General features: G+C 43.0%; 2 protein-coding genes across 5 annotated transcripts; both read right to left on the bottom strand.

Moving 5' to 3' along the window:
• Positions 1-62256: 62256 nt before the first annotated feature.
• Positions 62257-224568, bottom strand: PDLIM7 (PDZ and LIM domain 7). Of its 3 annotated transcripts, none has more exons than XM_077472527.1 (11): positions 224419-224568; positions 224126-224230; positions 168536-168687; positions 168393-168423; positions 159384-159586; positions 88503-88540; positions 74606-74849; positions 74276-74456; positions 71702-71822; positions 67432-67547; positions 62257-65487 (listed from the first exon to the last, which is right to left on the bottom strand). In XM_077472527.1, exons 2-11 carry the CDS (start codon positions 224219-224221, stop codon positions 65401-65403), a joined length of 1269 nt encoding a protein of 422 aa, XP_077328653.1. In that variant the 5' UTR covers positions 224222-224230; positions 224419-224568; the 3' UTR covers positions 62257-65400. The 3 variants fall into 3 exon arrangements, with proteins under 3 accessions (XP_077328653.1, XP_077328652.1, XP_077328654.1); XM_077472526.1 differs by having other exon boundaries at positions 224366-224516; XM_077472528.1 differs by having other exon boundaries at positions 224370-224472.
• On the bottom strand, positions 126468-133739 carry LOC143962994 (PDZ and LIM domain protein 7-like). Of its 2 annotated transcripts, none has more exons than XM_077472529.1 (6): positions 133601-133739; positions 132634-132650; positions 132330-132419; positions 132023-132177; positions 130146-130182; positions 126468-127358 (listed from the first exon to the last, which is right to left on the bottom strand). In XM_077472529.1, the coding sequence occupies exons 4-6, from the start codon at positions 132162-132164 to the stop codon at positions 127262-127264; spliced, it is 276 nt and encodes a 91-aa protein (XP_077328655.1). In that variant the 5' UTR covers positions 132165-132177; positions 132330-132419; positions 132634-132650; positions 133601-133739; the 3' UTR covers positions 126468-127261. The 2 variants fall into 2 exon arrangements, with proteins under 2 accessions (XP_077328655.1, XP_077328656.1); XM_077472530.1 differs by having other exon boundaries at positions 132630-132650; positions 133601-133738.
• Positions 224569-288358: the final 63790 nt, after the last annotated feature.

Below are 288358 nucleotides of genomic sequence, written 5' to 3'. Positions count from 1 at the left end.
CTAGCGACACTGATGCAGCGTTCAGAAAAATTATCGCTTAGTGACACTGGCAAAAGGGGGTGAAAGGGTTAACTAGCGGAAATCAGGGGGTTAAAACCATTATTGGGTAGTATATCGGGGTACCTAGCGCTATAAAAACCTGGCGGTGAACCTAAAAAAATAACTAGCTACCTAGCGACTGTAGCGACACTAATGCAGCGATCAGAAAAACGATCGCTTAGTGACACTGGCAAAAGGGGGTGAAAGGGTTAACTAGCGGCAATCAGGGGGTTAAAAACATTATTGGGTAGTATATCGGGGTACCTAGCGATATAAAAACCTGGCGGTGAACCTAAAAAAATAACTAGCTACCTAGCGACACATGCAGCGATCAGAAAAATGATCGCTTAGTGACACTGGCAAAAGGGGGTGAAAGGGTTAACTAGCGGCAATCAGGGGGTTAAAAACATTATTGGGTAGTATATCGGGGTACCTAGCGCTATAAAAACCTGGCGGTGAACCTAAAAAAATAACTAGCTACCTAGCGACTGTAGCGACACTGATGCAGCGATCAGAAAAACGATCGCTTAGTGACACTGGCAAAAGGGGGTGAAAGGGTTAACTAGCGGCAATCAGGGGGTTAAAAACATTATTGGGTAGTATATCGGGGTACCTAGCGATATAAAAACCTGGCGGTGAACCTAAAAAAATAACTAGCTACCTAGCGACACATGCAGCGATCAGAAAAATGATCGCTTAGTGACACTGGCAAAAGGGGGTGGAAGGGTTAACTCTAGGGGCAATCAGGGGGTTAAATCTTTATTGGGGGGTGATAGGGGGCTACCCTGGACCTAACACTAACTGTCCTGACAGTTTTTACTGTCACAACTGACACTGAATGCATTGATCAGTAAAGAAATGATCAATGCAATCAGTGACACTGTGACTGGGGGGGGAGGGGGGGCGGGGGGGGGATCGGGGGGCGATCGGGGGGGGGATCGGGGGGGTTTGTGTGCCTGTGTGTACCTACATGTCAGTGTAGTGTTCGTGCAGACTTACTTTTACTCTTCTCCTCGTAGTCCGGTCAAAAAGACCGCCCCGAGGAGAATGACATCACTTCCTCCTTCCTGTGTAAACAATACACAGGGGAGGAAGCTTCTCATTGGCCAGGAGCGATCCAGAGGGGGTGGCCGAAAACGAACGGCCATCCCCTCATCACGGATCGCTGCTGGACCGAATCGGACCGCCGTAACCAGCGGGAGGGGGTCCGATGGGACCCCCCACCCGCTGGAAGGCAATCACGTAGATGTACGTGATTATGCCTGCCTGTGCCATTGTGCTGACGTACAATGGCAATACGGCGGTCCTCAAGTGGTTAAACTGACTGTCCCTCACTGCCACACACAGCTTCCTGCCTGTCCCTATTTAAACTGACAAAACACAGGCTCCTGCAACAAGAACTTGAATAGCACTCAAAACTATATCCTGTACTACTTAACCATACCAGTCCTGAAAAGGACTTTTGTGGACCTAATAGTAATAGCTAATGATTAAACTGACTGTCCCTGCTGCACACAGCGTCCTGTCCCTCTCTCTACACTGACAAAAGACAGGCTGCTGCAACAATGACTTGAATAGCAGTGCCTTAAACCTATATTCTGAACTGTAGCTTTATGCAAAGTTGCTACTAGACAAAGTTACAGATATTATTTTGGTTGAATATTTAATTTTTAATAGTCCGACATTCTTCACAGCAAATATATAGCTAAGTGTTTGTCTAATGAAAGGTTCAAAATATGAATTTGTTTTGTGTGTTTATGTACAAATCTAACAATGAAAAATGTGTACATTTGAATCCAGCCACCTTATTGCCTCTATTGGAGGAGGCTGGAGACAAAGAAAAAACACATGTGTTAAATTGATGACGTGGGAATCAGCTGCTGTGAGCCCAGTGCAGGACACACTCCCAGAAGACTCGAGTATTTACTTTTTTGTAGTGTTATTCCCGGTTTTATACCGAGGATGAAGTTTATCACCCAGAAGGATTCCCTGTATTCAGAGTCATTGGATCCTTTTTCCCCAGCTCAAGAAGCAGAGCTCCATGTTTTAGAAAAGCCTGTGAGCTATAAAAAGAGTATATATTTATATAGATAGTCGAGATATAGAGAGCTTTTGGTTCCATTTGAAGGGCCAGAAGTTTGTTTTTACTTCGGCGGGTAAACCAATCAAGCATGCCAAGTTAATTTGATTGGCTGTTTTCAGCCTTCCAGGTTCTTGCTGAGGTAGCCATACTAACAGTAAAACTCACACATGGAAGCAGACCAGGCGACTCTAAGGATGCTGCATTTACAGCCCCGGACACTTGCTGGGTCTGTGCAACTCACAGATTCCACCCTAGTTCTGGCCCAGTATAGCTGGGATTAATAATTCAACTTTAAGGACCCCAGAACGAGAAGCACAAGTGGTCCACAGAGGGCAACTTCTTACGAAACAAGACTTTGGAAAAGGTGATCATTTATGTTTGCCAGACACTCTTTTCCCTTCAGCTTGACACATGGACCGTGTCATCAGTCACAAGCAGTTATGGCTGCCTTAGTAAATGAGCGTGGGATAGAGCCAGGGTTCTCCACAGTTGTTTTTATAACATACCACTTCTTGTTTTACCTGTTACCAAAGGTGTTACCAAAAGCTGAACATCCCTTCCAGAGATAACAAAAAGATATATCCAGATGCCCAAGTCAGGATCTTACGAGTATGTATTTTGTTTGTATGGACATGTTTTATGGATGTCCAGTGGCAAATGCTACTGCAAAGGCCACAGTAAAAAAGTGTTATCAGAAGTAGTTTGTAAGTACAGAGTGCAGAATCTACAGAGAGTAACAGAGGAAATAATTTTTATAGGAGAGTCCTTACTAGAAGTTTTGTGGTTTTATTTTTACATCCCCTACTGTCTACAATGTAGCGGACAAAGTAGAGTAAGAAACTAGAAAACTTTTGCTTGAATGTTTTATTATATTTTATCAAGCCCCTAAGTGGATGTTGGACTCTCTCCCTTTGGGATTTGGGTTTGGAGTGTGTTACTCACTTGCTTATATTTTGTCTCAGCAGCTGAAGTCCTCCATTCGGATCTCACAGAGAATGGTGCTGATTTTTTAAGGTTTTTGACAAACTTATTTATGTGTTTTCTCCCCAATTCCAGATCCTAAAAGTTTGGAAGGATCTAAAACTAAAGCCAGGTGACTTGTGGATTGTTAAGAGACATTTATATATAAGGAAATGTTTGGAGACTCAATACAGCATCTATTTCATGTGCGGTTTTGCAAAACTTGAAAGAAAAGTCACCTGGATCCACACCAGACACTGCAAAAATGTCTAAATGAAAGAAATCTCTGTGTTTGATTTGTTTCCCTCTTGCGATAACAGTCTAGGGTACTTTTTGATTAAATTACTTTAATTGTAAGGGATAGATATATATATTTGAAAAGTAGTTTAGCCATGTTGAAGTCATATTTGTCTTTTGTACCTCTTCCATTTTATGTAGAATTGTCTGTGTTTACATGTGCTGATAAGTCAGCATACCAACAATTAAGCTAGAAGGCCATTCTGGCCACAGGAGTGTACAGCCAGTACTCTGTAAATATGTCTTATCAATCATTTGTTTTTCACAGTGAAAAGTCATTTTGTAATTTGAAAAAAGCTGCTCAGCTATTATTTTCTCCACAATGGAGTTTTTGCCTCTTTGGCCAGGACTACCTCCACCTAAGCGTGTGGAGGTTCCAGGTTAAAGGCGATAGCAGGTATGGTTAGTGATCAAAATATTGATCAAAAGAGAGGAGACTGTAATGGAAATTTGTAGGTTCTGTATATAATTGTATTCTATTTTATATGTATTGCACGATGCCCTCAGTGTGCACACGGCACTAACAATGTTTTCAGTACATGTTTTGCATTCTTTCAAGTCCTGATTAGAATTAGCCTGCCTATGTAACGCCCCTTGTTACCATAAAGGTACAATTGTAATATTAATGTGATACCTACGTAATCATGTGTATAAAAACCTTCACATGCGTCATAATAAAGGAGAACGGTTATTTGGAAAGATGCTGAGCGTATCTTTTGTGTCTGTTCCCTACTGCAGTAGTTATTAATTTGGAACCACTAATCAATATGAGGATAGGAGTTGCCTATCATCAAAATATCCATTTCAACACCTAACACCTATACCATACCAGTCCTTAAAAGAACTTTTGTGGACCTAATAGCTAGCGATTTGGGTCACTGCAGTCTCTCCTTGCTCCACACAGCAACCTCTCCCTATAGTGACAGTAGAAAGAATGTAAAATGTCCACCGATCGGGCGGACCGCAAACAGCCGAAATTTGCCGCGAAACGGCCGCCGGGCGAACCGTTCGGCCATCCCTATTGATGGGGACAGACCTGTATTGGAAATTATAAATCTTTCTTCCCATGATCTTAATGTTTCTGATAACCAATTACTATCTAAGGGTCTCAGTTCTTGCCCTCGGGTCAGTATTGACCACTTTGATGCCATCAAAAATGTGAATCTTTGTGTACGTAATATATTTCTGAAAGTTATGTCTTCTAAACCCAAAGTCTGTGAAGATACAGTGTCGCTTGCATCAATTACAGTAAAAAGAATTTTGGAATGTTATAAATGCTTGATGAGCTATTGGCTGAAAGTCTATATACAGTAGATTGGTTTTGAAATCCAAGGTTTGCCTATTTGAAGAAGAGGTCGAATAAATTTCCTTCTACACAAAATTATCCCAACTTGACCATCTTTCTTAACCACTTAAGTATCGGATGGTTTTCCCCCTTAATGACCAAGCCATTTTTTGTGATACGGCATTGCTTTAACTGACAATTGCACGGTCGTGCGAAGATGTACCCAAACAAAATTGATGAAGCGTATATAGATTGGTTTGCGCAAAGTTATAGCGTCTACAAAATAGGGGATATATTTATGGCATTTTTTTTTTTTTTACTAGTAATGGCAGAGATTAGTGATTTTTAGCGGGACTGCAACACTGTGGCAGACATATTGGACACCTGTACTGTTATTCTAGTAATGACACTGGTAGGGAAGGGGTTAACACTACGGGCGATCAAGGGGTTAAATGTGTTCCCTCGGTGTGCTTACTAACTGTATGGGGGACTGTGTGACTGGGGAAATACAAAGATCCATCTTCCTGCATAGCAAAAAGACAGGATCTGTGTGATCTCCCCTGTCAGAACAGAGATTTGCCTTGTTTGCACAGGCAAGATCCCCATTCTGTCACTGTAGGGAATGATCACAGGTGGACATTGAGTTCGTCCCACCCGCTGATTGGCTCCCCTGCTGGCCAGTGGGTGTGGGAAGCAGCCACATTGCCGCAGTACAACTGCGGCAGCTGGTCCTTAAGCAGTTAAACAAGTTACTTCAGAAATAGAAAAAAATCTAAATCCAAGAACATGGTAAATCCAATCTAACTTCCAGTTAACAGAGAGTTCTCAAACATTTGATGAATAATAAGAACTTGGTTATTAAGTCCTCTGACAAGGGGGGCAACATCGTAGTTATGGACACTGATAAATATCAAAAAATGTGTTTGAAGGTTTTATCCAACAAGAGATGGTATAGGCTGGTTGGGGCTGATAGGATTCCCAAAATTAATGTGGACTTTTTTCAATTAGTAGATTTGGCATATCAAGGAGGTATTATTTCCCAACAAATATGGGAATTTATTCAAACACCTTTCCTTCAAGAGGCCTATTTTTACACCCTAAGATGCATAAAAACCTTTTGGACCCACCCCCGGTCGTCCTATCATCTCGGGAAATGGCTGCATCATCGAAAACGCTATTCGTTACGTCAACTAAATTTTACGCCACAATGTCCCAGCTTTCCCCTCATAATTATGACATACTTTACATTTGTTACAACTTTTAGACCACATTCAGATTTCTGCCTCATCATGGTTGGTCACCATAGATGTTGCGGCACTGTATTGCAACATCCCACATCAACTAGGTATTGAGGTTGTTAAATAATTTTTAGCTCAACAAGATTGGAGAGAGGAACGATTTATTTATTTTGTGGCGAATCTACTTTATTTAATCTCATCCAACAATGTTTTTTGTTTTGCCGGCTCCCACTACCTCCAGGTGCAAGGTGTGGCTATGGGTCTATGCCGTGCGCCTTCTTATGCCAACTTGTACCTAGGTTGTGGGCGCGGCACATCTTTTCCAGCAATGAACTCTCAATGGCACAGGTACATCGATAACATTTTCATCATATGGGATGGAGAGGAAACACTCTTGCTTAAATTTCTGACCAAATTGATATACGATGATTGTAATTTTCATTTTTCTAGCGCACTATATCGGAAGCCTACTGCTGGCATCAGTCTACATGCTACTAGTGCACATCCTGCTCTGCATGTACGTTCCATTCCGCATGGACAATATCTTCGGTTAAAACGCAATTGTAGCAGTGTTAAAACCTTTGAGAGAGAGGCCGGTACAGCAAAAAATGTTTAGCCAAAGCCTATAACCGTACAAAAAGCCAATCCAGAGACTCACAACTGCTTCATAAAAAGACTGTTAAGTCCAACAATACAATAAGATTTATCACCCACTTCAATTCTCAACATGATCAGCTGCAAGCCATCTTACAGAGACATTGGTATCTTTTGACCCAGGATTCGGCCACTTCTAAATTCGTCCCTTCTCAACCGATTATTGTTTATAGATGAGCTTCCTCATTGAAAGATAAACTAGTGCATAGTAATTTTTCAGGACCAAGAATTAAAGCGGAGTTCCACCCAATTAAAAGTCAGCAGCTACAAAAAGTGTAACTGCTGACTTAATGTAGCTGCTGATTTAAAAATTGGACACTCACCTGTCCCGCAGTCCAGCAATGCAGGTGAACAAAGCCCAGCTCCTCTCCCCCTCCTCTCTGCGGCACTGGCATTGTAACTGTGGGCGCCTGGCTGTGGCTTCACAGTCGGGCACGCACTGTGCACGTGCATGCCAAGCTGCACGCTGTGAATGGCCGGGAAATCTTCTGGGACCTGTGACGTGTCCCAGAAGATTGCAAGGAGGGAGGGGGAAGAGGTGAACTTCCTTCCGGTGCCGCGGAGCCCTGGGAGGAAGTGGGAGCTGGATGCCTCTAAAAAGAGGGTATCCACCCCCCCAAAAAAATCACATGCTAAATGTGGCATGTCAGGGGGTCACATCACTTAAAGCAGAAGTTCCATCCTTGGGTGGGAAAGGCACTTTTAAATGTGGAAGGTTCTACTATTGTAAATATATCAATACAGGAAAAAATTATATTTTTTCATCATACTTGCCTGTAAAATCCTTTTCTTTGAGTACATCATGGGACACAGAGTCAGGCTAATATTCATTAACTGCTGGGTTATACGGTCTCATCAGGTGATCCCCTATATAACCCCTCCCATACAGGAAGTACTTTATTTTTGTAGCAAGCACTAAATCTTCAAAAAAGAGGGGAGAGATCTCTGTGTGGAACCCATGATGTATTCAAAGGAAAGGATTTTACAGGTAAGTATGATGAAAAAATCCTATTTTCTTTTTTCATACATCATGGGACACAGAGTCAGTCTAATATTCATTACCTGCTGGGACGTCCCAGAGCAATAGCCTTGAGGGGAGGCAGACACTCTAACAAACAATAGCCGTCAGAACTTATATGGCAACAATAGCCATCAGAACTCGGACGCAGTACACTGTGTCCGAAAGCTGAGTCCTCGGCTGCTCAAACATCCAATTGATAAATTTTGTGAACGTCTGCACTGAAGACCGGGTAACAGCCTTACAAATCTGAACCACAGATACCTGATGGCAAAAAGCCCAGGCGGTTCCTACACCCCTGGTAGAACCAGCTCTCGCCATAAAGGGAGGAGCCTTATATTTCAGACCGTAGACCTGATGGACCCAATTGGCAATGGAAGCTTTGGAAGCTGCCTGCCCCTTCTTGGGTCCTTTTGGTAAAACAAAAAAAAGAGTCTGATCCTCGGATCAAATAACACCTTGAGTGCCCAGACATTGTCCAAAGAATGCAGTCGCCTCTGTTCCGTCGAACAAAGGCTGAGAGGAAAAAAAAGAAGGCAAAATAATGTCCTGATTTAAATAAAAAGGCCAGCACCACTTTTGGCAAAAAGGATGGAACAGGTCGAAACACAACTCGGTCATGGTGAAGGATCAAGTACGGTTCCCTGCATGAAAGGGCCGCCAGCTCCAACACCCTTCTAGCCGAAGTGATAGCTATCAGGAAGGCTAGCTTGCTGGACAGCAAGTCTAATGGAATTTCCTTAATAGGTTTCGAATGGTTGTTTCTGTAACAGAGATAGCACCAAGTTCAAGTCCCAAGGACACACAGGTGACCTGATGGGGGGAAGCAAGTGAGTTGTCCCCTTACATAAAGGTTCAGATCGATGAATGGGAGGCTAAAGGCCTTTGGAATAATACTGATAGGGTCAAAACTTTACCTCTGTACTCAAAGCCAATTTGAAGAAGAAAAGAGAGAATGTAGAAAAGATATATTTCCGAGGATGCCATTTTCTGGCTTCACACCAAGCAATATAAGTCTTCCAGACCTTATGACCTTAGTGACAGCTTTTCTAGCATTCACTAGAGTAGACACCACATCGCCCCATAGCACTGTTAAATGCAGTTTTGAAGATCTTGACTAAATTGTTGGCCAACAGACTGGCTAAGGTTATCCAGACCATAGTTAACATTGACCAGACAGGGGTCATCCCAGGGATATTGACTGACACAAACCTAAGGAGGCTGTTCACCCACCTGCAACTCCCATCAACAAAAACGGACTCCAGAATTGTAGTACCATTCCTATTTACCCTGGTAATGTAACATTAACTTTATATGCTGACAACATGCTCCTGTTTCTAAACGACCCAGATACCTCATTGAAAGTGGTCCTGAAGATCATAGATGAGTTTGCCAAATTGCTGAAAGTGAACTGGAGTAAGTCGTCAATCTTACCGTTGGACATCAAAGCTAAGGAAAGGGCTGATCCAGACATGCCGTTGCAATGGGTTGCATCCCTCAAGTATCTTGAGGTGAAAATTACTGCTAATGGCCAGGACTACCATTCTCTAAATTTACTCCCACTACTGATCTTTCAAATTACCACTCTCCTTGATAGGTAGAATCAGTTTGATAAAAATTAAGATCATCCCAGTAATATTATACTTCCTACATGCGCCGGTATGGATAACAAAAACCTATTTCCAACAGATTGAAAGGATTGTTTGCTCTTTCCTCTGGGCACCTAAACCCCCAAGGATAGGGATTAGAGTATTACAGGAACAAGGGTTCCAGGGAGGGCTGTCATTGCAGGATTGACACAAATACTATTTGGCAGGCCAAATGGTGTTTGCCCGCAGATGGCTATTGTCAGACAATGGGGATGCAGCCACAGTACTGGAGGCAACTCAACTAGGATCTTATGAAAGTCGGTGCCTGGCGCTATTTAGGGGTAACAAATCTGACTTGCCGATGACGATGAAGGTCACAATTGGGGCACGGGGTCTAGCGGTGAAACTGGCATCTCCCATCTATCAAGAGATCTCTCCATCCACACCAATTTGGATGAACCACACATTGCCTGATTTCTATAACATACCGAACCCCGGGATATGGGTGGTCAAGGGCATTAAGACGCTTAAAGATATCACTTTATATGGAGACCTCCTGACTTTCTCCCAACTGCATTCCAGACATGAACTGCCCAATGCACACCAGGTGCAATTCAAAGAGTTGAGGGTAGACTTTTTGCCATCAACTCTTGAATCCTTACTATTGGCAGAGGATTTGAAAAAAGTTTTCTCGGTGACTTATAAAGAATTCTTCAAGACTTCTCCGAAAGCAGGCATAAACTGCAGGCTTAATGGGAGACAGAAGTTCCAGGAATTCAGGTGAGGACTGGGATGACTTATGGACACAGCTGTTTAAGCACCTGGAGTCAGCCAGGGACAGACTGATACAATTCAAATTTCTTCACTGGAGTTATTATACGCCGGCCAGGCTTGCAAAGATATAAGGCAATGACTTGGTGGAATGCTGGAGATGCTTGGCGTCTCCTGCGGATGCTAAACACATTTTCTGGACATGTTCACACATTCAAGGTTTCTGGCAGGAGATTACATCATGTGTATCTGACCTACTGACAGTACCCATACCAATGACTGTGAGGGTGTGTTCATTGGGTTTGGTGGAGGCAGGCCCGGACTGGCCATAGGGCAGACTGGGCATTTGCCCGGTGGGCCGGGGCCATCCTTGGCCTGTTGATCATACTGCACAGCGGGAGGCAAGCGGCATCCGCGGCCTGAACATGGGCAACACAGGCCGCGGCCAACGCTCACCTGCCTCATCTCTGGCGGCTGCATGGGCTGAGCTGTGTGTCTCTCTCACACACAGCTCAGCCTCAGAGCCGCGCTGACAGTTCCGCTCTCTTCCTTCAGCCATGGGCTTCCGCACGGTGGGGAGAGCTGTAGGCTGTTGTCAGGATATTCCCCCTTCGCTCCCCCTCCCCTTCTCATGTCGGCAGGAGGGGAAGAGAAGGCTTTCCTGTCTGTCCGTTTTTCTCTCCCCATTGGCTACAAAAGAGAGCCAATCAGAAGCAACTAAAGGGGCATCATGGGAAATTTAGTCCCAGAGATAGGTAGCTCAATTGTTATCAGCAGGGAGCTGACTACAGTCCCCAGAAAGCACTCTGCTGGGGGGAAAAAGAAAACCAGGAAATAAGCTGAGGCGTGCTTATAGCAGCTACTAAAGGAGACATGGAAAACGAAAGAGAGGACTGTGCTGGGGAACTAATAGCCCCAGTACCATCAGAGAGAGTGTCACATTGTACTGCACCACCAGAGAGAGAGCCATGCTGTACCTGCACCACCAGAGAGAGAGTCACGCTGTACCCGCACCACCAGAGAGTCACACTGTACCGTACCACCAGAGAGAGAGCCACGCTGTACCCGCACCACCAGAGAGCCACATGGTACCCGCACCACCAGAGAGAGAGCCACGCTATACCCACACCACCAGAGAGAGAGCCACGCTGTACCTGCAACACCAGAGAGTCACACTGTACTGCACCACCAGAGAGAGAGTCACGCTGTATCCGCACCACCAGAGAGCCACACTGTACCATACCACCAGAGAGAAAGCCACGCTGTATCCGCACCACCAGAGAGCCACACTGTACCCACACCTCCAGAGAGAGAGCCATGCTGTACCTGCACCACCAGAGAGAGAGCCACGCTGTACCCGCACCACCAGAGAGAGAGCCACACTGTACCCGCACCAACAGAGAGAGAGCCACCCTGTACCCGCACCACCAGAGAGAGAGCCACGCTGTAACCGCACCACCAGAGAGAGAGCCACGCTGTACCCGCACCACCAGAGTGAGAGCCATGCTGTGCCCGCACCACCAGAGAGTCACACTGTACTGCACCACCAGAGAGAGAGCCACGCTGTACCCGCACCACCAGAGAGAGAGCCACGCTGTACCCGCACCACCAGAGAGCCACACGGTACCCGCACCACCAGAGAGCCACGCTATACCCACACCACCAGAGAGAGAGCCACGCTGTACCTGCAACACCAGAGAGTCACACTGTACTGCACCACCAGAGAGAGAGTCACGCTGTACCTGCACCACCAGAGAGAGAGAGCCACGCTGTACCCGCACCACCAGAGAGAGAGCCACGCTGTACCCGCACCACCAGAGTGAGAGCCATGCTGTGCCCGCACCACCAGAGAGTCACACTGTACTGCACCACCAGAGAGAGAGCCACGCTGTACCCGCACCACCAGTGAGAGAGCCACGCTGTACCCGCACCACCAGAGAGCCACACGGTACCCGCACCACCAGAGAGAGAGCCACGCTGTACCTGCACCACCAGAGAGAGAGCCACGCTGTACCCGCACCACCAGAGTGAGAGCCATGCTGTGCCCGCACCACCAGAGAGTCACACTGTACTGCACCACCAGAGAGAGAGCCACGCTGTACCCGCACCACCAGAGAGAGAGCCACGCTATACCCACACCACCAGAGAGAGAGAGCCACGCTTTACCGCACCACCAGAAAGAGAGCAGGTCAGTGTCACTGGGCCGTTTGGGCACAATAGGACTTGGACACTGTAATATAAATGGGACTGCACTGTAATCATTGCAGTGGCCCTTTATAGTGCAGTTCCCTTTATATCACAGTGTACTTGCACATTACAGTGTGGAGGACCGACACCAGCCACCCCTGCGAATGTCTAACGACCCCCCCCCCCCCCTCCGGTCCCTGGAAAAGTTGGCTGCTCAGTCTAAAATGCCCGGGCCTATTTTTTGTCCCAGTCCGGGCCTGGGTGGAGGAGGTGGTCCCAAACGAGGGCCCTGAGAACACTACTTACTATTTTATTGTTCTATGGGAAAAAAGTCATATTACTTAAATGGAAAAATGGAAATACTCCTGATATAAATTTTTGGAAGCGGTTGGTAAACTTCATGCTGCCCTACTATAAAACTACTTATAGGGCCAGGGGATGTATCAAAATTTTTTACAAAGTCTGGCAAGTATGGTATGAGTCTGATAATACGGTGAGATAAAGGATGAACTTCTAGGGGTTTATCCCATCTGGATGAGGTGCAGGGTAGTAGGACTTGAGAGCAAATTAAAACTTAACATTACTGCATAATAAACACAGGCTATGACATGATGGTTGAAATCTTTCACACTGTTAAATTACTCGTTGATGATATTAGTATGGATTGTTAGGCCCTGTGAGGCCACCGGTTTCCAGGGGAATGCCACGTTGGCATGACCCCGTGGTTTGTATATTCTACTCAAAAAATTTTTAATAAAAATAATTTATAAAAAAATATATATATATATATATATATATATATATATATATATATATATATATATATATATATATATATATATATATATATATATATATATCTCAAGACTTGACCCAGATCCAGAGTTCAGACAATCAGTCTCTAAATGTAACAATGACAAGACAAAGTTAGAAATTATTAACTTATCTATTGTCTGATGAGGAGACACAAGTATTAAAGCTTGGCTTAACCTTTTGTCCTGATTCACAAATGGATTCATTTCATTTAATAAAGGACCTACATCTCTTCACTCAAAGACTGATGTATAAGGTACTATATGACAAACCCAATGTAGACTCACCATTTCAGTATGATTCCATAAATATTTAAGAAAATATGGATGAGTGTCAGGCCTTGGAGGATCTGATGGATCTCTGGGAGGAGGGACACGCTGATGACGATGATGCTTCCTTTAGTGTCCCTTATGACCCTAAATATTGTGTGCTGGGGCTAGTGGAACAATTATCCGTCCTCAGAGCTAGGAAGATACTTATATCTTTACTACTGTACTATGCACGCAAGGCCATCACAATGAGCTGGAAACAATCATCTCCCCCCTCTGTCAGGTTCTGGAAAAACCTGGTGAACGCCAGTTTGCCCCTTTATAGAGTCACGTACTCGGGCTTGAATTTGAAAAGGTGTGGACCTGCTACGGCAACTGATGCAGTAATTCCCTCCTAGATTAGCATTACGATTATAGCATGATGGTAGATTGACCTAAGTAATCTTATGTCATATTATCTTTCCATTATAAGAGTGAGCACAGATTCTCCGGCATTAAACCTCTCCCCACATAGGGGTATAGTTAAGTAAGGTTGTATTTGTTGATGGTCTGTCCTGTTGCGGTACGTTGCTGCTTCAGAGACGGATTGGTTATATTATTTGATATGCCTGGTGTGGCCCTTGGCTGCATCAGAGGATCTGCCTCTGCGTGGGTAATGTTCGGCCCCTGTGTGGGCAATGTTAAATGGCAATGAAAAACTCAATAAAAACGATTTTGCAAAAAAAAAAAAAGAATATGCATGCACCATACATACTAGGGGGGATCCATAGTGGAGAAAGATCTGGGGGTTTTACTAGATCATAAGCTCAATAATAGCATGCAATGCCAAGTTTCAGTTTCCAATGTGAGCAAAGTCATTTCTTGTATTAAGAAAGGTATGGACTCCAAAGAGAGAGATATCATTTTGCCCCTGTTCAAATCATTAGTAAGACCTCATCTGGAATATGCAGTTCAGTTTTGGGCACCAGTTCTCAAAAAGGATATTGCGGAACTGGAGAAAGTGCAGAGAAGAGCAACCAAACTGATAAAAGGCATGGAGGAGCTCAGCTATGAGGAAAGATTAGAGGAACTGAATTTATTCACTCTTGATAAGAGGAGATTAAGGGGGGATATGATCAACATGTACAAATATATAAGGGGTCTATATAGTGAACTTGGTGTTGAGTTATTCACTTTACAGTCAACAAAGAGGAAAAGGGGGCACTCTTTACGTCTAGAGGAAAAGAGATCTCCAAATACGGAAAGGTTTATTCACAGTAAGAGCTGTGAAAATGTGGAATAGACTCCCTGCAGAGGTGGTTCTGGCCAGCTCAGTAGATTGCTTTAAGAAAGGCCTGGATTATTTCCTAAATTTACATAATATAACTGGGTACTAACATTTATAGGTAAAGTTGATCCGGGGAAAATCCGATTGCCTCTCGGGGGATCAGGAAGGGATTTTTTCCCCTGCTTTAGCAAATTTATCATGCTCTGCTGGGGTTTTTCGCTTTCCTCTGGATCAACTGTGGGTATAGAATTGGGTATATGTGATTGATATTTTTTTTTTGTGGTTGAACTGGACGGACTTGTGTTGTTTTTCAACCTGACTAACTATGTAATCCCCCTTCTCCTTTCCCATTTCACATATATATTTTGTGTGTTGTTTGTTTTCTCCCTTCCCTTTCCCTTAGGTGTTATTAAGGGAGTTTCAATACCATCTGTCCATCCTGCTGTGGTTGTCACATTTGGTAACCATCAGGAATTCATCATTATGTCCCCATTCATCATTGTGTCACCCAGGAATTCACCTGGTGAATTCCTGGGTGTCCTCAGATGTGAGGCCTGGCTTCACATCCCCTTCTGATTCCGCTCCTGGGGATGGATGGGATTGGCATCACCTGTTATCTCCATGGTTTCCATTGTTCTCGCACACCATGCCACAATATTTCTGGGTCTGTGAAGCACCTGCGACACGGGTTACGTGATTCACACGTATGCGATGTTGCCACCATTCGACGCATGCTTGATACGGTCTGGATCTCCCAGGTGAATGCAGCATACACCAGTGTGTTTTTACCATTGGCCATGTCTGTTGGGTGGTGGTTTGTTGCCACCCTCCCCCTTATTTGACTTGAGCCTAATGGCGGTTTCCCGCCATGGTGATGCTGGAAGGGTGGGGTATATCTAATGCTCAGGCTATATATAGTCTAGAGCTTACCCCTTAGTAGTTCTCTGTCTGTGGATGGCATCGGGTCGGTGGATGCATCATTTGCAACATGTTTATGTGTTGGCTCTGGAGGCCAAGGATTCACTTTTATTCACGATATGGGGGTTGGATGCATCATCCTATTAGTGATTTATGGGTGATAGTTTCATGTTTTTTCTCACGTGTTTTTGTTTTGATTTGTTGTGATGCCCGGGATTTTTTCCCATCATTTGTCACTTCACATTTATTATTGCTTCACCGTTGTTTTTATCCCTTCTTTTAACCTTTAGTGTTATCACTATTATTGGTATATTGGACATGACCTATTTTTGGTTATCATAACAATCACAATTTGGCTATCAGCTGGCTCGGTTATTTTTATTATTATTCTTTATTTTACTGATTCATTTTTACTTTAATAGTAGTATTGGTTATCACACACACATTTGACATTGTGCATGTTTAGTATTTGACACCGTATATATTGCACCCATACATAGATGGGTTTGTTCATACAAACATCTTTTACATTAATTTTAAATCATTTACATCACCTTGCACTTGTTCATTGTTGCACACTTACTGTATATTCATGTGTCACTAATGTTTCCTTATCTGTTTTTTCACCTGTTTTCTCTCTTGTGTGCTGTGCTGTTTTGTGCCATAAAAATTTACATTTGTGCTGCTTTTATTTTAACGATATTAGCTACTGTTTTTTCCAGACTATGACATCACCTAGCCCCCCTACAACAGCTAAATGACACAAAACCAGACTGGTTCGTTAGAGCTGCGTCTGTGCTGGTTTGTGCCGTTTACATTTCTGTTCTATCTTTTATCGTTTTTGCGTTATTAATGATTTTGTAAAGGTCACCAACGGTCACTCAGCTTCCCTTCAACACCAAAAAGACACGAAATCGGGCTTGTTGGTTAGTGCTACATTTGTTCTGGTTTGTGCTGTTTACATTTCATAGTCTATCTTTTATCATTTTTGCGTTATTAATGATTTATTAAAGGTCACCAAAAGTGGTTTGTGCTGCTAACATGCTAATATGTAATACTGACATATAATCACACACATGGGTTGGACTTGATGGACTTGTGTCTTTTTTCAACCTCACCTACTATGTAACTATGTAACATTTATTTGTGCTGTTATGGTTTTTAAGTTATAAGTTTTTTTTTAACAAACCCCTCCCACTTTGCCCCCCTACAATCAGCACAAATAAAAACTCAAGTGTGTTTCTCTAGTGCTACGTTTGTGCTATTTTGTGCCGCAAAAATTCACATTTGTGCTGCTTTTTTTTTAAAAGAAATTAGCAATTTTTTACAGACTATGACATCACCCAGCCCCCCTACAACAGCCAAAGGACATAAAACTTTTTTTTTTTTTCACATAGAAATGGTTAGCCTGTAATTCTCACATGTGGAGTGGGTTTGATCCAGGGGAGTTGCTAGGTGGGAAAAACACCAGGGGCTTCAGCCCCGAAGTCCAAGCCCGGCATCGGGGAGGGGCTCGGCCCGGGGGAGGGGAAGGCTCACTTGATGGTTGCTGCCTGGCTCACCAGTGCCCATTATTACTGACCACTAAACTGACCTACCTATACACATAAACTGACCTACCCCACCATTACACTGTTCTACCTGCCCCTGACACCTACACTAACCTGCCTGACACATACACTAACCTACCTGACTTTTCCACATCAGATTTAAGGTGACCTGTTGACACTCCTGCAGGCTGCAGCTCAGCCTTACCTGTAGTGTACAGCGCTCCTATCCCATTCATGACCACTCAGAGATAGCAGGCTGCGCACACCAGGCAGCCAAAGCCAGGATCAGAGAGCCACCCGCAGCCCGCCCATGTACACAGAGTGAGTGCCAATCGGGGATCTCATAGTGCTCGGCATGGCCGCAGTGTCGTTCCCGCTTCCTGGACCTGGCGGCGCCTATTATGGACATCAAACGTCCCGCGGTCCCAGCATTGGGCCAGTGCGGATCCATCATAGGTGCTGCTGGGTCCAGGAGGCGGGACTTGTTATGTCACGGCGCATTTAGAGACGGATTGATCCCTGCTGGCTGCGCTGAGTGAGACAGCCAGTCACAGTCTGACTCTGAGTTTTTGTATACAGATGCTCGCTTGGGGCTAGTAATACAATTATGAATGCCCAAGACGTGGGGCTTTTTGGGCCCCACTCCCGACGCCACTGATTTGATCAAATATAATGCACGATATCTCCAAAACAGCACAAATGTTATTTTTGCCACACAAATCATCAAGAACAAATGGTATATTTGGTTTTAGATTTAATCACATGGGGTGAAAAGTGGGCGGGTGGGGTTTGATTAAATATAATGTCTAATATCTTCAAAGCAAAACTGGCACAGTTATTTTTTCACAAGTTAGCACAAATGCAGCACAAATGAATGGTGTGTTTGTTATAGTATCTAATAACATGCAATGACAAGTGGGTGGGCTTTGATCAAATAAAAACAAACTTTTACAATCAAAAAATCAAAACAGCACACATATTTTAACAGCACAAACTGGCATAAACACAGCACTAACCAACCAAACCAGTTTCTTGTGTAGGGGGGCTGAGTAACCTTTGGTAAATAGTAAATAACTGAAAAATAAAAAGCATTAGAACTGAGATTTAAACCGCACAAACCAGCACAAAGGAGGCACCAACCAGCTCGGTTTTATGTCTTTTGTCTCTTGTGGGGGGGCTGGGTGACCTTTGGTGACCTTTAATAAATCATTAATAACGCAAAAACAATAAAAGATAGAACGGAAATTTAAACAGCACTAACTAACCTGCTTGGCTTCGTACCATTTGGCTGTTGTACGGGGGCTAGGTGATGTCATAGTCTGGAAAAAACAATTGCTAATTTCTTAAAAATAAAAGCAGCACAAATGGAAATTTTTACGGCACAAAACAGCACAAACGTAGCAACACACTTGAGTTTTCATTTGTGCTAATTGTAGGGGGGTCTTCGCTGAACTGTTTTTTCCTTTCCTCTCCTTTCCTTTCCTTTCCCTTCCCTTTCCCCTCATTTCCCTCCCCTCTCTCCCCCCTCCTTTTTTTTCCTTTTTGTTATATTTATGTATGTTTTTTTATCTCCAGATATTTCTGCACTTCTCCTGAGGAAGCGAGTTTCCTATTTCGCGAAACACATCAGCACAGATTCTTTAAGGTACGTCCAGGGACATCCTTGACTTTCCGGGCCACAGACATCATTCAGATATCGGCGTTTTCAGCTGGCGATTCCCTGCACCATAAGAATGATCATAGCGGCTGTTCCACCGCTTGATCGTTCTTACGGGAGGCAGACCAGATCATCCCCGGAGTCTCTATGATCGTTCGGAGGCCGGGTGCGATGTTATGACGTCATGCCCGGCCTCTGCATTCAAAATAACGGCGCCTATTTGGCTAGGAAGCCAGGGTCGGTTTTTATTTTTTTTATTTTAGGCTTCCCAGCCTAGAGGTGAGATATGGGGTCTTATTGACCCTATATCTCACTGTAAATAGGTCCGATCGTGCCATATTTCTATAACAAGGGATGTTTACATTCCTTGTAATAGGAATAAAAGTAATCAATTTTATTTTTTATTTTTTTTAAGTGTCAAACAAAAAAAAAAGTAAAATTAACAATAAAATCCCTGTGAGCCCGTACGCAGAAGCGAACGCATACGCAAGTCTCGCCCACATATGAAAACGGTGTGCAAACCACACATGTGAGGTATCGCCGCGAACGTTAGAGTGAGAGCAATAATTCTAGTACCTCCACTGTAACGCAAAACATGTAACCAGTAAAATTTTTTAAAGCATCGCCTATGGGGATTTTTAAATACCAAAGTGTGGCGCCATTCCACGAGCGCATGCAATTTTGAAGCGTGACATGTTTACTCAGCGTATCCTCATCTATCACATTATGCAAAAAAAAAAATTTTTTTAAGCATGAAACTGTTTTTTTTCTGAAAAAAAACGCGTTTGAAAAATTGCTGCGCAAATACCGTGCGAGATAAAAAGTTGCAACAACCGCCATTGTATTCTCTAGGGTCTTTGCTAAAAAACATATATAATGTTTGGGGGTTCTATGTAATTTTCTAGCAAAAAAATTATGAATTTTACATGTAGGAGAGAAATGTCAGAATTGGCCTGGATGCGAAGTGGTTAAGCTGACGGTGGATACTAGTATAGACCATCCTTATTCGATGTAAGGTTTCCAATTTTTATGTTCTAATGCTATGTACTTGAAAATGCACTTCTATTGTTGGTATGTATATGTATGACAACTTGTCATAAATGTATGTAAAAGACTTATGTAAACAATAATTTTTCTTATTTTTTTTTTTTTTTTTTTTTTTTTTTTTAGGGGTTTCTCATTTAAGTCCCATGGACTATTAATAATCGTTGTGTCTGTCGCTATTACAATGCATGTGTTCAGGACAATCATGATGCTCTATGACAGGGGTCTCCAAACTATGGCTCATGGGTCACATCTGGCCCACTACAAGACTGCCCACATCAACTGTTCATGAAAATATCCCGACCTAGTAAGGTCCCCATCAACTAAACCAGGCATTTAAAAATATAGGTACCTACCCAATATAGTTAGCAGTCTCCAAACAATATATTTGTAGGGGGGGATGGCTGCTTGATCTCTCTCCTCCGCTACTCCGAGGTTATTAAACTCCATTAGCGGGACACACATTCGCCCATCATGGGGAAAACGGACAAAGAACACACCGCCACTCGTTCGCGCTCCCCACGGCGCCACGAAGCACCGCTGACCGGCAGCATTCCGGAGATTTTTCGGTCCCGCTCTCGGGAGCCCGCTCCGACATCTCAGGCCTCCAGAGAGGTAAGCTGCAGCCCCACGAGGCACACAGGCGCTCGTACAAGAGACACACCGCCCTCTCCTAGAAGCAGCCTGAGCTTAGAGGACCTCAGAGCAGTGGCTGCTGATATCAAAAACACACTGTCTGCAGCAATCTCTGAGCTCAGATTAGACCTGCAGGCTGTGGCTGGTCGCCTTGAGGAAGTGGAGGATATGACTGATCGCCATGAAGTGGCCATCACTGCTGCACAGTGCTCCCTGAACTCTCAATATGTCCAAATGCAAAATATGCAAAGGCACATCGAAGATTTGGACAACAGGGGCCGCCGTCACAACATTAGAATCAGAGGCCTTCCTGAAGCGATCGATTCTGAACACCTGCCCCAAGCAGTGCTAAGCATTTTCAATGACCTCCTGGGTCATCCCCTTGATTTCCCTATAGATATGGAACGGCTTCATAGGGCTCTGCGTCCCAGAGGCAGAGACACGGACCCTCCAAGAGATGTCATCGGCTGTCTTACTAACTTCAGATTGAAGGAGGACATCATGCAACAAGCCAGGCTCAGAAGACATGTTTTGTTTCAAGGGGCAGAAATCAACTTGTATCAAGACCTATCTCAAATCACCCTGCAGAAGAGAAGAGCTTTGCGCCCGATACTAGACGCCCTGAGGGAAAGAAACGTCCCCTATAGGTGGAAGTTCCCCTTTTGCCTACAGGCGGGCTCTGGAGGACAATTTGCGTACATAGGACACCCTGGAGACGCTACCACATTTTGCGAAAATTTGGGTATTCCGCCAATCATTATCCCAGATTGGCACTACGAAACACGCTCTGACACTCCGCAACGTGAAGAAATAATGGAGATACAGCACCGCGACAATCCTTCAGTGTCCAGACGTCGAAGGCTCTCCAACCGCATTTCGCCCGCACCAGCGCACCGACGCTCTCCGAGAGAAGGTAATGTCCCGGCCTCCCCGGTGCACAGAAAGGCTAGGAAAGACTGAACTTAGTTTCCTCTTGCATTCAGCTGAGTTTACCCCGTTCTTAAGGTATGTCAAGCTCCATTTTGTCACACGTGCTATAACAGTATCTCCTCAAACTAGAGAAATCCTACACCCTCTACGTTTACACATTCAGAGATGACTTCTCTATTATTGGACACGAAACGCCCTTCTCCCAAAGCGTCTACCGCTAAACGGGCCAGGGGAGTGTCAAATCTCTCCTTATCTTATCCATTGCATTAGAATACTCCAATATTGTGACTTGGACCAGATTGAAACAGCTTGAACAGTCGCAGCTCACAATCTGTTTTCCCCGCAGATTTGGAACTCTTACACTCGTTATTACAGGCCAGGACGGCGCTGTCTATTAAAAGGGGGTTAAGACTATTTAGTTGGAGAACAAAATCTAACTGTTGTATCCCCCCCCCCCCTCAAAAGAGTTCCTGAAACACCAGGTTTTATTTGCTAATACTGTTAGCCGGTTACCTCTACAAATGTCATGTTCCATTTCAGAGATGTCCTGAAGAACATATGTCCCTAGAGGTTTATCCTGTCACCCAGACACTTAGCAAGTTACATTCTATACCCATCCATCTCCCATATACGAGATGGTAATATCTACAGATGATTTCCCGCTTGTGTAGCCACTATATGATGCTGGTAGCTGGGGTGACAGGGTTTACCGTTCAAGATGTTTAGCTATTTTATTTAATACTCCTGAATGTGGACTTTGAACTTCTTTGAATCTCTTGGTTCTTTTAGTTGGGTTCCTTCTTCTTTATAAGTGGTGTCTGTTCAATATAAAAGTTATACGTATTCGCTTATATTTCAAGACGGTACTATATTTTATTGAGCTACATTCAGCTGTAATATTCCTATGTTCATGATCTTAATTTTGCATCGGTTTAGGGGTATCCTCTTAGAGTCCATCAAAATTTAGACCTAGTCGTTACTCTCTCTCCTGAATGTTAGCCTTCCACCAATTATATAAATCAAGCGCACCTTATACACGTTGAACACCTGTGACTTACAAAGTGCCTTAATATTCCCCATGTATGTATTCCCCTTTAATGAATATGTTTGTCCCCTTAAATTTTTCATTGCCTGTGATAACCCTCTGAGTAGCTACGGATTACTATTTTTACATCTATCTCCTATATATCCTAATCCCATCTTCACTGGTCCTACCGCTCCCTACAACAGTACAGTCCTCAAAGCTGTGCTGACCCCCCCCCGACAGGAGACAACTCCTTCAAGGCTGGATAGCGGGACTATCCTTGCAGTCGGTATTATTCACATCCCCCCTCCACATTCCCCTTTAATATCTATACCGCAAATTATCTGCCCTTTTTATACCTACCCTCCCCCGCCCTCCCCCATCCCCTCTCATCTTCCTCTCTCTAAACCAGCTAGACGAAACACATATAAATTACTTGTCACATTACAAGCATTTTGTAACACGTGCCAGAATGCCTATGTCAAAAACAACCTCCATCAAGAACAAGCTGAAAATAATATCTCTCAATGCAAAAGGGTTGAACATCCCAGAAAAAAGATCACAACTCCTGACACATATGAAAAAACTTAAAGCGGATGTCATCCTTCTCCAGGAGACACATTTCAAATCTGAACAAGTACCCAAATTTTCAAATAAAGAGTTCCCGATATCCTACCATGCAACGAATCCAGTCACGAAAACCAAGGGAGTCTCTATTCTGATTTCAAAACGCACACCCTTAGCCATTACTGACTCAGTAATTGACGTAAATGGCCGCTACGTCTTTATCAAAGGTACCATTTGGAATAATCCTATTACGATAGCTAATATATACAGCCCAAACTCAAAGCAGGTTAGCTTTTTTCGTGAGATTGCTATGTCCCTAGCTTTTTTCCAGTCAGGCATCCTCCTGCTTGGCGGCGACTTTAACGTAGCTCTTAACCCGTTGGAGGATACCTCATCTGGAACGTCCTCAATCCCGTTTAGAGCCCTTAAACAAATTAAAACCCAGCTTCAGGATCTCCTCCTCCATGATTCCTGGCGTACACTTCACCCCAGAGTAAGAGATTTCACCTTCTATTCTATACCACACAACCGACATTCTAGAATTGATTACCTCTTTTTAACACAAAGGGACCTTCCACTGCTATCAGAGGCTACAATTGAACCAGCTTTCCTATCTGATCACAACCCAATCACTGTTACTCTGGAATTTCCAGAGTACACACAGAGATCTAAAATTTGGAGACTAGACACATCTCTTATAACAAATGAGCTATACCTGGACACGGTCATGAAGACCATTCAGGATTTCTTTGTAACAAACGATACTCCGGATACGTCGCATTTGATGCAGTGGGAGGCCCACAAATGTGTGGTCAGGGGAGAGCTAATAAAACTTGCGTCTCATCGCAAACGTGTACAACAGGATAACACGAATGCACTGCTAGACCGCATTCGCAAATTAGAACGCATACACAAACTTACCCTAGCCCAATATTCCCTACAAGAACTAGAGCAAGCCCGTAATCTTCTCAGAGAAGAATTAGGGAAAAAAACCAGGAAAACTTTTATCCTATCCCAAAAACTATTTTATGAGCAAAGCAATAAAAGTGGTAAGCTTCTGGCTAAGGCTATACAAACAAAAAAAGCAAACAACACAGTCCATAAACTCAGATCGTCTGCGACAACATCTGTTACTAGTAGTGAGGAAATAGCGAGCCATTTTGCTCGATATTACGAGGACCTCTATAACCTCCCCCCTCAACCCCACCCACACAAAGACAGCAGGAGCCGGGGAGATATAATTGCTGATTTCCTACAACACAATTGCCCTACTCCCATTTCCCCTGAGCAAGCTAAATTAATAGATGGCCCAATAACAGAAAGTGAGTATCTCATGGCCCTTAAAAATATGAAAACAGGCAAAAGCCCCGGCCCAGATGGGTTCTGTCTGACATACTACAAATCCTTTACAAACCTTCTAACATCGCCGTTCCTGAAAGCTTTTAATCTATTAGCAAAACCTAACACAATCTCTAACTCCCTATTAGACGCACACATTTGTGTTGTCCCTAAGCCGGGTAAAGACAAAGAATTGGCCTCTAGTTATCGCCCAATTTCCCTACTAAATACCGATTTGAAACTTTTCGCAAAAATTATAGCCAATAGGATTCTCCCCTTAATTCCTATGCTCATATCAACAGACCAAGTGGGATTTATCCCTGGGAGAGAAGCCAGGGATAATACCCTTAAAGCTATCAATATTCATCACTGGCTCTCGTCCACTAAAACCCCGGGATTCTTCCTATCTTTAGACGCGGAGAAGGCCTTTGACAGGCTAGCCTGGGACTACCTTGAAGCGGTTTTAAGAACTTTCGGCTTTGGGGATCGCATTATAAGCCTTATTCTATCCCTATACATTAACCCAAAGGCTAGAGTCCGAGTAAATGGCACCCTGTCGGAGGCCTTCAACATTAAAAACGGTACGCGTCAAGGCTGTCCCCTATCCCCCATCCTATTTATTCTTACACTTGAACCCTTCTTACGCAGATTGAGAGACAATCCCGATATACATGGAATATCTATAGCACAGAAAAGTTACAAAGTGGCCGCTTTCGCAGACGATATCCTCCTTTTTTTGTCCAACCCACTGATTACGATCCCCAACCTCTTAAAAGACTTTGCTATTTTCCAATACATAGCCCACCTTAAAATTAACTTCGCTAAATCGCATGCCCTAAATATCTCACTACCAGACCCACAAGTAGCCCTCAGTAAGTAAAACTTCCCATTTATCTGGAAATCAGACGCTTTGACTTACCTGGGGATCCAACTACCCGCTAATTTATCTGATATCTATCAAAAAAACTATCTCCCACTACTAAAAACCTTCAAAGAGGATCTCACAAAATGGAACAAGGCCCATTTCTCATGGTTCGGTAGAGCGGCAATTGTAAAAATGAACATCTTACCACACATTCTATACCTCTTACAAACAATCCCCATCCTACTCCCTAAGCCCTTTCTAAATAACATCTCCAAAATTTGTAGAGAATTCATTTGGAACCTCAAACGGCCCAGAATCAGTTATACGCAGCTGATTAAACCAAAAACCAAAGGGGGAATTGGTTTACCAGACATTCAACACTACTACTGGGCTTGTCAGTTACAACGTATTATAGACTGGCACACGAATCAAAAATCTAAGGACTGGATTGCTTTAGAAAATGCATTCTCTGACCACCCCATAGCCGGGTTCCCCTGGATCAAGTACGAACTTCTACCAGAAAACATTAAGAGTCACCCAACAATAAACGCCACACTGAAATGCTTTCAACAAACCAATCGCCTATTTCACCTCTCCAAATACCCAGGCCCACTCTCGCCAGTTCTCTCTAATCCACACTTCCCACCTGGTATGGATCGCCACCCGTTTACACATTCACAACCAACTATAGGTATAAGATTGCATCATATAGTCAGGAACGGTCAACTTTTACCCCGGGAACAGCTAGTTGAGACGTGGCAAGCACACAAACTTACCCCCCTTTCCTATTGGCAACTCAAACACTTTACTGATAGTGTCAACAATCAATCAGGTCTCTCTGACGAGTTGACTGAGTTCGAAAATATGTGTCTAAGTAGTGAATCACAACGCCATATTATATCCAAAATACAGAATATGTTCTGGTGGAACGTCCAATCCAACGAAGGCAGGGCCTGTGATAACTGGGCAAGAGATCTGAGTCTAGAGTTAACAAAAGACTCTTGGGACATAATATACCGAAACACTCATAGAGGATCTATAAACGTCTCCACCCAAGAGACAAACTTTAAAATAATTTCACGATGGTACCGCACCCCTTACCTTTTAAGCAGATTCAACACATCCCAGTCAGATAGATGTTGGAGATGCCAAGGGGAACGGGGGACACTCCTCCATATCTGGTGGTCATGCCCATACATACAATCATTCTGGCTTTAAGTCCACAAACTGATCTCAAAAATTCCCACATACGAACTCGAATTCTCTCCTGCCCAATTCCTTCTCCATCTCCATATCTCTGGTAACTTACCCTACTTTAAATCATTGGCCATGATGCTTGTTAATGCTGCAAAATTGTGTATACCCCCTCTTTGGGGCTCCCCAAGAATTCCTTCCATAAGGGATTGGTTTATGAGAGTTAACAAGATTGCAGAAATGGAAGAACTCATAGCAATCTCTCACAACTCACCTCAAAAATTCACTACCCTATGGGCTTGCTGGTTACACTTTAAATATACTGATGAATACAAACAAAGATTTCACAATTGAGATACCTATTGGCCATTTACTAGGCCCTCCCAAGGCACAATCTAGTATTGGTAATGCGACCACTTACCCAACTCAAAAGACTGTCCGATCGACATAATAACTTTGACCTCTATACCTTCTATAGGTTACGATGCTGAAACACATCCTCAAATGGGATATTCCTTTCACTCTATTTATAATATGCACCTGCTATGGCACCTGGCAGTTACCCACTCCCCCTCCAATTTTTCCCCTTTCTTAATTCCCCCCACCCCTCCCCCCCCCTCTTTTAAAAATCTTGGTGGTGTGCTGGACACACACACCAGTTATAGCCTCAGACAACAACCTATGCAAAACATATTAGATACGGTCATCAAAGCTTATCATAAATTATTATCCCATACCGGTTTCCTTAGGTAACTGCTTCAACAATGGTAACAACTCACATATATTTTTTCATCAGTTACTCGTGGGCTGTCCAACTGACCCGCTGCCCTATTAGATATCCAGTTACTTCACAACGAGACCCACTTACCCTCCTCTTGCTTTATAATAGTTATCAGGATGTTTAGTAACAAGGGTTTGATTGTTATCCTTCCCAAGGTTGTTCAAAATGTTGTACTTGCTATTATGACTAGTCATATGTACCATATACACCCTTTTTCCATGGTATATATAACGTTTTGTTATGTACTGTTCCTTTTTCTCCAATAAAAAACATATAAAAAAAAAATATATATATATATATATTTGTAAAATATACGATAAAATATACAATGTGGTCCTTGTAATGAAAAATTTGAGAACCCTACTCTATTGTCTAATAGATACTGATATATCCACAATGGCAACCTATATATTTCTCTTGCTACGGGTTTCCTTTATTATTTCAGGTCATGTGTAATTGCGCATTGGAAAACTCAAGCCAGCAAAATAGAGCTCAGAAGGAACATTGTTGGTAGCTTCAGAAAGCTTTTGCCTACTGATTTTGATCCATCTTTTTCATATCACTTATTTATCAAGCGATAATGGCTCTATTATAAAAGCACAATGTTAAGTTGCTTTAAAGAATGAGTAGTGACAGATACATAATTAAATACAAAGAAGATGTTAATGAACTTTAAAACATTTATGCAATTGAAAATATTGATTTATGTTTGCAAAAACCAGAGGAAAAGCGGATTTGACAGCAGATCCACCCCCTAGTCAAAGAACTGTTCGAAGATACATCATGCATAAACTAAATCTATTGTACACTGCTGCCTAAAAATGCTAGTACATTTTTTTTTACTGATGCAAATGCAGACCATTGGTTTCAATGTGCCTGCACACACAGGCGAGTCAACATGCCCTGCATATAGATTAGGGAAAGTATTTTCCATACTTTCCCTAATCTATATAAGTATCTAAGTATTAAGTAAGTATTTCCATACGCCCGTATGTATACATGTACAATACACCCCTTATTAAAAAACTTCCTTCTGGGAGGTATCATTTATTTTGTGCATGTATACAGGTACGTACGAATTGGCGCAAAATATATGCCTGAAGTTTTGGCCAGAAAGACTGAAGTTCAAACATCAGTAATGTGTGCAAGTACCCTAAAGCATACATTATGAAGGATTTTGGTTGAGTTTTGCAGTTTTATAAACCGACTTTTAAGATCATTTTTTAAATAATATCTTTACTTTGCACATAATAATTTCTTGCAAATTGCATCTATTATGCTCAGTTAGCAAAAAGCTACACAAGTTCTACTCAGGGCTGAATTTAGGCATCATGCTGTCCTAGGAACACTTGAATGATAATGCCCGTTTGTACAAGGTCACCCTATGTGATGTGATTATCTAATTGAAACTTCTCAAAACTACAGTCAGAATGTGATACTGGAGGAAGCATGAAATCTGAACATATTCTGAACTACTTTCTTCAACTGTAAAAACCCCTAAACAAGAGAAAAAAGATACAGCTTAATTTTTTTTTAAGTACAGAGGGTCTTCTGACTCTTCTCCAACTCCTCTGCACGCTCTTTCATCTACAGTTCTCTTTATTCACAAATCTCGTAAGGTGGACAAAAGAGGGAAAGAAAATAAGGAAAAGTTATGACCTAGGCACTGGCCCTTGAGTGCCATTTTAGTACATCTAGCCATAGATTTTTAGTGTTAAACTGGGGCGACTTAACTGGTTTCCTTCTTTTCCCAGTGTGGGAGAGTAGTATGTGGGCAACATAAACATTTTCATTGGTTTTATATGAAGAATACTGCTTTATATTAAGAATCAGTCAGCTATTCCCAAACTCCAAGCTTTAAGCCAATCAACTCTTACACCCGGGTGTATGATTAACCAATTATACCAAGCAGGTGCTAACGATCATCAATTTCATATGTAGATTGAAATACAATCATTAACTTAAACAGAAATAGCTGTGTAGGTGACTTCAAACTGAGTCAAGAATGGCCAAACTCTGCTACTAAGCTGAGATTGTAGAAGACAGTTGCATGTCGCAGATCATACACTATGGCAAGACTGAGAACAGCAACAAAACACAAGGTAGTTATACTTGATTAGCAAGTTCAGTCCCAGGCAAAGATTTTAAAGCAGACTGGGGTATCAAAATGTGCTGTTCAAGCTCTATTGAAGAAATACAAAGAAACAGGCAATGTTGAGGACCATAGACGCAGTGGTTGGCCAAGGAAACTTAATGCAGCAGATGAAAGATGCTTACTTCTCTTCGACATTGAAAGATGTGCCATCATCACAGAACTGGCGAAAATCAGAGAGGCACAGTTAAACCCATCACACACCACTCCTTCCGGTCAGACCCCAAATCACTTTTAGACGCTCTCGTACAATCAAAAATATTATTGCTCCCAATAAACTTACAAAATCCAATAGAAAGGATAATAATATATTCCCTGATATTAGGATGTACTTTGATAATAGATGTGGGATTTTTAAATGTCGTAAAAGAGGTTGTTATACTTGTCAGTCCATCCCTAACGGCCAATCCACCATCACTACACCCAAAGGAAAAACCTTTGAGATTAAACAATTCATCACGTGTTCTACTGAATACGTAATATATGTTTTACGTTGTCCCTGTGGCCTCCTTTATGTAGGCCGCACTATGCGGGCCCTACGAGTCAGGGTGGGCGAACATCGCCGCCTGATTAAAGAGGGTTGCATTCAACACAGCGTGCCACGCCATTTTCGCCATTGTCATGATAAAAACTTTAAAGAAATGGAGGTCCTTGCAATTGAGGCTATCCCCAAGGGTACCCTAACGGCCAACGAAAGATTCTCCCACCTTTGTCGCAGGGAGACCTTCTGGATATATCTTATGGGGTCTCTCTCGCCTGATGGCCTCAATGAAGACATTGACATCCTCAGCATAACTTCTTGATATAGGTTACTCAGATATAATCGCTACTCATCGTTCATGACCGCCACCCTACATTTTTTATAGAAAATATCTTTTCATTTTTTTTTTTTTTTTTTTATATTTTTTATATATTTTTTCAGTTTTATTTTTATTTTAATTTTTTTTTTTATTTTCATTTCTATTTTATTTTTATTTTTATTTTAATTTTTTATTTTTTTCATTTCTTTATTGTATCAATTTTTTATATATATATATATATATATATATATATATATGTGTGTGTGTGTGTATATATGTATATATATATATATTTTTTTTTTTTTTTTGTTTTTTTTTTTTATTTTTTTTTTTTTTTTTTTTTTTATTTTTTTTATAATACTATTTTTATCAACGAAGAGTAGTTAATATATTTATTCCACCTATCCTATAGGAAAGGACTTAATAACATATCTAAAATAAACCCCTTGGGTTTTTTTAACTTATAGTGTCCTTTTATACATAGCACTCTTCTCCCTTCTGTATATCCTTTAATAATATACCTTTTTGATAACATTCTCATTCAAATATTTTTTTACTATAAATCACATAGTAGTTAGTTTTTTTTATAGTTGGTTGGGTTGAGTGTAGACATCAGTCCATCAGGTTCAACCTGAGTGTCTGCAGTTGGCCCTGTCCTTGTGCATTGGTCCCTGCCCTTAGGGAGCCCACAATCCAGGGTCCCCATTTGTATACCATTGCCAATTTTTTTTTTTTTTTTTTTTTTTTTGCCAGAAGCTAATTGGCCTGCCTGCATGTCTTTGGATTGTGGGTGGAGACCAGAGTGCCCGGAGGAGACCTGCACAGGCACAGGGAGAACATGCAAGCTCCAGGCGGGTGGTGTCGTGGTTGGGATTCGAACCGGCATCCTACTTGCTGCTAGGTGAGAGTGCTAACCACTACACCACTGTGTCTACCATGTGTTTCAATCCACATTTCCTATTAGATGTATTCATTATAGTTATATTCACGGGGATCTGTCTAATGATCTGTTTTCTAACAGTTCTTTCACTGACACAGACCCCTGTCTAATAAGGTTTTAACTGCAGGAGGCTTATTGACACATTAGGGGTTAACCTGAGAGACTCTGACAGTTCCCGCCCCTACACACTACCCGATGCCTTTATCTTTCTGGTTGCTGTATGCCGCTCCAGCTTTGACAAAGCGCAGGAGCGCGAAACATGTAAGCAGGAGAGTCGGCATAGCAACCTTCCCCTTCACAGCCTTCCACGTGACAAGCCTCTCATGTGATCCACAGCCGCTCGGACAAGCGGCGCTGCAAGCAGTGCAGCATTCTCTAAGCTGCCTATGTGTACAGCTGATATCATCTGGTGACTAAGCTTGATCCTTACCACCCAGCGTGCAGCACTACACCTCTGCCTCCAAGCCGAACGCTTCAGATGGAGCTGAAATAAACACCTCCCCCTCGGTCATCAGACTGGATTCATCAGCTCTGCAGCCCATTGAACACCTATGAAGTGAGTGTCCCTAGGAACGTTGTTCCATTCGTTTACACTGACTTTTCATACAACGCTCTGGGTTCTTTCAGATGATTGATTGCATTCATTAGGCATTCGATAGCTGTACACATTGGTCTTTGGTTTTCACCTTTCCAAAGTTTTAATTGAGAGATCTGAGGAGCTTTTCATTATCAAACATCTGTCCGTTTTATGATTGGTGTTTTTTATGTGTTTTAGATCCTGCAGGGATCAGATGTCTGTGTTCATTGTTTACATTTAATAAATGACATTTTAAAGTCTTTTTCACATCAATCTACTAGTCCCTTTGATGCGCTGTTTTTGATCGTTTTTTCTGCTGCATCCATTTTTTGCCAAGTCCATAATGGGTTAACAGCCGCACATTGAGACCATCTACAGGACATTTATTTAAATAAACGAACATCCCAAGATAGCCAAGCGCTCTTAAAGAGTCCAGTCATTTGTGCGCCAACTTTATATTGTTTTGTTTTACGTTGTATGTTTTAAACCCATCTACTGTCTGGAGAAGTCTGGACAGAAGTGCTCTTCATGGATGAATTGTATCCAAAATCCATACCTTCAACATGGAAACAAGGCTAAGCGACTCAACTATGCCCAAAAAAAAAGGAAGTGGGGTGCAAAAATAAGTGTCTGCAGAAGACAGTGAAGCATGGTGGAGGTTCCTTTCGAGTTTGGGGCTGCATTTCTTCAAAAGGAGTTGGGGATTTGGTCGGGATCAATGGTGTCTACAATACAGAGAAATACGGGTAGATACTTATCCATTTTGTTATACTATCAGGGAGGCATGTGATTGGCCCAAAATGTGTTCTGCAACAGGACAACAACCAACAGCCAATGTCATTAAGAACTATCTTCAGTGTAAAGAAGAACAAGGAGACCTGGAAGTGATGGTTTGGCCCCCACAGAGCCCTGATCTCAACATCATAGAGTATGTCTGGGATTACATAAAGAGTCAGAAGGATTTGAGGCAGCATACATCCGTAGAAGATCTGTGGTTAGTTCTGCAAGTTGTTTGGAACAACCTACCTGCCGAGTTGCTTCAAAAACTGTGTGCACGTGTACCCAGAAAAATGTATGCTGTTTTGAAGGCAAAGGGTGGTCACAACAATTACTGATTTGATTTGAATTTCGCTTCTGTTCATATACTCTCCATTTTGTTAATTGATAAAAATAAACTATTAACACTTCTATTTCTGAAGGTATTCCTAATTTACAGCATTTTTCACAGCTGCCTTAAACATTTTTACAGTAGTGTAGCTGTTTTCTGGCTCTGCAAGACTTTACATTTTATGTAGAACACATGCAAGGGACCCAGAAAAAGAATTCTTATGGGCTGTTATGCATCCACTGTATGCTGGCAAAATGTGCTCCTACCCACAGGTTTGGGCAGAGGAGGGTATATAAGGCACTGGATGTCTCATTTAGATTTCTCACCTATACATGGTAAGGAGCTCCAGAGTTGAGGACTGATGAGGAGAAAACAAACTTGCTGTTTTCTCAAATTCTTAGCAAGTACCATTCTGAGTCTTGAAGTCTGGATTCTTTTTAGAGCTTAGGGTAAGAATAAGTCTCCACTGCTGGGTCCACCTTATTTGGCAGCCAGACCTTGTGACTGGTATCATCTGTGCACAGGTCTTTATGTATGTGAGCTGAGTGATGCTCAAGGATCTCTTTTCTTCTGTGAGAACCTGCTGCTGGGTGAATGCTGACATAACACTAAAAAGGTATATGTGCTGCCTCTGTCTGTTTTGAGAAACTCATAAGGAGGCACCCTGTTAGTCACGGACTAACCCAAGTTTTCATTAATTCCTCAGGTGATTGTTTATTTTATGCTTGGATCTTTTTTGTATACAGTCCGGCATTAACCAGTTCAGCTCTTTGGACATACTATGTATGTCCAAAGAGTAGACCTTTAATCACAAGCAGATGGCTGCAGTAGCAGCCATCAGCTTGTGCCGGTTTTGTTTACCTGGCTCGAAAGTAAAAGGGATACGGCAGCTCCAAAGCTGCTGATCACTTTCAGAAAGCCAGGAGCACGGTGCTTCCCTCCATCCTAACGGTGGCTCTCCTCCTCCCATGGTTTCCGTGCTCTCCCACTCTTAACGGAATCCAAGAACACAACCGCCGGCTAAGGAAGAGAGATCGCTGTGAAACCAAGGCAAATCCATGCCTCAGTCTCACATGCAAACAATGAAGCAGGAAGTGATGTCACTTCCATTTTCAGATCCACCATTTCTATGCCAGTACAGCCAGGGGACACATCTAACCAAGCCAATCTGTGCTTGGTTAGATGTGTGAAGGGCAGGGGAGACATTGGGGTCTAGGAATAATGTGGTTGAGACTTAATAATTGCACTGCTCAATTTTTATTTAACAATTAACAGTTCGAATCTCAGCGGGTTCCTGTTAAAACAGGATTCAAACTTTGTATGGCAGGCCTTATATATTCAGTTGTATTTATGGTGAAATTTATTTTGCGATTCCTTTTTTTTTTCACTTGTTGGTTTGTTTCTTATATTATAATTTGGCACTGCAACCTATATAAATAAATCATTCGGGCAGTTTATGTATAGTAACCTGCATTGTTGGCTACCAGTGCTATTCACTCTTGCACTGACTTTTACTCTGAATACTGTTGTCCTCTATTTGGTGGATGAAATACATGGACATGTGAATAGAATCAGTGAACTTTATTATATTACATCATATGATATTTCTTCTTAAAGGGACAGTCTCATATATTTACTATTTATGGTAAAAACATTATATATATATATATATATATATATATATATATATATATATATATATATATATATATATATATATATATAATTATTATACAGGATTTATATAGCGCCGACAACATTAGGGTAGACATTACAATACAATTCAAGACAGGGGGAATCAGAGGGCCTACTCGTTAGAGCTTACAATCTAGGAATATATATATATATATTCACTTGTTGGTTTGTTTTATATTGTAATTTGGTACTGCACCCCATATAAGTATTGTCATTGGATAGAGATGAAAAAGTCAATGTATTGTCCAGTAAGCAGGCTGAAAGCAAAGAGGTGACATATGAAGATGAATTGCAGAACCAGAAAATCATTGTGTCAGCTGCCTGCCTGTGCAGTGTGGAAAATATACTGTATGTGAATCACAACATAGATGGTTGCAGATGTTAAGGAGTGCCCTAGGCTATAATAATGACTGAATAAGGTACAGAAGGCACTTAAGTACAATTTGGAGATGGCAGATGGGCCTCTACAGTTCTAAATAGTGCAGTAAAGGTGTAAAGCACAGTATAGTATTGCAGATTGTATACCAGCATCCTCCTTTTTTGCAGTTTGATATTAAGGTTGATATTGTTTGGCTTCAAACATGAGTATTAGCATTTTCTTGATTATAAGCAGAGTCCATAAACAACATCCTGTAATGTGAAAATGCTCCTGCCTTTACAAGCTGGCCAATTGATATATGGTTCGAAAAGTATTTCATCCTCCTCCATACACTGAGTTTCATCCAGCACTTGCAAGTTCAGCATTTTGGGATTTATTATGACTATGGGCTTCATGCAATTTCATATGCAACTCAGACACGGAGCGCTGTTGGATGCCTTCAGGGAACACCCATTATTGCGATAGCCATTATCTGTAAAACACTAAAGATTCAAAGGACATTTGCTCTCCTGCCTGTCTTGCATGTTTATGTCCCCAAAGGCACGCAAAACAGGAGTAGCCAAACAAGATCTGTTTGAAAGGCTATTATTTAAAACAAGATTGTAAATCTATTCAAAAAAGACAAATAAGTTATCCCTACTGAGGGGCAGGAGCAACATCAATTCACATATGAATCTACAACGCTTCAAAAGGATGTGTGCTCCTTCAAGGAGATGGTTTGCTTTGACAAAAGCTGAGAAAGGGGCCCAGTTAGTGAAATTTGATTTTAAATGCTTACTTCTATGTGCCAGTCTTCCATTTACACCAGAAATTCCTGAGATTCCATTTTCTGAGTCATCTATTCAGTAAGTTGCCCTTTCAGCCCTGTAACCTTGCTAGGAACCTTGGCAGTAATGTTAGCAAATTAGGAAGACATAATATAACTAGCTAAGAGATGATAGCTTTTGGTGCCGTCTTAAATATCAGAAAACAATGTTCATGTTAATGATTTCATTGAAAATAACATACATAAACTGTTAAAAGTATAAGCTGATAAAAGTGGTGGCATTAAAAACATGGCTTTGTCTTCATGTTAACTGTAGGTGCGGTCTCAGTCAGTGAAGGTCTGAAGAAAACCTTGAAACCCAGGGAGGGGGGTGCCATATGCAAGGAATCCTAACAGTGTTCCCAGAGACATTTAAGCTGGGTTCACACTATTGCAAATTGGATGCGGATTTCCCTGGATCCAATTCGCATATCAGGAGATTGTGACTGGCTCTCAATGAAGCCAGTTCATACATCTCTGGAGTGGCTCTGGAGCCAATTGCACAGAAGTCCTGTGTGTCTTCTGGCCCGTTTCAGGTTTCAAATTCAGCCAAAAATTTGGACTGAGATCAGACTTCAAACGGTGAACAGAGACGCATCGGATCCCTGCTGTGAGCTGCTCCGTACAGCAGTATCAACCCAGCCTTAAAGCGTATCCAATCTCAAAAACAAACATTTTATATATTGCAGCTTATGTATTCTTAGATACAGTAGCTGAATTTGTTTTATGTGTTTCTGTTAATCTTCACTTAGTGAACAGGTCAGTAAAACACTCCCTGTCTTAGGGAGGTTCCTTTATCTAAGGAGCAACATAGACACCCTTGGCAGCAGCATTGTCTAAAGAGGGTAGTGTTAAGCTGGCCACAGATGGGTCAAAACTCAACTGTTTCAGAGGGAACCAGCCGAGATTCGAACCATGTATGGGCAGGCTGAACGTACCCAAATTGATTGATTGATCAGCTTGGTTACAACCAGCCTGCTGGATTTTACATGGGATTATTGCTAGCAGCTGTTATAGCAGTTTTCTCCCAGCTTCCCCTGCCAGGAGAACACAATTGTTCTATGGGAGAGATTCCCCCATCAGCACTGACTGTTGATGGGAGAATTGAGTGGTTTTCTTTCCTACAACCCATGATCACAGGAAATAAAATCGCACCATCTATGACCAGCTGGACTTAACATAATCAACATGTTACAGAATCATATTTATCCTTTTGGGATAAAGGTTTTTTCACATGAATGAAAGCTTATTGTAAGCACCCATCAACGTTAAATGGTTTGTTTCAACTCCCTAACTTCCACTATTGCTGTACACAGTGCCTTGAAAAAGTATTCATTCCCCTTGAAACTTTCCAAATTTCCAAAATTTCTCATGTTACAACCAAAAACGTAAATGTATTTATGTGATAGACGAACACAAAGTTGCACATAATTGTGAAGTGGAAGGAAAATTATAAATGGTTTTCAAAATTTTTTTAGACATAAATATCTGAAAAGCGTGGCATGCATTTGTATTCAGCCCCCTTTACTCTGATACCCCTAACTAAAGTCTAGGGAAACCAAGTCCCTTTTAGAAGTTACCTGTGTGTAATTAAATTTCAGTATAAATAAAGCTGTTCTGTGAAGCACTCAAAGGTTTATTAGAGAACCTTAGTGAACAAACAGCACCATGAAGGCCAAGGAACATAACAGACAGGTCAGGAATAAAGCTGTGGAGAAGTTTAAGGCAGGGTTAGGTTATAAAAAAAAAATCCCAAGCTTTGAACATCTCACAGAGCACAAATGGATAAAGTATGGCACAACTGCAAACCTACCAAGACATGGCCGTCCACCTAAAGTGACAGCCCAGACAAGGAGAGCATTAATCAGAGAAGGAGCCAAGAGGCCCATGGTAACTCTGGAGGAGCTGCAGAGATCTACAGCTCAGGTGAGAGAATCTGTCCACAGGACAACTATTAGTGGTGCACTCCACAAATCTGGCCTTTATGGAAATGTGGTAAGAAGAAAGTCATTGTTGAAAGCCATAAGGAGTTTCTGTTTACAGTTTGCAAGAAGCCATCTGGAGACACAGCAAACATGTGGAAGAAGGTGCTCTGGCCAGATGAGAAAAAAAATTTACTTTTTGGCCTAAAAGCAAAATGCACACTGCACATCACCCTGAACACACCATCCTTACCGTGAAAAATGTTGGTGGCAGCATCATGTTGTGGGGATGCTTTTCTTTAGCAGAGACTGGGAAGCTGGTCAGAGTTGATAGGAATATGGATGAAGCCAAATACAGGGCAATCTTAGGAGAAAACCTGTTAGAGTCTGCAAAAAACTTGAAACTGGGGCAGAGGTTCACCTTCCAGGAGGACAACGACCCTAAACATAGGTCAAAGTCCAGACCACAATCCAATTGAGAATCTGTGGCAAGACTTGAAAATGATCACTCTCTAGATGTGCAAAGCTGGTAGAGTCATGCCTCAAAAGACTTGCAGCTGTAATTGCAGCAAAAGGTGGTTCTACAAAGTATTGACTCAGGGGGGCTGAATACAAATGCACACCACACTTTTTACATATTTATTTGTAAAAAATAAATAAAAACCATTTAGCATTTTCCTTCCACTTCTAAATTATGTGTCACTATGTGTTGGTCTACCACATAGCATTCCAATAAAATACATTTACCTTTTTGGCTGTAACATGACAAAATGTGGAAAATTTCAAGGGGTATGAATATTTTTTCAAGGCACTGTAGCTTGCTCTGTTAAAGGAATTTGAAAATTATCAGTAGGATCAACAGGTAAAAGACTAAATTACAGGATTCAGAAAAGCAGACTGCTTTGGTAATGCTAGTGACAGTCTGCATCTAATTTTTAGTACCACTTTTAGCACATTAGCATTGGTGCCCAGGGACACTTTATAGAACTATACACATCCCAGATGACGCACACTGTATTATGGCATATTCTGATTTATTTACATATTTGTATTAGTACTGACAAATCTGTATGTTTGCAGCATCTTGATGGATGTAGAGTTCCCCCACAGTTTTGGCGACTGACGTCCACCCCTGAAATGTTCCCACCTTGGCCTGGGCTTACATGACCTTTTTAAAATATGGAAATGGAAATCTCTTATGCTGCGTACACACGATCGGAATTCCGGCCAGAAAAAGACAGATGGGAGCTTTTCATCGGAAAATGCGACCGTGTGTATGCTCCATCGGAATTTAGCTGCCTGAATTTCCGCTAGCCAAAAATTGATAGAAAGTTTTTCCGTGTGAAAAATTGAGAACATGCTATCGGAAATTCCGATCTTGTGTATGCAATTCCGACACGCCAAAAATAACGCATGCTCAGATTCAACTACGAGACAGAAGCTATTGGCTACTGGCTATTGAACTTCCTTTTTCTAGTCCCGTCATACATGTTGTACGTCACTGCGTTATAAATGATCGGAATTTGGTGTGACCGTGTGTAGGCAAGACAGCTTGAGCCGAATTCCGTCGAAATTCTGTCGGGAAAACCATCAGAGCTTTTTCCGACGAGAATTCCGATCGTGTGTACGTGGCATAACACTTCTATGGCAGTCACTATAATACAGGTAAGAGCAAATCTACCAGACTTTCTATTCTGCTGTATGGATACTTAAATCACAAGCTAGCTGCTCTGTACCAACCTGATAGCTAAACAATCTAAACATTGCACTTGGTCCTTTGTGATGTGATCATTCTTCAATAAAAGCTTCAGAAGAGACTTGATGATCTTTAGTGTGTTGGCAAATATGTGCATTGATCTCTGATATCTATACTAGACACACATTCTATAACAGTGTCGTACCTTGTTTCTGGCATTCTGCCAAATAACCTTATAAAATACTATAACATATTGGTCAGTGCTAATCAATCTTACATTTTCCAATCTGTGGTTTCTAAAAAAAATAATTTCCTGCTCACTTGATTGGTTTACTGCTTTTCCCAGTAGTTTATCTATTTTTACAAACCGGGCTGATCATGTAATTATAGCAAGCTGACTCTCCCACATAGGCCTGAGGAATAGATGTGTTATTTTCAATAGAATAGCAGCAGGTAAACTCTAATGAGGTGTTCTAAAGATCATGTAATATCTACTGTATAACTGACTAGGAAGGGGTTGTTTTCACCTCATTGAAAGGTGAGCTGCACATTAACCCTAAAAGGTCACCATATGATTTATTTATTACAGGTATTTATATAGTGCCATCATTTTACGCAGAACTATATATATATATATATATATATATATATATACATCTATATACACACATATATATATATATATATATATATACACACACACACACACACACACACACACACACACACACACACACACACACACAGTATCTCACCCCTAACATTGTAAATATTTTATTATATCTTTTCATGTGACAACACTGAAGAAGTGACACTTAACTACAATGTAAAGTAGTGAGTGTACAGCTTGTATAACAGTGTCAATTTGTTGTCCCCTCAAAATAACTCAACACACAGCCATTAATGTCTAAACCACTGGCAACAAAAGGGAGTACACCCCTAAGTGAAAATATGCAGATTGGGCCCAAAGTGTCAATATTTAGTGTAGCCACCATTGTTTTCCAGCACTGCCCTAACCTTCTTGGACATGGAGTTCACCAGAGCTTCACAGTTCCTCTTCCACTCCTCCATGATGACATGACAGAGCTGGTGGATATTAGAGACCTTGCGCTCCTCCACCTTCCATTTGAGGATGTCCCACAAATGCTCAATAGGGTTTAGGTCTGGAGACATGCTTGGCCAAACCATCGCCTTTACCCTTACAGCTTCTTTATCAAGGCAGTGGTCTTCTTGGAGGTGTGTTTGGGGTCCTTATAATGTTGGAATATTGCCCTGTAGCCCAGTCTACGAAGGGAGGGGATCATGCTCTGCTTCAATATGTCACAGTACATGTTGGCATTCATGGTTCCTTTAATGAACTGTAGCTCCCCAGTGCCGACAGCACTCATGCAGCCCTAGACCATGACACTCCCACCACCATGCTTGACTGTAGGCAAGACACACTTGTCTTTGTACTCCTCACCTGTTTGCAGCCACACAAGTTTGACACCATCTGAACCTAATAAGTTTATCTTGGTCTCATCATACCAGAAGACATGGTTCCAGTAAATCGTCCTTAGTCTGCTTGTCTTCAGCAAACTGTGAACTTTCTCGTGCATCATCTTATGAAGACGGCCATGCAGACCAATTTGATGCAGTGTGCTGCGTATGGTCTGAGCACTGAGAAACTGACCCCCCACCCCTTCCATCTCTGTAGCAATGCTGGCAGCACTCACACGTCTATTTCACAAAGACAACCTCTGGATATGACACTGAGCACGTGCACTCAACTTCTTTGGTCCACCATGGTGAGGTCTGTTCTGATTGGAACCTGTCCTGTTAAACTGCTGTATGGTCTTGGCCACCCTGCTGCAGCTCAGTTTCAGGGTCTTGGCAATCTTCTTATAGCCTAGGCCATCTTTATGTAGAGCAACGATTCTTTTTTCATATCCTCAGAGAGTTCTTTGCCATGAGGCGCCATGTTGAATTTCCAATGACCAGTATGAGAGAGTGAGAGTGATAACACCAAATTTAACACACCTGAGACCTTGTAACACTAACGAGTCACATGACACCGGGGAGGGAAAATGGCTAATTGGACCCAATTTGGACATTTTCACTTAGGGGTGAACTCACTTTTGTTGCCAGAGGTTTAGACATTAATGGCTGTGTGTTGAGTTATTTTGAGGGGACAGCAAATTTACATATACATACACACACATATTTTCCAATTCCATTTTTAATACATATAACTTAATTTTTGAACGTATTTGTTTTGGTTTCTTTGTATGTATGGATTGCAGGGGTCGTTTCTGACATGTGGTGAAAATTTTATGTCAATAGCACATTTAATTTTAAGCCACATGAAAAAGGGTGGTATGGTCAGAAGAGACTAAAATGTTATTATTTGGCCTCAACACCAAACAAAATGTCTGGCGGAAATCCAGTACAGCTCACCATCCAAATAACACCATTCCTACAGTAAAGCATGGAGGTGGTAATATCCTGTTATCAGGATGTTTCACTGCAGCAGGGACTGGAGTACTTGTCAGGATAGAAGAAAAATCTTGAGGAAAATCTGCTGCCCTCTGCCAGAAAGTTGTCAATGGGAAGAAGGTTTGCCTTCCAACATGACAATAACACAAAGCACACAACAAAAATGACCACAGAGTGGTTGAAGAAGGAAAGGGTGAATGTCCTTGCATGGCCTGGTCAGATCCCGGACTTAAACCCTGTTGAAAATCTGTGGAATGACTTGAAGACTGCAGTCCACAAGCGGTCACTATCAAATTTAATTGAACTTGAGCAGTTCTGCAAAAAAGAGTGTGTGCAAATTTTGCAAAGTCTAGATATGCAAAGTTAGTAGAGACATACTGTATCCTAACAGACTAAAGGCTGCAATTAAAGCCAAAGGTGGTTCAACAAAATACTGACACAAGGGGGTGATTCTTTTTTGGCGATTCTGCTGTAGCGCCGGCTCCTGAAGAGCACGCGCTATGTGTTTTTTCTATTTAAAATCCTAAAACCACAGTTGGGTTTTAGGGTCAATTATAACAAATTATGGTTTCAGTACCAGTCTAGCTGGATTGCACTGTGTTCTGCCTGGCCACAAATTGCACTGCCATCACTGACAAGTGTGAAAATGCAGTTTAGCTAGGCGCATTGAGTGCCATTCTTTCTCAGAACCAGTCCAGTGGGAGTGTGGTGTGGGTTTGCAAAAAACGTTTTAGTCTTCTTGCTCGTTAGTGTTAAATCTTGTAAATTTAGGAGAGAGTCTCACTATTTGTGAGTGAGATTTTGCCTTCTAAAGATATAGAAACAAAGTGTGTTCTGTTGTTTTTGTGTGTGTTTATTTTTTGGAATCATCAAGAGCACCTATCAAGCTGCCGGAGAGTGGGTGGTACAGTTAGTTAGAAATTGGGTTGTACAACATGTAACCTGCCTGTGTAAAATTGTTAAACATTTTAGATTGCTCAATATTTTTTTTTTGTTTTTCCTTTCTCTTCCCTTTTCCACCCCTAAAGTTCAGATAACATTTTTCTAGGATTAGAAGTTGTTTTCCTTTCATTCCCAGATGATAAGTACATTGTCTAAATGGGAGGGGGGAGTATGTAGCGCCGGCTCCTGAAGAGCACGCGCTATGTGTTTTTTCTATTTAAAATTCCTAAAACCACAGTTGGGTTTTAGGGTCAATTATACCAAATTATGGTTTCACTACCAGTCTAGCTGGATTGCACTGTGCATTGCATTGTGTTCTGCTTGGCCACAGGTGGCACTGTCATCACTGGCAAGTGTGAGAACGCAGTTTAGCTAGGCGAATTGAGCGCCATTCTTTCTCGGAACCAGCCCAGTGGGAATGTCATCTTGCTGTGCATTCTGGGAGAGGGTACTTAAGCTACTGACATCACATGCTTCTGGGTTCTGGTGCAGAAGATCTTTCTGTCTGTTTGGTCCTGGTCCTCCTGACCAGCCCCCATGGCCTGGGGTGCGGATCCATCCAATTCCGAGTCTCAGGGCTGGCTAGCCCGAGGCAAAGTAACTGGAAGGAGGATTCAAAGGTGGTCCAGTGCCGTCTCATCTGTGGAGCGGCCCAGCAACTGGAGAAGGGAGAAGGCCACGCTGAAGGCTGGCTTCTCAGAAAGCGCCTGGAGGCTCAGTTGAAAGACACCAAGCGAATCTACACTCATACGGTATCGCTGGACCGGCTGCGAGATACTGGTACTGTTTGATGACTCTCTAAATTTGTCTACATCCTTCAGTTACATCAAGTCTGTGGCAGAGACTTTGTTCAAGTGTCCTATACTCAAGTCTGTGGCAGAGGCTTCACTTTATTCAAACACTTTAACGGCCGCTAGGCCTAGTGAGAGGAGGTCTATCCGGTAGCTGTGAGAATCCAGTTGTGAGTGCCAATTCTCTGGATTTCTATAGTGAGAGACTTCCTATCTTGTACAGTTGCAAGAGTACTGAATTTCCCACCTAACCGTTTACCTCTCATTAAGAGACTGTTCTGTCTACTTGTTGTCCAATAAATAACTAAAAGTGGATCCAGTATCAGTCTCTGCAGTTCTTTGGGCCATCTACCTCGGAAAACCCCTAGACGCACACGAGGTCAAGAAGGTAACGGTAAGCCCAACAAAACCAGCTGCTCCTTCAGGGATCAGTGCTACACTGCTTTGGAATTTTTTTATGTTTTTTTTCTGACATGTTGGTGTTATATCTTTCACTTGGATGTTGTACTAGTAAATACAGTTGGTTAAAACAAAAACTGCGTCTGTCGTCATTTCAGGCTGTAAAGCAACAAAATGTGATTATTTTAAACAGGAGTGAATCTTTTCTATACCTACTGTATATAAGTATATATATATACACACACACCAGCCGCTTTATTAGGTACACCTGTTCAATTGCTTAGTAACACAAACTGCTAATCAGCCAATCACATGGCAGCAACTCAATGCATTGAGGCATCTAGACATAGTGAAGAGGACTTGCTGAAGTTCAAACTGAGCATCAGAATGGGGAAGAAAGGGGATTTAAGTGACTTTGAACGGGGCTTGGTTGTTGGTGCCAGATGGGCTGGTCTACTAGGGTTTAGAGAATGGTCCGAAAAAGAGAAAATATCCATTGAACGGTAGTTGTGTGGACAAAAATGCCTTGTTGATGTCAGAGGAGAACAGGCAGACTGGTTTAAGATGATATAAAGGCAACAGTAACTCAAATAACTACTTGTTACAACTAGGGATGAGCTCGATGTTTGAATCGAACATAAGTTCGACTCAAACATCGGGTGTTCGCCCGTTCAACAAACAGTGATTATTATGGGGTGTTCGCAGGAAATTAGAGTGCCGTGGAATGCCCCATAATTCACTGCAATAGCGCAGTGCATTGCTGTATGATGATTGGTCAAAGCATGCACCTAATCTGCATGCTTTGGCCAATCAGAGCGCTCTCTGAGAAAGCTACAATAAGCCTAAAGCAGGGTGCCTTTGGCCAATCATGGCTCAGGGGGACTAAGTTAATGCCCCACACTATATAAGGCCGTGTATAGGGTGTGAACGGAGATAGATTAACCACTTGAGGACCGCCGTATTGCCAATGTACGTCAGCACAATGGCACAGGCAGGCACAATCACGTACATCTACGTGATTGCCTTCCAGCGGGTGGGGGGTCCGATCGGACCCCCTCCCGCTGGTTACGGCGGTCCGATTCGGTCCAGGAGCGCTCCGTGACGAGGGGATGGCCGTTGGTTTTCGGCCACCCCCTCTGGATCGCTCCTGGCCAATGAGAAGCTTCCTCCCCTGTGTATTGTTTACACAGGAAGGAGGAAGTGATGTCATTCTCCTCGGGGCGGTCTTTTTGACCGGACTACGAGGAGAAGAGTAAAAGTAAGTGTGCACCAACACTACACTGACATGTAGGTACACACAGGCACACAAACCCCCCCCCGATCCCCCCCCCGATCGCCCCCCGATCCCCCCCCCGCCCCCCCTCCCCCCCCAGTCACAGTGTCACTGATTGCATTGATCATTTCTTTACTGATCAATGCATTCAGTGTCAGTTGTGACAGTAAAAACTGTCAGGACAGTTAGTGTTAGGTCCAGGGTAGCCCCCTATCACCCCCCAATAAAGATTTAACCCCCTGATTGCCCCTAGAGTTAACCCTTTCACCCCCTTTTGCCAGTGTCACTAAGCGATCATTTTTCTGATCGCTGCATGTGTCGCTAGGTAGCTAGTTATTTTTTTAGGTTCACCGCCAGGTTTTTATATCGCTAGGTACCCCGATATACTACCCAATAATGGGTTTAACCCCCTGATTGCCGCTAGTTAACCCTTTCACCCCCTTTTGCCAGTGTCACTAAGCGATCGTTTTTCTGATCGCTGCATTAGTGTCGCTACAGTCGCTAGGTAGCTAGTTATTTTATTTAGGTTCACTGCCAGGTTTTTATAGCGCTAGGTACCCCGATATACTACCCAATAATGGTTTTAACCCCCTGATTTCCGCTAGTTAACCCTTTCACCCCCTTTTGCCAGTGTCACTAAGCGATAATTTTTCTGAACGCTGCATCAGTGTCGCTAGTGTCGCTAGGTAGCTAGTTATTTTTTTAGGTTCACCGCCAGGTTTTTATAGCGCTAGGTACCCCGATATACTACCCAATAATGGTTTTAACCCCCTGATTGCTGCTAGTTAACCCTTTCACCCCCTTTCACCAGCGATCACAGTATAAGTGTCACTGGTGACGCTGGTTAGCCAGTTAGTTATTTAGGTTCCCCGTCAGGTTTTTATATAGCGCCAGGGACCCCCATATACTACCTAATAAAAATTTGAACCCCCTGATTGCTCCTAGTTAACCCTTTCACCACTGATCACCGTATAAGTGTTACGGGTGACTCTGGTTAGTTTGTTTTTTATAGCATCAGGGCACCCACCATTTATTACCCAATAAAGGTTTAACCCCCTGATCACCCGGCGGGTGATATCAATTAGGTTTTAGGGTCAGGGTCTGCGTCGCCCCAGGCAGCGCTAGGTTAGTGCCAGTACCGCTAACACCCACACGCAAAGCATACACCTCCCGTAGTGGTATAGAATCTGAACAGATCAATATCTGATCTGATCAGATCTATACTAGCGTCCCCAGCAGTTTAGGGTTCCAAAAAAACGCATTGTTAGCGGGATCAGCCCAAATACCTGCTGGCACCTGCGTTTTGCCCCTCTGCCCAGCCCACCCAAGTGCAGTATCGATCGATCACTGTCACTTACAAAACACTAAACACATAACTGCAGCGATCGCAGAGTCAGGCCTGATCCCTGCCATCGCTAACAGGTTTTTTGGTAGCATTTTATATTCAAATCCGGAAGGCAGTGCTTGGTTTTCGGGGTCCCGTACGTGGCTAGGCTCCCAAAAAGGCCCCCACATGTGGTATCCCCGTACTCGGGAGAAGCAGCAGAATTTATTTTGGGGTGTAATTTGACTTCTGCCCATAGCATGTGTGAGCAATATATCATTTAGTGACAACTCTGTGCAAAAAAAAAAAAGTTTGTAATATTCCCGCAACTTTTGGCAAAATATAAAATATTCCATGGACTCAACATGCCTCTCAGTAAATAGCTTGGGGTGTCTACTTTCCAAAATGGGGTCATTTTGGGGGGTTTTGTGCTATTTTGGCATTTTATGGCCTTCGAAACTGTGATAGGTAGTGAGGAGTTAAATCAAAAATTTGCACCCTTAGAAATCCTGAAGGTGGTGATTGGTTTTCGGGGTGCCGTGCGCGACTAGACTCCCAAAAAGTCCCACACATGTGGTATCCCCGTACTCAGGAGAAGCAGCAGAATGTATTTTGGGGTGTCATTTCACATATGCCCATAGCATGTGTGAGCAATATATCATTTAGTGACAACTTGGTGCAAAAAAAAAAAAGTTTGTAATATTCCCGCAACTTGTGGCAAAATATAAAATATTCCATGGACTCAACATGCCTCTCAGTAAATAGCTTGGGGTGTCTACTTTCCAAAATGGGGTCATTTTGGGGGGTTTTGTGCTATTTTGGCATTTTATGGCCTTCGAAACTGTGATAGGTAGTGAGGAGTTAAATCAAAAATTTGCACCCTTAGAAATCTTGAAGGTGGTGATTGGTTTTCGGGGTGCCGTGCGCGACTAGACTCCCAAAAAGTCCCACACATGTGGTATCCCCATACTCGGGAGAAGTAGCGGAATATATTTTGGGGTGCAATTCCACATATAACCATGGCATGTGTGAGCAATATATCATTTAGTGACAACTTTTTGTAAAAAAATTTTTTTTTTTTTTTTTTTGTCATTATTCAATCCCTTAGGACAAAAAAAATAAATATTCAATGGGCTCAACATACCCATCAGCAATTTCCTTGGGGTGTCTACTTTCCAAAATGGGGTCATTTGGGGGGGGGATTTGTACTGCCCTGCCATTTTAGCACCTCAAGAAATGAGATCGGCAGTCATAAATTAAAAGCTGTGTAAATTCCAGAAAATGTACTCTAGTTTGTAGACGCTATAACTTTTGCGCAAACCAAAAAATATATGCTTATTGACATTTTTTTTACTAAAGACATGTGGCTGAATAAATTTTGCCCTCAATGTATGACTAAAATTTAGTTTATTCGATTTTTCTTATAACAAAAAGAAGAAAATATCTTTTTTTTTCAAAATTTTCGCTCTTTTTCCATTTATATCGCAAAAAAAAAAATCGCAGAGGCAATCAAATACCATCAAAAGAAAGCTCTATTTGTGGGAAGAAAAGGACGCAAATTTCGTTTGGGTGCAATATTGCATGACCGCGCAATTACCAGTTAAAGCAGCGCAGTGCGAAATTGCAAAAAGACCTCTGGTCCTTAAGGTATTTATTGGTCCGGAACTGAAGTGGTTAAAGTGACACTAAAGGTTCACGTTTAAAAAAAAAAATAACAAACATGTCATACTTACTTCCACTGTGCAGATCGTTTTAGGATGCATTAAGGTGAAAAAACACGAACCGTTACAACCCCTTTAAAGAGGAAGTAAACCCTGATGGGTTTACTTCCTCTTTGATTCCCTGCAAAGGTAAAGCATAATGGACTACTATGCATCGCATAGTAGTCCATTATGTGTCACTTACCTGACACAGGAGCCAGCGAAGTCACCGCTGTCCCCTGTAGTCCGGAGCATCCATCTTTTCTGTGGGTCTCGCTGCTCCGCCGCTGTCATTCGGCGAAGCCGCGATGACGCCACTCCCGCGCATGCGCACGGGGAGCCGCCACTTGCGGCATATCGCCGTTGACAGCGGCGCTCTCAGTGCGCCTGCCCGCCACTGTCTACGACGCATGTGCCGTAGACAGCGGTGCCTGTCTTTCGGCAAATATCTCCTAAACCGTGTAGGTTTAGAGATATTTCTTGGACCTACAGGTAAGCCTTAATCTAAGCTTACCTGTAGGTCAAAGTGCTTTGTAAGAGTTTACAACCACTTTAAGCTAGATTAGGCAGGTAGGTTAGCTAGTGGCAGTGTATGTGATATATACAGTATATACACACACATATATACTGTATGTATATATATATATATATATATATAGACTAGATATTCAGTGTAGACTCTATATTCACTCAGTGCAGGCAGTGTATTTGATAATATATATATACACACACACACACATATATACATCTAGTGTGTGTATATGTATATATATATATATATATATATATACACATACACATACACACACATACATACATACATACACACACATACAGTGTCTCACAAAAGTGAGTACACCCCTCACATTTTTGTAAATATTTTATTTTATCTTTTCATGTGACAACACTGAAGAAATGACACGTTGTTACAATGTTAATAAGTGAGTGTACAGTTTGTTAGTGGGCCCTAAAGACAGGGTTTATGACCACTGGCCTAGACCATCTTTATGTAGAGCAACAATTCTTTTTTTCAGAGACTCAGAGAGTTCTTCACCATGAGGTGCCATGTTGAACTTCCAGTGACCAGTATGAAAGAGTGAGAGTGATAACACCAAATTGAACACACCTGCTCCCCATTCACACCTGATTCCTTGTAACACTAACGAGTTACTTGACACAGGGGAGGGAAAATGGCTGATTGGACCCAATTTGGACATTTTCACTTAGGGGTGTACTCACTTTTGTTACCAGCGGTTTAGACATTAATGGCTGTGTATTGAGTTATTTTGAGGGGACAGCAAGCTGTACACTCACTACTTTACATTGTAGCAAAGTGTCATTTCTTCAGTGTTGTCACATAAAAAGATATAATCAAATATTTACAAAAATGTGAGGGGTGTACTCACTTTTGTGAGATACTGTACATCAGTGTTTCTCAACTCCAGTCCTCAAGGCGCCCCAACAGGTCATGTTTTCAGGATTTACCTCAGATGAAACAGCTGTGCTAATTACTAAGGCAGTGAAACTGATCAAATCACCCGTGTAAAATAATGGAGAGCCTGAAAACATGACCTGTTGGGGTACCTTCAGGACTGGAGTTGAGAAGCACTGCTGTATATACATATGTATATATATATATATTTATATATATATACTCTTCATTGAGTGTAGCTTATATATTCAGTGTAGACTCTATATTCAGTCAATGCAAGCAGTGTAGTTTATATAACAGTTTATTGAAATGGTTAAGGGGAACCCTGGCAGGCCGCAAGGGGGGGGGGGGGCAATAGAGCCGCTTGCCCTCATCATGGGGAGAGTAGCTTGGGGATTCACCCCAAAGCACCTTGTCCCCATGTTGATAGGGACAAGGGCCTCATCCCCACAACCCTTGTCCAGTGGTTGTGGAGGGCTGCGGGTGGGGGGCTTATCAGAATCTGGAAGCCCCCATTAATGTGATGGCAGAGAGGGGCAGGGTCACCCATTTATGTCACCGGGTGGCCCCACCCTTGGCTATATAACAGCTGTCAAAGTGAAAAGATGGTGGGACGCTTTTCTTCTGAGGACCCTCGGTGACGGGATTGACAAAGGATTCATATGGCGGGACACTTTTTTTTTTTTTTAATAAAGGAGTTGTCAAAAACTGTCTGCTGTCATTTTTACGGTTTTGACACTTTTCTAGTGAATGAATAGGGGTAAAATGTACCTCATACCCATTCACATAGGGGCAGGGCCGGGATCTGGGGGCCCCCATGTTAAATTGGGCTTCTGAATTCCAATAAGCCCCCCGCCTGAAGACTCCCATAACCACCAGGCAAGGGTTGTGGGGACGAGTCCCTTTTCCCCATCAACATGGTGACAAGGTGCTTTGGGGGGAACCCAAAGCACCCCTCCCATGTTGAGGACATGTGGCCTGGTACAGTTCAGGAAGGGGGGTGCTCTTTCGTCCCCCCTCTTTTCCTCTGCAGCGTGCCAGGTTGCATGCTCGGATAAGGGCCTGTTATGGATTCTGGGGGGACCCCCCATGCCACTTTTTTTCAATTTTGGCTCTGGGTTCTCCTTATATCCATACCAGACCCGAAGGGCCTGGTAATAGACCGAGGGGGGGGACCCACGCCCTTTTTTTCAATGATTTTCTATGTATATTGGATTCGGAAATACATTACAGCCACAAGCAATTTCAAATGAAATTTTTTCATTTAGAAATGTCATTTTGCTGTGGTACTGTTATGAACATAGGAAAGATGCGCTACTTTATAGGTAGACTCAGGGGACACCCCAGGCACGATATTTAAAGGAATATTTCATTTTTATTGTTTTACTTTAAGCATTCTTAAAATCACTGCTCCCGAAAAAACTTTCTTTTGCATTGATACATGTCCCCTGGGGCAGGTCCTCAAACTTTTTATGGCAATAACTTGCATATAAACCTTTAAAATGAACACTTGATTTTTCATGGTCGTGTCCCATAGATGAACAGTGTTCGCACAAATTTTTCGTCTGTTTGTATGTTCTGGTGCGAACGAAATCGAGGGGTGTTCGGCTCATCCTTAGTTACAACCAAGTTATGCAGAATACTATCTCTGAATGCACAACACATTGAACCTTGAAGCAGATGGGCTACAGAAGACGAACACCATACCAGGTGCCACTCATGTCGGCTAAGAACAGGAAACTGAGGCTACAATTTGCACAGGCTCACCAAAATTGGACAACAGAAGATTGGAGAAATGTTGCCTGGCCTGATGAGTCTCCATTTTAGCTGTGACATTCAGATGGTAGGGTCAGAATTTGGCAAAAGACATCATGAAGCATGGATCCTGCCTTGTATCATTGGTTCAGGCTGGTGGTGGTAGAATGGTGTTTGAAATTTTCTTGGCTCGCTTTGGGCCCCTTAGTACCAATTGAGCATCGTTTAAACATCACGGCCTGTCTAAGTATTGTTGCTGACCATACCCATTCTTTTTATGACTACAGTGTACCCATCTTCTGATGGCTACTTTCAGCAGGATAATGCACCATATCACAAAGCTGAAATCATCTCAAACTGGTTTCTTGGACATGACAATGAGTTCTGTACTCCAATGGCCTCCACAGTCACCAGATCTCAATCCAATAGAGCACCTTTGAGATGTGGTGGAACGGGAGATTTGCATCATGGATGTGCAGCCGACAAACCTGCAACAACTGTGTGATGCTATCATGTCAATATGGACCAAAATCTCTGAGGAATGTTTCCAACAACTTGTTGAATCTACGCCACAAAGAAGGCAGTTCTGAAGGCAAAACAAATCATTTTTTTTAATATATTTTTGGATATGTATTTTTTATTTTTTATTGTGTCTTTGTTTATAGCGCAAAAAATAAAAACTGCAGAGGTGATCAAATACCACCAAAAGAAAGCTCTATTTATGGGAAAAAAAAGGACATCAATTTCGTTTGGGTACAGCGCTGCTGTATCACAAAAAATGGCCTGGTCAAAGGGGTTGTAAACCCTCGTGTTTTTTCACCTTAATGCATCCTAAGGTGAAAAAAATTCTGACACTGACGGTCCCCCATTTTACTCACCTGAGCCCTTCGATCCCTCGGCGGAGACATGCTCTTCCTCTCTACCTGGGGTATAGATTAATAGGAGCGAGCCATTGGCTCCCGCTGCTGTCAATGAAACCCAATGATGCAGGTGCCGGGGGCGGGGCCGAGTCCGGCATTCTGTGTCTATGGACGTAAATGCTGGACTCGGAAGCGCACCCACAAGGTAACCCCCTGGGAGAGCGCTTTCAATGTGAGGAGGAGCTGCAAGCGCTGCCGGGGGACCCCAGAAGATGATGATTGGGGCCACACTGTGCAAAACTAACTGCACAGTGGAGGCAAGAATGAAATGTTTGTTATTTAAAAAAAACAAAGGTTTAGTATCACTTTAAAATATCCATTACATTTGTATCCAGTCAGGCAAGCATTTGCACTACATAGATGTTAGTGGTTTAAAAAGGAGATTGTAATGCACCTCTGCTTTCTGCTATCAGAGCGGACTTGAAGAACTGGGACAGAGCTGCCTTTTCGTGGATGGGCCGAGTCAGTGTCCTCAAAACGAACGTGCTACCTTGTATACCGTTTTTCCTGCAGATGGTACCTATCACCTTGCCTCGGACTTTCTTCTCAACCCTCAACAGCTTATTTATACAATACATATGGGTTGGGAAATGCACCTGGCTGGCTCTCCACACGATACAATGCCCTAAAGCAAGAGGAGGCATGGGGGTCCAGATAGTTTGCAGATATTATGAGGCTATAGATCTACAGCGCATTCTAGACTGGTATCACAATGTTTCTCTTAACCACTTCAATACTGGGCACTTAAACACCTTCCTACCCAGACCAATTTTCAGCTTTCAGCGCTGTCGCACTTTGAATGACAATTGCGCTACACTGTACCCAAATTACATTTTTATCATTTTTTTTCCCACAAATAGAGCTTTCTTTTGGTGGTATTTGATCACCTCTACGGTTTTTATTTTTTGCTAAACAAATAAAAAATTACCGAAAATTTTGAAAAAAAATGTTTTTTTTTGTTTCAGTTTCAAAACTTTGTAAATAAGTAAGTTTTCTCCTTCACTAATGGGGCTACACTGATGGGCACTGATAAGGCAGCACTGATGGGCAACCGATGAGATGGCACCAATGAAGTGGCACTGATGAGGTGGCATTGATGGACACTATGTGGCACTTATAGGCGGCACTGATAGGGTGCACTGATGGGTGAAACGGATGGGCACTGATAGGTAGCACAAATTGGCACTGATAGGCGGTACGGATGGGCATGGATAGGCGGTACGGATGGGCATGGATAGGCGGCATTGTATTGTTTTATACTGTACTAATGGATGCCAATCAGTGCCAAAAAATAATGCATGCCAATCAGTGATGCCCATTGTGGGCACTGATTGGCATCCACTGTGGGCACTGACTGGATTCCTTGGTGGTCTAGGGTGGCATACCTTGTGCTGGGCATCCCTGGTGGCGTCCCTGGTGGTCCAGTGTGGGCATCCTCGGGGGCTGCGCTAATAATCGATCAGCACAGACCCCCCTGTCCGATCGGCTCTCCTCTACTCGCGTCTGACAGACGCGAGTGAGGAAAAGCCGATCACCGAGTCTTCCTATTTACACTGTGATCAGCCGTGATTGGACACGGCTTATCACGTGGTAAAGAGTCTCCGTCGGAGACTCTTTACTGAGATCGTAGTTGCAGGGTGTCAGACTGACACCCAGCAACAACAATCGCCGCGATGCGTGCCCCCGGGGGCACGCAGCGGCTCAAAATCCTGATCACGTCATATGACGTCCGGTCAGGATTTTGAAACCACTATGCCGCCGTGTTTTTATTATAGGGCAGGCGGCAAGTGGTTAAATTATGGGTCCCACTTGATAAATATCTGGCTGGCCGGAACCTGTCACATGCCCCCTGGGTCCCCTGGGGATACAGAGGCCTTTCAGCACTGGTCTCTCCCATGGCTTCCCATGCTCTGACTATCTGGAATGCTTTGAATAAGAAAGGAAAGCTCACACTGCCGACTTCTCCTTTGGCACCCCTATGTGGCTTCCCCTGGGGGGGGGGAACGCCCCTCTTTCTTCCGAACGTGGGCAGCTGACGGAGATGTGGCAGGTTTGTCCCGGATCCAGGCATGCTACCGCTGACCACACTAAGGGAACAATTTGGCCCCTTCCCACTGGATGAGTTGCGCTATAGCAAGCTTTGGCATTTCATAAGTAGCCTACCCCAGGGGGAACGGTCCCCTACCCTGGCATCACCCTTTGAATGCCTATGTATGTCAACTTCTAGTGTCCCCCATACAATATCAGTACTATATGAATTGCTGCAATCCTTACATATTGGGGGGGAAGCCAGGGTTTATTGGGGAGTGGGAGAGGGACCTGCAACACGTCTTTACCGAACCCCAATTGGACCATCTTTATCGGCTCACAAACTCAAGCACAGTAGATACCAAAATGCAAGAGAATAGCTATAAAATTTTGACTAGGTGGTATAGAGTTCCCTATAAACTAGCCAAGATCTACCCATCTCTATCGGCCACATGTTGGAGGGAATGTGGTCTCAGAGGCTCGTTCCTCCACATCTGGTGGGAGAGGCCCAAATTAAGGCCATACTGGCTGAACATTCACGCACAGATCAAGATCATCTTAGACCCCATTGGTATACTGCCCCATCTGCTCAACGCAGCCCAAAGGCTAATCCCAATATATTGGAAAAGGCCTCAGATACCCACACGTACTGAATGGGTAAATCTGGATAACAACATCATGACTGCTGAGGAGTGGATGGCGAAGTGCAAAGACAGATATGAGAAGTTTTACTCAATCTGGGCTACATGGATACACTATGTATATGATGCTTTATAGTGATACCACCCCTAACGCGCTCCCATGTATGTATATGTCCCTGAGTAATATGTGAAACTGATTAACCAGAGAAGGGCCTTTTATGCAATGCCCTTTCTACCATATATACACTGGATTTTGTCTTTTTGTATGTTGTTTGTTGAAATATTGTTAAAATAAAGATTACATTAAAAAAAAAAGATTGTACAATAATATTGAACATGTGTGTGGCGAGCTTAACTGAACCCTCTCAAATGCAAATCTGTCTTAAATAAAATAGGAGCTCAACTGCTTCCAAGAAAACGTCATCTGAAACAGAATTCAATATCCACCGAGACTAAAATATGTACATAGCAAATCCTAAATCTCCATGTATTTTATCTCTCTCTATAACCCCTTGTGCCGTGTTAAGGACTGTGATTGTCCAGCAGCAAGCGACTGCTTTTTGATGTAACACTCTCCTGAGAAGAGGGAGTTTACCTTCTTGTTTTGAGGCCATAACTCACTAAATAACTAAGCCAGATCAGCATGACAGCCAGCAACCAGTATCTTTAGAAGGGGGACACCATTGAAAGTGCATGTAAATTTCTAATCACAGCCTTTAAGCATTCTCAATTAAAAAGAAAACTGCATTCAAAAATTCAAACAATACAGTAGATAGTGGTGACAAATTCCACAATAATTTACAGAGCACATCGATTATTTGTATGCCCTTGCATGCTGCGGGTGTTTACGGAGGCCAGGTTGGATGGTAGAATGCCACCCTCTGAGAGAAGCTCTGGTGGTTTTGATTCCTAAAGGTGGAAAAGATCCTCAGGAGTGCGACTCCACAGTCTGATCTTGCTAATGAATGTGGACACAAAAATTCTGGTCGGGAGACTAAAACAGTTATTCTGAAGTTAGTTAATGTGGATCAGATGGGATTTATTCAGGGAAGATGTGCTCAGATGAATATCAGGAGACTTTTTCTGAACCTACAAACTGCTCATGACAACTCCGGGACAAGAGTGGTGGCCTCTTTAGATACCAAGAAGGCTTTTGACTCGGTAGAGTGGAATTACCTGTTCCATTTTCTGGAAACCTTTGGGTTTGGGCCTGTTTTTATCTCATGGGTGAGATTATTGTATACAGAGTCGCTAGTTAGATTGCAAGTTCTTTCCCATTTCCCATGGGACTAGACAGGGATGCCTATTGCCTCCCCTTCTGTTCACCCTGGCCATAGAACCCCTTTACGGCCAGATTGAGAACTAATGCTAGCTTATCTGGTTTTCGGATGTGGCAGCTGGAGGAACGTGTCTTTCTCTACGCCGATGACATGCTCCGGTATCTTCAGGATCCGGGCCCCTCACTCTCGGCGGCTTTCAGGCTGGTCCAGGAGTTTGGAGACTATTCTGGTTTCTGAATCAACTGGCCTAAATCATCCCCATTTCCCATTGTTGATGCAGTGGCTTTCCCCCTCAGATTGCCCCATTCCTCTGTCCATTTCTTTAAATACTTGGGGGTGGTAGTAAAGCTCCCTATTTCTAAGTACCTGGATCCTAATTTGATGCCGAGTATAGGGTCTTTTCGGGAGAGGGTACAGAAATGGCAGAAGCTGTCTCTTACAGTGATGGGATGAATAAATCTGTTTAAGATGATTTATCTTTCTCAATTTCTGTATCTTCTCTCGAATTCTCCTGTTTTCATGTCACTTAAAATCTTTAAGAGCATAGACTCCATTGTCGTGGGATTTTTGTGGGGGTCCTGTGCCCCCAGTCTCTGGCTGTACTTAAGTTACCCATCGCGATGGGGGGACTGGCCCCTCCCGATTTGATATCCTATTTTTTTGCGTCTCAACTGACTTTTCTACACTGGCGATTTTTCCCCCAGATTCCTAATGCCACTACTTTACTGGAAGCGACAGGAAAGGGGTCTAGGGTAGGAAGGTGTGTTCAGTTCTGGCACTCCCTGGTGGGGTATTTCATCAATGTGCCCAAAGGATGGGAGATGAGCCCTTACGGCTGCACCACAAAGGATTAAACTCCTTTGTGGTGCAATTAATGCAAGAGTTCTCTAAATTGGATGATGGATATGCATGGGCTGGGTAAGCATTTGCATCATACATATCAGGACGGTAGGTTGTCCTCCTTTGTGCAACTGAGGGAGCAGTTTGGCATACCTAGGACTTGGCATTTTAGATATGTTCAGCTGCATCATGCAGCACTGGCACAGTTTGGGGGGGGGGTTAGGGTCCAAAATACGGCTCTGGAAAAGGTCTTGCTTGATACTGATACAGCTCAAATGCTTTTCCACATACTATAGAGAATTGGAGCCTGGAGACCCTGGATTGACTGCCAGGACCAGGTCTCGCTAGGTGGCCGTTGTACTGGAGTTGTAAGAGGAGCTGTGGCAGGAGGTTATGGATATATATCTGGTCTCTGTTATATCCTCCACGGATAGAATGATCAAGCTTAGATACCTTCACCAGATGTACTACACACCAACCACACTGTTTTGAATGCGCAAAAGAGATTCTGCGGAGTATCACAAGTGTAAGGGGTTGGAGGGAACCTTTATTCAGATGGTATGGGAATGTCCTAGGATACGTCCCTTGTGGTCCAGGGTGACTGAATTCATCTCTGATAACTTTGCTCTCCCTAACATATGCTCTCTCTTACATTGCCTTCTGGGTGTCTTTGACCAAGAGGAGGTAGATGTATACGCTAAAGTTGTTCCTCAGGATTCTATATTCTATGGAGTGCAAAAATGTATAGCCCGGAGATGGATTTACGACGAAGAATCGACGATAGGGATGTGGGTAAAGATAGTGAATGAGGATGTGTTTCTAGATTGGATGAGATATGAGGGCGGGGGGGCTCCCAAGAAGTTCAGGAAGGTATGGTTCAGGTGGGTTGACTCACAGAATACATTGGAGAGCGAGGATCAGAGCAGTGCAGCAATGGAGAGTGAGAGGAGTATGAGTGCACTATAATGACATTATGGAGATTGATGGGGATCTAGTGTGCTTGCACTTTATCTCACTATCTACGGTTTTGAGTTTCAAAGGTAGACCGCCTGAGCTGGGGGGGGGGGGTGGATCCTTCTGGGATGGGAACATTTCACCTCTCTCTCCCGAAGGCATTGTTGGGGTTTGAATTGTTCATTTTTGTTAGTGGTTTTGGGTTCATTAAAAAAAAAAAGCGTAAAATATTATACGGGTGTAGAGCCGACTCCTGAAGAGCACGCGCTATGTGTTTTGAAATTTAATGTTACACCTAAACTGCAGTTTATTTTGGGTATAATTGTTCTCAAATTTTGACCTCAGCATCAGTCTGACTGGACTGTGGGGTGTTCGGCCTGGCCATAGGGGGCACTGTCTCTTCTGGCAGGCATGGAAACAGTCTGGTTGGGTGCTTTAAGGTTACTTTCTTTAGGAGCCCGCCCAGTGGGAGTGTCACTCTTGCTGTGCTTTCTGGGAGAGGGTACTTAACATGCGGATGTCACGTGGTTCCGGTCCAGAAGTATGTTCCGACACTATGGTCCTGGTCCCCCTGACCAGTCCCCAGGAAGGGTATGGCCTGAGGTGCGGTTCCACCCAACTTTATGCCTCGGGGCTGCCTAACCCGAGGCAGGGAAACTAAGGAAAGGATTCGGAGGTGGTCCGGCCCCGTCTCCAGTTGTGGAGAGGCCCAGCAACTTTGTAGCTATCCAGGAGTGGACTCTTCAGAAGAAGGCCACGCACGGGTTGGCTTCTTAGCAAGAGCCTGGTGGGGCTGAAGTACCAGTTTCATGGGTTTCGCCAAACTGGCTGAAAGATACTGGTACCACACGAGTGTTCTACAAGTCCTAGTTTCCTACATGTTCTACAACAAAGTCTGTGGCAGAGACTTATTTCTGATTTAAGCACCTTGTTGGCTGCTAGGCCTTGTGAGAGAGGGACTATCCAACTAGAGTGAACATCCAGCTGTGAATGGCTATTCTCTGGATTCAGTCAAAGTAAGCAAGTTCTTTATTATTGACTTTGACACTAATGCCCCGTACACACGAGAGGACTTATGTCCGACAGACTTCCGCCGGAGTTCCGCCGGAGTTCCGCCGGAGTTCTGACAGACTTTTCGGCCGAACGGACTTGGCCACACACGATCACACTAAACTCCGACTGATTCGAACGTGATGACGTACGACCCGACTCGAATAAGGAAGTTCATAGCCAGTAGCCAATAGCTGCCCTAGCGTCGGTTTTAGTCCGTCGGAGTAGCATACACACGAGCGGAGTTTTCGAAGGGGACCGGGTCCGGCGGAGTTCCTTCGGGAAAATTTGAAGCATGCTTCATTTCTAAAGTCCGTCAGACTTTGGCGAATCAAAAGTCCGTTGCAGCCCACACACGATCGGATAGTCTGACGGACTCGGTCCTTCGGACTTTGGATGTTGAAAAGTCCGCTCGTGTGTACGGGGCATAAGAGTACCTGAACTTTCTTCCTAACACTCTGATCCTATACTAAGAGACTGTTCGTTAACTACGATTTTGCAAATAAAAATCCCTTTATGCGGATCTGTCGTCAGTCTCTAAAGTTTCTGGGCCATCTACCACAGGAAACCCCTAGAGGCAAATTGAGGTGAAGAAGGTAACGGTAAGCCCAATCAAACCAGCAGCACCTTCGGGTGTTAGTGCTACATGGGGTATGATTGAGATTCAGAAAAAAAATGATTTGTATGCTCCCCTGCACAACGTATTTAAACAGGGCAATGTTATAGGTTAGGATGCATCTGTGCACATTTATCCAGGTCCTAAACTAGTTTCATTACGGGGGAAGGATAGGTGCAGCTCACAAGTAAACTTGCTCTCTATTCAGTCAATGCTAACATACAATTTGTGCAACTGGTGGTCAACTTTAATAAGATTTGCATCATACAAAAGACATTTCATTGCGGTTGCGTAGCTTCCAAATGTATCTGCTTATGTAAGATATTAAGAGAAGTATAGCGAGAGAAGTATAGCCAAAGCTCGTTGTGCTGTATTTCTCATGTGAATCACAGGAGTGCAATTCGTTCTGCACTTCTGTGACCTATTTTCAGCAGACAGCAGGCTTAAACCCTCTGTCGGCTGACATCACAGAGCCAGTCCAGGCTTGGGCAAAGTCGTGACAATGAAGCCAGGATCTGCCCACATGCCTGGACCAGCACCCGGCTCAGCCTCTCAGCGAGTCGCTGAGAGCCTCAGCTGGCCACTCTCACCCCCTCCACAGCACAGCGCTCCAGTGAGTGAAGGGGGCAGAGCAGAGAGGGGTGACTGACAGTCCCCAGCTCTCTACACAGGGAGCCCTGAGAACCAAGCGGTGTTTGATCGTTCAGTTCTCAGACTTAGAGAATCTGAACGATGCTGCATCCACCTAAGCAAGTATGATTCTGCAAAAGAAAACACACTTCTCTTTTAACTCCCCCCTTTTTAAGCTAAAGACAGAATGGCCAGGTCCTCTTTCTAGGTTGGTAATGTGAGTGCTGGGAAGTTGTTTCTTGTCCAGTCTGGGTAGAAATCAATTGACCTAGCAGTACATTCCTGGGTAATGGGTGAAAACTCTATGCACATAGAGCCTCTAGTGAAAACACAACAAGGGCCACCCAAGCCTGGCCATACATATTAGGATTTCTCTTGTTTAGCCCCATGGGCCTTCCCTGACAGCTTTTGTATTCTGACAGCCAGCTGACAGAACACCCCAACAGTGACTGCATGTCAGCCCTTCCTTCTCTGAGCTGGCCGCTCAGCTGTCGGCTAATTGCCAGCTCCTATATCTCCACAGTGACTCACCTGTTGATGATATCCTGCTCGTCAGTCCTGCCTACTTAAGATATCCAGCCCAGATGATCTCTGCCTTCGCCTTGGTCACATCTCTAGAGACACTCTCCTGTGTTCCTGTTTAAGACTTGCTTAGCTGACATTGCTTCTGGTTCCAGATCCTGCTTGCTGTTCTACTACGCTCATCTCTGGCTCCCTGAGATTTTGGCTTGTCTGACCATCTGTTCCGGCTCCAGAACTCTGGCTATGTTTTGACTATGTTTACTTTGTTTCAATTTTTTTATTATGATTATTAAAAAAGTGAGATTCAACTGTACTTCTGTCTCAGTCTGATTCAGGTTTCTGGTTTCTGACACTGCATCTGTTTGATTGCAGTCACTGTTTGGCTGACAATTCACTGTCTTTAGCACATTAAATTGAAGTTTGTTGGACTGAGTGATCCTGACAGGGCCACCCATGGCTTGAATTCAAGCCCTGTATGGCCAGCATAAGCTGTAAGACAATAATAATATCCCCTTATCCATCATATTCTGCCAAGAAGCCCAGCAATCCAGTTTCTACTAGTAACAAGTCTGTTAGCTGCTTTTATTGGTAGACCTAGAGAAAATAATTACATAAAGTGTCAAAGGGTAAAAAATGTTATGTGTTGCCAATCCTGTCATCCTTTTTTCTTTGTCGCAAAGATTTGTAGCATGTACATTGCCAAATCTCTTCTGCTATAAAAAATGAGCATTGCAAATTATTAAATCCAGGCCACATTATTATTGGATCTAGTATACTAGCAGACATCCAAGAAAAGAACAAAACTAATGAAATGTCAAGAGATAAACTATATCTGCAAATGTGCTTTGTTTTACAGTATGGCTTTGGAGCAGAAAGTGAAGCCTTTTGCGACTTTGCAAGTTTCAGTTGACATTTAGCCATTACACTTGCTGTTGTTGGATCTGATATTTAATTGTTCTCCATTCTTTTTCCTAGATTAGCAGATGCTCCTGCTGTGAAGGGCTTGCAAAATTAACTGATTTAAGGTTCTAGTCATACATGTTAAATCCTGTGTACAGTTTGTAATTATAACTGTACATAATAGCAGTCATATTTGCTCATTCCACATGCAGGTTCTGCTTCGTGCTTTGCAGTGCTTCACTGCTTCTTCTCACAATGCCAGTCTATGCTCTCACCAATGCTTTGAAAACAATACCCTACCTATGTGGCCGATACCTTACCTCCAAAATTTGTAAGCAACTATGAGTAATTTAGTAGCTATTCTACCCCTTCGTTAGTGGAAATTCTACAATTCTCTAGGTTTAATGCAATAACAAATGTAGGGAAACACAAGCATTTCAAAATGTGAAAGTCACATTAAAAATTAAATAAACAGTCATAAAAATATACTTAGATACTAACAATATGATATATTGACCCGTTAAACGAAATAACCTTCTTACCAAACAGGCAAACATATTATGGAGCAAAATATATATATGTAGCTCTAAGATGAATTGCTATGACTGCGAATATTTAACCAATAGCATCTTCAGCAGTACAGAATAGCCAGATTCATAACAGAAGCCCCACATGTCTTCTTTCATTAAATCGGCCTGCTGCAAAATAACCAAGCACAATAAAGCTACAAACACCCTTATCTGTTGAACATCAATGAAGAAGCATTTATTAATGTGTATAACATTACAGCAAAGTGAAAACAGTGAGATCTGAGTAGAAACTACGTATGTCACAGTACATCAGTCATATCAATTTGGCATTATCACTAAAGTGGCATGAATATCATCAACTTAGCTCAGACAGATATAGTTAGTTTGGCTAATTTAATAAAGCTATGAACTGTGTGAAAAGTGCAATAGACTATGTCAACCAATCAGCAATTATGTTTCACTGATATGGCCACAAATAACTGAAATTTGATTGGATGTTGTATGTTACTGCACTTTACAAATAGCTGCACGTGTGCAAATAGATACAGCTGGCAAAAAGAACAATAAACTAGCATTAAGTAGAGTTTGAGACATCTTAAAATGGTAAGCTTGTTTAAAGTCAGTCTATCAATAATTAACATTAAAGTTCAACACAGCCAAAAACTTTTTTAAGCCTAGTACACATGGGTCAAATGACAGGCGACATCGGCCAGTTCAATAAAATCTGGCCGAAATTCAGCCCATGTTTATGCCTGCTGGTGTGACAGAAGTCAGCTTTATTGCCGGCTTCTGTAAGCCTGTAAGCATGCTGGAAAACAGCAACTGACTGGCTTTCCATCGGTGCTCTCAGCCAATAGCTGAGAGCAATGACCAGAGCATCAGAACACAATAGAACAGCAGGTGAGATCTCTGTACTAACATCGGATTGGAGCTGTCATTTTTTTATTCTGCTGGGTTGAATGAAAAAAACAAATAAATAGTGGTGTGTACTAGACTTTGGTTTTAACTAGAGTGTAATAGGGTTAGAACTGCTGTCAAACCTTAGAATGATACCTCTATTTGAAAAATGTCTGCTCACTTCCTAATGTTAGGGTGACTTGTCAAAACAGAAAAAGAAATCTCTTTTCCAGACAGTATTAAAATCTAATATAAAAATCTCCTCAATAGGGACATATACAGCAGTTTACCCTACAGAAAAGATAACCCCTCTATATACCATCCAAAACTAAAGAGCTTTGTGGCTAGAATTGGATTTTAGGATAGTAAACCCTGCTCCCTATAGACAACCATGCTTACTAAATAAGACAAAGCGCAATGTGCACTACTATCCAACACTCGAGTATATTTAATTGTTGCCATAGCTTAATGAAACCTGATTGACTGCAATTGGTGACAACACTTTCCATTGCTTTCTTAACTGCCTTGTTAAAGGAGGTTGATCTACACATACCATCTTTGGTCACCAACAAGTGATTAATGAAATCAATGCTGACTTTTGACAGCAGATGTACATGCCACCTTACAACCATAGAAAACAATTATGATGTCTGTGTTCTATCGAAGCTTAAGCATACCTTGGCTTGTGTACACTGTTTTTTGTGTGAGCTGCTTTACTTTCTTTATAAGCCAGAAGAAGCTCAGCAACCTCTATTCCACTGACCAAACCAAAAAAGATACAGTGTCATGTCTACTAGGTGTGCACCACATTTCTTTTTAAGAAATTCTTCAGTTCCTTTAAAAAAATCCAATTAAATAATCAACTGAATCCACACCCTCCTATTCCAATTACAATTTGAAGGCTCCAGTGTATAATTTAATCCAACACTAGAATGTATTTCCTATCTGCAATAATATTACTTTAAATCCAATTAAATTAAATTAGATGGAATGGGGGGAGTAGTGAGTTTAGGATTCTTTATTGGATTGCCATGGAATAAAGAAGGAGGTTGCACTTGCAAAGGTATTTTACAATGGTGTTGTTCCTGTTGTGTTGCTAACTTTAAGACTAATACGGGAGCCAGGAGGCCTAATTCTTTTATAGCTCAGGGACAGATCATCATATGACCTGTACCTACAGGTATAGGAGATACATTGCTATATCCCTGATTTTTTGTGACTTCTATTCCACATGGGATGTTACATCATATTATGGCCTGAGTTGCAGTTCCAATGTCATGCCTTAAGGATTTCCCAGGGATTTTAAGCTAATGGATCAGTGCATACAAAACAGCTCACACACTATCATATCTATACTATATTGAACAATATGAAGACTGAATTAGTTATTCTATACTCCAATTGGACGCTAACATGTTGTACATTTAATATCAATATTCACTACGCTATATTCATAAATCTGCTTGGCAAATGAAAAATGTAACAGGGATCCGCTATGTATAATGTAGCTGCATTATATATCTATATACACAAGTAAAATTAAAATAGAACAGTCAGGTTTATTAAATAGGACAAAATACTTTAACTGTAAAGCACAGAATGCCACGATAATCAGAATGAACCTCAAATTCATCTGATTAAGGCGAACTGTAATCTGGATCCTATGGGTTACTGCACTTGATAACACAGTTATTGCATTTCCCACTGTTCATAAATAAGCCAATGTGTGTGCAAAATCTGTAAACTGTGCCCTATGTAAACTTCCCCTCTCTAGTATCCCCCCTTCTGTATCAATTTTCTACCCTTTTAAATTGTAAACTAGCTATAGTTCTCCATTTTCTCTATGTAAACAAGCAAGCTCTCAACCATGTGCCTCCTGCATTCTTTCCTCTGTCACCCACCTCATCTGAGGTACTTTACGGAGTGTAAATTTCTATTGTCGTTAAAAATGTACACACTGAGGTCTCTTACTTTGGAATACTGAATGTCAAAAGTAAAAGTTTTGCAGCCTGCAAATGTTGACGCCTATGTAGCTTTGAAGTGTCGGTGCTGATAGTAACCTTTTGTGTTATGTTTTTTTAAATGGTTAACATAATTATTAAGCAAGGACTTTTTCAGCTCTCTGGAGGTTTGCTATATATTTATTGTAACATTCTTTCCTCTGCCGCTTACCAAATATAAGTAATCAAAAGAAATTGCAGAGACTATCACTTAATAATGATTAGCACCTTCGGTTATGATAGACGAAGCCTTCGATTTAAAGCTGAAATGTGACTGTAATCCAGCCCGTTGTTCATTCACTGCAGGTTCCTAACATAAATGAATGTGTATTTGGGTGTCCAACCCATCAAGACTCTTATGGATCCCATACATCATGCAGGTAGCTATACTGTGTATGATGTGTGCGTGTCTGTGAGAGTGTAAGTGTGCCAATGTGCAGTTAAGCCAGCTATTCAGACATTGGAGAAGGCATGAGTCTTGCAGAGAGGCTTGTCCTTCTTTGAGTAAAACGTCTTGCCTTCCAAATTAGCTTGACAGATCTAAAAAGGGGACAAACAAAAGTCAGTCATGATAACCTGCAAGTGTTGGATGCAAATATGCTGAATTTATTACATACCTGTCACTGAAATACATTAAACCTTGTGAGGGAAGACTAATGGCTTTTGCTTACTGAACAAAAGCTGAAGGACGTTCACAGTGGAAAAAGTCCATGTTGAGGAAATTCCACATCACAACACAGTTTGGTATAGCTCTCAGCTGATTGACAAGGACCTACACTGCATTGAGAAGTGCAGTCTGTGGGATTGTTTTAAAGTTGGCAATTGTTATACTGCAGCCCCCCCCCCCCCCCCCGGGTTCTAGAATACCCCCCCCCCCCCCCGGTCCAGAAGCATGATAATTTGAAATGCAACAGTCAACCACCATTAGGGAATAATACCACCCAAGAGCCAACCCAATGCTTGCATCAGGGCTGAGGGCTTTTGAGGAGAGTACCGAGATAGGTTGCTGTGAGGAAGCTATCTACAGCACCCTGCTGGCTTCTTCCACCATCCACAATCTATCTGCGTTGTGTGAAGAAGCACAGAGCCTAAAATAAGGCAAGCAATGAAAATAGAAATGTCCAGTTTAAAAATGTTATTATCTCATTGATGAATAGGGAATGAAGGGAAGGCAAAAAATAAACACATTAAACTTTAACTTTAAGTACTTCAACTTCTAAAGTAGAATTTTATTTTGAATAGAACAAAATGGGATTCTGAGCATTAAACTTAAGGCACAAAATGTATAAATGTGTAAATCATTTTGATGTGTGCCCAACTACGTGATGTGGACTGGCAACATGTGCCACAGAAGCAGTCCAAAGACTGGTGATTCAGAGCTACTCCTCTACTAAACATATTGTATTTTGGACTCTTTTCAATACTTTATTGCTAAATATGAAGGAGGATATTCTAAATGCAGGAGGTTTTTTACCCTAATGCATTCTATGCATTAAAGTGGGAGTCCGCCGGGACTCCGCGTTTTTTTTTTTTTTTAAAGTCAGCAGCTACAAATACTGCAGCTGCTGACTTTTAAAATAGTGACACTTACCTGTCCAGCGCGCCCGCGATGTCGGCACCCGAAGCCGATCCCTAGATCGACACTCGGGTGCTGCCGCCGCCATCTTGGGTATGGGAATCAGGAAATGGAGCCTTTCGGCTTCATTTCCCGGTTCCCTACTGCGCATGCGCGAGGCGCGCGGCGCAATCAGGACGGTCCCCGCTGCCTCTGGGATCTGTGTGTTTCCCAGCAGGCAGCGGGGCACTTGCGCAAAGGGGCGGGCACTTGCGGAAAGGGGCGTAATCTACGCCCCTTTCCGCAGACAGCTATCCCGGAAGTGGGTGCAGTTACCTGGATTATCCAGGTAACTGCACCCCCCTCCCCCCTGAAAGGTGCCAATCGTGGCGCCGGAGGGAGGGGGATTCCGATGAGCGGAGGTCCATTTTAGGGTGGACCTCCGCTTTAAGGTAAAAATCCTTCTGGGTGCAGCCTCCCTCATACTTACTCGAGCCCCATCTCTATCCATCGATGTGCATGAGAGCAACAGCTCTTCTGGGTCTTTCTCTCCTCATTGGCTCACACAGCAGCAAGAGCCATTGGCTGTCAATCACAGCAAGTGAGCCAATGAGGAAAGAGCGGGGCGGGGCCAAGCCTTGCTCTGTGTGTGAATGGACTACAGGGGCATTCGGCAGAAGGGAGGAGCCAGGACTGCTGGTAGGGACCAAAATGAAGAGGGTTGGGGTTGCTCTGTTCAAAACCATTCCACAGAACAGGTAAGTAAAACACGTTTGTTATTTTCAAAAAAATAAAAAAATGACTTCCACTTCAGGGCCATCATCTTCCTTTGTTTGTATTTTTGTATTCCATCTTAAGAATACATTTTTCTACAATACTAAGTTCAGCATACATAAGTTCTTACAGAGGAGAAACAAAGCAGTGCTTACCGCACACACAAAACAGGTGTCATGCCAGCTGAATCCAAGAGCTTCCAAGAAACGGTCACCAGCATCAATCTTAAAGTCACATCCCCGGCACTTAGTACCAAACATCTTTTCATAATCTGTACAATAACACACCTGTTAGTCCTACTGAAACACTTTAAAGATAGACCCAAGTACAAATATTAACATTAAAATCAATAAATAAAATAACTCCGTGCAACCTCCAACATGTTATACACAAATGCCAGGAGCCTAGCTAACAAAATGGATGAACTGGAGCTGCTATTACACAAGGAGGAATTGGTAGGAGTATCAGAAACTTGGCTTGACAGCTCACACGACTGGCTGGCATATATCCCGGGGTTATTTCTTGTATCGGAAGGACAAGGAAGGTAGAAGAAAGGGATGAGTGTGTCTATATATCAAAAATGAGGTAATGGTGGTAGAGAGGAGTGACATTGTGAATAGGACAAGGGGGGGGGGGCGAGGTGGAATCCGTGTGGGTAGAACCTCAAAGAGAAGAAGTGGGAAATTAATAGTGAGGGTATGGTACAGTTCCCCCCCCCCCTAACCTGAAGGAGGAAAGGAGGAGGAGGAGCTTGACCTCTTATCACAGGGAGGCAGGAAAATTTAATCAGAATGGGGGACTTTAATTATTCCGATATTGAATGGGCAGAGGGGACAGCGCACTCATTAAAGGCCCGTCATTTCATGTATGTCTAACAAGACAACTTCATGTCTTAATTGGTGGATTCCCTGACTAGATAGAATGCATTGCTAGATCTATTAATTACGAACAATCCAAGTCTGATCTCAGATGTGGCAATACAGAACAACTTGGGATCTAGCAATCACAGGATGATCACATTTAGTGTAAATCATAGGAAAAGGAGGCACGAGAGTAGCACAAAAACACGAAATTTCAAACAAGCACACTTTTCTGAACTGTGCTCAATACTACAACACATCAATTAGGACCAAATCCTAGATTTAACACGGAAGAAAAATGGGAATGCTTTAAGAACATATTAAACAAAGGTATAACACAGTACATTGCAATGGGAAATAAATATAAAAAGAGTGAAGGTTAAACCTGGATGGCTAAACCGTAATGTAAAAAGTCTTGGCCTTTATGAAATATAAAGTGGAGGGGTCATTGTCAGCATTACAACACTACAATGAATGCAATAAGAAGCGTAAGAACAAAATCAGGGTGGTTAAAAAAAAAAAAAAGACAAGAGACATAGCGGAGAGTAAAAAAAAATCCAAAGGAATTTTTTAGATATATTCACAGTAAAAAAGCAATATCAGAGTACATTGCTCAAGGAATCAAGGATGGATAAAGATATGGGGGTCCTAGTAGAAGACAGACAGAGTAATAGCATGCAATGTCAAGCTGCAGCTACCAAAGCCGGCAGAATTTTAGCATGCAAAAGAAAAGGGGATATACTCCAGAGATAAAATTATAATGCTGCCACTTTTTAAAACTATGGTTAGGCCACATCTGGAGTATTCCGTCCAGTTATGGCCACCAGTCCTCAGAAGGGATGTGCTGGAGCTGCAGAGAGTCCAAAGAAGGGCAACGGAATTAATAAGGGGATTGGAGGACCTCAATTATGACGAACGACTACAAGCACTAAATTTATTTTTGCTGGAGAAGAGATGCTTGAGAGGGGACATGATGGCAATTTACAAATATCTCAATGGTGATCCCAACATAGGAAAAAACTATTCAGTCTAAGGGAGTGTAAGAGGACACAGGGCCACACAATGAGATTGGAAGAGAAGCGGTTTAACCTTAAAGGAGTTGTAAAGGCATTCTATGCATTAAGATAACAAAACATTGTTATGTAGCAGCCTCTACAGCAACCCCTAATTACTTACTGAGCTCCTTCTCTCACCAGAGATGTCTGCAAGTTTCTAAGCCGTCCGGGACTCTCCTCTTGATTGGCTGAGACACAGCAGCAGTCCCATTGGCTCCTGCGGCTGTCAATTAAAGTCAGTCAGCCAATTAGGGGAGTAAGGGGGCCACGCTGGGGCTCTGTGTCTGAATGGATACACAGAGCTCTGACTCCGCTTAGGTACCCCCATAAAAAGGGGTGGCTGAGGGGGCACCCGATAGGAGGGAGGGGGCAGGAGCAGCAAAGTGGGACCCAAGAAGAGGAGGATCTGAGCTGCTCTGTACAAAACCAACTACACAGAGGAGGTAAGTATAACATGTTTGTTATTTTAAAAAAAATTTTTTTAAACAAGACTTTACAATCACTTTAAGCTGTGCAGGGGGTTTTTCACTGTCAGGACGAAAAGGATTTGGAGATCTTTTCCACAATTGGTGGTGTCAGCAGCAAGTATTGATATTTTTAAAAGACTCTTGGATGTACATCTTAAAGAATATGACATACAGGAATATGGGAACTGATTATCAACACTGATACACTGGTTGAACCTGATTATTATTATTGATTTATATAGCGCCAACAGTTTACGCAGCGCTTTACAATGTATAGGGGAGACAACACAATTACAGTACAATACAAAAGGTACAGGAGGACCCTGCTCATAGAGCTTACATTCTAAAGGGAGGGGGTGGTGGTACAAAAGGTAATAGCTGCAGAGAATGATTTGATGGGGGTGGCTCGGGGACAGTTAGGTGGGTGTGGGATAGGCTTCCCTGAATAAATGAGTTTTCAGGGAACTCCTAAAGATGGACAGGGTAGGGGCTGAGCGGACAGACTGGGGCAGGGAGTTCCAGAGGATGGGATAGGCTCTGGAGAAGTCTTGAAGGCGAGCATGAGAGGAGGTAACAAGGGAGCTAGAAAGCAGGTGGTCATCGGAGGAGCGGAGGGGACGATTTGGGTGATATCTGCAGATGAGGTTGGTGATGTAGATGGGGGCCAGGTTGTGGATTGCTTTGTATGTTATGGTTAGCATTTTGAATTTTACACGGTGGGGTAGGGGAAGCCAGTGAAGGGATTGGCAGAGAGGGGCAGCAGTCAGAGAACGATTAATGAGGTGTATTAGTCTAGCAGCAGCATTCATAATAGGTCTGAAGGGGGGGATAGCCTGCTTAAGGGTAGGCTATGATGGACTATGATCTTTATTTAAACTTACCTACTATGTAACTATGTAACTATATGTAACCACTTCTAATAAGAAAATGAGTGCAACAAAAATTTCCAAATTCTCTAAATGTTGCGGCAAAGCTCTAAAATGCATTCCCACATTAAACCCAAAAATCAATAACTTATCAGGTGCTGCCCTGCATTCATATAATCTTAATCATCAGTATCAAAAGAACACAAATTAATATAATAAATCAAACATGATTACAATATTTCACCAAAATGCAAATATAAAAACACAAATGAATATATGCAATATATGGGTACACAATATAAGTTCATAAGTCCACTGTGCAGGTGAGAGGGTTGAGGGTTCCACCACTGTAATGCTGTAAATGTAATGCACAGTTTCTGAAAGCAAGAGCAAAGGAAAAGTCACAGGAAGGGTGAAACGTGTTAGGCGGAGCTTATGGATGTCATCACACCACCAGGAAGGAACTGCCTGTATACAAGCGTCTGGTTAAGGGGACATATACCTGCATATATAGCAATATGTTTTTAAGGTGGTACACTACTGAGAATTAGTGCCCTTACATTGTGAGTGTTTTTTTGTTGTTGATGTTTTAATAAATGTTTAATGGTATTTCAATTTCAGTAAAACAATATGTACAGTTTCTATTTCATTTGAGCGATATTGATGGAGAGATTCCCGGGTGATTTGATAACATTAGCAATCCTAAAGAAAGAACTTGGAAGAAGTATCTGAAAACTGTGTCAAGCTATAGAGACCCCTTAAGGGGGAATGCGCATGGTGAAATGTATTAGGTCTGGGCATTAATGTAAGCGTGGAGAGTGATTGGTGTTGGGATTCACTGAAAAGTGGTCACATAAGTGAATATGGAACATCTTATATATTGCTAATCAAGGCACTGGTCTGGACTTCAGAAACCGTGTATTACATTTACAGTATTAAAGTGGTGGTGAAACATTGGACTTTTAAACTTATAATTTGCACCCATATATTGCATATGTTCAATTGTGTTTTCATATTTGCATTTTGATGAAACATTGCAATGATTTATGATATTCATCTATTTGTTCTTGTAAAAACAGATGATTAAGATTATATGAATGGAGCACAGCACTCGATAAGTTAAAAATATTACCAATATTATCCCCATGCGTCCCTATGACAAACTCATACAGCTCACCTTTTTCACAGTATGGCTGTCCTTCCTCCATGTAAAAAGCTCGGTTGCGAATAGGGGCCTTACAGAAGGCACATGTGAAGCACTGAACATGCCAAGTCATTTTCAAAGCATGCATGATCTCCTGAAAAATATAGTAAAAGGTTAACAACCAGTACCACACAAAGAAACATATAAGCAAGATGTATGCACCATACATTCTGTTACTACTGTATGTCACTTGTCATTCACATAAAATATTTAACAAAATATCATTTTGAAAAGCTAAGACTGGAACCTTGAAAATGCCACACAACAATATACAATATGTTATACTGTATCATTTTAAATAATATAATATAGCAATACATATTGTTGTTGAAAGAATATAATGGCAGCTCTTGACAGCTGTGAAAAATAACTACACTAAAGAACTATAGTTATGGTATGTATACATATACCTGTATACTGAGTTATCATGCCACTTGAAAGGTACTTAGGCTGATGGGAGGGAGAGAACTCAGGATGGGTTTTGATGATGGAGTGATATTCACTAGCAGTTAATAGAGCAGGTAGGACCCAGTGCAGCGGCCCTGAGCCTTCAGAACTGTGTCTATGAAAAGTGTTGCCACCCTCCCTATGTTATACAGTCAATATAGAACAGCTGAGGTGCATAGATGTCACAAATATAGGCTTTGATCACAAAGGTAATACACCAGAAAAAATTATACTCATTTAAAGAAAATGACAGTCATATTCTATTGTGTCCAAACGAGCGTACATATTTGCCCTTCGTCAGATGCCTGACGAAGGGGTCCTGCGCGGCTCCGAAACATTGCACTTCCTTTTGTGGTGCGATTCTTTCCATTAAACCTTTTGGATGAAAAATTGTCAATCCATGGTGTGGTGGCGAATATGTACGCTCGTTTGATTTTTCCAGGACCCAACTGGTAATCGCTGCAGCACCCACAACTTTATGAGCCACAAAGACCAGAAATGTGTGCGATAGGAATATCGATTTGACGATCGTGTCCAAAGACATTTGAATATTACAGTGACATGGTCTAAAATACAGGTTCTTATCCTTGTGTTAACGTTTTGTGAAATAAACCCATTGTGTTCTTCTTCACACAATTTTTGGCATAGAAACAAAAAAAGGATTTATCGATCAACCTATTTGTATGTACAGGTTTGGCACATTCGTTTTTGAAACATGGAACACTTCCCCTGGCAACTCTTGGTGCAGGGGTAAAAAGCCTTAACCTTAAAATGGACCTTGCAAGGTCTGCATACAATGTCCAAGCTCCCCCCCCCCCCCCCTAAAATTATCCCATGGTTAGGAACACCAAATATCTTGAAAAAAAAAGTTACCTTTATACTTACCTTATTCTCATCTTCCACAACGCTGAATGTCATCATCCTCCCAGGTAGCGTTTTGGGAAATGCAGAGCAGGCGATATCCCTGAGAAGATACTCTAGTACATTGCAAGAGCATCCGTGACATCATCCTCGTCTAGGTGTCACAAGCCGAAGATGGGGGAAAAGTAAGTGTAAATTTTGGGAATATATTAGGTGGTTTTTAAAGGGGGAGGGGACCATGACCGTACAAGCAGACCATTTTACTGCAAGGCCCAGTTTAACCCAAGCCTAAAACTTAAAGTAGAACTATGGGAAAAACATATATTTTTTTCATTTTGGATATAGTAAGGGAGAGTTATAACCCCTGACGGTTTTTTATGCCATCTGTGTCCCATTGGAGAAATTTACATTAACTACCTATCCCATTGCCAAAACAGAAAGTGAGATGAAATCCCTGCAAATTAGGGGAATCCCCTGTGGCCTCTGGGTAGCCAGAACTAGTGTCCCCATAGGAATATTTCTCCTCTATTAATTCTCTGGGGACATCCCAAAATTGAAGCTTTTTCTTCACTTTCAATGATAATGGTAACCAGGACAATAGAGAGGGTTTCTCTAACGGAGACACAGACAACAATACAAACTTGACACGGGTTTCTAATCCCTCTGCACTCTATCCCAAGCTAAAAAGAAAAAAAAAAAAAAAAAGATTTTGCATTTGGTTATATTTTAACGTACCACTAAACCCATAAATCCTGATAGCCATAACAAGACAAAGTAACCATTTAACTGAGAAAATTAAAGTGATATTTGGGAATATAATAGCTCCAAAATAGAGATTTTGGTTTTGGGACAAACATTCTGACACAATGAAATGCAATGACTGTAAATTGTTTCAAGCAAGAAATAAAGTTCTTGTTTTACCTTAAAACAAAACATATCAGATTAATGCTAAGTGATTTAAACACCAGGACCATCAAATAAAACAGCTTGTACCTGGCATCCTATGAAACCAGAAATTACCGTGCTACTCTGAATAAATGAGGTACGTCTTGATGCACAGTACACAGAGGACAAGAAAAATAATTAAAATGAAAAACAGAGTCTCAACTCATAACTTAGACAGTGGAACAATGACACAACTGGGATACTACAAGCCAGCTTATACACAAGGCATATTAAACATCTCTACAAAATGATTAATAATTCTCTGCTTAATAATGAAAAACAAAGCTCTCTCACTCCTGTAATCTTCTTTTTGCACTTGGCGCAATTAGGAGCAAACCGGACATCATAGCATCTTGGACAGAATATGGATCCCTTTTCTTCAAAGAATCCTCCTTCCTCTACTACTTTGTGGCACTGTGAGCAGGTAAACTCCTCAGGATGATAGTAACGGCCCAGTGCTAGTAGGTATCTCCCTCTGTGCAGACAAAATACAATAGTTATACCTTTATGTAGAATGTTAAGCCATTGCTTCTTCTGGCTATACTGTATAATAAAGATCTCCTTTGCACAACAATTTTCTTACAGTTAGTGTGCAATCTTTTATATGCCGGAGAAGGTACTCACCGAATGACCTTGTTACACTGGGAGCAAATAGGAGTCTTTTCCCCAGATGGAGCAGGCTGTGCAGCCTGCAGGATGGAACTGCGGTTCTGAGCTGGCGTGAGGGTCGCTGGCTGACTGTGTTTAGTCATTACAGTGGTAGTTTTGTCTGGAGCATAGCGCTCAGCAAAGGAGGGATCAGTGGTCCAAGGGGGCCGGACTGCCGGGCCAGTAGAAAGTGGAGGAGGGGCTGGAAAATCAGTGGCATCTATAAGACAAAAAGGACAATTCAAATCAACAAAACTATATCACATTGCTTTGTAAACCCTTATGGTTTATGTTTTTGCCTTAACAATACAACCTTACACTGTTATAGAGGACGCTGCAAACTAATTTCAAGCTATTGTTAATGCTCTTTCAGTATTGCACAACTCTATGAATGCTAATTGTGTGAAAAACCCTTTTTTGGGGGGGAGAAAATTCTGAGTAAATCTACTAAAACACCAGCATCAAAGGGGACTATCGACCAATCAGAATTCACTCTACTGAAGTCAATTCTGACAAGCTGATAATTGACTTCAGCAGAGTGAATTCTGATTGGTTAATCTTAGTAACAGCACTGAACAATTTGTACTCCTCATTAGATATGGGCTAATGAGGAGTACAAATAGTTCAGTGCAGTTACTAAGATGAACCAATCAGAATTCAGTCTGCTGAAGTAAATTATTACAAGCTGATCCTCAAAATACTTAATACTTATTAGTATTAAAAAAAAAAAAAAATATGACAAGCTGAATTCTGATTGGTTGCTATACTGTAGGTTACTGCTGTAGAGCAGTGGTCTTACTTGTGAGCATCAGAACTGGACCACAGGACAACGAAAGAAGGTATCTTTGAGGTGTTGACTTGGTTTCCAGTTTCTCCAGATCTCAATCCAATTGAGCATCTGTGGGACTTGCTAGAAAAAACAAATCTGATCCATGGAGGCCCCACCTCTCAAATTACAGGACTTAAAAGGATCTGCTACTGATGGATGGTGCCAGATACCACAGCATATCTTCAGAGATATAGTGGAGTCCATGCCTTGATGGGTCAAAGCTGTTTTGGCAAAAGGGGAACTACTCAATATTAGGTGGGTGGTCATAATGTTAGGGATTGGTGTATAGTCTGTGTTAGGTGTAATTAATACTTTCTTCAGTTAAAGTAGCATATCTACTATGAGGTAATGCCATTTTATGACATCACCTAAAAGGAACCTGAGTGAACAAAACCCTTTCTATAATACAGTATATATACCAGACAAAAAGGGAGCAAATATGACATGTTCATTGTTAAAATTCTTACTGGTCATGTGATCTCATGACAGCAAACAATAGGACATACTAGCCAGGGTTCAGAGGGTGAAAGTGCTTTTGGGCTAATTAGGTCATAAGGTCCAAGCATACTTCTTCCTTTACCTACAAGCTGTGTGACCACATTACATTTTATACAAAATAAAAAAAAACAGCAATTATCTTCAATGCCTCCTTTTTTCCATGTTACTTGCCATTCTAGTTTAATTAAAAAAATATACCACCTTTCATATGAACAGCTAAACAGAACTGTTAAAAGTTATTTGTGATATGTCAGGGAAGCTGTAAAGCTTCTGCAACATAAAACCTTGTGCCAAATATACACTTGGATAAAGGAATAGTGTATGAATTAACAAGCAATCTTACAAGAGTCCTTAGTGCTGTTGCACAGATTTTTGAGCATGAAATGTTTTTAACCAAATGGGCCAAAAGCTAATTGCCAATATCTAAATGTACAAAACCTTAAGATCATAGCAAAAAATGGGCAGATGTTGGTCCTTCAGCTGTTGGGAAATGAGGAGAAGTGACTATAAGCGATAAATATCATGTGTGGGAGCATTTGCAGGCGACAGAACACAATGAATGTGTTTAGAGGAAGGAGACATCATAATTAATGTGCATTTTACAGAAACTGTAGCCAGTGAAATGATCAGTCATTAGACTTGATTAAAGGCCAAAGTTTAAAACTCTAAGTATCTAGAATGAAACTGTTCCAGCTACAGGGAACATGATGAGCTGATATAACCATATGTATGTGAACAAATCAAACAAAATGACAATTACTGGCTTTCTAAAGGGTGACTTGAAGTATATACAGTGCCTTGCAAAAGTATTCAACCCCCTTGGCATTTTTTGTGTTTTGTTGCCTGACAACCTGGAATTAACATGGATTGTTTGAAGATTTGCATCATGTAATTTACAAAATATGCTCACAACTTTGAAGATTTTTTTTTTTTTGTGTGTGAAGCAAATAGGACAAAATAACAGAAAAAGTCAATGTGCATAACTATTCACCCCCCTAAAGTCAATACTTTGTAGAGCCACCTATCACAGCTACTAGTGGCTTTGGATAAGTCTCTGAGCTTGCCACATCTTACCACTGGGATTTTTGCCCATTCCTCCTTGCAAAACTGCTCCAGCTCCTTCAAGTTGGACGGTTGGCGCTTGTGAACAGCAATCTTTAAAGCGGAGTTCCACCCATTTTTTTTACTTTGTCTGTATAAGCTAATGACATGCAGCACTTTTCACAATGGGCATTTTTTTTTTTCCTTGGAAATACCTTATTTTATTCTTTCTCCATTACTTCCTCCTTTCGTTCGCCTAGTAGATTCGCAAGGGTTCCTGGGATCGCAGAGTCCCAGGAGTCCTTGCAAAATGCCTACTGTCGAAATCTCGCAATATTTGGAAGTAGAAAATGACGTGAACGGGAGTTAACCCAGCTGAGTGCATGCTGGGATTTGTAGGCAATGGGGAGGGAAAAGAAATCCTGTAGGAAGCTGGGCAGCGAACCTAATTAGAGAGCCGCGCTCTCTTTTCTGCTGATATGAGAATGAGAGGAGGAGGAGGGCAGCAAACATTCTAACAGACCGCCCTCCTCCGTTACACTGCCGCTGCTGTTCAGCAAAGCACTGCTGTCACCACTTCACAGCAATGCCACGGTACACAGTACACCCAGCGGCAGCTTGTAAACTTCCTCTCCTCTCCTGTCGTTTGATTGACAGGTTGCTATAGCAATGGGGTGGGAATTTGTGCCGACGCTGCCGTTGCTATAGCAACCTATCAGGAAAAAGGAAGGCCTCACTAAGGCAATAATGTGTGGGATTTAGAGGTGCATGCTGGGTAGTCAGCTGAACAGAAATCCAGGAAGTTAACAGGCTTCAGATGCCCACAGCTAAAATGGAACCCTTCCGGCTTCCGAGATCAGTGAGTAATTTAACGATTTTTAAAGAAAGTAAAAGTGCAGAAAATATGACATGTTAGAAATGCTCATCTACATGACAATTCCAAAGCTCTCCATAAAAAAAAAAAAAAAAAAAAAATGTTTGGGGGCTGGAACTCCGCTTTAAGTCTGACCACAGATTTTATATTGGATTGAGGTCTGGGCTTTGACTAGGTCATTCCAACACATTTACATGTTTCCCCTTAAACCACTCAAGTGTTGCTTTAGCAATGTGTTTGGGGTCATTGTCCTGCTGGAAGGTGGACCTCTATCCTAGCCTCAAATCACACAGAGTGGTACAGGTTTTGCTTAAGAATATCCCTGTATTTAGCACCATCCATCTTTCTCTCAACTCTGACCAGTTTCCCAGTCCCAACTGCTGAAAAACATCCCTACAGCATGATGCTGCCACCACCATGTTTCACTGGATGGTGTTCTTTGGGTGATGTGATGTGTTGGGTTTGCGACAGAAATAGCGTTTACTTTGATGGCCAAAACTTTCAATTTTAGTCGCATCAGACCAGAGCACCTTCCTCCATACATTTTGGGAGTCTCCTACATGCCTTTTCGCAAACTCAAAACGTGCCATTTTGAGTAATGTCTTTCTTCTGGCCACTCTGCCATAAAGCCCAACTCTATGGAGCGTACGGCTTATTGTTGTCCTATGTACAGATACACCAGTCTCTGCTGTGGAACTCTGCAGCTCCTCCAGGGTTATCTTAGGTCTCTGTGCTGCCTCTCCGATTAATGCCCTTCTTGCTTGGTCCATGAGTTTTGGTATGCGGCCATCTCTTGCCAGGTTTTCTGTTGTGCCATGTTCTTTCTATTTGGTTATGATAGATTTTATGGTGCTGCTAGGGATCAAAGATTTGGATTTTTTTTTTTATAACCTAACCCTGACTTGTACTTCTCAACAACATTGTCCCTTACTTGATGTATAGAATACCTCTGCGCCAACCAAACAAACAAAGAAATGGGAAACTGCTGCAAACACTAGGAAAGAGCTTTACCTACTCCGTGAATTATGTAAATTATAGATTTTAGTGTTGCGCAGTGTAAGAGAAGATGGGGTGGAAGGGGAGGGATAAGGGAGGGGGGGGGGAGAAAAAAGGGGGGATGGAGGGGAAATAGACAAGGGGGCGAGGGAGCTTCAGGTGAAAAGATAATAGAAAAAAGCTAGAGATATGGATAGTGACTAAATGTGAAAAGTGCCTTTAAACTTTTAGAGTGCGTAATGAGCTTGGTATAAAAGTAATAATAACAATCATAGGTAAAATACCTAAGCATACGAATAATAAATGCATACACTCTAATAATAATCAAAAAAACTGTGCAAAACTGCAGTATAGCATGCCAAGTGAATGTATAAATAAAGTGACAATCCAAAGTCTATGTCCAAATAACAGAAATCTATATGCAATCACTTAGGTGAGAATAAGCACAATACAATATAGCATGCTAGGTGAATGTGAAAAATTAAAACAAATCTCAATAGATCCAGTAAAAATTAAAAAAAAAATTGTATATGAAAAATGAGCTGGTATTCCATGCAGTGCATTACATTGTGCAAATGATGCTAGCAGCAATAATAAATGTGACCATTGCAGGTGAAATAAATGAAAAAGGGATAAAGTGCTAGTAGTATATATGAAATATACAAAAAATAATATAAGCGTGCAATGTTCTGACAAAATAAGAGTTCTTTGTTTCAAGCTCCAGTGATACGTGCAAACATATAAGTGCAGTGGCTTTTTCTTTCTTTCATCCAATGAGTGAAAGGATGTGCCCTTACCTCACGGCTGTGAGGTTACAGCCTTATTAGAATAATGATGTATATATCGCTCCAGTTCTATGGCCTTAGGGTGGGTATACCTCACAAAATACAGAGATGGTAATCCATAGTGTAGTATTTAGATGAAACCAGTTTTATTAAATTAAAATGTCAGGGTACTCACATTAAGGAGTAAACATATACAGCGGTGTATAGAGCAACAAGCGGTGCGTTCCAGCGTCCTTCCTGGTGTCTCTCTCACTTCCTTCCTGTAATATGGTGCCCCCCTGTTGGTTTGTTGATTTTGTGGATATCTTCTCTCATCTCTCTGTTCGTATGGAGGCCTCTGTTCATATGTAGATTTTTGTTTATGGTTATTCTTCCTGAAATTTTTCCAAAATGGCTTTTTCCAGCCATTCCGTGGGGTCTTCTTTCGTTGCGGTAAGGTGTATATTGCTGGTAATTTCCATATCTCTCATCATATCTTTGGTGTTCTATAATGTCACCTCTATAATTTCCATAGTTATCTTGTGGCAAATATTGTATGTCATTCCTATTTGGAAGATTTATTTGAGGGGGCTGTACTCTCACTGTTTTCTCTGGTGTTGAATATGCGGATATTGGATCTGATTGGTTGAGCTGGCTCTGCCATTTAAAGGTATGATCCGTTTTAAAGTCATTCACGTCCCTGTTGTATTTTTTACTTTTTTTCTGTTGAACTTCTTTATCCCTTTTGGTGAGGTCCTTGTTCAATTGTGATGTAAGGGAGAGGAATTCAGCTTTATCCTTCCAAGGCTCCAACTCCTTTTTAATCTGAGATATCAGCTCCTCTATTATTCACAATTTTTTCTTCTTTCTTTCCAGTAGGAAAGCGAGTAATTCCAGACCTTTTTCATTGAAGAATTTGAACCATTCATTGATAGATTCCTGATCAGTGAGTCCATCATTGGGTGTTATATCTCATCTTAGTCTCCTTGGGACAATGCTATCTTTCATATACTGCTCAAAAGTGACTATATCCCACCATAGGTTAGAGCTGATATCTCAGATTAAAAAGGAGTTGGAGCCTTGGAAGGATAAAGCTGAATTCCTCTCCCTTACATCACAATTGAACAAGGACCTCACCAAAAGGGATAAAGAAGTTCAACAGAAAAAAAGTAAAAAATACAACAGGGACATGAATGACTTTAAAACGGATCATACCTTTAAATGGCAGAGCCAGCTCAATCAATCAGATCCAATATCCGCATATTCAACACCAGAGAAAACAGTGAGAGTTCAGCCCCCTCAAATAAATCTTCCAAATAGGAATGACATACAATATTTGCCACAAGATAACTATGGAAATTATAGAGGGGACATTATAGAACACCAAAGATATGATGAGAGATATGGAAATTACCAGCAATATACACCTTACCGCAACGAAAGAAGACCCCACGGAATGGCTGGAAAAAGCCATTTTGGAAAAATTTCAGGAAGAATAACCATAAACAAAAATCTACATATGAACAGAGGCCTCCATACGAACAGAGAGATGAGAGAAGATATCCACAAAAGCAACAAACCAACAGGGGGGCACCATATTACAGGAAGGAAGTGAGAGAGACACCAGGAAGGACGCTGGAACGCACCGCTTGTTGCTTTATACACCGCTGTATATGTTTACTCCTTAATGTGAGTACCCTGACATTTTAATTTAATAAAACTGGTTTCATCTAAATACTACACTATGGATTACCATCTCTGTATTTTGTGAGGTATACCCACCCTAAGGCCATAGAACTGGAGCGATATATACATCATTATTCTAATAAGGCTGTAACCTCACAGCCGTGAGGTAAGGGCACATCCTTTCACTCATTGGATGAAAGAAAGAAAAAGCCACTGCACTTATATGTTTGCACGTATCACTGGAGCTTGAAACAAAGAACTCTTATTTTGTCAGAACATTGCACGCTTATATTATTTTTTGTATATTTCATATATACTACTAGCACTTTATCCCTTTTTCATTTATTTCACCTGCAATGGTCACATTTATTATTGCTGCTAGCATCATTTGCACAATGTAATGCACTGCATGGAATAACAGCTCATGTTTCATATACAAATTTTTTTTTATATTTACTGGATCTATTGAGATTTGTTTTTATTTTTCACACTCACCTGGCATGCTATATTGTATTGTGCTTATTCTCACCTAAGTGATTGCATATAGATTTCTGTTATTTGGACATAGACTTTGGATTGTCACTTTATTTATACATTCACTTGGCATGCTATACTGCAGTTTTGCACAGTTTTTTTGATTATTATTAGAGTGTATGCATTTATTGTTCGTATGCTTAGGTATTTTACCTATGATTGTTATTATTACTTTTATACCAAGCTCATTACGCACTCTAAAAGTTTAAAGGCACTTTTCACATTTAGTCACTATCCATATCTCTAGCTTTTTTCTATTATCTTTTCACCTGAAGCTCCCTCGCCCCCTTGTCTATTTCCCCTCCATCCCCCCTTTTTTCTCCCCCCCCCCTCCCTTATCCCTCCCCTTCCACCCCATCCTCTCTTACACTGCGCAACACTAAAATCTATAATTTACATTGTCCCTTACTTGTTTGGAGAGTTCCTTGGTCTTCATGGCAGTGTTTGTTTAGTGGTGCCTCTTGCTTAGGTGTTTCAGCCTCTTCAAAAGGGCGTGTATATGTAATGACCAGGGGCGTAACTATAGGGGGTGCAGCAGTCGCGACCGCAACCGGGCCCTGTGATGCAGGGGGCCCATACAGCCCCCTCTACATATGGCCGGCAGCAGCATAGGCAGCTAGGGGTACCAGTGCACCATGCACACGGGTGGCTGGAGATGGAGGGTGACTAGCAGAGCTCCATGCTCGACTATTACACTGGCTGCTCTTTAGTTGTGCATTCCCCACATGACCTGACCTGTGTCCTCAGCCGGCTCCTCAGAGTACTCCTCTCCTGCTCCATGCATTGCCACTCAGTCCGATGTCTGTTCTCCCCAGCCAGAGTCCCGCCCCCCCCCGCCGAGTCCGGCCCACACTGCACTGCATACTTCTTCCAGGTAAACAAACTTTAAGCACACAGATGCAGTGCAGCCCTATGAGAGCCCCCAGGAGGACAATGCAGGCTTGTCTGTCAGCCCCCCTCCTCCCCCGTCATACACAGATGATAAAAGGTCTTTCTGGGAGATATGCTGATCGCCCGTCCAGCACACTGGATGGAGCCCAGGCCAACATGGATGAGTGCGCGGCCTGCAGCTTGGTCATGGTGAGTGAGAGGACCCCATCCCCCACACACCATTACATACCCCCTCCATCTCCCCCTGGGGACAGGGACCCCCACCTCCCCTGGGGACAGGGACCCCTTCTCACCTGGGGGCAGTAACTTCATCTGCCCTGGAGAAAAGGACCTCATCTCTGCCTAGGGACAGTCCCCCAATGGGGCACCTAAAAAAAAACAAAAAAAAACTAAAAAAAAAAACTACTGATGCCAGTGGTGGAACTACAGGGCTCACAAAGGTCATACCTGTGACCACTCCCTGGAGTTCCACCACCGGATTCGGAGGGAAGGGCCCTGGCTGGGGTTCAGGGGGGCCCTTCATGGTTTCTTGCATCGGGGCTCTGAAGGTTCTAGTTACGCCACTGGTAATGACAGATCATGTGACACTTAGATTGCACACAGGTGGACATCAGTTCACTAATTATGTGACTTCTGAAGGTAATTGGTTGCACCAGAGCTTTTTATGGGCTTCATAACAAAGGGGGTGAATACATACGCACATGTCAATTGTCAGTTATTTCTGAAAAATAGTTTTATGTATACATTTTTCTAATTTTAATTCACCAACTTAGACTGTTGTGTTCTGATCCCTCACAAATAATTCAGATGAAAAAAAAACATCAAAATAAAGGCTGTAATGTAACAAAATAGGTATGCAACACCGGCTGAAATTTAAGGTTACACCTGAACTGCAGTTTGGTTTGGGTACAATTGTTCTAAATTTGGACCTCTGCATCAATCTGACTGGACTATAGGATGTTCAGCCTGGCCATAGGGTGCACTGTCTCTTCTGGTAGGCATGGAACCACGGTCTGGTTGGGTGCTTTAAGGTTACTCTCTCTCGGAGCCCACCCAGTGGGAGTGTCATTCTTGCTGTGCTTTCTGGGAGAGGGTACTTAAGATGGGGATGTCACGTGGTTCGGGGTTCCGGTCCAGAAGTATGTTCTGACTCCATGGTCCTGGTCCTCCTGACCAGCCCCTAGGAAGGATATGGCCTGGGGTGCGGATCCACCTGACTTATTGTCTCGGGACTGGCTAGCCCGAGGCAAGGAAACTAAAGAAGGATTCCGAGGTGGTCCGGTGCCATCTCCGGTAGTTGGAGAGGCCCAGTAACTTCGTAGCTATCCAGGGAAGGACTCTTCAGAAGAAGGCCATGTACGGGTTGGCTTCTTAGCAAGAGCCTGGAGGGGCTGAAGTACCTAAGTGAATCCAGTCTCGTGGGTATCGCCAAACTGGCTGAAATATCCAGGTATCACACGAGTGTTCTACAAACTTAGTTTCCTGCAAGTTCTACAAAAACATCTGTGGCAGAGACTTATTCCTGTATGTTCTACAACAACGTCTGTGGCAGAGACTTGTTCCTGAGTAAAGTGCCTTGTTGGCTGCTAGGCCTTGTGAGAGAGGGACTATCCAACTAGAGTGAACATCCAGTTGTGAATGGCTATTCTCTGGATTTAGTCAAAGTAAGCAAGTCCTTTATTATTATTATTAAAGAGTACATGAACTTCCTTCCTAACCCTCTGATCCTATTTTAAGAGACTGTTCATTGTCTACGTTTTGCAAAAAAAAAATCCCTTTATGCAGATCTGTCGTCGGTCTCTGAAATTACTGGGCATTTCTTACCATTTGCAATCGAGCGAGCAAGCGAGAGAGAGACTGTTATCTGTAAAAGAAAAAACACTTTGGCCTCTTTCAAATCCGCCTGTCAGTTTTTTCAGGTGGTTCTGAACGGTCGCACTTGACAGCTCTTTGGAGCGTCAGATGTCAGCGGTGACATGTCCACTGACATCTGAAATGCCAAATGCTTGTAACAGCGTGTAAACATGTCTAAACGCAGTAACGCTCGTATACAAGAATTTTCGTTTATAGGTGTTTTAAATGGGAGAGGGAGAGAGGGAGAGAGAGAGAGAGAGAAGGGGAGAGAGAGAGAGAGAGAGAGAGAGAGAGGGGGAGAGAGAGGGGGGGAGAGAGAGAGAGAGAGAGAGAGAGAGAGAGAGGGGGGGAGAGAGAGAGAGGGGGAGAGAGAGAGAGAGAGAGAGAGAGGGGGGGGGAGAGAGAGAGAGAGAGAGAGAGAGAGAGAGAGAGAGAGAGAGAGAGAGAGATCCTCCTGTTTACTTCCGCGTTGCGCGCTCCCGCGAGCGTGCATCGGGGATGTTCTGTGCTGGCCGTGTCCCACAGCCAGTCACAGATCGCTGTAAATGGCCAATCACAGCGGCCGTTTACAGCGTGATCGGCATGTCCAATGAGAGATGATCTCATATATAAACATATGAGATCATCTCTCATCGCCTCACACAGACAGCGTGTGAGGAGGGAGAGATGAACGGCTGCAGCGGCCGTGAGTAGGACAAAAAAAAACAAAAAAAAACACACACATAAAATAAAATGCCTACAATGTCACTGCCATCTGTCCCCAGTGCCACCTGTCCCCAGTGCCATGTATAAGTGCCATCTGTCATCAGTGCCACATCAGTACCACGTGTCATCAGTGCCATATCAGTGTCACGTGTCTTTAGTGCCACATATTAGTGCCATCTGTCATCAATGCCACGTATCAGTGCCATCTGTCATCAGTGCCACCTGCCAGTGTCACGTGCCATCTGTTATCAGTGTCACGTGTCATCAATGCCACATATCAGTGCCATCTGTCAGTGTCACGTGTCATCAGTGCCATCTGTCATCAGTGTCACGTATTAGTGCCATCTGTCATCAGTGTCACGTATTAGTGCCATCTGTCATCAGTGCCACGTATTAGTGCCATCTGTCATCAGTGCCACTTATTAGTGCCATCTGTCATCAGTGCCACTTATTAGTGCCACGTGTCATCAGTGCCACGTATAAGTGTCATCAGTGCCACATATTAGTGCCACGTATCAGTGGCATCTGTCATCAGTGTCACGTCAGTGTCACGTGTCATTGTCCTGGTGCTCCAGGACCTTCAAAAGTGTAATAGGTAGTCAACAAGTTAGATGTGTAATTTATGCCCTTAGAACACGTGACGGTGCTCCCTGCATGTTGGGACTTTCTATGTGGCCAGGCTGTGGAAAAGTCCCACACGTGTGGTATTGCCATACTCCGGAGGAGTAGCAGAATTTATTTTGGGGTGTCATCTGTGGTATACACATGCCATGTGAGAGAAAGAACCTATTACAATGACAATTTAGTGAAAATAAAAATAAAAAATCTTAATTTTGCAAAGAATTGTGGGAAAAAAATGACAACATCAAAAAGCTCACCATGCCTCTTACTAAATACCTTGGAATGTCTACTTTCCAAAAAGGGGTCATTTGGGGGGTATTTGTACTTTCCTGGCTTGTTCGAGTCTCAAGAAAGGAGATCGGCCACCAGTACATCAGATGTGATCAATTTTGTATGATTTGCACCACAGCTTTAGACTCTCTCTTAACTCTCTCTTTAACACTCTTAACTTTCATAAAGACCAAATAATATCCACTAATTTGGGTTATTTGTAACAAAGATATGTAGTAGTATAAATTGTGGCCAAAATTTATGAAGACAAATTAATAATTTGCTAAATTTTATCACAGAAACTAAAAAAAAAATGTTTTTTTTCAAAATTTTCAGTCTTTTTTCATTTATAGCGCAAAAAAAAAAAAAACCCAGAGGTTATCAAATACCACCAAAAGAAAGCTCTATTTGTGGGGAAAAGGGACAAAAAATTAATTTGGGTACAGTGTTACATGACTGAGCAATTGTCAGTGTGAGAGCACCGAAAGCTGAAAATTGGTCTGGTCACGAGGGGGGTTTAAGTGCCCAGTTGTCAAGTGGTTAATTCTGTTTTAGGCCATCAGCAGATCAGCCTCTACAAATTCAGTGCCTAAAAATGCCTTAAAATAGAGAGCAACTGAGCATGTGCAGAACAGGGTGAAACAGTGTATTATTAGATTTTAAATCTATAGGCACTTATTTTTAATGTTTTACATAGTTATACCTGAAAAAGGACATCCTGAAGTGATCTAGCAGTTTCCTGACTAAAGTTTCACTTAAAGGAGAAGTACAGCCAAAGCCTGGATCAAAGGAGTGCAATTTGTTCTGCATTCCTGTGACCCGTTTTCAGCAGAGAGCAGGCTGAAGTCAACTCTCTGCTGATGTCACAGAAGTCGGTCCCAGCTCCGCATCATCACAACCACGGAGTCGGGCCTGACATCCGATTTAGGCTTTCAGTGAGCTCTGCCCCCTCCACAGCCCAGTGCTCCAGTAAGTGAGGAGAGAGAAGAGCAGAGAGCTGTGACTGACAGTCACCAGCTCTCTGCTTGGGGAGCTATGAGAACTGAGCGATTAGTGTTCATTCGATTGTTCTCAGAGCAAAGGCGCTGGGGGACAGATTCAGCATTGGACTGATGCTGCATCCACCTAGGCAAGTATGAATCTGAAATAAACCCGATTCCCATACATCTCTTTTAACCACTTCCCTACCCGCCCATAGTAATATGACGCCCGCAGATGGGATCTCCCATCCTGGACGGGCGTCATACGACAGCCTCCCATTCACGGCCGTCTAGGGAGCCCACGGAGGGCCACTGGGCACCCACGATTGCCCGGGAACACAGCAGGACCGTGGATCTGTGTGTGTAAACACACAGATCCACATGCTGTCAGAGGAGAGGAGACCGATGGTGTGTTCTCAGTACAGAGGAACACCGATCGGTCTCCTCCCCTTGCGAGTCCCCTCCCCCCACAGTTAGAATCACTCCCAGGGAACATAATTAACCTCTGCAGCGCCCCCTAGTGTTAACCCCTTCCCTGCCAGTCACATTTACACAGTAATCAGTGCAATTTTATAGCACCGATCGCTGTGTAAATGTGAATGGTCCCAAAAATGTGTCAAAAGTGTCCGATATGTCCGTCACAAAAAAATAAAAAAATCACATAAAATAAAAAAAAAAAAATCACAAATCTATCCCCTATTTTGTATACGCTATAACTTTTGCGCAAACCAATCAATATACGCTTATTGTGATTTTTTTACCAAAAATATGTAGAAGAATACGTATCGGCCTAAACCAAGGGAAAAAAAAAATATTATATATATATATATATATATATATATATATATATATATATATATATATATATTTTTTTTTTTTTTTTTTTTTTTTAAATGGGAAATTATAGCAAAAAGTAAAAAATATTGTGTTTTTTTTTTTCAAAATTGTCGCTCTTCTTTTGTTTATAGCGCAAAAAATAAAAACCGCAGTGGTGATAAAATACCACCAAAAGAAAGTTCTATTTGTGGGGAAAAAGGGATGTTAATTTTGTTTGGGTGCAACGTTTCATGACCGCGTAATTGTTAGTTAAAGCGACGCAGTGCCGAATCGCAAAAAGTGCTCTGGTACGGAAGGGGGGAAAATCTTCCGGGGCTGAAGTGGTTAAGCATGTTATATAATTTAGCTTAGTGTTGATTGAATTTTTCTTTGACTGAGAAAGAAATAAAGCATAAACAATATGTATGGAGTTGAAAACATAAACTGAAAGTAAAACTTTTGTACCAGACTTGCAGGTTAAATCAAACCCAAATTCATCAGAACGGCCACTCACCTTGTCCAGCATGTATAGATGCATTCCTTGAGTTTTGCCTGAGAAAGAGAAAAAGGTTCAGGATTTGCTTTGGGTAGTAAGCGCAACACTCATTATAACATAAATAAATACATTCTATTAGTATACAGACTAATATATCACAAATCAACAAAGAGTGACCATTCTAATACATTTATCACCAAAACGTTCTGTTTGTGACACCAACTCAGAGTACGTTAGCTATAAAAGCATATCCTGTGCCCAATAACTTCTGTAGAACCACACAATAAATGTTTAATGTGGTCTCCCAACCTGATCATTACAGTTTGCAATAGAAATCATCATTCGAATGCCCTCACGCAGGACTGTATTTAGACATCATGCTGTCCTGGCCACATTTGAATGACAACAACCCCTGCTGCTCCTAGCTTGGATCTTGTAACTATGTGTAGCGCTGGCTCCTGACGAGCATGCGCTATATGTTTTTGAAAGTTAATATTCCTGAAACCACAGTTGGATTTTAGGGCTAATTTTACCAAATTATGATTTCAGTACCAGTCCAGCTGGGTTGCACTGGGTTCTCCTTGGCCGCAGGAGTCGCTGTCACCGCCGGAAAGTGGTAGAACGCAGTTTAGCTGGGTGTATTGAGTGCCATGTTTTTCTCAGAACCAGCCCAGTGGGAGTGTTCTCCTGCTGTGCATTCTGGGCGGTGGTATTTATGGTACTGACATCACATGCTACGGGGTTCCGTGCCAGAGGATTTTTCTGTCTGTTTGGTTCTGGTCCTCCTGACCAGCCCCCATGGCCCTCCTGGCAAGGGATGCGGTTCCATGTATTTCCAAGTCCCGGGGCTAGATAGCCCAAGGCGAAGCAATTGCAGGGACAGGCCTGAATGGATATTGAGGCCTGGTGGTCATCTAAGGAGAGGCCCAGCAACTGGAGAAGCATCCAGGGGAGGACTCTTCAGGAGAAGGCTATGCACAAGGCTGGCTTCTCTGAAGGAGCTCAGCTGAAGGACACTTCATGGATCCACATTCATACGGTATCGCCGGACCAGCTGAGAGATACTGGTACCGTATGATAGCTCTATAAAAGTTTGTCTATGTCCCTCAGTTAGACTCAAGTCTGTGGCAGAGACTTGTTCTCAAGTATTCTACACTCAAGTCTGTGGCAGAGACTTTACTTTACACCCTACCAGCTGCTAGGCCTAGTGAGAGGAGGTCTACCCGGGGGTTGTGAAAATCCAGCTGTGACGGTTATTCTCTGGATTTCTTCTATAAAGACTTTCCATTTTTCACAGTCCAAAGTACCTGAACTTCCTCCTAACCCTCTACCCTAAATTGAGAGATTCTGTTTCTATTTTCAAATAAATAACCCAAAAGAAGATTCAGTGTCAGTTTCTACATTTCTTTGGGCCATCTACCACGGGAAACCCTACACAGAGATGAGGCCAAGAAGGAAACAGTAAGCCCAATAAAACCAGCAGCTCCTTCGGGGGTCAGTGCTACATATGCACGTGTCATACCTGGCTCTGTGGAAGTTGGAAATCACTGTAGTATTCGCTTCTAGGCCAGCGGCTGCCTTGCTGCTTAGTGAACACAGAGGGTTGTTTGGCACAGGTGCCATTAAGAGAACACTTTGCATTTTCTCGTGTTGTCTAATTGGACAAGGTGGAAAGATGAGGTGGTCACGTCAAACAGAAAAATGTTCTCTAAAAGGCACCTGTGCCGAGCGAGCTTCCCCTATGTTTACCAAGCAGCAGGGCAGCTTCTGAGCACAGGACCTCTGAACTAGTGGTGGTCTATGTAGTAGCGGTACCTCTTGCAGTGATTTCACATTGGTCCCAGAGGTATGGAACATGTATACTTCCATTACTTACTACATCAATCCAAGCTGGACTGATGTAACTATGCAAACAAAGCTATACCTAAAACTTTAATCCTCTGTACCCACTTCTTTCTACAGGTTTTAGGCTGATTTTAGCCACTAATATCCAAATTTAAAGAACAAGTAAACAAAATAAGAATATTGTTTTTACAATCCATACATTTTCACTGGTCCTCAAATGCCATTATGGTAAATTCAGGCCTGCCCACGTGTTCCCTGGTCGGTCTGGCACCTGGCTGCTACTATAATGTAGTGTACTCTGCACACAGAATATGCACTAGAGGATGCACTTGAGCTGGGGCATATGAATACTGTCTGGCTCTGGAGAGGTGAGGTACTTTGTAGAATTATCATTTCTAGTTCTAGAGTGACGATGATGGTCTGGGAGGGTGGAACACGAAGGCAGTCTATGATTACATGTACGAATTATATAACATTGAAACCAGTCTCTGAATAGACATCATTAACAAACTTGACTCTGGAGAGATGGTAAGATCGTTGGTGGCCAATGAGAGAGATTCTGTATCTGTGCATACTACTATCATTGCATATCCATGACCAACATCCTAAATACAGATAGCAGCAGTTCATGGAAGCGCAGACTTTCTTCCTGATTTAGTTCTGCTTGACTATGACATGTTGATTAGGTGGACAGGCCACATGCAGTCCCTATTATTTCTAATTCTTACACATGTGTCATGACTATTAGAGCCATGGGAGCTTCAAAAACAGGGATAGTTAACAAGTACAGTGGATTTACGCAAATCCTATATAGAAGGGTTAGGCCATGGATCATGTTGGGGGCCAACCTTGCCAATCACCCTGAATAGGTTCAGAGGATGGGTAGACAGCCCAGAACTGATGATTTTAGCGAGCATTAGTAATCGGTGATAGAGCTCATTAGACAGCATATTGATGAAGTGTTATTTTCTTGCAGGGTTATGCATGTGCTCCCCTGCCCTTAGTCACATGGCATGACTCTGGTATACTGAGTGCTACAGCTATCTAGTATCTGTTGGCTGGTATTCATGACTAAATCTTCCGAAAACAAACACATAGTAGTAACTGGCAGTCCCTTTGTAAAAGAACAGTCTCTGTATCTATGAACAATTTCTGTCAGTCTTTCTGTACCCCAGCAATCTCATGTAACATGGCAAAGCTTTGTCTTTAAAGTGATGGTGGAAAAGCAGAATTTAGGTAGGACTGAAGGTACAGACTTTGTAGGCCAGGTTTAGGATAAAACAGATCTTTAAGTGAGAGATGGGTATGTCTTTAAGCAAAGTTTGGTGGGCTTGGTTGGGTGTGGGTCAGTAGAAACAGTCTGTACCATATTCCACCACACAAAAATAATATCTGCATAATTGGGACCATAAGAATGACTGGCTAACATTCGAGCACAGAAAAAAAAATAAAAAAATCAATGTTTTTTTATAGTCATGCATTTTTTTCACTGACACTAGTAACTTAATTAGCCTTTGCTTATTTATGGCCTGCTTATAAATTCACAGCCAGATGGCATTTCAGGAAAACACCAGCAATGACCTTATAAAACACAGAGAAAACTATAACCATCCTGGTCACTAGGAATGCTAAAATTGTATTCTGGCTATCAGATCGGTGAATCAAACGATGGCAAAGGTCCTTCCAGGGAATCAGTTTTCCCTTAATCTATTTACAACACCAATGTCACCAATATCAACATATTGAAATGTATACATAGCTGAATAAGTTTACTTTTATACTGCTATCCAGAGATAATTAATACTGATAAATTGGGTATTTATTTATAGCACCTGCTGGTAGGGAAACTTAGGGCTTTCTGAATCACATTTAATAAAACCAATAGTTCTGTATATAATCTTTTTTTAGATATATAGATAATGCAGTGCTGTCTTTACATCTTGGGTGCACATAGGCACAGAAAATCTGGTGCCTTAAAGACCAAGTTCAACTTTTCCGTAAAATAGTTTATGCAGTCAAGGGGCCCCATAAGTATTAAAAACTGTACAATGTTGTAAAATGTTATCATCATCATACCTGTAGGCCATTTACCAACCCCCTCGAAAGCCTAGCAGAAAAAACTCCCGGTCAGCAATCCCTATTGCTAGAACGATAAAACCGGTTTCATTTTTGTAATGCCAGGAGTGAACAAAATGGCATTCACTGCTTTGTTCAGACTAGCAGACTGACAACTAGTTTTTGCGCAGTGATAAGGTGTGCTAAAAGGATGCCTATCACTTAAATTAATGTAAAGCACATCTAAGGCAGGCCGTAGATGGTGCAATTTTCTTTCTTGCAGCCACAGTCCATGTTCATGGGGGAATGCCTTTTGCGGAGCTATTGATTACTGCTAGCAGCTATAGCCACTGGCAATAATCCCATGCCCAATATCTGACCTGCTGGTTGTACCCAAGTCTACCGTTGGATCAACTTAGATACATTCAGCCTGCCTATAGATGGTTTGAATTTTGGCCGGTTCCTGCTGAACTGGCCAAGGTTTCAACCATCAATGGCCTGCTTAAATTACTGAATGCTAGTGTTTGGGTGCACACCACATAATGCACTCTAGGACCATTGGCCAATGTAAAGTGTAACTGTGGCCAGGCAATGGATGTTCAAATACTCACATTGTCCTAAACAGGAAATAAACTTTAAAATGATCCCTTTACTGATCTCTAAATATGCAGAAACCAGATAACAATGAATCCTCAAATTTCACAGCAGAAGCTCTGAAATTATTGTCTAAGCTCACCGTGCCCCCACCCCGACTCCATCAGCAGCAGCCTTCTAATATCTAATGTGATCACAGGTAGGGGGTGCTGCATCGTTGAAGATTCACTGCTTTTTTAGTGCTTTTGCTGGGAACTTGGAGGAGTTATTGTTCCTCAGTGCTTGCTGCTACAGTGGTCAGTAAGGGCTTGTTTAAAAGATCATACTCATGTTCTCTATATCAACTGTGGGTAGATTACGTAAATGGGTGTTTTATATTATCTTTTTTTATTTTATTGGTTGAACTAGATGGATTAGTATCTATTTTCAACCTGACTTACCATGTAACATACTGTAATGTATGCATATTTTACTCAGAAGTAGTTATAATATAGGTTAACGATGAGCCGAACACCCCATCCCCCCCCCCCCCCCCCGTTCGGTTCGCACCAGAACATGCGAACAGGCAAACAATTTGTTCAAACATGCGAACACCATTAAAGACGAACATGAATAATCAAAAGTGCTAATTTTAAAGGCTTACAAAAACTTTTGTCTTTAGAACCACTTGAACCCTAAACCTATGCATATAAGCCTTTACAATTATCACTTTTAATTTCTCCCATAGACTTTTAAAGGGTGTTCCGCGGCTTTCGAATTTGCCGCAAACACCCAAAATTGTTCGCTGTTCGGCAAACAGCCAATGTTCCAGTCGAACATGAGTTCGACTCGAACATAAAGCTCATCCCAGATATAGGTTTAGGGTTCAAGTGGTTCTAAAGACAAAAGTTTTTGTTTAACCTTACTGCATTCTCTGCGTTAAGGTAAAAAAAACCTTCCAATATCTGTGTCACCCCACCCCCAAAAACACTTGCCAGGGTTGTCTCCTCCTGCAGCCCTGTTCTGCTCTCTTCCTGCATTCATGGGCTTTAGTGAGAGCAGCGAAAGCCAGGGAGCAAAGGCAGAGATAAGCCACACTGTGTGTTGCTTGCTATGGAGGCAAATCGGAGAAAAGGAGGAGTGTAAAACGCCAGTAGGGGGCCCTGGAAGAGGAGATTTGGGGTCACTCGGTATGTTTACCATCATTTTAAATACATCTGCTGCTTGTATTTAAAGTGGTTCTGAATTCAAAAGTTTTTTACTTTAATGCATTACTGGATCAAGATCCTCTCTTTATCCAGCGATGTGCCTGTCTGCAGCAGCGCTGGTCTCACAGGACAGATTGATAATAGTGGGAGCCATTGGTTCCTGCTGCTGTCAATCAAGTCTAGTGAGGAGGGAGCAGGGGGCTGAACCGAACTGCATACAGTCCATCTCAAGAGCACACCTGCACATGTGCCCCCAAAGCACAAGACTTGCTATGGGGGTACACACAGAAGAGGAGGAGCGGACAGAGACAGCAGGGGACCCCAGTCCAATTCCTTGCACAGAGTAGGTAAGCATAAACCTCTTTTTTTCATTTTAGGTAAAATAATATAATACATCATATTACTTTAAGTCAAACTCAAGGCAAAACTATTTTATTTTATTTTTTTGACAGCACAAAGGATGGTTATAACCCCTGTCAAGTGTTTTTTCCTTTTTTTTGCCTTCTGTGTACCATCGGGGAGATTTCCTTTTGCTTCATAGCCAATAGCCACAGCAGCAAGTGAGAAGAAATCTCTCCAAAGTGAGAGAAATCCCTGGTAGTCACAAGTCTCCACCATGGAAGAGATTTCTCTTTGATTCCTCTGTAGTGACCAAGTTAATAACGGACACCAGGACAAATAGAGCAAATGTCCCTTAAAGTGGGGTGCCCCCTAATAAAAAAAAAGTAAAAGTCAGCAGCTACAAATACTGCAGCTGCTGACTTTTAATAATTGGACACTTACCTGTCCCAGGGTCCAGAGATGCGGGGGAACGAAGCCCCCCCCCCTTCACAGCCGGGGCACCCACTGCGCATGCGCGAGCAGCGCAGGGCTCTGTGATACGCCGCACAGTCATCTGGGACACGTGACAGGTCCCAAATGACTGTGCGGTGCAAGGGGAAGTGATGTCACCAGCCCGGGCAATGAAGAAGGCAGACTACGAGGGACCCCCTAGCAACAGGCATTTAGAGGTGAGTAAATTTATTTATTTTCATATTTTTTTAAAGACTTTTAAACTATTTTTTTATTTTATGGTGGCAACACTACTTTAAGCAGTGACACAGTAGTAGCAGCCCTACAAGGGGTTTAATCCCTCAAGTTTTTCCTTTAGTTATAATTAAAGGCCTGATAAAGTATCTTTAAAGCATGGCTAGACAAATCCCAGGGGGCCAGGTAGCCAATGCTCCTTAAAAATGAGAGCTGGCGTCTAATCGTGAGGTTTTCTCTAGTTGTGGTCAATGGAGCTGGCTTCAAAAATAAATCCTGCTGGTTCCTGGATTGGACAGACTGACTCCTGAATTTCATATTAAAATTGTCCACCCCTGTCTTCTAGTACCATATGATATATTTCTATATTGTGGGATATTTGGTTCATTTTTTCTGATGTATGCTGTTCATTGAATGAAGGATGTTATATTATTTATTAGGCATAGTTGATTATTGTAAGCAAACTGCAGTTGCACTGACTGCAGTGTAAATATGATAAAAAATTAAAGTATAACAGTGGCACAGACTGTTTTGGCACTACTGGTGGTAATGATGTGAAAGCCATTTCTGTAATATATACTGGTGGCTTGTGATCAGCTAATTGACCTTGCATATACTGTGTAGGTCCTTTTAGCTGTATATCTTGAATGATAACCCAATCACTTTTCTGTATGCTGTGTTCTCTTCAGATTCATCCTTACAAAACCTCTGATGTGTAACGGTTTGGCTTGGGTTATTAAGTTCACAGAAACGTGTCTAGGTTTGTCCTATGAAATCTTTTAATATACTAAGCGCAAATCTACTCAAGAGCAATGCAATGAGACCATTGAAGCTTTTGTAGCTATGAGTATCTACTCTTGCTTTAACAAGTACTGTTAGAAGTCTATTTTCTTTATTGCTTCCCTTTTCCATATGAACATAAACTGATGCTTCAGCCTGCATTACAGCCTATACAAATCATTTGTGTCATTATCCTATTACAGCTGCTTACATTACTGCAGAGTGGAAGAGCCATCAGAACATACACAAGTGATAAACCCTTCACAGCAATTTAGGACCTCACCTCTGGCAGCTATTTAAACACACAAGATATACAGCAACAACATAACGTACAAATGAATATATATGTTCCGCAATTCATCATTGTCAGCTACTGTTATTTTAAATGTTAGACCTTATAGAAAAAAAAACCTAATCTTATTATGCTGTTACCGAAAAAATACCATTACTGAATCATATGTGTGCATGGTTTATTTATTTTTGGAATCGTGAGTTGTATCAGTGTCTTTTGAGAATTAAAATCACAGTATTTTAATGAATGTGAAAGAAGCCAAATCTCGATAGAGTCATGTTAAGGAAGGTGTGTACTCCCAGCAGCATGCCTTATTAGCTTTTCTTGCAGCTATACTTTGGAAACTTTTGTGGGCCATAACAAAAAAAATAAAAAGACTTCGTTAAATGGCTGTTGGTATAACAGATTTATTACCGACATTGTGTTCTGTCTGGAGTTCTATTTTAAGACACAAATTTATAGTAGTTAAAAAAAATAAAAACTTTACAAATAACAAACATTATATTTGCCTGCTCTGTGCTATAGAATTACACAGAGCTGGCTTGAACCTCCTCTTCTGGGGTTCCCGTCGGCACTCCTGGCTCCTCCGCCTTTCCGAGTGCCCCCCTAGCAACAGTAGTCCTTCGGCTTATTCAAAGCAATAAATTGGGCCGTAGACCACATGCACATTATGAAAAGGACTTGGCCAGGACCATGTCGGAGGAAAGATAAATGGATCAGGGAGTAAGGTAGAGATTATTCCAGGTGGGCTGCAGTGATCAACTTCACTAAACATGAAATAGTCCTTTAGATCAGCTTAAACCTACAATCAGCAAAGCTCATGCTACCTGCAAATTAGGGAACACTAGCTCTTGTGTTATTATTAGATAATAATTTAATAAGGTTAGCGCCAAATGCGCAAACGTTTTTCCCCCCACTGGTTGTTTTGCATGGTGTTCCTATGCTGTTTTATTAAAGATAAATAAAGTGGATTTCAGTGTGGCCATCCAGACTTTCTTCTGATCACTGCACAGGTGCCTAAGTTGAGCCAGCACACATGCTTGAGGTGTGTGGGGTTTTGGATTGAGTGGACCTACCTACAGTAGTGCTGCCTCTCATACTTGGCAAGGGCAGAGGGTCCACTGCTTGACCACAGAAAGCAAAAAGTTCTTCTCTCCATTAAGATGGCAGGAAACATAAGTCTTGTAGTAATGAACCTGAAATGTATTTACAGTGGTGTGAAAAAGTGTTTGCCCCCTTCCTCATTTCCTGTTCCTTTGCATGTTTGTCACACTTAAGTGTTTCGGAACATCAAACCAATTTAAACAATAGTCAAGGACAACACAAGTAAACACAAAATGCAATTTGTAAATGAAGGTGTTTATTATTAAAGGTGAAAAAAAATCCAAACCATCATGGCCCTGTGTGAAAAAGTGATTGCCCCCCTTGTTAAAACATACTATAACTGTGGTTGTCCACACCTGAGTTCAATTTCTCTAGCCACACCCAGGCCTGATTATTGCCACACCTGTTCACAATCAAGGCATCACTTAAATAGGAGCTGCTTGACACAGTAAGGTCCACCAGAAGATCCTTAAAAGCTACACATCATGCCGAGACCCAAAGAAATTCAGGAACAATTGAGAAAGAAAGTAATTGAGATCTATCACTCTGGAAAGGGTTATAAAGCCATTTCCAAAGCTTTGGGAATCCAGTGAACCACAGTGAGAGCCATTATCCACAAATGGCGAAGACATGGAACAGTGGTGAACCTTCCCAGGAGTGGCCGGCTGCCCAAAATTACCCCAAGAGCGCAGCGACGACTCATCCAAGAGGTCACAAAAGACCCCACAACAACGTCCAAGGAACTGCAGGCCTCACTTGCCTCAGTTAAGGTCAGCGTTCATGCCTCCACCATCAGGAAAAGACTGGGCAAAAATGGCCTGCATGGCAGAGTTCCAAGGAGAAAACCACTGCTGAGCAAAAAGAACATCAAAGCTCGTCTCAATTTCTCCACAACACATCTTGATGATCCCCAAGACTTTTGGGACAACATTCTGTGGACCGATGAGACAAAAGTGGAACTCTTTGGAAGGTGTGTGTCCAAGTATATCTGGCGTAGAAGGAACACTGCATTTCATAAAAAGAACATTATACCAACAGTAAAATATGGTGGTGGTAGTGTGATGGTCTGGGGCTGTTTTGCTGCTTCAGGACCTGGAAGACTTGCCGTGATAAAAGGAACTATGAATTCTGCTGTCTACCAAGAGATCCTGAAGGAGAATGTCCGACCATCTGTTCGTGTACTCAAGCTGAAACGAACTTGGGTTCTGCAGCAGGACAATGATCCTAAACACACCAGCAAGTCCACCACCGAATGGCTGAAGAAAAACAAAATGAAGACTTTGGAGTGGCCTAGCCAAAGTCCTGACCTGAATCCTATTGAGATGTTGTGGTATGACCTTAAAAAGGCCGTTCATGCTCGAAAACCCTCTAATGTAACTGAATTAGGACAATTCTGCAAAGATGAGTGGGCCAAAATTCCTCCAGGACGCTGTAAAAGCCTCATTGCAGGTTATCGCAAACGCTTGGTTGCAGTTGTTGCTGCTAAGGGTGGCCCAACCAGTTATTAGGTTTAGGGGGCAATCACTTTTTCACACAGGGCCATGATGGTTTGGATTTTTTTTCACCTTTAATAATAAACACCTTCATTTACAAATTGCATTTTGTGTTTACTTGTGTTGTCCTTGACTATTGTTTAAATTGGTTTGATGTTCCGAAACACTTAAGTGTGACAAACATGCAAAGGAACAGGAAATGAGGAAGGGGGCAAACACTTTTTCACACCACTGTAGCTGATAAAGGCCCCATGCACATAGAGTGTTTGCCCCGCACTGATGCGTCTTTCCTCCTGGCAGCAGCGTTTTGGCAGAAAAAAATGCTTGATGTGTAGACATGTCTAGATGAGTTTAGGTGCACCACGTGCTTGAGCGTTAATTCATTTCATTGGCCAGAATAATGATTTAATCTGGCCACTGAACTGGATTAATGCTTAAGCACTTAATATGAATTGCATTAACGTGCATTTAGACGAGCTTACATGTGTCAAGTGTTTTCTGCCAAAACGCTGCTGCTCCTGGACATGTTAGCAGTGTTTTTTCCTCTGCTTCTAAATGCCTATGTGTGCATGGACATGTAGGCTAACATGGAGGGGTGTTTAGAGGCAGAGAAAACAATGGCAGATGCCCCTAAAAGCAGCACTTATAACACTCCGTGTGTATGAGGTCTTCAACCGAACGTTTACTAGGGCTTTAAATGAGCTCAAAAACAGAGGAATTTATTGTTTTTTCTAAAGTCACTTATTCTAGCCATGCCTAGAAACAAAATGGCAAACACTACACATCTTAAGAAAGCAGGATAACACCCCTTCCAGCACCAGCAGACATCTGTCATCGGATGGGGATCCCAATAAAGAGGTGCTAGGTCCTGGAGCTTAGTCATTACACATGTTCAATGAACCATTATTATTGCTCTGTTGAGGCCAAGCATTTAATTCTATCTGAAATATTTATATATATATATGACATCTTGCTTTTAAACATGTTCATACGGGAATTGGATAACTATATTTTGTGAATGCATGTCATGTCACAGACAAGCATGCCCACTACCCAGTCACCTCTGTCTGTTGCATTCAAAGTTTCCAAAATAGCTGTAGACTGAGGCAGCTGGTATCAGCATGTTCTATCAGAATACAAAGTTCTACCTTCATGGGGAATATTGAACACTAAATTGTGACATTTATTTAGAAGCAGAGAGCAGGGTGTTTCTATAATGCAGATGGGTATAGTACACATGCTGGGTTGCATTAGTTATTACCATCCTATTTTTTCAAACTGCACTTCCTTTAAGATAGACATAACATAAATGAAGACCTAAATTCAATATCTATACAATTTATTTTGTTATCACATCAGGCGTTTACAGAATCGAATGCCAAAGGAACACTCTTAAAAATGTTCTAATCCAATGTGCAATTTTCCACAAAATTATAGAATCAGATGGAATGGATGTGGTTAAAAGAATAAAACATGTATTACCAGCTCATAAGCACTTTACAGCTACTGCTTCAATATTACCATTTACGCAGTTTCCATAAAACCTTCTGGTCTCGACTTGGGACTAATCTTTATTACTATTAAATATACGGTATATACTTAAATGCTTCCACTACAGTAACATCAAAACATGCATCTCTCTTTGCAAATTCACTTGACTAGTGAAATAATGGTTTCATTGACACTACAAAAGAAACTGAACCTGCACTGAACTTGTTAAAAGCAATTAATCTTGAAGAAAAGAGGATTTGTGGCCTCATGTTCTATTAAGTCTCACTAAACACATAAAGCCTCATTCACTATAGAGTAAATGCAAATATCTAAGTGTAGTACAGGAACCTTGTTAGATGTGTTCTACAGTTTATTGCATTTAAAAAAATGAATGAGCCACCTTTTTAAAGAGTATTTTGAATACGTACCTGAGCAGTGGGCATGGTGTCCAATATTTGGTATCTTGCAAAGCTAGGTGTGTTGGACAGTGTCCCACACTGGGAACTATGGTTCCTCCTGCTATCCTTTGCAGGACACAGTAATTGGATGGCCCCCAATTGCTTGTGTGCATGCCTGACAATGTCGAGGCATTCTCCTAATGAGATGGCGGATGGGGTCCTGAGGTATTTCTTCACAGATCTGGACCAGGGCATCATGAGCACCTGAACAGACTCCACAGTGCCGGGCAGTGAGCACAGGGCCACTGGAGGACGTCAGACCCTCAGGCCTTATGAAGTCGGTTTCTGATTGGTCAGAGACCTTCACACCAGTGGCCTGCTGGAGGTAATTTTTTATGGCTGTGCTCATCCTGTTCCTCTTTGCACAAAGGAGCAGATGCCGGTCCTGCTGATGGTCTAAGGACATTATGCGGCAGTGTCCAGCTCTCCTAGAGTAACTGCCTGCCTCCTGGAATCTCCTCCATGCTCTTGGGACTGTGCTGGGAGACACAGCAAACCTTCTGTCAATTGCACGCATTGATTTGCCATCCCGGAGGAGTTGAACTGTCTGTGCAACCTCTATAGGGTCCAGGTATTATTGCCTCATGCTACCAGTAGTGACACTGACCCTAGCCAAAACTACTGAAAAACAGTCAGAAAAGAGGCGTATGGAAAAAAGTGTCAGTGGCTTCCACCTGTAAAACCATTCCTGTTTTGGAGGTCGTCTCATTGTTGCCCATCTAGTGCACCTGTTAATGTCATTAACACCAAAGCAGCTGAAACTGATTAACAACCCCTCTTGAGCAGTGTATATGATTTATGTGAATAAATTATGGCAACCATCGATTCTCTGTTTAGTACCACTTTAAAGTCACATTGGCCCTCATGCAAGCAATTGCGAGGGCTGACACATCCTAACACACATGCAAATGAGGTGTTGTACAACAATTCATTCTTATCTGGGTTTTATGCAGCTCTGCACTAAAGTGCTGCTATTATTCTTCCATACATTCTTCAGTTATCACTTGAGCTGGCTGACATTTTATGCAATTGGTAATCACACAGCCTAAGTAAACTCTTCTTCAAACATCTTAAACGAGTTCCACATTTACTTCCAAGATGTGCTGTCATTGGCAGGAAATGTTATTGTATTGTTTTGTTTGCTTACTGTATTTTACTGGCAGCCAATATGCAACTAGCCCAGGATTGCATCTATAAAGGCACCGGGTAATGGTAGGTCTAAAACTATTCGTAAAATGATCACATAGGTTGCCGAATGTGGTCAGTGGATTACTAGCCATTGCTATGTATGTCCAGCCTTCATCACATAGCATTGGCCAAATCTGATTTGGTCTTTTAATTTTACAGAAGGTAAATCTAAAATAGGAGTATTTGTTTTGTGTTGTACAATAGGATTTTGTTTAAGTAAATCTTTCACCTGACTTAAAAATATATGGCAATGACCTTCCACACTGGAGATTAAAATAGATGCAGCCATTCAAAGAGTGAAAGGAGATAATGTAGACAGAAGACTGCTCATACACCTTAACACTCACTGTTATTGGCAGAAAACAGCAATGAAATACATATGCCCAAGGCTATATGTAGGCCAGTATGAGCAAAAGACTCTTAGGAGTGCTGTGACCTATATACTTATGCTTCATCCATCACTCATTTTACAACAGAAACAAAAAAAGTTATACCAGCTAAATATAGGCCTCATGCACACAGGCTTTTTAAAAGTTTGGCAGAGAAAAACCACGTCTAATGTTTAAGTGCATATGGCGTCTAAATGCAAATGCATTCTACTGGCCAGAATAATAATTTATTCTGACAATTAGAATACATTTAAGTGCATACATGCTTTTAGACATGCTTTTTTCTGCTCAAAAGCTCCTCTAAAGACCCTCTAAAAGAGGTTATTTTACAGGCATGAAAAAATGATAAATGCTTGTATAAGTGGCATTTCTTAAGCTCCGTGTGCATGAGGCCTAAACATGGATGATATTTTGGTGCCTTTATGCTCTGAAAAAGTGTGCCCAAAACCCTCTTGATAATTCCAATTATGTCCACAACATTAAGTAAAAGGTGCCAACAAATATAAGGCTTAATTTGTCCTATTTGGATGCTTACCTAAGATCAGATATTGATCCTATGATTGTAATGCCGCATAGACACAACCCGGACTTTGAGGGACTAGGTCCAACGGTCTTTCCGACTGACTTTTAGCGGAGTTCCGACAGACGTTCCGAATGAACGGACTTGGCCACCACACCAAAGTCCGACGGATTTGAACGTGATGACGTACGACCGGACTAGAATAAGGAAGTTCATAGCCAGTAGCCAATAGCTGCCCTAGCGTCGGTTTTTGTCCGTCGGACTAGCATACACACGAACGGATTTCTCGGTCCGGCGGAGTTCCGGTGGAAAAATGTAAAACATGTTCTATTTCTAAAGTCCGCCAGATTTTTGGCAAGCAAAGGTCCGATGGAGCCCACATACGATCTAATGGTCTGACTGAATCGTTCCGTCAGACCTTTGCTGTCGAAAAAAGTCCGCTTGTGTGTACGTGGCATAAGAACCCCTTGAACTTACCAGATAGCCACTGGATAAGCATGGCCAGATAATAACTATTCCCTCTCATCCCATAAATAAAGCTGGCACCAGTGATCCTTCTCCTCTTCCACAGCCCAAAATATGCTTATTCTGTTGATCCCAACTTTAAAGCTGCAGACAGGGTAATTCAATAAATCATTTACGACAGTTTTGTGATGGTAGACTGTAGATTCCTTTAAAAGATCCTGCACTAGAGATTTAAACAGCCTGTCATTTGTGCTAGCTTTACCCAGATGTGCGGCAGAGTCAGAGTCAAAGTGATGCTATTACTGCACTGAATGTAAAAATAATTACATCCAGTTCATGGATAACAAAACTGGAGGTAATTAAGATCAACTGTAACATGGCATACACTGCCTGTCTCTGTATGTGGTGTAGCAAACACCATGTTTGTTTCCCACCTGTTACTGGTTCTGAATGATGCTGTTGAATTCACTGCTGAAAGTCTAGCAACCAGTGATGCTCACAGTGGGCACATACTGATAGGGTTTTCCCTTGTGATTGACAACACAGAGAAGGTAGATTCTATAACCGTAGCAGGCTCTTTACTGGCTATGGATCCATTCACTGCCTGTCAATCCCAAGGGGAGCAGACCTGAGAGGGGAATAGTATCTCTGAATCCCCATTAGTTTTTAACCACTCGGCTTCAAATATGCTTGGCTGTTGCACTGATAGCTGCAGAGGTGGGGAGGGAGATCAGCTGCACTGAATACAGAGTTTCTATACCTCAAATTCATGGACTTGTTTACCACTAGTCCCTGAATCTGTTGCCCGCACCATTTGTCATGCAGAGTCAAGACACTCTTATGAATTCCCCTGAGAGTGGTAGTTCTACTGTGATGGGGGAATTTCACTTACAGACTGCGTTTTTATTATGTAAAGTGACAAATGGGCCAAAAATCTAGTAATACAGCTGAAGGTATTGGCATCAAAACCCTTAAACAATCGAATAGCGGTAGTGATTTAATGCCTCAACATCTGTATAAAATTGAATTATCTATGTGAAACTGAAATATCAGTTTATTCTGTGCATGCAGCTTAGCAGTGTAACCAGTTTATATTTTTTAAGACCTGACAGATTTACTCAGTTTATTAATACCATCCTCTTTTGGTCTGCATAATTGCCTAAAGTGAATGGTTCAAAAGTCTGAGTAATTAAAACCAGAGTGAGGACCACATATCAAAACAACCAGTAGATCAATATTTACACGAACCTGAAGTTTTGTGAATTTTGACTTCTGCCTGTAATGCTAAGTTTACATGGATGGTAATACTGAAATGCCTCTGAAATGCCCATAGCATTAGTTTGCATTGCAGATGCATTTTAGATGCATTTTCGAGGTGTCCACATGATTTCTGCAGCTCTCCAAATGCCTAATTTATTTGGAGGGTGGGGCATACAAGGAAAAGAGCCTTGTAGTGCTCAAACACCTTAGGAACATTGAAAATGCGACTACAATGTGCTTTCTGTCAGGTCACCTTGAGGCGAGGTGACAGATGCACACCGTAGGGATCAGGAGTGCACCGCGAGGTTGTGGACCCTACGGCTGACTGCTGTGGATGGAAGTCAAGGTGATAAGGAGGGCAGGGCCGCTGGAACACCAAGACGGATCCCCCCGGGGTTAGAGCGTAAGATTCCCTGGGGTGCGGAGTCTAAGAGCCAGCAGGTGTTCACCAGCGCCTCTAGAGGTGAGGATGGACTGTGCTGCACCTGGCTCCAGGTCGCGACCCCCAGGGTCCCCCAGCTCACACCCACAGTAGGCAACAGGAGGATAGGGATAAAGCCAAGGTTGGGGCCACAAGCAGACAGGGATAGTCAGGGACACGCTAAAAGGTCAGGATCACAGGCAAACCGGGATAGTCAGGGACATGCCATATTCGGTAACAAAACAACAGAAGAGCACACTGCAGGTAACAGGAAGCAAATCACACAAAGGTTGATCAGCAGGGTTGGTCTGCAGTGCACAGGTTAATATAGAGTTCTCTGATAGGATCTAGGGTGGAGCCATGCCAGAGGATGGATTACAAAAGCAGTCAGGTGAGGGTCGGCTGGTCTTTAGAGATGAACACATGGAGACAGGTAAGCAGACAAACTATTGCATAACCATGACACTTTCATTGATTTGAACAGAGGCTTTTGGTAGACTTTGCATGTTGTAATGCCTGCTAAACGTTGTAGGCAAAACCAAAATAAATTAGAAGCAACACAAAACGTGTAGTGTGTAAGAGACCATTTGCTATTTATGTAAAGAACATGCATTTGCTTTGCAAAGTGTTTGGAAAGCCTAATGAACATGAAGAAAATGCCTGTTGTACTTTCATGTGAACAAGGCTTAATGTCTGAGTTTGGCCAAGACCACTTTTTCTTCCTGAGCTTCCCTATTGGTCCTTCAATGTGATGGGTGGCCTTGGTAAACAACAGGGAGGGCTGGAAATAGGGAGGGGACATAAATGGCATAAATGAAATGAAAAGCTTAAGCTTGCATATAGTTCCAGCTGCATCTACTGATCATCCTGGCAGGTCACATGTCTAAAAAAAAAAAGCAATTTTTGCTTATACTCTTTTCAGTTTGAATTTGTGAACCTAAATTAAACCTGCCATAAAGCCTGGGAAACTCAGTGTAACCAACCTGTCATATGATGGGTAGTGGTAAAAATTACTCATCTTGGCAGAATAACTTCTGCATATATTCTAGAAGAATGGTGTGGTTCTAGTGTGTCTTTAGAACATTTCCATACACAGAGAACCAGAGTTTCCAGGGATGCTAGCTGCTATCAGCATTCCTCCAATTTCTAAAGCTAGGGAACACGCGTGAGTGCATGTGGGACCCTTAGCCATTTTTGTACCTGTAAACAACTTGGATATCATTTTTTTTTTATTTTTTTATGGTTTCTTTGAATGTAATTTTTATTGGAATTTCAAATGATCAAATAACAGGATAATGGCATGAAAATACCACCAGTACAAAAATATAGTGTAACCTTGCCCTGGTTACACATAACACGTTATACCAAAAACCAAAAGGCAAATTGCTCCCTGTGAAGGTAAGGAACATAGAAACATGGGTAGCCCTTTCTGTACCAGAATATGTGGTGCAAAAGGAGGGCTCATTAAATCAAGAAACATACTGAAAGAGTACCCCTCAATCTGCTCTGGTCTTGCTCCACCCTGGCCCAACCAGGCAGCAAGTCAGAGGGAGGCTGAGAGGTCGGGGGGCCTCCATGGTGAAGAGTGATTTGCCACCGCATATGGCACATTACAACAACAGTGAAACACAGAAATATTGAAACATTATAAAACCTTATAAGCACCATACAGGGAGACCATGGATGGAAGGGTGGCAAATAAGGTAAACAAATTGGCAGGAAACTAGACATGGAAAATAAGATGTGCAAGGGTAGATGACTGTAAGTTAGCCCTGAAGGAAAGGGGGGGCGCAAAGGAAAACCATCACTGATTTAGGCTACTAACGCAAGTAGTATTTCTGGGGTAGAACCTAGTATAAACCAAGTTCTTCAATGACAAATATGGGGATCACTCCAAATGGATATCACAGTCTTACTGAGCACCCAAGCACTTCATAAAGGTTTTAGGTACTGATAATCACTGAATGACTCCAACCATTATAGAAATCAATTATGCTACTATGACAGTGGCTATGCCATTAAAAAGCCCACATTGGTGGTCAAAGCATTTCAAGAGGATGATGTTCAATTGATTTTAAAATGAGTTTGGGATTAGATGCATCTTCTGAGCAAACAGGATTCAAAGAACTATTCATGATGTTCTATTAATGCTATCTGTATTTCGTCATTATGCTGTGTAGTAGTGAGCTCGTTATTGAATTAATTCTCTGGCACTAAATAAAAATGTTAGCATTCCATGTGCTTAGATAGCAATGATGATGCCATAAAACATACATATTTTAATATAGTATACACATTTTGTTTCCCCTTTTACAAATCGAGTCACTTTAAATTCTGCCATCTTTACTTTTTCTTATGTTACATTTCAAGATGTCCTTTTTTTGTGGCACCAAGTCAGTAAACTGCTGAAGCTGTCAGATATGTCCTTTTCTTTTTTTGGAAGGGTGTGGGTTAATTGACCACCAGCCTGCATTCTAATCAGCCAACATCTGTGCAACATCTGTTGGGCTCTTGGTCAGGCAGAGTGCGGGGGCAGACACAGAATTACTTCCTAGCAGGAGAATTTGAGCACAAAGGTTTCTGCTCTCTGCCTTCCCTTTGTACCAGCTGCCCTGGGTTGTACAGAGAAAGGATAATTCTTTGACACTGTTGGAACTAGTGCTGAGCCAAATATTAAAACATCCTATGTGACACACGTGCTTAAAAATTAATAAATGTTACTGGAGAAATTGTAGACCCAATAATTGTATTTCTCACACAGGCAGTGAAGGGGTTCATTGATTAGGAGCCGAGACTATAACGTTTTCAATAAAAACTCACTATAAACAGTACAGATATAATATGCAAAGTATAGATACAGTAGAAAGTACTCTCTGCAACCAAACTGCAGAATGGATATGCAAAATATTAGTTAACATCTGTCATATTACAATGGAAAGGATAATAGTATGCATGCTAGTGTCAGCCAATTGGGAGTTCAAAATGTAGCTGCCTGGAATAAGCAGACAAATGTAAACAGATTTGAGATGATTTGTTATGGATAACTAGACACCATTGCCCATGGTCCGTTTAAAGCAGTTAAACTCTTAGGGGATATTTATTTATTATTGTTAGTTTGTTGATCATATCTTTCTCATTCTCAAGTTAATTTGCCTATCGCATGGATTGGGCCCTTTCTAGCCAGCTACCCTCTCACCCAGGAAATATCAGCTATTTTCAAGGTGATTTCTCAGCAAAATAAAGCATGGGGACATAGATGGATGTGTGAGAGTTTGCTTTGAACATTAAAAATGACTTAAATTGCATTTTTTGGTTTGTGGCTCTTAGATGTCATGTACTTCCACTTTAAGGTAAGACAAAGGACAATACAAAAGTACAGTAACACAACAACCAAACTTAATTTTTGAAAGATTTTTTTTTTTTAGCAAACAAATATCTAAATTACTTGAGTTACTGTATGTCACACAACACTATTAACTTGCACCGTCATGAATAATCAGGTCAGGTCTGCTTCAATCAATAGGGTCAACTGAAAATAACAAGCTTTATGGTAATTCTGGAAAGCAAAGATCAATAAACCAAATTCTGTGTGAAAAATAGAGCATACCTTATATTTAACCACTTGCTTACTGGGCACTTAAACCCCCCTCCTGCCCAGACCAATTTTCAGCTTTCAGCACTGATGCACTTTGAATGACAATTGCGCGGTCATACAACACAGTACCCAAATGAAATTTTTATAATTTTTTTCCCACAAATAGAGCTTTCTTTTGGTGGTATTTAATCACAGCTGGGAGTTTTATTTTTTGCTAAACAAACAAAAAAAGATGCAAAATAAAAATAAATAAAAAAAATCATGTTTCATAGTTTGTTATAAAATTTTGCAAACAGGTCATTTTTCTCCTTCATTGAAATGCGCTGATGAGGCGGCACTGGTGGGCACTGATAGGCACAGTTAAGGCGGCACTAATAGGCACAGATAAGGTGGCACCGATAGGCACAGATAAGGCAGTACTGATGAGCACAGATAAGATGGCACTGATGGGTGGCACTGATAGATACCACTGATAGATGGGACTGATGGGCACCGATAGGTGGCTCTGATAGGTGGCACTGCCGGGCACTGATGGAGGTCACTGATGGGCACTGGTAGATGACACTGATGGGCACGGATATGTGGCACTGAGGTGCAGCACTGTTGAGGCAGATTGTGGGCACTGATAGGTGGCACTGTGGGCACTGATGGGTGGCACTTTTTTTATATTTAGGTGGCACTGGCAGGGGGCAGGTGGGCACTGATGAGCTGGCCGTGATCGGGACTGAAGTCCCTCTCACGGCTGCGAGGAGGAAAAATAGCCGATTACCGGCTCTGTTGTGTCACATGATCAGCTATCATTGGCTGACAACTGATCACGTGGTAAGGGGTCGGGATCGACCCCTTGCTCTGATCTGCAATCAGGCGAGTCTCATAGACTTGCTGATCACAGAGCGTGCCGGGCGCGCGCAGGCCGCCCGTGCACGGGACGACGTCAATAGACGTAGTCCCGGCAAAGCAGGTCCGCGCTGTAACCGTCATTCGCCTATAGCGCGGATCTCCAGTGGTTAACTAGGAACAACATCAGAGATGGATGGCATCTATACATGGAGTAGGAAAAAACCTTTTCTAGCCAAGTTCAGTGAGCAGATTTTGCAGGTGACTTTGCTGCATACCATTCACACATTTCTAACAGATATGCTATGAAAGTGGCGCTCCACCCAAAAGGCACAAACTCTGCTTGTCCAACTCCCCCCACTGCCACATTTGATTAAGAAGCATTTGGAGAGGGGGCAGGTAACTGGTTTTGGCAACTGAAGTTCAACTCCCCCCCCCCCCCCCCCCCACAGATTCCGAGACCCTTCACAGATCCCAGAAGACTGCGGACCATTCACAAAGCACAGCACGCTTAGCACATGCACAGTAGGAAACCAGCTGTGAAGTCGCAAGGCTTCACTTCCGGATTCCCTTAGTCAAGATGGAGGCACCAGCACCCGATGGCCAATTGAAGAATCAGCTCGGGCGAAGAAACTGCTGAATGCCTGGACAAGTAAGTGCCCGAATATTAAAAGTCAGCAGCTACAGTATTTGTAGCTGTTGAATTTAATTTTTTGGGGGGGGGGGGGGGTGAGGGGCCTGGAGCTCCTCTTTAAGTAGGAGTTGCTTTCATTTGGTGACAGATGCAGTCACACAACTCGAATACACACTGGTGTTCACTTTCCAAGCCATAAATGTAAATGCACTTACAAGTGCATCTGTAGCAGCAAAACATAACAAAAAGACACTTAGGCTGTAGCGCAGGCACATCTGGAAACTGGGATGTTCTTTAATGCAAATATTGCCAACTCTCTTCACGCCACTCTCCCTATTGGTGCTACAGTGTAATGGCCAGCCTCCCTAACCAACAGAGAGGCAGTGAAGGCAGGAACCAGTGCAAGGACAATGTCATCTAGAGCCCAGGGCGAACATTCCAAATTGGGCCCCCCTCCCAAGATGTATGAGCATTATGTGTCAGCAAAAATCACCCCCTCCCAGCACTAATCTGCTTGCTTACCCCCTAAGCATAAATTCCCCCTCCTCCCCTTTTCCCAATAAAAATCCGTCCCCTGCTGAAACCCCTTCTCAACATCTCAGAATCCCCCCCCCCCCCCCAACTCAAATCCTCTCATTCACCATATGCTCAATCCAACCCCTCAAACCCCCCCCCCCCCAGTGCAAATCCTCTACCCCTCAAATTTCCCCTCTGAGCCCAAAACCACTCCCCCCCACTCCAAACCCCCCAACACAAATTCTCCCCAATCCTCCATCCTAGCCCAAATACCCCCACAAATTCTCCCTCTTAGCACAAATCCCCCCCCCAAAAAGATTCCCCTCCTAGCACAAATCTTCTTCCCCCATACCCCCTACCATATTACCCTTTCTAGCACAAACCCCCCAAAATTCTCCCTCCTAGCACAAATCTTCCCTATACCCCGTCCCAATACAAATCCCCTTAATTCTCCACTCCTAGCACACCTCCTCAAATTTCCCATCCAAGAACAGTGCCCAGGGCAGCCACCCCTCCTGCCCACCCCTTGTCCCAGCCCTGGCAGGAACAGACAGGCAGTGCTGAAAACCAGGAAGCTGGCTGCATCACATGATGTCCTGGATTTCATGGATTCCTGGCACTATGCAGTGGATCACAGTGCTGTGTCAGAACCTTACAGTGTTACTAAATCCAGGACTCTGCATTCACTATATCTGGTCTTCCAGAGTACACAGACCATGGAAATGCAATTATTTTAGTAAATATAAACTGCTAAATACCTTTTCTCATCAGCAGTATATAGCAGTCTTGTGACTTCTATCAGTGTCCTGCCAAGCACTGGTTAAATCTTGTAGGATTTTTCATTATCCTCTGACTGTTTTATAAGGCTGCATGACCCCTGACCCTCTGTCTGGACAGTGCAGATTTGCCTTGTGTCAATCACATGCACCCTCCCAAAAACAAAAAAAAACACCATCTAGCAACACACACACCAAACTGAGCATGTGCAGAGTGCCCCCAAGGCTCTGTACAATCAGGAGATGGGTTGGAAACAGTGGAAGTTGGGGGAAATCAGAAAATCAGAGAAGACATCATCAAACCGCTTCTTTTTTTTTTGTTTTTGTTTACACAATGCGCATTAACCCCTTAGGTTCTTTACTGCATATACAGACTAATTTTAGGCTGCTTTCACACTGGGAGAGTGTTGACTAGTTTTAATGATGCTTTACTGTCGTGTTAGTGGCACTATTTGGCTGCTAGTGGGCCGATTTTAACCCCTGCTAGTGGCTGAATAAAGGGTTAAATGTGCCTGTGTAGCGCCGCTGCTGAAGCGCTTTGCAGGGGCTTTGGCAGCAGTGCCCATTAATTTCAATGGGCAGAAGCAGTGTATACACCGCTCCTTCCCTGCCCCAAAGATGCTGCTTGCAGGACTTTTTTTTTTTTAAGCGCAGCACCCCAGTGTGAAAGCACTCTGGCTTTCTCACTGGGACTGCAGGAGAGGAGTTTTCAGGCGCTTTACAGGCACAATTTTTAGCCCAAAAGCGCCTTAAAAATGCCCCCAGTGTGAAAGGGGTTTTACTGTTGTTGGTTTAGTAAAACTTTAAAACATAACAGGCATTTGAATTACTACTGCAGGTTTGCTTTGATCTGCAAAAAGGGCTAAACTCTAAATGGTCATATAAGGCTTATAGAGATGGAAATGGGAAGCAAACAATAAATATCAAACAATAAATAGCCAACAAAAAGACGTGATATTTCGCTTTAAAAAAAACCTAGATAGCTACGTTTGCAGATTTTTCATTGACTTGTGATAAATTGTTTAATCCAGTGCTTTTCTGTGGGTACCTACTGTATGTAAACTCTTATGCCCTGTACACATTAACGGAAAAAAGTGCTATATGTATAAAGTACAGTAACCAAGAGGCACCTGCACATACCTGAAGCACACTTCAAATCCCCTCCATTATGGCTAAATCTCGGCCGATTCCGACAGGCAAAGCTCCAATACTTCCAAGTAGTGTGCCACTAAGCCCCACCCCAGGTGATTGATAAATTGAAATTTCCACGCGCCAGGAAGTAGTAAATGGTCAAATCAAAACACGCCAAAACTTTTCCTTTCTATACCGCCCAGGATTCAAACATGGCAGGAGAGCTTAGGAGGATGCTGCACCTTATACTCACAGCAGTTCTTTTTTTCTTTTGATTACATATTCTTTTTTGCTTCTAATCACAAATTCTCTTTAAGCTTCAATTCCCAGGTAACCACATTTGCAAGCGGGAAAATGTACACATATAAAAAGCTGCATGTAAACATAAGATGGTGGCTGGAAATGAAGGCATGAACAAATTGTCTTTTTTATGAATATACTTGCATGTTCAATTAGCTAGGCTGAATGTTAATATCTATGGAAGACAGAACAGCCAGACACTTGCGTTGCTCTCCTAATCCCTGGGGAAACAACAGCAATCAGCTAAACAATTCACGGCAGCTAGTTCTGCCAAGAGGGACCAGCCAGAATGGTGGTAATTATATCCAGTCTACAGAAACATTCATGTCTATTTTAAATTTGCAATAGGCCAACACTTTAGACAGAGCAGTTCACACACAGAAGAATGCCATGGACCTTAAGCTTGACACAGACATTGGGGGCCATTTACGAAAGGCAAATCCACTTTGCACTGAAAGTGCACTTGGAAGTGAAGTCTCTCTAAATCTAAGGGGTAGATCTGAAATGAGGGGAAGCTCTGCTGATTTTATTATCCAATCATGTGCAAGCTAAAATGTTTTATTTTCTTTCCATGGCCCCCTTGGATATACAGCGACTGCACTTCTAAGTGCACTTGTAATGCAAAGTGGATTTGCCTTTAGTAAATAACCCCCATAAGTCTATTTTTTGTTCAACCCTGCAGCCTGAAGGTAAAAAAAAAAAAACAAAAAAAAAAAAAAAACAGACAAATCACTTTACTAACACAAGCTATGTTAGTGCCTCAATTTCCATTGGCTGCCAGCGCTGATCGGATATGGATCTGATGCTGGTTTTCCAGCATGCACGTTCAGCAGAAGTTGGTTGTGAGATTGGCTTCTGTCAGACAGGGAAATGTACACGCGGGCCGAAAGTCCCGTACCAGCTGAACCAACTGTTTTCAGATGGCTTTCGACCTGGCATACAGGGAGAATAGAGAAACATGCAACCCCCCGCCGCCCAAGTCAACAGATCCCAGGACAGCTTCTACTCCCTCGTAATTACCAGCTGCATGATCAAATTATAATCTCTGTGGGATAAAACCAAACCCTTCTGTTTGCCTTTTGCTCTATTATCTGTAACCCCTAACAATGAACGTGTCCCATTTGCTCATATTAGATATGCTAAATTTATATATTTGTATTAACGTTTTTAATATATCTGCTCGATAAGTTATAAAAAATACTTTCGATTTTGTCAGAAATCATGTGAACTTTATGAGCCTTATGCTTTCACACAAGGGAAGGTTATGGAGATGAGGAGGGAGGAGTTCTTTGTAATTCATCAAAAAATAAGTAGGCAGGGCTGACACCACACGCATAGGATTTAAAAATGCTGTTATCAGCTCAAACCAGAAGGTAAGAGCACACTATATTTCTGGCACATAAAAAGTAATTTTTCCCTACTTACATAAAAGGGATAAAGGGATAATAAAGGGATAATATATGGGGAAATATGCATGTATTTCAGAGATACATGACATTTTATTTTGCCTTCACATACACCTCTATGTAAAAATAAGATAATATAATGTATTTTAAAGTGTATGTAGATCTTGTCAGTGAAATTCTTTTATTCACTCTTTTAGTCTGTTAAATATTTAGTCGTTTTGTTAAATCTGTTTGATAAATGCAGAAAAATAACTGTTGACCCTGCCCCAAATCTATTAAGTTCCTTATTCTTTTAGTTGGATGACAGCACTACAAAACACCTCCACCCTGTTTTAGGAAGAAGAGGAGAAGAGGAAATGTTCAGTAGTCCTAACACTTTCCCTGACACAGGCTACTAACACTGCGCCTTTAGGGCACGTTCACACATGGGTGGGGGAGAGTCAGCGGTAAAGCGCTGCTATTTTTAGCGGCGCTTTTCTGCCAATGAAGGGGTTAATAGTGCCCACAAAGCGCCGCTGTCGAATCGCTTTGTAAGCTCTGCCCATTGATTTCAATAGGCAGTGGCACTTTAGGAGCAGTGTATACAATACTCCTAAAGTGCCCCACAGATGCTGCTTACGGCTCCATTGTGAAAGCACTCAGGCTTTCACACTGGAGCGACAGGAGAGGCGCATTACAGGCGCTGTTTTTAGTGCTAAAACGCCTGTAAAGCGCCTCATTGTGAAAGTAGCTTTATAGATACAGCAGCCCTCAAAAATTGCACTCGCCTGCTCACATTTTGAGGGCTGTCGAGGAAGGGCTGCCTGGAGTGGGGGGGGGCAGCACTGCCGGCAGCCATCAGCCATGGTGAAATGGGAGTCCTTCTCCCAACAATCGCAGAGGAGAAGCGAGAGAGAGAGCTGCCCAGGATGTTCAGAGCGCAGCGTGGGCAACACAGCGATATCAGGTTTCATTTCACATTGCCATGTGCCCCACCGCTCACTGTCAGATACAGCCTCTCCTCCTGGTCCCGGGACTTTGATAGACAGATCACATGTCCAATCCCGGTGACGGGTGATCTGTCAATCAAAGTTCCCTGGCCAGGGGGCGGGGCTGTTTATGACATTGAGCAGCGGCAACACAGAAATTTTAATGAAAGCCAATAACGCTGTGTTCCCTGCGATGTGAACATCTGGGGTGGCTCTCCTGTCCCTTTCTTCCCCTGCACAGGTAGAGCACAGGCTGCATGGTGGGCAAAGGCTGCATGGTACATGGTGGACACAGGCTGCATGGTGGACACAGACTGCATGGTGCCTGGTGGGGACAGGCTGCATGGTGAATGGTGGGCACAGGCTGCTTGCATTGGGCACAGGCAGGCTGCATTGGTGGGCACAGATAAAGTTGTTGTTAATATTTATTTTTATAACTTAATTCTGCATAAAAAATGTAAGCGTTATTTATTGAGATGATTTATGAGGGCATGTTTAGGGGTGGGCGTATTTAGGGGCAGGGTTGGGCGAGGCAACTGGTGGCGAGTAACCCTTGAGGCCTGGCTAGTAGCTCAGGACTTGAAATTTTGAGCCCTGGATAAAGTACAATTAGTGTAAAATTGTCACACTGGGAGAGATTTACTAAAACTAGTGCACACAGAATCTGATGCAGCTGTGAGCGTCAAACATCAGCTTGTTCAATTAAGCTTTGAAAATAAAACCTAGAAGCTTATTGGTTACTATGCATAGCTGCACCATATTCTGTGTGCTCCAGTTTTAGTCAATTTTCACCACTAGGACAGGATCGTTAGGTGAACACAGAGGGGGAAAAAGCCTGAAAAAGAAAACAAACGCAGCCACCACATGTAAGGACTGGTAAGCTGCAATATATTAATGTGGTGATAATCCTAAAACAAAAACTTAATATATTGCAGCTTACAAATTCTTAGCTATGGTGGCTGAACATAGCTTTTTTTTTTTTTTTTTAAACTTTTCCTTATTTTCACAAACATCCTGACTGGAGAAGCAAAAGAGACACCATTGGACAGCAGTTTTGTCAATCTGAGGAGAGGTATTGTTAGATGTGAAAGCAAATTTAGATGAAATTGATTAACGAATTAAAGCCAAGCCACACAGCATACACTATTATTTTGTAACATCAGCATTGTAATAGGCATGGGGTGCCTTTGCTGTCACTATGGTCTTGCTGGGCCCCTGTGCCTTTAAGGAGGGATGGGCTCCCTGGAGGCATACCTGTCCTTAATCTATCTATTCTTATACAGTATGTGCTCCTACTATGGAGGCTCTGGAAATTTACAGTTAGGACCAAAATTTACAGCCATGGCCAAAAGTTTTGAGAATGACACAAAATATTTTTCACAAAGTCTGTTGCCTCAATTTCTATGATGACAATTTGTATATACTCTAGAATGTTATGAAGAGCGATCAGATGAATTGCAAAGTTCCTCTTTGCCATGAAAATTAACTTAATCGCATACAAAAACATTTCCACTGCATTTGTGAAGAAGGCTTCAGGGCCCCCAAGAAAGTCCAGCAAGCTCCAGGACCGTCTCTTATGCCGCGTACGCGCGATCTGACTTTCCGGCGGACCAGAATCCATTAGACAATTCGATCGTGTGTGGGCTCCAGCGGACTTTTTTTCCCCAAAAGTCAGACAGACTTAGAAATTAAACATGTTTCAAATCTATTCGACGGACTAAAAATCGGGAAAACCGTTCGTCTGTGTGCTGGTCCGACGGACCAAATACAACGCAAGTGCAGCTATTGGCTACTGGCTATTGAACTTCCTGGTTTAGTCCTATTTACATCATCATGTTCAAAACTAACGGACTTTCGAACGGACTTAGTCCGGTCGTGTGTGGCCAAGTCCGACGAAAAGTCCGGTCGTGTGTACACGGCATAACAGTTGATTCAGCTGAGAGATCAGGGCACCACCAGTGCAGAGCTTGCTCAGGAATGGCAGCAGGCAGGTGGGAGTGCATCTGCATGCCCAGTGAGGCGAAGACTTTTGAAGGATGACCTGGTGTCAAGCAAGGCAGCACAGAAGCCACTTCTCTCCAGGAAAAACATCAGAGACAGACTGATATTCTGCAAAAGGTACAGGGATTGGACTGTTGAGGACTGGGGTAAAGTAATTTTCCCTTTTGAATCCCCTTTCAGATTGTTTGGGGCATCTGGAAAAACCTTGTCCAGAGAAGAAAAAGGTGAGCACTACCATCAGCCTTGTGTCATGCCAACAGTAAATCATCCTAAGACCATTCATGTGTGGGGTTGCTGTTCAGCCAAGGGAGTGGGCTCACTCACACTTTGGCATGAATAAAAAAAATGGTACACAAACATCCTCTGAGAGCAACTTCTCCCAACCATCCAAGAATGGTTTGGTGAGGAACAACGCCTTTTCAAACATGATGGAGCACTCTGCCATAAGGCAAAAAGTGATAACTAAGTGGTTTGGAGAACAAAACATGGAAATTTTGGGTCCATAGCTAGGAATCTCCCCAGACCGTAATCCCATTGAGAACTTGCGGTCAATCCTCAAGAGGTGGGTGGATAAAAAAATAAAAATAACACAAATTCTGACAAACTCCAAACATTAATTATGCAGGAATGGGCTGCCATCAGTCAGGATGTGGTCAATGCTGCAAACACTGACTCTTTGCATAAATGTAATGTAATTGTCAATAAAAGCCTTTGACACTTAAGAAATGCTTATAATTATACTTCAGTATACCATAGTAACATCTGACAAAAAGATCTAAAAATACTGAAGCAACAGACTTTGTGAAAATTAATATTTGTGTCATTCGCAAAACTTTTGGCCACAGCTGTATATAGAGAGGTCCCTTGGCATAGGCAATTTGGCTTATGCATATATGTGCACATGTGTGCAAACAAAGCCCTCCGTTTTTAACAGACTGTTATGACAGGGTCAATTTTGTTGTTTTGCAGGCTGGTCAGTAAGACCCAGTACACACTATACAACTTTTGTTGTCAGCTTTCCTTTAGTTTTACCAAAGCCATGTAGTGCAAGGGCCTGCCTGATTGCATACAAATTGAAACTCTTAAAGTTTGACCTCATATTATATAGTTTTGGTAAATCTGAAGGAAAAAAAATTCACAGAAAATTGTATAGTGTGTATCCAGCTTTAGTGTGCTGGGAAATCTTTTGTTTTTTGCGATTGTAATAGCAGTACAAATGATAATTTTTTTTAACAATACAATACAAGTTCACTTGAAATAATTTATGTTGCGAGTGCTTCCTGTCTGTTAACCATCTCTTTAAAAACAGTAGTAAAGCGTGCTTGGTGATTTTTACCTACTGGTAAGCCTATAAGGCTTACAGTGCCTTGAAAATGTATTCATACCCCTTGAAATTTTACACATTTTGTTGTGTTACAACCAAAAATTTAAATGTATTTTATTGGGATTTTATGTGATAGTCTTCTGTCCATTCAGATGTTTAAGCTGTTCATTTGAAACAGTATTGTTAAATTTACATGTAAAGTGTGTAATTTACATAAAAGACAATCATAAGGGGATGTGCAGGCTCCATCTAGCAATCCTTTTTGGTATTGCTGCAGTTGTTCTGTTTATTTAGAGTTACTATGTGTAGTTAAGGAAGTTGTTAATAAGCAGGGGCTTCTGGGTAGAATTTTCACAGGAAGTGAACCAGCCACCATTTTTACGACCTTGCAGGAAGCAAAACATGTCTCTCAATCCATCGCCATCACCCCTTAGGGAACTTACAAAGTAAGTTTTTACTATCTGATCCTATATTGTATATCGTTGTTTCTGCAATGTATTCAATATTGTACTTATTGAGGTCTATTTCTGTTATTTTGTAGTTTCACCTGGCTTGTTCTAATAAAACTGAGATCAAAGAAATATGGTATCTGAATTTATTGGGATAAGAAGGTTAGCTATGTATATATATCCTTGAGACAGAACAGATAGACCAACACAAACTGGCACATAATTGTGAAGTGGAAGGAAAATGATAAATGGTTTTCAAAATGTTTTACAAATTAAATATGTGAAAAGTGTGGCGTGCATTTGTATTCAGCCTCCTTTTACTCTGATACCCCTAACTAAAATCTAGTGGAACCAATTGCCTTCAGAAGTCACCTAATTAGTAAATAGAGTCCACCTGTGTGTAATTTAATCACAATATAAATACAGCTGTTCTGTGAAGCCCTCAGGTTTGTTAGAGAACCTTAAAGTGGATGTAAACCCGAATCATAACATTTGACTTTGGCACATATCTGTTGTATTTGCGTATCCCTCTCCAAAGCCCTAAGTCCTGTGCCTTTCTGCTGTTTCATTCCTGTTCTCCGACAACCGAGATAAAAACCAGCCTGAAATTTGTGGTGGGGTGGGTGCTATAAATAAATTAACAGAGTGCCGGTCTATTCACAGCTCTGCACATTGCTTCCTTTCTCTGCCTATGTGCAGAGGAGGTGTGTACCTTTCCTCCATTTAGCTGTCACACAGTGTATGCCAAGACTTAGACTACACTCCTACTGCTGAATAAAGAAGTAGAAATTCTAACACTATGTTAGAATTCTAAAGAGTCTAGAAAGTTGAAGACAACACATATATAAATCTGCAGTTTGCGAGAAGCCATGTGGGGGACACAGAAAACATGTGGAAGAAGGTGCTCTGGTCAGATGAGACCAAAATGTATAATGCTATGTGTGGCAGAAAGCCAACACTGCACATCAGCCTAAACACACCATCACCCTTTTGAAACATGGTGGTGTAAGCATCATGTTGTGGGGGTGCTTTTCTTTAGCAGGGACAGGAAAGCTGGCCATGGGAAGATGGATGGAGCCAAATACAGAGCAGTGTGCAAAAGACTTGAGACTGGGGCAGAGGTTCAACTTCCAGCAGGACAACGACCCTAAACATACAGTCAGAACTACAATGGAATGGTTTAGATCAAAGCATATTCAGGTGTTAGAATGGCCCAGTCAAAGTTCAGACCTAAATCCCAATTAAGAATCTTTAGTAAGACTTAAAAATTGCTGTTCACAGACGCTCTCCAGCCAATATGACAGAGCTTGAGCAATTTTTCAAAGAAGAATGTGCAAAAATGTCACTCTAGATGTGCAAAGCTGATAGAGACATACCCAAAAAGACTTGCAGCTGTAATTGCAGTGAAAGGCGGTTCTACAAAGTATTGACTCAGGGGGGCTGAATACAAATGCACACCACATTTTTCACAGATTTGTAAATATAAAAACATTTGTTTGTAAATCCTTTATCATTTTCCTTCCACTTCACAATTATGTGCCATTTTGTGTGGGTCTATCACATAAAATCCCAATAAAATCCATTTACATTTTTGGTGGTAACATGACAAGATGTGGAAAATTTCAAGGGGTATGAATATTTTTCAAGGCATTGTACATATAGATAAAAATTAATATCTACTAAACGTTTATTATTTAGGTTGCAGCCAGTTGCATCACTGGAAGGTCCGGCATACCTTGCTGGACCTTCAGAGCTTTGTGTCAGAACTGAGAGCTCCACATAGCCGAAGCGTACAAACCCAGAAGAAAGAGCGGGGGGGGGGGGGGGGGGGGGAGGAAGAGGTCAGTGGTGAGAGCACGCCGCTGGAATGCTTCATTCCAAGGCAAGTATTTCATGCATACAAGCACATTATGCAATTGCCTTACAGGTGTTTTTATTTTTTTCCTGGTTTACTAAAGATTTAACACATTACTGGATTCCCGGCATGCTTTGCAGCTTCTTTTCTGATCAGTCCGTTGGTTTACTTTTGATGTCTAAAGGGCTATTTTTTCCATGTACCTTGCTACCTGCAAGCAGATATGGTATGAAGTGTTACCTGTACTGACTGTGCCTCCTGTAGTTCAGAAGGCAGGCAGTAAATATTCACAGGGCACAGTAAATATGTATCCCAGAATTTAAGGAAGCAAATATGTAGGATTTTTCAAAAAGTAAAAACTTTCAAACTTTAAGATCGTTCGGAGGAATAGGAGTAGGCTACAAAAAAAAAGAAAAAAAAAAAAAAAAGGAAATCAATATAGGACTAGTTTTTACCATAACTACACTTTTTTTACCATTTAGAAATTGTATTCTTGGGTTTAAATACACTTTAACAAAATGAACAAACTCTTTGTACTGCACATCAGAGGACTGCTGTTCAGATTTAGCATTAGGGGCCTGTGCCATCCAATTACTCCTCTACATACAACTACTCTATAACTAAAGATATGCACCATTCTGTCATGCTCTTTGATCTCTGAAATCTCTAGCTACACACACAGAGCACATCTAGCAAGAAATAATTGGAGGGCACTGATTAAGCAAACGGTAGGGACACCTTGCCCACAAATCTTGCAGTATATGCTAATATGATTTACAGACATTGATCAGGAAAAATAACAAAAGTGGAATCAATGTTTCCACAGTACCTGTTACATATGGACTAATTAACGAAGCTATGGATGACTATGGATTTATAGGAAAGAAAGGACTTATTTATTCTACAAATACATTTGCGTACGATTACCCAGCAACAGTGCTGTATATAAGCTAACAATGCCAATGTGATGCAGTGAGATGTAAAGTAACCCCCTACTTGCGTCTCCAATGTACTGACTCAGAGTTTTGTGCTCCAGCAGACAGGAAGGCTTAGTCACAAAAGCTGCAAATTGGGCACACGTCATATTCCTTTTTTATTGGGAAACAATGTGCCTGAAAAGAGTACAGGGAGGCAGACAGAGACATATACCTTCCCCATCGGCATTACTTACACTTTGGTTTATACATTGACAGACCCTCAGGCACCAAATCTAATTGATTCTCCTTTTTCAGTTTCAAGGGGAAAGATGTCATGTTACCTTTCTTTCCAGCATGTAAAACTGTTTAAGCTCTTAAAGCTTTGGCCTTTAAAATAATCTTTCATTAGACTCTACACCATTCTTTATATATTGTATACTAAGTGTTGCCCTTACCTTACACTGAACTCAATAGTGACCAAATATTGGCAAGCTCCGAAAAGCACAAGTTCCCACAATTTGTAATATGGTTTTATATTGAAAAACTCAAGTGAAATACAGACTTTGTATATGATATGCAGTGGGGTTGATTTACTAAAGGCAAATAGACTGTTCACTTTAGAAAGGAAGTTGCAATTTGTAGAGCTGAGTGAATGAGATGAAGCTTTTCAGACTACTATCAGCCAATCATGTACAAGCAAAAATGTTTTTTTTCTTCTTCCATGTGATTGGGCATTTTTTGCAAACTGAATTTGCATTCACTATACTCAGAGATTGAAGAGTTTGTATTCCGTAAACCCCACATAAAAACCCAAGCAGCAGTACTATCCACTAATGCCATTGTATTGTTAAAGTGCATCTATGGTCAAAATGTAAAATGATAGATCAATTTACACATTGTATTTTAATTATTTCTTGCCTATTGCTATTACTCAGAACTATCTTGAAGTTTGTAAATTTACTTTGCGAAGATCCCCACACATTTACTTCCTTGCATTCTGTGACACTTATTCACAATGCCCTGTGAGTAGCCACTGCTGAGGAGAGGATCAGTTGCAGGAGGTGGAGTCAGTACGGGCAGCAAGGTACCATAGGATATGTAGTCCTTATAAACTTAACGCAAGTAGAAGTGCATAGAAGCTGCAAAGCATGCTGGGAATCGAGTAGGCTGTGGAAAGAAATGATCAACACACAGGCAGCACTCAAAACATGAAAATAAATTTTTCAAGTAAGCTTATATTGGATTGGCAAAAATAACCATTTGTATTTTTATTACAAGGGGGTGCTGATAAGTACTGAGCCTTACCCAGAAAAAAATTGACAGAGGAAGCTGTAAATTGCAGGGTGTACTGGCCAATTTGTCTATATTCAATGGTGCAAATCAGATACCTATGATTTTAACATATCTTTCTTTTTCAGGTCCAAAGTGAACATGGCAGCACCTCCAGAAAAATTCAATGTGGAAGAGCATAGGCCCATTATCAAGTTCCTGTTTCTCCAAGGGAAAGGTGCTAAGCAGATCCACGATGAAATGTTACCTTGCAATTTACTGCTTCCTCGCTCATTTTTTTCTGGGTAAGTCTCAATACTTATCAGCACCCCCTCGTACAATGCTGATGTTAAAAAAAGAAATTGTATTCTATGAAAACAGAACTCAGTATGGAATAATACTAATCTTTATCTCCAATAACAATAGCATAGTGTAGGTAACTATGTTCTTTCTTTGATTATACACTCTTTAAGGCTCGTTACATCAAGAATATCTTGACTGCACCATGGAACTGGCACTTGCAGTCTTTTATTGATTGTATTCAATTTATCATTCTGAATTTTCTAGTTCCTCCCTCCGTAAAAAAACATTTTTAGAAGCCCTTTTTGTGTCATCTTGCTACTCTAGGAAGATATCTGGTCCTTTAACAAAGACGAAATCAGAAAGGGACACCTGAAGCTTTTTTTGGCTAATAATAAAAGTAAGAGAAAGAACCTTGTTTTAGAAGCTCTTGCTCAGGACTTTTAAAGATGCAATGTGGTGCACATTGGGAGCTGGACCAAGAAACACCAGGGAACGCTCTTCATAGACTTCCAAAAATGAATCCAGCCTGTGAGGAGTCTATTTCCAAGATGCAGTAAGTAGCTGGTTTAAGTGGCATTTTGGGTCCAGCTCTTTGGGAAGTGTTCAGTGCTATGCAAAAAAGGTGTACTACAGCGAAAAGGTTGGAGCTTCTGTCAGCCCTTCATTGAGGTCTGCGTCCCTGTTGTGGAGATCCTCCTGACTTCTAGCAGGACAATTACATGACTGGAACACAAGGGAAAAGGGGATGTTTATCATTCGTTCACTCCCTGGTGGGCTCTCAAACTGAGCAGAGGTTCTCTTTTTTTATATAATCTGAAACAAGCTTCACCGGTTTGGTATCCATGTTCCTGTCCTATGGATATGGTGGGCCCTGGGCCGCTTCTCCTTTTGACCAGTGTTGAGCAGCACTCTTACAGTAATAAGAAATATTAGTAGAGTAAACCAATCAGTGATCTGATATGCTTTGCATAGACACCTGTCAGTTTAATATATGAACATACCTTACAGGAGGATAAAGCACAGAGTTGGCCTCAGCAGTGTGCTGCTGCTCCTTCCTTTTCCAGTTACAGGCTAGCTAGCATAAGTGCTGATTGGACTAAAATGTTTTAAGTAGATTTAACTACTAACTGGAAGAGATATAGCGGTTGAATTACTAGGACTGGAGAGTGCAAAATCTGGTGCAGCTGTGCATGGTAGCCAATCAGCTACTAGCTTCAGCTTTTTCCATTAGGCCTTGACAAAAAGAAAATAGAAATTGATTGGTTTCTATGCAGAGTTGCACCTGATTTTGCACTCTCCAATTTTAGTAAATCAACCCCATAGTTTTTGTAAGGCACTGTATAAAAAGCAGCTTCTTTCAGCCATTTTCCTGTTTACATTTTGCTCATGTGTTTGCTGTACATCGAAATTCTGAACCAGCTTTAATGTTTTTGAACAGCCACTTGTAGCCTCCAGCAGAAATGCAGGTAACAGGGTAACAATGCAGACACACAATTGGGAGACAGTTGTCATCTCATAACACAAAGTGCCTGAATATTCATGGTATTTCAATTTCATAATATTTCAATGAGAGCTACCTGTACACATTGAAACAGATTAAAAACTGCTTTTTGATTGACATTAACATGGTAACGTGTATCTAAAATCATGTAAAACAAAAATGTTTAATACTGAATTTCATCAGTCCTTATATATGTTTTCCTTTATTTTGACCTGGTGATCCATGCAGTAAAACACTTAGGGGTTTATTTACTAAAGCTGGAGAGTGCAAAATCAGGCTCACTTCTGCATAGAAACCAATCAGCTTTCAGGTTTTATTGCCAAAGCTTAAAGTGGATGTAAACCTGATTCATGAAGTTTGATCTGAGCACATGTCTCTGTAGTGTTTACTTATCCCTCTCAAAAAGCCCTGAGTCTAAAGTCTTTCTACTGCTTTGTTCCTCTGTTATCAACATGAGAACTTCTGACAAGTTCTCCGACACAGAAGATAAAAGCATAAAAAAAAGCATAAAAGCAGCTGAAAACGCATGTCGGGGAGGTCGTTATAAATAATAATTAGCAGTGAGCTGGTCTATTCACAGCTCTGCATGTTTCTTTCTTCCTCTGTCTATGTGGAGTGGAGGTATGTGCCTTTCCTCCAATCAGCTGTCACACAATGTATGCCAAGATTCCCCTCCCACAGCTGAAAGAGGAAGTAAAAATTCTAACACGATGTTCACTTTCTAAAGAATATATAAAGCTGAAGACAGCTGATATACAAATAAAACTTGTAGGAGGAATTGTTTTATCTCTGTGTATCATCTGAAGCCATTCACTTCACTGGGTATAGGAGAGAGTTTACATCCACTTTATTTGAACAAGCTGAGGTTAGAAATTGACCAGTTTCCATGCACAGCTGCACCAGATTCTGAGAGCAACATTTTTAGTAAATTTACCCTTTTCTGTCCTAGGATTACAATGTGTTGTCAACCTGGGATAAGGAGAGTTTTAGGATGACAAAGTACCTCTAATCCAGTGGTCATCAACCTTGTCCTAAGGAGCCAGGTTTGCAAGATAACTGAAGTACATCACAGGTGATGACATTTGCTGCTCAATGATTGCAGTAGTCTAGTCTGCATCTCCCCAAGGTAATACATACAACCTGGCCTGTTAGTGGGCCCTGAGGACAGGGATGATGACCATTGCTCTAATCATTGCAATAACATAGGAGGAAGGTGTTTGGTAGCCCACAGAAAGAAATGGGAATAATAATGCTAACCGATTATAGTGCAGCAGAGGTAGAGAACACAGGAATCTATAGGTTTACTAGATTTCTGGCAGGATCAACAGGTATTTTAGTTTCTGCACTTATCAAACAAATAAAATAAAATAAAATGCTATTGATGGTAGTTTTAACAAACAAAAAGGGGACAAATTAGAGAAGCTAATTGTTAGAGTTTGAGAGTGTAATCTACAGGGAGGTTCAGGACCTGCTGTGCTGTGTGGTAAGCATACCTTAAATCAAAAGACAACCTGATCACAATTAAAAGTGGTTAATATATAAAGGGTTCATTATTAATCAATAACTGGGTTAAAGGGTATGTATTACTGTTTGCCTAGGAGCAGAAACAAGAAAGCACTTTCACAAAAAAAGATACATTCAATATGGTTTTATTGTATCCATGTTTTCCCATCTTTTTGTCAAAGTATTAGCACATTACTGATAGTTACATTATCCAGAATAGCTTATATTAAAGAATCTAATAAGTATGTTTTTTTGTCTTTTTTTTTTTTTTGTTTGCTAAACACAGATGCTGCGTTTACCATAACTGCACACAAAAGAGGGAGAGAATGCACAAGGTTGACGTAAATGTGAGATGGGGCAGTGCAGTATGGCAAACGCTATTATATAGTCCATGCAGGACTTTGTCTTTACGTGTAAATATAACACTTAAGAAAATATAAATAGCAGACAAGTATAGAATTGGTTGTAATGACAAAAAATGTCAATAGAACTACATGTCCTTCAAAAGTTACAGTAATATACAAATTTTTACTTGTATTAAGATGTATTATCTCTTTTTTTTGCTGCTAAACACAATAAACAATGATGAAAGTTCTTGTTCTATTCTCCAACAAATTTGTAGTGAATCGTCAGGGTAAAGATTCCTGGAAAGTTATGACACATTTATCACATTATTCATATTACCAGATTACGCCTGTAGAGAGAACAATAAGTAGATAGGGAAATACATGATATATTTACAACTGCTAGTAACACTGAAAGTTGTGGACATCACACCGTTGGTAAAGAAATGGCCCTTGGATTTGGCACATCAGGAGTAGTTAATGTGACAAAGAACATTCATGAGATAATAGAAGCATGTCAGCTTCCTTGTCCTCTTCGGAAATATCCTTCCCCACCTGGTCCCGCCCCTCGTTTCTCTGCTCAAGGCTTCACATTTAGGGAGGTGGCTGATCTCTCGTGGTGCCAGTCACGCAAACGAGTATACCGGGGGCTCTGAAGCTCTGTGATGAACTTTTCCCTGTGTCACGGGGTGGGATGGGATTGGAAAGTGAAAATATAAGGGAGATAAGACAGAACAAGAAAAAGAACAGAATAAGAACAGAAGAAATGGCTAAAGGAGAAAACAAGTATAGATAATAGAAGTAATTTCAGAACCCTTTATCACGATGGGAAAAAATCACCTATGGATGTATTTAGAAATAATCAACTAAACTGCAGCTTTCTCTGGCAGAAGTGTCTCTTGAAATGTCTCCTGCTAACAAATGTTTTCATTATAGATTTGATTTTGTCTAGTTCAGCTGACTAAACCAAAAAGGTACCCATATGTATGTCAGACATCAGTTGGGAAATCTGACCACTACATATTTGTACAGAGAAATCAAGGTGTAAACATGCACAATTGCACTGGCGTTAAAGTATATACAGGCATACCTCACTTGTAAGTACGCCATGGGGTTTATTTACTAAAACTAGAAAGTGCAAAATCAGGCTCACTTCTGCAAAGAAACCAATGAGCTTCTAGGTTTTATTATCAAAGCTTAATTGAACAAGCTGGGGTTAGAAGCTCATTGGTTTCTATGCAGAAATGAGCCCGATTTTGCACTTTCTAGCTTTAGTAAATAAACGTCATTGTGTACTTAAAAGTGGGGTATGCCTGTAAATATAAAAATTTAAATGTAAGATATACCAGTTTATTAGTCCTAATGCTTATATATGTGTATCACACTTTCTTTCCTTGCATTTAGATATGATTTCAAGTGTCAGTTCACCTTTTTCAAAAACAAATGAAAAATGTAAATAACCTACACCAGTGATGGTGAACCTTGGCACTCCAGATGTTTTGGAACTACATTTCCCATGATGCTAAACCACACTGCAGAGTCCTTGAGCATCATGGGAAATGTAGTTCCAAAACATCAGGGGTGCCAAGGTTCGCCATCACTGACCTACACCCTTTCCATCCTTGGCACTTATCTCTGTGGAGGATTAGCGGTCACTGCCTATGCACCCAGTGCAGTGGTTCAGGGATTTGAAAGCCCTGATCTTCTTCCCCTTCTTTTCCAAGGGCTTCTAGGACAGATTAGAGCCATTCTGTTTTGTTGGACTTTGACCAATTAGAATTGCTCTGATCCTTCCCAGAAGCCCTAAGGAAAAAAAAAGTGGGAAGTGAGTGGGGATTTCAAATCCCCGGATTTACCGTGAGAGTTAAATCACCCATGGAGGTAAGTGCAGCATGGACCGGGGGGGTAGATTATTAATTTACCTTAGTATATTGTAGTGTAATACAAATAGTAACAGAGCTCTCATTATGCTATAGGTGCAGTTTTAGGAGGGCAAATAAAAACATAAGTGTGAATAGGTAAATACAATACAATAGTGTGAATAGGCCAGTAGGTTTAATGAAGGTGAAGTGTTATAAATCTTTACAAGAAATTTAGAGCTACTTTAATCCTTCATAATAAGCCTGTTAATATGTAAAACTGCCCATTTTTGAACTTACGTTTTATGTTATTTTATTTACATTTTTTACCCACTTATTTATTTATGCAGCTGAATTTGCATGACATAATCTCTAACTTATTATGTTTGGTCAAGTATAATGACAAATTACATTAACCAAATCAATCCAATTTGAGACCTATTTGAGCATAGAATTTAAAATAAAGGATTTGGCCAATTTACTTCAAATTTAGCCAATATTTACAGCACTGCTGCTGGAGAACAGTATTAGTTTTATGTGCCAATACAAACATTAGATTTTTCTGTCCTTTTACATTCTGCTTAGGATCCAGCTGTTAAGGCATTTTTAGTATAAGGCTTTTGGCTTTTAAGAGTAGATAGGCTAGCAGTGTAACTGTGTTAAACTGCATCTGCAGCTTTAAGTGTCTGCTCTGCAAAATATATTTATAGAATACAGGGGCTGGGGCTGAACCACTTAAAAAGGAAACTAGTTTGTAATTAATACGCTGAAGTTAAACTATATTTTATATTTTAAAAATAAACTAGCAACAAGAAACATATGTCTTTGGAGAATCTATAAGTTTGCATTATTACATAATGTTCAGTTAGCATTCCACATTGTTATAATGTATTCTTAAAAAAATAAATTGTTGATATGCATGGAAGAAATTGTGTATCTGTCTTCCCCACTCAATTTTAATAAATCCGGACCAGTGGGAATCTGTTATAAATAAGAAGACATCTATCAAAGGTATATATCCATATTGGATGGAGTTAGCCATTCTCCAACTTTCGGGTTACATACTACTTCTTGATTAGTAAAGCTGATCCTACTTCCCTGTCCTAAAACTAGTATGTGTCTTGGGAATCAGAAAACAGAATTCATTTTTGAAAAAAGCATGTTCACCCATGAATCAATTTAAAGTAAACCTGACTTGGCCTAAAATGTCCTTAAAAGGTATCAGCACTTGCGACAGTCATAAAAATAAATGCCTATTTCAAAGAGCCTTGGCTCTTCGGCACAAACTGGGGCCTTGACTTCTAGTCAAAATTAAATGTTAAGCCCAGCCCTTACCATACAACTGTCAAATTACAGAACCTCAATGGGCATTTAGCAGTTGAATGAAAGCAGTGTGGTTTAATATCAGTTTTGATCTATGTTCCAAGGAGGCTTCACTGGAAGCCTGAAAATAAATACTTGAATGCACTACAAAGTTTTAGGCCAGGGCAGGCTACATTTCATTTGGAAAGTGGAAAACCTGTTGGCTTGCTCATACCCAATCAATTTAATATTAACGGAGGGAAAAGTCTTCTGCCATCAGCTGTGCTTTCAGCCGATACTTACCTCATTCTTTTCATTTGCTCATCATCGGGGTCTTGCACTGCAATTAGTGAGAAATGACAGGAAAAGAATAGACATAAAAAAGAAGAGCATGAGATAAAGTCAAAGAAGATGAAGGAAGGGACAGTAGGTAAAATTGTTGGGAGAAGGGTAACCCCACATGTTTTTTGTTCTTATAAGACACCAATAAGCACATTGATGGTAAAGTTAATATTGAGACGGAATAGGTTAGGGGCCATCAGTAGATATTACTTTTGAATGTTTCAATAATGAAAAAGTTTTAATGTCTTCTGTAGTTTTGTGTGGTTCAGATACCGCTCTCTCGCTGAGCTGCAGGTCTCACACTAACAACTGGAATCAATCAGCGTAGTTCTTAACCATGTGATCATCGCAATCTTATCATTTCCAATCATGATGATCACATGAAGTTTATTTACAAACAAAGCTGCCTTTTCTTAACCCGTGTGCACGCAGCATGACAAAAGTACAAAACGTTTAAATTTGATTAAGAAATGTTAAGTGTAAAAGAAAAATGTTAAGTGCAAAGTAACCAAAAATTATCTTAACTTTTTTTGTCCATTGTCAGATTATGATAAAAACACGTGAACAGAATTTACCAACACAATTACTTAGGCAGTCAAACTAGTCAGGTTATTGTCAAGGTAATTAATGCATAGTAAGACTGCTAAAGGGTACACCTTTAGGGCTATTGTATTTTTCCATTGTTTATTTTTTATATTACTAATAAATATTTATTATGTGACAAAGGATAAAAGTGTTTTTGGTTAGCTAAAGACAAAGCATAGGGAGTGCTAAAAACGAATTGTTTTTAGTTTAGAAGATTGTACCTAACGTTAACTTCCAATATTTACTTTGCATAATATTGTTTGCTCCATGCACACTGTTGTTTCAAATCAAATAAAACCTGGTAACCATTTTCACAAGACTAGGATGCTCTGTGTGGTTTTGTCCCTCAACTCATGCACTGGAATCCCCATCTCTACTCCTCGATTCATACACTGGAGTCCCCATCTCTACCCCTCAACTTATGCAATGCCAAACGTTGGCAAACCTCTGCTCCTCCTCAAACATCCCACTCTAATAGTGGATGCTGATATCTCCATTGACTGCCACACAATAGGCTGCCACTTTATGGGCTTAAAAACCTATAGTGGGGATGGGTAGTGCAAAATTTTCCTCTGTAATGACAGCCACTTGTCACTGCACACACCTATCCCATAAACTATTTTGGAGGAGAAATATCCTCTCCAAAATGTGTGGTTCTACTAGACATGTACAATATTCTGTGCAGCAAGGCATGTCAGTAGGGACATTTTGGAACAGGCACATTTTTGCTAATACAAAATATATTTAGTGTCTTACTCTGTTAACAAAAGAAGTTAAATATTTAGCCTACGGCTACGAAAAAAAAAAAAAAAAATATTTAATAGCTGCCAGTTCAACAAATCATATTTCAATAACTTGCTAAGGCGTAGGAAGTATTTCTTCTAGCTCTATCTTTTATATTATATGGTTTTCTGTACTGTCAGATGTCAAACCATGTCTATTGTGTTAAAGTTGAACACCCAAAAGCAGTGAAGAAATGGTTTCAGGAATTCAGTGGATTTTGCAAACCCCTTAAGATTTCATTAACAGAACACACTTCGTAAAGAACATGAATTTAAAATTATTAGCCACCAGGATGCTTCTGACAGCAATAAAGATATTTCTGTGCATGGGCAATATTAGGCCATGTATAAAAAGGGGAAAACTCCCCTGCAATTCAGTGGTATATATGGGACAAAAGCCACTATGTTGGCTCACTGCTCATATAGTATAGCTGAAAGGCTTATGTGGCACACCCATGCAGATACACTTACTGAAATCTGTGCCAGTGAGCTGTGCCAGGATGCGGAAAGAGCGGGACTGAGTAGTCCCTGTACGAGGCTTCCAATCCTCAGTGTCCTCTATCAGCCTTTTTTTACTTGAATCATTAGGGAGGAAGGCTGGTTGGTAATCCATCCTAAGAGAGTGCCTGTCATTGGAACAAATGGAGGAATATGGAGGAAGAGGGGTGGGAGGAGGTGGAGAATATAGGTAGCCGTTAAAATGATTTTAGTGTTACTCACAAGGCAACACAGCCTATGCAACACTACAGGCTTCACCAGTCTTTTGGGGGGCACTTACTTGTCGTCTAAAAGAAATGCGTCAAAAGAAGGATGGCTCAATCCGTTCACGACCTTGGAAACGTTCTGCTCTTTGGGGTTATTGTGAATGCTATGAGAGCGAATGAATGTTACATACACAGAAACCCTTGGGTTATATGACAACATATGTACCAAGAACACATAACTGCCACTACTTTCAATGACATCCCTGCAGCAATTTTCTTTGTCAACATGCAGATAAATGTATTAGGTGCAAAGGCTCATAAAAGTGAACACACACATTTATATTAGTAAAAACACAACAATAAGCAATGCTTACTGACTTTTCTATGTTCTCCACCTGCAAGAAAAAAAAAAAAAAAAGGAGGGAGAGGAAAAGGAAGGGAGGAAAAAAAAGACAAATAAATAGGTTAAAAAGGAGGAAAATCTAGTATACACATCTTTTCCAATCTAGATCTCTTTCACCAGGCTGATAGATGATGATAAAAGATAGATGGACAGATAGATAGATAGACAGATAGACGGATAGATAGACAGATCCAGGTTTTCCATACACTATAACCTTTCTTAAAGTGACCACATTAGTGCAATATGTCGTATAGCTAAACCAGTGCTAGCATTTATAAGTTGTTTTTAAGTGGTGCTTATGTGTCTCGCTGGTTGCTGCAGAAAACAGTTCTTTCTCATTGTCCAGTAGTCTTCTTGAGCATCCACAATTAGAAATACATCAGCATACAACACACAATGCAATATATATTACCCCCCAGACAGTGCAATCTCAGTCAATTTCTACACCTGATGATTTACAATTATTGATTGGAGAAAGGCAAACCATTGCAGTGCACAAAGAAAAGTGGCTTCATTCAGTGCAACACTCACAAATATATGTGCTTACTCCTGGTTGTATGCATGTACATAGATAAAGTGTCATTTTTGTGAGCCCTGTGAATTCAGGACTATTGGACACAGTCTGGTAAAGCAAAAGCTGATCTCCACCCCTCACCAGCACACACCACCCTAAGACATATTCCTTACAAGAGCTGTTTGGAGATTGCGCTGTGTAGTATACTCCTCCTCTATGAATTTCAAATCAGATATTAGATGTGCGCAATGGTCACAGAAGAACATGTACGGACCACTCAGACTAGAAGAGTCTGATTCATTTTACAATAAGATTAACCTACATTCACCCCGTATTTCACATAACAATTGCTACACTGGACTTATGGACATCTAACCAATGATATCACACACAGAAACCAAGAAAGTATTAGAAAAGCCCCAAAATACCTGTCCGAACTGAAGGAGGATGTGAAGAGCTCCAATACGTGCAGAGCTTCTGTCACTGATCCTTTATGCTGTCAGCCTCAATATAGCTACAGGTCAGATTACTCCAGCCCTAGTAAGGCTCTGGCAGGAGGATGCATTGCAGTACCCAACCCCTAATACTCTGCTAAGAACATACAGAGGAGGGGGTACAGGAGCCTCTGCTTCAAATTTCAGTGCAACTCCCACAGTAAACAAGACCGCTTCCAATGTGTTAACAGACACCTGTCGTCAACACTCTGGGCATTCTGGGAGTCAACTCACCTTACATTCTCTATGGCGCACATTGGGCTGTGCATACTCAAGAACACATGATGTCATACAAAATAAAGTATGATGAAAATGCAAAGAACACATCAACAAGTAAACAGACTAGTATGAAGATATGTGGGGGACTTGGACTAAGAGGTCAGCAACAAGAAGGACCAATTATTAGTGCCACCTAGCTGCATATATTCATGCAGCACGATTTCTGGTAATTCAAGAGAACTCTCCAACGCCTTGAAAAAATCATTAGACATTATATTTGCTTTTGAAAAACCCCAGAATTGAAAAGCTCAACCATGTTTAACATATTGCATATATGTTCAGAAAACTAGGTACAGAATTAATATTTTCCTCCTTTGCTGCATATCACCAGTGCTGCTACATGCATGCACTCTAATAACTGCTGAATGGATTTCCCTGTGACAACAATGGACCATGCTTGTGCAATGCTCACCTGTGTGGGCACAGGTCTCCACTATGACAGGCTGACAAATGCAGCAGAACAATTCAAAAACAAAGAAAACATTATCTATGGGGGCGGATGCCAGCTGAGGTGGCCATTTTTGCAAAACCCATGAGCACCATCATTAGTTGCTACGATGCTGCGGCAGGGCCACACAATGTCACTGGTTGCTGGGATGCAGGCACATTGGCCACACAGAATCACTGGTTGTTATGGTGCAAGCGGCCGCCTGCACCATAACCAATGATATTGTGTCTCCTGGGGATTCAGCATACACAGGGTTGAACATATACGGAGGACAGAGTGCAACTATAGCCACTCCAGCCTTTGTACTGCCTGAAGGAGCTGCCTCAATTAGCCACAGTTCCTGGTGGGTACCCTTCCGAGGAACAACTTTAACAAGAAGCTCACTGGCAGGGTCACCAGATATTATTTTTAACTCATCTGCAGATTTAAAAACATTAAAAATCGTCTTTGAAAATACATAAATATTATAATTATTATTATACATGATTTATATAGCGCCAGCAGTTTATGCAGCACCTTACAACGTAGAGGGGGACAGCACAATTACAGTACAGTTCAGTACAGAAGGGACAGGAGGGTCCTGCTCGTAGAGCTTACATTCTAAAGGAAGGGTGTGGTGGTACAAAAGGTAATAGATGCAGGGAATGATTTGAAGGGGGTGGCTCAGGGACAGTTGTTAAGTGGGTGTGGGACAAGCTTCCCTGAGTAAGTGAGTTTTCAGGGATCGCCTAAAGGTGGACAGGTTAGGGGCTGATTGGACATACTGGGGCAGGAAGTTCCAGAGGAAGGAAGAGGCTCTGGAGAAGTCCTGAAGGTGAGCATGAGGGGAGATAACAAGGGAGGTAGAGAGCAGGAGGTCCTGGGAGGAGTGGAGGGGATGATTTGGGCGAAATCTGCAGATGAGTTTGGTGATGTAGCTGGGGGTGATGTTGTGGCTGGCCTTGTATGTTGTGGTTAGCATTTTAAAATTTTATACAGTGGGGTAGGGGAAGCCGGTGAAGGGATTGGCAGAGAGGAGCAGCAGTCACGGATCGGTTAGTGAGGTGTATTAGTCTAGCTGTTGCATTCACAATAGACTGAAGGGGATAGCCTGCGTAAGGGTAGGCCATTAAGGAGAGAGTTGCAGTAGTCAAGGCGGGAAATAATGAAGGTGTGAATAAGTTGCTTTGTGGTGTCAGTCAGGAAGGGTCAAATTCTGGAGATGTTGCAGAGGTTAAGGTGCCATTATTTAGCCAGTGATTGGATGTGGGGGCTGAAGGAGAGGTCAGAGTCAAGGATTACACCCAGCGCCCTGAGGTGTGTGAAGGGACCAGTGGTTGTGCTATTGAAGTCATGGGGGGGGGGACCGGGAAGGAGGAAACAACAAGCTCAGTTTTAGAAAGATTGAGTTTGAGAAAGTGGTGTGACATCCATACCGATATGTCATTCAGTAAGTTTGAGATCTGTGAGGAGATTGAGGGGGTGAGTTGAGGAGTGGACAGATAGATCTGGGTGTCGTCGGCATAGAGGCAGTATTGAAAGCCATGTTAGGTTATCAACTGGCCCAGGGAAGAGGTATAGAGCGAGAATAGGAGGGGCTCACCAATTGAGCCTTGGGGTACACCAATTGAAAGAGGAAGAGGAGCGGAGATGGAGTTGTAAGTGACACTGAAAGTGAGCTGAGATCGGTAGGAGAATCAGGATAAAGCAGAATCACAGGGGCCAAGGGAGTGTAATATTAAAGTTTATTTGCAACTTTAGTAATTGCTCTACCTTAAAGTGGACAGTCATTTTTTTCAACTTTCCATCTATTAAATCCTCTACCCTTGTTATTTTAACGTTGGATAGTAAAACAATTTTTTTTCCTGCCAGTAAATACCTTATACAGCCCACTTCCTTTTTCTTTTCTGGTAAAAAGCCTAGGCTTATGATATTATGCACAGCTCTCTCTCTTGTCAGAGTTTTCCATAAAGGGAGGGGGGATGAGTCATAGGAGAGCCAATGAGAGCTGCAGGGCTGCAGAGCCGGAGGTGTCCCTCTGTGTGTCCATGTAAATCCAGGAAGTGAACAGGCAGCAGCTTAAGCTGCTAACAGTTAAAATGGCTGAAGCTAGACTCAATGGAGGGAGATTTCTGCAGCATATCTAGCAAGTACAGAATCATAGTATATATAAAATATGCAAAGTGGTTGGAGGGAAGCTTCATAATGGCAAAGATGATTTTATTACAAATTATGTGAGCAGACTGCAGTTCCTCTTTAACAATGAAACCTGTTAACTTGGTCCCATCTGATTACTTTCATCTAGCAACATGAGATCTAGATCGTTAAATGTTGCTCCCAGCTAGCCAGCTATGGAAATATGCTGTCAGTCTACAAAACTGCATCTATCCTAAGATTTTGAAAGTAAGGCAAGATTCTATAAAGTACTTTAGTATATTGGGTTTGATTTACAGAAGGCAAATAGGCTGTTTACTTTGCAAGGGAGTTATGCCAAAAGCTTAGTGAATAAGTTGAAGCTCTGTTAAATCCATAATTTAAGCAAAAATTACATTTTTTAATTCTCCTTCCACAAGACTGCAAAGTGAAATATCACCACATTCACTAAACTCTGGGAAAAATTCCCTTGCAAAGTGCAACTTCCCTTGAAAAGTAAACAGCCTTTTTGCTTTTAGTAAATCAACACCATTATCTTTTTGACTGGTGCTGCCTGTCCACCAGCATCATAAACACTTTCTGCACAATGAAGTAGAGCTCAGTAAGGCCCCTTTCACACTGAGGCACTTTGCAGGCGCTACAGCACTAAAAATAGCACCTGTAAAGCGCCCCGAAACAGCCGCTGCCATCTCTCCAATGTAAAAGCCCCGAGGGTTTTCACACTGGGGCGGTGCGCTGGCAGGACGCCCAAAAAAGTCCTGCTATCGGCATCTTAGGAGCGGTGTTATACACTGCTCCTGCTCATTGAAATCAATGGGGCAGCGAGGCTATACTGTGAATAACACCGCTAAAACTACGGTAAAGCGGTGCTAAAAAGAGCTCCGTATTACCGCTGACGCCACTCCCGCCCCAGTGTGAAAGGGGCCTAAAGATGAGTGATAACATGAAAACAGAAGTCTTAAGCCCTGTACACATGGGCCAAAACGTCGGATGGCATCGGCCGGTTCAACAGAAACCAGTTGACATTAGGCCCATGTGTACTGCAGCTGGTTCGTAGGGGCATGACTGAAAAAGCCAACTGGCTCTTGTTCAGCAATTTAACCGGACAGTTCTGACGGGGGCTGTACCCCTGTCAGAACACAATAGAACAGCAGGGGAGATCGCTGTCAGATTTTTTATTTCGTTTAGCCTGCTGGACTGAACAAAAAAAAAAAAAACCTAGCGGTGTGTACTAGGCTTTACAGCCACTGGCACCACATTGAGGCATTTAATTCACATACTGTATAAAAATATTGCATAGGTGTCTAATCATTTTCTCACACTATACAGTAATTTAACCACAGCGAGCATTTACTTCTGATCTATTGTTATATACTGTAGAAATCATTATCGCCCCTTTCTTCTTCTCTCTTCAATAAACTTACAATTAATATCAACTGGAAGCTAGCAACATTTATAGGAACACCCCTGTGGATCTTTTCTATGAACTTGCTTTCACATATAAAATTCTGAAAAAATAGATAATCTGCATGCAGAACATTAAGCCGATGGGTGCAATAGGCTCTAAATTGAATTCAAACTAGTCAATCAAAATACTTTTCACAAAAAAAAAACACAACGCACAGCAACTGCACATAATACAGGAGGTTCAAGAGAGGAGTAGATGAATCAGCCAATAAAAGAGCACTAAATGAAAGCGTTACAAACAGCCAGATGCTAAAACGACAGGCAATCGTGATGTGAAAATATCAGGACTGTTTGACACGCTCACAGTCACTCTGTATCATGCAGGGATCTGTACAGCATGTACTTCTAAGTCGCTTGCAGCTGGTCCGTGACAGCCTCACAATGGTCACCCTCAGCAGTGCTCTGCCTGGTTACTAGGATACAGGATGCTTATTACCTAAAAACATCAGCTTCTATTCAGTCCGCGACCCTCCTGACAGCACACTACACTGCGATGCACGTCCAGACCCCCTGCTTCTCCCCCAAATGATGCCATTCTATGAAAACAGTCATAGGATCTACACTAGATGGATTTGGACAATTTTTACAGTAACCAAACAGATAAGAATACCATCAAAATGACAAACAAAAAGTAAATTGTAACAAAACCATAAAAACTATTACTAACTGAAAATGTCAACATTTCAAATGATAATTTTAACAGATATTAAGTGATAATAAAAACATGAAAAATTGCCAGCCAGATACACTACATAGATATGTTAATATCCACAATTTTATTACACATCCTTCTGCTAATATTAATGCATCTACATATATCAAGGGCCTTTGAAACATTAAAATGTATGGTTAGGCAAAAATATTTTCCATCGGCGCTAACAAAACAATGGCTAATAAAACAATTAAAATCATGAATCCAGCCTTTTGGTCAAATGAACAATGCAAAAAAGTTGTAACTGCAGCTGAGAGGTTACGAATCATTTCAGCAAGAGGTTCTAGTCCTGTGAGTGAACAGTGCCACCTGGTGGCCATAGGTGGAATTGTATAAATTGTTGTTCAGCTAACTGCTGCTGCTATTGTTCCAATTATATAATAGAACTCATCTGTTAAGAAAAGTTCCTGCTTTGCTCTGTAGCATATATATGATCTGGTGCTAACATTTCATAATTCATACAAAGCTCCCATGGGAACTATGTCTCTGCTCACAGAAGCCTTAAAGCTGAACTCTAGGAATTATCTGTATTGCATACTTCAATTGGTCCACAGTGGTACAGTGTAAGTAGGCATATCTCATACCTGATGGGCTGCTGGGGAAGCTGAGAATCATTATAGTGGTTGGCGCTACTACAGGGATAGCTGCAATCTTCCAAGCCTTTCTTTAGTTCTTTGTGAGTGTCTTCCCCTCTGCACACAGAACAAAGTGCGTTGTTCACTTAGCACGTTGTATTTTTTTCAATGAACGCAGTGTTTTTTTAAAGCATGAGATGTAGAAGGGGGCGACGCTGGTCCAATGTACATATGCAATACAGATCATTCCAGGAGTTCAAAGCCAAAAAATTTTTATTTCAGTAAAATTGTTAAATTCTCCTTCCCAACCCAACTGGGATATTCCCCTTCATTTGCTGCCCATACTAGGATGTGAGAAGAATACTCTCTTGAAGGTTAGGGAGATCCCCTTAGTGTGAAAGGGGGTCTTACTCTCAGCAACATTAGTTTCACAATAATGAAGTGGTACACCATGAGTCAAGCCTTCTTCATGGTTTTCTACGATGTTTTGAAAGTTATAGTCACAAGATGCATATGCTTTGTAGGCATGTATCTTCCATTCTCTCCTCTGTTGCTCCATTCAATCGCTTAGGACACAAGTAAACTATAGGTCATTGGAGTCCTAGCTTACAGAGATCTATGGATCCCCATGTGGGCCCGAGCCAAATGGAGCAGTGCTGTCACATGGAGTGGGTCACATGCGTCTCCATTCACAGAAGTACTGGGTATTTCCTAGTCTCCTGATGCTGAATGAAGTCGAGGGATGTAAAGTAATAGTGAGTATATGCTGCTGGTATAGAGGGCTTGAAGGAAACCTTTTACTTTACCTTGAGCACAGGTTTGCTGTATAGACTGATTCACTCTGATGCGCTTTCCCATCTGATCATGCATAATACAAGCAGAGGGGTTTATTTATAGTGAAGGGCAGATATTGCACCGGACAGCTTAGTGCATACTCCACACTGCGTCTATATTTTAAGGGTCATTCATAAAATGCATTTATTGGATTAGAAAAGAAAAAAAATTAACAAGTAGAACATCGGAGAAAGCATTTTATTGTTTGCTGGGAGCGGCAAAGACCATACTTTTAGGCTGGCTTCACAGCTAAGCAATTGTGTTTAGGGTAGGTGGGCTGTCATGAATTGGCAGGTGCTTCCATTCCCAAAAATTAACTATTTCACTCAACAGCGTACTGCACGAATATTAATTAGCACCATTAACCACTTCAGCCCCGGACCAATAAACACCTTAAGGACCAGAGGTCTTTTTGCAATTTCGCACTGCGCTGCTTTAACTGGTAATTGCGCGGTCATGCAATATTGCACCCAAACAAAATTTGCGTCCTTTTCTTCCCACAAATAGAGCTTTCTTTTGATGGTATTTGATTGCCTCTGCGATTTTTTTTTTTTGCGATATAAATGGAAAAAGAGCGAAAATTTTGAAAAAAAAAAGATATTTTCTTCTTTTTGTTATAAGAAAAATCGAATAAACTAAATTTTAGTCATACATTGAGGGCAAAATTTATTCAGCCACATGTCTTTAGTAAAAAAAATGTCAATAAGCGTATATTTTTTGGTTTGCGCAAAAGTTATAGCGTCTACAAACTAGAGTACATTTTCTGGAATTTGCACAGCTTTTAATTTATGACTGCCGATCTCATTTCTTGAGGTGCTAAAATGGCAGGGCAGTACAAATCCCCCCCAAATAACCCCATTTTGGAAAGTAGACACCCCAAGGAAATTGCTGATGGGTATGTTGAGCCCATTGAATATTTATTTTTTTTGTCCTAAGGGATTGAATAATGACAAAAAAAAAAAAAAAAAAAAATTTTTTACAAAAAGTTGTCACTAAATGATATATTGCTCACACATGCCATGGTTATATGTGGAATTGCACCCCAAAATATATTCCGCTACTTCTCCCGAGTATGGGGATACCACATGTGTGGGACTTTTTGGGAGTCTAGTCGCGCACGGCACCCCGAAAACCAATCACCACCTTCAGGATTTCTAAGGGTGCAAATTTTTGATTTAACTCCTCACTACCTATCACAGTTTCGAAGGCCATAAAATGCCAAAATAGCACAAAACCCCCCAAAATGACCCCATTTTGGAAAGTAGACACCCCAAGCTATTTACTGAGAGGCATGTTGAGTCCATGGAATATTTTATATTTTGCCACAAGTTGCGGGAATATTACAAACTTTTTTTTTTTTGCACCAAGTTGTCACTAAATGATATATTGCTCACACATGCTATGGGCATATGTGAAATGACACCCCAAAATACATTCTGCTGCTTCTCCTGAGTACGGGGATACCACATGTGTGGGACTTTTTGGGAGTCTAGTCGCGCATGGCACCCCGAAAACCAATCACCACCTTCAGGATTTCTAAGGGTGCAAATTTTTGATTTAACTCCTCACTACCTATCACAGTTTCGAAGGCCATAAAATGCCAAAATAGCACAAAACCCCCCCAAATGACCCCATTTTGGAAAGTAGACACCCCAAGCTATTTACTGAGAGGCATGTTGAGTCCATGGAATATTTTATATTTTGCCAAAAGTTGCGGGAATATTACAAACTTTTTTTTTTTGCACAAAGTTGTCACTAAATGATATATTGCTCACACATGCTATGGGCAGAAGTCAAATTACACCCCAAAATAAATTCTGCTGCTTCTCCCGAGTACGGGGATACCACATGTGGGGGACTTTTTGGGAGCCTAGCCACGTACAGGACCCCGAAAACCAAGCACTGCCTTCCGGATTATATATAAAAAACAAACTAACCAGTCACCCGTAACACTTATACGGTGATCAGTGGTGAAAGGGTTAACTAGGGGCAATCAGGGGGTTCAAATTTTTATTAGGTAGTATATGGGGGTCCCTGGCGCTATATAAAAACCTGACGGGGAACCTAAATAACTAACTGGCTAACCAGCGTCACCAGTGACACTTATACTGTGATCGCTGGTGAAAGGGGGTGAAAGGGTTAACTAGCAGCAATCAGGGGGTTAAAACCATTATTGGGTAGTATATCGGGGTACCTAGCGCTATAAAAACCTGGCGGTGAACCTAAAAAAATAACTAGCTACCTAGCGACACTAGCGACACTGATGCAGCGTTCAGAAAAATTATCGCTTAGTGACACTGGCAAAAGGGGGTGAAAGGGTTAACTAGCGGAAATCAGGGGGTTAAAACCATTATTGGGTAGTATATCGGGGTACCTAGCGCTATAAAAACCTGGCGGTGAACCTAAAAAAATAACTAGCTACCTAGCGACTGTAGCGACACTAATGTAGCGATCAGAAAAACGATCGCTTAGTGACACTGGCAAAAGGGGGTGAAAGGGTTAACTAGCGGCAATCAGGGGGTTAAAACCATTATTGGGTAGTATATCGGGGTACCTAGCGATATAAAAACCTGGCGGTGAACCTAAAAAAATAACTAGCTACCTAGCGACACATGCAGCGATCAGAAAAATGATCGCTTAGTGACACTGGCAAAAGGGGGTGAAAGGGTTAACTAGCGGCAATCAGGGGGTTAAAACCATTATTGGGTAGTATATCGGGGTACCTAGCGCTATAAAAACCTGGCGGTGAACCTAAAAAAATAACTAGCTACCTAGCGACTGTAGCGACACTAATGCAGCGATCAGAAAAACGATCGCTTAGTGACACTGGCAAAAGGGGGTGAAAGGGTTAACCTGCGGCAATCAGGGGGTTAAAACCATTATTGGGTAGTATATCGGGGTACCTAGCGATATTTTTTTAGGTTCACCGCCAGGTTTTTATATCGCTAGGTACCCCGATATACTACCCAATAATGGTTTTAACCCCCTGATTGCCGCAGGTTAACCCTTTCACCCCCTTTTGCCAGTGTCACTAAGCGATCATTTTTCTGATCGCTGCATGTGTCGCTAGGTAGCTAGTTATTTTTTTAGGTTCACCGCCAGGTTTTTATAACTAGCTACCTAGCGACACATGCAGCGATCAGAAAAATGATCGCTTAGTGACACTGGCAAAAGGGGGTGAAAGGGTTAACTCTAGGGGCAATCAGGGGGTTAAATCTTTATTGGGGGGTGATAGGGGGCTACCCTGGACCTAACACTAACTGTCCTGACAGTTTTTACTGTCACAACTGACACTGAATGCATTGATCAGTAAAGAAATGATCAATGCAATCAGTGACACTGTGACTGGGGGGGGGGGGGGGGGCGGGGGGGATCGGGGGGCGATCGGGGGGGGGATCGGGGGGGGGTTTGTGTGCCTGTGTGTACCTACATGTCAGTGTAGTGTTGGTGCACACTTACTATTAGTCTTCTCCTCGTAGTCCGGTCAAAAAGACCGCCCCGAGGAGAATGACATCACTTCCTCCTTCCTGTGTAAACAATACACAGGGGAGGAAGCTTCTCATTGGCCAGGAGCGATCCAGAGGGGGTGGCCGAAAACCAACGGCCATCCCCTCATCACGGAGCGCTCCTGGACCGAATCGGACCGCCGTAAACAGCGGGAGGGGGTCCGATCGGACCCCCCACCCGCTGGAAGGCAATCACGTAAATCTACGTGATTGTGCCTGCCTGTGCCATTGTGCTGACGTACAATGGCAATACGGCGGTCCTGAAGTGGTTAAACACAATGTCAAATCTGTTACGCGTAAGTGTGAAAGGACCCTTAATCCAGTTTTCACACAATGCCTCAGGTCATACATTAATCCCTTAAGTAATTCCTATGTATTAACTAAAGCCTAGTACACATGGACCAAGTATCGGGCGGCCGACATTCGGCCCCTGTGTAGTGTAGGCCATCAAACAGAAGCCGACCCACAGAAGGGTCAAGAGGACCACAGCATGCACCCGTCGATGATGTCACAAGGGGGCGGTGCCACCAGATGATATCGCCAGGTAACCCCAGCACTTCGCTATTTAAGAACTGTAATGCCGCGTACACACGACCAGAATTTTTGACAGCAAAGGTCCGTCGGACAATTGGATCGTGTGTGGGCTCCATCGGACCTTTGCTTGCCAAAAATCCGGCGGACTTTAGAAATAGAACATGTTTTAAATTTTTCCACCGGTACTCCGCTGGACTGAGAAATCCATTTGTGTGTATGCTAGTCCGACGGACAAAAAAACGACACTAGGGCAGCTATTGACTACTGGCTATGAACTTCCTTATTCTAGTCCGGTCGTACGTCATCACGTACGAATCCATCGGACTTTGGTGTGATTGTGTGTGGCCAAGTCCGTTCATTCGGAAAGTCCGAATGAACTCCGCCAAAAGTCCGTCGGACTTTCTAGTCCCTCGAAAAGTCCGGTCGTGTGTACGCGGCATTAGACAGTGGAGCGGGTAGATTGCATGAGCAAAGCTTTTTTCGGGGCGGTGGCGAGATTGTGATTGATGATGGATCTACACCGGGGGGCATTGTTTTTTTAATAAAAGAATTGAAAAAAAATTAACCTCTGAGTTTTTATTTCTTTTTGACACTTTTTTTGGTGAATGAGAAGGGGTATAATGTACCCCCTACTCATTCACATAGGGAGGGGCTGGGATCTGTGAGCCCCCTTGTTAAAGTAAGTTTCGGGTACAGAGTTGCATGCCAGAGTAATTATCATTCAAAGTGTGACAGCGCTGGAAACTGAAAGTTGGCCTGGACTGGAAGAGGGTGAAAGTGTCCGGTATTGAGGTGGTTAAAGTGATACTCAGGAAACACCTGCCACCACCAAAATTGAAAATGACACCCCAAAAAGAACTGGTTTAGATAAAAGATAAGTCTTATGGGATTTAAAAAAAAAGAATAAATCATATCCAGACATGTCCATAACTTATTATGGGCTAACAAGCTGTTTTCAGTTTGTTAATCATTCACTACTGTCCCTTAGCACTGGAGTAAAAACATGAGAAGTAAAATGAGGCAATCAGGATTCCTGTGTACAGATAACCTGACAGCCAGACAGTGATCTCATTGCTTGACTAAACGCACCCACTGAGTCAGCATTAGTCTTCTATAATGTCTCCATATACTTCTGCAGAAATCTTACCTTACTAAAGTTAATTGACGGACACAGCATCTTCCTCTTGACCTTAGGGTTATATCGCCCCTTTAGGAGAGGACTAGGCAGAAAGTGTTAAAAACAGCAACACTTGCACAGTACCGCCCAGGGGGCGGTCCTACTGGCTATAACCTCTCACACTGCATCCAGCAGCTCAGTTCAAAAGCAGTACAAACATAAATAGGAGGGGTGGGTGCTGTGTCCGTCAATGAACTTCAGAGAAAATAATTTTACGGCGAGTACAAAAATCCTATTTTCTCTTTTGTTCATTGACAGACACAGCATCTTCATCTTGACCTTAGGGACATCCCCAAGCAGTGTCAAAGAAACAAGGGGAGGGAACAGCAAGAAAATAACTCCACCCATAACAACCAGAGCTCCTCAACGGGGGAGTTGCAACCTTAAACAGCCTCCTGCAAAACCTTGCGGCCGAAGCAAGCATCCGAACATGCACTCACATCAACCTTGTCAAATTTTGTGAAAGTGTGAACGGACGACCAGGCCGCCGCCTTTACGCACTTGGGAAACAGACGCTTGATGTCGGAAAGTCCAAGAGGCACCAATTGCCCTGGTAGAATGTGCTGTGACAGGAAAGGGAGACACCCGCCCCCTTATGGCATAAGCCTGAACCACAATCTGATCAACCGAGAAATGGTGGCCGATGAGACCGCCAGTCCCATCTTCGGACCAGCCACGGATACAAACAGCGAGTCCGACCTTCGGAAGGGAGCCACAGCAGACAGTTACACCCACAGAGTCTGGATCAAGTCCAAGGAATGCAAAGCCACCTCTTTGGTGTGTGACAGCCGAGGACATAAGAACAGAAGCACAATGTCCTCATTTAGATGAAAGGCCGAAACAACCTTTGGCAGAAACGCTTTATCCTTGTGTAGGATCAAGTAGGGAGACTTGCAAGACAAGGCTACCAACTCAGAAAGCCTTGTGGCAGATGTAATAGCCACTAGAAAGACTACTTTCTGAGAGCGTGTCAATAAGGGGGTCTCCCTAATGTTTTCAAATGGCGGTTTCTGAAGCATCGAGAGCACCAGATTCAAAACCCACGGAGGTAGCGGTGGTCGAACCAGAGGGGCCACATTTTGAACCCCCTGAACAAACGTACTCACCAATGAATGAGACTCCAAAGGTCGCTGAAAAAAAAAGATAGCCAGAGCCGATATCTGCCCCTTGATGGTGCTTAAGGCAAGTTTCTAATCCACTTGCTGTGGGGGCAAACTTTCATGCCCAGATTTGCTCGCAGGCTTGTTTGGCTTGCGAAACCAGGGACGCTTTTGTCCCTCAGCAGGCACCTTGTCGGACTGGGAATGCTTACCTGCCGACCCAGGCGGATGAAAAATTTGCTTTTGTCCGAAAAAAGGAGGGCCCTTGCCTATGGCTTGGCGCCTTACCTTTCCTGGACTGTGGGAGTAACGTACTCTTACCCCCAGTAACATTCTTAATAAGGTCATCCAGCTAGGCTCCAAATATTTCAGCCAAATCAGGCGACATAGCACTACTGCTGATACAGAGGCTTTAGAGGGCAAGGAGGACGTATCTAAGGCCGCATCATAGACATACTTAAGGCCCTGCACCAACTCGTCTGCCAGCTCCACGCAGACCGGGGAAGCCTGTTGCTTCTCCAACTCATGGTGCAACAATTTTGGAGGAGATGTCCATTTCTTCCGGAAACTATCCTCCAAGGGGTAACGCACCGTCATGTGTTTCGGGACTGAAAAGGCCCGCTGCGGTTTTCCCTACTACTTGTAAATAAACTTATCAAAATAAGTTGGGTAAGGAAACCCCTTAGCCGTGCAGGCTGGCTTGTGGGACCCGAAAGGGACCGACACCTCTGTAGATGCCCACGCCGTGTCCTTCATCTTTAGGGTATCCCACACCACTGTAATAAGTGATCCTACAAGCGCCTTATCCTGCACTGACCCAGACACGGAGTCATTCTCACTGTCCGAACGATCCTGGTCCACATCCTCTGACATATCAGAACAGGGGCTGCCTGCCACAGCGGGACCCCAGTCTGAATCTGAGCTTTCCCCAGAAGACGGTGTGGGGGGGGGGGGGGGGGGAGTTTTTTACCCCCCTTGTACCTGCCTGCCACTTCCACCCTGGCAACAATGGCCTCCAGGCCCGCTGACAGAGTGTCCATAGGCACCCCAGGTGCAGGGGAACCAGTTGCAATAACAGATGTCTGGGGAAGAATCGCAAGCTTCCAACGCCATGCTGACCCACACTCGCCTGTTACCACTTATGGACTTAAGGCAATAGCAAATGTCCACCCTCCTAGCTGCCACAGACTGAGAGGCCCCCCGCAGGACTCACAACCCTGACCCAGACTCTGCGCTGTGCTGCTGCTGTCTGCTCTTCCCTGTGTTATCCACGAGGTGTCTGTGTGAAAAGTGCGCTGTTCTAGAAGGAAACAAGCACCCAGTGCTAGAGGCAAAACTACCTGAGGCTACTAGAAAATGGTCACCTCAGCAAAAACATCTGATGGCGCAGAGAAAATGGGCGAACTTCCAGAAAATGGCTGAAAGGCAAGAAACTGGCTGTGGCTACAAAAAAAATGGCCGCGGCCCCAGGAAAACTGGCAAATTTAACCACTTGATCCCCAGGCCAATTCTGACACTTCTCACATACATGTAAAAGTCAGCATTATTTTTACTAGATAATTACTTAGAAACCCCAAACATTATGGGGGAGATTTACTAAAACTGGGACACTCCAAATCTGGTGCAGCTGAGCATTGTAGCCAATCAGCTTCTAACTTCAGCTTGTTCAATAAAAAATAAAAAAATGCATCCTGGCCCTTTAAAGCATGTTATACAGCACAGTGCTTGTGCTGTGTAATTTGGCCTCATGCATCCCTGAAATACCTGGCTGATCCTGCCTGGCTATGCCCTCGCCCCTGTAAGCTGACCATGGTATATCATGGCTGCCGACTCCTAATGACAAGTGCTCCTGTGTGTGCGATTTATAAAAATAAAGCAGTATATACAAGATTTCTGAGCGCCGATCCCGTGACTGACTGGCTCTCTCCTCCCCTCCCCTCCTGACTGATGTCAATGGGGGAATCTCAGCCCTGCCCGCTGCATCTGTCAGACGGGGAAAGGAGAGAGCCTGCTGGTCACATGATTGTAAGAATTGTGCAGAAATCTGGTATATACTGGTTTTCTTTTTATAAATCACACACAGGGGCACTTGTCTTTAGGAGACAGCACGGATTCTATTAACCACTTCAGCCATGGAGGATTTGGCTGGCCAAAGACCAGAGCACTTTTTGCCATTTGGCACTGCGTTGCTTTAACTGATAATTCAGTGGTCGTGCAACGTTGCTCCCAAACAAAATTGACATCCTTTTTTCCCCACAAATAGAGCTTTCTTTTAGTTGTATTTGATCACCTCTGCACTTTTTATATTTTGCGCTATAAACAACAAAATAGCGACAATTAAAAAAAAAAAGCAATATTTTTTACTTTTTGCTATAATAAATATCCCCAAAAAATATATAAAAATTTTTTTTTTCCTCAGTTTAGGCAGCTATGTATTTTTTTACATATTTTTGCGCAAAAGTTCTAGCGTCTACAAAAAAGGGCATAGAAATGGCATTTTTATTAATAATTTTAATTTTACTAGTAATGGTGGTGATCAGCCATTTTTAATCGTGACTGTGACATTATGGTGGACAGGTCGGACACTTTTGGCACTATTTTGGCACCATTCACATTTATACAGTGATCAATGTGATTAAAAATGCATTGATTACTGTGTAAATGTGACTGGCAGCGAAGGGGTTAACCAGGAGGGGGTGCTGCTGGGGTTAAGCGTGTCCTAGGGAGCGATTCTAACTGTGGGGGGAGGGGCTGTGTGTGACACTACACTGATCACTGCTTCCTATTACAGGGAGCTGTGATCATTGTCTTGTCACCAGGGCACAACTGGGAAATGCTTGTTTACATCAGCATTTCCCCATTCTTCCTCTCTGTGAGGCGATCGCTGGTATCCTGGATACCAGACTCACGAAGCTTGCGCCTGCTATCCAAGCCCCACGAGATCATGTAATAGAACATGATTTTGCACAGCGGAGCTAACCTGTCCCAATAAAACCGCGGCAGCTGGTCCACAACCAGTTAAGAGGTCAGAGTGCCCCCCCCCAGACCTCCTTCGATAACCATGTTGGAATGTATTACTACTGAACCGCTATCTCACTGTAATGTAAGGGTTTTGCTCCCCTCTCTCCTGTGGATATCAACAAAACTGTATTCTATGGTGATCCATACAATAATGCAACTATGACTGATTGTGTATATGCATCGCTTGTTTTACAAAGATTTGAATAAACATTTTTCTTGTGAGGAAAAAAAAGGGGGGGGGGGGGGGTCAGAGTGGCTTAACAACCACTTTAAAGTGGATGTAAACCTGAATTATTTTTTTATGTCATAATGTAGAGTATAAGATTTCCTATAATTTGAGCCCAGTCTTGCCACAAAGAGTTAATCCAGCTCTGAGCAATCATCTTTTATTGTTCAATGAGATAAATCTTGAGAAACAGAAAAAAAAATGTCAAATCCTCCCCCTTGCTGTGAGTGACAGGTGCAGGGATGGTGCAAGGATTTTTGACACCCTAGGCGAAACCCCATTTTGCTGCCCCCCCCCCCCTTGGCTGACTCTGCCCCCGTTTCTCCTGCTCATGTAAATCCCACCTTTTTAATAAAGTGCCCATCAAATGCAGCCTCACCAGCGCCCATCAAATGCAGTCTCACCAGCGCCCATCAAATGCAGCCTCACCAGCGCCCATCAATGAATGTTTGCTTGCTGCGGGAGTGGGGACACAGACACAGTCCTCCATTACTGCTGCGCCTCTGACATGGTGTGTGAACGGAGCGGGGGCTACCTGCTGATGCTGAGACTTAGTTGCTTGCTGCAGAGAGAAGAGAGTAGGAAAACCAGTGGCCGGGTGCCCTAGGCAGCAGGGCGCCCTAGGCGGCTGCCTAGTTTGCCTAGTGGTAGCACCGGCCCCGGACAGGTGATTTACATATCTCATGCACTAGTATAAGAGACATGCATTATTTTTTAATTCCCTCCCACTCCTTTCTTCTGCTGCTCTGCAAGGATTGGCTGTTCCACACCTCAGCATGATTTGGCATGCTGAAGTCATGTGGGGACTTTTCTGGGTTTTGACTGGATGTTAGTGATCACAGCAGAAGCTCAGTGTAAGTATTACACCGGAGAAAATGCATAATAATAATAATTAATAAGGGGAGTGTAGAAGTGGGCGGGGAGTCTACTGACATCATGACTCCACCCACTGAGCCCTGGAAAACAGACCTACCCACAAAATCTGCAGTTTTTCGGGTCTCATAGCAGACAGAGGGGAGACGTGTGACAGATAAGTATACATGCAGGAGGCATGTATATCCTTTTAGATAACCAATATTGCAGTAGTTTATAAAGGATGAGAGTGGGTTTACATCCACTTTAATCTTTTACATAAAACCTGGAAGGTGATTTGTATATATGCACAGCTTCACCAGATTTTGCACTCTCCGCTTTTAGTAAATCAATCCCTATACATTTTTTTTTTTTTAAATCAAAGGCCCTGGAGAAAAAAAAATGTTGGTTGTTGTAATTTTTCATGACACATATTTGCGCAGCAGTTTCTCAAACGCAAATTTTTTGGGAAAAAAAAAAAATCACTTTAATGAATTTTAGTGCACACAAAGACAATATAATACCCAATTGTTTGCTACAATATAAAAGATTATGTTACGCAGAGTAAAAACATACCCAACATGTCATACTTTAAAATAGCACTTTCCAGTTGAATGGAGACAAAATTACAGTACTTAAACATTTTCATAGGCGATGCTTTAAAAGCCTTAACAGGTTATCAGTTTAGCGTTACACAGGGAGTCTGGTGCTAGATTTACAGCGCTCACTTCGACATTCGTGTCGATACCTCACATGTGTTCTGCGATTACCGTTTACATATGCATGTTTGTATTTGTGCACGGGGAGGGGACAAGGATGCTTAAATGTTTTATTTGATTTTAATATTTATTTTAATTAAATTCATTTTTTTACAATGCCTCTTTTTTTTAAATCAACTTTATTGCTGACACAAGGGAAGAACAAAACCCCCTGTGATACCTGGGGCAGTGATGAGTATTGTTTACTGAGAGATATGAGTTCTATTAGGCAGGCCATATATTATGCATTTTTTCCCCCCCCATCAACCACAGGTTGAAGGAAAGAACATTGCTCGGTTCTCCCATCAACACAGTCAATGTTGATGGGGGAATACCTTCTGCAGCACCATTGTGTTTTGCTGGTAGGGAATGTGGGGAGCCTTCCCCATTGGAAAAATACAATGATCACTGCCGGCGACTACAGCCATGGACAGTGATTGGGCAAAAAAGAACCCAACAGGCTGGTTGCAATGCAGTCAAATAATGGATTGACTTCAGTACAACTATTCTACCCATATTGGATTCCTGACTGAATTTCAATCAGTCTATGGCCAGCTTTAGATCCCATGTCTCTCCTCTGCCCTCAAATGCATCTGATCAAACCAAGATTGACTTGATCAAATGCTTTACAAGCTGGTAACAGCTTGTACACAACAAAATTAAACTGAAAATGACAAAATACTTGCCGCTTTCGGTTTCATATAGACCATAGAGATTGTTGCCTTATGAGGTATAGATATTATGAGGTATAGATATTTAGATAGATATTTTCTGTGTATTAGATAGACCTGTAAATTACTCTAATAAATGCTATTATGTTAAAACTTTTCCTCCTGGTCCATAGAATTCTCATTTAACCCATATCATATCTTGTGATTAATAAATCAGAAATATCGATTTTAAAGTGGTTGTAAACCCTTACAACCAACTTTGACCTACAGGTAAGCCTAGATTAAGGCTTGCCTGTAGGTCCAAGAAATATCTCCTAAACCTACACGGTTTAGGAGATATTTGCCGAAAGACAGGCACCGCTGTCTACGGCGCATGTGCCGTAGACAGCGGCGCGCAGGTGCACTGAGCGCGCAGTGGTCAACGGCGATATTTTGCGAATGGCGGCTCCCGTGCCCATGCGTCATCGCGGCTTCGCCGAATGACAGCGGCGGAGCAGCGAGACCCATGAGAAGATGGATGCGCCGGACTACAGGGGACAGCGGTGACTTCGCTGGCCCGTGTCAGGTAAGTGACACATAATGGACTACTATGCGATGCATAGTAGTACATTATGCTTTACCTTTGCAGGGAATGATGAGTTTACTTCCTCTTTAAAGGTTAACAAGATGATCCACATGTAAAAGTGATCCAGCAGCTGTATAGCCACTCAGATCACTTTTACAATATAAAAGCATCGCCAATTCAAAAAATAAAAAGATACCAGAGTCATGACTGCAGCTGCAGCCATGACTCTAGTAGAACCACTGAAACCCAAGGACATATGGGTACATCCATTTGGGGGAAGTGGTTAAAGGGTGTAGTACAGAGATTGTACAATCAGACTGCAATGTGCAGGTTAAGAAATATGTACGTTTATGGCCACCTTAAAGCTGGATAGGAAACAAGCTGTGATCGGTTCTTAAGAAATGATCATAGAAAGCAACAAGAGTGAAGGGCAATTTAATGGACCCCATCACCACAAGGGCAATCACAAAATAAAAAAAACCCTGTTAAAGAACAGCCCTATACTTACCCACACAAATGCTCGTCAAAATGGGACTTGTAGCTGTGTCCATGCAGATACTGAATCCCAACAGACATGAATGGGACTACCTGCATGGAACACGTGCATCCCATGTAGGCAAAGACAGCCTTTTGCATAGCTGTACGGATAGATATGCCTATGTAAATAAGGGCCTTAAGACGCTTGACGTCTTAAAACTCAGGTATTCTTCAGTTCCCAATGTGCGCTGTGGTGACAGTTTCACTTTAAAGCGGAGGTCCACCCTAAAATGGACCTCCGCTCATCGGAATCCCCCCCCCCTCCGGCGCCACAATCGGCACCTTTCAGGGGGGAGGGGGGTGCAGTTACCTGGATAATCCAGGTAACTGCACCCACTTCCGGGCTAGCTCTCTGCGGCACGGGGCGTACGTTACGCCCCCGTTCCGCAAGCGCCCGCCCCCTTCAGCAAGTGCCCCGCTGCCTGCTGGGAAACACACAGCTCCCAGAGGCAGCGGGGACCGTCCGGATTGCGCCGCGCGGCTCGCGCATGCGCAGTAGGGAACCGGGAAATGAAGCCGAAAGGCTCCATTTCCTGATTCCCATACCCAAGATGGCGGCGGGACCCGGCAGCCGAGCGAGCGATCGGCTTCGGGTGCCGACATCGCGGGCACGCTGGACAGGTAAGTGTCACTATTTAAAAGTCAGCAGCTGCAGTATTTGTAGCTGCTGGCTTTTAAAAAAAAAAAAAAAAAAACGCGGAGTCCCGGTGGACTCCCGCTTTAAGTATAAGTGATTTCATAATTCACAGGATCTCCCAGTTCTGATTATTTTTTCCACTTATAACACACTGATCCTTATAAAGTAAACAGGGGACAGAAGAAATGGACGATTGAAGAGCTGCACCACAAGTGTGGCAAGCCAGATATGACACAAATGGATAAATACTCTGGTTGAACTTAGTAATACTGCAATGCCAATATGTATTCCATTTCCTCTTGTGTTTCCCTTATGTTAGAGTAGATCTGGTTTGGTTTAAATTGACATGCTGTACAGATGATTATGGTAACTTATGAGTTGTTGCAGCCAGCATGTCCCGTAGGCTACCATGTGTATTACATTTGTGCTGTATCCGATGTGTCATCATTAATGAATTAAAAGCTGACTAAATGGAAGCAGACTTCAGAAGATTTTCTTTTGGTTAAACAGACAATTGTGCAGAGCCATTAGCTTAGCTAAGTATTTCTCGGTCACAGGTCCGCAGCGGAAATAATCTGTACGATTTCATTAGAAAGTTACTACTTAAAGCCAAGGGCCTCATGCACATTGCGGCTGTCAAACGCCCATTTTACAAGCGTTTGACTTTTTTTTGCCCCTAAAGCCCCCTCTATGTTAGCCTATGTGTCCATGAACACATAGGTTTTTAGAGTTTAGAGGCAGGGGCATTTAGGGAAATCTGAACGCACCTAAATCGCATTCAGGAGAGGAACATTTGGGCAGAAAAAATGTCTAGGTGCGTTTAGTGCCTGCCCATTTATTCATTTCAATGGCCAGAAAAAAAAAAAATTGTATTCTGTCCAATAAAGTGAATAAACACCCAAATGCTTGATACTCCTGAATGCACCTGTTTGAAAAACGCTGCTTTTATCCTGTCAGGAGAAAAATGTTCAGAAGAGCCTAGTGTGCATTTTTAATGCAAGCCGTTTAAAGAGGAACTGCAGTCTGCTCACTAAATTTGTAATAAAAACATCTTTGCCAGTCTGAAGCTTCCCTCCAACCATATTGTTTTATATATACTGTGATTCTGTACTTCCCAAATATGCTGCAGAAATCTCCTTCCATTGAGTCTGGCTGCAGCCATTTTAACTGTGGGAAGCTGTTCACTTCCTGGATTTACATAAACACACACCTCCAACCCTGCAGCTTTCATTGGCCCTCTTATGCATCACCCCCCTCCCTTCCTGACAAAGTTTCAAAAGAGTGAGGGAGAGAGAGCTGTGCATGATGTCATAAGCCTAGGCTAATAACCAGGCAAGAAACAGGAAGTGGGCTGTATAAGGGTTTTACTGGAGAAAAAAAATATTTTCACTATCCAAAGTTAAAGCAAGTGCAGAGGATTTAATAGATGGAAATTTGAAAAATTACTGAAGATCCACTTTAAGTACCTGAATTAGACCTGGTATCAGTCCCATACTATCCCCTGCATGGGAGAGCTCAGACTGGGAAAGGGAGAAGCAGTACAATTAGCCAGTAGGTTGTGCTGCAATGCTCACATGCTAAGAATGTATACAGTACATGCTGATAGAATGGGAGAACAGAATGATAGAAATGTGAGCTTATCAGTCTGCTTATTCTCCTTCCACTATCCAGTCACAGGACTGAGAAGGGACAAGACTATAGGGTTGATTTAACAAAGGCAAATAGACTGTGCAATTTGCAAAATGAAGTTGCTCCAGCGCTTAGTAAATGAGCAGAAGCTCTGCTGACTTCCATAATCCAATCATACGCAAGCAAAAATTATGTTTTTTTTTTCCTTGTACATGATTGCGTATATTTTTCCAAAGGGAATCTTTTTCCTCATTTACTAAGCTCTGGCTCAACTGACCTTTGCAAAGTATTCAGTCAGTTTGCCTTTGTAAATTAACCTCTATAACTTTTGAGTAAGTGCAACAGAGACAAATCAGGTATGTTGCCCTGCCAGACATGAGTGTTCAAACCGACATGAATCCAGACGAGTCTTAAACCTCATGTACATGATCAAATTTTCGGATGAACATTCGTCTGTTTTTTGTTGGATGCTAGTCTCATGTCAAAAGTGAAGAGGTTACTCACCATACGAAAATTCTTGTACGACAGAATTCAACTTTAGAAGTGACGTAATGTGATGAATAGTCTTGTATGTATTGTTTCATTTCTGCACATGCATGGTCTTGCTTTTACTATTTTTTTCACACAAAAACCGTATTGATTAAACAAAAAATTTATAGTCTGCGCATCCAGTTTTTGTCATACGAAAATTCGGAATCAGCTGTCGAAAGCACCGTACTAACGATCTGAAAATCGGCAGATCGTTCGTCGTACGAAATTTTATCGGGCATTAGCTTGCAAGTCATGTTGGAAGTAAAGTTTCAGGGCAGCATTGGGAGGATATAAGCAATGGCTCGTCAAAATGATTTATGTGTCCCCCTACACAGTCTTTATATTTTTTTTCAAAAATGTCTCCCATAGTAAGGCGCCACAAACTAAAGATACAATGCCCCACTCTAGTTAGTGTTCATTGTCAGCTCTGTGGACTTTCAAGCCAAGTACATTTTTCAAAAGTGTAGTTCCCAAGGTCATCCATTGCAAATATTATTACAGTTTAGAAATCAGTCTAAGGCTGGATTCACACCTACGGTATACACTTTTAGTGCTTTTTGCATTCTGCAGATTTGCACTACAGTCCATTTAACATGGTTTCCTATGGAACACGTTCTGTAGTGCAAATCTGCAAAAATCACAAAAAATGCCTAGGTGTGAATCAGGCCTAACTGTATGAAATCCCCCTATAATCAGATGGAGTATCTTAGTGTATTTTGTGGATTCCTCTTTGGAAGTCATGTATCTATCACAGCTTGAACTAAGTAATCATACTTCCATGTATTCTTATCAGGAAAAGCACAAAACAGTCACTGCTGCTGAAGCATGAGGGCAAATTCGAGAAGTTCTGCTCGAGAAAAACCCAAATATGTGTTCCTATTTTAAAGAGTGTTAAAGAAATAACTATAATCAAGAGAACTATCAAACAAGGTAAAATATATTAGGGTTCCTACAGTCCCTCCAGACATAACCTATCTTTAACCGGAATGGACCATACATTTTTTAAATATTTATCAAATTTTAAAAGCTAATGCATTCAGCTGAATAATAAATACCAAAGCGTAGTCAGTTGTTTACTATCTATCATTTACCATGGTGTCACATTCAGTAATCTAAATATGAATGCTATGCAGGTTGCTCAAGTTACTTCGGTCACAGTGGTGCGGTCTGTATCCCCATGTAATATTATGATAACCATACATGCAATCTCTGGATATATCCTTATAGCAATCAAACATCAAAGAATATCTTTACAAATCATTCTTTAAAAAGATATTTAAAAAGGAAAATGGAAGTTGTTTTAGTTTTGGACGGAGAGGGGAAAAAAGGTTAGAACCTCTGTTTTTGTTGTTTTTTGGGTTCTCAGTGTGGGGGATGTGTCTATATTTCCACTCCTGGTGAGAAAGTGAGGGCAAATCAAATTTTTGACTGCCCTCAACAGAAAAGACGAGGGGGAAAATCCAATGGAAGCAAAATTGCCAAGGAAAGCTGTGAGGTGGGATTACCATAACTTTGGGGAAATGTACATTACCCATCATGCCACGAAGACCAGAAAAAATAATCCCTCCCCACTAATCCATAACTAAAAAAAATGTTTTTACTAGACTTCCACTTCAGGTAAAATATATCAGACAGACAATATAAATAATAAGGCCATTCTAGCTTTTCTCAAACAGGATGTAAACAAAACAATATTTATACCTATACTCCAAAATGGAATATAACATATACAGTGCTGTGAAAAAGTATTTGCCCCCTTCCCAATTTGTTTTGTTTTTTTGCATGATTCTCACACTTAAATGATTCAGATCATCAAACAAATTTTATTACACAAAGATAACCAGAGTAAATCCAAGATGCCGTTTTTAAATGATTAATTTATTAAGATAAAAAAGCCGCTAAAACCTGCCTGGCCCTATGTGAAAAAGTAATTCCCCTTCCCCATACTGAATCACGAATGAACTGTGATTAACCAAAATATTTTGGAAAGCGGAGTTAAATTTCACTTGCCACACCCGGGCCAGATATTACTGCCAGACCTGTTGAATCAAGAAATCACATAAATAGAAGCTGTCTGACAAAGTGAAGCACGCCAACAGATGAAAGAGCCACATATCATGCCACAATCTAAAAACAAATCAAGAACAGAATAGAAACAAAGTAATGTACATGGATCAGTCTAGGAAGGGTTTCAAAGCCATTTCTAATGCTTTGGAACTCCAGTGAACCATGGGGAGAGCCATTATCTATAAATGGATATAACTTGGAACAGTGGTGAACCTTCCAAGGAGTGGCCGGCCTACAAAAATTATTCCAAGAGCATAACGAAGACTCATCCAGGAGGTCATAAAAGAACCCAGAACAACATCTTAAAGAACTGCAGGCCTCGCTTGCCTCAGATAAGATCAGTGTTCATAATTCAACAATAAGAGAGACTGGGCAAAAATGGCATCCATGGGAGTGTTCCAAGGCCAAAGACACTGCTGATCAAAAAGAACACAAAGGCTCATCTCACATTCACCAAAAAACATCTTGATTATCCCAAAGACTTTAAGGCAAATATTCTGTGGACCAATGAGAGAAAAATGTAACTTTTTGGAAGGGGTGTGTCCCGTTACATCTGGCATAAAACAAATTACAGACTTTCATAACAAGAACATAATACCAACAGTCAGACATGGTGGTGGTAGTGTGATGGTCTGGGGCTGCTTTACAGCTTCAGGACATGGACGACTTACCATAATTGATGGAACCATAAATTCCGAGCTCTACCAGAAAATCCTAAAGAAGAATGGCCGGCATCTGTTCGTGACCTCAAGCTCAAGTGCACTTGAGTTATGTAGCAGGACAATGATCCGAAACAGCACGACACAAGTCCACCTCCAAATGGTTCAAACAAAGCAGAATTTAGGTTTTGGAGTGGCCTAGTCAAAGCCTGGACTTAAATCCAATTGAGATGCTGTATCATAATCTTACACAGGCCGTTCATGCTGGAAAACCCTCCAATGTGGCTGAATGAAAACAATTCTGCAAAGAAGAGTGAGCCAAAATTGCTCCACAGAAAGACTCATTGCCAGTTATCACGAATGCTTGCTGCAGTTGTTGCTGCCAAGGTGGCACTACCAGTTATTAGGTTTAGGGGGCAATTACTTTTTCACATAAAGCCAGGCAGGTTTGGACAGCTTTTTTGCCTTAAGAAATAAAACCATCATTTAAAAACTGCATTTTGTATTTACTCGGTTATCTTTGTGTAATAAAATTTGTTTGATGATCTGAGTCATTTAAGTGTGACAAATATGCAAAAAATAAAAATAAAAATAAAAATCAGAAAGGGGGCAAAAACTTTTTCACAGCATTGTAGCTATAATTTAGCCCATTAAATTTAAGGCTCACAACAATTTAGTCTTGTTTTTTCATTTAATAACAATATAAATTTGTTTCTCGTAACAGATTTTAAACAGACAAAAAACAATAGTGTGTGCTGTATACAGTTCTAAAGACTCACTGCCAAAGGCATTCACATACCCGTTCTGATGCTGGGCTCGGGATGTTTGGTTGTTGGTATAGGACGGTGGAGGGGGGTTGTAAGTCACTGCCTTGGTGACCTGAGCTGCCCGAGAGTTGTCTGGGGGTGGTGTCCCGGCACCAAACGGCCGGGCGGTTTTGTTCAGAGCTGTGCTTGGTGCAAAATTATACTTCACGGCTTGGGTATCAGGAGTAAGCACACCCTTTGGAAGAAGACAAGGGGACAAACCAAGCATCATGCAGCCATACTGTGCATTCTGTGCCCCACCCCTCCCACCATCACTCACACTAATTCTTTAAGAATGGTGAAAATGTTAATCAGAAAGAAAGGAGGACAGACAAGGTTTTAGTGCATGCAGTGATGCAAGTTAAACACAAAGGAACACACATTCAATACAAAAAACAAGGGAAATTGCACATAAACTTAAAACAGGAATAAACTACAAATTGTTCCAATTGTCATTTTTTTACGGTTTTGAAAATTAAGAAAAGGAATTTGTTGGCAAGAAGAGTTGTTCTCGTTTGTTGCAGCCAGCTAATCTGATGCTTGAGATCCATTCTTCACACTACGTACTGAATGAAGTCCTTGGCATAACAAAAATGTCATATACAATTTATATTACATCCAGTAGCAATATTAGAGTAGAATAAACACTTTTAAACTACAAGATATAATTCTTTATCTTTAACTTTTTTTCTTGTTAAGATGAATAAAAGTGGGATAATATAACTATATTGCGTAAATATGCCTGTAATATAACTGCTCTTGACTTTTTTCCTGAGGAGGCTCAATGGAAATAATACCCCACAGATTGAGCTGTAAATAGATGAGTCACCTTCAAACAGACAACCTTTGTATGCAATATAAAAGGATAACTGACCATCCCATTTGATTAGACGAGCATGTCTGAAGACAGTTTCATTTTTTATTATCTTATTTACAATATAATACATTTAAACATTTAGTTTACTCTTTGCTTTAAATTGGCACCAACATTTTAGGCCCCTTTCACACAGGACGGATCAGTAATGATCCGCCCCGTGATGATCTGCTTGCTCAGTGGGGATCGCTCCGTTGTCCCCGCTGAGCCGGCGGCGGACAGGGCGGTCTCTGTCAGCTCTCCGCTCTCCTCTATGGGGGATTGGATGAACACGGACCGTCTGTCCGTGTTCATCCGATCCGCTCTGCAGACGGATAGAAAAATAGGATTTTCCTCCATCTGCAGAATCGGACAATAGCGGAGGCGGACGATAGCGGGTGTCTGCGGATGTTCATCTGCAGACACCCGCTATCCCATAGGAATGCATGTATGTATGTATGTATGTATGTATGTATGTATGTCCGTATTTCATCCATCCGTTCGTGGATGAAATACGGACATAATGTCCGCATGTGTGAAAGGGGCCTTAGGAAATGGAAATTTCAGCACTAATGACTGACTACATAGATTTGACACTGAGGCTAAGGCAAAGTATGCAACAACATACTTCAATAATTTTAGCTTTTATAAAGAAAAAATCCAAAAAATTTTTTTTTATAAAAAACGAAAACCAGCTTATGGCAATGTCAGGACTGTCTTTATGCTGTTTAGCTCTATTATATATCAGAACTTGAGATGTCCATTCTCACAGGATCTTAGTCCCTAAGTGACAAATAGGAATAAGTTAAAGACCTCTAAAAAATTTATAGGTCAAGACGTCTAAAGAATTTCCTTAAATCCACCGTAACAATTGCCATATATCATATGTATAGAACATACTTTAGCCTGAGGGGTCAGCAACCTGTAGATCGCAATCTACTATTAGATTGCAGACAGGTGACTGGTAGATCAATGTGTGGGCTTGCTGACCCGCCATTCCAGAGCATCAAACCAAATTGCAAAGTTGTAAAGTTGGATCTGTAGTAGGAAGAAACAGCTGCATAGGCCTATGCCTCCTCTGTAGTGCTGGTTCCCGTCCCATGCAGAGTGATACTAACTGCACTCCACCTCTTATCCTGGCTAGCGGTCTCCAAAGTGGTGCCAGCAGCAGGAAAGAAGAGATTTTCAGGTTAGTGTGAAGCAATACACCGGGCACAAATACCTTTTTGGTGCGCTTTCAGCAAGTGCACCACACCTGCAGAAAATAGAGGTCTATGGCAAAGCGCAGCTAACCCAGGAAAGTTGAAGATGTACTATGGTGCCGGTAAACTGCAGCGCCTCAGTGTGAAAGCAGCCTTATTAGGGGGCTCAGAAAAGTAAGCGTCTGATTACATTTGCAGTTTGGGGGGTGGTAAAACCCAATAGTTAAAACTTATTTTTATCATCCTTGCCCCAACCACATCCCCTTTAGATGAAGTGGCCAGGGGTGTACACATGTTGCAACTGCAGCAGGAGTTATACACCCTGTCATGGTTGGTGGGTGTAGCACCTGCCAAGCATCACCCATTCAAGCGAATGTGTCCATTCTGTAAGTGCCCTCCAACCTCAATACACCAAACAAGGGGTTAAAGCAGGCAGCCTCAGCAGGTAAAGGTGGTAGGGATTGGGGGAGATAAAACCCTGCAGTTGGGTTGCGCTTTTAATACCCCCATTCACAAGTGCAGCAGGCACTGCTGCGCCTTTGAAAAGTGATCCAAGTGTGTTGGCAGGTGGTAATCACCTGATTTAAACCCAAGATTGCTATGCTATGCGACATGGTAGTACAGTAATTAGAGTTTTAAATCAGGTGTGAGGAAGCGATACTGTGCCCAGTGATCCTTGACTTATCACATGTTGTTCAGGTAGATCACCACTTCTTTAAGGTTGCCTAATCCTGCTCTAGCCAATGTGGTACATATCTGTGACTACTGCAGTCTAATTTCCACCTCCAGATTTCTTTATTCCATCTGCATTAAGGTAAAAAAAATAAAAAAATAAAAACCTTCTGGATGCAGCTCTACACCCCCCAGCCCCTCCTTATACTTATCTGAGCCCCATCTTTATCCAGCAATCCAGGCTCCCCTGGGTCTTACTCTCATCTTGGCTCACAAAGCAGCAGGAACTAATGGCTCAATCACAGCCAGTGAGCCAATGAGGAAAGAGTGGGAGGCGGGGCCGAGCCAAGATCCATGTGCAAATGGACACGCAGAGCGCCGCTCTGGTGCGAGCCTGCTCAAGTGCCGCAATTGCAAGAGGCTTGCTATGGAGGCACTTGACAGGGGGAGGAGCCAGGACCAGCGGCAGGAGACCCAAAAAGAAGAGAATTGGGGCTGCTTTGTGTAAAACCATTGCACAGAGCAGGTAAGTATAACATATTTGTTTTTTGTTTTTTTATCTTTCCTTTAGAAACCTTTTAATAAAGTAGTACAAGGTGTAGTTATCCAGACCAATCAATCAGATTTTGGATATAGCTTGATTGCCCGGAGTAACCACAATTTGAACTATAAGCCTGCCAATACTTGTTCCCCTGCAGTGAGGGAGAAAATCCTTCCTGTTCCTGACGCTTTCACACACTGACCTAAAACGTTCACACTGCTTTTTAAAGTCAGTCTATTCAAAACTTTCCCTGATATTGTCAATGGTTGCCAATTTAGCAATCAGGTTGTCATGGTATCTCTATTTTGTTCTCATTGTCATATAAATTCACAACTATGCAAGGCCTCATCGTAGAAACTGTCATTTAGCAGTCAACTTGAGATATATTTGTTCCACCATTAAAATTTCAGCAGGTGCCTCAAACATGGTGTGCATCTGCTTCTTTATTTTGTAAACACTGCTAATTTTATGCCTCATAACAGCCAGTAGTCACTCAAAAAAGCTTAAAAGCAAACTTCCGACAATGTATTAAGTGGGGAGAGAGAGGGATTTAAGATACTGCAAAAATTATATCTTTTTTTTTTAAATTAATACTGTATTTATTGGCATATAACACGCACCTTTTCAACCTGAAAATTGGTTGCAAATAGCAGGTGCGTGTTATACGCCAATACTTAAATTTTAGCTGCCTCGGAGGGGACAGGGAGGGGGTTGGGATGAGCGCCGTCACATTACATGCAGTGAGACTCTCCTGTTTACTTGGCGGCCTCTGTGATAGGAAGTCCCATCTCCTGGGCCACCATTGGACCACTGTTCTGTCTTCATAGGAGATTCTCACTGTATGTAATCTGTCTGCGCTCTTCCCGCCCGCCCCCCCCCCCCCCCGTCCCCTCTAGGCTGCAGATGGGAATTGATCAGGCTGCACTGAGGGCAATGGTGAGGCTGCTGCACTGAGGGCAATGGTGAGGCTGCTGCACTGAGGGCAATGGTGAGGATGAGGATGCTGCACTGAGGGCAATGGTGAGGATGCTGCACTGAGTGCAATGGTGAGGATGCTGCATTGACATTGACTGATGAGGCTGCAGATGGGCATTGATCAGGCTGCACTGAGGGCAATTGTGAGGCTGCTGCGCTGAGGGCAATGGCGAGGCTGCTGCGCTGAGGGCAATGGCGAGGCTGCTGCGCTGAGGGCAATGGCGAGGCTGCTGCGCTGAGGGCAATGGCGAGGCTGCTGCGCTGAGGGCAATGGCGAGGCTGCTGCGCTGAGGGCAATGGCGAGGCTGCTGCGCTGAGGGCAATGGCGAGGCTGCTGCGCTGAGGGCAATGGCGAGGCTGCTGCGCTGAGGGCAATGGGGAGGCTGCTGCACTGAGGGCAATGGCGAGGCTGCTGCGCTGAGGGCAATGGCGAGGCTGCTGCGCTGAGGGCAATGGCGAGGCTGCTGCGCTGAGGGCAATGGCGAGGCTGCTGCGCTGAGGGCAATGGCGAGGCTGCTGCGCTGAGGGCAATGGCGAGGCTGCTGCACTGAGGGCAATGGCTAGGATGCTGCACTGAGGGCAATGGCGAGGATGCTGTACTGAGGGCAATGGTGAGGATGCTGCACTGAGGGTAATGGTGAGGATGCTGCATTGACATTGATGAGGCTGCAGATGGGTATTGATCAGGCTGCATTGATGGCAATGGTGAAGCTGCAGATGGGCACTGACCCTTATTTTACTTCAAAGTTCCTTATTTAAAGTTTACGTTTTTTTCCTGAAACGTCCCTATTAAAATGAAGAAACAATAAACACTGTCATTAAATAGTTTGATTGCAGCCCTAAGAAGTAATGGAGGAGATCAGTAGCACCGAGATGCAAAAAATGGAGTAAAGTATTTTATGAGAAACAACATGCCACTTTATAATTAAACAGTGCTTTAGCAACGGTCAACCAGTAGACCAACAATTGAGCAATGTTTATATTGTACTTTATAAGCTTTTTTACTTTTGATAGCATCCATTTAAAATGGATGAAGAGAATGGAGGCAAGTGCTCTAGTCGAAATGTTAAAGTAACTGCATGCAACATTCTTTAAACGCTTGCCGACCAGCACATGATGATGTACGTCGGTACAATGGCATGGCTGCGCAAATGGACGTACCTGTACGTCCCCTTTAAATTGCGGGCTAGTGGGCGCACGCCCACCGCATGAGCGTGCCCACAGGTCCTGCGGACTCGATGTCTGCCGGTGGCCCATGATCGTGACACAGAGAGGCAGAACAGGGAGATGCCTATGTAAACAAGGCATTTTCCTGTTCTGCCTAGCAACATGACAGGCATCTACTGCTCCTAGTGATCAGGAGCAGTGATCCCTGTCATGTTCTAGTGAACCCATCCCCCCTACAGTTAGAACACAGAGAGGGAACACAGTTAACCCCTTGATCACCCCCTAGTGCTTAACCCCTTCCCAACCAGTGTAATTTACACAGTAAATTATGGTTCAATATATACTGCGCTGTGGCGATAAACTTTATCAAGCTGCCGACACAGCTTCTAGACAAGAGGACACACAGTAATCAGTGCAATTTTATAGCACTGATCGCTGTATAAATGTCAATGGTCCCAAAATAGTGTCAAAAGTGTACGCCGCAATGTCGCAGTCACGATAAAAATCGCAGATCGCCACCATTACTAAAAAAAAAATCAAATGATTAATAAAAATGGCATAAATCTATCCCATATTTTGTAGATGCTATAAATTTTGCGCAAACCAATCAATATACACTTAGCCCTTGTACACGTGGTCGGACATTCCGACAACAAAATTTTGTCCGAAACTGGTGTTGCATACACATGGTACAAAGTTGTCGGAAAATCCGATCGTTCGTAACGTGATGACATTATTTCGTTACGACGGGACTACGTTCAGGCTAGTAGCCACTAGCTTTGGTCTAGGAATTTGATCTGGGCATGCGTGGCACTTTGTCCGATCGGAATTCTCTACAAACGATCGGACAAAGTCCGATCGGATCAGGTTGTCGGAAAATGTTTATATCCAGCTCTCAAACTTTGTTGGTCGGACATTCCGACGGGAAAAGTCAGATGAAGCCCGCACACGGTCGGATTATCCGACAACACGGTCCGATTGGACATTTTTCGTCGGAATGTCCGACCTTGTGTACAAGGGCTAAGTGTTTTTTTGTTTTGTTTTTTACCAAAAATATGTAGAAGAATACATATCGGCCTAAAATGAGGAAGAAATTCCTTTTTTTTGGGGGATATTTATTATAGCAAAAAGTAAGAAAATATTGCTTTTTTTTATCAAAATTGTCACTTTTTTTTGTTCATAGCGCAAAAAAAAAAAAAAAAACTGCAAAGGTGATCAAATACCACCAAACAAAAGCTCTATTTGTGGGAAAAATTATTTGTTTGGGAGCCACGTCGCACGACTGCGCAATTGTCAGTCAAAGCGGTGCAGTGCCATATTGCAAAAAGTGCTCTGGTCAGGAAGGGGGTAAATCCTTCCAGGGCTGAAGTGGTTAATATCAGTCTGGCTTCAGACAGGTCCTTAAAAAGTCTATACACACATACATTATATTATGAGTAGTGGATGCAGGTTGAAAATGTGTTAAATTTTATGAGAGACTTGACGTGCCCATGTTTCAAGCGATTTCTGAGGGTAATCAAGATCGTGATGTATTCCTGGCAATTGAGCAATCCACTTAAATGGTTTTCTGGACACTATTTCAGGTCTTATCTCCCTGTTGCTCTCACTCATCCATACAGTGAAATGATTGTTTTCACCAACTAGTCTCAAGACTGATTCCAATCAGAAACTCACATCTTTAGTTACACCAATAAAGATTAGTGAAAGAGAAGGCCAAACCTAGCGAGTGCAATGGGCAACGTGATATGTGTCACCTTGTACATATTCATCGATTGCTCTACTATTTTATGGATTACATTTTGAGCCTCTACATTTTTAATTCAAGTGGCAAACAGGCATTTTCAATGCAAGTTATTTTGGTAAACGACATAAAAGAAATGTAAACTGATAATGGTTGAATGGGGTGAGAAGCTGAATTTCTCATGTACCCTACTAGACCATGCGGGAGGGGATGGGAGGAACTGCACAGGGATTATACACCATTTCCTTAAGCTCCTGCAGATAGAGCAATGTGCTGTCAATTTAATTGGATGTGGGTAAAGCCAGGCATGGCTATTTATGGATAAGATTATCAATGGTGGCAACCTCTAAAGCCTAGTACACACAAGGCAGAATGTCGAGCAACCCTGGCCGGTTTAATAAAAAACATCCGACATTTGGCCCTTAGGTAAGGCAGGTAAAGCTTCTGTCAGGGGAACATGCTGGCTGACATCAGCAGCCGATCAGCTCCTGATCAGCGCTCCCAGCCAATGGCTGAGAGTGAGAGCGCTGATCAGAGTGATCTGGGGGTTGGGGGGAGTCTGGGGGTGCATCCCCCTGTCAGCACAAAAAAAAGCTCAGCAGAGGAGATCGCTGTATGAACGTTGGATCGTTAGTACAGCGGCTCCGACCTGAGCTGTCAGGTTTTTTTTGTTCAACCCAGCAAAACCTTAGCTTAAGCAGCTTCAGCAGCAGAAAGGGGAACAACAATGTAGTGATTTCACTGCAGATAGAAGAGTGATGTCACCCTTTCAAAAGGAAATGCCTTTGTGATAGTTCTATTGGCTGGAACAGTTATTAACAAAATGTTTAATGGGTACTTAAAAAACAAAGAGAGTGTTGGGACGCATTTAAGTTGCCATTTAAAGCTGTACACCCCCCCCATTCAGCATATTAATGTAAGGTGCACGGCCAAGGTGTTTACATTCAGCTGCGGCCACTCAGCCTATGCAAATCAATGACAGTGCTAAGAGGCTCTGCAGCTGTCATCTTGTTGTCACAAATAGGGACAGATGAGCTGCCCTGGACACAAGCAGGCTTGTGTACATAGCGGCTCATTGGTCTCTAGCCACATGTAATTATTTTTGACATGATTTCTACAGGCTTCCTGTTCACACTTAGCGATACCAACTGCAGAAATAGGCTGTTCTGAGTGTGTACGGTATGAATGTTACTGGTATGGGCAGCCTACAGCAAATATGTGATTTTATAGTATTGCTACAGTTCTACTTTAATAATCCATGAAGGAGGTCAGAGTTTCCATACTAAAGTCCCTTAGCTTTAAAGTATCATAGCAACTATCTGTGATTGCATGTGCAATATCTTTCTGGAACTGGGTTAGCACCAAGTACACGTAATATGTTAGTGATAATTCATCTTCCTCAAGTGCTGTGTTCCCATGAGATCACTGGAGGCATTCTAGCAGCTTAGAATAAACCAGCCTGTGTTTACCCTGAAGGGCACATGCAGCTCCAGGAAATGCAGTAGAGGAAGGAAAGAAGGCAAATCATGCTGACAGCAGGCAGCAAGGAGTTTGGTGCCAGGCTAGCCACAGCCAGAGGCAAAGGGCCACAGTATAACGTAAAGGGGACAGGAGAAAGGTTCATTGTGTATACATGTAAGATCAGCAATAGAGAAAAAGCAGACAGATTTAAGTTCTACTAATAGAAAGGAAGCAAGGACAGATAAAAATACACAGATACAAATGGATAAAAATAACCACATCCAAGACAACCACAGACTCAATTCCTCCTCTTATCTCCCTCTCCTTGAGTAATGCATACAACACCCACGCACCATTCATCTACTTGTATAAACCATGAAAGAAACTTACCTTTGGCTGATTACTCAATCCCAGTGAGAACCTGCAGAGAGAAAACAAATGTCATTTTATTCAGTTCTAACATCCAAATGCTTTTTCAATGAAAAGGACCGCTGCCGTCTGTGAATGGTTATTACCAATCCGATGTTCATTACCTGCTCAGAACTAAAGCCAGCTTGTTGCTGCAGGCTCGGATCTTATTCTGGGCCTCGATATGAGTCATATTCGTAGTGCTCTCTCCATCAATCTGTAATAACCAGTCCCCCACATTAACGCCAGTCACTTCAGCTTTTCCCCCTGGTGTCAACTGTAATAGAGAAGATAAGGCACCATTAACGCAAAAGGTTAACATATCATGTTCAAAGCAAAATACACTAAATACTATTGTCAAGCTGTTTACACAATTTCTTTTAAACTGCCACAAAACAAAAGGAAAAAAAACAAAAAAAACAAAGAGAAATGGATGTATGCCCCCATCCACAGTAAACCGCATGAATGGAGGAATCACTGGTCATTGTTCGGCCAACAGTGCTACCAATGGCTCAAATTTTAGCTGATTTGACAGGAACTGGCCAAAATGTGAGGTATGTATGCCCACCCTAAGGGTGCAAGACAATCTAAACAAAAACAATATCATATTGTGCCAACAATTAACTTCTTCCTTGCTGGTTGCCCCTTGCATGTAAATATTACAAAAGTGTAGCAGCAAAGACAAGCATTAAAGGGGTTGTAAAGCTTTGTGTTTTTTCACCTTAATGCATCCAATGACAAAAACAACTTGCACTCTCTGACCCCCCCCCCCCCGTTTTAATTACCTGAGCCCCGAATCTCCATGGGCACGATCCCACGTTGCTTTCCCCCAGCGCTTGTGGGCTCTTTGTTAGATGATTGATAGCAGCACAGCCATTGGCTCCTGCTGCTGTCAATCAAATCAATGAACAATGATCAACTGCCGAATGTGTCACATGGGAGCACGCTCCGATCACACGGGAGTCCGCCCGCAAGCTAACCCCCTCGGGAGAGCGCTTCCCAGAGGGGGGTTCCTGCATCACAAATGCTTGGACAATGGCCTAGTTTACAACAGTGCGGTCATTTCCTGTGCAGAAAAAATTAAAAATGGAACGTGGCAATCAAAAATGCATTACAGGAAAAAACACAAGACAAAAAAAAAAAACCCCAGGAAACTTTGAGGGAAAAAAAAAACGCATTGAAAATGCATAAAAACCACAAGAGAACACAGCAAAAAGGCATTATAAATGCACATGCAAAAACGCATCCAGACTGTTTCTGTGGTGTGAACGGGCCCTAAATGTCTTCAAACTCTTTACAAAAATATCAATGCCAAAGCAAATATACCCTCAGAAGAGAATTGTCTTTGTTGACTAGGGTTGCCACCTCATCCCTTTAAACCCAAACACATATGAATTACACAAGTTCTGAAGGTAATATAATGCAGATAAGGTACCAAGTGAGTTTAATTACCACCTTAAAGTGGTTGTAAACCCTTTACAACCACTTTCCACTTTTTGCTACAGATAAGCCTATAATTAGTCTTACCTGTAGCTACACTGGATATCTCCTAAACCTGCATGGGCACTGAAGCAATCGGCTGTCGGAGCGGTAAACAAGGACCGCTGCAGGGGCTTCCATCTCAGGTAATTCATAATGCGCTAGTATGCTATGCATACTAGCTCATTATGCCTTTTTCTTGCAGGTTTTTTATCTAGGGTTTACAACCACTTTAATCAGCCATAGAACCTATGTAATTAATAAGGTGGCAAACCTATTGTTGACCCTCCCAAAAACATTATTAGTAGGCATCCTAGAGCAGGGCTATCAAATCAGCAAGTGGAAAATACAGGACAGGATTTTGGAAAAGATCATTCGCTGTTACATCAAATCCTTAAAAATGTGATGATCTTAGCTTTCAAGAACTGGAGTTGGAAGTCCTGCTCCGAGTCCAGAATGACCTCCATTCACCCAAAAGGGGTAGTTCTGGTTTAAGGCCTCCATCCCCACTTCTCCTGGGATTGCAGGTACCCGCTCCCACATCTAGAAGTTCTTCTCCCCCCTTATTTCACGCAGTCTTCTGAGACACATCAGAGGACCCAGAAGACTGCGGAACCATTCACAATGTGTAGCTTGGCTCACGTAGTTGGCAGCGGGCTTTGAAGTAGCAAGCTGTCACAGCTGAGTGCCCACAGTTAAGATGCCGCCACAGGGAACCGAAGATCAGTGGAACAAACAGCTCAGGGGAGCACAGAATTGGATCCTGGGTCAGGTGAGTGGCTGTTTATTAAAAGTCAGCAGCTACAGTTTTTGTAGCGGATGACTTTACATTTTTAGAAGCTTGACTGGATCTCCTCTTTAACAACTTGCCAACCAGTCACAGTACATATACTGTGGCAGGCCAGCTCTAGTGCATGAAACGACGTACCTGTACGTTGTTTCGTGCAATAGCCACTGGGGGCACGCGTACTGAGTGGCCAGAGGGGGGTGCCGATCATTCCCCAGAGAGGCAGAACAGGAAAGAACAAGGAGATCTTCATCACAGACAGTCCATCCCCCACACAGTTGGCAAACACACCCTAGGGACACACTTAACCATTTGATCCCCCCTGGTGTTGATCCCTTCCCTGCCAGTATCATTAGTACAGTAACAGTGCATATTTTTAGCACTGATCTCTGCAATAATGTCACTGGATCCCAAAAAAGTGTATGTTAGGTGTCCGATCTGTCTGCTGCCATATTGCAGTCCTGCTAAAAATTGCTGATCGCCGCCATTACTAGTAAAAAAAATAAAAAAATAAAATTTAATAGAAATGTTATAAATCTATACCCTAGTTTGTAGACACGATAACTTTTTCACAAAACCATCAATATACACTTATTGGGATTTTTTTTTTTTACCAAAAATAAATATGTATCAGAATATATATTAGCCTAAATTGATGAAGAAATTCATTTTTTTTCATTAAATGTGTTTTATAGCAGAAAGTAAAAATAGTTAGACTTTTCCAAATCGTCTGTCTGTCTTTTTTTGTTTATAGCACAAAAAATAAAAACTGCAGAGGTGGTAAAACGCCACCAAAAGAAAGCTCTATTTGTGGGGGAAAAATTACATCAATTTTATTCGGGTACAGTGTCGCACGACGCACAACTGTCAGTTAAAAACGTATCGCAAAAAATGGCCTGGTCATTAAAGGGGTAAAACCTTCCAGTTCTTAAAGAGGTACTGCAGTCTGCTCACATAATCTAGAATAACATCTTTGCCATTCTGAAGCTTCCCTCCAACCACTTTGCACATTATTTTATACATACTGTGATTCTGTACTTGCCAAATATGCTGCAGAAATCTCCCTCCACTGAGTCTAGCTGCTGCCATGTTAACTGTGGGCAGCTGAAGCTGCTGCCTGTTCACGTCCTTGATTTACACAGACACACAGATGCTCACTTCCAGCTCTGTAGCTTTCATTGGCCCTCTTACGACTCATTCCCCCCTCTCTTCCATGCAAACTCACAGGGTGAGAGAGAGAGCTGTACATGATGTCATAAGCCTAGGCTTTTTACCAGACAAGAAACAGGAAGTGGGCTGCATACTGTATTACTGGCAGAATGTTTTCCCATCCAAAGCTAAAACAACAAGGGCAGAGGATTTATTAGATGGAAAGCTGAAAGTGACTGAAGGTCTGCTTTAAGTAGTTAACTTAGAAGTCAAACTGCTGGATCTGTCAGAGCTGCCTTAAGCTGTGTGCCCATTTTGGGAAAAAGTATGTTTCTTGGTCATTTTTATCTGCAAGGCAGCCAATATCTGACCAACATAAGAAAATGAAAGCCTAAATGACTAACAATAATGTGCATCAATGGTTAAGCTAAGTGTGGAGTAAACACACTTCAGAGAAGAAAAGATTCGATTTTTTTTTCTACAGGATCAAATAAATAAATAAAACACACGGACCATTGACCAGTCATTCTTTACAAAAGCCTAATGACAGGTCCATAGTAACATGAGTACACTCAGTTACAATGCACTGGTGGAAATCCATCCATACAACATAATGGTACCGTGCCCCCTGCAGATGGAATACTATTCATTGCCAGTTTCATATTGTGTTGAGTAAAAATATGAACAGTCAACCTCCAACAATTGATTTTTGGAACAGTTTGATTCCTTAAAACAAATTAAACTCTAGTCAACAAAAACGTAAGGAATATGTAAACCCAGCATTTCATACTTTTGATATGCGCCTGCTTTACCATGTACTTGTATGAAAAAGTCCTGCTCTCTTTGTATTGCTTCCATTGTATGAAAACCCTGGTGTTCCTGCCAGTCCCACTGCTTTTCTATTAAAAACTGACCACACTAAGTAAGAGAACACAGCGTGCTCAGTTCTCTAACTATGTTGGGAACTCAGTGTGCTCTCCTCCAATGATCAGGCTTCTGCTGACACACCTCTCTGCACAGCCATTCATTGGGAATCTCGGTGTACTGCTGTTTCTCCACCCCTATCTCTTATGCATCTGAGAACAGGGATCACTTATAAAAAAATAAAAAATAAAATTAAAAAAAAAGGGAAAAAAGAGGGTATTTATATATTTTTTTATGTCTATCCACAAATGTTTTGCCTTTAATTTCTATTTTAAACTGAACGGGTTGTTTTACAAGGTAAGGGAGTACAGTCACTTTAAGCATATTCACAGTACTAGCTTTATAAAAAAGCTCTCTGAAAACAAGTGATCAAATCTAAAATTTTAATCTATAAGCCTACACCTACAGTTTACATCTACAAGCCCCCTAGAGGGAGACAGAAAAAGATAAAGAAGCAGCAGTTCCAGCAACCTGTGCATAAGCTGGGAAGAGGGCATAGTATTTATAACTCACAATTATACAAGCTCAGCATTTCTGGAGGAGCCACATGACAGCACTGGGACACCCTCCCCACCTGTCTCATTTATTCACAATGATCCTTTTCCTCTGTCACTCATTATAAACAGCCAGACCAGCCAGCAGGGAGGGGATTCAAGGCTCTTTTTTACCCAATGCAAACATTTCAAAATGCAACAGTAGAAAGTAGAGAGGACACAATAGCTAGTGAGAAAATAAAATTGCAGCAACATACAAATTGTAAAAAGGAGGAATAAAAATAGTAAAAAAAAATAAAAATAAAAAAAAAATAAAAAAGGAAGAAGATCAGTGTCCGTGGCTCTTTTATTATAATGCAAACAGATAGCAGCAAGTAAATCCTCCATATCAAAGAGTGCAGTTTCAAACCATCAAGCAGGCGCTTTTTCAAGCATGGAGTACAAACACATAAAATCTGAATCCTACTCAAACAATTTGCCAATTACTGTCATGATCAATTTACAGCATTCAGTTGTGACAAAACTCCATGGGAGAAACCCATAGAAAATGTAAGACAAACCCAAAGGGGTTCTACAATTGCCAAGAGCCGTAATAAATTGGTGTGGTCATTCCCCATCCGGTCTGTCTACCTAGAATTATACCAGCCAGTGCTACAACTACCCAAACAGGGGCCACCAGAACATGAGAATAAGAACGAACAGACTGAACAATACCATATCATCCTTTAAGGCATAGGGATCTTTCATTACAATCCACACTTCCCATAAATCATTAGAGTGCAAGTCAGCATTACCAACTACATTATTACTTTGCATACAAAGCAACTTCTTTATTTCCTTTAATGAAGAACTGCTGCCCCTAAGCTTCCTCATCCTAAAGACTAAGCAGGGCCAGGACAAGGGGTGGGTAGGAGCAGCAGCTGCCCTGGACACAGCAGAGGAAGGGGGCCTAGCATTGACACGGCAGAAAAACCCCTTTGTTTGGTATTCATTAAAAGTGGGGGAGGAGGCGCAGTTCCCCATCCTTGTCCTGGGCACATGACAAACCTGTCCCGGTACTGAACCCAAGCATATTAGATATCATGGCCTCTGGCCTGGACAAACTGGTAGTGCTCCCCCTTCCACCTGATAATTCCTATTTAAAGCGGAGTTCCACCCTAAAAGTGGAACTTCCACTCATCGGAACCCCCCTCCCTCCGGTGCTACAGTTGGCACCTTTCAGGGGGGAGGGGGGGTGCAGATACCTGTCTAAGACAGGTATTTGCACCCACTTCCGGGCATAGACTCCCAGGGGAGTCTATGCCTCTTCCTGTCCCGCCACGCTGTCTGCTGGGACACACATGGGTCCCAGAGACAGCGAGGACCATTCCCATTGCGCTGCGCGACTCGCGCTTCACTTCCCGATTCCCTCACCGAGAATGGCAGCTACAGCAGGCGAGAGATCGATCGGCCTTGGCTGCCAACATCGCTGGACCCCAGGAATGGCAAGTGTCCATTTATTAAAAGTCAGCAGCTGTAGTATTTGTAGCTGCTGGCTTTTAATAATTTTTTTTTCGGGTGGACTCCCTCTAACAAAAATGCTTAACCACATGTGCTCTCATACTTGTATGTATACACCTTAGGAACTGAAGCAATCTTTACATTTCAGCTATGGATTTATTGATTTGAAAGATACTACACTGTGTGCACAATTATTAGGCAAGTGAGTATTTTGACCAAATCCCAAATTTTTGATCATACTGTCCAACTGCAACCTATATAAATGTGAATTTAAGCATATCATGTGATGTGTATTTGTGTAATGAGGGAGGGTGTGGCTTAAGGAGATCAAACACCCTATATCAAGGTATGCATAATCAATAGGCAGCTTCTTTTCCTCAGGCAACATGGGCTACAAAAAGTCAAAAAATTTTAAAAGTTTTTAGAGGGATGTAGCACTCTTGAAATTGTTAAGATATTGGGGCGTGATCACAGAACCATCAAAATGTTTTGTTGCAAATAGTCAACAAGGTCGCAAGAAACGTATTGAGAAAAAAAGACCCAAATTAACAGCCAAAGATTTGAGAAGAGTCAAACGAAGCTACCAGGAACCCATTATCCTCTAGTGCTGTCATATTCCAGAACTGCAACCTACCTGGAGTGCCCAGAAGTACAAGGTGTTCAGTGCTCAGAGACATGGTCAAGGTAAGGGAGGCTGAAACCCAACCACCACTGAACAAAAAACATAAGTTGAAATGTCATGACTGGGCCAAGACCTTTTATGGACCGATGAGATCAGAGTGACTTTTGACGGACAAGATGGATGGGCCTGTGGCTGGATCAGTAATGGCACAGAGTTCCACTTCGACTCAGATGTCAGCAAGGTGGATGTGGGGTACCGGTATGGGCTGGTATTATTAAAGATGAGCTAGGTGGACTTTTTCAGGTTGAAGATAGACTCAAGGAACTCCCTACTGCCAGTTTTTAGAAGACACTTTCTTCAAGCAGTGGTACAGGAAAAAACCTGCATCTTTCAACAAGGCCATAATATTTATGCAGGACAACGCTCCATCCCATGCATTGAAGTACTCCATTGCATGTCACTAGTCAGTAAAGGCCTTAAAGCTGAGGGCCCTTCTTAAACTGGAGATTATGGTGAAGGATTGTGGTTGCTGTTGTACAAAAAGTTGATCGTCAACAGATCAAAAAACTGACAGACTCCATGACATGGGACAATTTTCATTTAGTTACATAATAATTCTGCACACCAATAGTTGCCCAATAATCATACACACATAGATATTCTAAGAAAGCCAAAACCTCACTTTTACTTTCTTAATTATTCAGGTTTGTGGTTTATTAACATTTTGGATTGGCCAAGAACACAGTAGTTTAGAAAACTGGATTTTCACGTCAAACATGTTGATAACTGTAAACAGGACAAATAGAGAGGGAGAATCTCCCTAATGGGCAAACAGACATCCATAAGACTTGAAAGGTATACCAAACCCTCTTCAGTCTGTCCAAAACTTAAAAAAAAGTTTTGGCTTTAGTTATATATTTTATAGTCATTTTTGATGCGACTTTCACATTTAAATGGTTGTTCTTCGATATTTTTGTCACTGTTTTAAAAGTGAAGTATGGGGTTTTTTGCAGATTAATACTTACCTAGGTGGATGCAGCATCAGCCTGATGCTGCATCTGTCCTCCGCCAGCTCTAACACTGAGAACCGTTCGATCCAACATCACAAAGAGGCTGAGCCCGATGCCGGCCCAGGCATGTGGGCAGATCCTGACCCTAGTGTCTCAATCTTGCCCAAGCCTGGACCGGCTCTGGGACATCAGCAGACAGTGCACTTCAGCCCACTGTCTGCTGAAAACGGGTCACAGGAGTGCAGAACAAAGAAACACGTTTTGGCTGTACTCCTCCTTTAAGTCTAGAGATTTGCAGACTAAAAGCTAGACAGAGCTTTGCCTTTTCTTCAACTTAATTCACCCCCCCCCCCCCCAACCCTCCGGATAAAAACTGATGAGCCAAGACATCAGCCCTATATCTAATAAATTCATGTTTCTCATGAATAAGCGGACTCACAGACTTGTAACTTAGAATACAATCCAAACACCATCTTTTAAAACATTAAAACACACAGTATTACAATTGTAGATATCATACTGATCTATTTTCCATGTGTTGTATCTAAAAAAAAAAAAAAAAATGATACATTGTTTTTAAGACATTATCCTCAAGAGCCCTATGTGAACAACAGTGAAGATGATCATGGCAGCCAAATTCTGTGATGGTGGGAGGGCTTGATGACTGAAAAGCTTTCAACAAGTGAGCCTGGCGACCAGCTCCAGCAACACAAGACATTGAAAGGACAGATGTACTGCGACTTTAAACGCGTGATTCTTAAAGCATGCAATGAGTGGGTGGCGGGAATAGGAACAAACTGTACACACCGCTGCTTCCAAAGGAAGATATATTATTAGAAATCATATTGCTGTGCTAGAACTGTAAATCTTGTTCACTGAACAGAACACCAAGATTTCTGTATGTTGTCATCGTGGCCAGAACGACACAAGTATTAATTACTGGCACAAACAGAATCAGAATGTGCGCACTATTAATCCAACTGTGACAACACAGACAGTCCATAGTAGTGCTGTAAACAGGAGCACTTAAAGTGCCCATAGTGTACGAGTACATTTTCAGGCCATTTAGGATGCTTAACCAGACTGCCGACCTGTGCAGGGAGGAAAAACATCTCCTGCAGAGGACATCTTCCCAGCCAGTACTCCGACAAGAAGATCCCATCATAAGATGATTTCCCCTCTCATTTTAGGGTAGGGTTACTAGGACCCCACTATTAGCATTGAGATATGGTTACATAGAACCTTAAAAAGAATTTCTCTAATAAGTTAAACTGAAGTAATAACTCCTATACTGCTCTGTTTTTCTGGGTCAGTGTCTCAGAAGGTATATGAACCAGTAGATCAGCATGTTAATCTGGCAAAAATATTTTTCAGGCAGGTTGACCTTTTTCAGTAAAATCTGTAGGTGACCTTACACAGGTCCTCACCCCCGCAATCTCCGGTTCCAAGCCCTGGTATATGGTATATCCGCGGCAGGAGCTCGGGGCATAGAAATCCTCTCTGCATCCACGTGGCGTCTTCATAGCCAACAGGACAGACTATGCGGCTGTTGATTGGTCAGCGCCACCCATGTGACGCTCTGACCAATTAGAATGCTCCAAAAACGTCCCCGGTCAGCTGAGAGGATTTTTAAGCCCCGGACACCTGGCATGGATATACCAGGGCTTGGAACTGAAGATCACTGCGGTCCAGGTCAGTGGGACCGGGAGGGGGACCTGTGCAAGTTCACCTTACATATTTTTCTGTAGAGGTAAACTTACCATTTAAAGAGGAACTAAACCCTCCTATCGTTTTCAGCCAAGGCAACTTAGCCCCAAAATGCTGCACATGTTATCAGTTATGACACCAGCCATTTTATGGTTTGACAGTTTGGTTGAGAGAACAAGCCAACGTGACAGTTAAAATTCCCGATGCACATTGGAGTGACTAGTTATGCAACTTGACAGGTCAAATCGCATGACAAGTCGCACCCTATTGTCGGCAATGGCCCTGTTCAAATCGGTGCGACGCCAACTTTGCAGTGCCACATAGATTTAAAAAAAGTAGTTCCTGCACTACTTTTGGCAATTTCGGGTGTGACTTGCATAGACATCTGTGCATGAAGCCACACAGATGTCTTCAAAGTCATGTGATTTCAGATGAAGCCGCATTCAATGTGAATGAGGCTTAAACAGGGAGAAAACCTACATTTAGTGCATGCCTGCAGACATTTATTTCTGCTCATTGAGATCACAGTAACCCGCTTCCCCTCCATCCAAATAAAAAGATTTTATCTTCCCGTTCCTACAGAAGGCCTAAAGCCTAGTACATACTTTAAGGGGTTTTTTTGGTTCAACCTAGTGGGCTGAACAAACACAAAAAAAAAAAAAAAAAAAAAAAATTAGGCGCTCGCTGTACTATGTAATGTGAGTACAGCGATCTCCCAACAGAGCTATTGTGGTTTCCAGTATCTTCCACTGGAGAGTCTTTTGTTGTGTAAGGGTTTAGTTGAAGCATGGAAAATGATAGGGATTTGGTAGAATATGAGAGGGGGGGGACATTGGGGTTTCTGCATTCATAGGGTTGTAGAAGAAATAATACAAAATGTAGTAGAAAAAGTAGGACCTTTCAGAAAGGAAAAGGGTAACTTTCCCACTTAAAGATGCATTTAGTCCCCTACTAATGAACGAGTTCCATTCTGGGAGCTTGTTCATTAATCCAACTTGTTCGTAATTCCAGCAATCCTGTCAGAACACAAAGGAACAGCATGGGAGATTGCGGCACCAACATTGTTTGTGTTGGTATGGCGATCTGTCAATTTTCTTTTTTTTGCTCAGGTGACTGGGTCGGACGAAAAAAAAAAAAAAAACACACGAGTGTGTGTACTCAGCTTTACAGGTTTGGACATGCAAACACACATTTGCATCTTTGAAAATTTGCAAGTCGTAAGTAGGGGACGTACGGTGTATGGACTTTCTGGTGCTATATAAAAAGGGTAGTTATTAGGCTGTGAAGTTTGAATCATATGTAAGCAATACATTTAAAAGGATATAGACATAGTGGGCTAACAGAGCAGGTAGTGAGACGAGTGCTAATGCAATGTTTTATCTGCAGAGATCAAAAGCTATCGGTATGGGCAATTTCCCCAATAGTCCCTGAGATATTAGAAAGTTCTAAGAATGACTATCATTAAGAAACTGTTCATTTTGAGGAATTGGGGGTTAAGGGATTGTTGTAAAGTGGTGTCAGGGAATATCGTTCTGTGATATTGGGGTAACCAGAACAAATTATAGATAGGGCTGGTCAGCTATATACGATATCCAAGTAGATACACAAGAGTGGTTCGTGAGTGGCATAGAAAGAGACTAAGGGAGCTTTTGTAATATTTTCCTAGGTTAGGGATGTTAAGTCCAGCCGCCATTTCATGGCAGTATAAAATTTGGCTGGTCAATTTTAATTTTGTTAGAGTTCCACATGAAGTTCAAAACTCACTTTGTTCAATGAGCCAAATGTGATTAGGCAGTGGGATCAGAAGCAAAAAGGTATGGTATATTGTTGGACCAAGTAAAGCTATAGTTTATCTGAAGTTGAAGGAGGAGTTGCAGGTTTAATGTTGATAACCTCCGATTTTGCTTTCTTGATGTGAAGTCCTGATATGACAAGCAAAGGCTGAAAGGGCATCGAAAAAGTTGGGTGGAGGAGATGTGTGGGGGAGATATTTAATACAAAATTGCCAGCAAATAGTATGAGTTTCTAGGTCATGGATTGCAGGGTTTGCTAAAATCACAGCAGCAAGGGTCTCCAGAGCCATCATTAATAATATTGGAGATAGGTAGCAGCCCTGTCTAGTGCCGCATCGTATTGAAAAAGGCTCGGAAAACAAATCTTCTGCATTTTATCAAAGTGGATGGCTGAGTCTATAGAGCTGTGATCCACACCATAAAGTAATCTCTGCGTTTCCTTTTACAGAGGCAAAGCGCATATACTGTCATAAGATATTGTCAAGGACTTTGCTAACATTGAAGGAAAGCAACATGGTTTCCAGGAATCTGGTGCAGCCAAAGTTTGTCTCTCGCTTGTATGGATAGCACAAAGTGTACTTGGTCTGTGTGTATAAGTTGTAGGAAAGGGCTGATTATTGTGTCGAAAACTCTTACCAGAATTTTCAAGTCTGTGCAGAATCAAATTGGGTCTGTAGTTAGACCACAAATATAAACAGGCATACCCACACAGGTTGAACTGGATGGACTGGTGTCTTTATCCAACCTTACCAACTACAGGCAGTCCCTGGGTTACAAACAAGACGGGGTCTGTAGATTTGTTCATAAGTTGCATTTGTATGAAAGTCAGAACAGGTATTTTTTTTTTTTTTTAAGTGCAGCTCCAGCCAAAAAAAACAATCTAAGCTTTTTGGAAAGCATACTAGCATGTTTTGCTGTTCATGTCCCTGGTCAGAAGATTTTACCTCACTTTCTCTCCCTGTGACAAATTGGATTTTGAAAATGTTGGGTTGTTGTGGAAACAAGGATTGGTGATAAAGCTTCAGTGGAGACCCCTTTTTCCCCACAATAACTCTTACAGGAGTGGATTTCCCTTCCTAGGGGTAGATTTCCTCTCACTTCCTGTTGTCTCCCTCCGTTTGCAAGTAGGAGTCATTTGTTATACCCCATACACACGATTGGAAATTCCGCCAGTAACAGTTCGATGCGAGCTTTTGGTTGGAAAATGCGATCGAGTGTATGCTCCATCGGACTTTTGCTGGCGGAATTTTGACCAGCAAAAGATTGAGAGCAGGTTCTCAATTTTTCGGTCAGAAAAACTTCAGATCGGAAATTCCGATCGTCTGTAGAAATACTGACACGCAAAATTCCTACGCATGCTTGGAAGCATGGAACTTAATTTTCTCGGCTTGCCGTAGTGTTGTATGTCACCGCATTCTTGGCGGTCGAAAGTTCAGAGTGTGTGACCCGTGTGTATGCAAGCCAAGCTTCAGCGGAATTCCGTCTGACGAAACATCCGCTCATGTGTATGGGGCATAAGTCAGAGGTTTGTAACCCAGGGACTGCCTGTATATGTCCAAGGTAGGTGTAGGTATCATGACAATGTTAGCTGACAGATGCACAGCTGAAATGGGGTTGCTCTTTTTCGACAAAAAATTAAAGGTTGCAGTTAATTTGGGTACAAGAATGTCAGAAAATGCTTTGTAAACCAAGAAAGTGTAGCTATCTGAGCCTGATCTTTTGTTTGTTTTGACAGCTGATGGCAATGCATTTCCTCTCTGATGTCGGAGGAATTCTTCAAGATATCCCGAAACAATACCTCTTCTTGCTTAACTCTATTTTCTTTAAGGAGAGAGCCGTTTAATTAATAAAACTTTCATCCAAAAATACAAAACAATACAATACAATCATGTCCAAATTTTTTATTCTGTTGTAAGAGAATTTTCATAACTTTAGTAACCACTTTAGCAAAAAAAAATAAAAAAAAAATCCTTAGTCCGATAATCTCATTGTGTGTACCAGGCACAAGTGAAGGCATTTGTATAAATTCACCATTACGGTTCTCAAGCAATTCTTCATGCAAGAGGCAATTTGTGTACTATAGTCTGCAATTATCCAAGCACAAGTTCATGTAAATATAGCATTTAGATTGCTTATGTATTTGGCACTGGCTGGGTACTGCATGAGTTTATCTGATTGCCTAACGGAAAGGAATAAGGATTTCATAGGAGTACAGTACACACACACACACACACACACACACACACACACACACACACACACACACACACACACCAGTTTACAGCTTGGCATGACCTTCCATTCCAACCATTTTTTAGTTATTTTATATGCTTAGTCACCCTGTAGCTATGCCACTGACCCCCACAATATGTTCTACTTCATACTTATAATCAACTACAGAGCACAAGTGCCTACCATCTAATTTGTGGTATTGGTGACGCAAGTCCCATAAGCAGACGCTGATTTGCAATAAGGACCTCCTACTTCACGGGCCAACTCTTTAAAATGGGTGCGGGGGTGGAGGAAACTAGACCTATTAACAGGTCTCCTGGCAACAATTCCCTATTTCACTTGAGCTGTGCCCTTGTCTTCTGGGTTCTAGCATTGCTTGTCTTGAAATAGCTCTGCTCAAAACAGCAACCTGTTGTGCTCTGTGCAACTAAATCTATTTTAAAGAACAGCCAGCGGGGAAGCAGAGCAAGGAGAGGGAATCTGTAATTACAAAAAAGCACGGTGCTTTGCTTCAACTTTGCAGTAGCAAAATGTCACAGACTTGCACACCTGCATATAATCGGATTCTGTAAAACAAGACAAATACAAATGTTCAATAACACAAATGTTTCTTTTTTGATCCCATGCAGTAAAGCGAAAAAACATTACCATGCCAAATGCCAAAAGTCATTAATATGCATTGGGAAGTATGCTGTCCATTTTTGCTTGGAAAAAAAAAAAAGGGGGAAGAGCAGTGCATATCTAGCCAAGACAGACATGTTAAGGGTTAAAGGGCAATTCCACTCAGAGGAGATGCAACTGACTTAAAGAGCTGCACAAAAGTGGAATTTCTTTATCTATAACCACCATGTTTTTGGACTCATGTCACCATGCTCCTTTCCTTTCCCAGCTAAAATATTGACAAATTTGGATCATAGCAATAGTGTACAAGTCACAAACTTGCATATATTTAAAAAGATATACAATCTTAAAGCTGAATGACTGAAAAATCTACAAGGCTGTAGAAAAAAAAAAAAAAAAAAAAAAAAAAAAAAAAATAAAAAAAAAGGTGAAAACAAAATAAAAGCCCTTTAACTGGTGAAAAAGGCAACATATTTACAGTATGCGGCATTCATCACAAAAAAAAAAAAAAAAAAAAAAAAAAAAAAAGAAGAAAAACAAAATTATCACAAAATTATAGCTGAACACCAAGCAGATATAACATGTATGCACATTCATGAACAGTCAAATTCAGTACAGGGCAACATGTCATTTAAATTTATTAGCCAGTCTCCCCCTCTTCCTTCCTCTGCTGTGCTAGGGCCGTGTTAGGATCTAAACTTCAGCAGTGCGTCATTTCTACTGATGTAAAAGGATCATTTTACTTAGCTGGAACTGATGGCAGTCAAGGGGAAGGAAAAAGAGTGCAGCAATGATAATAGCGAGACGTGCTGATGCTGGGTGCCTAAGCTTGTACATTTGAATTAAATCTGTGGGAGTGCCGAGGACAGTTAAAACACTCTACTCCATTAGAGCTATTGCAGGTGTCGCCACTAAAAAGGAAGTGGCATGCTGGCTGTAAGAACTGGCAGGATCAACAGGTAATATTTAATACAGTCCAATCAGAAAAAAAAAAAAAAAAAAAAGCTTTGTTTACAGCCCCTGCAATATATTAATTTTATATATTTTTTAGGTTTACATACTCTTTAACCTCTTACCCACTGGACACTTAAACCCCCTTCCTAGCCAGACCAATTTTCAGCTTTCGGTGCTCTCACATTTTAAATGACAATTACTCAGTCATGTAACACTGTAACAATATGGAATTGTTGTCCTTTTTTCATACAAAAATAGAGCTCTCTTTTGGTGGTATTTAATCACAGTTTTTTTTTTTTGCGCTATAAAAAGAAAACAAAAAGACTGAAAATTCTGTAAAAAAATGAATTTTTCTTGGTTTCAGTTATAAAATTTTGAAAATTTGGAATTTTTCCTTCATAAATTTTGGGCAAAATTTATACTGCTACATATCTTTGGTAAAAATAATCCAAATTAGTGTATATTATTTGGTCTTTGTGAAAGTTATAGAGTCCACAAGCTATGGTGCCAATCTCTGAAAATGGAGCATGAATGAGTATGCCTGAATATGGCTCGGTAAGGATGGGTATGGTTGAGTGCGACTGTGTACAGCTGAGTACAGCTGGGATGGCTGAGCATGGATGGATGGATGAGTATTGCTGAGGATGGATGAGCATGGATGGCTGAGTATTGATGTAGATGGATGGGCGAGTATTAATGAGGATGGATGGATGGCTGAGTATTAATGAGGATGGATGGATGGCTTGATGAGTGCTGGAGTTATCACATATCAGTGCTGTGGGCACTGCACATCCAGCCCACAGTGCTGCTGCCTCCGATCTCTCTCCTCTCTGTACCAATCGATACAGAGGGGAAAGAGGAACCGGACGTGACGCCGGTTTGTTTACAAGTGATCGCTCCATCATTTGACGGAGCGATCATGTGGTAAACGGGCGCTACCTGCGGACATTTACCGTGATCCATGCTGCGCGATTCTGAGAGGACGTCATAGCACGTCCTCCCAGAGTTATCTCATCGCGCTGCAGCCATCGTTCGGGCTATAGCGTGGTTGGCAAGTGGTTAAATGGATTTTGAAATGCAATCAGTGTAAGAAAGAGGTGACACAGAGGTGATCAAGTCCTACTGTACAACTGCAATAGAGAAAAGTTAGGTCACAAACCTGGTTTTGCAGGTAAAACGGCTCCCTTATATGTTTTCCAGCTTTGTATTTATCTGTTTGTCCAGATTTCATCTGGATTAATAGTTAAAGTGATATTAAAGTGATTGTAAAGTTTTTTTTTTTTTTGTTTTTTTTTTATTGGAGTTATACTTACCTTCTTTTTACAGTTGATTTTGCACAGAACAGCCCGAATTTTCCTCTTCTCGGGTCCCTCTTCGCTTCTCCTGGCCCCTCCCTCCTGTTGAGTGCCCCCACAGTCAGTAGCTTCCTATGGAGCCAAGTCACAGCTCTGTGTGTCCATTCAGACATGGAGTCCCGACCCGACCCCATCCCCTCTCTCCCCAGATTGGCTGACTGACTTTGACAGTGGTGCCAATGGCGCTGCTGCTGTGTCTCAGCCAATAAGGAGGAGGAGTGTCCCGGATGGCTTAGACATCTGTGGGCATCGCTAGAGAGAGATGGGGCTCAGGTAAGTAATAAGGGTGGCTGCTACACACAAAAAGGCTTTTTATTTTAATGCATAAAGTGCATCAAGTTAAAAAACCTTCTGCCTTTACAACTCCTTTAAAGGCCAATCAGGGGAGTCCATAGCCATGTGCAAGCTCCAATAACTCATTAGCTTCTCTTTTACTTATAGTGGCTAAACAGAGCAGTAAAGCAGTGAAAGAAAGTATATTCTTCTTAGGAAGAGGGAATCAAAGTGAACTTGTTGATTTGCCTTGCAGGAACAAACCATGGATTCACCTTTAAAGTGATTGTAAGGGCTTCCTTTCTTTAAAATGTTATACTTCCTTTTTTTTTAAAAACAAAAAAACAAACATACTATACTATACGTACCTGCTCTGTGCAATGGTATTGCACATAGTGGCCCCAATCCTCCTCTTCTGGGGTCCCCGCCGGCTCCTCCTCTTCTTCGCGCACCGCCACAGGAAGACACTTACTATGGGGGCACACCTGTGGGCTTGTGCATAAGCCAGGCTGTGTGTGTCTATAGACATACACAGCCTGACTTGACCCCGATACCTCTTTACAGGATTTGATTAACAGCAGCAGTGGCTCCTGTTACTGCCTCTGTGAAAAGGGACAGAAAACAGCACTGGCTGCAGACGGGCACAGTGCTAGATCGATATAGGACTGAAGTAATAGGGTGGGGAGGGGGCAATTACTGAGACATTTTTATTTACGTTACTGCAGGGTATGTATTAAGGTAAAAAATGTCTTGGCTTTAGAACCACTTTAAAGCCCAACTCATCCCCCCCCATCCCTTGCCTGTCAATATTAAAAAATAAAACTCGAATGCAGACTTCGGCTTTGGGGGGGGGGGGGGGGGGGAGAGATATGACAGACCTACTCTTCCTCAACCCACTGGCTCTGAGAAGAGCTGCCCTTTAAACCGTCTTCCAATACATTTTGCTGTATTGCTGTTGGAATTCATCATGAATTAGCCTTTTGTGTTTTCAGCACTATTTAAATCTGGCAACTAATGGATGTGTAATGAATAATTAGGCAGAACATTGAATAAATAAAGCAGCCTTTAAAACAAGCTATACCGTGGTGTAATTATAGGTACATAGGAAAGATACTGGAAAAACAGGAAATGCATCACTGAACTGACTCATTTCAGCTAAAAACTTATATGACAGATGGCAATACTGACACATAGTGACAAATGCTCAATGTATGTGAATATTACATACTGCAAACAATGCTGAAGAACAAGGAGCAGACACAAAACGCAGAGATTAGTCACCAATGGGTTCATAAATGTAAGAGAAGCACACTAATGTCTGCATTTTTAGATCTTAAATCAAATTTTGAAAACCCGAACCAAACATTCTCCCATGTCACCCATGACTGTTATAGCCTGGAGAACGTGAAGATAATGACAAACAGATTTCTAGTGTGTCAGTTATGTTTTATCTTCTTACACCTTCAATGTTAACAACACATACGCTGCCAGAGAGGCAGTTTGGTAACTTTTCTATTGTTCATTAAATCAGTGTTAAAAATAAAACACTTTCATCTAGTAAATATTAAAAGTAGATGTAAACCCACGCTTATCCTTTCTAAACTACTGCAATATTGGTTATCTAGAAGGATATACATGCCTCCTGCATGTATACTTATCTGTCACACGTCTCCCCTCTGTCTGCTATGAGACCCGAAAAACTGCATATTTTGTGAGTGGGTCTGTTTTCCAGGGCTCAGTGGGTGGAGTCGTGATGTCAGTAGAATCCCCGCCCACTTCTACACTCCCCTTATCAACATGCATTTTCTCCTGTGTATTTCTTACACTGAACTTCTGCTATGATCACTAACATCCAGTTAAAACCCAGAAAAGTTCCCACATGACTTCAGTATGCCAAATCATGCTGAGGTGTGTAACAGCCAATCCTTGCAGAGCAGGAGAAGAAAGGAGTGGGAGGGAATTAAAAAATAATGCATGTCTCTTAGGCTAGTGCACGAGATATGTAAATCACCTGTCAATCACAGCAAGGGGGAGGATTTGACAAAGTTTTTCTCTGTTTGTTCAGTGAGATAAATCTTGACAATAAAAGAGGATTGCTTAGAGCTGGATTAACTCTTTGTGGCAAGACTGGGCTCAAATTATAGGAAATCTTATACTCTACATTATGACATCAATAAAATAAATAAATAAATAAGGCTGACCCTAGCACCCCCTCTCCCTTACACTACAAGGGTTAAAAAAAAAGGTAGTAATTTCTAGGGGTGCTACAATAAGCAAAATACTTACATCACGCCACACTCTTCCCCCCCCCCCCCCAATACTGAAATTGGGTTTTAATTAAATAAGAACAAAATTATAATATACAGTATCTCACAAGAGTGAGTACATCCCTCACATTTTTGTAAATAATTTTATCATATCTTTTCATGTGACAACACTGAAGAAATGACACTTTGCTACAATGTAAAGTAGTGAGTATACAGCTTGTATAACAGTGTGAATTTTCTGTCCCCTCAAAATAACACAACACACAGCCGTTAATGTCTAAACCGCTGGCAACAAAAGTGAGTACACCCCTAAGTGAAAATGTCCAAATTGAGCCTAAAGTATCAATATTTTGTGTGGCAACCATTATTTTCCAGCACTGCCTTAACCCTCTTGGACATGAAGCTCACCAGAGCTTCACAGGTTGCCACTGGAGTCTTCTTCCACTCCTCCATGGAGGACATCATGGAGCTGGTGGATGTTAGAGACCTTGCGCTCCTCCACCTTCCATTTGAGGATGCCCCACAGATGCTCAATAGGGTTTAGGTCTGGAGACATGCTTGGCCAGTCCATCCCCTTTACCCTCAGCTTCTTTAGCAAGGCAGTGGTCATCTTGGAGGTGCGTTTGGGGGTCATTATGTTGGAATACCGCCCAGTCTCCGAAGGGAGGGGATCATGCTCTGCTTCAGTATGTCACAGTACATGTTGGCATTCATGGTTCCTTCAATAAACTGTAGCTCCCCAGTGCCGGCAACACTCATGCAGCCCCAGACCATGACACTCCCACCACCATGCTTGACTGTAGGCAAGACACACTTGTCTTTATACTGTTCAACTGGTTGCCACCACACACACTTGACACCATCTGAATCAAAGAAGTTTATCTTGGTCTCATCAGACCACAGGACATGGTTCCAGCAATCCATGTTGTTAGTCAGCTTGTCTTCAGCAAACTGTTTGCAGGCTCTTTTGTGCATCATCTTTAGATTAGGCTTCCTTCTGGGACAATGCAGACCAATTTGATGCAGCGTGCGGCGTATGGTCTGAGCACTGACAGGCTGATACTCCACTGCTTCAACCTCTGCAGCAATGCTGGCAGCACTCAAACATCCATTTCCCAAAGACAACCTCTGGATACGACGCTGAGCATGTATACTCAACTTCTTTGGTAAACCATGGCGAGGCCTGTTTTGAAAGGAACCTGCCCTGTTAAACCACTGTATGGTCTTGGCCACCATGCTGCAGCTCAGTTTCAGGGTCTTGGCAATCTTCTTATAGCGTAGGCCATCTTTATGTAGAGCAACAATTCTTTTTTCAAATTCTCAGAGAGTTGTTTGCCATGAGGTGCCATGTTAAACTTCCAGTGACCAGTATGAGAGAGTGAGAGCGAAAACACCAAATTTAACACAATTGTAATAGATAGGTGTTGGAAACCTTCCTCAGAGATTTTGGTCCATGATGACATCACGCAGTTGCTGAAGATTTGTCGGCTGCACATTCATGATGCAAATGTTCCATTCCGCCACATCCCAAAGATGCTCTATCGGATTTTATTACCCTTAGGCTCCTTTCACACTGGGGATGCCGAATACCGCCGCTAAAATGACGGTAAAGTGGCGCTAAAAATAGCGCCGCTTTACCGCCGACGCCGCTCCGGCCCCAGTGTGAAAGGGGCCTAAGCAAGGCTTTTAAAGGGTAGAGCCAAGCTGTTAATCCTATCCAAAAGCCCCCAAACCACAAGTTTGCTGTATGTTATATACAGTATAGGGAGCTCTGTGGGTGATAGAACATACAGGACAGGAGGGCAGCGTAAGCAAGTTAGGAAGGAAGCAAAGCATTATTTAATGGCACCAAATAAGTTTGGGGAATGGAAAGGTTCGCTTTAAAATAAAAGAAATAACCTTTAAACACCAGCAAGCTTTGTATACGATCTGTGCACAGATTTCACACTGTTATGTTATATAGGAAATCATTTAACAAACATAGGAGACCTGTCTTTTAAAGGGGCAGTTGGCATTCATACGTATAAATCTCTAGGACTCGTATATTTATTTTTAGAGACTGTACTTACCTCACCATTTCTAAGAGAAATGCATAGCCATTTAGACAATTCCTAGAGACGTTCTCGCCGAGTACAAGAGGGGAGAGCGAGAGGTCACAAGATGTCGCTGTCTCCTCTCTCTTCTGTACTCACGTCCAAAAAAAGCTCCAATTACCATAAATTAACCCTTTCAATGGAGCTCAGAACACATGAAAATGAAAAAAGGAAGTTGGGTACTTGCATCTTATATTTCTTGTCACCACAACAGGAACAGAGAATTACTTCAAGGAAATTAAAGCGCCGCATAAACTGTTGGCGCTATATAAATCCTGTATAATAATAAAAAAGAGAATTCTTTTTTTTTGGTGACAACTAAGGTGGCTTTTCCCTTATTTTGGAGAGATTACCCCTCACTGTCTGTGGGACAAGAGAAGAAGGTAATTCTCCCCAGTGGGACAGAAAAAAAAAAAACTGACAGTGGTTTTAGCTTTAAATACATTTCTAGGGTCTGATCACATCAGATGTACTGGGACTGCACTTGGTACAAGGCAAAGACCTTGTTACCCATCAGACCAGCTAACATCACCATGCTATGTATACTTGTTTTGGAACAGCACGGTGCAACCCAGTCTATCACACCATGCTGCAGCCAATAGAACCTAAAGAAATGTCACTTTTTTGTTTGCGTAAAAAATAATACATATAGGACAAATCTGACAGGATGGTGTGAGCTGGGGATAGGTAGCAGGAACAAAGCTAACTGGAGCTTTCAGGCACAGATATCAGTGATGTAGGGATAAACAGTGCACTTTATTGGTGCTATTTACAAGTCTTCTTACAGATGCCATAAAGTGTCCACAAAAATAAAAAAAGGACAAAAACTCTAATGCCGCGTACACACGACCGGACTTTCCGGCAGAAAAGGTCGGACGGTCTTCCCCACACACGAATGGACTAAAGTCCTTTCGAAAGTCTTTTTTTTTTTTTTTTTTTAACGTGATGATGTATGATGGGACTAGAAAAGAAAGTTCAATAGCCAGTAGCCAATAGCTGCCCTTGCGTCGTATTTGGTCCATTGGACCAGCATACAGACAAACGGTTTTCCAGATAGGAATGGAGTCCATCAGACAGATTTGAAACATGTTCTATTTCTAGGTCCATTGGAATTTTTAAAAGAAAAATGATCGGACTATCCCACACATGATCGGACTATCCGACAGAATGATTCCGTCCTATTCTGCTGGAAAGTCCGGTTGTGTGTACGGGGCTTAAAAACAAAATCCTAGTCGTGTCCCGGAACCAACTATACAAATCCATGTCCATGCTAACAGGCTAATCACATAAGCAGCAATAGTAATTACATTCCCAGATATACAGATGGCCACTGGAGGGAGCATTTATAGGTCTCAAAATAAAATACAATAAAACCAGCAAAATCAAACAAAGTAAAACCCTAGAACTCATGTCAACATTATAAGAATAATTCTAAATTTTGATTGGCTGGAATTATGCTATTGGGGGTTATTTATGAAAGGCAAAACCACTTTGCACTACAAGTGCAAAGTGAACTTGGAAGTGCAGTTGCTGTAAATCTGAGGGGTAGATCTGAAATGAGGGGAAGCTCTGCTGATTTTATTATCCAATCATGTGCAAGATAAAAATGCTGTTTTTTTCTTTATTTTCCTTGCATGTCCCCCTCGGATCTACAGCGACTTTACTTCCAAGTGCACTTTCAGTGCAATTTTCTAGTGCACTTTACACTTGTAGTGCAAAGCAGATTTGCCTTTAGTAGATAACCCCCACTGTGTCCCTTTAAGCAACAGAGAGTACAGGCTCAGATCCCGTGTCTGTGGGCATATTCACAGCATTCCAATTATGTCATCCCAAGGTTGTGTTAAAACTTGTGTTTTCTGCTGACATACCAAACATTTTCAAAACACCGTTTAGCAATAAAACAACAATGAGAGCAGCAGCAGAAAGTGTGAATTGTGCCGCAGTGAGAAAATGGTGAAAATAAACTGGTCCCAGCCCTGCATTTATCCTGAAGGTGGCTCAGCATAATCCCTGTGGAATCCAGTTTTCAGATTTTCACACTGCTCACTTAACAGCAAGCTGGGAGAGGAATGACTCAAATGCCCTAAATGTTCCACATATTTTCCAGGTCTATGTATTTTTAAGCTTTTTGATTATATGTTAATTGATTTTCTTTGGTTTATTTATCAAGCCTTCATAAATTTGCTGAGACATGTTCTGTGCTACTAAAGCTATGCACCAGATAATCGTATTTCTAAGGACAACAAGACAGCCAGTTTATTATAGAAGGAAACTGTTACTGTACTTTGCACATCGTAATTTGCTTTCTGTAATGTAATATCAAATAAACCAATACATTTATTTACTAATTGACATAGCAGACCCTTTTTACGCAGCTAAATGTGATAGCTACACACATATCCTGGTTTCATCACATGTAATCTGACAAAGTGTAATGCCCGCTCTTGTACAAGAGGTCAGAGAATATAGCTGGTTAGTGTAGCTTCACCTGTAGTAGCCCCTGTTCCAGGGGTGTTGCTAGGTGGGAAAAAGACCAGGGGCTTAAGCCCAAATTAAAATTTTATAACCCCTCCCACATTTTAGTCCAGCCCAGCCCAAGCCCGGCATCATGGGGTGGTTTAGGCTCACTTGCGGTTTGCTACCTGGCCCACCAGTGCCCATCAATGCAGCCTCACCAGTGCCCATCAATGCAGCCCCAAGTCACCGGTGCCCATCAGCTCAGCCTCACCGGTTCTCATCAATACAGCCTGAAGTCACCAGTGCCCATCAATGCAGCCTGATCAGTGTCCATCAGTTCCCGGCCTCATCCCATCAGCTCAGCCTTACCTGGCTGTGCCCACCATTGCAGCCTGATCAGACAGCAGTGCCCGGGGATCTTCCACTTATCTGGCGCATCCCGCGTCACACTAAGTCCCACCTCCTGGACCGATGCAGCTCCTATGATGGACGTTACACGTCACGTCATTGGCCCAGTAAGGAGAATAAAACGTGTAAGGACCTCTGCGCTACTAAAAGTGACAAGTGCTTATATGAACTGAATTGGACCAGTGATGTCCATCATAGGAGCTCAGCTGGTCCAGGATACTGGACATGCCAGGTTAGCAGGAGATGGAGATCCCTACTCTGTAAACAGTGCTCTCCCCCCCCCCCCCTTCTCTTCACGCAGCCAATAGCCCCAAGCTCCCGATCAACCCCAGGCCCTGGGGCTAATAATCATCATTGTTCAGACCAGGACACGGGGCTTTTTGGGGGCCCACAGCACTAATCTCAATGGGACACGATCAGATTTTTTTTTTACCATTTTTAACTTTCATTGGGAGAGATTGACTGGTAAAGAAATCAATCATTTATCAAAGATTTCATGGCCACCATTAAAAGTACTTTTGTTCTTTTTTCTTGTAGTGCTCTTTTATCCCTACCTACGACTGATCAAACACTCTAGTAGCCCCAAATCAGGCTTCATCACCCCAAACGTGGAAGACTTTTCTTATATAAAAGGATCTTTTTGTGTAGACCAGCTGTATGTGACCTTTCATGTATGTATGTCATAAAGGGCTGTGTGAAAGCCTGAGTCCCAAAACCTAGAACGTTTATACAAAACAGATGCCGAGTCCCATGATTTGAAATGATTTAAAAATGTCTGTACTACAAACCAGTCGTCAGTTTGTCACTTTTGCACTGAAGTTAAAAAGCCATGAACAAAATGACATTTTGCTACAGAACGAAGTAAACATTCAGAACTGTTTTACACGCAAGCAGCACTGTTTTTTCCCTAAACTTATACTTATAGTTATAGAGAGCAGACGATGGCCGGATGTTTACAAATCATATGACCACTGAAAGATCTTTTCCTCTTGAAGAACCTTGCACTAATGCTGGAATATATGATACAAGCTTGAATACTAATGCCCACTACACGCGATGAGCTTATCGGACAAACATTCGTTCGTTTGCTTGTTTTTTAATGCTAATCTCAGATCGAATCTGAAGAGTTTACTAATGTCATAAAAATTCTCATGAGAGAATAAAAATTCGTAAGTAAGGTGATGTGTTGTATGTGTATTGCATTTTCAAACGACAGCTGTACTGAATCAGGCTGGGTTCACACTGGTACGACACAACAGTTGTAAGACTGTGGATCCAATTGGATTTGGTCCCCCCAAAATCGACACCAGACCCTTATCCGAGCACGCAGCCTGGCAGGTCAGGAAAGGGGGTGGGGAAGACCCAGCAGAGGCAGAAGACAGCGGACAGAGGGAGAAGAACCGAAGAGGGCTAGAAGACCCGGAGAGGGGAGAAGAACCAGTAGAAGACATCAGCGGAGGAGGCAGAAAAGCCAGAGAGGGGAGAAGAGATCAGAAGAGACGTCGGAGCTGCATTAATAAATTACTTTAAAAACATGTGTAAATGTGTTTTATTTTTGACAATGTACTGGATACTCAGTCACATAGGGTGGAGGGCCAGGATCTGGAGGCCCCTCCCCCTTGTTAAAGGGGGCTGCCAGATTCCAATAAGCCCCCTGCCAGTAGACCCCGAAACCAATGGCCTGGGTTGTCAGGAAGAGGCCCTTGTCGATGGGTGCAAGATGCTTTGGGGTGGGGGGTGCAGGGCCCCCCTGCCCCAAAGTACTGACCCCCCCATGTTGAGGGCATGCGGCCCGGCTTGCTCGTCCCCACCCACTTTCCTGATCTGCTGGGCTACGATAATGGTAATATAATAGATAATAGATAATACCAGATAATGGTCTGGTATGGATTTTGGGGGGACCCCATGCCATTTTTTCTGCATGGGGGTTACCCTTAAAATCCATACCAGACCGAAGGGCCTGGTATGCTCTTGGAGGGGAATCCATGGCTTTTTTTTTTTTTGTGTGGAATTCCCCTTCAAGATCATCAGAGCACAAGCCACATGCCAAAGTCGGATCAGTTAAGACCGCGATCCGAATTTAGTGATATTCAAAGGGCTGAAGTAGGATCAAAGTCAGACCAAAGTAGTGCAGGCAGTGATTTTCAAAGTCGGACCAGTTAAGACAGCTCTCATAAGGAAACATTGCTTATTTCATGCGACATGAGCTCCCAATGTCGGAACGTTTGTCATACTAGTGTGAACCCAGCCTAAAACGAAAATTGCACAATCTGGAATCGTACGAAAAATATTTTTTGTGAATGTCCGATTTAATTATCAGATGAACTGTCCTGACCAGCTCTCAAAAGCTCTGTGCCAACGATCCGATTATCGTACGATTGCTTCGAAAGTGGTATTATACGTAAGATTTTCTGATCGTGTGTACAGGGCTTTATGTTTACACACTGAAGTGCTGATATTTTCTTGGGGGAAAGACGTGTCTGCAAGCCAAAAAATGTTTATCATAGTCAACAGCATTTTCCCTCTAGAGAAATTTCTGTGTATAGTGTCCTTTGAGGTTTACTGGCATCAAGAAACATGCCAGTCTTTGACTGAGCCTGCTTTTTTAACAGGCTCAGGTTATAACAATTTACACCATGAAAACACGGTCGTTTGTGTTTGCTGAGAGTCCCAATGCCCTGATCCTGTCGCATCACACTGTTTACTTTTTTGGATGAACTGTATTTAAATGCCACAAAGTTCTATCAGCCACAGCACTGTGTGATGCAGTGGACAATACTTTGTGACTGGCCGTCTGCTCTTTCAGATCTGATTTTTTTTAGTCTAAAGGCAGGGTTATGAGAAGGAACCCAGTAATAATTTAAATTGGACTAAAATACATTTTGTAATTAAAACAGAAAATTATTATTATTTTACATGTCATTAGAATGTTGATGAGGGGAGAAGGGGGGAGGAACCATGGAAGGAGTAAAAAAAACCAGATAAAAAGTGGTTCTAAAAGGCAAAATGTTTTTTTCTTTAATGCATTCTATGCATTAAAGCGGAGTTACGCCGAACAAAAATAAAAGTAATCAGCTACAAATACTGCAGCTGCTGACTTTTAATATTAGGACACTTACCCGCTCAGGGAGCCCGCAAATTCCTCACCCGAAGTCGATCTGTCTCTCGGCTCCCGGGTGGAGGCGCTGGCATCTTCGGTAAGGGAATTAGGAAGTGAAGCCTTGCGGCTTTGCAGCCTGGTTCCCTACTGCCCATGCGTGAGTCGGACTGGGTCTCCCCTATCTTCTGGGACCTGTGTGTCTCCCAGAAGACAGCAGAGGGGATAGAGGAGGCCCCAGACATGGCATAGATCGTGGTGGATACTGTGGGAGCAAATACCTGGATTCTAAAAGGGTATCTGCTCCCCCCCTCCCCTCGGAAAGGTGCGAAATGCGATACTGGAGGGGGGGGGAATCCGAAAAGCGGAAGTTCCATTTTTGGGTGGAACGTCACTTTAAGGTAAAAATACTTCTGCATGTTGTTCCCTCCCCCCCGGCCCCCCTTATACTTACATGAGCCCAATAGCAGAGGCTCTGCCTGCTCTCTCTGCTCATTATCTCAGACAAGGCAGTGGGAACCACTGGCTGCGAATCACAGCCAGTGAGGAAGTATCGGGGGCAGGATCAAGTCCAACTGTGTGCATCAATAGATGCAGACAGCGAGGCTTGGGAGTGAGCATGCACGAGTGCTCTCATAGCAAGCACTTGGTTGGTAGGGGGGAGGAGCCAGGAGCACTGGTAGGAAACTCCAGAAGAGGAGGACCAGGGCTGCTCTGTGCCTAACCATGGCACAGAGCAAGTAAATATGGCCTGCTTGTTAATATAAAAAAAAAAAAAAACATTTAGAATCACATTAAAACTTAAGCATTAAAGAAACCATTTCCTATGCAAATGTGTACAGAAATTTGTTCAAATATGAACTATTACCTTACATTATTCAACAATACATAAAGAATAACTCTGCTCCAGCCTACCAACTGAGGTCCAGTTCTTCCCCTGTTTGGATCCTTCAATTTGGCCTCTTATACAGGCTGTCAATCAAAGCCCGCACGTCAAAGGCACCTCTGCCCTTCCTGTGACAGACACACGTCGCTGTTTATGCTCAGAAGAGCGCATACGTTGTTCAAGACAGAGATGAAGGCTTAGCTGTTGACTTTTGACAAAGTCAAAATCTGCATATCAGGGACAGCACAGTGTTGTCTGTTTGCTTCGAAATAAGCAAAACATTTGAAGGAGCTGATGAAGATTATGAAGGTTACTAAAAATAGAATTGCATGTGCTAATGTCAGATTTCCGAAAATCACATATATGAGTGGCATTTGTGAATCAATACATTTTTTTAAAGATCTACTTCATAAAATGTAAATTATTTCTTCTTTGAAAGCGAGGAAGACTGGATTTTATTATGAGAGAGACAGAAACAAGACTTTAAGCAGACTGCATAGATCTAGAAAGGAAAGACAAACACAGCTGTATGTCAAGCAACTATGCTAGTTTATATTTAAGTAGTACTTCCTATGCATCATTTTTCTAAATATAACTGAAAGATTCATGATAAAATTACAACTAAATCGGTTCTATGCATGAAGGTACAAAACCTTCAATGTGCAGCTCCCCTCTCTGGGGGGGACTCAGCTGGGGGCGCCAGAGGGGAACCCAAGAAGAGGAGGATCCGGGCTGCTCCGTGCAAAACTATTGCACAGAGCAAGTATGACATATTTTTTTTTTTTTTTTTTTTTTTAAACACCACACACACACCTTGAACCTTTACAAACTACAATCTTTACATGCAAATGAAAAGCTATTAATAAATAATATATATGAAAAAAAAAAAAAAAAAAAAAAAAAAAAAAGAAGAAGAAGAGCACCAAAAGCAACAGATTGGAGATTAGAAGACATAAAAAAAAATAAACACACACACAGACACACACACACACATATTACTTCTGGGGCCAAAGCAGTGTTGTGACAGGTTCTTATCCCATCCTCTGCCTCTTACGGGAGGAGAGGGAGTACCATATTCATTGGCATCTGCTCCCACTTCTGCAATTATCACCTAGGCGAAGATGACGGCCTTTGCCCTGCCCTCTTCCGCAGCCTGGGACACATCACATGTCCTAGGAGGCTGGAATATCATTCACAGGGCATTACGCAAGCTCACACCTATGCTGTGGTTCCTCTAGAACAGGGGTCTCAAAACTTTCTAAACAAAGGGCCAGTTTACTGTCTGTCCCTCAGACTTAAGGGGGGCCAGACTGTGGCCAGTGGGGCTAGAAATTGTCCTGTGTTAGTGGCAGGAAAAACAATGTGCCACCTTTGATACTAGGGGGAATACTAGGAATAGTGCCCCATTTCTGGTGATAGTGGAAGGAATAATGTCCCATTTCTGCTGATAGGTAGGAATAGTGCCCCATTTTTGTGAAAGGGGGAGCAATAGTGTTTCATATCAGTGAGATAAATAGCACCCCAAGGGCCAAATAAGGGCAAGCAAAGGGCAGTTTGGAGACAGTTTGGAGACCACTGCTCTAGAAGCCACAACCAGCTCCCATATCCAAGATGACAATGCCAGGGAACAGCAGCGGTAAGAAGAACTGTCTGTGAGAAGACGGCTTTGCAGTCCGGGCACTGGTAAGTACCTGATTTTTAAAAATCTGTAGCAACAGTATAATTTAAAAAAGAAAAACTGAAGTTCCTCTTGAAGCCCTCGTTCAAATTGACTGCAGCTTTGAAATCACGTAACTTCATCTGAAATCACATGATTTCAAAGCCACGTCAGTGCGACTTTGGGTGTGACTTGGAAGACATCTGTGCGGCAACAAAGAGAAACACACTACCCAAAGGGTTTGGAGAGTGCTGCTCACCCCGAACAGGCAAAAAAATAGAACAAATTCCCCCACAGTGGGGTTTTAGGCTGTGCGGCTTCATACACAGATGTCTAGGCAAGTCTCACCCGAAATCGGCAAAAGTAGTGCAGGAAATACCTTTTCAAATCAATGCGCTTCAGCAAAGTCAGTGTCGCACTAATCTGAACAGTGCGATTGCTGGCAACAGAGTGCAATTTGTCATGCGATTTGACCTGTCAAGTCGCTCCAATGTGAATGAGGGCTTAGGCCTCTTGCAGGCGACTGTAAAAATGTACTGATATTTATACGCTGGCAGAAAGGTCCCGAATAAAAAAAATAAAAAAAAATAAAAAACACATGCTAAGATTCATAGGGACCCCACCCTAAACACTTTTATCTGCATGTATTCATGCATATAAATTACTGTATAATTTTCTGGGGGTTTTTACCCATCGCTACATTTCAGATCTTTACACTATCAACAAGTTCATAAAAAACAAAACAAAAAAACGCTGCATGGCTACAAATGTGGCTCGCCTTTCACTTGTGTGTAGGGGCCTCAATAAGATGCAGTCCATTCCCAGATTCTCTGCACTCCTACCCACCATATGACAGCATAATCCCAGAAGAAACTGGGACTGTAGCAGCTAAACAATCCAGAATTAGAAGACGCTCAAAGTTGACATTTTCCAGCATTATAGCTACAAAGAAATCAGAGACTACTGCAGTAACGTTTTAAACAAAGTAGATTTGCTTTTTGCCTAATATGGCTGCGCAAAAGAATGTGGGAAAAAAACATTGTGGGTTATTTACTAAAAGAAAATCCACTTTGCACTGCAAGTGCACTTGGAAGTAAAGTCGCTGTAGATCCGAGGGGGACATGCAAGGAAAATAAAAAACAGCATTTTAGCTTGCACATGATTGGATGATAAAATCAGCAGAGCTTCCACTCATTTCAGATCTACCCCTCAGATTGAGAGCGACTGAACTTCCAAGTGCACTTTCAGGGCAAAGTGGATTTGCCTTTCGTAAATAACCCCCATTGTCACTTGAATAGGAGATACTACCAGCACTCCTTCTGCAAAGGAGACTGCACAAGATGCCTACAAAAGTACCTGGCTCAGGGTGCCTCCTGTCTCATACACACTAACAAACAACACTTGAAAAAATGTCTGGCATTGTTACATGAGTGTTAACAAGCACTGCATTCCATTGTGTGAGCCCTTTCACAGACATTTTGCATGCAATTTCCCGTGAAATTGTTTTTTGCAAACATTTTGTATTTTGTGGGCGTTACCATTGACTACGACGAGAAGTGAAATCGCTTCAAAAATGCGGCGTGAAGAAGTTATTTCCATGTCATTCAATGCAAAGGTGGAACAGACAGAATCTCAAGCAACTGTACATGGCAACCAATCAACTTCTATCTTCAACTGGTTCAGTTAAGCGACAATCACACTTGCGAATGAGCCCGAGACGAGAATCCCAGCAATTAACTGTGGAAGGCAGCCTCATTGAAAGCAATAGGAGACTGCAGGCTCCCACAGCCAATTACAGACCCTCGTGCAGCGTTCACCTGTAAATGATGGCCCTGGATGCAGACTGTCTGGAATGAGTTGCTGTGGCAATGTCCAGGATTCCTTTTACTGAACCCCAATGTTTTAAGTATATAATATGAGTAAAAAGCAGAACCACAGTAAGGGCTCATGTACACGGGCATAAAAAAACAAAAAAAAAAAAAACGCTGCATTTAGCAATGTATTTTCTGCATGAAAAAAAAGATTCTCTGTAAAATACACATCTAAATATATGTGTTTATGCCTATACATAGGTAAAATCTGCAGCTGTGTCCCACTTGTTTTATGCATGACTAAACACAGCTGTGTGTGGACTCATTGATTACTATAGGGATGCATTAAGGGCCAGTTCACACTGCTGCGATTTAGGAGAACCCTGCGAATTCCCGCATCGCATGTTTCCCAGTGGCAGTTCACACTGCCCTATGCAAACTGCTGGGAGTGTCAAGTAAAAGTTAATGACACCCCCAAATCAGTTTGCATATCGCAGTGCAACCTGCATACTAGGACAGGAATCATATTGCATGGGTGTGAAAACACAATGCGACCCGATTCTGCTGCGGACAAATAAAAAAATAAAAAAAGGTCCTGTGTGAGTTTGATGTGATTTCAGCCATATGATCTTTATTGCTGAAATCGCATCGCACAGAGATCTATGTGATTTTCACTGCAGTGCGGTGCGAATCACATCCAATCTCTGACATCGCACCAGTGTGAACCGGCCTTTAAATGCACACAAAACTATCTGCTGTATGCATCCAAACGCAGCACTTTAAGCCCGTGTGAATGGGCTCTAAGGGCTTGCTCGCATTTCTGCATCAAAAAAATATTTAGGTATTTAATGTAGGCCATTAGTCCCTTTTCTGATGTGTAACAGTTGGGCTAATTTACTAAAGGAAACTAGACTGTGCACTTTGCAAGGGAATGTGTTCTAGTAAATGATTGGAAGCTCTGACTTCCATCATCCAATCACGGCAGGCAAAAATGCTGTTTTATTTTCCCCATTTTCCTTTCATGTGATTGGGCATTTTTTGCAGAGTGAAGCGTCACCTCCTTTAGTAAGCCCTGGAACAAATGCCCTTGTAGAGTGCAACTGCACTTGCAAAGTGCACAGACTATTTGCCTTGGAATGAATGTTTTGTATGCGATTTCCAGCGGTAAAACAATAGTTCTACATTTGTTTTGCAGCTGAATACATAGCTTTCTGTAGTCTCAGTAGAGTTGTCTCCTCCCAACACCTGTGCTAAGCAGATGAGTCAGCAGACAGGGAAACGGACGGATTTGCTACTTTGATTGACAAGCTCAGAAATGATCTCATTCTCCCTGCACATTGTTTCATTTTGAAAAACGTCTCAGCTTAAATACATTTTTCCAAGAAAACTGAATGGGGTCAGTGGTAGATTGGCTCATAGTGAACAAAGTGTAGTGTGCTACAGATCCTTCCTTCATGTCCTTACCTTCACACCTGCCTCTATTGAGAGAGTTTGCAAATATCATTCCAGCCTGAGCAGGCCCAGCAGCAGAAAAAAAAAAAAAAAAAAAAGAAGGCTCAACTAGCACAATTTCAAACCCGCATTTCAATGCGAGTTTGGGGGGCGATTTGAAAGACATCTGTCATCTGTGCAGAGTCATGCACAGATGTCTATTGAAATAGCCCCCAAAGTCAGCAAAAGTAGTGCAGAAACTACTTTTGGGAATCATTACGGCACCGCAAAGTCAGCGTCACACCTATTTGGACAGTGCAATAGACTCAGATTTGGCATATCACCCCGATGTGAACGGGGGCTAAAAGTCTCATGCCACGTACACATGACCAGACTTTCCGGCAGAATAGGTGCGACGATAGTGCGATCGTTTTTCTTTTAAAAATTCAGACTGACCTAGAAATAGAACATGTTTCAATCCATCCGACGTACTCAATTCCTATCGGGAAAACCATTTGTCTGTATGCTGGTCTGACAGACCAAATACAAAACGCAAGGACAGCTATTGGCTACTGGCTATTGAACTTCCTTTTTTAGTCCAGTCGTACGTCATCACGTTCAAAATGAACGGACTTTAGTGTGGGTAAGTCCCTTCAGTCGGAAGTCCGTCGTAACTTGGGAAGACCGCCAGACCTTTTCTGCCGGAAAGTCCGGTCGTGTGTACACAGCAAAGAGGGGGAGCTTTACTAAAACGGGTGCGCACAGAATCTGGTGGAGCTCTGGATAGTAACCAGCTTCTAACTTCAGCTTTTTCAATTAAGCTATGACAATAAGCCTAGGTTTACAATGGTATGATTTGGCATGCGATTTGACATGTCAAATCATATTTCGAAACAACGGCCGTTGCTGGCAGTGGCACCATCTGAATCGGTGCAACGCTGCACCGATTCCTAAAAGTGGTTCCTGTACTACTTTTGGTGACTTCGGGGGGAATTTGTATAGATATCTGTGCAGGAACTCACACAGATGTCTGTCAAACCGCCTCAAAGTCGGACTGCATTGCCGGTTTAAAATCGCGCGAGTTCATCTAAACTCAACATCAATGTGAACCCAGGCTAAAACTTGAAAGCTGATTTGTTACTATGCAGAATTGAACCAGATTCTGTGTGCATCAGTTTTGGTAAATCTCCCCCTAAGAATTGCAGTACTGATGGTTTAATCAAAAAAGTGCATAGCCTGCCCCCTCCTCCCTGTTTGTGGGTGTCTCTTATAGCGAATGTCTATCAACACATACACCGCCAGGCAAGTCACGCTCCTGTCACCTCCTCCCTATTCCAAGCAATATGATTGATGGCAGCAAGAGCTTATGGCTTTGATGCCCTCAGTGTCTCGTGTAAAATTAGAACGTATGGGAAATGGCGCTGATCAATCACTGAGCCATTAGCAGTAAAATGGACAGCATGTGAGGTGTAGCACATGTACTGGGGTGTGCTTTACTTTAATGCCATTATTCCATTAAGGAAAAAAAATATAAAAAATACTTGAAGCCTTTAGTACTACTTTAATAAAGCTTGCTGAAATATATGTAGCAGAAGGCGAAAGGTTCACTTTAAAAAAATTCTGACTTCACTTTTGATATTCTAGCTCTCAACATTACCCAGCTCCTATTTCTTCTTCAACATTCTTACTCAACTTGGAATGTACTGTAAGTAACAGATGCTAAAGGGCCTCCAAACTTAAATGCACGATGCCTCAAATAAATGAGATATTAATAACCTTTCTGGATATAAATGAACGAGTTTCAATACCTTCAAAGAATTTAGAATTTCATGTTTAATTACAACTAAAGAAATTTTTCTTTTTAAAATTGACACAGGTCCTCTGCTTTAGCACCATCCAAAAATTCAGAACCTTCAAATAACTACCACTCATGCACCCCCCTTGTAAGAAATACAAATGGCCTTGTTGAGCTGTTGTTTACAATGACAATAATAATAGGAGCAAGTTACAGAGCAAATGCAATAGAAGGGATACTTTAGGGCAGACTATTTCAACCTTTCGGTCTCAGGGAACCCCTGTTAAAAATGGCTATATCTAAAACTCATGATACCATGGTGTGATGGTCAGTGGAAGAGTGTTCCTTACATCTGTGGTCTTGGGGAAGAATTTCCCCCTACAGATAGCTAAAAAGATCATTGGTGTCAGTAGGAACTTATATTAGAGCCAAAAATTGGCCATTGATCAAGGAACCCCTAGCAACCATTGGAGGAACCCTAGCTGAGAAGCCCTGCTTTAGGGCAAAAGTAAAATGTTTTGTGGCTCATCAGTCTGATTACTTTTTTGGATTAATAGGCCTTATGCCCTGTACACATGGTCGGACATTCTGACGGATTTTGGCCCAAACTTGTCTTGCATACACACGGTCGCACAAAGTTGTCGAAAAATCCGATCGTTCAGAACGAGGCAACAAACCACATACGACGGGACTATAAAGAGGCCAGTAGCCAATAGCTTTCGTCTCGTAATTTATTCTGAGCATGAGTGGCACTACTTTATTTATTTTGGGGGGGGGGGGGGGGGAATTATACCTTTGTTTTATAAATAATCATTTAAAATGAGGTACATCCATGACACAGAATTCACAGAGCAATCTGCGCTTTCTAAAGAGACAGCACTGAAGAAACTTTTTACCTTGAGACTTTCTCTTGCTCTCTGGCTGAAACTTTAGTGTTATATCATCTAAAAGTGAAAGCAGTGGCTGGGAGGGAAGAAGGCACATTGAAATTCATATATGCTTTGTCCACAAAACAACAGGTTCACTTCAATGCCAGCCCACACAACTACTTAAAGCCGAGTTCCACCCAAAAGGGAAGCTTCACTTATTTGCCTCCAACCGCCCCCCCTCTGCTGCCACATTTGACAGGTACCCGCTCCCACTTCCAGGTGACTTCCCTGGGGTGAACTCATCCGGAAGTTCGCCCCCCCTCCTCCGCCGCTGGCCATTCCCCATGTGCAGCGCGTTTCACGCATGCGCAGTAGGGAATCGTTTGTGAAGCCGCAAGGCTTTACTGACGCTTTCTGTTACCCGAGATGAGGGTGGAAGCACCCAAAAGGCGATTAAAAAAAAAAAAAAAAAAAAAAATCATCACAGGTGAAGACACCGCTGGATTCGTGGACAGGCAAGTGTCCTAATATTAAAAGTCAGCAGCTACAGTATATGTAGCCGCTGACTTAATTTTTTTCTGAAGTAGCCTGGAGCTCCACTTTAAGCTGGCCAAAGATGGAGTGATTTTCCCCATCAACACAGTCAGCATTGATGAGGGAATCTCTCCTACAGAGCAGTGGTGTTTTCCTGGCAGGGGGAGCTGTCCTGGCCAGGAGAAAACACAGTGATTACTGTCACCCAACACAGCTTAGTGTGCCGCTCAGGCTCTCTTGAACGTGGTGTAAATGCTGAGCTTCCACCGATGGGATTGCTCATCCCATTTATTGCAATCACAGAAGGTTAGGAAAGGACTCCCTGTAGCCAAACAAATGCTGTCCTTAAGATGAGTGTTTAAATGGCAACCTCAGCCTGGACTCCAGCCAGGCCATGCCCTCAACTCGTTTCGCTCTGCCCCTTGGCACTTAGTCATGACTAAGCGCTGAGTGGGCAGAGCAAAACATATTGGGGTTGGCTGAAATACAGGCTGAGGTTGCCATTTATACACTCATCTTAGGGACATCATCCATGTGCGGTTACAGGAAGTCCTTTCTTAACCACACAGCGATTATGGTTAGCCGCTATAGCAGTTGATTGATCAACTTGGGTAAAATCAGCCTGCCCATACTAAGTTTGAATCTCAGCAGGTGCCTGGTGAACCAGCCAAGATTCAAACGGTCTATGGCCAGTCTTATAACTTACTTTCTGCTCACTCCTGGATAGCTTATTTGGACCAGAGAGGTAAAGTGACATACCCACTACTTCTCGGCATGTACATGTGACTTAGGCCAGCCAACCACGGGTTGCAGAAAAGAAATTAGCACGATTCCCCCATCAACACAGCAGTGCTGACAGGTGAATCCCTCCAGTCGTGCAATAGTCTTCTCCTGGCAAGGGGCAGGGATGGGCAGGGGAAGACAAGCTATAGGCTTACTAGGAACTCTTCTCTTTGTAGGTGTAGGAAATCAGTGTAGCAGTACTGCAAACAAAAAAGGTAAATATAGGTATCCGGAAGAGCAACTTTAAAAGTAAATCTGTTTTGCCCTGCATGAGCAAAGCACATATTCCATTACAGTTAAACATTTCAGCTTGAGCTATTGTAATCAACAGGCTTTTTTAGCCTTAGCCTTAAAAACATGTAAAAGGGAGCTGAGATCTCTGCTTGCTGAATTAATATGGAAGTACAAAATGTTCTAAACGTAAAAACATTTTTAAATTTTTTTTTTTTATGACCATAATAAAAATACAAAAACAAATATACTTTCCATGCAAGGCTTTTAATGCAATAACTTGCTGGGTGTCTGCAGTATATAAGAAAATGCCTCCCTCCATACTCATTTCTGGTTAGAGCTTTCAATGAAATCCTTAGCATTCTCATCTGTAAATGTCCCTATGTCCATATTATATAAACCAGGTTGTATTTTAGGTTTACTCATATATACAAATAGTTTGTTCAGCCACCATAAATTCACCTAGGAAATGTTGGGAAAAAATAGTTGCAAACCTCATCATTCTTTGTGAAAAAAAAAAAAACAAAGGAGTAAAGCTGAGTAATCAAAATGAGATGTCTCCTGTTTTAACCCTTTTAGGGAATTAGAATAACCTTTTTCCATGAGAAATACATGTGTCACACAGCTGTGCAAGCCAATTAAAGAGATTGTTGTGTCTGGAGATTTGGGTGTGCTCAATGGCCAAATGCAGCCGTGTAACTTCCAGCCCTTGCTAAGTTATCACAGTTGTCTAATCGTTTGCGAAGTCATTTACACTTTCCTGCCATTGAATTTGGTAAAGAATATTTTCACTGCGCTGAGAACATACCACATGTGGATTCCTGAGCAATTCAAGCAGAAATTATATTTGGTGAAAACACACGCCAAATATATATATATATATATATATTTTTATAATATAATATAATATAATATAATATATGTCAGCTTTTGGAGCAAAGTTCACCTTACACAGGTAAACCTAGTCATAGGTAGGTAGAATTTCAAATTTCTAACAGTATATGTGGTTTTCATTTGGTAAAGTCCACTCATTTTAAAACAAACAAACTTTGAATGTTTTGAGAAATTTTGTATGAATGAGAAATTCACACATTAACACAGACACAGTGCTGACAGTTGAAGCCCTCCCGTAGAGCTATTGTGTTCACCGGGGGGGGGTTGCTAGTGATTATTGCTAGTGGCTATAAAATCTGCTGGCAATTGCATGTAAAATCCGGCAGACTGGTTGTACCAAAGTTGATTGATGAATCAACTTGGGGTCGAACAGTCTATGGTCGATTTAAGACTTTTCATTTCAGCTTAAATCAAGATCTTTAGACATGAAGTTCTGAATGAAGGTAATCCCTGTATATGCGTTAAGTGGTTGAGAATCTTCTCTCAACAAATGGAAGCTGTGTTCCATTCCCAGTCATATGCAGATAAAATATTTTGTTTGGCTGATTGGGTAATTAAAGTGAATCTTCATTGAACTTCTTGAATGAAGATTCTCCATTCCTTTAGTAAAGAGATTCTTGTGTTATGCTATGTTTGACTAAGTGCCAGTTCATGCCAGCGCGACTTAGAAGCCAACATCCCTGGACCCTAACAAAAGTCAATGCAAGTCATGAAGAAGTCATAGCAAAGTAGTGCAGGAACCTTTTTGTAAGTCAGAGTGACTTGAGACGCACCGATTAGAACGGTTCCATTGCCGTTAATGGGGCATGACTTGACATGCGACAGTGTGAACCTGGGCTTACACAGGTTTATAACAGGTTTATTTTGAGAATACATCAGTTCAACACGAAATATTCACATACATTGCTACATTTGACATTTATAATCATCTAAGAAAAAAAAGCTGTTCACAAATGTAAAAAAAATTCTTATTCAGTCCACTGAACCTATACAGTAAACTCATCGTTTCACCCATCCACTCTAAACAGAGCGGATGGACAAACCTTCCACTGTTAACCAGTATATTCTGACAGCTGACCTATATACTTGAACATTGATGGAAGAAGTGGAGAGGTGGGGCAGTAATGCCACAATCTCTACATTGTCCATTGAGCGGATGTCTTACATTCATTGAACAAATAAATCAGGGAAATGCAATTAGTGGACCTTCAGCTGTTGCAAAACTACAAGTCCCATCAGGCCTCTGCCTCTGGGTGTCATTCTAGTGGCTGTCAGAGTCTTGCTATGCCTCATGGGACTTGTAGTTCTGCAACACCTGGAGGTCCACAAATTGCATATCCCTGCAATACAAGATGTTCTGGGAATGGCAGAAGTGACGAGCAAGTGACTTCCTGTAATCAGTATGTAAAATGATAGCTGATTGGCAGAAGACCCATGAGACTGCAGGGATTCTTCTTCTTATTATAATACACAATTTATATAGCGCCAACAGTTTACACAGGGCTTTACAATGTATAGGGGGGACAACACAATTACAGTGCAATACGGTACAGGAGGGCCCTGATCACTGTAATGCTGCAACTACTGTAGTGATTGTCACCTTCCATAGCAAGTCCTCAGGTATAAGATATACAAAACGACAAGCTAATATAGAAGCATGCATGTCTAGGCACCTTAAGACACCCTTAGCACCATTTCTCTCTCCTGGGGAATGACATATTATTGACTAAGAAATACGCGGCAGACAAAGTTTACCCCCCCCCCCCCCCAACAAAAGGTGGACAATTAGGTCTTCTCTGCCACCCAACCTTTAATCAATCCCATGAAAAATCCCAAAGATTATGGACGAAGAGGACTGTTTATAATGGTTATCAAAATTCTAGTTCCTCCTTTTGTAGTTATGTTCACTATTAATGGTTCAATTTGTGCAAGTTCTAAATGCCAAGCAAAAGAAATGGCATTGAAAAAAAATTGGTAAAGTCATTGGGTGATGGAACAATGCCTTCTAGGGAAAAAGTCTCCAGCTCCCATCCATTGAAACTAAGGCCGCGTACACACGGGCGGACTGTTCGCCCAACCTTGTCCGCTGAACAGTGTTTGGGTGGACAGTCCGCTCGTGTGTGGGCTTTCAGCGGACAGTTTCAGCGGACAGTTGGACGGACAAAGTCTTTCGGAAATTCCGAAAAACTGTCCGCTGAAACTGTGTTTGAGCGAACAGTCCGCCCGTGTGTGGGCCTGTCCGCTGTACTTTCGAAATGAGCGGACTGTTCCCGCTCGGAAAGTCCGCCCATTTCGAGCGCGTGTACAGGTAGGCGGGGCCCGCGAAGGAGACGTCGCGGGCTCCACCGCCTGGAATGGGCTTAAAGGGGAACCCCAACGCCGAAAAAAATCGGCGTGGGGGTTCCCCCCAAGTCCACACCAGACCCTTGTCCGAGCACGCTACCCGGCCGGCCAGGAAAGGGGGGCGAGCGAGCGCGCCCCCCCTCCTGAGCCGTACCAGGCCGCGTGCCCTCAACATGGGGGGTGCCTTGGGGAAGGGGGGGCCGCGCGGCCCCCCCACCCCAAAGCACCTTGTCCCCATGTTGATGAGGACAAGGGCCTCTTCCCGACAACCCTGGCCGTTGGTTGTCGGGGTCTGCGGGCGGGGGGCTTATCGGAATCCGGGAGCCCCCTTTAAGAAGGGGGCCCCCGGATACCGGCCCCCCACCCTATGTGAATGAGTATGGGGTACAATGTACCCCTACCCATTCACCTGTGAAATAAAGTACAAAAAAAAACACAACACATGGAAAAAGTATTTTATTGCACAGCTCCGGGGGTCTTCCGTCTTCGGGGGTCTTCTCGCCGGACTCCTCCGCTATGTGTGTGTAGCTCTTTTGCTAGCGGAGGAGTCCGGCTTTCTTCCTCCCCGCCGCCGGCCTCTTCTCCCGACTTCGAAGAGGGGGACAAGACCCCCGAAGTCGGGAGAAGAGGCCGGCGGCGGGGAGGAAGAAAGCCGGACTCCTCCGCTAGCAAAAGAGCTACACACACATAGCGGAGGAGTCCGGCGAGAAGACCCCCGAAGACGGAAGACCCCCGGAGCTGTGCAATAAAATACTTTTTCCATGTGTTGTGTTTTTTTTTGTACTTTATTTCACAGGTGAATGGGTAGGGGTACATTGTACCCCATACTCATTCACATAGGGTGGGGGGCCGGTATCCGGGGGCCCCCTTCTTAAAGGGGGCTCCCGGATTCCGATAAGCCCCCCGCCCGCAGACCCCGACAACCAACGGCCAGGGTTGTCGGGAAGAGGCCCTTGTCCTCATCAACATGGGGACAAGGTGCTTTGGGGTGGGGGGGCCGCGCGGCCCCCCCTTCCCCAAGGCACCCCCCATGTTGAGGGCACGCGGCCTGGTACGGCTCAGGAGGGGGGGCGCGCTCGCTCGCCCCCCTTTCCTGGCCGGCCGGGTAGCGTGCTCGGACAAGGGTCTGGTGTGGACTTGGGGGGAACCCCCACGCCGATTTTTTTCGGCGTTGGGGTTCCCCTTTAAGCCCATTCCAGGCGGCGGAGCCCGCGACGTTTCCTTCGCGGGCCCCGCCTATCTGTACACGCGCTCGAAATGGGCGGACTTGCCTCCGCCTTACGTGGGCGAGTCCGTTCATTTCAAAAGTTGAGCGGACTGTTTGGCAAACAGTTCGTTGAAACAGTCCGCTCGTGTGTGGGCAAGTCCGCTCATGCAAATTTTGAGCGGACTGTTTGCCCAAACTGTTTGACGAACAAGGTTGGGCAAACAGTCCGCGCGTGTGTACGCGGCCTAATGGACTGGGCCTGGCTTTAAATGGCATACATTACACGCAATATTTTGAGGGCAAAAAAATGGTGGTAATTCATAAACAAGTCTATCTAGGATGTTGCTAGGCCATTTCCACCTAGACAAATATGGTGAAGAGTGTAAAACATTCTTTACAGGCAGTGAAAATGATGCAAAAACTACTTTAAAACATCAATCTGAAACATTCATTTCAGTGTCTGCTGGGAAGTAAGAGAGGCACCAACATGTCTATAACAACAATAACAAAAATAATCTTACTTTCTTTCACTTCTTATAATTCAATCCCCAAATTTTCTGTTGTCTAATTGCATAGCAATGTAATCTCAGCCAAAACACACATCATTCCAGAGGTTTACACAGACATCCCAGCCTTTGTTACCCTAGGCTAAAATACAACTTCTTTTGTCTGATATAATAGTTTAAACAGAGTGCTGTATGAAATCCGTGTGCAGACAATTTAATAATTGTAATGTAACAATTTGCACACTGCAAGAATGATAACTGAATGCTAAAAATGGCAGCACACATTCTCTAACATATTTTTATAAAGAAAGGTTCACCCCTAATAAGTACCATATTTCAGATGGGGCAATCAGCAATTTTGCTGACCAAGAGCTGTGAGAAAATCAAATAACTAAACAAGCCTTTTTTCAACCAGAGTGCCCAGGCTCCCTGGTGTGCCTTCAACCCCTTTCACACTGGGGCAGTTTTCAGTCACTTAAGCGCTAGAAATAACCTCTGCTAAGCGCCTGAAAAACAGCCTCCCATTCATTGCAGAGTGCCTTTTAACACTGGGGAGGTGCGTTTGCGGGACATTACAAAAATTCCTGCAAGCAGCTTATTTGGGGCGGGTTGGGAGCGCTGTATTTAGCACTCCCAAAACACTCTGCCCATTGCAATGAATGGGGATCGCTTCCAACATGCTTTGAAAACACTGCATAACAGGAGTTTTCAACCCTTTTTTTGGGGTAAAAACCGCTACGCCAGTGGCCGAAAAGCACAGCTAAAACAGCGCTAAATTGCTGCTAAACCGAGTGGCACTTTAGCGCTAACAGCTGGCGCTGCCAATGTGAAAGGGGTTTTAAAGGTTTCTTCTAGGATGCCTTGGCAAAATTGGCAAAAAATTATATGCAAGCCAGCGGGTGGATCAGGCCTGCCTTTTAGGTACACAAAGCCACGAGTTTTCATTGAGCACCATTACAACAAATCACATCATTCGCTTGCATGGTGTTCTCGTTTTTGTCCCTCTCCTGCCCTTCTCTGTAAGCACTGGGGTTACATTAGCTGAGTGATGGAGACAAACTGAGGGAGAAGAGACACACCGGAATACTAGTCAGTAGCAGTGTGCAAAGGTGCTTTGAAAGAATAAATCACCTCTAATGCCCCGTACACACGATCGGACATTCTGACAACAAAATCCATGGATTTTTTCCGATGTATGTTGGCTCAAACTTGTCTTGCATACACACGGTCACACAAAGTTGGTCGAAAATTTCGAACGTCAAGAACACGGTGACGTACAACAAGTACGACGAGCCGAGAAAAATTAAGTTCAAAAGTCAGAAAATTTGAGAACCAGGTCTCAAATTTTGTGCGATGGAAATTCTGATGAAAAATGTCTGATGGAGCCTACACACGGTCGGAATTTCCGACAACAAGCTCCGACATAGAAAATTTTCTGAAGGAAAATCCGACCGCGCGTACAGGGCATAATGTTCTGTGTCCTACATGTATTGATGTTGCTGCCTTGTGTTAAGTTATTTTAGTATTTTAGAATGGGGTGCCTCAAGATTGTGCAGCATTTTTTAAGGGTTCCTTGACTGAAAAAGGGTTGAGAAACACTGACCTAGCCAATGAACCTGAAGTGTGAATTCATTTTCCATACTGAATGTAGCTTTGCTTATCTCCACATTCCATAACCTGCTATAGCTCTACTGAAGATGAACTATGATGACTGTGGATCAGTTCTTAATTTTGGGTTTATACTTTTTTAAACTGTTTTATATCTGGATTTTTTACTGTACAGTAAACATATAAAATTATATTTATGCAAACATATAAATAATAAATATAAACTCCCAGTTAGGCAGCAGCAGGTGCTTGTGGGTGTCTGAATACACAATAGCCAACAATGAAGATTCCTTCATCGAGTCTATTTAAATAATAAAAAAAAAAAAATGTGCACTGCTGTTTCTGGGCCCTACTATAGGTACAAATAACACATATGTTGTATCCTAATGCTCTTCATGAGTAGAAGATTTTATTTTAGATTGTTTTTTGGTGGTGGGTCCTGGTAATACCATATACATACTATTTGTGTCTAAACACTAATAGAAACAGCCACTTTAGCTGTCATCAGAAACCTGAAACTCCTGGGAGTGTCAATTATTGGTCCCCCTACTGCTCTCTGAGGCTCCTCCCTCTCTGGTCCCTTTAAAGTGGTTGTAAAGGCACGTTAGGCAAGTTCCATGCATGAAGGTAAAAAAAACCTTGTGTGTGCACAGCAGCCCCCTCTAATACTTACCTGAGCCCCTCTCAATCCAGCGATGTCCAGGAGAGCCTTGCCTTTCCAGGGATTCGCACTCTTTATTGACCATTGCCTCCCAGCTGCGGTCAATCACAGGCAGCGAGCCAATATGGAGACAGAGGGGGCGAGCCGAGCCACGGCTCTGTGCGTGAACGGACACAGAGCAGCGGCTCAGCTTGGGTACCCCCATAGCAAGCTGCTTGCTGTGGGGGCACCCGACAGGAAAGCGGAGCCAGATGAAGCACTGGCGTGGGACCCGAGAAGAGGAGGATCCAGGCAACTCTGTGCAAAACCACTGCACGGAGTAGGTTAGTATAATGTTTGTTATTTTAATAAAAAACAAAATGAATGCTTTACAATCACTTCAAGGCTCCATGAGCACCGACTCTTCTGAACACCTTTTCTCCTGGCAGGAGAAAAACAGCATTAAAAAAAAAAAAAACGCACCTAAAGCTGTTTTTTGTTTTTTTTGTCAAAAGCGTTTAGTGCATCAGGAGTTTGGGCGTTCATTCATTTAATTTGGCCAATGAAATGAATGGACGCACAAATGCTAAAAGCGACTAGCATTAACGCGCATCTAGATGCGTTTATACGGCTGGCTCTGGGTAATTTTTTTTTGCCTCTTAATGCTCCTGCCTTTAAACACCCATCAATGCCTACATGTGCTAGGACACCTAGGCCATCATGGAGTCCAAACGCTAGGCTAGTCAAACACCCTTAAAAGTGGTGGTTTTGATGCCCAATGTGCAAGAGGCCTTTCTTGGCGTCATACGATGAAGATAAAAGAATCACTTTCTAGTAAAAAGGTGACAAGTTATTCTGTCTACTCCCAGGAAGGCTGTAAATGCAGTGACTCATGCATATCATCACTCTGTGCATGTGTCTGCGAGTGTCTATAGACACACCTGTCACTACTCCTTTACCCTTTAACTATTTATTTATGCTACAGGAGACTATGCAACTATGCTTGTGGCGTTTTGTGACGAAGCATAGATTCTCCACATTCTTTGTACCAAACTGTTGATTTTGTAACAAACTAGATTTTAAGGCGCTGCTGTTCGCACAGAATATTACCAGGTAATAATAAAAAATAAAAAAACAAGGGGCGTTCATTTTTTAATGATGATCGTATTTTCCACAGTACATACAAACAACTTGTTAATTGAAATATATAATGTACAGCGTTAAAAAAAAAAAAAAAAATTGTAGACTGATGTGTTTGGAGGAAGACAAAGGGCAGTTGGATATTCAGGTGTGATCCTGACAATCTCAAGCATGCCAGTCAGCATTTTTATTAAAGTGGTTGTAAACCCTTAAAAACCACTTTGACCTACAGGTAAGCCTAGATTAAGGCTTACCTGTAGGTCCAAGCAATATCTCCTAAATCTACATGCGCCGTAGACAGCGGCGCGCAGGCGCACTGAGCGCGGCAGTTCCAAGAATGGAGCTGCCGCATTTGTCGACTCCCGTGCGCATGCGCGGGAGTGACGTCATCGCGGCTTTGCCGAATGACAGTGGCGGAGCTGCGAGACGCCACCAGCAAGATGGATGCGGCGGACTACAGGGGACAGCGGCGACTTCGCTGGCTCCTGTGTCAGGTAAGTGACACATAATGGGCTACTATGCGATCCATAGTAGTCCATTATGCTTTACCTTTGCAGAGAAAAAAAAAGGGGAAGTAAACTCATCAGGGTTTACTTCCTCTTTAACACTAGCCATTGCATTGGGCAATTGGAGTTAAAGCGTTGCTCGTTTTAGTAACGCTTTATCGCTGTTTAAGCGTCACTTAGCGGGGGCCAAAGAAGGGCTAAAGCCCCATACACACTATCAGTTTTTCTGCTGAGTTTTTCCTTCAGGTTTACCAAAACCATGTAGTATAAGGGCCTGCCTGATTGCATACACATTGAAACTCCTAAGGTTTAACCTCATATTATATGGTTTTGGTAAATCTGAAGGAAAAACTCAGCAGAAAAACTTATAGTGTGTATGGGGCTTTTGGAACAAAATTGGTGTATATCACACTGACATATATCTAGTAGAAGCCAGCACAACACTTAGCCCTTGTACACACGGTCGGAGATTCCAATGGAATGTGTCTGATCGGACCGTTTTGTCGGATATTCCGACTGTGTGTGGTCTCCATCGGACTGTTTCCGTCGGAGTACCTGACGGACCAAGTTTTCCAACTTGTTGGTAAAATTTTCCGACAAAATGCTCCGATCATGTGTAGAGAATTTCCGATCGGACAAAGTGCCACGCATGCTCACATCAAATTCCTACACCAAAGCTATTGGCTACTAGCGTGAACGTAGTCCCGATGTAACGAAATAACGTCATCACGTCGGATTTTCCGACAACTTTGTCCGACCGTGTGTATGCAACAGTTTCAGGCAAAATCCGACGGACAAAATCCGACAGATTTGGTTGTCGGAATCTCCGACCGTGTGTACAAGGGCTAAGACAAGTGTGAATCAAGGAATAAGTAAAAAATGAAATTATGTGCAGCGCTCAAAACTTTGAAATACACATGTATACAAATTAATGTACACTGTGCAATGACGACAAAAACTAATAATAATGAAAATGAGATGTGAAATCACACCCAAACTAAAGTCCACGTACCATAATATAAAAATTGTTTTAAATCATAAACATAGCAGTCTTTAAATAAACGGTGAAAACAAATTTTCATTTAATAAATTTTACGTTTGTACGGATTCACACTATGTGGAGCGTTTTCTTTTTTGGTCATGCTGTTTTGAACACTTGAGAGGATTTGGTCTGACAAGTTGGCTGCTTCTGAAGATCGCTTCTTGGTGACTTCTCTTGACCAATTGTATTGCCTTACAACTTGATCTGGAACCCAGACGTGGAGGCCCCATATTTTGGTGGTTGCATATGCCCAATTGAGTCCTCTCACTCTGGTAAGCCTCCTCACTAACCAGTGGTGGTTCTATTGTCTGTGTCCTCACCTCAACATTGATGTCACGTGGAATCCCACTTCTAGTTCCAAAATTAGTTTTCACTGTTTATTTAAAGACTTCTGTGTGTTTTGCCATAAAACACACAGAACGGGGCTTGACCCGCCCGGCTCCCTTCTCACTGGCTGTGATTAACAGTAGAGGGAGCCAATTGCTGTGTCTCCAATGAGGAGGCAGAGACCCAGAAGAGCAGACACTCTTGTGCTAGACCAGGATCGGGCTCAGGTGAGTATTTTTGGGGGCTAGAAAACCTTCAGGCTTTACAACCACGTTAAAACGTATCTAACCCCAGAAATAAAAAAGATATTGCAGCTTACCAGTCCTTATATGTGGTTGCTGCATTAGGTTTCATTTTCCAGGATAAGAACATTTTTCAGCAAGTACAGAAATACCTGTTGATCTTGCCATAATTGCAGTGTCCATGTAATTTCTCTATAAAGATGCCCAGAGATGTTAGAGAGCAGTTGACTGTATAAGTAAAGTCTCAACACCGTCAGAATGAGTTCTAGTCAGAGTGCTCTACATATGTTTGGATCAGGGGAAAGAGTGGGGGCATGAGGTTGGGAGGAAAGAAGGAAGGAAAAAAAAAAAAAAATAGCATTCTGGATACATTTTCCAAGCTGGCCGATCATGTGTTCCCCCGGAGAGCAGTTAGTCACAAACTCTAGGATCGCCCAAAAACACAAGGTCATTACCCAATCTAAATGAAAATGGACAGATAATGGATTATCATCTCATATTTACAGGGATCCTAAGGATAAACATGTAGGCTTGTGTAACAAGGCACATGTTAGGATGCAGTATCCCATAGCAAGCAATAAATGCAACCCTGGACTGATCTTATATCATTAAAAAGAAAACTGACTGGCGAACTTTGCTCACCCTGGTTTTTTTTTTTTTTTTTTTTCTTTTACACTACTTTGCTCATTAAGTTTATTTGTTGCCTAATTTTTTCAATTATAATGATGTTTCAGATCATCTTCATCCAACATACACATCCACTGTGTAGACTGCCCATAGGATTTGATATTTGGTTCCTATTATCTTCGTTTGTCATCAAAAAAACATAAAAGAGAATTAGCAAAACTGTTCCAACAGATGAGACTGAGGTTATGATACCTCTTGGTGATAAGTTGGAACAAGTTCTACAATACGTCAGTGGTCATCAACCTTGTCCTCAGGACCCACTAACAGGCCATGTTTGCAAGATAACTGAAATACATCACAGGTGATATCATTTTCTGCTCAGTGACTGCAGTATTCTAGTCTGTATCCCCCCGAGGTAATACATAAAACCTGGCCTGAGGGCCCGGAGGACCGGGTTGATGACCACTGCTATGCGTGGTCAGTTTGTTACATGAATTGGTACCATGCAGCAACTTAGGTACATCCTTATGGGTTATGATACTCCACCCTTAACCGATTAGTGCTTTTTTACCCCCTAAAGCCCCATACATATAGGCTGAATGTTGGGTGGCATCAGGCCAGTTCAATAGAAATTGGCCCACATTTGGCCCATGTGTACTGCAGCCGGTCAGACAAAAGCCAGCCAGAGGGGCATGACCAAAAAAAGTTGTCCCCCTGTCAGAACACAATAGAACAGTGGGGGAGATCTCTGTACTAATATCAGATTCTTAGTACAGCGGCTATAACCTGAGTAGTCAGTTTTGGCTTTAGTCTGCAATATTTGTAATACAGAAAAGTCAGCACCAGTAGCAGGTCGAAAAGTCACAGGCTAGGTATCCGGTGCCCAACTTGCGGCTCGAGGGCCACACGTGCCCCTTTGGTATTTGAGGTGCATTCCTTGGGCCCCATTAGACAACAGAGGTAGCATTGATTTGTAAAGGGCCCCTTAAACTGGTTGTAAACCTCAGATATTAAATGCAAAGCATATTCCTCTATAGTGTGTACTTGTCTCAATTGGAGCACTAAGTGTCATTTCTCTCTGCTACTTCTTTCCTCAGTAGGAGTCTCTTTTGATTGGTTTCCCTGACACTAATAGAAAAAGGGTGACAGAGGAGAGAGCTCCAGCACACAGCCTGTGATTGACAGGCCCGTGTGTGTGTGTGTGTGTGTCCCTTTCCCTCCAAACAGCTCTCCTCACTGAGCTCTGCACAGTGTAACTTCACCTCCCTGCCCCTTTTTTTTTTTCTAAACTCTCAGACAAGCTTTATAAATTCTGCACTTTGAATAGCTGAATACAGAAGAGAAGACTACAGATAAACAGGTAGAACTTATGTAGGAGGATGTTTCATCTCTGTGTCTCACCTGAGGCCAGCCACTTCACTGAGTATATGGAAGGGTGCTAAAGTACGGTTATTTCATGCAACATGTCCCTAGTCTCTGATGGTCTCCTATACCAGTGGTCATCAACCCTGTCCTCAGGGCCCACTAACAGGCCAGGTTTGCAAGATAACTGAAATATATAACAGGTGATATCATTTGCTGCTCAGTGATTTCAGTATTCTAGTCTGCATCTACCCAAGGTAATACATAAAAGCTGGCCTGTTAGTGGGCCCTGAGGACAGGGTTGATGACTACTATCCTATAGCATGACTTCAGTCTCTAACCACGCCAGTAGAACAAGCTCTGACCATTTCTTCTAGTAAGGCCAGATTCACATATGTGCGATGACAAGCGTCTGTAACCGGCTCTCAAAGGAGCCGGTTCACACTTGTCCGGGGCAGCCGCAATGCCAATTCCAAAAAGGGTCCTGTGCATCTTTGGGTCCAGTTTGGGTGCAAATTCAGGCAAAAATTCTGGCCTGAGTCACACAGGAACGCACTGGAACCTAGGATGGAAACCGCGACCGCACATACGTGAACCTGGTTTAAGTCTTCAGTTTTTAACAGTTATCTGTAGCATTACATGTAATGCATTTTATATGTGGCCCCTTGCAGACGTTAGGGGCCACATTTGAGACCCACCCCTAACCTGGCAAGTAGACAGCCACTTTAAACCATATCTAGCCATGTAAGCACTGTAATGCAACTACAGACTGTCACTAACCCTAATACAGCAGGAAAAAAAACCACACACACACACACACACACACATGATGGGACCAAATTGTAGCAGTCCTAAATATGATTGTACCCCTATTTCTCACTCCTGTGCCCCCCCCCCCCCCCCCCATAATACATAACCCAAGCACACTGCTCTTGTCTGGGCAGGACCTCCCCCAAAACAAACACAAGGGCAGAGCAAAATGCTTAGCGTGAAGGGAAAGGATTGTCTGAACATGGCACAGAAGCAAAATCAACACAGTTAGGAACAAAAGCCGCCCCACCCAGGGAGGAGGGTGTGAAGTGAATGTCAGAAACTCAGGCTTTTCAGCCCCCCACCAAGGTACTCCAAACTAAAAAGAAAAAAAAAAAAAAAAACTAGAGTGACCTGTGAACATAACATCAGACCTCCACCCATGATTCTATAGTTATCAATGACGCCCATCCAGCTGCCTAGAGTCACATACTGCCTCACACGTCAGTCTCGGAGCTTCAGGCCCTTTTAATACCAAGACCTGTTCCCAAAAAGGCAGCGAGCTGCTAGAATGTCACCAGAGCCTTCGCTAACTCTGGGTTCTCCAGCCATCACCCTACTACAAGTCTCAGCAGGCCCTGACAACAGGCCTCCAAAAGTTGCAGTGGGACCCAAATCAAAACATTCACATTGGGAATGATTTACTAAAGGCAAACAGGCTGTTCATTTTGCAAGGGAAGTTGCACTTTGCAAGAGAATTTTCCCCAGATCTCAGTAAAGGCGGTGAAGTTTAACATTTTTTAGAAAATGCAAAAAAAAAATATATATATAGGCTTTTTTCTTGCATATGATTGAACGATGGAAGTCACGTCACTCACGATTTCACGATTAAAGCTGGCCATAGATGGAGAGATTTTCTTTCCTGCAATGGGTTGCAAGAAAGAAAATTGCTTGATTCTCCCATCAAGTCAGTGTTGGTAGAAGAATCCCTACTGCGGAACTATGGTGTTCTCCCGGCGGGGTGATGTAGCATTACAAATCGCAAAAGCCTAAATCAACCACCTGGTCTTCATCTACTGTGGACTGTTAATGGGGGAAATCCCTCCCACTAAGCGATTGTGTTCTCCTAGCGGGGGGGGGGGGGGGGTGCTTGCAATAATTGCATGCAAAATCTGGCATGCTGGTTGTACCCAAGTCGAGCGATCAGCCTGCCCATACGTGGGTCGAATCTCAGCTGGTCCCTGCTGAGTCAGGCCGAGATTCGAACTATCTATGACTGGTTTAATCTCTGGGGAAAATTCCCTTGCAATGTGAATAGCCCATTTACCTTTAGTAAGGCTACATTCACATTAGCGCGTCTCCTAAGTCATGCGATTTCCAGGGCGACTTTCGACCTTTCGTTGCAATTTTTTATCAAACTTGACATTCTACAGGTCAAAGTTGCATCAAGTCGCACCAAAGTATTGCAGGCACCTTTTCTAAGTCGCTGCAACTTTAAGACGCACTGATTTGAATGGGTGACATTGAAAAGAATGGGATGCGATTTGTCATGTGACGTTGCTGTCCAAACTCGCATAACACAAGTGTGAATGAAGCCTCAGGCTGGGTTCACACATATGTAAATTGGATGCGTTTAACACTGCATCAAATTCACATAACATAGGAGTGAGACCCGCTTTCAATGGAGCTGATTCACACATGTCTGGGGTGACTGCGATGCAAATTTGAAATGGGTCCTGTGCGTTTTTGTTTTCGGTTCAGGTGCGAATTCGGGGGAAAAGTCGCACGTGAATCGCACCAGAACCGGTGAACACAAACGCACAGGACACTGGACTGCAAACCGAGTCTAAATCAATCACATTGTCTTTACCTACTGTTCATTTAGTTACATCCGAGAAAACAAACTTTTTTTATCATCATTTCGAGACCTGAGACTAGCCACGTGTAGAGCTACAAGTCCCAGCATGCCGATCTTTCAGCTGGGTCGCCATCTTGGGCCCTATAGTGTATTGCCGATGCACAAGTCTGCATTACTGGCAGCATCAGCTGTTCCATATCAAAAAGTAAGTTGCCTACAGTTTTTCTTTCCTGTAAAACAGACAGACCCCCCCTCCTTGTGTGTCATGGAAATAGGAATCTCTGCTTCAAGGAATTCCTGTCATGAAACAGGATACACACATTCTATTTTTCTTGCAGCATTCCTATTAGTGGAACTTTTACAACATTTAACCCGGTGCTTGCTGAAGTGTCCCAGGATGCAGAGCACCGATCGATCAGACGTGATTAATGACAGAAGACTTTACAGCCAGAGGGCCATCTCTATCTGTAACAACTGGTTCACAATGATGCGCTTTTACATGTCAAATCGCATGCCAAAAATCGGCGGCAATTGAAGCAACTCCACATTCACATTAGGCCGCACCAGTTCCCAAAAGTCGTTTCTGTGCTACTTTTGGTGATTTCAGGGTGTGATTTCCATTGAAATTGCTGTAAAAACCTGCACAGATGTCTCTGAAATCGCCTCCCGAAGTCGGGACTGACATGTGGGATGAAACAGTTTAATTCCCGCAGTCAGTGTGAACCAGGGTTTAAAGTTGTCTGTCCCCAGGAAACCTTCAAGGTCATTCTCAGGTGTGGCTTAAGCAGGCCATATGCGGCTTAAATTTCAGGTCACGGCAAAGTCACCTGGTTTGAATTAAAAATCAAAAGCAGCCACACTATAGAGTTCATTTACTAAAACTGGAGCGTACAAAATCTGGTGCAGCTGTGCCTAGAAACCAATCAGCTTCCAGGTTTTATTGACTACGCTGACAATCTGACCATACATTATACAATTTTTTTGTTCAATTTCCTTTAAATTTACCTTCAACTATGTAGTGCACGGGCCTGTCTAATTGCATACTAATTGAAAGTTTTTTGGTTTGACCTCATCTTACATGGTTTTGGTAAATCGAAAGGAAAATTGTATAATGTATGGCCAGCCTTAACCGCGCTGCCAGCGACCCGCTTCCAATGTGACTGGACACAGCAGGAGCCAATTAGCGGGTCCGGCAGACCCAATGTCCGCAGGGACCCGCCGATCAGCAGAACAGCGGTCTGCATGTGTAAACAAGGCAGATCACCGTTCTTTGAGAAGGGGAGACAGAGACCTTGTGTTTCTGCTGATGGCCTGTACACAAGATCCGAAAATTGAACGATAGATCATCCGTTTTCTATTTTTCATGCTAGTCGTATAGCGAACATGAAGAGCTTACTAGAGTAACGAAAAATCTCGTACGACAGAAGAAAAAAAAATCTGAAGTGACGTAATGTGTTGTAGTGTATTTATGGATGACAACTGTATTGCTTAAAGCGGAGGTCCACCCTAAAATGGACCTCCGCTCATCGGAATCCCCCCCCCTCCGGCGCCACGATTGGCACCATTCAGGGGGGAGGGGAGGTGCAGTTACCTGGATAATCCAGGTAACTGCACCCACTTCCGGGATAGCTGTCTGCGGAAAGGGGCGTAGATTACGCCCCTTTCCGCAAGTGCCCGCCCCTTTGCGCAAGTGCCCCGCTGCCTGCTGGGAAACACACAGATCCCAGAGGCTGCGGGGACCGTCCTGATTGCGCCGCGCGCCTCGCGCATGCGCAGTAGGGAACCGGGAAATGAAGCCGAAAGGCTCCATTTCCTGATTCCCATACCCAAGATGGCGGCGGCAGCACCCGAGTGTCGATCTAGAGATCGGCTTCGGGTGCCGACATCGCGGGCGCGCTGGATAGGTAAGTGTCACTATTTTAAAAGTCAGCAGCTGCAGTATTTGTAGCTGCTGACTTAAAAAAAAAAAAAAAAAAAAAAAAAAACGCGGAGTCCCGGCGGACTCCCGCTTTAAACAAAGCTGGTATCATACGAAAAACATTTCTGTGCTTGTCCAATCAGATAAACTGTCGTGATCGGCTCTCGAAGGCTCTGTACCAGCGATCCGATTATCATACGATCAATTTGAAAGTGATTTTTGGATTGTGTGGACAGGCCATAAGCAGGAACACCAATTTCTGTCTTTCCACAGTAAATTAACACCCCCCACAGCTAGAAATCACGCCCAAGGAGCACCGTTAACCCTTTGATCGCCCCTGTTAACCCCTTCCCTGCCAGTGTCATTAGTACAGGGACAGTGTTTTTTTTTTTGTTTTTTTTTAAAGCACTGATCACTGTATTAGCGTCACTAGTCCCCAAGAAGTGTCCCTTATGCTGCGTATATACACACACACACACACACACAAAAAATCGGAAATTCGGCCAGCAAAAGACCGATGAGAGCTTTTGGTGGGAAAACGCAACCGCGTGTATGCTCCATCGGACTTTTGCTGGCCGAATTCCCGCCAGCAAAAGATTGAGAGCAGCTTCTCAATTTTTTGGTCGGAAAAAGTTCCTATCGTAAATTCCGATCGTCTGCAGCAATTCCGACGCATGCTCGGAAGCACTGCACTTAATTTTCTCGGCTCGTCGTAGTGTTTACGTCAATGCATTCTTGCCGGTCGAAAGTTCAGAGAACTTTTTGTGTGACTGTGTGTATGAAAGACAAACTTGAGCGGAATTCCGTCGGAAAAACACCATTCAAAATTTTTCTGACGGAAAATCCGCTCGTGTGTATGGGGGCATAAGTCAGATCTATCCGCCGCAATGTCCTGCTAAAAATCGCTGGTAAAAAAATAAATAAAAAAAAATCCATAAATCGATTCCATAGTTTATAGGCGCTATAACTTTTGTGAAAACCAATATACACTTATTGGAATTTTTTTAAACCAAAAAAATACATATTGGCCTAAACGGGGCAATAAATTATTATTTTTTATTGGGTATGTTTTATCAAAATGGTAACAATTTTTTTGTTTATAGCGCACCTTCGCAGACATGATCAAATACCACCAAAAGAAAGCTCTGTGGGGAAAAAAGGTTTGGGGACAATTGTCAGTTAAAATAATGCTGTGCTGGATCGTAAATATATGAAAAATATGAGGGGGAAGGGGGGGGGGGGGGTAAACATTCAGGAGCTGAAGTGGTTAATTTTAGAAGCTGATTGGCTACCATGCACAGCTGCACCAGATTTTGCACTCTCCAGTTTTAGTAAATCAACCCCAAGTCAGCGCAGCCAATCAGATGCAGTCACCGTTGGTGTATTCTGACAGCTAGCGACGGGGCGATTCGCCCACCCACGCCATGGATGGAGGAATCGATCGACTTTGAGCTTTGTAAGCAGGGAAGAGAGTCGCACAGCAACAGAAATGGAATGATGCCAAGAGTAGGATAAGAGGCACTCACCCGGGAGATGGAGAGCGGCATGTTAAAGTCCTTTCCCCCCTGCAGTCTGAAGCCCCATGGGGCCGGACCATCCAGAGTCACTTTGTATTCCTCCATGTCACCAATCTGCATACAAGAAAGAAAAGACAGTGAGACACTTCCATGGGGTGACCTGAGCAGTAAACATGTGCAGCAATGCTAAAGTTTAGGATAAAGCCCCCCTCCCCCCTCTCTCCCATAGAAAGGTACAAGGTGACCCACTAGCAGCGCCTAGGACAGCTCCATACACCTCACACTGTCCTCCTGAGTCTCACCCAAGGCTGCAGGCGGAAGAAGGACAAGCTCTGAGTCCTGCCAGCTCTCTCCGGCTCCCAGTCTATATAAGGAGTGTAAGATGACACCCGGGCCGGGGCCGGGGGATCCAGGGAAATGAATCATGCTTTGCTTTGGGAGGGACCAGGGCTGGAGCGCAGACATTCCCAGCTCCTAACAAGGGGGAGTTTATAGAGAAGCACATTCCTCACACGAGCCGGCTTCTTCACACGGACACTGCCTGCCATGGCACTGGGCGAGGGACGCCGGCCTTCCAACAAATGCCAGTCACTTCAATAAAAGTTCACTTTCCCTCATGATTTTACACAGCCTGCCTCGAATGGGGAATAAGCCGCACATGTACCATGCACCGAGGATGCCAATGAGATGACCGATACTAACTAGAAGTCAATATTTGTATCAGCCTGAGGAAACCGAGCAAGATACATTCTTTTTTTATTGGTGCATTTATCAGATAATTTCATTACATACACAGCAGCTTAGTGGTTAGCCCTTCTGCCTTGTAGCGCTGTGCCATCAAACGCAGCCACTGTGCCGTCAATCGCAACCACTGTGCATTAATCGCAGTCACTGTTCCATCAAACGCAGCCACTGTGCCATCAATCGCAGCCACTGTGCCATCAAACGCAGCCACTGTTCCATCAAATGCAGCCACTGTGCCGTCAATCGCAGCCACTGTTCCATCAAATGCAGCCACTGTGCCATCAAACGCAGCCACTGTTCCATCAAATGCAGCCACTGTGCCGTCAATCGCAGCCACTGTTCCATCAAATGCAGCCACTGTGCCATCAAACGCAGCCACTGTTCCATCAAATGCAGCCACTGTGCCGTCAATCGCAGCCACTGTTCCATCAAATGCAGCCACTGTGCCATCAAACGCAGCCACTGTTCCATCAAATGCAGCCACTGTTCCATCAAATGCAGCCACTGTGCCATCAATCGCAGCCACTGTTCCATCAAACGCAGCCACTGCCCATCAATCGCAGCCACTGTTCCATCAAACGCAGGCACTGTGCCATCAATCGCAGCCACTGCTGCCATCAATCGCAGCCACTGTTCCATCAAACGCCGCCACTGTGCCCATCAATCGCAGCCACTGTTCCATCAAACGCAGTCACTGTGCCATCAAACGCAGTCACTGTGCCATCAAACGCAGTCACTGTTCCAATCTTTTGCAGTCACTGTGCCCATCAATTACAGCCACTGTTCCATAAATCGCAGCCACTGTACCCATCAATCGCAGCCACTGTGCCATCAATCGCAGTCACTGTGCCATCAATCGCAGCCACTGTGCCCATCAATTGCTTCCATTGTACCCATCAAACGCAGCCACTGTGCCCATTAAAGGATGAGCTCAGGCGTGTTCGCACAGCCCACGCGCAGAGCCCCCTAGGAAGTCGGCACAGCGCTGCGCTAATCACAGGCAGTGAGACATTGTCCTGATGCGCGGTTCCAGAGATCGGGAAATGTCTCACTGCCTGTGATTAGTGCAGCGCACTGCCGACTTCCTGGCGGGTTCTGCATGTGGGCTTTGTGGACACGCTGTAGCTCATCCTTAGTGCCCATCAACTGCCACCACCGTGCCCATCAATTTCCACCACTGTGCTATCAAACGCAGCCACTGTGCCCATCAATTGCCACCACCGTGCCCATCAATTGCCGTCACTGTGCCATCAAAGCAGCCACCGTGCCCATCAATTGCCGCCACTGTGCCCCATAAAATGCAGCTACTGCGCCCATCAATTGCCGCCACTGTGCCCATCAAACGCAGCCACTGTGCCCATCAATTGCCACCACTGTCCCCCATCAAATGCAGCCACTGTCCCCCATCAAACGCAGCCACTGTGCCCCAAAAAAATGCAGCCACTGTGCCCATCAATTTCTCCTACTGTGCCCCATCAAACGCAACCACTGTGCCATCTCAAATGCTGCCAATGGGCCTCACGCTGTCTACACTTACCTATCTCGGTGGAACAGCTCCTCGATGTCTTCTCCCGTCCTCTCTTCCCATCCTCTGCTATGATTGGATGCCTGGAGTCCAATCACAGCGCCTGTCGTTTCAGCCAATCAGGTGATGGGTAACAGATCCGAGCACCTGATTGGCGGGGAGGTGGTTTAGTGTTAGGAAAGTGAATATTCATTTGCTTTTCTAACACAGTTGAGTGACCTGCAAGCGCCCAGCATGGCACTCGCAAGTCACCTTTTTTGATGCCTATTAGAGCCTATGGCATTGCATCAGTGCTCAGTGTTTTACTGTCAGTTTTGAAGATGTTCATGTTCATTTTTAATGCAAAAAAAAAAAAAAAACAATACATAACCCAATTTTTTTGTGAAATATAAAAGATCATGTCAGGCCGAGTAAGTAGATACCAAACATGTCATGCTTTAAAATTGCGCAAGCCCGCACAACAGCGACAAACGACTATCCTCAGGTGACGCTTTAAAAGCCTTTACAGGTTACAGCTATAGATTTACATAGGAGGTCTGGGTCTAGAATGACTGCCCGTGATCTGACGTTTGTAGTGACACCTCACATGTCTGGGATGATCGCTGTTTGCGTTGCGCACGTGCAGGACTGACACGCACGTTCACATTTGCATAAGAGTAGGGTAGGATGGGGGCACTTCTTTTTTTTTTTAGCTTTGTTTTTTTTTTTATCACTTTTATTGCTGTCACAAGGAATGTAAACATCTCTTGTTTTAGCAATAGGCAGTAACAGCTCCTCAGCTCTTTAAAAGATCCAAATATCTGAGTTTTTGAATGTTTTAGATTTTTCTAAATGGCGCCAATGATTTCCTAGTAAACTGGAAGTGATGTCATATCATTGCTTCCGGTTTACTGTTACGAACAGCCGATCAAAGCCGATCCTGGTTTTGCTTGGCTGTCCAGCCAGCCGTTGGTCATGCCAGCTGGTCGCTCGTTTCTCCAGATGGGACGAGACAGCCCAGAGAGAGCCGCGGAGGACAGCAGAAGGGCAGGAGGGTCCCCTCTCGCTGCTTGTAATAGCAAAAGTGCGGCTAGTAAGCTGCTCCCATTCCTATTACAAGACCGCCAACCGCCGCCTCAAAAAACAATGCCGGGTTGATGCCTGCTGCTGCATCATCCTAGTATAGGCGCCGCCCCCCTCAAAAATGCCGCCCATATTTTCCACCATGTTTGCCTTGCTGTAGATACACCCCTGGTTCTCCCTGCACTTTCATGGGTTTCCTCCCACACTCCAAAGACAAGCTAATAGGTTAGAGTGATATTAAAGGCAGCTTTTTTTTTTTTTTTTCTATTAAAAACCTCTTTCAGACCAGGCCTTTTCTGACACTTTTTGTTTGCATGTAACAATCAGTATTTTTTGCTAGAAAATGTCTTCGTACCCCCAAATATTATATAATATTTTTAAAAGCAGAGGCCCCAGAGCATACCTCCCAACTTTTTGAGATGGGAGTGAGGGACACCTATCAGCAAAAGTATGCAGGCATAGGACACACCCATTGCCACGCCCCTTAAAAGGGAATTGTAGGAAAAAACAAGATTGATTAAACCCACAAGTGCTTTTTTTTACCACTACTATTCCTTTATATTGGCTTTTGGAATTTACAAATGCAGCAATTTAGAAATCAGATGAAACTTTAAGCACTAGAAAACCCTTTTTGATAGATAAAAAGTGCATTTTATATACATCTATATACAGGCCCGGACTGGGACAAAAAATAGGCCCGGGCATTTTAGACTGAGCAGCCGGGGGGGGGGGTCTCTGGACCCCTTTATATTACACGGCGCCCTGCACCTCCAGTTCTGGACCCCCTGTATGTTACATAGACCCCCTACAGTGCAGATGCCCTCTCAACAGTGCGGACCCCCTCCCTACAATACAGAACCCTCTCTCACTACAGAACCCCCCCTACATTACGAACCCCCCTTTCATTACAGACCCCCCTACAATACGGAACCCCACTACAGAACCCCCCCTACAGACCCATAATGTACCTGAGTCTCAGGTCCTGAGATCAGCACAGGACTGCATGTTGAGTCCCCTCCCCCTGTGTAGACATAACGGAGGAGGGGGAGGGGGAGGCGGCCTCACTCTGCTCGACTGTGGGAGACAGCCGAACCGAGACTGATCAGAGCCACTTCCACCGTGCCAGAGAGAAGGGGAATCGTTGCGGGTTCCGCCCCCCCATGTGCCTACGTGTGTCACTGGAGTGCAGCTCTGAGGCTAGCACGCACCCACCCCCCACTGCAAAGAGCAACTACAGCTCTCAAAGAGCCTGTCACTGGCGGCCCGCCCCCCACTTAGTACACCACTGGCGGAACATCAACGGCCGCTGTTAGTACACCGTTCCTGCATGTCAGAATCCGCGGCCGACTCTGCATGTCCCAGACATGCAGCCCGGCGGCCCCCGGCCCCTATGGCCAGTCCGGGCCTGTCTATATAGATCAGACCAAAATGAGGGACAAATGAGGAGGAATGAGGGACAGAGGGACATTGTTCCAAATCAGGTACAGTCCCTCCAAACCAGGGACAGTTGGGAGCTATGCCTAGATCAGTGGTTCTCAACCCTGTCCACAAGTACCCTCAACAGGCCATGTTTTGGGAATTTCTCTTAGCCCTTGTACACACGGTCCGACATTCCGACAACAAAATCCGTCGGATTCTTTCCAACGGATTTTGTCCGAAACTGGTGTTGCATACACACGGTAGGACAAAGTTGTCAGAAAATCCGATCGTTCAGACTGTGATGACGTTCGTGCGTTACGACAGGCTAGTAGCCAATAGCTTTGGTCTCGTGATTTGATCTGAGCATGCATAGCACTTTGTCCGATCGGAACTCTCTACAAACAATCGGACAAGGTCCGATCGGATCATGTTGTCAGAAAATTTTATATCCAGCTCTCAAACTTTGTTGGTTGGACATTCCGATGGAAAAAGTCTGATGGAGCCCACACACGGTTGGATTATCTGACTACTCGGTCCGATCTGACATTTTCCATCGGAATTTCCTACCGTGTGTACAAGGGCTTAGAGGGCTTTCACACTGCGCCGCCCATAGCTTCGGCAGTAAAACTCCGCTATTTTAGCTGCGTTTTACCGCCAGATTTGCGGCGCATTTCAGCCGTTAGCGGGATGCTTTTACCCCCCCGCTAGCGGCCGAGAAAGGGTTAAAACCGCCTGCAATACACTGCAATAGCAGCGTTTTTCTGGCTGTATTGCAGCGCTGCCCCATTGATTTCAATGGGGAGCAGCGGTGGAGGGGCGGTAAACACACCTCTCCACTCCAAAGAAGCTGCTTCTAACGCTATAGCGCCTGCAAAATGCCATCGTTGTGAAAAGGGTCTTAGATAAAATAGTGGTCCAAAATACCAAGCCATTGACTCTGACTCTGATTTAAAGCACCTGTGCAAGATAAATAAAACCTGCAAACATGGCCTGTTGGGGGTACTTGAGGACAGGGTAGAGAACCACTGCCCTAGGGAATAAATTGGCGGGTTTTGCAATTTTTTTTATGTCACACGGTATTCGCACAGCATTTTTTTTAATGCAATTTTTGGAAATAAATACAGTTCTTTAAATTTTAATGCAAAAAAACGCAATACATTACCAAATTTTTTTGTAAAATATAAAAGATGATGTCACGCCGAGTAAATAGAGACCAAACATATCACGCTTTAAAATTGCGCATGCCTATACAGCAGCGACAGACTACCTAAATTTTACTATCCTTAGGCAACGCTTTAAAAACCTACAGGTTGCCACCTTGTATCTACAGAGGAGGTCTTGTGCTGGAATTACTGCCCAGAACCCATAATCTGATGTTTGTGGCAATACCTGACATGTGCGGGACAATCACGGTTTGCGTGTGGGCAACTAACATGGGGGGCACTTTAAATGTTTTTTTGTTTTGTTTTTTTTATCATTATTTATTTATTTTTACATTGCTGCTTTAAAAAAAATGTGATCACTTTTATTGCTATCACAAGGAATGTAAATTTGAGGTAATAAGACACCCAAATCCGTCCTCTGTACTTAAAAGCATTCAAATGCCAAGAACGGCATTTTTGAATACTTTCGATTTTCAAAAAATGGCGCTGTTGACAGCCAGGTAAACCAGAAGTGATGTCATCACTTCCAGGTTACCATAGCGGAGACCTGATCAAAGCTGATTCCAGCTTTGTATGGGTCTCTGGCCAGCCTGCGAACATGGTAGCTCGTGTCTCCCGGGTAGGGATGAGCTTCGTGTTCGAGTCGAACATACATTCGACTCGAACATCGGCTGTTCGCCCGTTCGGCGAAGTCCGAACGTTTTGGTCCGTTCGCGCCAAATTCGTGTGGCGCTCACGGCCCACAATGCACTGCGATGGTGCAGTGCATTGCTAGCTCATGATTGGCCAAGCATGCACTGTGACCCCGCATGCTTGGCCAATCGCAGCGCCAGCAGCGAGGAGAGCGATGATTGGCCACAGGCAGGATGCCTGTGGCCAATCGTAGCTCAGGCTGTGTAGTGCACGCCCCACACTATATAAGGCCGCCAGCGCGGCGGCCTTGTGTAGTGTGTTGGCATCTGAAGCAGTTAGTGGGTGTTCTGTGTACCTTCAACACAGTACACACCGATCGTTTTCGGCCGATTTTCGATCTTGCTGTTGTGTAGTGGTTGTTGTCTGCGTGCCCTGACCGCAGTATACACCGCTATATTCACCTCACCTATATAGCTAGTGATCTATCTTTTATAATAGAGCTTGCAGTCAGTAGTGTTAGGAGCTTGTGCGTGCTGTCTGCATGCTCTGTACCCAGTACATACCGCTATATCCATCTACATAGCTCTTCTCTATTTGAGCCCACTTGCCATCTGCAGGAGTTATTGGAAGTTGTGTGTGCCTCCAGCACAGCACAGTATACATCTGTATATACCCCTTTATCTCTGGTGTTTTATAATAAAGGCATCTGCAGGAGTTAGTGGGTGTTCTTTGTACCTTCAACACAGTACACACCGATCGTTTTCGGGCGATTTTCGATCTTGCTGTTGTGTAGTGGTTGTTGTCTGCGTGCCCTGACCGCAGTATACACCGCTATATTCACCTCACCTATATAGCTAGTGATCTATCTTTTATAATAGAGCTTGCAGTCAGTAGTGTTAGGAGCTTGTGCGTGCTGTCTGCGTGCTCTGTACCCAGTACATACCGTTATATCCACCTACATAGCTCTTCTCTATTTGAGCCCACTTGCCATCTGCAGGAGTTATTGGAAGTTGTGTGTGCCTCCAGCACAGCACAGTATACATCTGTATATACCCCTTTATCTCTGGTGTTCTATAATAAAGGCATCTGCAGGAGTTAGTGGGTGTTGTGTGCCTCTAGCACAATATACACTACCCAACTGCTTTTTTACCCAACTCCCTTCAGGCCATTACCATGTCTGGAAGGCCAGCAAGGAGAGTCAGACAGGCGCGAGCCGATAAAAGAGGGCAAGCAGGCTCTGTGTCTAGAGACAACAGTGCTGGTCGTGGACGCGGTGCATTGTCATCAGCACGTGGCCATGGGACACGCTTGTCCTTCTTTTCGGCAGCTGGATATGTTGAGCCGCAACATGCCAACGACTTGGTAGAGTGGATGACCAAGCCCTCTTCATCCTCCTCATCCTCTCTCACCCAGTCTCAGGGTACTAGCAAAGCAGCTGCCAACGCATCGTCTTCCCTCCTCTCAATGTCATCATCAGTGACTCTTACCCTAGACCCACCACGTCCTCCTGAGGAGTCTCCTGAACTCTTTGAGCACAGTGTTGGGTACATGCTCCAGGAGGATGCCCAGTGTTTTGTAGCCTCTGATGATGACACTCAGCTAGAGGAAGGCACTAGCGTGAATGCAGAGAGAGGGGATGCTCAAGAAGGACAGCAATCTGGCAGTCATGTTCCACAAGCTGCAGCATACTGCCAGGTTTGCTACAGCGATGAAGAGGGAGGGGATGATGAGGGCACTGACTCCACGTGGGTGCCTGGTAGGAGAGAGGAGGAGGAGGAGGAGGAGGCACATGTCCAACGAGGCAGGATGCCCTCCGGGGGCCAGCTTAGGGGCAGCACACCGACTGAATCACACCGCAGAGCTCCGCCTGTGCAGGGCGCTGCCTCTGCACGTTATTCTAAAAGTTCTTTGGTGTGGGCCTTTTTTGAGACGAGTGCATCAGATCGCACCGCTGCTATTTGCAACATATGTCTCAAGCGTATCTCGCGTGGCCAAAACATCAGCCGCTTGGGCACCACATGCTTGACCAGACATATGTTGACCTGCCATGCAGCTCGTTGGCAAGCTTACCTCAAAGACCCACACCAAAGAACAAAGCGGCCCTCTCCTTGCTCCTCATCAGCTGGCATCTCCAACCCCACTAGACCTTCAGTCCTCTCTGAAACCTGCTCTGAGAGGAATGAAGGTATAGAATTAGGTGTGTCACAGCCAAGTGTTTCCGGGCACTCTGCTAGCAGTACACCCACGTCCGATTATAGCAGGCAAATGTCCCTGCCCCAGCTGCTGGACCGGCGAAAGAAGTTCACTCCCAGCCATCCACATGCCCAGCGGTTGAATGCTAGCTTGGCTAAATTGCTAGCACTTCAACTGCTGCTTTTTCAGGTAGACTCGGCCCCCTTCCGTGAGTTTGTACAATATGCGGTTCCTCAGTGGCAGGTCCCCAAACGCCACTTTTTCTCACGGAAGGCGATTCCGGCTCTCTACCGGCATGTGGAAGGCAATGTCCTTGCCTCGCTGGACAGGGCGGTCAGCGGTAAGGTGCATATTACCGCTGACTCATGGTCCAGCAGGCATGGACAGGGACGTTACCTGTCTTTCACGGCCCATTGGGTCACTCTTCTGGCAGCTGGGAAGGATGCAGGACAAGGTGCAGTAGTGTTGGAGGTTGTTCCGCCACCACGCCTCCAAAATGCTACTATTGGTTGTGACACACCTCTCTCCTCCACCCCCTCCTCTTCTTCTTCCTCCATGGCCTCTTCTAGTGCTCTGTCCTCAGAACCAGGGGTGCTCCGTAGGCGTTCCAGGGGCTATGCAAGTACGCAGGCAAAACGATGCCATGCCGTGCTTGCGCTGGTTTGTTTGGGGGACAGGAGCCACACTGGGGCGGATGTTTTGTCAGCTCTGCAGGGGCAGGCCGAGAGGTGGTTGATGCCACGCCAGCTTAAGCCAGGAATGGTGGTTTGCGACAATAGCACCAACCTCCTCTCCGCCCTCCGACAGGGACAACTGACCCATGTGCCCTGTGTAGCTCATGTCCTTAACCTGGTGGTGCAGCGGTTCTTGGGCAGGTACCCCGGCTTACAGGATGTCCTGAAGCAGGCCAGGAAAGTCTGTGTGCATTTCCGCCGATCATTTAATGCCTGTGCTCGGCTGGCTGAGCTCCAAAAGTAGTTGAACCTGCCCAAGAACCGCCTTATATGTGACATGCCCACCAGGTGGAACTCAACGTTGGCCATGCTGCAGCGGCTGCACACGCAGCAGAGGGCCATCAATGAGTACCTGTGTGACTACGGCACCAGGACAGGGTCAGGGGAGCTCGGTTTTTTCCCACCACGCCAGTGGGGCATGATCAGGGATGCATGCACTGTCCTGTCACCGTTTGAGGAGGCCACAAGGATGGTGAGCAGTGACAGTGTATGCATCAGTGACACTGTACCTCTTGTCCACCTCTTGGAGCATACGCTGCGTGGAATAATGGACAGGGCACTTGAGGCAGAACAGAGGCAGGAAGAGGAGGACTTCCTTGCCTCTCAAGGCCCCCTTTATCCAGACAGTGTTCCTGCTGTGCCACCCATCACACAGGAAGAGGATGAGGAGGAGGAAGAGGAGGAGGAGGATGATTGTGTCAGCATGGAGGTGGAGGCTGGCACTCAGCATCAGCAGCAGCAGCAGCAGTCTTGTAGGGATGATTTACAGTCCCAAGAAACACGTGGACTTGTACGTGGCTGGGAGGAGGTAGCTGCAGATCATGTTGTCCTTAGTGACCCAGATGACTCCGGACCGAATGCCTCAGCTAACCTACGCTGCATGGCCTCCCTGATCCTGCAAAGCCTGCGGAAGGATCCTTGTATTCTTCGGATCAAGGAGAGGGACCATTACTGGCTGGCCACTCTCCTTGATCCACGGTACAAGGGTAAGGTTGCGGACCTTATCTTGCCATCGCAGAGGGAGCAGAGGATGAGACATCTCCGGGAGGCCTTGCAGAAAGGTCTGTGCAATGCGTTCCCAGAGACTGGGAGGTTACAAACTCCTGGTCCTGGACAACGTGTTGCCGAGGCATCGGTCAGAAGGAGCGGTGGAGAAGGTGGCCGTCTGACTGATGCTTTCAGACAATTTTTTAGTCCGCAGCCCCAAGGTATGATCGGTTCCAGCAACCATCGCCAGCGTCTGATTTACATGGTGCAGGAATACCTAGGGGCAAGGTCAGACTTGGACACCTTTCCCACCGAAAATCCTCTGGCTTACTGGGTCTTGAGGATGGATCACTGGCCAGAGCTTGCACAGTATGCAATTGAGCTACTGGCCTGTCCTGCATCCAGCGTTCTTTCGGAACGCACCTTCAGTGCTGCTGGCGGCTTTGTTACCGATCACAGGGTGCGGCTGTCTACTGAATCAGTTGATCGACTGACCTTCATCAAGATGAATGAGTCTTGGATCACCCACAGCTACCAAGCACCTGAAGCTGATGTAACCGAATAATTTTTTTTGAAATATCACATCCCTTCAAGACTATGCTGATGCTGAGTGACTGTCCTGTTATGTTGATTGTCTATCCTCTTCCTCCTCCGATGATATGTTGGAAGAACATTTCTGGTTCTGGGTGATGCCATCAGCCCAATTTTTCTGCCCCTGTTTTTGATGCAATGCTTTGCAGCAGGGCTAATTCCTACAAAAAAACAAGAGTATATGGGAGAGGCTGCAGTGTCGTGGCACCAGCACCAGTGCCTAAGGCCCAATTTTTCTGCCCCTGTTTAACAGGGGCGTTTAAGTACAATTTTTGATGCAATGCTTTGCAGCAGGGCTAATTCCTGCAATAAAACAAGAGTATATGGGAGAGGTTGCAGTGTGGTGGCACCAGCACCAGTGCCTAAGGCCCAATTTTTCTGCCCCTGTTTAACAGGGCCATTTAATTACAATTTTTGATGCAATGCTTTGCAGCAGGGCTAATTCCTGCAATAAAACTAGAGTATATAGGAGAGGTTGCAGTGTCGTGGCACCAGCACCAGTGCCTAAGACCCGTTTTTTCTGCCCCTGTTTAACAGGGACATGTAATTACAATTCTTGATATAATATTTCACAGGAGGGCCCGTTCCTGTGCCCACCCAGAGTAACTGTGAGGACTTATAGTGTTGTGGCACCAGCACCACAACCACCAAAGGTCAATTTTTCTACCACTGTTCAACAATGGCATGTAATTACAATTCTTGATATAATCGTTCACAGCAGGGCGCTCCAGCGCCTACCAAGAGTCACTTTGAGGGCTTACAATGTTGTGGCAAAACCAACACCTTGTTCCGCCATTTCTGCAGAGCATATAGGGCAGGCCCCTACTTTCAAACATCCAACTTACAAACATCTCCTACTTGCAAACGGAAGGAGACAACAGCAAGTGAGATGAAAAAAGATGGACGACAAAACAAATTATACAGGGGTGATAACCCTTCCCTATGTTTTCCAAAAAGCTTAAAAATTGTTTTTTTGACTGGAGCTACACTTTAAAAATGTACCAGTTGAAAATTACAAACAGATTCAACTTAACACAACAAACCTACACAGTCCCTGTCTTGTTTGCACCGCCTGTATACTGCTGTTCTGAGTATATAGGGCCTGGGGGCCACACGCATTTCCTTTTTTTAATATGGGTACGGGGTTCCCCTTAATATGCGTACAAGACCCAAAGGGGCTGGTAATGGGCAGGGAGGGCTACCCATGCCATTTTTCTCAATGATTTTCAACCATATTGCAGGAACCAGATATAACATTAAAACCGCAAGCAGCTTTAAATGACGTTATTTCCGTTAAATGTCATTTTGTGCAGGGACTGTACTAAACACGGGAAACACGTGGCACTTCACAGGCATACTACAGACACCCCCAGGCACCATATTTAAAGGAATATTTCACTTTTTTTTCCACTTTAATCGTCATTAAAATCAGTGCTCCCGCCAAAACGGCCGTTTTTAAAACTTTTTTTTGCATTGACCCATGTCCCCTGGGGCAGGAGCCAGGTCCCCAAACCCTTTTTAGGACAGTATCTTGCATATTAGCCGTTAAAATGAGCATTTTTAATTTCGAACGTTCGAGTCCCATAGACTTCAATGGGGTTCTAACGTTCGTACGAATTTGGGGTCCGTTCGAAAGTTCTGGTGCGAACCGAACCCGGGGGGTGTTCGGCTCATCCCTACTCCCGGGGAGATGGGGGAGCCCAGAGAGCCACGGAAGGCGGCGGGAGGGAGGGGGCATCTCCCGCTGCTTGTGTTAGCCACTCTGATTGCTATTACAAGAGATCTGCAGCTGGCTCTAAAAAACGGTACTGGGGTGATGCCAGCAGCTGCAGGCATCATCCCAAGAAAACCTGCAAGTGGTTTAATTGTAACAGCATAAGGAAACAAAGGAAAATACATAGTGTAAATATTAGTACATTTACTAAATAATTTCATTACATACACTGTAGTCATGTAGCACTGGGGTCTTTGGTCTGAATTCCAGTCAAGACACTACCTGCCTAAAATTTGAATTTTCTCCCTGCTCTTGCCTGGGTTCCCCCCCACACTCCAAAGACAATCTGATAGGTTAAAGTGCTATTAAATGCAGCTCTTTTGTATGTATTTTTGTATTAAAATGAAAAAGATGTTATACTAAGGCCGCGTACACACGCGCGGACTGTTTGCCCAACCTTGTTCGTCAAACAGTTTCGGCAAACAGTCTGCTCAAAATTTGCATGAGCGGACTTGCCCACACACGAGCGGACTGTTTCAGCGAACTGTTTGCCAAACAGTTCGCTCAACTTTTGAAATGAACGGACTCGCCCACGTAAGGAGGAGGCAAATCCGCCCATTTCGAGCGCGTGTACAGGTAGGCGGGGCCCGCGAAGGAGACGTCGCGGGCTCCGCCGCCTGGAATGGGCTTAAAGGGGAACCCCAACGCCGAAAAAAATCGGCGTGGGGGTTCCCCCAAAGTCCACACCAGACCCTTGTCCGAGCACGCTACCCGGCCGGCCAGGAAAGGGGGGCGAGCGAGCGCGCCCCCCTCCTGAGCCGTACCAGGCCGCGTGCCCTCAACATGGGGGGTGCCTTGGGGAAGGGGGGGCCGCGCGGCCCCCCCACCCCAAAGCACCTTGTCCCCATGTTGATGAGGACAAGGGCCTCTTCCCGACAACCCTGGCCGTTGGTTGTCGGGGTCTGCGGGCGGGGGGCTTATCGGAATCCGGGAGCCCCCTTTAAGAAGGGGGCCCCCGGATACCGGCCCCCCCACCCTATGTGAATGAGTATGGGGTACAATGTACCCCTACCCATTCACCTGTGAAATAAAGTACAAAAAAAAACACAACACAGGGAAAAAATATTTTATTGCACAGCTCCGGGGGTCTTCCGTCTTCGGGGGTCTTCTCGCCGGACTCCTCCGCTATCTGTGTGTAGCTCTTTTGCTAGCGGAGGAGTCCGGCTTTCTTCCTCCCCGCCGCCGGCTTCTTCTCCCGACTTCGGGGGTCTTGTCCCCCTCTTCGGTTCTTCTGCCGGGCCACCGCGCCTTCTTGTAGCTCTTTTACAGGCGGTGGCCCGGTCTTCTGTCGCCGCTGTCGTCGCCGCCGCCGCCGCCGCCGCCGCCTTCCGTTCTTGTTCTTGTTCTTCTTCTTGTTGTTCTTCTTCTTCTCCTGGAGATGTTGACTCGACGAGCTCTCCGGCCAGAATGCCAGGGACACGCTCCGCTGCCACTTATATATAGTGACAATGGGGCGGTGTCACATGGTATATGTCACATGGGTTGGTCACATGGTGACCCCGCCCCCTTACGATGTCATAGTCCCCATATGACATCAACCCATGTGACCAACCCATGTGACATATACCATGTGACACCGCCCCATTGTCACTATATAAGTGACCGCACAGCGCGGCTCTGGCATTCCGGCCGGAGAGCTCGTCGAGTCAACATCTCCAGGAGAAGAAGAAGAAGAACAAGAAGAAGAACAAGAACGGAAGGCGGCGGCGGCGACGACAGCGGCGACAGAAGAACCGAAGGCGGCGACAGAAGAACGGAAGGCAGCGGCGACAGAAGACCGGGCCACCGCCTGTAAAAGAGCTACAAGAAGGCGCGGTGGCCCGGCAGAAGAACCGAAGAGGGGGACAAGACCCCCGAAGTCGGGAGAAGAGGCCGGCGGCGGGGAGGAAGAAAGCCGGACTCCTCCGCTAGCAAAAGAGCTACACACAGATAGCGGAGGAGTCCGGCGAGAAGACCCCCGAAGACGGAAGACCCCCGGAGCTGTGCAATAAAATATTTTTTCCCTGTGTTGTGTTTTTTTTTGTACTTTATTTCACAGGTGAATGGGTAGGGGTACATTGTACCCCATACTCATTCACATAGGGTGGGGGGCCGGTATCCGGGGGCCCCCTTCTTAAAGGGGGCTCCCGGATTCCGATAAGCCCCCCGCCCGCAGACCCCGACAACCAACGGCCAGGGTTGTCGGGAAGAGGCCCTTGTCCTCATCAACATGGGGACAAGGTGCTTTGGGGTGGGGGGGCCGCGCGGCCCCCCCTTCCCCAAGGCACCCCCCATGTTGAGGGCACGCGGCCTGGTACGGCTCAGGAGGGGGGGCGCGCTCGCTCGCCCCCCTTTCCTGGCCGGCCGGGTAGCGTGCTCGGACAAGGGTCTGGTGTGGACTTTGGGGGGACCCCCACGCCGATTTTTTTCGGCGTTGGGGGTTCCCCTTTAAGCCCATTCCAGGCGGCGGAGCCCGCGACGTCTCCTTCACGGGCCCCGCCTACCTGTACACGCGCTCGAAATGGGCGGACTTTCCGAGCGGGAACAGTTTGCTCATTTCGAAAGTAGCCTACACACGGGCGGACTGTTCGCTCAAACACAGTTTCAGCGGACAGTTTTTCGGAATTTCCGAAAGACTTTGTCCGTCCAACTGTCCGCTGAAACTGTCCGCTGAAAGCCCACACACGGGCGGACTGTCCGCCCAAACACTGTTCAGTGGACAAGGTTGGGCGAACAGTCCGCCCGTGTGTACGCGGCCTTACCCGCTTTGTGCAATGATATTACACAGAGCAGTCTCCTACCTCCTCTTCTGGAGTCCCCCGCCAGTGCTGTCCGCTTCGCTCTGCTACAGGTGCCTCTTTAGCAAGCTAGGTGCTATGGGGGGCACCCATGTGGGTATGCTCCTAAACAGTGTTAATTTAATTGATGAAAATATTTTTATCAATGAAATTCACACTATTTTAGTCGACCAAAATATGACTAAAGCTAAAACAATTCAGATGACTAAAATATGATTAAAACTAAAATGGCATTTTAGTCAAAAGACTAAAGCTAAAACAAAATCCAAACTTGATGTCAAAATTTACACTGGTTATATATCGCAACGGCTAAATCTGAATGTTCAAACCTTAAAGTGGTTCTAAAGGCAGAAGGTTTTTTATCTTAATGCATTAAGATAAAAAAAACTTCTGTGTGCAGCAGCCTCCCTAATACTTACCTGAGAACCACCTTGATCCAGCTGAGACACAGTAGCGGCGCCATCGGCACCTCAGTGAGCCAATAAGGAGAGAGAGGGAGCAGGGCTGAGCCATGGCTCCATGTCTGAATGGACACACACAGCAGCAGCTCAGGTCAGGTGCCCCCAGAGCAAGCTGCTTGCTGCGGGGACAGGAGGGAGGGGCCAGAGGTGCTTACAAGAGACCCGAGAGGAGGAGGATCTGGCCTACTCTGTGCAAAACAACTACACAGAGCTGGTAAGTATAACATGTTTGTTATTTTTAAACAAAAAAAAAAAACAAGACTTTAATATCACTTTAATACCATAAATAATAAAATGTTATTGTATTTTTACTCCAGGTGTATATAGTGAGTTTGGAAATTCTAAAGAATTTAATAATGCATTAAAACTTAACTAAACCCATTATAATTTAGTCAACTGTATGTACTGGAGATTTTAGTCAACTAAACTACGATTAAAACTAAAACAATTCAGATGACTAAAATATGACTAAAACTAAAATGGCATTTTAGTCAAAGGACTACGACTAAAACTAAATTTGACGTAAAAATGAACACTTTTCCTGAGCCTGGCTGTGTGCGTCCATAGACATAGTGCCAGACCTTTGTAAAAATTCAGTGACCCATCCAGCCCCAGTTTTCACATAGGATAATATAGTTTTCCTATTGATGTGCACCTGTTTCTTCAACTCACCTGCCTGATCAATTCTTCTAATCCAATCAGAGATCTCAGGAACTGTGGTGGAGTTCCAAAATTTTTGAATAATCATTTTGGCTACTTTCACTAAGTGCATGGGGAGAGGGCATTTGTATGTGGTAGGAGACATGTATGTGGTGAAGTAAGAGGAAGGTCGGGTTGAAAGGAATGTCATGGCCTCATTTATTTTCAATCAGGGGGCGGACTTGAGTCCAGTAGGGGAGGATTTTAGCGCAAGGTAACCATTTGTGTAATGGAACCTTCTGGGACACGATATAGGTGCCAGAAGGCTCCGGGGACCATTCACAAAGCATAGCGGCCACTTGGTTATAAAGCCGCAAGGAATCACAGCCAGCTGCCCACAGTAAACATGCTGGTGATGGGGACCTGAAGACCAGTGAAGAATCACTTCGGGTGAGGACAGCACTGGACCTCTAGACCAAAGATCTCCAAACTATGGCCCTCCAGCTGTTGCAGAAATACACGTCCCATCATGGGCATCTGCAGAACTTTTTTTGGGGGGGGGGGCATCATTTTAGGGTCACACATGCACCGTCCCTTTTCAAGAATGTCATTATCACATTATCATGGTCAGAGACTGCAGACATTGTCCAGTCCCTAGGGTAAGTAATGGAAAATGGCCAACAGATCCTCTTACCAGACGCAACAAAACTACAACAGTGATCCCTCTGGCTGGACGATCACTCACTCTGGGTTCCCTGGGGGCGACTCTGGTCAGTAGTGTAGAATTTCTGTACCCTGGTAGTGGCTCAGTCTTTCTCTCTCTCTGGTGGCGCTGGGTAGAGTGGCTCTCTCTATGGCTTCTGCCCAACACACTCCTCATTCTCTGTCCTGTAGCGCTCTCTCCCTCAGCTTTTTTTCCAGCCTGCAGTCTCTCAATCTCTCTCTTGATCGAGCTGTAGCCTCCTCCCTGTGGAAAATGGGGCTGCCAATCTTTGGGACTACGTGTCTCATGATGCTCTCCTCTTCTAGTCTCCTTTGATTGGCCCTCAGTTATGGCCAATAGGGAAGGAACGGAGTGGGCAGGAAGCTGGGCGGGGAACCTGGTGAGAGCCATCCTCTCTTCTCCCTGACAAAAGAAGGGGGGTGAGCAGGGGAAACCTCTGATAGCCAGCAGCTCGCCTTTCTCCTGTCACAGGGCCGCCGAGTGCTCTGCCGGACTTAGCAGAGAAAAGAGCCTGAAGTCACACTACACCGATGGGGGGGCCTGACAGCACCTTGATGGTGTAACCCCACCGACAGCAACACAACTGTGCTGAATTTAAGATCCGATCCCTTATTCCAGGGGGGGCAGTTGACCCCCCTTGCCCCTACCTGCGGACGCCCATGCGTCCCATGAGACATTGTAAAACTCTGACATTCACAGAAATGACTAGGCATGATGGGAATTGTAGTTCCTGAACAAATTGAGGGCCATAGTTTGGAGACCCCTGCTCTAGACATTTAAGTGTCCTTTTATTAAAAGTCGGCAGCTACAGTATTTGTATTTTTTTTTTTTTTTCAGACTGATGAACGGCTTTAACAATCTGACATTTCATTCATGTATGTTTGCTTCATCTACCAAGTTTTTTTACATATCCCCACTCCCCTTCATGCTTTCTATAGAAGTATAATTACTTAATTGAACAGGATTTTTTTTTTATGTCAACCTCATTTTTTAGTAATAGCAATTTTGTATGTGTCTGGTTGCCTCACTGCAGCCAACTGCATTTTTAGCAGTGGAAACATTTGTATCCTTTTGGCCAGACTACATCCAGCCACACACCAGCTGAGTCATCTTTGGTTACATTTTGTTACATTGTGATCTTTGTGTTTGTTCTTTGATAGCATCTCTTATTTTGTGTTTCTGAAGAAAGGCAACAACATGTTTGAAAAACCATCATCTGTGCATACATACATACATACATACATACAGTTTCATTTGTGGTTTATAGTGTGAAATGTGGCTTCCTTTTATTGTTATTTTTATAGTCAAGTTGTGTTGAATGCGGGTTTTGAGGATATATATTTTTTCCCTAAATGGGCATGATTTTAATATGTGTTTATTTTTATTTTATACATGCAAAGAGGGGGTGGCTTTGGCGTGGAGAAAAAATGTAAATATGTATCTGATATTGATTCTAGGAATTCCCCTGGCTGAATGCCCACTGTAACTGATTTCGTAGTTTCCATTAAAATTTTCTGTCTTTCAGAAAAGTATTAAACTATTTGTGGTCCAGAAGGTGTTGGACTCCCTGTTCTTATTGGGAAACTTAAACATGTGTAAACGTAAACATTTTCTGATACCTCTCTTTATCAGGGACCTGTATCACAATTCCCTGAGCCTGAAGTTGGGATACACATTTGATGGACAAAAACCAGGTTGAGAACAGTTCTGAAATTCCAGTTTGTAACCAGAGGATACAACCTCCTGTACCCAGGAGTCTAAGATCTCCTTGCACCGATACCAATAAGGGAACCACTTCATTGTATAAGGAACTTGGGGCTCGGTTTAGAGGGTCCAGAAGATCAAGACCTGCGGTGAATGAAGCTTCCTGGTTTGGCCTTGGACCTAGGAGGAACAAAAGGACTACTTCCTCTGTCTTGGGGGGCCTTACCTACCCAAAGAGAACCTCATCTTCTTCTTACTGTACAAAAGCATAGTTTTTCCACCCATCACATTCTTGATATAAGCATTTATGGACTCCCCAAAGAAGCATTCACCTTCAAATGGTATCTTTTCCAATCTTTTCTTACAGGCTGCTTCAGCAGACAACATTTCAAGAAAGAATTCTTTGCATCTATATAGACAGACCTACAATAAGAGATAACTGTGACACAGTGGCAGAAGCACTTTCTTTTACAGAAAAATCATATGAATCAGAAGAGGAGACTCCCCTTGTTACATTATCCTCCTCTACATCCCATCCTACCAGTCAAAAGACTCTGAGCCAGAAGATTAAGAAACAACCAAGGGGCTGCAGGCCCTAATCTTTATAGCTGGTTTTATAAAAAATGTTGCCATTTACCTTCTCAGAGAAGACTTTTGGAAGATAATTTTTTTTTGTTCATATAAGAAGAATGTTGTGCCTCCAAGGTCTCTGTTCCTGAGTCAGAAGATAGGGGGAGTCCTGACTGTCTGATTGGAGGGGAACTGGGAAACCCCTGTTCCCTGGTCCTATGTAGGAAACAGAATTATGCCTGGGATTGTAGGAAGAGACCGGATGCCATTCAAGTTTCCCTTCACCTCTGCCCTGTGTTTAGTGTCCTCCAAGCTTTACCCTATGGGATACACATGCCCTTTGGTATTGGTTATTGGGTTTGCACAGTGCAAGGTTCCCCTGCTGGTGAACCCAGTGCCCCTTTGGAATACTGCTCCTTGGCATTTGTCCAGAAATGTCCAGCTTGAAGATCCTGCACAGGAGTGCAGCCAGATGCTTATGTCTGCAATGTGCCTGGAGTGAAAATGCAACCTGCACATGCGTCATTGCTTCCAAAATATTGTCTGGGTCTGCGCAGATGAGAGCAAAATGGCGCCTGTATATGCACTAGCATTCCCATGAGGTTTAACAAGATAGTGCCCACGCATGTGCCTTCTTACATTGGGAGCTGCAATATAGTAGAGTGGCACCTGTACAGTGATGTCCGAAATGGTGGCTGCGAGCTGCAGGGATAGTGCAACAAGGCTTGCTCAGAAAAGTGGGTCAGGCCTTCTAAATGTCAAGGCGAGATCAAAGAAATGAGAACAAAGGCTCCTGAATCACCTGCTCTGGTGCCTGGTCAGATCTGTGTTAAGCAAGCTGCCTACTACACCCTGGGATGATGTTCCACAGACCATAAAGAGTTTCTTTGCCCCCTTGGGCCCATTATACCCTAATGGTGCGGGGGGGGGGGGGGATCTTCAAGAACTGGGCTTGCTCACTGGTGGACCACGGCCTTGGAACTGTAGTACACCTGGCAGTAACATACCTGCTGCACCAAATATCCAGGTGTATCACCAATGCGATTCTGATTCACTCCTATCTTCACGTGGCATCTGGGTAAGTCTTCATAGCACAAAACCAGGGAGCATTGATTTAGAGAACTGACACCCTCTGCTGCAGTTGCTTGGTGCAATCTGAAATATTCTTGACAGAAGAGATCACTAATCCTATGCTCACTTCTATAATGATGATCCATGAGGATCACATGCTGGGAGGGGTTATATAAGGGGAGTGTTAAAAATTTGGGTGGCTTTGTTAGTGTTCAGTCACCTGAAGGTACAGCATATAACCAGGGGTCAAGTCCTGGGGAAAAAAGTGTGGGAACTCCCACCCAAGATCCACTCCCCCACCATAAAAAAAAAAAAAAATGATACGCTCATATGCACAAACACTTCAAAAGTGGTATTTTTCATTCAATTTTCGTATTGTCTGTATGAAGCTTAACTGTTAGTACATAAAAAAAACAATCCTCAATAAGCATAAATACGGTAATTCTCTGAATAATCAGCATTCATTCAATTGTGCTTCCATGCAAATGTGAACATCATGTTCTGATCTTTATTGGGAAATGTTATTTTGTATATAGAGTGTTTATGTGGTGAGTTTACACTTTTCATTGAACAGAGTTTGGATAACACTGGGTTAAACGGAAAGGTCATAAATGAACTGCACATTATCTGGACAGAATGCTTGGGGAGATAGTGATGTGTTCCTGCTTAGGAGATGTATGTTAGCTTGGGGGGCTGCAAACTCTGCCGGGCCTCAACACACACTCACTGCTATTCCAACCCTTCACATATTTCCACATAAATGTCCCTCCTGGCATTAAACTTTGCCAGGTATTGTGCTCAGCTTACCACCCCAAACTGATGTTCCTCCCTCAGCTCACCTCTCTCCCTGCATGTCCTGTGAGCAGAATAGCTGTGCTCCTCCTCTGGGTTCTCTCATCATATGGCACTGAAGATAGAGGAGGGGGGGATTCAGCGGGACACACAGAGCAAGTATGCAGGAGACTGGTGGGGGGGGGAATGAGGAGACAGAAAATTAGGAGGGGGCTGCGGGGAGGAGCGCATCACGAGAGGTCTGACTAAATACAATCTCTTAGCAGCAGGGACCTGATCTACCCGTCTGCTAGCTGTGATTGACAGGTAGAACGAAGAGGAAGCTGTCATGGAGCCCCCTACTGGCAATGCCTGAATGGTCAGTCCACCCCTGGTGTGCGGCACTTACTATTGTGAGCTGTGTCGGTGGCTGCTGGTGTAGCACCTGCCACACAGCTCCCATACATCAAAGTCTTGCAGGACGTGGCTGCTAATGGGCACTGAGTTCCTGTTGTGGAAAAAGTACAGGAACTTCGTTCCCATGCGTTCCCGCAGGACTTGAGCCCTGCATATAACCCAACCTTTTTGAATACCAGCCTGCATCCTATGCTGTAGTAGGATAAAGAAAATGTTTTGCTTTGTTTAAAGTCCACATTGGCAGTGCCCAGTTCCCAATTCCCTTTTTGACAATGACTTGCCTATAAGCTTTGAAAATACCCAAAATTTTGCATCAAGATTCAACCCCAATAGACTTCAATGGGTTTAACTGCTAAGCTTAGGTTTATATCAAGCAAGACTAAACAACTCCTCAGTAAATCGAGTCTGGGTAAATTTACTCATCCCAAGACAACGCCCTCTCAACAAAAATCCCCACCCTTTTGTTTTTTGTATGATTTTACAATCTGGAAAAATGTCATCTGAGACCCACTGGGCTATGGCTTAAAATAACCGTGTGCTAATGAAAAATATGCCTAAAACAACTAATTTATGCCCTTTTGCAATAAGGGCCTTGGGAGACTGTTGTTTGTTTGTGATAACAAGTTTGATATTCTCATACAAGTCTATGGGAATAGAAAACCTGCTTCAAGAATATGTTACCCCAACATTTCATATTCTTGATAAGTGTCTGCTGTACCATGTACATGTATAAAATATTGTCCTGTTCTTTGTATTGCTTCCTTTGTGTGAAATCCCTGGTGTTCCTGTTAGTCCCTCTGCTTTCCTTTTAAAAACTGACCACACTAAGCAGGAGAACACATCGTGATCAGTTAACTTGCTGTGCTGGGAACTCAGCCTGCTCTACTCCAATGATCAGACTTGTCCTGACACACCCCCTTTCCCCCCCTGCACAGTTATTCACTGGGAAACTTAGTGTACTGCTGCTGCTTCTCCTCCCCCCAGCCCTTATTCAGCTGAGAATAGAGGGAATATGAGCACTTATAAAAAAAAGGGGAGAAAAGGTGTTGGTAATGTTTTTTATATCTATACACAAATGTTTTGCCCTTTATTTATATTTTAAACTGAATGGGTTGTTTTCCAAGGTGAGGGTTTACATACGCCCCCTTCCCGACCAGCCACTGCAGTTGTAATGCGGCAGGTTGGCTCCCCTGGGCAAACCAACGTAACTGTACTTTGGATCGCCTTTGGACCACAAGAGGGCATGTGCGCACGTCCGCAGTGCGATGTCAGAGCCGATGTGCATGCCCAGCGGTCGCGATGACCGCCGCGCACCCGTGATCACTCCACACAGAGACAGAATAGAGATCTGTCAATGTAAACAGACAGATCTCCATGCTGTCAGGGGTGAGGAGAGCAATCTGTTGTTTATACTAAGTATGAACAATGACCGCTCTCCTCGCGCAATCAGACCCCTCCCCCCACAGTTAGAATCACTCCCTAGGGAACACAGTTAATCCCTTGATCCCCCCGTAGTGTTAACCCCTTCCCTGCCAGTGACATTTACACAGTGATCAGTGCATTTTTATAGCACCGATCACTGTATAGATGCTAATGGTCCCAAAAATGTGTCAGTAGTGTCCGATCTGTCTGCCATAATGTCGCAGTCCTGATAAAAATCGCTGATCACTGCCATTACTAGTAAAAAAAAAAAATGTATAATAAAAATGCCATAAAACTTTCCCCTATTTTGTAGATACTATAAACCAATCAATACATGCTTATTAAGATTTTTTATTACCAAAAATATGTAGAAAACATATCAGCCTAAACTGAGGAAAAAATATGCTTTAAAAAAAAAAAAAAAATCCCGGATATTTATTATAGCAAAAAGTACAAAATATTTTTTTTTTCAAAATTGTTGCTGCTTTTTTGTTTATAGCACAAAAAATAAAAACCACAGAGATGATCAAATACCACCAAAAGAAAGCTCTATTTGTGGGAAAAAAGGGATGTCAATTTTGTTTAGGTACAACATTGCACGACCACGCGATTGTCAGTTAAAACGACACAGTGCCGTATGGAAAAAAATGGCCTGGTCACTGAGCAGCCAAATCTTCCGGGGCTAAAGTGGTTAAAAGAGGTCAACTGCAGGTTAAATGCACATGTGAATAAATTGTGAATGCTCTGAGAAGCCTCTCAAACTGATTTCAAGCTCATGCTGGTGACACCAGTCCAAAACCATTGATAATGACCCTTTTAAATCCACACTGCGGAAACAACAGTTAAGCCCCATACACACTATCAGATTTTCTGCTGATTTTTGTCTTCAGATTTACCAAAACCATGTAATGTAAGGGCATTCATGATGGCATACAAATTGAAACTCCTAAGGTTTGACCTCATATTATATGGTTTTGGTAAATCTGAAGGAAAAAATCAACAGAAAATATGATGGTGTGTATGGGGCTTGAGTGGTTGATTGGTTGCTGCTGGCAAAAAGAGAGGCTTTTTTTGTTAGCTCACTTTTCATGCATCTGACCTTCTGCCCAGGCTGGATTTCTGTTAAGCTCCAAACTTGGTTGGAATGGCAAAGAGGTAAGTTGAAGTCTTTATGGCAGTGGTCTCCATACTGCAGACCGGGGGCCAGATGTGATCCTTTGCTTGTCTTTATGTGGTCCTTGGACATCAACAAACGGACACCATTCTTTCTGCTGACACCGAAGATGGGGCACTGTTCCTTTCCCTGATATCAAGAATTGACGCTTTCCTCCTTCTAATAAAAGGGTCTATTCCTCAGACTGACACCAACAAAGGAGCACCATTCTTCCCATTGCCATCATTGATAGGGCACTATACCTTCCCCTGATACCAGCATATGGCACTATTCCTCCAACTATACCAATGATGAAGCACTGTATACTTTGACGCCAAAGCATTTTTCTACTTACACTGGCCACATTCCGTCCCCTAGAGAGTTTGAGGAACAGTAAACTGGCCCTTTTGTTTTGAAACTTTGGAGACCCCTGCTTAGGGATGAGCCGAACACCCCCCGGTTCGGTTCGCACCAGAACTTGCGAACGACCCCCGCGTTCGTTACGAACGTTCGAACCCCATTGAAGTCTATGGGACTCGAACGTTCGAAATGGAAAGTGCTAATTTTAACGGCTAATATGCAAGATAGTGTCCTAAAAAGGGTTTGGGGACCTGCCTCCTGCCTCAGGGGACATGGGTCACTGCAAAAAAAAGTTTTAATGACGATTAAATGACTGATTTTAATGACGATTAAAGTGAAAAAAAAAGGTGAAATATTCCTTTAAATATGGTGCCTGGGGGGTGTCTGTAGTATGCCTGTGAAGTGCCACGTGTTTCCCGTGTTTAGAACAGTCCCTGCACAAAATGACATTAAACGGAAATAACACCATTTAAAACTGCTTGCGGTTTTAATGTTATATCTGGTTCCTGCATTATGGTTGAAAATCATTGAGAAAAATGGCATGGGTAGCCCTCCCTGCCCATTACCAGCCTATTTGGGTCTTGTACGCATATTAAGGGGAACCCCGTACCCATATTAAAAAAAGGAAATGCGTGTGGCCCCCAGGCCCTATATACTCAGAACAGCAGTATACAGGCGGTGCAAACAAGACAGGGACTGTGTAGGTTTGTTGTGTTAAGTTGAATCTGTTTGTAATTTTCAACTGGTACATTTTTAAAGTGTAGCTCCAGTCAAAAAAACTATTTTTATGCTTTTTGGAAAACATAGGGAAGGGTTATCACCCCTGTATAATTTGTTTTGTCGTCCATCTTTTTTCATCTCACTTGCTGCTGTCTCCTTGCGTTTGCAAGTAGGAGATGTTTGTAAGTTGGATGTTTGAAAGTAGGGGCCTGCCCTATATTATAGCGGTATGTACTGGGTACAGAGCACGCAGACAGCACGCATCTCCTAACACTACTGACTGCAAGCTCTATTATTAACCACTTGACCACTGGGCACTTAAACACCCTTAATAACCAGACCAATTTTCAGCTTTCGGTGCCCTCACATTTTGAATGACAATTACTCAGTCATGCAACACTGGACCTATAGGAAATGTGTGTCCTTTTTTTCACACAAATAGAGCTTTCTTTTGGTGGTATTTAATCACCTCTCAGTTTTTTATTTTTTGTGCTATAAAAGAAAAAAGACCGAAAATTCTGCGAAAAAATGAATTTTTCTTCGTTTCTGTTATAAAATTTAGCAGATTAGTAATTTTTTCTTCATAAATTTTGGCCAAAATTCATACTACTACATATCTTTGGTAAAAATAAGTACAAATTGGTGGATATTATTTGGTCTTTGTGAAAGTTATAGAGTCCACAAGTTATGGTGCCAATATCTGAAAATTGATCACACCTGAAGTACTGACGGCCTATTTCCTTTATTTTATTTTTTTTTCCACAAAATTGTCATATTATCAGGTTATTTCACACACACAGCATATGCATACCAAAAGACCCTGGAGAGTACAATGGTGGTCGTTGCAAATTTTTATCTCACACGGTATTTGCACAGCAATTTTTCAAACGCGTTTTTTGGGGGGAAAAAACAGTTTTGTGCTTAAAAAACAAACAAAAAAAACAGTAAAGTTAGCCCAATGTTTGCATAAAGTGAAAGATGAAGTTATGCTGAGTAAATAGATATCAAACATGTCACTCTTCAAAATTGCACATGCCCGTGGAATGGCGCCAAACGTCGCTACTTAAAAAATCCCCATAGGCGACACTTTAAATTTTTTTTACTGGTTACATGTTTTGAGTTGCAGAGGAGGTCTAGGACTAGAATTATTGCTCTCGCTCTAACGTTCTCGGCGATACCTCACATGTGTGGTTTGAACACCGTTTTCATATGTGGGCGGGGCTTACGCATGCGTTCGCTTCTGCATGCGAGCACATGGGGACATGGGCGCTTTAAATTTTTTTTTTTTTTTTTTTATTGTTCATTTTACTTTATTTATTTTAGTTTGACATTTTTTTCCCCAAAAAATATATTTTTGATCACTTTTATTCCTATTACAAGGAATGTAAACATCCCCCGTCCTCTTTACAGTGAAATCTGGGGGTCAATATGACCCCACATCTCACCTCTAGGCTGGGAAGCCTGAAATAAAAAATAAAAAAAAGATTCTGGCTTTGATCGTACTGGCGAGTTGGTAGAAGCACTGGAGGGCGGTGAGGGGTGGGGGGCGTCTATGGCTGGGTATTTCAGGGTATCACTGAGTATGGCTGGGTATCTCCGAGTATGGCTGGGTATGGCAATTTATGGCAGGGTATTGCAGAGTATTGGCGGGGTATTGGCGGGGTACTACAGAGTAATAGCAGGGTACTGCAGAGTATTGGGGGTACTCCAGAGTAATGGCAGGGTACTGCAGAGTAATGGGGGTTACTGCAGAGTAATGGGGGGTACTGCAGAGTAATGGCGGGGTACTGCAGAGTAATGGCAGGGTACTGCACTGCAGAGTAATGGCGGGGTACTGCAGAGTATTGGGGGGTACTGCAGAGTATTGGGGGGTACTGCAGAGTAATGGGGGGTACTGCAGAGTAATGGCAGGGTACTGCACTGCAGAGTAATGGCGGGGTACTGCAGAGTAATGGCGGGGTACTGCAGAGTAATGGGGGATACTGCAGAGTAATGGCAGGGTACTGCAGAGTAATGGCAGGGTACTGCACTGCAGAGTAATGGCGGGGTACTGCAGAGTAATGGTGGGGTACTGCAGAGTAATGGCGGGGTACTGCAGAGTAATGGCGGGGTACTGCAGAGTATGCACTGGTATTGCAGAGTATTGGCAGGGAATTGAGGGGTTAAATTCGGTGAGCAGTGATGTGGGCACTGCAGATGCAGCCCACATCGCTGCTGACACCGATCTCTTTCCCCTCCGCTGTACCGATCGGTACAGAGAGGGGAGGGAGGAACCGGCGTCATAACATGACGCAGGTTTGTTTACAATTGATCACTCCGTCATTTGACGGAGCGATCACGTGGTAAACGGCCGCGACGAGCGGCCGTTTACCATGATCCGTTTAACAGGACCCGGCGGTCACGGATGCTCTCGAGTGCGCGCCCCAGGGGGGCGCGCGAGAGCAGAATTCTGGGAGGCCGTTAATTAACGGCCTCTCAGAGTTAAACAACCGCCCTGAAGCCGTTAATCGGCAATGGGCAGTTGTTAAGTGGTTAAAGCTAGATCACTAGCTATATAGGTGAGGTGAATATAGTGGTGTATACTGCGGTCAGGGCACAGACAACAACCACTACACAGCAGCAAGATAGGAAATCAGCCAAAAACGATCGGTGTGTACTGTGTTGAAGGTACACAGAACACCCACTGCTTCAGATGCTAACACACTACACGAGGCCGCCTCAAAGGCGGCCTTATATAGTGTGGGGCGTGCACTACACAGCCTCAGCTATGATTGACCGCAGGCAGGATGCCTGTGGCCAATCATGGCTCTCCTCGCTGCTGGCGCTACGATTGGCCAAGCATGCGGGGTCACAGTGCATGCTTGGCCAATCATGAGCCAGCAATGCACTGCGCCACCGCAGTGCATTGTGGTCCGCGCGCGCCACTCGAATTTTGACGCGAACGGCCCAAACGTTCGGAATTCGCCGAACGGCCGAACAGCCAATGTTCGAGTCGAACGTACGTTCGACTCGAACACGAAGCTCATCCCTACCCCTGCTTTATGGTTAAGAGGAAGATCCTGAAATCACCAACTGAGCTTGGTAATACCAACAAATATAACATGGAAATTAAATAGAGGGAACCAAAAACAATATATACACACCACCAATCTCTGGCATATCTCCCTTGGATTAAGATGAGAGAACCATCCCCTGCCTATTCTTGATGTGACCACAACGTGGCCATAATTGGCAGTTCATTGTTCTTTTATTCTGATTTCTATCATTTTATGACTGCAGTGGATGAGCAAGATTTTTGAGGGAGTAGGGGGTCTACCCTGAAATGCTCAAAGATTTTAAGAAAGCATATCCTTGAAAATGAGTAACAAGTTTAGGTGATTTTCAAAATAATTTTTTTAAATTAAAGATACGCAAGAAATGTGACCAGATATTGAAATTAGAGAATAGAATTGAAAATAATTATATGCTTGTTAATGTTTTAAAAACATTTTATGTGTGTATATTTTGTAATCCTATAAGTATGTGAGGCTGTCCAAACATATTAAACACAAAGCTTTTATAAAGCTTGTTCGGTAATGGATTGTTAAGCAGAATAGAACAACAGGCATGTAAAACAAACATGTAAAATGTGAAAGTCACATTAAATATGTAACAAGTTAAACTTTGAAAAAAATGTAACAAGTTAAACTGTATAATCACTGAAATTGTATTGTATTGTATATATTTTGTATGTTGGTCACATTAGTACAATCAGGTATAAATTAAAAGAAAACCTGTGTACAGTGATACAACATATAGACCTAAATACTTTTTACAGTTTAAAAAAAAAAAAACATAGGGAAACATAATACAAAAAAAAGAATTTACAAGAGATAAAATAATTAAGCCTCCTTCACATTTAGCTGCATGCACCAGATTCCAGCGGCAAGAATAAGCAGATTCTTGCTGCTGGAATGGTAGGTGCATGCGATGTTTGCATGGAGCTGCACACCAAGTGGTTACCTACAGTTAGGGGAAAATGTCTGAGCCTGGATACAGCTGTCTGAAGCTGTTTGTGGGCCCTACTATGGGTACAAAAAAAACAAGATGTACACATACATGTATCAGGAGAATTTATTTATGTTTTTTGGTTTTTTTTTTTTTTTATGGAGGGAAGGTAGTGAGTCATGGTAATGGCAAAAAATATACAGCTAAAGCTTAAAGTGGTTCTGAAGTCAATTCAGTGCATTCTATACATGAATTTTTTAAAAAAAGCTTTGTGTGCAGCAGCCCCCCCCCCAATACTTACCTGAGCCCCATCTAGTTCCAGCGACATTACACGATGGTTTCGGCTGTCCGGGACTCTCCCTCCTCATTGGTTGAGACAGCAGTGGCAGCCAATGGCGCCCCACTGCTGTCTCAGCCAATAAGAAGGGAGAGGCCCAGACAGCTGAAATTCATCCTCAAAGACAATGAGCCAATGAGAAGAGAGAGGGGGTGGGGCCGAGCTGTGGCTCCATGTCTGAATGGACACAGAGCAGCGGCTCGATTCGGGTGCCCCCATAGCAAGCTGTTTGCTGTGGGGGCACTCGGCAGGTGGGAGGGGCCAGGAGCACCAGTGAGGGACATGAAAAGAGGAGGCTTTGGGCTGCTCTGTGCAAAACCACTACACAGAGCAGGTAAGTATAACATGTTTGTTATTTTTAAATGAAAAAAATTAGACTTTATTATCACTTTAAAAAAAAATTACTATTTTTGAACAGTTTTTTAATTGATAATAATAATAAAAAAAAATCATGAGATATCCATTACTATTTACCAGCAAATAGTGGCCCAATTTATGCTGGAAAAAAAACAAGGTATAATTTACCTACAGGTGTTGGAAATTCCTCCAGTTGCAAGTCCCACTGAGTTCACTTGCTGTCTGCTTTATTTTCCACCTTCCTCCTTCATGGATTACATCCAGGCCAATATTCTTATAAGCATTTGCAGTGGTCCACTTCTACACTACTTAAGTAGATGGGATAATAGATGACAGTTTTACTAACAAATGCTAAAAATGCAAAACTGTGTAAAGGCATTAAAGATAAGTTTCACAAGAAGTCAGCACTCAGAATAGTATCCAACAATGTTTGTCTTTTATTACAAAATAATGTATAACAGTAAACGCGTTTCAACTGCCAAGTATAAGCCACAGCTGAAACCATGCAGCCATGCCTAGGATCTGATGGTCAAAACACTTTGGCTGTTTTACAGCTGTTATAAATGGTTTTGCAATAAAGGATAACCATTGTTGGATGTCATTCTAAGTGCTGACTTCTTCTCTTGTGATTTGAGTTACCTGAAGCTTCAGCAGCGTGTAAGTCTGAGCAGAGCTGGGATGTGAGAAGGTGGTAGCGCTTACACACCTGTATTCAATTAAAGATAACTTTAGTTAATATTCTTATTAATCAGCACAAGGTATGGTACTTACTTTGAATGAGAAGTGTCACTTTTGCTAATGGTTGCTCTCAAAGGCAAAATCTTCTGTCCCTCCATACCCTCACAGCAGTAATCTTCTGGTGCAGTGGGGGTTAATACGAGCCCCTGGACTAGTCATAAGCCAGTGATAGTCAACCTTGGCACCCCAGATGTGTTAGAAAATAATTTCCCATGATGCTAAACTGCAATTCAGAGTGCATGAGCATCATGAGACATGTAGTTCCAAAACATCTGAGGTGCCAAGGTTCGCCATCACTGTCATAGGCACTCATCAAGAGTGCTGACTATGCTCGCCTTTTCCACCCCCTCCTTCATTCCCAGGAGCTGTACTATTGCTTCCAGCAGAACAGCTGGAGGACAGGTGGAAGAATGAAAGGGCCACCTCCTAAATTCATAGAGCCCTTTTCATTGCAGGAAGCAATAGTACAGCTTTGATGAATGGAAGAGGGGACTTAGAAAGGGCAGGAAGTCGGCATGCTTGATGAGCTTGAAGACAGGTCCAGCGGCTCCTATTAACCCCCAGAGCACAAATAGATTACAGATGTGGGGTGTGGGGGCATAGGAAGAAATATTTCACAGAACAGAGCAGCATCCAGCACACCAGATACTACTCATTAGACATGTGCAATGCGTTTCGTAATGAAACGAAATTCGGCCGAATTTTGCATCTAAAAAAATAACGAATTTCAACTAATATGAAAGAAATTATAGCGAATATAACAAATGAATTCAACATGATTCGGTAATTTGTTAAAGATCTAATGAAACAAAAGGTCAACTCAAAGTAAATCTAAGCCCTTGTACACACGGTCGGAGATTCCGTCGGAATGTGTCCGATCGGAGCGTTTTGTTGGATACTCCGACTGTGTGTTGTTGCATCGGACTGTTTCCGTCGGACCAAATTTTCCAACTTGCTGGAAATATTTTCCGACAAACTGGTCCGATCGGACATACTCCGATCATGTGTAGCCTACTCCGACGGACAAGGTGCCACGCATGCTCACAATCAAATTCCAACACGGAAGCGCTCGCTCAGGTAAAACTACTGCTCGTAATCGATATGGCACATTCGTCACGCTGCAATGTTAAAAATTCTTTCATGAAGCGCATTCTCTTGTTCTTTACAATGCTGCAAGAAGGAACTTCTTTTGATGCTCATAGTCACACACACTTCTCCCGAACGTATTTCCTGACTCTTTTTTAACCATTTCGTCAATCCAATTTTGGATTTCGTCACATCTACACAATTTTAGATTTTGTTTATTCTTTTTTGGATGCATTTTTTTTTGTTTTTTCCTAAACATCTCCTTTTTTGTCAGTTTGCTAATTTCTGCATTTTTTAGGGTGTTTTTTAGTGTGTTAACTTACCACAACAACATTATTGTATTTTTGATATTTTGTTTTTCTTTTTTAATCTACAGGAGGTTGTTTAGTGTTGGTACCCCTTGTTATTCATGTCACTTTGTTTTTTTGAAATGTACCTGCCTGCTCACAAATAAACTGGCCTTTTGTAAGTAAAACACATACGCAAGTATTTCTTCAAACAAAAAATACTTTTATTTCGGTGTCAGTAACAAATAAAGAGGGAGGCAGCGATGGAGAAACTGGGGAGATTAGCGAAGCCTTTGGCCCCCAGGGCACCCATCAACTATTTAAACGCAAAAATTGATGGCCTGAGGAGTACATGTCTGAGGGAGAGAAGTCTGGTCCTGAAGTCCATGAAACCGGGAACAGCAGCAGATGACATCTATGTTCCCAGGCTGTGGTACTACAACAGGCTGCATCTTCTGTCAGACCAGACTGAACCCAGGTCATCACTCTCTGGTCTTCCTTCCACGCTTCCTTCCAGGCTGTGGCTGTGGTGCTGGAGGTGTGGCAGAAGGAGGAGGAGGAGGAGGAGGGGCATGGGCCAAATCACACAAGTGTGTTGCTTGTGTCATTTGGCCCAACAGACCCTTGTTGAGGGTGTGTATAATCCTCACACAAGAGCTGTTGCCCCTGCTCCATTTTATCAAGCTTGCATGCAACCAAGGCGGCAAAGGCCTCTTGGTAGGTGGGTTTTGCTTGGAGGGCTGCAGAAGCCTCACCAATCAGCCTCAGGGCCGACTTCTCAACATTCCCCCCCCTTTCTCGCCTTTTTACGTGGAAGGCGGAGGGGAGGGACCTGGCATTCAGTGAGGCTCCTTTGCCCACCCACTGCCTGGCTGCCGCTTACCCCCGCCTCCTCCTGGCTGCCACTTTCCACAGCAATCTCCTGGCTGCTGCATTCCACAACCTCCTGTTCCTGGCTGAGTTCTTCCTGTGTATGAAAAAGGGACATAGTTTGAGTTTTTGGTTCATCAAACACACACAATTTTCACATCAAAACTGTTGCAAATTGTTAACCAATAGAAAAGACTATCATTCTGTGCCCAACATGTTTCTTTCTTGTCCCAAAGGTTTTGGCCACTACTGTATATTGATATGTGAAACACTTTCAAAACTCAGCAATTAGTGAGCAAAAATCAAGTTAACATCATTCATTTATACTCCCAAAATATGTAAAACAATACTATACCTGGCTCAAGCTGGGCTCCCCCAGTTCTTCCTGAGTGAAAGGCCCAGGTTGGGTGTCGGAAGACTCATCGGGTGTGGAATGGAGCATAGAAGGACGCATGGAAGGAAGAGTAGAGAGGGATTCTCTGACCTCAGCCTGGTCTGACAGAAAATGCATCCTGTCATAATACCACAGGGTGGGGACATAAACTTCATCTGCTGAAGCACCAGATTGCATGGACTTCAGCACCTTGGTCCTGTCCCTCATATATGTACTCCTGAGGCTACCAATTTTCTTTTTTAAATAGGTGACGTCTGCCCTGGGGACCTCCGGCTTCACAAACTCAGGTGTCCGTTTATGAAGCAGTGATCAGTGGAGATCCAGAGGATCGCCACTAATCACAGCCCATAAACAGTTTATAAACCAGAGATAATCAGGGGGAGAAGTGTTTGAACTTGTTCTCCCACCGATTATCTCCGCACACTGAGAATCCTCATAGATTGACACAGTAACGGCCAGTTTATGAAGCTGCGATCTGAGTGCTTCACTGGCGATCTGTGTCAGAATTCACACTCCCCGATTTACCAGCTCAGAGGTGGAGAACCGGGGAGTGAAGAGAGAATGTGGGGGGTTCTGAGGAGGAAAGAGGAAGATAATTAACTTCCTTATGCCTCGTTCAGACCCCTCAACACTGTAACCATGTCCCCCTGTCATATTTATGTGTATACATATATATATATATATATATATATATAATGTGTATATGTATATATATATATATATATATATAATGTGTGTGTATATACATGTATATATAATGTCTGTGTGTGTATACATGTATATATTATGTAGGGGGACGCTTTATTTTACTAACATTAATCACACCGTGTGTCAATGTATTGAGCTGTGATAATTTATCATTGCTTAATAAATTGACATCTCTGTGTATCGGTGAATTTCTAGTACTGTAATCTCGTAAAGTCTCACGAGATTGCAGTATTAGGGGCCGTTCTCCAGTGTTAGAAGCGTTTGTAGATCGCTTCACTCCTCCAAGGGTGAACCGATCTACTCCGCTTTATAAACTGGCATACAGAGGAGAAAGATCTCCTCTGTAAATGTCGGAGAATGAAGCAGTAAATAGATTTCACTGCTTCATAAAAGGACACCTCAACCAGTTTCAACATTGCTGCCTGCCTCTTGTGTCCGTTACTATATTGTGGGTGTGTTGGTTGCCACAGGCAGGGCATGTCTCTGTATTTATCGATGAACAGAGGGAGGAAGCTATGCTCGTTGAACCCGTCCATAATGTCTGCAAGACACAACACAAGACAAACCCTAATGTCAGGCTAAACTCCACTAATGCAGGCCTCAATCTAGAAGCAGTATAGCCTAGTGATGTACCAAGTTCCAAATTTTACCTTCGTTTGCACATTTGTCGCGTCAGCTTCTCCCTCTGTTCACCGATCGTATGGACGACACACGCGTGTTGCGTTTTATATACAGTGCGCATGCATGAAACTCCGCCTGCCCCTGACGTTCTTTCTAGACTATTCCCCGCCCCTTCGCTTCTGGCGCAGTGGGGAGAGCACATGGCGGAGAGAACGCAAGTGCGCACTAATAATAGTTCCACTAACGAGGAGGAGGGTGAGGAAAGCCCGGAGCCTGAAACGTCCCGATCCAGGAAGAGAAGATTTAAGGCCTCAAATATGTCTTTTGGAGAGATGTTGGAGATGGTGGATATATTGAACAGGACCGACTATGATGGGAAGTATGGACCTTACCCAAACTCAAATATCAGAAAGGCCAAGATCATGACTAAAGTTGTGAAGAGTCTTCATAAGAATTTTGGGGTACGCCGATCCATGGATCAACTGAGAAAACGCTGGTCAGACCTAAAACTGAGGGAGCACGAGCAGTACATAAGGATCAAGGGTGTTCTTGACAAAAGTAAGTAGTTGTGGTGTGTTCATATGATTATTATTGCTTGCATCCTGCTCCATGTGCTTTGATTTCATGTTGTGCAGTTTAAAATGGCCACTTTCAAGTTCATGGTTTCATTCGTTCGTAGGAAACATCGTTCTACAGGTAAGTATTCCAGCTGAACACAGTGTCCCCAATAATGTTCTGACCTTGAAGCTCTGCAAAAATAAACAATTGTACAACACTTCCAAACAATGTTTCATATTCCTAATTCTGCCCTCTGTGTGCTAATTATTCTTTTTTTTTTTTCATTCTCATAGGGGAGAGAAGACTCGGCAAGTATGAGGACACCAGGGACCACACCCCTCCCAAAGAAGACCAAATTCCAAAACCAAAAGCAGAGGAGCAGGAGGAGGAAGGAGAGATCGTTGAGGTTGGACAAATTGTCACCACAACAGGTGAGTGTTGGAGAACACAGCTTCCGGTAAGCTCATCAATGTATCTCACCATATTATTCTTACATAGTGTGTTTTTTTTGCTTTGTTTTGTAGGTGATGTGGAAGAAGATTCCCGATTTACCAGTGAAAGTGCCCAGATCCTGATTGGGGAGATAATGGGGTGCAATCGGGATTTGGAAAACATACAGCAAAAAATCAATGATGTTAAAATAAAATGAAGAACATCATTTATTTTTTTGGGAGAGTGTGAAAGACCAAAAACTAGCTAGGGTTTTATTTTTGCGATTTTAAAACACTTTTGTATTTTTCGAAAATAGAAATTTGGAAGATGCATAGAGTGTGTAAACATGGGCTATCTCCCATCATGGGGGATCAATGTACGTGTTTTGTGTAAAGTGGCTGAGATGAAGGGGTTGCAGCCCCAAAGCATGTACATTGATCCCCCATGATGGGAGATAGCACATGTTGACACACTGTGTGCATCTTCCAAATTTGGATTTCCCAGGGGTGACACCCCATGTGATGAAGGCAATATCAGCCCAGTTTGTACATACTCATGTCTGATATTGTCTTCACTTTTCAAAGTGAAGTAGCTTTGTAAGTTCCTGTGTTCTGTATGTTACGCTTTGATACATGCCTGTTTACACAAAAACACCAAGTAAACAAAAATTAGCTGAAAGTCTGTTTTTGATACACACAATTTCTTGTTTTGTTGTAAAAAACATTTCTAAACGCTCATGTGAATGTGCTTGGATTAAAAAGTTAAATTATCAACAATGTGTGGCTTCCTTTTTCATTGTGCCAAACATGTATTTGGAGTAAAATTTTAGTTTGCGGTGAGAATGGGTGTTATTTACTAAAGGCAACTCCACTTTGCACTCCAAGTGCAGTTTCAGGTGTACTTTTGCAGTGCACTTGTAGTGCATAGTGGATGTGCCTTTAGTAAAAAAAACACCCACAGTGATGTGTAAATTTGGATAATCATGCCATTTTCCTGCCATGGTGCTGAAAATTAGCACGATTGTGGTCAGTAATGCACTACATACATTAGTTACCAAAAACAAGGTGTGTGTGTAGCAGACCCACAACATAATAAGCTTATCTGAAGAAGAGACTGTCCCCTCATCTCGCTCTGAACTTGGGTTTGCACTGTTGGTGAAAAAGGCACAACAAGGAAAAACCTAAATTTACCTAGGAGACACCTAAAAGCAAGCCAAGCAGTAAATGAAGGAGTTTCAAAGTAAAATGTATTATGAGCAGCTTCAAGGCCCGTGAGGTTATCTTCATTTTCCAGCAAGTCGGCTTCTTGTTGGCTAACTGAGACCGCATAGTTCACAGAAACTTTTTTAAGAAAATTGTGCAGAACACAGCACGCCAGCACTATGTGATTCAGTTTGTATTCCGCCATGTGAATAGGCGTAAGAAAAAGGCGGAACCGGCTGGCCAGTATACCAAAAGTGTTCTCCACCACTCTTCGGGCTCTGGACAGGCGGAAATTAAAAATCCTCTAGTCTGGGGTGAGGGTCCTCATCGGGAAAGGTCGCATCAGATGGTTCGCCAGGGCAAACGCCTCATCTGCGACGAAGACGAACGGGAGTCCTTTCTGATTCTCCTCTGGGGGTGGCAAGCCCAGACTGCCACTCTGGAGACGCCAGTAGAACTCCGTCCGTAGGAAGACTCCACCATCCAACATCCGTTCATTTTGCCCCACGTCCACATACAAAAACTCATATGTCGCAGACACCACCGCCAACATCACAATACTATTAAACCCCTTGTAGTTAAAATAGTACGACCTCGAGTTGGGTGGTGGGATGAGGCGGACGTGCTTCCCATCTATTGCTCCTCCACAATTGGGAAAGTCCCAACGACTGGCAAAGTGGGAGGCCACAGTCTGCCATTCCTGTGGCGTTGAAGGACACTGTGGAGTGAAACAAGAACCAAAATTAGTAATTTGACAAATCAACATTGCAAGCAGATTAGAAACCAACATTTTTGGTCAAAATTAGTATAACATTTTGGGAACTGAATATATAAAGCTTAAAGTATAAGGTCCCCTTATGAGAGTCATCCCCCCCATCTGATGGGCCCTTGCTAAAAAATGAGGGGGCATGTTTTGGACAGGTAACCCTCTCCACTTGATTGAGAGCTGAATGCCTAAATAATGCGGATATAACAAATGAATTCGACATGATTCGAGATTCAGTATAATCTACAGAAATAACGAATTATCCAAAAACAAATTAACGTAACATAATGAATATAACAGAACGAAATTATGTATTTTACGAATGACAACGAACCAAAACTAAACAAAATTTTCCATTGTGCACAAGTCTACTACTCAGTCAATGTTAGTACCGTCTCTTGTATTGATAAATTTAACTAAAATTTTCCTTTTTTTTATGTATTTTACCTTCAGGACTTAATGGGTTAATTTGCAGGAACGAGGCCTATCCTTGCACTGCATTTATTGATTTCTTAATGAATACACAGCTGTGTTAATTGGTGTTTTTCATATCTCTGGGCAAACAGAGCCACACTTCCCACAGTAACTTCCCACAGTAATGCAACTAAAATAACCAGCTTGGCATGCTTGATGTGAACAATATATGTTTTCCTGATCAACCACAGTTTTCCACACCCTTTGTCATAATCAGTTAGCATTAGGTCACAATAGCCTATTGAATTTGAACGGTAATTGCTCATCTGGTAATTATTACACTAAAAGTCAATACCTGATGAGACACCTTTGTTGGGTGGGTCCTTCTCTAATGCTGATTTAAAGGCCCCCAGCAGTCCTGCTGAAGTGTGTCAATTTTATCTGTACTAAAATATGCCATTGAAAACCATTATTTAGTTACATGCACATGGCAATTAGGGGTTCACTCATGTGAATGTTTAGGGATGGTAACAATTGCCAGTAGAGTTGTAGTTTTACTGCCTCCTGACTGCGCACCTAAAAAAGGGCATGCAGCAGCTCAAGGTTGTATACGATGCTCTACTTTGCAGCAAAAAAATCAAACATTTTGTCGCATTCACTAGACGGTACAGGCGCCAAAAGCAACCAATTTAAATGTATGGGGCCAGAATTGCTTTTCAGAGGGTGACAAGGGCTGCCACACATATGAATGAGACCAAATACAGCTGTAATTCTATACGGCATGCATGATTTTCATTTGGCGAAGTATGTCAGTGAGTGCACAATCATGAGCACCGGTGTTTACCAGAGATGACCAGCATACAGCATATTTTGCAATACAGTTATATGGTAAGAAATGCACCACGACTGAGGCTTCTGGGTACTATAAATGAGGTATATTTTATGCTGTACAGCAAAATGCCTGTAAATACATCCAAGTGGATGTACCCTTTGATTATTGTAATTTTCAATGTAATTTGTATATATTTTTTTTCGCTCTGCAGCTCTTATTGACACATTACCTTGTGATTCTGCCAAGAAAGTCCTGTTTAGACACTTACTGTTATAGGGGGACAATACTCTGTCCTTGGCTTCCAGATGTTCCTTTGCATCGCCATGCTGTCACATGCTCTCAAATGACCATTTTAATATTGCCCACTGTTGTCACCATCATCTGACTTACCCTTAGAAATGGCATGCTGATGTTGGTTGAATTCATGAATGAAGACAGAAATGTCTGCAAAGGGATTGTATGACAACTGCGAATGCAGCAAAGGATAAAAAGAGAATAAAGAGAAAAAAAAAATGTATTTTATTATTAAAGACAGGAACTGTTTATAATACACAGTGCTTTAGGCCAGGTTCGCATATGTCTGGTGCGAATTTCCCCTCTGTTTTCACTCCAATTTCCTAAGCTTCTGTTTAGCGGTTCAGCTGCGATTTTAGATGAGGTTCAGATGCAAATTTTTGGAGTTCTCTGAACTTTTGACTGTCAAGAACGCGGTGATGTACAACATTACACCGAGCTGAGAAAATGAAGTTTAATGCTTCCGAGCATGCGTCAAATTGTTTCCGAGCATGCGTAGGAATTTTGCGCATCGGGAAATTTGTACAGACAATCGGAATTTCTGATTGTAACTTTTTCTGACCGAAAAATAGAGAACCTGCTCTCAATCATTTGCTGGCTGGAATTCTGCCATCAAAATTCTGATGGAGCATACACACGGTTGGAATTTTTGACCAAAAGCTCACATCCGACTTTTGCTGGCTGAATTTCTGATCGTGTGTATGGGGCTTTAGGTCTGGTATGGATTTTGAGGGGAACCTCCACGCCAAAATAAAAAAAAATGGCGTGGGGCCCCCCTAAAATCCATACCAGACCCTTACCGAGCATGCAGCCTGGCAGTCCAGGAAAGGGGGGAGGTGAGCGAGCCCCCCTCAACCATACCAGACCACTTGCCCTCAACATGGGGGGGTGTTTTGGGGACAAGGGCCTCTTCCCCACAACTCTGGCCGGTGGTTGTGGGGGTCTGAGGGCAGGGAGCTTATCGGAATCTGGCAGCCCTCTTTAGAAAGGGGGCTGCCAGATCCCGCCCCCCTATGTGAATGAGTACGGCCTATTCATTGACCAAAAAATAAAAAATAAAGAAATAAAAACACAGACACAGTTTTTGATAATTCCTTTATTAAAAATTAAAAAAACAATGTCCCCCAGTGTAGATCCATTGTCAATCATGACACCTGCTGCCACCTCTGATTGGAAAAACGGAAAAAAAATAATCTCTGCTCGTGCCGAAGGCTCCCGCCATCTGCCTGCTGCACCGTGTGAAAGTTCTTAAATAGCTAAGGGGCGGGGCCAGCAGGTGACATAATCTTGTTTTGGATTGAATTAGTGCTTAAAACTGAACCGATGTGCAATTCAGATGTGTTCCTATAGAAGACAATGATCCTGGAATTCGCATCTGAACCACACCACACCGCAGTGCTCAAAAAAATGAAAAGGCAAATTCACACTGCCGCTTTATCGCACATACAGTATGTGAACCGACTCCATAGAAAGCTGGCTTGATTCACATGTCATGGTCAAAACACATCCAATTCACATACATTGGTAAACAAAGCCTTAGAAAACCAGTGGGGCAACAAAGTATTTAGTCAGCCACCAATTGTGCAAGTTCTCTCACTTCAAAAGATGAGAAAGGCCTGTAATTGTCATCATAGGTATACCTCAACTATGAGAGACAAAATGTGGAAACAAATCCAGGCAATCACATTGTCTGATTTTTGAAAGAATTTATTTGCAAATTATGGTGGGAAATAAGTATTTGGTCAATATCAAAAGTTCATCTCAATACTTTGTTATATCTCCTGTGTTGGCAATGACAGAGGTCAAACGTTTTCTGTAAGTCTTCACAAGGTTGTCACACACTGTTGCTGGTATGTTGGCCCATTCCTCCATGCAGATCTCCTCTAGAAGAGTGATGCTTTGGGGCTGTCGCTGGGCAACACAGACTTTCAACTCCCTCCAAAGGTTTTCTATGGGGTTGAGATCTGGAGACTGGCTAGGCCACTCCAGGCCCTTGAAATGCTTCTTACGAAGCCACTCCTTCGTTGCCCGGGCGATGTGTTTGGGATTGTCATGCTGAAAGACCCAGCCACATTTCATCTGCAATACCCTTGCTGATGGCAGGAGGTTTGCACTCAAAATTTCACGATACATGGCCCCATTCATTCTTTCATGTACACGGATCAGTCGTCCTGTTCGCCTTGCAGAGAAATAGCCCCAAAGCATGATGTTACCACCCCCATGCTTCACAGTAGGTATGGTGTTCTTTGGTTGCAACTCAGCATTCTCTCTCCTCCAAACACGAGTTGGGTTTCTACCAAACAGTTCTACTTTGGTTTCTTCTGAACATATGACATTCTCCCAGTCCTCTTCTGGATCATCCAAATGCTCTCTAGCAAACCTCAGACTGGCCCGGACATGTACTGGCTTAAAGCGGTTGTATACCTGCTGAATTTTTTATTTTTTTTCTCACCTGCAAAGGAAAAGGCATAATGAGCTAGTATGCACCGCATACTAGCTCATTATGAAATACTTACCTTAGAACGAGGCCACGACATCTGGCCCGATCCACACCGAGGGAGCTGACATGTTCCCTCTGCGTTTCTTCCGGATATCGTTCTGTGCGCGGGAGATTTTTCTCCGGCAGGGTCCGGCGCCTGCCGGACTTTCAGCCGAGAACCCCCTGTGCGCATGCGCCGCTACAGTCAGCGGCGCATTGCGAGGGGAACATCTCCTACACCGTACAGGTTTAGGAGATATTTTTTTTACCTACAGGTAAGCCTTATTATAGGCTTTCCTGTAGGTAAAAGTCCCAAATTTGACTATACAACCACTTTAAGCAGGGGGTCACGTCTGGCACTGCAGGATCTGAGTCCCTGGCAGCGTAGTGTGTTACTGATGGTAGCCTTTGATAAGTTGGTCCCAGCTCTGTGCAGGTCATTCACTAGGTCCCCCGTGTGGTTCTGGGATTTTTGCTCACCGTTCTTGTGATAATTCTGACCCCACGGGGTGAGATCTTGCATGGAGCCCCAGATCAAGGGAGATTATCAGTGGTCTTGTTTGTCTTCCATTTTCTAATTATTGCTCCCACAGTTGATTTCTTTACACCAAGCTGCTTGCCTATTGCAGATTCAGTCTTCCTAGCCTGGTGCAGGTCTACAATTTCATTTCTGGTGTCCTTCGACAGCTCTTTGGTCTTCACCATAGTGGAGTTTGGAGTGTGACTGTTTGAGGTTGTGGACAGGTGTCTTTTATACTGATAACAAGTTAAAACAGGTGCCATTAATACAGGTAATGAGTGGAGGACAGAGGAGCCTCTTAAAGAAGAAGATACAGGTCTGTGAGAGCCAGAAATCTTGCTTGTTTGTAGCTGACCAAAATCTTATTTCCACTTTGCAAATAAATTCTTTCAAAAATCAGACAATGTGATTATCTGGATTTGTTTCCACATTTTGTCTCTCACAGTTAAGGTATACCTATGATGACAATTACAGACCTCTCTCATCTTTTTAAGTGGGAGAACTTGCACAATTTGTGGCTGACTAAATACTTTTTTGCCCCACTGCAATATGGTTAAGTTAGAGTTTGGATCTATTTTAATTATGGAAAATATAATTTGCAAAAAAATAAAAGCAATACATTTAAAAAAAGAATATTTTTATAGATTTACAAAAAAAATAAAAAATTCATGTTTAAAGCAATTTTAAACCCAAAACCAAAAAAGAATATATTGCAGCTTACCAGTCATTAGATGTGATAGCTGCATTAATTTTATTTATTTTTTTACTTTTTTTCCCTCTCTTTTCACCTGGTGATCACCCAGTAACAACCCTCCTGTATTACAGTGCCCCCACTCTGGGTGAATGAGCATAGCATGGGCATACCTTTGGACAGCAGCATTGTCAGTCTTAGGGGAAGAGGAGTGTTAGATTTACTACCAGATTTAGATACACTAAAAAACTGAAGGCAAACTTCAGCTCACCGTTTATAAGCAGTTAAAGCAAACACTTTTTTTCCTTTTGGGATAAAGTTTTTACATAAATAATCAAAAGCTGATCAATGTATGCACCCCTGTTAGCGGTGAATGTCTTGTCTCATCTCTGCAACTGATACATTCTGCCGGAGAGCTTGTTCTTTTGAAAAACAACAGACTTAGTGGCCAGTGGCCAGATCAACAGAAAATAGAAAAAAGAAAGCCTAAAAACAGAAAATGAATGCAGCTATCACATCTAAAAATAAAAATGCAATATAATAAATGTTTTATTTTGGGTTTATACCACTTTAAAGCAAAGTATAGTACACAACACTTTACAGCAAGCACAAGAACATTGTACTATTGTATAAAACAGGTGGATACCATTTCTCCAGAAAAATGAAGAGGCTCCTACAGTGCAAAATTACTTACCAAGGTTCATAATTGAATCTGTTTATTGTTCAATCTTCTTCATTGTGTCTGTACTTTATGAGTGGTTTTTAGAGTTTTAAATTGAGATTGGTGCAGGCGAAAATGCTAATTGACATCAAGTTGAAAAGACATTATGGCAACAGATACGCGCAAGATAATCATTGCTTGATCTGACCAAAACTAGACCTTTGTTATGACTGTAAATCACAAATACCTCCGCTGGTCATTTTGGGAAGACTAGTTCAGGGTTGGAATTTAATTTGTATTAACAATAACTGAGAGCTATTTCTTTATATTAGAATGGTCAGGTGCTGGAGGTTCATAAACATGAAGGCAAAGGAGGTATTTGGGAAAACAAGCAAAGATACAATTGAAAATCTGTAATGAATTTATAAAACATAAAATTAATGCATGTGTAACCAGCATTATGTGCATCCTGTCAGGCCAATATTAGATGAAAGCTGGTCTACTAACCAAATATAAAAAAACTTAAAGTGTTCAAACCTGGGTGGAAAAAAATTAAAAGTCACATAGTTACATAGTAGGTGAGGTTGATAAGACACAAGTCCATCAAGTCCAACCTATGTGCGTGATTATATGTCAGTATTACATTGTATATCCCTGTATTTTGTGGTCGTTCAAGCGCTTATATAATTGTTTTATGAAACTGTGGATGCCCCCCGCTGAAACCACTGCCTGTGGAAGGGAATTCCACATTCTTGCCACTCTAATGCCGCGTACACACGATCGAATTGTCCGGCGTACTTAGTCCGCCAATCAATCCGGCGGATAGTCCGGCGGACTTTCTACTGAGCGGACTTGGCCACACACGGACACACAGAAAGTCCGGCGTTTGCTAGCGCGATGACATACAGCACGTAAAACGGGACTAGAAAAATAGGATTTTTATATACAGCTTACCTGTAAAATCCTTTTCTTGAGAGTACATCATGGAACACAGTAGCTCATTACATAGTGGGTTATATAGGCACCTCTGGTGATTGGACACTGGTTAACCCCAATTAAGTTCCTCCCCTATATAACCCCTCCCATATGGGAGGCACCTCAGTTTTGTAGCAAAGCAATAGGAAACCACGTAAAACCCAAGAGGGGCGGGAGCCCTGTGTCCCGTGATGTACTCTCAAGAAAAGGATTTTACAGGTAAGCTGTATATAAAAATCCTATTTTCTTGATCATACATCACGGGACACAGGAGCTCATTACATAGTGGGATGTCCCAAAGCAATGCTCAGATTGAGGGGAGGGAGACACAGATCATAATTATAGACCGCCATGGGCCGGAGGACCTAAACTGCAGCCTGCAGTACACTGCGCCCAAAGGCGATATGCTCTTGCCCTCTGACATCCACCTGATAGAATCTGGTGAATGTGTGGACTGATGACCAAGTTGCAGCCTTACAGATCTGAGCCAGGGAGGCCTGGTGATGCACTGCCCAAGAAGCACTTATAGCCCTAGTAGAGTGCGCCTTCACCTGAAAAGGAGGAATTTTCCCTTTAACACTATAGGCCTGAGAAATAGTCTGTCTAATCCACCTTGAGAGAGTGGATTTTGATGCCGCCTGGCCCTTCCTAGGGCCTTCCGGCAAAATAAATAAGCAATCAGTTTTCCTTATCTGAGCAGTTGCTTGAAGATAGATACTGATTGCCCTAACCACATCCAAAGTGTGCAAAGATTCTTCTTCTGCGGACTGTGGGTCCGGAAAAAAGGATGGTAGGATTACATCTTGATTCAAATGGAATCCCGAAACCACCTTAGGTAGAAAGGGCCTGTTGGGGCGCATGACCACCTGGTCCTTATGAACAATTAGATACGGCTCTTTGCTGGAGAGAGCTGCTAGTTCTGACACTCTTCTAGCCGTGGATATGGCTACCAAGAAAAACAATTTTTTGGTCAAAAGAACCAATGAAGCCAGATGCAAAGGTTCAAAGGGTTGCCCCTGCAAAGCCGAGAGAACCAAATTCAGATCCCATGGGCATACCGGAGGTTTGACTGGCGCATAGCCCCCTGGATGAAAGCCCGCACCAGGGAATGCGATGCAAGTGGCTTCTGAAAAAACACTGACAAGACCAAAATCTGCACCTTGATAGTGCTTACGGCCAAATTCATTTCTAGGCCTGACTGGAGGAAGGCCAAGATCCTGCTAATGACATACTTTCTAGGATGCCATTTCCTGAGTTCCCACCAGGAAACATATGTCCTCCAGATTTTGTAGCAAATAAGCCTGGAGGCCGGCTTTCTGGCATTAACCAGAGTAGAAAGGACTGGCCCCGAAAGCCCACGGTCTCTCAGAATGTGGGTCTCAGCAGCCAAACCGTCAAATTCAGACTGTGTAAAGCAGGATGGTAAATCGGACCCTGTGAGAGCAGATCTGGCTGGAGAGGGAGGATCCATGGCCTGCCTACTGCCAAATTCATGATCACTGCATACCACGGTCGCCTGGGCCAAGCCGGGGCTACCAAAAGGATCGATTTTGTCTCCCTCTTGACTCTTCCCAGGAACCGCGATAGAAGCGGGCACGGGGGGAAGGCATAAATCAGATTGTACTGATCCTAGGGAACTGTCAGAGCATCTGACCCCTGAGCAAGTGTATCTCTTGTTCTTGACAGTTTTCTGTTGAACCTGGACGTAAACAGATCTACGTCTGGAGTACCCCACCTGCGACATATGTCCAAAAACACGTCGGGGTGCAGAGCCCATTCTCCTGGGCACAACCAATGGCGGCTCAAAAAATCCGCCTGCCAATTTTCCACTCCTGGAATGAAGACTGCAGAAAGGCATGGAACATGCTTTTCTGCCCAGACAAGTATGCGATTCACCTCTTTTTGCGCAACCGGACTCCTGGTACCGCCCTGGTGATTGATATAGGCCACTGCTGTGGCATTGTCAGACTGAACCCTGAACAGGGAGACCCCGTAGTCTGGAAGACCACTTTATGAGAGCCATGTAAACTGCCCGGATCTCCAAGACATTTATGGGCAATAGCTTCTCGATCGCAGACCATCTCCCCTGCGAGCACGTCTCCTCTAACACTGCTCCCCAGCCTGTTAGGCTGGCATCTGTCGTAATAACCTTCCATGGAAGAGGAAGAAAAGTTTTGCTTTTCAGCAAATTCTCGGTTTGTAACCACCAGGCGAGACTCTTGCGTGTCCCTGGGGATAAACGCATAGGAAGATCCAAGGATTGGGGCTTCCTGTTCCAAGCCGAAAGGATGCATCTTTGCAGAGGCCTTGAGTGGAACTGGGCAAATGGAACGGCTTCGAAGGAGGCGACCATTTTCCCTAACAGTCTCATGCACAAGCGAATGGGGGAAGATCTCCTGCCCAGAATTAGGTGCACCAGATCCCCAATGGTCAAGGCTTTTGGCCTTGGAAGAAACACCTTGCCCTGAGCGGTGTCGATAAACATACCCAGGTATTCCAACCTGGTAGCAGGCTGTAGGGGCGACTTTTCTAGGTTTATAATCCAACCTAGGCGCTGCAGGTGTTCTAGGGTTCTGGAAACACTGAGGTTCAGGAATGCTACTGTTTTTTCCTTGAGAAGCAAGTCGTCTAGATAAGCCATGACGGCTATAAACTGAGCTCTTAGGTTTGCCAAGAGAGGGTCCAGAATCTTTGTGAAGACTCGAGGGGCCGCAGCGAGCCCGAACGGCAAGGCCACAAATTGAAAATGGCGCCGCTCTACCGCGAACCTTAGATACTTTTGGTGTGCGGGAAAAATTGGCACATGGAGATATGCATCCTTGATGTCTATTGATGCCATAAATTTTCCCCCTTGCAGGGAGGAGACCACAGTGCGAATTGACTGCATTCGGAAGAACCCTGAACCCTGTTCTTTTGGGTCCACTTCTACTATCACCCCCTGGGATAGTAAATGATCTAAGGCCAGAAATAGCGGTTTTTGCTTTACTGGGTCCCTGGGGATCCTTGACCTTAGAAAGCGAGAAGGTGGAATCTCCTGAAACTCTAGCTTGTAGCCCAGAGATACCGAAGAGATCACCCACTTGTCCCGGATCTCTTCCCACCAGGCTTCCGCAAACTGCCGAAGCCTTCCCCCCACTCGGCCGAGTGGAGGCGCCCCTTCACAAGGAAGCTTTTGGGCTCTGCTTGGCAGGCTTTCGCCCCCAAGTCTTTTTCTGCCCCTGGGCTCAGCCCTGAACCTTTCCTGTAGAGGAGGGTTGAGAAGGCCGTTGCCACTGCTTAGAGCTTGATGCTCCAGGAGAGTGAGAACGCCTAAAAGATGGACGTTTGTTCCTTTTGACTGGAAGCAGAGTAGATTTACCCCCTGACATTTTTTTGACGAATTTGTCTAATTCTTCTCCAAACAAACGTTCCCCTATAAACGGGAACCCAATCAAATGCTTCTTGCATGATAGCTCGGCTGCCCAGTTCTTTAGCCACAGGGCCCTTCGCATGTGTACCAACAGGAGAGACAAACGAGATGCCTGTTGGACAGAGTCCAAAATCGCATCAATCATAAAACACAGAATTTGAGGTATTTCTGCTTAATTCTCCACTTCCTCACTGGGAAGGAGGCCAAGCATCTGCTTAACCTGTTCCTTGAGGAACTGACACAACCCCACGGCTGGGACTGTAGGTTGCACCACAGCACCAGTCATGGAAAAGGAGGCTTTTAATAATGTTTCCAACCTCTTATCAGTTGGATCTTTAAATACCTGAGCATTATCCAACAGACAGGTCAGGTTTTTGTTCACGCAAGGAAACAGCTCCATCGACAGATGGGACCCCCCATTTCTTGGTGAAACTTTCCTCCAGAGGATAATGCATAGAAAACCTTTTAGGAGGAGCAAACAGTTTATCGGGATGTCCCCAATCCTCATACATCAATTTATCCATTAAGGGATGAATTGGAAAGGAAAAAGCAGTCTGTGGGAGTTTCCTGACTCCCAGGGAAGAAACAGAGGACGGAGCGACTTCAGCAGCAGGCATTCTGAATGTGGTACGCACCAATTCAGTATAATACTGCACCTGCTTTCTGAGCGCCTGGGAGGAGGGACCTCTCTCCTCTTCCTCTGATTCCTCTGACTGCTCAAGATCCCTGTCCCAAGATAGGGATCTCTCCTCATTGTCAGAAGAATCATCTGAAAGAGGAATCTCAGCAGAGGGAGGGGGTCTACCCCTTTTCCTGCTATCTTTCAGGGAAGCAGAAATAAAATTCATGATTCTCCCTTCAAAACCCTCCAATGTAGCCCTAAGGGAGTCCTCAGTGACGTATACCGGGGCTGAGACATTAGGAGAGGCTGCAAAACCTGACAGGGGCACTGACTCATCCTGTGAGGCTGGCTCCAGTCTTGCGGGGGGGGGGGGGGGGGGTGGTAACTTACAGGCATTTTTAGAACCCCTGGACCTAGGCGGTGATTTACCAGTACCCTTGTTACCTCCCCCTGAGACCCTCTTACGAGGAGACATAGTCCTAAGCTACAAAGCAGAGGTACTAATACAAAGTGCAATCACTGTTGTGCTAAAAGTCTCACAATAAAATATATATGCTTAATACTGCACAACCTGATGCTGAGTAGGTGTCTAAGGTTTGCCTGGATCCAATCCCCTGGGATGCTTACTGCCCACAGCTCCTGTGTCTCTCACTTACAGCCCTCTGGGCTTTTAAAACTGCCGCCTGGCGCCTGCGCAGTACAGCGCCGTGCACACCAACGTGCACGGCTCACAACCACACTCCCCCCTCCTCCATTAGCCCGGGAGCGCGCTCGGCGCACATGCACGCGCCAGTGCGTGTGCACGAGGACCGCCGGATTTCGGGGGGGAAAAGGAATCTCATCAGAGCTGCGTGGGACCCCCAGACTACGTGGGACCCCTGTATTACCTTATTGTGGCAGGGACTGCAGTGGAGTCGTGAGACCTCTGGAGAACCAGGCTTCACTGAGCATGTGTACTGAAAGGCATGTAAGTATGCATCAGGCTGCTCTTACTCCCTCTAGTGGTGGAAACCATGTAAGACATACAACTGCTCAAATGAAGAAATCCATCATATAATTATATATAGGATTAACTTCCCTTACCTGTCCTCGCCGCAGGAATTGCTGAAACAGACAGATTCCAGCCTTCACCCATCACGGCGGGCAGAGCTTGCCAACCTTCAGGTTTTTCTGGGGTTCTTTCTCAGAAGAACCTCCTACCTGGACCTTGTAAAAGACTCTGCCAGAAACTTTCGTGCCACATGTGTAAACAGTACACCAAGTCTGGTTTTCCCAGAGCCCAGTCTTCCAATTGGAGAGGACTTACAGGCCAAACCTCGAGGCCCGGGTACCATACCATCTTGGGAGTCAAATATCGGCCGAGAGATGGATCCGGTTTGTTGTAGCCCTTAGGCCCCCGCAGGGACCTGCACAGAGCTTTCTTCATAGCACATGTTTTACGTGACCAACCACCATAGACACTGGCGAAAAAACTGAGGTGCCTCCCATATGGGAGGGGTTATATAGGGGAGGAACTCTCCTTAATTGGGGTTAACCAGTGTCCAATCACCAGAGGTGCCTATATAACCCACTATCTAATGAGCTCCTGTGTCCCATGATGTATGATCAAGAAAAGGAAGTTCAATAGCCAGTAGCTAATAGCTTCCTTTTCGTACTTGCTTCTGAGCATGCGTCATTCTTAGTCCGCCGGACTAGCATACTGACGAACGTATTGTCCGGTGAAACCCAATAATAATTAGTCCGCCAGACTTTATGCTGAGAAAGTCCGCTGAAGCCCACACACGATCGAATTGTCCGGTGAAATGCGTTTCGGCAGACTAAGTACGCCGGACAATTCAATCGTGTGTACGATCTACGTAGTTTAAGGTTAAATCTCTTTTCTTCTAATTTTAATGAGTGGCCATGAGTCTTGTTAAACTCCCTTCCACAAAAAGTTTTATCCCTATTGTGGGGACACCAGTATGGTATTTATAAATTGAAATCATATCCCCTCTCAAGCGTCTCTTCTCCCGAGAGAATAAGTTCAGTGCTTGCAACCTTTCCTCATAACTAATATCCTCCAGACCCTTTATTAACTTAGTTGCCCTTCTTTGTACTCACTCCATTTCCAGTACATCCTTCCTGAGGACTGGTGCCCAGAACTGGACAGCATACTCCAGGTGCGGCCAGACCAGAGTAGTGTAGAGCGGGAGAATTATCATTTTTTCTCTGGAGTTAATCCTCTTTTTAACGCATGCCAATATTCTGTATGCTTTGTTAGCAATAGCTTGGCATTGGATGCCATTGCTGAGCCTATCATCTACTAGGAACCCCCAGGTCCCTTTTCCATCCTAGATTCCCCCAGAGGTTCTCCCCCCAGTGTATAGATTGCATTCATATTTTTGCCACCCAAATGCATTATTTTAAATTTTTCTACATTGAACTTCATTTACCATGTAGTTGCCCACCCCATTGATTTGTTCAGATCTTTTTGTAAGGTTTCCACATTCTGCGGAGAAGTTGCCCTGCTTAGCTTAGTATTGTCCGCAAATACAGAGATTGAACTGTTTACCCCATCCTCCAAGTTGTTTATGAACAAAATAAATAGAATTGGTCCCAGCACAGAACCCTGGAGGACCCCACTACCCACCTCTGACCATTCCAAGTACCCCCCATTTATCACCACCCTTTGAACCCGCCCTTGTAGCCAGTTTTCAATCCATGTACTCGCCCTATGGCCCATGCCAACAGACCTTATTTTGTACAGTAAACATTTATGGGGAACTGTGTCAAATGTTTTTGCAAAATGCAGATAGACCACATTTATGGGCCTTCCTTTATCTAGATGGCAACTCACCTCCTCATAGAAGGTTAATAGATCAATACTAGATTAATATATTAAGACTGTAGCTGCTGACTTTTACTATAAGGACACTTACCTGTCCAGGGAGCCCGTGATGTAGGCACCCTGAAGCTGACCCGTCCATCAGCTCCAGGTGCAGGCGTCGGTATCCTTACTAAAGGAAACAGGAAGTGCAGCCTTACAGCTTCACAGCCTGTTTCCTACTGCGCATGCGCTTTCTGAATGGTCCTGTTGCCTTCTGGGACACACACAGGTCCCAGAAGGCGACATGCCGGACCTTCAAAGATAATGTAATAATACCGGTAAGGTGGGGGGCAGCATTAAGGGGACTGAGGATCTTCAATAATGAATACAAAGCATTTTCATTTTGGGCAAGGTGGAGACATGGGGTGGTTATGTCACAATTCAGTCAGGGAACACTTTTCCTTTATGGAGAAAAATACAATGTGTTTTTTGAATGGCACCTGTGCCAAGCGAGCAACTCCCTGTGGTCACTGTACAGCAGGGCACGGGACCTGGAAGACAATGAGGATTACTGTAGTAGTCTACTGCAGTGATTCTCTGCTTCCACAGGATCAGACAGGTATGGTCAAATGTAACTAAGCAAAAGAAAAGAAAAAATACATGGAACTCTAATTTATTTTATTTTTTCACTGCAGACATCAGGGCCGCTGATAAGGGGCTACCACAAGTCCTCCTCTACGGGGCCCAGGCTCCATCAGGTCAGCAGGGAGGAATAGGATCGTGGACAGGAAGGGCTGACCAGTGTGGTGGTGGGGGGGGTTTACAGAAACAGAGCCCCTGTTTGGCTCTCCCTGCAGCAGATGAAAGGGGGCTTTATCTCCTCTACCTCCCATTGGATTTCAGCTGCTGCAGGGGGGAACTACAGGGGATCTGTTCTAGTAAATGTCCCCCGCCACACCGATCACCCCTCCTGTAGATGATCTCCTTCCACCTTCTGTCAGACACACACACCTCCACCCCCTTGTGTACCCCTCCAGTCCAACTCAGGGGATTGCTTTAGGATGGACAGAGGGTCAGGTAGGCTGTACGGGGCCTCGTGATCTTTTAGCAGCAGCCCTGGCAGACATGTGAAATACTTGCTTTATATGAGTTTCGTGAAGTATACCTTGATTACATTCACACACCAGTTTAAGAAAGCAAAAAAAGAGAAACTCTTGCTGGCAGAGTCATATGGAAGTCCAATAGCCAACTGAGCTTGCCAAAGTAACTCTCAAAGGCATTCTGTGAAGCAAGCTTATCTAGCTTAAAACATCCTCTGAAACACACACAGGAAGCCAAAAGACTCAACACCCCATTGATAGTGGAGCTCACAACAAGCGCCAGTTCTGGCACAAGCATGCTTTCACTCCTGGAGGTAAAAAGTGTGTCTTCCCACAACATTTACATGACTAGCAGAATTCAATGAATTGTTTAATTTTTATTTATGTATGTATTTATTTAGAAAACCTGTGATGTGATGCAGCTGTATGTTCCTCTATGTGTAGCGGTACATTAATATGGAACTATCATTTCACATGTTAAAGCAGAGAAGGGGCTTTATCCTTTATTCACCTGAATTAGTTGAAAGATGGACCTAAACGCTCCTTATTCCTTGTATCATTCAGCATATTGTTCAAAGAACAGAATGACACCTAATTCTTCTTTATTTAAAGAGAAGGTACAGTGTATTTTTAGCTAGGGATGTGGTTTGAACTATTATACAGTTTAGTTTTAGCTAGTGTATGGTTTGAGCTATTATTGCAATGTTTATTTTTGCTGTGACCTTCACATTTTTATACATGTGCTTTTATATGTTTTGTTATAATAAATATAGACGTTTGTAAATTTGCAATCAGAATGAGCTCTGTTTTTCACTAGAGCCAGTCCCTAAAACCCAATTAAAGCCATGAGTTAAAAGCATTGCATACTTTCAAATGTTTTGGTTGTTTTAACTAGTTATTAGTGTAATTATATTCCCTGTGTTGCTTTGTTTGCCTTACTTTGTAATGATGTAATGATGGGCCCACATTTTCTGGCTGCAGTTTGTAGTGTCATGGCTGATTGATTCCCTTATGTCAGTGGTGGAACCCGTGCAGTCGCTATGGGGCCTGCAGCCGAGGAGGGTGGTGAGCGCCGAGCTGCCCCATCCACTCAGCACTTGTACAGTCACACTGACTGTACAAGCGGACGCAGCTGTGTGACTCGGCGGCGGGGGGGGGGGGGGGCGACGAAGCTGTCAGTTGGGAGACTCGGTGGGTGGGTGGCCAATCAGCGGGTGGTGGAGCAGACAGATGACATCATCTCTCACCGCCCAGCGCCCACCCTGCAAACTGGCAAGTTCCGCACTCACTCAATGTGCAGGCAGCAGAGAGATTACATCATATCTTCGCTCATTTTATTTTTAACATCATTGATGTTTTGCTGTATATTTTCCAAATCCCAAATGCACCCCATTATCTCCCCAATCAGGATCTGGGCACTTTCACTGGTAAAACGGGATTCTTCTTCCATATCACCTACAAAACAAATAAAAGAAAACACAATGTATTAAAAATATGGTGATATACATTGATGAGCTTACCGGAAGCTGTGTTCTCCGACACTCACCTGTTGTGGTGACAATTTGTCCAACTTCAATGATCTCTCCTTCCTACTCCTCCTCCTCCTGCTCCTCTGCTTCTGGTTTTGGTATTTGGCCTTCTTTGGGGGGGGGGGTGTGGTCCCTGGTGTCCTCATACTTGCCGAATCTTCTCTCCCCTATGAGAATGTAAAAAAAGAATAATTAGCACACAGAGGGCAGAATTAGGAATATGAAACATTGCTTGGAAGTGTTGTACAATTGTTTTTTTTGGCCGAGCTCCAAGGTGAGAACATTATTGGGGACACTTTGTTCAGCTGGAATACTTCCCTGCAGGACGATGTTTCTTACGAACGAATGAAACCATGAACTTGTGGCCATTTTAAAATGCACAACATGAAATCAAAGCACATGGAGCAGTATTCAAGCAAGAATAATGATATGAACACACGACAACTACTTACTTTTTTGAAGAACACGCTTGATCCTTCTGTACTGATGGTGCTCCCTCAGTTTCAGGTCTGACCAGTGTTTTCTCAGTTGATCCTTGGATCGGCGTACCCCAAAATTCTTCTGAAGACTCTTCACAACTTTAGTCATGATCTTGGCCTTTCTGATATTTGGTTTTGGGTAAGGTCCATACTTCCCATCATAGTCGGTCCTGTTCAATATGTCCAACATCTCCAACATCTCTCTAAAAGACATATTTGAGGCCTTAAATCTTCTCTTCCTGGATCGGGACGTTTCAGGATCTGGGCTTTCTTCACCCTCCTCCTCGTTAGTGGAACTGTGATTGCGCACCTGCGTTCTCTCTGCCATGTGCTCTCCCCACTGCGCCGAAAGCAAAGGGGCGGAGAATAGTCTAGAAAGAACGTCAGGGGCGGGCAGAGTTTCACGCATGCGCACTGTATATAAAACGCAACACGCGTGTGTCGTCCGTACGATCTGGGAACAGAGTGAGGCGCAGACACGACGATCATACAAACGAAGGTAAAATTAACTTGGTGCATCACTAGACTAGACTTCTTCTATCGAGGCCGATGTTGGGACAAGATTAGGAGGGTTTTTCATGGCATTATTAGTATTTTAGGGTTTGTCTTGTGTTGTGTCTTGCAGACAAGATGGATCCATTCCAAAACCCCAATTTTATGGGGCTATTCCTCGAACTGTACAAGGAGATGCCCTGCCTGTGGCAGATCAACAACCAGTTTTATTACGACAGAAGAAAGAGGGAGGCAGCGCTGGAGAAACTTCTTTCTTTGGTGCGGATCATGGTCCCCATGGCAGACATGGCCTATGTGACTAGGAAAATTGGTGTAATGAAGAGTATATATCTCAGGGAGAGAAATAAGCACCTGGAGTCCTTGAGATCAGGAGATTCAGATGCCGTTTATTACCCCAGGATGGTGTACTTCCAGAGGCTGCATTTTCTGGTAGACCAGGGGGTACCCAGGCCACCACTCTCCAGTCTTCCTTCAAGGCTTCCTTCACCCCCAGCTGAGGCTTCCAACGTCCAACCTGGGCCTTCTAGGCAGCAACATGTGGTGGGGCCCAGCTTGAGACAGGTATAGCATTGTTGAACATATTTCTTGTGTTACATTTAATGATGTTAACTAGATGTTCTTATTGATCAGTAAGTTGTGATTTAACAAAGTGGTTTACATCTCAATAGACAGTAGTGACCAAAAATGATTGGGATGGGAATGAAAAATGCTGGGCTCAGAATGATAGTCTGTTCTATTTGGTAACATTCAATTTGCAAATATAATGAGCTAAAAATGGTGTGATTGATGAGCAGAAAACTAAAACTATGTCCCATTTTCATACACAGGAAGACCTCAGTCGGGGTGAGGCTGTGGCAAGTGGCAGCCAGGAGGTCGACCAACGCCCTCCTTCTCCTCCTCCTGCAACAACTACAGGAGCCCAGCCACAGCCTCGAAGGATGCCTGGAGGGAAGTGCCTAAGGAAGACCAGAGAGTGATGGCCTGGGTTCAGTCTGGTCTGCCAGAAGATGCAGCCTCTTGAAGAACCACATCCTGGGGACATAGATGGCATCTGATTTTCCTGATCTCTAGGACTTCTGGACCAGACTTCTCTCCCTGAGATATGTACTCCTCAGGCTACCATTTTTTCTTATTCTAATTTGTTCATGTCTGCCCTGGGGGCCAAAGGCTGCACCAAAGTAACAAGTTTCTCCAGCGCTGCCTTCCTCTTTTTATTTTATTGAGACCAAAATAAAGGTTTTTTTTGTTTGATGAAATACTTGTGTATGTGTTTTCCTTCCAAAAGGACAGTTTATTTGTGAGCAGGCAGGTACATTTCCCCAAAAAAAGTGAAATGAATAACAAGGGGTACCAACACTAAACAACCTCCTGTAGATTAAAAAAGAAAATCTAAAAAATATAATAATGTTGTTGTGGTAAGTTTACACACAAAACACAACCCAAAAAATGGAAAGATGAGCAAACTGTCAAAAAAGGAGATGTTTATGAAAAAACAAAAAATAGTATATGTAGATGTGACGAATTCAAAAAATGTATTGCCGAAATGAGTAAAAAAGAGTCAGGAAATACGTTCGGGAGAAGTGTGTGTGACTATGAGCATCAAAGAAGTTCCTTCTTGCAGCATTGTAAAGAACAAGAGAATGCGCTTCATGAAAGAATTTTTAACATTGCAGCGTGACGAATGTGCTATATCGATTACAAGCAGTAGTTTTACCTGAACGAGCGCTTCCGTGCTGGAATTTGAATGTGAGCATGCGTGGCACCTTGTCCGTCGGAGTAGGCTACACATGATTGGAGTATGTCCGATCGGAGCATTTTGTCGGAAAATATTTCCGGCAAGTTGGAAAAGTTGGTCTGACCGATATTCCGACGGAAACAGTCCAATGCAGACTACACACAGTCGGAATATCCGACAAAACGCTCCGATTGGACACATTCCGACGGAATCTCCGACCGTGTGTACAAGGGCTTAGTGTCCACCAGCAGGTGTCTCCCAGCAGCTAGCAGGTTCCAGCAATCAACTCCATCTTGCCACTCCTGTTGAGAGGGTACCTAAGTTCCACCTTTGCTACTGCTCCTTGTCTGTGTTTTGGCTGCTCCTGCTTTGTACCCTGTTTGTTGTGCTGCCCGACTGTGTGAAAAAACCCTGCCAATCACAACCCCTTTAAGAAACATAGAAAAAACACATTTTTAGCGAAGTAAGGTAAGGCTAGAGCCAACATCTTTTGCCACCTATTACAGAATGTAAGTTGAATCTCTCCAATTGGGGCACAGACAGAAATACAAAAATTGCAGAGGGGGTTAATCCTTCCCTGCTCTTTAAAAAAAAAAGACTGTTTTGGCTGGTGTAATTAAAGCATATTTACCCATTGAAATTAAAATGTAATATATTTCATTTGAAAATCTTTTACACATTATTTACACATTTACACATATTACATATTACATATTACACACATAGTATTTACACATCTACATTTACACACCTCAGCCCGTCAAAAACATACACACATATATATATTTTATATATATATATATATATATATATATACCTTGGACCTGAATCACACGTTTGCATAATGGTGCGTTGTGGTATATTTATCCACTGGCGACCCAAAAATGTCAGGTTTCCCATCACAAATCGGAAAATGAAAGAGTGCTCCTTTTTTACGCTATCCAGAACTAGAAAAAAGTTTTAGATACGCATAAGGAGCAACGCATGGCATTGGAATTATTCTGCCTTTGTTGCTATAGGCAAAACATTTTATTCCTTTCTTCCCTTTTATCATTAACCCAACAACCAAGAAATGACAATGAGCAATTCGTGCAGCTGAAGTGAACCGTGAAGTCACGATTTTTCAATTTCTCAGAAGGGTGCTCTGTAGAGGAGTAGTAGGAGTGGCTTCTTTTATTGAGCAGCAGAAGAGGAATGCAGCACATTGTTTTGTCACTGCTTTGCACATTTTTAGTTGCTGCAGTAATGTCAGGCAATAACTTTCCTAGATGTGCATAGATGCTGGGGACATTAACTCTAGTCATGCTACAGGAAATTGGTTTCCGGCTTCAGCCCTTTTACGGATAACTGCCCTATTAGGAGCATGTTGTCCAAAGCAAACGGTCCTGCTAAAACAGGTGCTGTTTACAAATCCATATTCAGATTTATGCAACTGAATTGACAGATGGCTGGAGTAATAACCGGGATGAAATACAGATAATAACATGGGGATTGCCAAATAAAAATGACCATCTGGTGGCAGCTAAATTGTATTAGACTTCACAGTTAAAGCTCCATCAAAATGTAATTGTATTAGATTGTGTAACATTTAATATATGTGAGATTTAGCATGTGTCATTAATTACATTTTGCACGATTAACAAAATGGTTGTGTTATGCTAATCCCATTATTTAACGATAGAGTAATTCGCTATTCAAAGCAGAGGACAGGACTATCTCAATATATGAGGACGGGAAAGGCAAATATGTTATTTAGAGGAAGCAAGGAAGGACACTGGGGTTTTGAAACAAAACCCTGGGACTTTTAAGGTGCTAAACTGTAAAGTTAATTAAGGTCACATAAGCAATATGCTCAAACTAAAAAATGTTTTTTATTTACAAACAATAAAAACAATAATATTATCAACATAATGAATACAGTTCATAATTTCACTAGAATGGTGAAACCATAAAACAACTGATCATTCCATAATATACCACTCTACATGTTTCGCTTGTTCAGCTTCTTCGGGAGTATTTACGGTATATGAATGAACAAAAATTGCCGCTGGCTAATGTTAACCAATGTTCTGAACCAGCAAAAATGGTGGTCAGCAGATGGAATCCCAGTAACGGAGTCCCCAGACTAAAGTGCACGCTCACAATGGTGGACCACAGGAGGGCTAATAAGATGGATACTTAAATAGACCTCAAATTCCACGAATAGCATGAATTGAATCAGAAAAATCTAGTTCCATCCAACAGAATAGCTGTCAGACCGGCCCTGTGGTGCTTTTTTTGTCAGAGGTCTCCTCTCATTGCATGTTATTTAGAGGCTTTATTTCATGCATATTTCAGTACATACTGGTAACATTGGATGCTGATAGAAAGACGTATTACTACCAGTGTCCAATGTTATAATCTACTCTGGCTATGTGTGTCACCAATGTCATAATTCCCAACCTATTTAAGGGTAAATTTATCATACCTTTAGGTTAATTATTTTTATCATTTGTATACATTTATACGCTGATTTTGTTCTGGTTAAGATCTGATTTTTTTTTTTTTACTATACAGTATATATAAAATTATTCTTTACAAATAAATATTTAATACACGGTTCACCCATGACACAAAGTACTATGGGCGTTCTATAAGACAAAACAGAAATGTCTGTTTCTTTTGAGACACTTTTTACGAGAGCAATCTGAACAGATCAGGGGGATGGGATTGAAGAAGCAAGTCGTACACCCCAGTGTATCTGTATCATAACCTGAAGCTATCATACAGGTGCCTTCTGGTTCATTTTGAAGTAGTAACCACAGAGCAGTATCTTATTTCACCAGTCCAGCTTGACTCTGCCACCTATCTCCCAGCCACAGAACAGGGCCCTGCTGGGCACCAGTGCGGACCCCATGCACACGCATGTTTAACTTTTTTCTCTTCCGTACCAGTTGCTGTTGCTGGGGCACTGACAGCTCTCTTTACTATGCATGAGACCTGTCACCTCTGCTGGGACCGCTCTCCTGCTGTATGGCTGTCATATCATCCTTCTCTTGTACTTGTTGCTCCCAGGAAATGGAATGTCACCACTTCGCCCTGTGTGCATTACAGGCCCTGTTCTTCCATACGCCTGTAGCATGGCCCCCTAGGGGACTGCTTGGATTTACCTGCTCCTCTGTATCGCCATGGCTCTGTGAACCTACCAACCCACCTGACATTCTGGGTTCAGACATCATTGCAATACCTTTACGTAATAAGACAACACTCAACATGTTTATATTGTATTAACTTTTACTGGAATACTTGAAATGAGGTCTGGTTGTACAAAGAGGTAATGGTTCAACTGAGTTTGGGATAGCAGCTTAAACTCCATCAAATGACTATTTAAGAAATGTCAGTTAAGACAGAAGGCAACAATGGAATATTATATACACCTATGTACAGTAGAATACCACTTGGACATAATCTGAAAGGATAAACAAGTTAAGCAGCAATACTGACAGTACTAGAAAGAGAAACCCAGGCTGGCCTGTTTAACCTCTGATCTTAATGAAAGATGCAGCTAAACATGGATGGTGTAAGGGCCCTTTAATTAGCAATGACAGAATGTCCCCGTTGCAGATCTGATGGTCTTCACCAGCAGTCAGAGCTCATTAATTAGTATATAATAGGGTATAGTAACAGAGTGGTAGTATATATTATGAGTACTGTAGCTAAAGAGAATTATGTACAGTGTTCAAATAAAGGTGCAGTGAAGTGTTCCCAAGGTAAAGCTGTATGTGCACAGTGTCCCAATGAAACAAATTAAACGTTTTGCAAAGATGGGCAAAGGCTTTCTCACCAACGACCAGGCTGATTCAACGCCTTCCAGCTAGTGACTCCAGGCTGCAGATCTGCTTGTGATGATCCCCCGCTATGGAGCACGAAACGTGGGTAGCTGCACTGTAGAGACAGTGCTGATCAGAAGTCCAATAAACAGCAGGCAGTGCTGGATCTCTTCTTGGTCAGGTAGGTAGGCTGTGGACCATGTGGTAGGCCGCAACTTCACTCTCCCTGCATGGAGAGGTCCTTCACAGACGAGGCCCCTGGAGGAAGAGAGCGCGAGGTGGGTCTCTGGTCTCTTTTATAGTTCTTCCCAGCAATCTCCCTGGTGGTAGCAAAGACCCCTGGTATGTAATCCAGATGCATAGTCATGCAGGGGAACGGCTGCCTGTTGGAACTACCAATCCCACAATCGTTTTGGTTGGGCATCACAAATTTGATGTCAGTCTAATAACGCTGGGCACAAGAGGGATAATCACTGATCACTGTATTAGGATCACTGGTGATGTCAGTGTCAGTCTCCCACTCAGTGTCAGTTAGTGTCAGATTTCCTGCTGCACTATTACAGTCCCACTATAAGTCGCTGATCACCGCCATTACTTTTATAAAAAAAAAAAAAATCAATTCCAGTGTGTATATAACTTTCACACAAACCAATCAACATACACTTTTGGGGATTTTTTTTTTACCAAAGACATGCAGCAGAATACAGTTTGGCCTAAAATTATGAAGACATTTTTTTTTGGATATGCTTTTATAGCTGAAAGTAAAAATTTTTGTTTTTTTTCAAAATTATTTTGGGTCTTTTTTCATTTATATAAAAAACCCAGTGGTGATCAAAGGACACCAAAAGAAAACTCTATTTCTGTGAAAAAAAATGATATACATGTCATTTGAGTACAGTGTTGCATGACCGTGCAATTACCAGTTAAATTAGCGCAGTGCTAAATATAAAAAAATGGCCTGGTCATGAAGGGGGTAAAACTGTTCGGAGCTCAAGTGTTTAATCTATTCTTTGGGGGCATTGATGTGTTCTGTACTTGTGTAACCACTGCATAGAAATTTATGGGAAGGAGAAGAGTGTTCTTCACTGTAAACTTCTGTCGGTGAGCCGTGAACTTTTAAATGTACTGCAAAGCTCTTGTAGCCTTAAAGGGGTTGTAAAGATTCATTTTTATTTTTTTTAAATAACAAACATGTTATACTTACCTGCTCTGTGCAAAGGTTTTGCAAAGAGTGTCCTCGATCCTCCTCTTCTGGGGTCCCTCAGTGGCGCTCCTGGCCCCTCCTCTTCTCAGTGCCCCCTAGGAGAGCCGCTTTCCATGGGGGCACTCGTGCGGGTGCACTTCCGAGTCCTGCTGCTGCGTCCATTGACACAGACAGCAGGATTCAGCCCCGCCCCCCTGGTCCCCCCGTATCACTGGATTTTATTGACAGCAGTGGGAACCAATGGCTCCTGCTGCTATCAATCTATCCAATGAGGACCTGAGACAGCGACTGGAGCTGCTGGGCTCATGCTCGTTGCTGAAATGATCGGGTTCAGGTAAGTAAAAGGGGGGCTCTGGGGGGCTGCTGCACCACAGAAGGTTTTTAACCTTAAATTGGATGTAAACCCAACATTTTTTTTAATGAAGACTTCTACCTGGTAGAGTAGAAGATGTCAAGTCATCTGTGCTCAGTCTTGCCACAAAGAGTTTACCCTCTTGTACTTTTTTACTGAGATAAAAAACAACACATAGAGAAATCTTTGCTGCCACTTCCTCCACTGCTGTGACTGACATCTGCTTTCTTTATCTCATGCACTAGCATGAGAGTACAGTGTGTCTATGGCACCGAGCGTATAACATGTGCAGGGAAGAGTGTATATGACAGGGGGCTGTGAGCGTGTGCTCCTGCTGCTGTGCACATGCTCTCCTTCACTCTACAGGCGTGAGGTTCGTCCTCGTGAAAAATAGACCCGCCCACCGATTCCGGAGTTTTGCAGGGCTCCAAATGCAGAAGGGGTTACAATTCAAAGGTAGGGATACATGCAAGAGGCAGATCACTAGTATGCCATTACTTTGTAAATGATGAGCGTGGGCTTGCATCTATTTTAATGCATTGAATGCATTGAATGCATTTAGGGTTTACAACCCCTTTAAGGGATGTGCTGGACAGAAGTTTTGCAGTAAAGCAGGTAAAATGCACTTTGACTGAACATTTGTTTATTCAGGGTAAAAGGTCTCAGGCCAGAAATATGTGTGTGAAGGGGTTTTAGGCTAGGTGAAGGTGGGACAATATGGTGGGGTTTCTCTACAACAACAAGAAGGTGGTTGTCCCATCCAAGAAGAAGTGGGCAGGTCCAAGGGAAGCCTGGTGGAAATCACCAACCAATGAGAGGGACCCTTGCAGATTTTCTGCTCTGACGTATTCAGTTCTGTTTGTATCAGCTAAAGCTATTGAGCTCTGTAAACAATAGGCTTTTACCACATAGAAAATATGTGGAAAATAATAGACTAAAAACAGGAAAAAGGAGGCAAAATCTGAAAATGAATATATAAAGTTTTAGTAAGCAATGTTTTAAATATATTGAACAAAATAAATGTTAGGGCCCATTCAGACTTATGTGCTGCAGTAACGTGTACTCTGTTGGATTGGGGTGCCATTCATGTTGTGCTTTGTGGTGCACTGTGTTTAAAAAAGGGTTCTAAATATTTTTGGGTCTGTTGTCATGCATTGGCAGCCCTTTTAGAATTAACGGCTTTCTTACTGCAACACAAATGAATATGCAACATAGGACGTATTAGTGCACCGCACAGATCTGAATCCCATTTTGCTTTTAGTCTTATCCTTGAAAGACTAAAATTACATAATATTCAAAACCATTAAACATACCAGGAAATATTATTTTTTTTTATCTGCCCTGGTCTTACCGTGGTTTAAGATTTTGTTTTTGATAGGTCTACTTTAAAAAAATAAATAAATAGCTTCTGTATTGAGTGCTACTTATGCCGCGTACACACGATCGGACTATCCGGCGGACTTGGTCCGGCGAACCAGAGTCCACCGGACAATCCGCCCATGTGTGGGCTCCGGCGGACTTTTTCTTTCCAAAAGTCCAGTGTACTTAGAAAGAAGTTTTGACTCAAAATTGTCCGCTGGACTCGGCAGTCCGGCAGACAATCCGCCCGTCTGTGCGCTAGTCCGCCGGACTTTTGAAGTGAACGGACTTGCCCACACGGAGTAAAGTCCGTTCATTTTGAACGAGGCTCCAGGTAGACGGGACTAGCGAAGGAAATCAATGTCGCCACCTCAATCGATGAGATTGACACCTCGCTGGCCCCGTCACCTGGTATGGATTTAAAGGGGAAGCCCTACGTCGAAAAAACAGCGTGGGGGTCCCCCCAAAATTCCATAGCAGACCCTTATCTGAGCACACAGCC

This window comes from Lithobates pipiens, unplaced genomic scaffold, assembly GCF_037356315.1.
Source record: "Lithobates pipiens isolate NorthernLeopardFrog02 unplaced genomic scaffold, aLitPip1_a1.2 Scaffold_8, whole genome shotgun sequence".
Lineage (NCBI taxonomy): Eukaryota > Metazoa > Chordata > Amphibia > Anura > Ranidae > Lithobates > Lithobates pipiens.
The sequence above is the reverse complement of the archived record's forward strand: the minus strand, read 5'-3'. Positions and strand labels throughout refer to the sequence as shown.

Bases quoted from the DNA above. Each gene is read 5' to 3' on its own strand.
- LOC143962994 (XM_077472529.1), bottom strand. From the start codon at position 132,164: ATGGATTACCAACCAGCCTTCCTCCCTAATGATTCAAGTAAAAAAAGG. The intron at 130,183-132,022 runs GTAAGTGTATCT...CACTAATTGCAG, and splicing joins GCTCACTGGCACAGATTTCA to TGCAAGACCCCGATGATGAG. The intron at 127,359-130,145 runs GTAAGTATCGGC...CCCGTGACACAG, and splicing joins GAGCAAATGAAAAGAATGAG to GGAAAAGTTCATCACAGAGC.
- PDLIM7 (XM_077472527.1), bottom strand. From the start codon at position 224,221: ATGGAGGAATACAAAGTGACTCTGGATGGTCCGGCCCCATGGGGCTTC. The intron at 168,424-168,535 runs GTAATGAACATC...TTCTCTCTGCAG, and splicing joins CTGGCTTTAGTTCTGAGCAG to GTTCTCACTGGGATTGAGTA. The intron at 159,587-168,392 runs GTAAGTTTCTTT...CTTCTTCCAAAG, and splicing joins GATTGAGTAATCAGCCAAAG to GGTGTGCTTACTCCTGATAC.